At 27.9% G+C, this 288,358-nt stretch overlaps 5 protein-coding genes across 25 annotated transcripts; 3 read left to right on the top strand and 2 right to left on the bottom strand.

The window, feature by feature from the left end:
• Positions 1-36,394: 36,394 nt before the first annotated feature.
• Positions 36,395-90,635, bottom strand: lili (LMBR1-like protein lilipod). 10 transcript variants are annotated; one of them, XM_071187921.2, is made up of 16 exons: positions 90,474-90,635; positions 90,294-90,395; positions 84,346-84,433; positions 81,429-81,462; positions 79,857-79,996; positions 73,113-73,216; positions 68,202-68,328; positions 66,079-66,147; positions 62,484-62,548; positions 57,195-57,323; positions 53,291-53,360; positions 51,582-51,652; positions 48,029-48,106; positions 44,294-44,367; positions 37,814-37,971; positions 36,395-37,732 (listed from the first exon to the last, which is right to left on the bottom strand). In XM_071187921.2, exons 2-16 carry the CDS (start codon positions 90,351-90,353, stop codon positions 37,536-37,538), a joined length of 1,464 nt encoding a protein of 487 aa, XP_071044022.1. In that variant the 5' UTR covers positions 90,354-90,395; positions 90,474-90,635; the 3' UTR covers positions 36,395-37,535. The 10 variants fall into 10 exon arrangements, with proteins under 10 accessions (XP_071044022.1, XP_015913129.1, XP_071044023.1 ...); XM_016057643.4 differs by having other exon boundaries at positions 68,202-68,343; positions 90,498-90,622; XM_071187922.2 differs by having other exon boundaries at positions 90,498-90,622.
• An 8,646-nt stretch (positions 90,636-99,281) lies between these two features.
• LOC107443697 (long-chain-fatty-acid--CoA ligase 4) lies at positions 99,282-146,311 on the bottom strand. 2 transcript variants are annotated; one of them, XM_087155192.1, is made up of 17 exons: positions 145,974-146,311; positions 127,752-127,910; positions 125,944-126,147; positions 124,753-124,930; positions 121,805-121,911; positions 119,861-120,008; positions 118,471-118,548; positions 117,817-117,898; positions 115,627-115,685; positions 114,061-114,125; positions 113,898-113,969; positions 112,800-112,939; positions 110,302-110,474; positions 109,943-110,017; positions 106,954-107,142; positions 101,513-101,788; positions 99,282-100,037 (listed from the first exon to the last, which is right to left on the bottom strand). In XM_087155192.1, the coding sequence occupies exons 2-17, from the start codon at positions 127,890-127,892 to the stop codon at positions 99,856-99,858; spliced, it is 2,169 nt and encodes a 722-aa protein (XP_087011318.1). In that variant the 5' UTR covers positions 127,893-127,910; positions 145,974-146,311; the 3' UTR covers positions 99,282-99,855. The 2 variants fall into 2 exon arrangements, with proteins under 2 accessions (XP_087011318.1, XP_087011319.1); XM_087155193.1 differs by lacking the exon at positions 145,974-146,311 and adding an exon at positions 138,147-138,393.
• A 14,747-nt stretch (positions 146,312-161,058) lies between these two features.
• LOC107450094 (palmitoyltransferase ZDHHC2) lies at positions 161,059-238,234 on the top strand. Of its 7 annotated transcripts, XM_087154737.1 has the most exons (14): positions 161,077-161,334; positions 162,046-162,072; positions 170,100-170,194; positions 175,704-175,824; positions 176,710-176,779; positions 179,723-179,755; positions 179,842-179,962; positions 189,016-189,145; positions 189,710-189,836; positions 199,596-199,676; positions 220,910-221,040; positions 224,606-224,689; positions 234,032-234,070; positions 235,092-237,521. In XM_087154737.1, exons 1-12 carry the CDS (start codon positions 161,199-161,201, stop codon positions 224,650-224,652), a joined length of 1,119 nt encoding a protein of 372 aa, XP_087010863.1. In that variant the 5' UTR covers positions 161,077-161,198; the 3' UTR covers positions 224,653-224,689; positions 234,032-234,070; positions 235,092-237,521. The 7 variants fall into 7 exon arrangements, with proteins under 7 accessions (XP_087010867.1, XP_087010870.1, XP_087010863.1 ...); XM_087154740.1 differs by lacking the exon at positions 199,596-199,676 and having other exon boundaries at positions 235,092-238,234; XM_087154738.1 differs by lacking the exon at positions 224,606-224,689 and having other exon boundaries at positions 235,092-238,234.
• Positions 238,235-245,653: 7,419 nt separating this feature from the next.
• ZnT49B (solute carrier family 30 member 9) lies at positions 245,654-282,956 on the top strand. Of its 5 annotated transcripts, none has more exons than XM_016065837.5 (19): positions 245,685-245,788; positions 247,748-247,848; positions 249,399-249,562; positions 254,110-254,310; positions 254,388-254,493; positions 258,029-258,121; positions 258,254-258,336; positions 259,571-259,638; positions 260,446-260,501; positions 262,685-262,787; positions 262,856-262,911; positions 264,647-264,782; positions 265,004-265,043; positions 265,575-265,646; positions 271,107-271,317; positions 271,393-271,455; positions 273,888-274,017; positions 276,908-277,021; positions 282,204-282,956. In XM_016065837.5, exons 3-19 carry the CDS (start codon positions 249,424-249,426, stop codon positions 282,246-282,248), a joined length of 1,716 nt encoding a protein of 571 aa, XP_015921323.1. In that variant the 5' UTR covers positions 245,685-245,788; positions 247,748-247,848; positions 249,399-249,423; the 3' UTR covers positions 282,249-282,956. The 5 variants fall into 5 exon arrangements, with proteins under 5 accessions (XP_015921327.1, XP_015921326.1, XP_015921323.1 ...); XM_016065838.5 differs by having other exon boundaries at positions 245,694-245,794; XM_016065839.5 differs by lacking the exon at positions 245,685-245,788 and adding an exon at positions 245,865-245,888.
• LOC147801275 (uncharacterized) lies at positions 257,780-267,869 on the top strand. Its single transcript, XM_087154736.1, has 2 exons — positions 257,780-257,905; positions 265,831-267,869. Exon 2 carries the CDS (start codon positions 267,037-267,039, stop codon positions 267,760-267,762), a length of 726 nt encoding a protein of 241 aa, XP_087010862.1. The 5' UTR covers positions 257,780-257,905; positions 265,831-267,036; the 3' UTR covers positions 267,763-267,869.
• Positions 282,957-288,358: the final 5,402 nt, after the last annotated feature.

Here is a 288,358-nt window from a genome sequence, read left to right as displayed (position 1 = left end):
ACATCAACTTTTTTTTAATTTTAAAACTCTCTCTAAGCTATTATAATGACAAGATGTGTCAGAATGGCCGGCGAAAATTACTCCTGGCCAGTCTGTGGTCCTGAGTTCGATCTTTCTTTCAAACATTCTTGGCTGCTGCCAAGACTTCTAAAGCAAGTACAGTAAGCTTTAAAAAAATGAAAGACCCTGAATAATTTTCAATCTGGTGGACGGTTTTGACGGCTCAAAACGGTTCTTGAACGGTTCTGAATAAACATACCCTTTTTTCGAGGGAGATTTTTTTTGATTGTTCATTTCTTTACTCTCAAAATATGTGGGGTAGCCGCAATGTGAGAAATATGGTCCCTCGTCATGAGAGCGATTCTAAGTTTAAACACCTTAACCCCTTAACAGTGACATATATTTCAGAAAAATGGACCAAAAATGGTTTTGTGACTGCTTAATTTTGTTCTTTATATTATTATAAAAGTTAGATAATGGTTTCTTATTGCAAAAATGAAATTTTAAATGCAATAACTACTGTATTTATAATTTTTACATACACATAAAACAGTAATGGATTGCACACATCTCATTCAATTAGAGCAAATTTAAACAAAATTTGGAAGCTAAATATAAAATTACTAGTATAATGTAATATAAAAACACAACAATATGATTTTCAATACATAAATTTTACCAAGGGCGGCGCCAGTAGGGGTCAGGGGGGCGATCCCCTGTCAGGCATGGCCACCCCTCCCCCCATCGGGAAAAATAAATTCAGAGTCTCGTCGGGAAAATAATCTGGTCGCATTTTTTTCAAAATAATATAAAAAATTCCTTTACAAGTTACTTTTGTAGTTGATTTTTTATTTATTTATTTTTAAGAATTAGTAACAAAAATTAGTAAAATATATTGTAAATTCAATGTAATTGTAGTTTCACTGCACAACTTGTAACTTTGCCCATACATTGTTAAACTAGAGATCGGACGTGGTTGAAATTGACGACTTTTCGAAGTCGCATGGAAATCCTTTCCCACAGACACATCTTCATTTTCTTGGAAACTTATCTTCCATACTGCTATTCTTTCACCACACCTCTTCAACTGGGGAATATCTGACAAAAGCCTGAGGGACAGAAAGAGACGCAGCGCAGGTCCTCTTCTTTACACATTCTTATTTATATAATCTGTTTAACAATGGTTTATGGGATCACATAACTGCTTTTTGAAATTTTCAAGCAAAATGAAAGTAGAAGAATAAAAAAAAAAATTTTTTTGATTTTTTCATCTTTTTTTTTTTTTTTAATACTTTCAAATGGGAAAATCATTTACTTATCTTAAAATGTATATTAATCAACATAACAGATTCTCATTGTCTTATTTTATGTACAGTGTATGAAATGGAAAAAGGGAACACCTTGATTAACTTTTGATTTAATTATATTTTCACGTACCAAGAGTCAATTTTAAGTTACGAAAATGAACCATATTTTAAGTTACGAAAATGAACAAAAAAGCGCATTCTGTTCTGGATAAACATACAAGTTTGTCTATAGTTTTAGGTTTTTAATTTTCAAAATGCGGAAACAGCCGCAATCTGGCAAAGTTATGGCAAAGAGAGAGTTGGAAAGTTTGGATCCTTTAATTTTAACTTCACGATTATTGCCCATTATCTCGAGAACTTTTTGGGTGTAATGAAAAATGTTTGCATAAAATTACAAAAAAAATTTTATTAATTTTTAAGCAAAAATAATTTTAAATAATTATTTGTTATTTTTTATTAGTTTATTAAATAATAGTAAAATATATTGAATTATATATTCTACATATTTTTACGTCCTTTTATTTTCAAAACACAAACTTTCAGAGCAATCGTTTAATTAGTTTCTGAGTTATCAAATTTTAAAAAAGCCAGTTTGCTTAAAATTTTATTTATCTCGAATTATTCAACCGATTTCATTCGAATTTTGTATTTTGCAATTTAAAATTATCCTCCATGAAATTATATAAAAATTTGTATATCTTGCTATTTTATTTTGTTTTATCCGTCGTTGAACAACCGACCCAATTTTCGGGTTTACGACTACTAATGTTCAACTCTGTAGCCATGTAATTTTTAACCAATTCAGAAGACAAGGAAACTCCTGGATAAGTACCCCCAGAGGTATTGATTTGTTATGGGAACATGGCGGACTTTGCGACTCGGCAGATTTAACGTGCATCAGTCGCCCTTTACTACACGGGGATTTCAAAAATCGGGATTCAGAATTTCTCCAACGCATATTATAAGTAAAAATATTAAAAATATTGAATATTTTATAACTATTTAAAACTGTAATTTTTGCATGGCATTACCTTTGAAAAAAATGATTTTTGCAATTGTATGAAAATTTTTTCGATTCAATCAAAACGCAAAACGTTCTTGAGATATGACGAGATTGAGATATTATCATCATTGTCATTGAGCTATTATTTCGAAGCTATTACTATGCAATTACTATGAAATTAACAAAAGAGGACAAAATGAAAGACGCTTTTATTTATTTATATCTGATATTAATATTGAAAGTGAACATCATTTCACCTTATTTTCCTCTTTCAATCATAATCCTTAAAATTATCAAAGCATATATACATGGATAACCACTAGCTAAATTACCTTTTTGTGTAAAAAGGAAAAAATATTTTGCTATTATCAGCAATACTGACATATACTTCAAATGAATGTACAGTCCGCGAAAAAAAAAAGATATCACCCTGAATAACTTTCGTTTTAATGATCCGATTTTCACGAACTAAGTGTCAATCTTAATGGTTCCTGGGGGTGACCTCAAATATGCTAATTAATTAGTGCTAACTATTAATTAAGTTACGAAATCAGACACAAAAACGTACTTTCTCTGAATAAACATATATTTTTTTTTTACATATTTGGAATCCAGACACTTGAATTAGGGGGGATAGACAAAATTTTAAAACAATTGGGTCGTAAATTGGGTTGCAATAAAGGTTTATATATTTGGCGATAGTCCAGAAAACCGCCAAAAAAAGTCGCCTGCGCAAATAAATATTTTAAGATAACCCATTGACTGATTCAAAAGAGAAACGCTTAATTTTACTAGGTAGCTAGGCAACCAATTTCTGAATGTAAAAAAATTGAAATAATGTTTTGTGATTGCTCTGAGAGGTTTAATTAATAGTTAATAGAAAACATCTCAAAGTTTCTAGGCAATAGACAATTTTTAAGTTTATTTATGTCCAAAAAGCAAAAAAAAAAAAAAAAAAAAAAAAAAAAAAAAAAAAAAAATTATTTTAATCTCCTTTGAAAAGAAAATTTGAATCGATTTATAAGTTTTTAGAATTTAAATACATGAACTTTTTATCTGATATTATTTAGATTATGCTATTTTTGCTATGTTTATTCGAGGATTTCATACTAAAATCAAATTAACGTAACTTTTAAGAGCTATATACAAAATTTTAGGGATAGAGATTTTTACAGCTTTAATCGAGTCTTCTAGGCATGAAAGTTTGAAGAAAAAAAAAGTGCTTGAAAAATAAAATGCAGATTGTATAGTAATTCTAATGCACATTCACAAGGTTTTCTATAATTTACGATATTTCTTTTTTCTATAACTCAATGAATTGCTGAATGTTTAGTGGCATTTTAAAAACATTGAAATATGTTATGTTTAAGAATAAGATATTGAAATAATATGTTGCATATTGTATGATTCATTGTTTAAAAAATTGCTTCATTTTGCTGGATATTTACGTTACATGGTTTTCTTTGGATAAAGATGATTAGCAAATAGCATCCACATGTTTCGATACATTCTGAAACTTACGTTCGCAAATTCACCATAAAATGTCGCACAGCATATTCTTCAATTACGATAAGCTACATTTACCACCAAATACTGCTACTATGATTATTTTTGTTTTCTTATATATATATATATCTGATATGATACTCTATTTTTAAACAGAGCTCGTAAGGCCCTTAAGATACTGAAATGGGGGCACGAAAACTTAAAAGATTTTTTTTCCTAATGCCCGCCTGTGTTAACAGCCGTCAATTCAGGCATCTACAGGGCGAGAGATATCTGTGTGGCCTAAGGATTCCTAACGAGCATCAAACATTCTCAAAATTAAGTGTTCATTCACTGGAAAATTTAGTGTTTATTCAATTTAAGAACTGTTCCTTCACTTGGTTATCTTAGTACTTATTATTTAAACCACCAAAAGCTTAAAACAATATTATGTAAGTTATCAAAATTTTTTTTACATAATTTGCATTTAATAACAAATATGTCGACATGCATTTAATAACAAATACGTCATTCAGCTAAAATTACAAATTGTGAAATTTTTATGATTTTTTTTTAAAGACAAGCTAAGCTTAAGTATTCCTTCACTGGTTAGTTTACCCTACAAGATTTTGAGAAATTTGCGATGTTGTGAGAGATGCTTAAAAATGTTGACTACGTATATTTTTAATATTCATAAAATATATATTCAAGAAATTGATGAATATTTTATTCCAAATTTATTCATTCGTATGTATATCATTGAAATTTTATCAGTTATTGAGAAAAAAAAACTAAAAAATAAAAAATAATCACATTAAAGAAGCACAATCTGTTGTATAATCATATTCTATCAGAAGCATGCTTTTATAAAACTCCACATTCTCTGAATAAAATGTATTTTATTCAATAAAATGTTTTATTCAAATTTCTTTACTAAATTGCAAATAGAATTTTAGACGACTAAAAAAGAAACATCGTATTTTATAGCTTAAAAAAATAAAAATGAAAAGATAAGCAAACGATTATTAGCGAAAAAAATATGAATGAAATTTTATGCTAAGCGCGCGAAGTCAAGTTCCTCGCAAGTTTATCACATTTTAATATTAATCGCCCCATTTAATCATTTCTTCATTGTCGCCAAATTATTTTTTTAAAAATAATTAATTTTAATTTTTCTCAGCTTCTAATAAATAAAAAAAGTTGAAACTTTAGATTTTTCAATTGAAAAATATGTAGATTAATATGGTATAAAAAAATTCATAAATTGTAATTCAAAAATTTTTCATCCTTAATTTAATTAAAAAATAAAAAATAATTAACAATTATTAAAAATTATTTTTTTCATGAAATTATCTTTGGGTAAATGAGTTTTATGACTGGGTGAAATTTTCTTCGAATTGCTTTATTAGTTTTTAAAATATGACTAAAAACGTAAAAAGTGAAATTAACATTAAGGGGTACGAACATTGGATCACTCTCCTGACCAAACTATGGGGACCATATTTCCCAGATTGCGGCTACCCCCTATATTTTGAAGTTTAAAAATCCAAATATGTAAGAAAAAATATATGTTTATTCAGAGAAAGTACGTTTTTGTGTCTGATTTCGTAATTTAATTAATAGTTAGCACTAATTAATTAGCATATTTGAGGTCACCCCCAAGAACCATTAAGATTAACACTTAGTTCGTGAAAATCCGATCATTAGAACGAAAGTTATTCAGGGTGATATCTTTTTTTTTTTTTTTTGCGGACTGTACAGTGCGCAAAAAAATAAATGGATCCACCAGAATAAATTTTGATTTAAAGTTCGGATCTTCATGTTCTAGGACTCATTCTTAATGGTTTGAGAGGGTGACATCAAATATACTAATTAATTAGTCCAAACGATATTAGTTAAGTTAGGAAATTAGACATAAAAACGTACTCCGATTAAACATACCTTTTTTCGACGGAATCGGATTTCTGCCCCCTTAAATATAGTAGTTTCCATCCAGAAATATTGTTTTAATAGTTTTTTCAGGAGCGCGCTTTAAAGTTAGGACCTTTTAATGTTAACTTTAGTTTTTGCGTATTTCACCATATCCCAATTTTTTTTAAGCGAGTTGAAAAAGTTTTGCATACAATTCCAATCAGATCAATCAATTCCTATTCATTTTTCTAAAGATAATTTCATGCAAAATAAAACTTTTAGTAAACATTTATTATTACTTTATTTAAGGCAAGCAAAATCGGTCAAATAAGTCCTGAGAAATAAAAAAAAAACTCTTATTTTTCGAAATTTAGTCTCCTAGCTTCTTAATTTTCAGTGTCCATTTTTTGTGACTTAAAATTCGTAAATATGAAAGCAAAAGCAAATTTAAATCGTAAAGGAAAGAATGTTTCGCGTTGATATGTGGTAAAGATTAATTAAATAACTTTGTGAAAGATTATTCGTTGCAGGCGTATGTCAATATGTAAGAAGCTTCTACAGGGCGAAGCAGAAATCTTGGTAGAAAGTGTGCCTTCAGCTTTGCAGAGAAACGAAAACATAGGCAGACAAGCAGCAGCCATGTGTGGCAATTTTTTTTAAAAATGTTAGTTAGTTAATATTCGTTTTTCGGACGCAAATTTAAAATTTGTAAATTGAAAAATAATTACAAATTTAAGCTATATTGTTTGAATCTTATATTTTAAGCCGATGGATTTACTCTTTTTCTCAAATGGAGAAATTAACATTTTGACGGACATAGATGTTCGCTTTAAAAGAATCTTTGAAAAGAAAAGGGAATCGCAAGAAGAAATTTTAAAAGTCTCTTTGTATTTATTTACAATATATATTAACATCGAGTACCCTGATTAAAATAGTCCTTTTTTATCCGTAAAATTATACCACGTAACAATTAAAAAAAATTCGAATTTTACAATTTTATGAGCATAACTATTTCGAAGTTCGTTCAAAACGGGGCATGATATCTTTAGATAGAATACGTGGATGCAAAAAAGGTACTTAAAACTTTATTTTCAAAACATTTAAATGATTCAAAAGCCAATTGATGCATATAAAAATAACATTTCATATCAAAATGTTCCTTAAATGTTTTGTTAATTGTGCATGAAATTTTAAATTTTTATTGACGAATAATTTTTGCGTTATGTTAGTAAGAAGCGTAGACATTTTTTGAAACAGCAGTTACTGCTACAACTATTTTTCTTTATTACAGAAGTAATTTTTACGCTTACAATGTGTGGTAAGTTGCACCATATAGTACAAAATACATCGATAACAGAAAAAAAATTAGATTTAAATTTACATTAAAAGGAATCTGCACATTATGGTATCAATATTAGTGATTTCAGATTCTTAGAAACACACTTGAAAAAAATGATGTGAGAAAAAAAATTTATAAAATAGTATAAAAAAAATTATAAAATTCGTTTTAATTTAAATATTTTGAATTAATTTGTTTGAGCCCCCCTGTCGGGGGAGACTTGACCCCTTGTCGGGCAGAGCCTGGCGCCACCCTTGAATTTTACAAACCTCTTACTGTATGGTATATCCCAAATACCTCACCCTCATTTTCTCTCCTCGATTGAAGTCGTAATCGGTGAAAAACTAGGACCACTAATGCCATCTATCAGGAAAATAATGAGTTAAGTATCCCAAAGTAGAAACAAACACAACTCGGGCTTCGCAAAATAGAAACGTTAATTTTTCTCCTGTCCGAAGTCAGTTCAACATTTGTTTTATATGGATCAGTATGAGAAAGATCATAGAAATTTTATGTTTAAATCTGTTTGGCATAAAAAAGACTAAAACCTTATATTAAAAATGTTTTAAAAGGTATGCATGAATTTGTGTCTGGTTAGAAACTGTTTTAGTATTAAAATTATTTTAATGTTTTAAGAAAATTACCAGCTTACTTTTTTTTTCGTCCATTACGAGCAATTTTTTTCAAAAATGTAATTACAACTATTATAATTGCAACATATTGTAATTACAACAACATAATGCATAAACAACTACGCAATTTAATGCCCCTCATCAACAAGAAATAAACCAGAACCAGAAAAATTAACATTCATACCTGACAAAAAGTAAAATACACTTTTGCAAAATTTTAAAAGTATAATATTATTCCTAACACAATTACTAACAGCTCTTTCTTTTTCTATGTAGGCAAGATAATGAAACTAGTAACAGATACATTACAGAAATAGGTAAAGATCCTTTATATTTTCACTGTTATTAACTATTCGTTAAAAGATAGATTACCACAACTTAGTTTTTCTCACTACTAAAAACAATTTCGTTATAAGTTAAAGCATTTTTAAGGTTCAAAATGAGATATTTTTTAAAAATATTTTTCACGGGTCTCAAATCTCACCCGCTAATGTTTTTTCTTAAATAAATTTTCAGTTTTAAAGATTAAGCATTTAGAATAATTATATAACTAATTAATTAAAAAAACACTCCCAAATGAAAAAGCACTAAAAACAATTAATGAATTCGTAAACTTTTCTTGATGAACTAAAGAGAATATTTGAGTTTAAACCATTAAAAATATTTTAAAATATACTTACAAAAATATAATGAATTGGAGACAAATAATTATTTTCTTTCCCCCTTTATTTAGTATTTTGAAGCAAATAGGAGTTATTCAACTATAAAAAAATACCAAAAAATAAAAAAAACTAATTATTTGCACAGTGAAAAAGTTTTTTTGTTAGAATTTTCCAAATTCGCAAGCTCGTTAGAATAACTGACGATTTTCTTTTAGTGAATTAATAAAAGAATTTTATTCCACATTTTACAATAAATTTTAAAATATATTTTCAAGGACGACGATCAAGTTATTTCGAAATAAAATCATTATCAATAAAAGTAGCAGTCATTTAAGTTCCGACTACATTATTTGAACTAATTATATACAAAATTAATTAATACATGTTTACATTTAAAGGTACAAACTGAAAGTAACATTAAATATTTTTACATTAAATTTAATATAACTAATCAAATAATTAATATAACTAATCTTCATCTTTTATTAGAATGTAGCCTACTTAAACAAACGTAAAAATTACATTCATTATAGAAAGATAGAAATGATAAATAAGTAAAATAAATTATGCTTCAACGTTTCAATCGTTTTTTATAAATTTCAGGAAGAGACAATGAAAGATATCAAGAAGAAGATCAACTAAGTAGACCATTTAAAAAGCTCCGATTCAGTGGTTTGTAATATTTTGTCTAAATCACATTTCTAACAAATTTAAGTATGAACTAGGTACAGAGTTTTAAGAAATTTAACATTTCTATGTTACATGTTAAATTTTATAATTTAATTAAGAAAGTTTAAATGAGCATTTAATTAAATAAATCTACTGTTGAATAAATTAAATTATTTAATTGGCATCAGCTCTTTTCCAAAACTTATAATTTTCTAAGATTCACAAAATTAAGCATGTTCTTTACTTCCAAATTATAAAAAAATTAAGTCTTTATTTTAATCTATCCTGTAGATTGTAAAACTATGTATACAAGCTTTGTGATAAAAGGCTATGTAAGCATTACGTACTCTTAAATTCACTTAGGCGCTGCCCATAAATTATGTCATACTTTTTTTCACTAATTAACTTTAACCAATGCACATGCAAGTACATATCAGTAAACATTGCATTGTTGAATAATAAAACAATTATAAAACGCCCTTCTTTATTTCTTTTTCTTTATTTTTTTCTTTATTTATTTTTCTTTGTTAGTTCTCCCTACACAAAAAATATTGCTAATATCAATAAGTAATTGATACAACTTTCCGATGGGAAAAAATAACTTAAAGCAGTGTTTTCACTACAGCGCGAGAACGCGAAAATATCGCATATTTTTTTCTTTTCTCGCATTAAAAAATGATTACTGCGAGCAGAGGCGTATCTAGAGAAAATGGCGCCTATGGCAATCCTCCCTATCGGCGCCCCTTCTTAAAAAATTATATATATATATATATATATATATATATATATATATATATATATATATATATATATATATATATATATATATATATATATATATATATATATATATATATATATATATATATATATATATATATATATATATATATATATATATATATATATATATATATATATAAGCGCGTTTGATTTGTAAGTTACCAAGGATTGGCTCGAAAATGGATGTGCGCGAGTTGATATTATTCTGGATAAGTTAATAATTAATAGGTTGTCATTTAATTATACAATTTTATTGATTTTAGAAAAATAACATTTATTTAAGAAGAAAAGAAGAGAGAAAGAAGCATGAATTGCCGTTTGGCACATATTTTTAGCCACGGATTTGCTCGAAATAGATTTGCACGTGGTAAAAATTATATAAATTAACCAAGAAGTTTTTAATTAACTTATTTATAATAACATACAATTAACTCAATGATTTCACATATAATTTTATCAATTTAGTTGGGTATCAATTGTTTTTTTCCTTCAAGTTTTTGTCTATTTTTTTGGGAGAAAAAAGCATTACTTTATGTTTTTTTAATTCTATTCATTTGATTAAACATGGTATTTAAATAGATATTTTAGAAACATTAAAATTCTAAGTAATTAGTTTATTTACATTAAAATCATTTCTTTTATCGTTTAAATCATCAAAGCAGATATTTTCTTCTTTTATAATACCCAAATCTAAAAAAATTCAATTAATGTTATCATCATGATTACAAAGCAAGATTAATTCTTTGAGGTAAATATTATTTAATAAAATTGTATAAAATTAAAGATATTAATTGTATTGAAAACTAAAGATAATTGAATCACCAATAAATCTAAAAACATATTTAATAAGTGCATGATTTTCTTCTTCATAATAGTGCAAAAATAAATTAGCTAAGAGAGATGAAAGATTAGATAATTGGGGTATTCCATCAATTTGAAAAAATATTATTTTCCATTGCTAAGGTAGTTATTAAAAATACAATGAAAATCACAATTAAGGATATTTTTAAAATCATAATAATTTAAAAAGATATCTTTTAGTTTAAAAAGGGGAATGCTATTGAAAAGATCCTGGAAATCAAAAGTCGCAATCGAGTTAATTTTATTATCTTTAATATATTCTAAACTCGAGTGATTATTAGTGATAATTCAAGAAAAATCTTCTTTAATGATATTGTTAATAATTAATGTCAAAGTAGGTTGAGAAAATGGAAACTATTATGAACATATTTTTGCGGCATCGTGGTTGAAATTTTTAAAAAGAAAATAAAGGCAATTAAAGTATAGACATTTTTGTTTCGTTTCGAATTTTTCTTCTTTTTAGGATTATAAAACTTTTTTTTAAAATAGTATTGTAGACTTGGAACTATTCAAAAGATTTAAATATTTAATTAAAAGTTTGTATATTTAAATTAAAAATTCTTATCTTTAATTCTTGTTTGTTCATTTTATACACATAAGTCCGAAGGTGGTTGGAACCCATGAAGTAAATTAGAAAAAGAATTACCTTTGATAATCCTAATTATTAGTATCAGATAATCATGTATTATTACAATTTTAATGGTTCGATAGGGAAACGTTAAATCTTTTATTTTAAAATAAATATTACGATAAAATTGTAAGTTACTCTATTTTTCTTTAAATCCATAGAAATTAGTGCATACAATAACTTGAGCAATAAAATCAAATGTAAAAACGTACTTCCCCTTAATGAAAACATTTTTCATCGAATTTAGGTTCTTGATCTTCGTACTCCCCAGAACCTTAGACTACAAAACAGGTCCTCCCCCTAATATATTTCCTTTAAATTTGAGTAAAGTAATTTATGTAAAGAAACAGAAAAGTAACAAAAGTACAATATAATAACTGAAAACACATTTAGAAAATCTGCACTAATATTAAAATGTTAAAAGCACACATTGATTTCTTTTGTTCATATTTGAATTTGTCACACAATTTTCGCATATTTCACAAAATAAATAAATAAATAAAACGGAGGATAAAAGCTTTATTTCTAAGAAGAAATATTCTGAATTTATGCAATAAATTAAAACTGTTTTACAATAATCATATTTTTCCAAATATGGCCATGGCTACCAAGGGTATTGTTAAAAAATCCATAAAAGATATGATAAAAAAATTGCTAAATGAATTAGTTTAAAAAAAATATTATTTTGAGCGGGCATAAAATTCTTTTTAAAGGAAGGTAATGTAATATTATTATTAAATATTTTAAATAGTTCCGAAAATTTTCTATAGTTACGGTTTATTGAAACCAAAGTAGGCTGTTATATGACCAAATTACTACGTTAAACCTTAGTTAATAAAAATGTCGTTTCTTAAAATTTGCACTCAAGAAGGTAGAGACGAAATGCACGTTTACAGAAAAAATGATTTAAAGTTCATATGATCAAATTTAATCTTAACTCATAGGTCGACAAATACATAATTATTAATAAAGTAAATTTTTGCCTTAGCGGTTATTCGTTTAAACATTTAATGATGCACAGACATTTTTTTTAAATTTAAATATTGTCTGGGGTAATAAGTAAGTTTAAAATTTTAAGCTGTTAAAAATTTACCCAATCCAGAACCTTTACATTAAAATGCAACTTCAGTTTACAAGCAACAAATAATTAATTCATCTATAAAATAAAGGCTTTAACAATCGATATTTTTTTGACAAAGCCATTATCCGAATAAATCTTTCCAAAATTAATCGAATTTAATTAGGTTTAAAATGCTCTTTTTAAAAAAAGAAGATATAAATCTTTTGAATATTTTGAGGAGAGAGGGTTTTTTGAATTTTTCTAAAAATGCATATGTTTCATAAATAAACAAGCTCGAATTTTTCTATAAGATGTTTATCATTATTTTTTTCTTATTTTCTTAAAATAAGGGGATAATGAAAAAAGAATTATTGTTGTTATTGTGCTGCTTTAATAGATAGTTATAAAATACATATTATAGCCTCAATGATATTTTTTTCCATTTTATTTAAATTATAATGGACAAATAAGATGCTTTGAAATTAAAAAAAAATACTAAGTAAGGTCTTGATAAATTTCACAACTCTTTTTTTTCTCAATTTGTAAACAAAAGAATTATTTAAACTTGAGCTTAAGTTATTAATTTAAAATTAAAATTGTGTGTGAATAATATTTCTGTGACTTAAGAGCAAAAAAAAAAAAAAAAGAAAGAAAAAAAAAAGATCAGTTTGAACAATTAACGATACGTTCCTTAATCTATTCATTCAATAAATAAATTAATCAATTAAAAATAAAACTTTTATGAGTGTTTAAACCTAAAATCTATCTTTTAATGAATGAAAAGAAATCTATTTCTCCATAGTTGGTACGCTTAACTGAGCCAATGCTACGTAATTTCCACAAAAATATTTACTTATTGTAATAATTTTTCAGGAAACTTGAGAAATTATGTTTCCAACATTTCAAATTTTAACATTCGTTTTTTCTTACCATTAAGACATTGTTTTTAATAATAATACAATAACGAGCATTTAATTACACGAAGTTCACTTTTTATTACCAAAATATCATTGTGCATATTAAATTACTTTGTTTTATAAAAATAATTCTATACAAAAACAAAATATTCTAATGTAGTAAACGCCCCTCTCAATTTTCAGAGATGCAAACTTTCTCTGCTCCATACAGAAAAATATTTTTTACTGAGTGCAAAAGTTACATTTATTGTATGATTCTTTGTTTATTTAATGTAAAACCATTTTTCCTTTCTACATATAAATAATAAATAATTGAAAAAAATCATGTGAAACATAATTTTGTTCCAGGTGAGAATTATAAATTTTACCAGAATTATCTTAAATTCTGCATGGTTTCGTTTTTAACTACCACTGAATAAAATATTTTAAAGAAAGTGGAGCAGTTGGCATTGCTAGAAAGTATATCGATCGCTACAAAATATAACGTGAAATAATAAAGTGAGCATGATTTCAATAAATAAGAAATGATTACTTACAATTTAATCCTTGATTTTAAGAAAATCCTAATACTTCGTTTAAATTACACTTATGGCTGTCTTTTTTTCTTCATAAAAAATGAATAGATGGGGTTTATTCATTGTTGAGTATTACCATTGGTTTAAGCAAGGCAGAGGCACCTCCTGTTTTTAGTATTTAAATGTTTTGTGACAGTGATTCCCACCATGTGTGTCAAAAACTCCCTTTTTGAAAGGATTTACGTTAATTTACAGCAAGGGTTCTATTTGTATATTCCACAAATTCGAGAAAGCCGCTTTTCAAAGTGATTTCCCCCCCTGATAAAATTTAAGATCTACAAGCATTTTAGGGTATGATAATTGGGCTGAACTGGACAGGGACACCCCATGGTTTTCACATCTCTTTGCCCTCTGTCACCACCAAAGGGCTATTCTCTATGCCTGCAGGTGTTCTATTCACCCCCAGATAATTGGCCTTTTACATCCTGGTAATGTGATATGAAGAGATGTTTATCTTGTCTTTTTGCTTGTGGTACTGGAAAAAGAAAGATTTATCTGAGGATCCGATCATTGGAAGTTTTTATTCTGCTTTCTGGAGAGTTTTCTAAATGATTCTTTTCAATGTTTTATTTATTTTTTTGAAATTTGTATTATTGTTTTTAAAATTTGTATTAGTATACGAGTTAAATTAATTTTTTTAAAACAAGCAAAATATCAAAATATTTTGAAAAATTGAAAAAACGAAAGAAACGTTGGTGTTGGTTGATTTTGCGCCTTTTTCAAATAATGCGCCCATGGCTCTCGCCATACCTGCCATACCCTAGATACGCCACTGACTGCGAGAAATTCGCGCATTCTATAAATCAATTTCGAAATTCGCGAATTTCTCGCATTTTGGAAGAAGCTTCGAATTACGCTATTTAGAATAAAATCCGTTTCACTTTTCTTCCTGGATCTTTCATTATTTTCAACATTTGCTCCGTTATCTAGCTTCCCTATTTACCAGTATTGTTCAGAACCTTTTCGAACAACAGAACACAACCGAACCACCGAACCCCTTTCAGAACACATTTCTCTGCAACCACGTGTTTACCGCAGGTAAGGTTTTTTCATGTAAGACGTTCAAATTTTTTATGCTCTTATGTAAAATGGACAAATACCTAGTAAAGGCAAAATCTTCTATGATGATGCAGCAAGAATATTCAATGCTTTAAGAAATAGAAGACGTTAAAAATGTATTACAATAAAAGAAATGATTTTTTTTTTCCAAGTCTATTCGTGTTTTTTTAGTTTTTACAAATCTCACTTAACTTTCTGAAATCTCACCCTGTTTTTGAGAAAGGGTGAGAAATTCTTACCCATTTTTTTTCTATGATGAAAACACTGTAAATGCAAGAAATAACTTTTCATTTCGAGAATGCTCTCAAATTCTTAATGTATATATTTACGTGTGCAACTTATTATCTTAACATAGATGTTTTCACAATTTCAGATGATGTCATTGACAACGAACAAAAAGATTCAAAATTATATCGAGCTAGACACGAGAGCAGGGGCAACTGTTTCTCACGAATTTGTAGCTGCACAATTCTTTCTCTTCTTTTTATAGCCTGGAATTACATTTCAAACCTTTTTTAAAGTGAAAAAAAGTTTATTGTGTGAAAATTTAAACCGTGAACCAAAAAATGTTTTGCAACCTTAATTGGCGTACCTTATCCAATAATTGTAATTAAAAATGCAAATATTTAAAATAATTAAATAAGAAACATGAGATCGAAGTGCATGAATTTTAAGATGTTTTCAGCATATATTTTAATAACTACTTTTATTTTTAAAAAAACATTAAATACTGTATGTAAAGTAAAATTAGCAGTGATTTTTTGACTATCAATTGAAGTTTTCATTTACCGTAACTGACCAAGACTAATGAGTCCGTGGTAAAGAAGTAATAAATTCAGAGGCAAATTAATAATATAATTGTTGGCAAAAATTTAACTCCTATATGATATTTATGATATAAGGTCAGTGTGCCTAAATGAGACAGGATTTCATATAAGTTTGGTGCATTTAGGTCAAACTTGACCTTTTATTCGATTTTTATCACCGAAAATGAGTATTACGACATCAGTTCTTAACAAATATTTCTTGCTGAAATTGATTAATTATCTGCGACTTATGCAAAGGTATTTCACTGTCCCATTTAGGGCATTTTTGTCTCCTTTAAGGTAGTTAGCCCTTAAATGCGACACTTAGGGTACCTAAATGGGACAGTGCATTTTCACATTTTTATCGTTTTTATTCACTGAAACAATTAAATCTTCAATACTCTCCGAAAATTTCAAATATTCTCCGAAAAGCTCGAATGCTTCATGTCCGAAGAAAATAAAAGAACTCTATGATGGATAACATTACAAGCTACAATCATTTTCAAATCGTTATAAAATAGAATTTATCGTCATTTTAACAAAATATTGCGTTTATCAATAATCCAAATTCCGAACATTTTAAGTCTAGTTTAAGTACTTAAAATACAACTGCAAAAGCTTTGCTCTGGAAGATTATATAAGTTCCCATCATTTTTTGAATACTATACACAGAATGTATCACGTCATTCACGAATGTATCATCGATAGCAATTTAGCATCAAACTAAGACTATGACCACTTTAAAATTAACTAGAACTCTACAATTTCAGTCGAAACTCTATGCTGAATGATATTACAAGTTTCAATTGTTTTCTTATAGCTAAAAAACAGAATTTATCGTCATATTCTTGCACATTAAAATTTATCGGCATTTAAAATTCCAACCATTTTTTATCTGTCTAATTTATAACTGAAACCTGAAATAAAATTGTAACTGTACCATTCTGCTTGACAAAAATGTAAGTTTCAACTATTTCTTAACAGTAACAAGCAGGATTTATCGTCACCATATAGAAAATAATATCCATAGAAATTTCGACTATTTGGAATTATAAAATTTTAACTGGAGTTCTATGCCCGTTAACAACAGAAATTTCAATGGTTTCCTAATCGCTGTAAAAAGAATTTATCGCTAAATGAAATTTATCGTCAATCACAATTCCGACAGCTTTCTGACTAGTGTGCTCAATTTTTAATTGTTGCTACGTGCAGAGTGACAGTACAAATTACAATTGCTTCTGACCGCTACGAGAAAAGTTTACCTATTCAAAGTTTTGACAACTTTCCGACTAGCTACTTTGCCTAAATTGTAACTAGATTTCTGGGTCTGAAACCAATACAAGTTTCAGTTTTATCCCAACTAGTTTATACGTAGATACATAAATTGTATGTTCATGCATATACTTTAAGTACATACCTTCATACATTGATTGGAAATACAGTGTACCTGCATGTACGATGAACGTACATAACTACATTTTATGTACCAGTATACATGAATATTTTATGTACATACAATATATAAGTACTCATGTAGATGCAATGCACGTAGATACGTACACATATGTGTGCATATTGTACATACAATGCGTGAAGTACGACAAGAGACCAGTACAATAGACCATTGTATGTATGAACGCACGCACATGCAATTTCTGTACATGCCTACATAAGAGTGTTAAAAATGTGCATACATACGATGTATGTGCGCATGTATGAATATACAATGCATATACATACTATTATATATTAATAAATTGCATTTACTTAGATAAATTTTATGTAAATACGTATATACACACATACAAAAATTAAAAGTACATATGTACATAAATACCTATATTTTATGTACATAGTAAATCCGAACTCTGCAACAGACATAAATTTTATGTACTTACATAAACATTTTGTTACAAATATTTATATACATATATTGCATGCAAGCAAACTTAACATGTACATACATTATATGTACTGTGTACCTCAATATATTGTATGTCCTATAGTACTAGCATTCATACTGTAATCCCATATAATATTATTTGTAATTTTTAGTTTATAACAGCTAATGGTAATCATTTTTATCATATATTTTGATAGCTTGCAGTCATAACTACATATATTTACAATAGCATGCAATCATGATTATTTGTTGGCAAATCTTTTCATTAATTAAAATCATGATAAGATGTAATCTCATATTTTGATCACATATAACCATGAAAACCTGCAGCAGTTTCTTGTTTTTACTACATTTAATGATCCCTACATATAATCAGATATCATGGTTAATTGTAATCGCAATTACTTGAAATTGCAATTTTAAGTAATTGATTACATAATAGTAACTATATGGAAAAAAATAGAAATGCTATCGATTGCTGCAATCGACACCTAACTCTGGAAAGACTGCAGAAAACAACATCGCTTAAGAACTTCAAACTGTCACTCGAGGAATCAGGCTCTAAACGCGACAGTTATTTTACAACTCCTCTAAATCAAATGAAAGTGATCTTATTTCCCGTTTTTTTGCTAGTGGTAGATTAAATAGATGGTCAAGGCAGTGTTGTGGACGAGGTCATATCACCTGCGAACCCCTGTTCGGGAATGATCTCCATTTCAGGGCAAAACGTCGCATTTAGGACATGTTGGAGGAGCATCAAAATAAGTGATGAAATTGCAACGCGAAATTGATCATTAGAAAAGGTTTTAAATATATGAAAATGAATGGAGATGTGTGCTCCAGAAATATAAATTTTCAGTCGATCGCATTTACGGATGACTCTTGAATTAACGTAACTAAGCATTGTCGCATTTAGGGAACGTCACATTTAGGCACACTGACCTTATATGTTAACTAAAAAGAAATGGTATCAGATGTAACATTAAAATTCTGATAACAGACAAGACATTTTTAGAGTGCAAAGCCCTTAATTTCAAATGCAGTGTTCCTTCTCTCGAGGATGGAACCAATCAGTGCTGAGCAAAAATTTCATTTTAGACAGTTTTCCGCCTTATGCACCCGCATATTTTTTACAAAATATAAAATTTAAAAGTTTCATCACATCACATTGAACTAATTAAATAATTTTAACTGGAAAAAAACACTAAGGAATCAGATTTTTTTTTATTACTTAATCAAATGTTTAATTACAATTTATATAATATGATATACATTTCCTTGTAGCATTTCATCCATTAGTTTGCATTGAATAATATTTTCAATAGATAAGTTCTTAATCGATATTTACTTTCGTTTACTATTTGCACCTAATTTTTCTCTTGCAAGTCCATTATAGCATAAAATACTTTGCCTCCTGTTGAAATAAAAAACTTTAAAAAAAAAAAAAAGACTGGAAAAAAACATCTTGGTAATTTTTATCCCACCATCATTGTCATTCTCTTCTATACATGTCTATAATATTGTTATAAGTGTCCATTTCTTTGTGATATTCATATTGTTGATATGAAGAAAGCACTAAAACATTTAATGGAACAGCACAAATTTCTTCATAAACGTTCGAAATAAGTAAATAAACATTCGTGTTATAAATAAATGAATGAATAAAGGATCAGGGAAATATTTTTCACATCTTTTATTCTCTTGCCTAACATTCATTTTCCACGATCGACTAATTCCGACTTATGCAAATTAAATTATAGTTATTTACTATAGGGTTTGCAAGGAATTTCTAAGTTTTCCGTTTTAGACAGAACTCCGCTTTACTTCACAGTCATAGAGTATAATGTATATTATTTATCCCCTACTCACTACTATGATTCTCCAAAATTACCCCCCCCCCCTCTCAAAAAAAATCAGTTATTCTGTATTGAAATAGAAATGCAGTGCAGCAAGAGTGAAATCCCAAAGGTGCAGAGGAAAAGTGCGTTGTTTCATTTTCTAAGTTTTTAGCTAATTTCATTTTTTTACCCAATATTAAACTTTAATCTTATCAATTAGCTTCGATTAATCGACCAATTTTCGGTCATATAAAATCCCGATTTCGTTTATCACGTCTTTACAGTACGTTGAACAGCATATTGAAACAAATTTTCCATGACCAGGTCTCTAATTTTTATAAGAACGACGGCTTTGAAATGATAAATTAAATAATAAATTGGGAATTTTGCACTGCAAGAAAAAATAAAATGCAATGATATATTTAAGAAGACTCATTTAGACTTCAGAATTTTCACTTTTTCTAAACCCCCCTTTTTTTTTCGGAAAGGGGGCAATTAGGAAATGCATAATCGTACTGATTTTAAATGTCTTTCATTATCACAAAAACTTATTTTATACCTAATTTTTACGTTATACAAAGTATATATATATATTTCAATGTTTGTAATATTTCAATGTTTGTAATATTATACTGTAATTTGTATCTTTGTGATAGTTAAATTTTTTAGTCTTTGAAAGACATATTTATTATATCAATGTTTGTAATTCTGTATTGAAATAGAAATGCAGTGCAGCAAGAGTGGAATCCCAAAGGTGCAGAGGAAAAGTGCGTTACTTCTGCATCTGATGACACTGGTTCAAAACCCACATTTATTTTTGTTTTCATTTTCGAAGTTTTTAGCTAATTTCATTTTTTTTTCAATATTAAACTTTAATGATATCAATTAGCTTCGATTAAATGACCAATTTTCGGTTATATAAAATCCCGATTTCGTTCATCACGTCTTTACAGTACGTTGAACAGCGTATTGAAACAAATTTTCCATGACCAAGTCTCTAAATATTTATAAAGAGCGAAGGCTTTGAAATGATAAATTAAATAATAAATTGGTAATTTTGCACTGTAAGAAAAAGTAAAATGCAATGCAATATTAAAGAAGACTCATTTTGACTTCAGAATTTGCACTTTTTCTAAACCCTTCATGTTTGTTTGTTTGTTTTTTTTTTTTGGAAAGGGAGGGATTAGGAAATGCATAATTGTACTGATTCTAAATGTCTTTAATTACCACAAAAATTTATTTTATACCTCATTTTTACGTTATACAAAGTATATATATATATATTTCAATGTTTGTAATAATTATACTGTAATTTGTATCTTTGTGATATTTAAATTTTTTTAGTCTTTGAAAGACATTATTTATTATATCAATGTTTGTAATATCATAAAAATTTATATTGTTGTCAGCGAGTGAAAAATGTACTTATTTTAACGCTATTTCATGATAACATAACTTAATCTTATCATTCGATAAATGAATGCTTTATTCCATTAGCACTCTGTAAATTTTTGGAATTCTTAACTTCTGTTTCTTAAATGAATACATGTTTCCAAATATCGCTAAAAATCTGATTTTTTTTTCTCTCCATCTGAACTGACACAATTTATACATTTGAAAAATGCACTCAAATTTCATATTTGTATTAAATTGTAAACATATTACGATAACATACTACTTTTGTCTTTAAAATTGAAATATAATTAATAAACATCTCATTTGAAAATAAAAAGATATCTCCCCCTCAGCAAAACGACATAAAGTAAATAATGCATTAAGTGCATATTTTATTACGCTATAAATCACGAGGAAAAAAAATTTTTTTAATAACATTTTATAAAGAAAATCGTTTTATTACTGAAATAATTAGTTAGATTAATCCAGCATGTTGAATTAATTGTTATAATTGAAATATATTTAAATCGAACTTATTTTTAAATACTTATTTTAAAAAAATATTTAGCAGAGCGGAACTAATTTTATCTGAGGTTATCACTTTTTTAGATTGTTTTTTTCTTACATAAATAACTGTTCAAATAATGGTTTAATTTATTTTCGTTTCGGAAATATGCATTCAGATATTTAATTCTAAGAACTAACGCAGAGCATTTTAATATTATCATAACATGTCTTTTTCCTAATGTGTGTCTGAAAAAAATTATGAATTAAACATATTCTGATGTTCAGTAATTAGCACGTCCCATACAAAAGAAAATTAAAAAAATATAAGAATTTAATATTTTTCACATACAACTTTAATGTTTACGCAAAAATACAGAGAGACTCGTAATTATTTTTGCCAATTTCGATCGACATGCACTATTTTACAATTCTTTTATGGGAAAGTTAAGAATTTTTAAAATTAAGCATCAAGATAGCATTTTCTTTAATAGAAATTGCTTATCTAATATTTTTGATTCATTCCCGATCAAGATAAAAAAAATATTATGTTAATACTAAAAACAAGATGAATTTTTGAAGTCACTAATTATGGCTCTGAGTAGAGAATTCGATTAACAGATTCAATACAGCTGACAGCAAGCAATATTGTAGCAAAAAATACTTTGATTATAAGTATTTGACGAAGCTTGCTTTGACAATGACGTTTATTTTGAAATGACAAGCGATATGTGAGCAAAAGATTCGGTAAATTATAATTAAAAATTATCAAACTAACACCCAAATGGTTATCTTTCAGTTGACATTTTAATCACTCACGAGAGGTCATAGTTACTTTAGTTATTAAATTTTTTGCGCGAACCACCATTTTGGATCATAGTTGGTGTCACAGACAGTAATTATACAAAATAACAGTATTTCCTTAAAAATTATAGTAACTGCTAAAAATGGTTTTAAATACTTAAAGCTAATTGTAAAAACCAATTTTAACAAAATATCTTTGTTAATATAATTTTATGACAATCATCAAATGGAGCTTTGATCTCAATGCAAAGCGTTTCATACCAAGTAAATTGTGAAAAATGTATTCACTGTTTTTATCATATTAAAGGATATAGTCTCCATAGGGAAACAGTAATAATATTTTTGATAGAATATGTTAAAATTAATATTCACAAGCAATTTGCAATCTACTACGGCTAACTGCAGTAAAATAACTTGATATGTCTTGCTTCAAAAATAACAATCCTATAAGGCAGATTTTTGGAATCATTTTCTTATCTTCAATTTTAAAATTTTGTTTTTTGAACGAAAAAAAAAGTATTATATATTTTCAACGACAAAAATATCGTACAAAAAATTTAAATATAGAAGGCATTAACATATTTATATTTAAAACATGAGGGCAGAATTTTAGCGTTATTTACGAGATAATAAGCCAGTAAAAATGATAAGCTTTTTTTTCTTCTTTTCTTCAGTTTCCACAGACTAGTTAGAGAATCGATTCCCTTGACTGGGACTGGATTAACTTTCTTCTACTATTTTATCCTTTTGAATTATAAGCACTCAAATACGTAATTTCATGTATGTTCTCAACATGAAGAAGAAATATCTGATTTTTATGTAGAATTAGACATCCGTTATACTTATTTAAAAGTAATTTTTGAAATGTAATTATGATCTACCTTAAATAAATGGAATAAAAAAATAATTTAACTAAGTTATTTACTACAAATAATAAAGCATAAAAACGCACAAAAGAAAATCTCATTAAAATATATTAGCAATCCATATTGAATAATGCTCTTTTAATATTAATAAACACATAATAAATAAAATAATTTCAAAAGAAAGTACTATAACATAAGATTTGTTTCAAATTATAGTCCTTTTTGTATTGTAAAATGAAGCAGTGTCACTAATTCTAGTTCAAAAACTGACACCAGACAATTTCGTCAATGAAACTTTATGAAACCCTTAAAAGAATTTAGTTTTAAGAGCAATATAATATAATTTCCCTTGTATTCCCTGTGCAAAAAAACAAGTGTACTATTACTAGGCATTTCTAACAACAAAAAAGAAGGAACGATTATATAGAATACTAAAAATTGAAAACAAAATGTTCCTCACTGCAGACCAAGTACAAAAATATAATGGTTTGAGATAACAACTGTTTGGGGAAAGAAAAAAACCTTCCTCAAAAACAAAAATGAATACATTAATATTTAGATCTTGTAAATCTCAAGGGATTAAAAATTAGAAGAAGCAACTTATTTTAAGCTATTCAAAACATAAAACCTTTTTACAAAAGCATCATTCTCAGCATGTTAAACATTCAACTAAAGGGGGTTTTTTGGGGGGGGGGGTCCCATCTTTTAAACATACAGAGGATAATGACAACTACTAAGAGACATGCAAATAAAATAAAAAAATTTGTTGCAAATTCAACAAAATTAGAAGTATGAAAAAAATAATAAAGACCAAAAACCGCTTGCAAATAATAGGAAAATTTATAATAAACGTAATAACAATGAATAATGAAAGTAAATTAAAAGCAGAAAACTAATTAAAAGAAAAAAATAACGAAATAACGAGAGAAAAACTAGAAAAAATAAATGACTAATCTCGAATTTTTTAAAAAAAATAAATACTTTAATGTTCTTATATGAGTCATCTTCATTATCAATGGCATTTGATGTCCATTTGAAAAAAAAAAGTTTTTTTTTTGAAGGTACAAACGTAGCATAATTTTTCTATAATATGAGCATCGGGAGACACTTTCAAGTAGAAAAAATATAAAACATGACTTAAGAAAAAATAGTATTTTAAAGAATTTAGTAGAAAGGGCTGTGAAAATATAGCTGTTAAAAACATAAAACCTAAAATGATTTTTCTCTGAATAACTTTCCAGAAACTAAAAATTCGACTGTCATATTTTATAATTATGTTAAGTACTCTAAATTACATTCTAAAAGAGTTATAAAAAACAATTCATAAAAAGACAACTTTCCGCATAACTAAATACTCTGCAAATACAAAATTGGAATTTATGTACGGCAAAACTATAGTAGAAAAGAAATATTGACAGCTTTGGTGAATGATTCATGTTTGGTTGATGAATCAGAAGACTTTTTAGAGGTAAGTACTTTTCAATGTCATGCCTGTTACCGTAATTAGTTATAAATAAAATATTTATTTATATAACAGGACAATTTAGTTTAGTAGATTGCCGACCAGGTGGCCGAGTGGTTAGCGTGCCTGACTGCGAAGCCGATGGTTGCGGGTTCGAATCCCGCTCAGGGCATGGATGTCCTTTCTCCTTTGTGTGAATGTGACCCGCCCTATAAACGGTTTTGTGGTTGTGTGACGTGGGCGACGCTGCTCCACCGCCGTGGCATCGCCACAGGTGCCCACTGGGTAACGAGAAGAGGGTAGCAGTTCTGGCACTCCTGGCCAATGGGACAAGTGCCCGCCATTAAAAAAAAATAATAATAATAAACTTTATTAGATTTGTAGCAAAAAAAATTTAAATTTCTTAATTCTTCCTTAATGCCATATCTGTTTCCCTACCTGGTAACAGATCTGAAAAACTTGATAACAAACATAGCAATATAACAAAGTTTTCTTGTAAATATTTTCTTACTCCTAATAATTATAAAAATTACATAGTATCTTTGTCTATAGTATGAAAAAATACTAGAGATTGTGGTAATAGACATCAAAATTTGTATCGAATCCAGAAAAAAAAATGTATCAACAAAAAATGTTTGTTTTTTTATTTAAAAAAAAGAGAGATAGAAAGAGAACTGTATGAAAAACATTTAAATAATAGTATGAAAAAGGTATATGAGTTAAATTATTTTAAAAAATTACGTATTCTCATACAAAAAAATTTTTTTTTCAAATTGCAATTTTTTTTTTCTTCAGATTTTAAGATATTGTGCTATACATTAAGGTGATATTTTATGAAAATCTAACTTCAAAAAGCATTCATAAAACGACTTTTATATTAGCTACTCATTTTTACTACTCATAAACCAAAACCATCTGACATAATTTGAAGAGCATGAGCTCTTGACTAATGTTTTTTTAATCAAACATAATCAAATTAATTTAGCATTAAATGCAGTATACTCTCGATACGTATTGATCTCGTATCTGAAAGTTGAAAAGACGGTAAAAAATTTTGAGATAAGAGTTTTCAAGATAACAAGTTCAGATCTAAATATGCTCTAAAAAGTAGAAAAATATATTCTAAAATATTACTTTAAAAAGTACAGTCATGAAACATAAGAATAACTACTATTAAATATATATGTAATGATAGTTGACTGAAAGTCTGAATACAACAATGATAATTTTATTTTTAAAAGTAAGACAAAAATAATTATGCATTAAATAGAAAAGAATTGGTTTACAATAAACTTACATCGTGATTTTTCTGAAAAGACTCAATTCCTATTTCGAAAAAAAATTGGCATAACAAAGTTATGAGAAGAAACTCTTCGACATAGGAATTCAAATTAACATTAGGTGGATATATAATGTCAAAAGGAAAAAAAAAATTTTTTGACATAACAAGGTTTGAGATATTGAGAGTATACTGCACCCACATAATGGAACTATCTCTTTTTGCAGTTAACTTTAATTTGTTTCATGACTGTTTGCTAAGGTTCTATTTCAATTAAATGTATAACAAAAAAAACATATCTATTAAAAGTTAGTTTTCCTTTTAATTGTACTTATATTAAATCATACATATTAAACATCATATAACAAACAAAAATTACTTTAATTTTTTAAAAAAATTAAACAAAAATTTTTTTTTAGATAAAAGTGCTTGTGCATTTTTAAAATATCAAACAGGATAATTCTTTCCCACATTCACAAAAAAATATTTCTCTGAGAATTAAAACTGAAAAGAATTTTTTTAATAGTACCAAAAGAATATTTCACTTTTGCCTACATTAAATGCAAACCATGTTTTCCATGTTAAGTGTACAGTTGCTCTTATATCCAACTTCAATCTGTCATAAATAGCAAAAAAAATGTGAATTAGTCAACAACTTTCCTATATTCCCTTCCCTATAGAACTCCCTCGAGGCAGTGACATAGCTCGTCACTCCCGAATCAGTCACTTCAATCGCTCCCTCTTCTAATTTTTTTTTTTAAAAAAAGTGTAAAATGTTGTTTTATTGCAATTGAGGTTTTGAAACCTAAGCAGTCAAAAATCATTAAAAAACATAAAATGACGATATAAAAAAACTATGCAAAGCCTTTTCCAAGAGCTCTTTTACCATTTATCAGCATCAAATAAAATTCAAAGTAGTTTTAATTAAGAATAAAATCTTATTAAAGAATGAATCCCTTCATTTTGTACTACTTGACCTGAATAATGTAGCATATTCAGTCATTCCCAATATTTATGTCGACTATACTTAGCATTTGATATTATAAACTGTTTGAAAATAAAAAGAATAAGCAATTTATTTAACGATTTATTAACTTACAACCTTGAATTCAGTTCGAAGTTCAACCAAGTTTTTTTCCAACACAGAAAATTAATTTTCTCTCACATATTTAGCAGAAAAGAAAAGTCTAAATTTCTTTACAAAAGTGTCCAAATATGAGAGTTAAGGGGATAGATAACATTTTTAAAATAATAACATGCAACATATTTGCAATAATTTTAAAAAACATTTTAAATAAAAGACAATGCCTTACTTTAAATTTTTATTTTAAAGCTTGTAGGATAGTTATAGCATGTCATAACATTAAGAATTACATCAAAAAATGTTAAAATATATTTAATTATATGGAATAATTAAAATTTTGTTTATAGTTTATGACATATAACATACTACAACAAAAGAAAAATATGTAATTATGAATAAATAAAAGAGTTGTGCATAACAAAATACATAATCCATATCAAAATAATGTGTAAAACTAAAAACAAGTTTTTTTCACATTGAAAGACACAAATGCATATTTGGATGTAGTAGGAACAAATGTAACATTATGGATCAGTGGAAAATAATGCCTTTTTTGGAATAAATTCATTTAAAAGTAACAGTATTAAAGAAAAAATTAATTAAAATATTTACAATGTAAAAACAGCAACATATAAACTAAATTCTATGAAAGAAATTAATGACAAAATTATAATTTTCCTTGAATTTAAGTATTACGCCTAGAGATAGGGAATATAATTATAAGTTTATATAAGATATCAATGAGATTTTATTCTATAGCAACAAAACTCAATTAAAACAAAAATACTATTTTATATTTTTATTATATTTCTTATATGTATTAAATATATTAAATGAAAGTACAAATGTATGTATAATTTTCCAATTAACAAGAAGTTGAATTTAGAAATGTTTTAAAAGCTTTAATAGCAATTATCTTTTATTTGCCTTACATAGCAAAATATATCAGTTAAGTTTTCATATTGCGAGGATAAATATTACTAACATGGAAAAAGGGTAAACTGGATAAAAGCATAAAGTAATATAAGCCTAATGACCATGGCATTTTTATTTAATATGTTGAAATTGTTTAGGATTTTTTAAATGTTCACCAACTTCATTATCCTAATGTGTATAGAAAAATAAATCCTATCACAATTTTAATGGGTTTACATTTTAGAATAAAAAATTTTAGAAATCTTCTTTAAGAGCTTTTCAATGAACAAACCATAAAGTAGAGAGGAGTAGACATAATGTTTGGAAGGTGAAGCCATAACCTCATAGAGACCACTATAATGTGTGGTCCAAGACCAGAGTCAAACACTTTCCTTCTATCGTATTTGAAAGAGTTATTTTAAATCATAATTATACAAAATTGAAGTTTTCAGCATTATGAAAAACTGTGCTCAAAAAATCCTTTTTCTTCTTTATTGCAACATCAGTTTGATAATAATCCATTTGATTACCATTTTCAATATTTAATCAGAATGATCAGTCAAATTTATATGAAATATGGACTAAATTATTATTGCAAAAATTTCGCTACTGAACAATGAGTTTGAAAATTTTTAACTAAAACAATTCATTTTAAAAGACAATAAATTCACATTTTAATATTATTTTATTTTGATTAACCCCTTCTCTGTCGGCATCACATCTCATACATTCGGCGTTTCGTGCCCATATGGTAGGCAAAAACTGCGTCATTGGAATTGAATTAGTCGCTACTTACACGCTTTTGTAAATCCCACGATTATTTATGTATTTCAGAATATTGCTAAGAAATAGTGCTACCAGTCCCATTTTCTTCACAATTTTGGCAGTGAGATTTCCCGCCTTGAATTGAAGTCACAATCATTTTGTATTTTCTGAAATTTCGGCTTCATTAGTGTTACCATTGCATTTCAAAATAGTTTAATAGTTTTGTGATAAATATGATTTTCATGCTCTGATGTCCAAGACTGATTGTAAAGCTGTTTTAAAGGTTATATTGGAAAATTATTTTCTAAAACATTTTTTACCTAATTTTTATAATCGTTGTATGCAGATATTTATCTTAAACACCTCAAAGCAATAGAGTTAATGAATATGTTATCACATAATATTTTTTAAGTTATAACTTAGGTGCATTGCAGTGAAAACTAGAGATCAGTGGACAGGACATCACATATTTAACCACCAATAGGTCAAGCAAAAAACTGCTTGCTGTCAAAAATATTTCGCATTTTTAAATTTAGGATAGAACATATATTAGTTATCAGCAATTAAAAAATGCTTTTCCTGAGTAGGAAATACAAAAAAAAAAAATAATAAAAATACATATATATATATATATATATACAACAGAGAAGGGTAAAAGCAATATTATGCCTTTTTAACAACAGTTACATATTAATTCAAAGGCTCTTTCATATTTGTGTTTTTCTTTTTTCAAACCAAGACTCCCAATCTTACGACTTTAACAAAAATAATAAATTAATTTAAATGTATTTTTTTCATAAAACTTTGATATCAACTTTATTTTGCACAATTATAAGTGAAATCTAAAAAAAAATTAAATAAACTCCCAAGTATCAACAATTATTTTTAAAAAAATGCTAGATGAAAGATATATAGCTTATTTTATGAATTTTAAATTTTATTAAAAACATTTTATGTGATATTGAAATCGTTCTGACAGCTCCTATCCAAAATGCTCATTAAATGATACTCTCACATTTTGATAGTTGTGTTAATAATAAACTTAAAAGTTTAAATAAAAATATACATAAATGAAATTCTTAATCACCTCAATAACATATTAATGCTAACGAAGTTAAAAAAAAAGATTCTCAAGTGGCTATCTACAGTAATTAACAGGTTTAAGCAAATTTAGAAACATTGCACATTTGATATTTAGTTTCATTATATAATTATTGAGTTTCGATAATACATTTTATTGCATCTCCTCCTACTCAAATCAATAAATAAATGCTTTTCCACCTAGCATTTTGATGGATTCAATGCCATCCACTCACTTAAGATGTTACGTTGACTCTTTACAATAAGACAAACTTATATTCTAAAATATAACAAAACTTAAAAATAATACTACATTACAAGTTGAAAGTAAAAACCATACATTCATATTTTAATTTTATTTTTAAAAAAAGAATTAACAGGAACACTGTTAAAAAGAAAACAATTATATAGCAGCAAAATTATAGCAAAAGTGCTCAACAAAATTTGTAAAAAAAACAATTAATAAAAATTTCACACTTTTTTGTTCACAATTTCTTATTTAGTTCGACATGGATAAAATTGAGCTCATTTTGTAATAAGTACACAGATTGCTATGGGTATATAATTTTAGTCACACACTAAATTAGTTTGAAGATCATATATTTATAAAACCAATCATTCAAGAAATGTTTAATAATAATACAGAACTATTTTCAAAACATTTTAGAATAGAAGTTTGGTTTGCTAGAAACTGAAAATGCTTATATTCCTAAATCAAGCGGAAAGTTGCCACTAATCCCTGTGGCAAAATCACTGTGACATTGTTACAAAACTTTACAGAGTTCTTTCAGAAAGATTTTTCTTTTGGGAGGACAAAATTTTTGATTTGCTTTCATGCAGAAATTTACACGTAAAACTTTAATTGTAAATATAAATAATCACTTTTTGAAGCGCTCAATTTATGTCGATATCGTAAATCCATTTTGATTGTATTTTCAGCAGTTATTAACATTTATTTTAATGTGACTTTCAGATATCCCAATATATTTCAGACGATATTTGAAATTCGAATAGCGCATTTTATCCTTTACTTCTTAAGGCAATGATTCTATCGATTTTCTTAGCAGTTATTGCTTTTGATTTCCACATAGTTTTTAAAACCCGATATTTTTTATACATTATTTATTACAACAATCAAACCTTGAAATGAAACATGCCTTTGAGTAACCCCTTTCTGAAGATTCCGATTCGCCTAATTTCGTTGTCAATCTATTTTTCGGTAATTACTGTTACAGATTTCATAATATTTAATTATTATTGTAATTTAATGATGATTTGCAAAATGCAATAAAGGAAATAATTAGTGCACTCCCCCCTTACAAAATGCAAGAATATCGCCCATAATACTAGAATTAAAAAAATATTACCTATTCAATAAAAAAATACTTTTTTTTTGTTCTTGTAAACACAGCGTTTTTGTAACCTTAAATTAGTAACATACATTTTTGTTATTGTTGAAAGTACTTGCAGAAAGATATTAGTGCTAGAGAGTTTTGTCTCAGAAATTCCGAAAAAATTCTGCCACAGGGCCACTAATAAGAAATGCAAGCAGAAAAATATATCAAATATATATAAGTAAAAACATACTTGATTTAATAAGTATTATAATTAAAAACTTGAAAAAGATAAAAATTTTCGATTTTGGAAAATTTTTAAAAAAATTTAAAAAAAAAAAACATTGAAAACCAAGTTAATAGAATTAACGCTAAAAAGAGAAAAGTTTCATTTTAAGAACAAATTAAAAACATCTTGAAGAAAAAACCGCTTTCCCAACCTAGAAACATTCAACCAAATATAACAGAAGAAACAACCAGTTAATATATATCTATATATCTATATAATAAAACAATGCTCAAAAAAATAATGATGATGACATTTAAAAAAGGAAAATGAAGACAGCGAAAACATTATTGGCTTTATAGATCAGTTTAGAAAACCAGGGTTGTCGTGATTTAAAACATGATGAAAATCACGGTGATTTAAATTGTTTCATTTTTTTTTTAAATGACTGAACTTATTTTTTTTAAAAATCCTTGCTTTAATATTATTGATATTTTTAAAATAAATGGTTAAATTTAAAATATTTTTATACAATATTGCTCATAAATATGTTCTTTAAGTTTTGATATTTTTTAAGTCCGATTTCATTGATAATGTTTCTATTCAAAGAAATAATGAAACGGAATTATATTTCATAATAGAGTAATAAATAAAAGAGACCAAAAGTGGAAAAGAGTGATGCGAAACTTTCACATTATACTTTTCCATTAGCTGTATATAAAATAATTTATTGGTAATATACATATTTTAACTATACCAATTTAGTTTTATGCTTATTAAAATACAAGTGCTTTTACAACTAATTAAATATTTAGTTAAAATAAATCAATAATGAAGGAAGATCATAGAAACTTTTAATAAATTTTTTCATTAATGTCTTCTGATCTAAACTAATTTAGTTTACTCTTAATTGGATATAAAACTGACTGACTCCTTAGCTTTAAAATTTCAAGACGTTAGCTTGAAAAAAAAAACAAAGATTGTTTTATTCAATAATAAATTTCTTATATGAAAATAATAATTTTAGTTAGAAATATTTAATTATTTTAGCTATATTATTAGTATATTTTATGCTGCTTAATGTTAAAAAAAGCAAATAAATAAAATCACATTTAAATTTTTAAAAAATCCAATCTTAATAAAGCAAATCTAATTTTTTTATTCATTTAAAAAAAAAATTATGATTTTTGCCAGCCCTCAAAAAACTATGATAACAATATTTGCCTTATCTTGCTCCTGTTAATAAAATTTTAATAAAAATAAACCTTTTCAACCAGCATTCATCTGGATTAAAATAATTTGAAATCCAGTAAAAAATGTCTGGAACATTTTGCAAAAAATTTTCAATTTGAAATTTTTTAGAAAAATTTTAACATTTCAATTCTCCTACTTTCCGAATTGGTCTGAATATAAGAAACAATTAGCACTGTTTTAAAAGATGAGTAATCTAAATGAAAGAAAAAAAAATTTATCTTCCTCTCGAAATTTGTAAATTAACACATAAATAAAATTAGCATTTGACCTTTATCTTTTTCACAATTTAATTTCCTTTTCCTATGTAACAAAGTAATTTTTGACAACATTATTTGCTAGAAAAATGATGCATAGAGTTATAAAAAAAAACTCACCTGTGTACATTACTAATGCAAAAGAAGCTTAAAAGTTATAAAGTTCTGAAAAATACTTGAAAAAAAAAACAAGGCATGCAAAATCTTTCATTTATATAATTAAAATGAATAATAATTTTAAAAAATATATAAATAATGTAATAAAAACTCAAGAAAATTTCAAAAGCAATCTAGAAGGTGACACCTCTATAATAATGTGCCATTCTTAGCAAAAATGATAAAGTATTAACTCACATTTAGTTTGAATAGATCAAAATTGTTGTTTTTCAGATCAAATCGAAATATACTAGATTAAAAAATTGTTCAAATCTCGTTTTTCTATCACACAAAAGTGAAATACTAAAAGCCACATTAGTAGTTAATTCCAACATACTCAACCTTATAAAAGTTACAAATCCTCACAACTTGATATATTTTAAATAAAAAAGCAGAATATATTAAGTTGAATAAATTTGAACTCTCAATTTAATAAAAAGAAAAGGGAAAAAACAAGTTGCTTAAACATTTCTAACATAATAAATTATAAATGCCAATCTTGTTCAATAAAAATAACAAAACAGTGAATGCATTACAAAATCCTTTATCACATCAAACTAACAGAACAAAAAAATACACTAGGAGATCTTATAAATTATGAAAACAAATACAAAATAGAAAAAAATAACATTTTACACATTAAAATATATTTTACACAGGAATAATAGAAGATAATATTTAATTGCAAAAATTATTAATTCATCAAATGAATAAATAAATGGAAATAAATAATACTGACTTTTTTAAATCAGTATAAGTGACTTTGGATATGAATCACATGACTAACTGTATTAATGCAAATGATTTGCAACACGAGTATATACATAGTGAATAACGAATGTCTTTTTTTTACAGTGAGATTGATATGTGTAAACTGTGACTATATAACACATATCAAAACAATCACAGCTTTGAAAGACCTGAAATTGTACTTTGACACATAGAAAGCTCGTTTTATTACCCCTTATTACCAAGTCCTTTGAGCAATAGCAGAATAAGGAATGTAGACATTAATATAGATATAGAGAGTAAATATTTTGAAACTATACTAAAAAAATTTAACACATAACTGAAAAACACATTTTACGACAATAAATAAAGCATATTACTTAAATATATACTAGTTTACATATTTGGAACATAATCATATAGTTGCTACTCTGCAAATTCTTTATTAAACTATTTTTTATTTACTTAGTCTTTTTTTATGCTAAAATAAAATAAAAATATATTACATTTATAAAAATCAGAATAATTTTTTTCTTATAACTATTTTTAGCAAAAAAAGTAGAATGCCTTAAACCGATAAGTTTGTTTTCAGAACTTATTCTTGTATAACTCTGCTCATGATAAATTCTGATTTACACATACAAAATAAATTTCCCTAAAGTAGTCGTGAAGTAAAATTAGGAACAAAGTTATAGTAAGAGCAAATACTTATTTAAATGGTTAAAAAATAATTTACATTAAAACCATACTTAATAAAGTGAAAAGTTGAAATTTAAAAAATAATTACTAATTTTTGTATCAGTATGACAACCAAATAACCATTGAACAAAGTGTAAATTCATTTATTATACAGAATAAATAGAAAATAATATTTATTTTCATGTATAAAAAGTATATGTTGAGGGATGTATTTATAATCATAATGTCAAGTGAAATATAGTTCTGATGTTATAATAAAAGTAATTTCATATTTCAATAGCTAAAATATAATTTACACTAAAATTATATTTAGTTTAGAGAAAAACTGGAATTTTTAAAAATTCTACAAATTTTGTCAAACATATTCAATATGATCATCAGATGATCATTGAATTAAATGTAATTCATTTAGTTTAGTTTATTTAGTTATATTACAAAATGAATAGGAGTAAACATCAATATTTATGTATAAAAGTTGTATGTAAAAGGTATAAGTTCATAATGTATAAGAGAAAATAGATATATTTACATGTAAAGATTATGTTTGTAAAAAATCACAAGTTTAAAACTTTTAAAAAATATTTACTGATTTTTTTTCAAACAAAGTCAGCATAACAATTTAGTGTTTAATGTGTTATCACTTAAAAATGTAATTTAGCATGTAATAATCAACAAAATAAATTCTATCTTAACATTGGACTAAAATTATATTTAATAAAGTAAGGGAGCTAAAACTTGGGAAATATGTATAATATTTGTTAAATATAATCAGTATGGCAATGATATTAAAACTAAAAAGAATGAGATACTAAAATTATTTCAAAAAATATTTAACAGAAAAAGTTGTAACTACTTGATACATATGTAACGTAACTACTAACAAGTAAAAAATTTATATAAAATTGTAAAACTACTTTAATTATTACGCTTAGGTTTCATTCAAAAAATTATATCTTTATTAATAAACTACACCAATAATTGTTTATTTGTGAGAAATGTTCAGGTAATACAATACAGAACCATTTATCCGGTATTCAGAAAACTGGGAAAAAATTTGTTTGGTTTTCCCGCCATTTTGAATTAGAATGAATGAGTAAAAAAGCAGAAATTTGACTCATCCTTGAAGTCGAGTAGAGAAAACTGCGTGCAGGGGGTGCATTTCTCCCCGTTTGTCAAGATAAAACTTCAGTATTTTTTTCATGACCATGAAGATCGTTAGGGCGAGAGGGGGCGGGGAAGGGACAAATGTTTTATTCCATGTTTGAAGGAATTGTTTTTCTGATAAATTACCGTCAATCAAACATAAAGGATTGGCATGCTGATTTTGTTTTCTCTTTAATTTACGAGGAGGAGGAAATGCATTACACGTGCATATCACTGAACAGAGGACGAAAGAAAAATAATCCCTATAGTTTATTAAGAAAAAGTAAAAAAATTGGAATGCAAAATATTAATTTGAATACGAAAACGATTTAAATATGGCTATTTTTTATTTAATAATAAAGTACGAATATTGTTAAGCTGAATTTAATCATTTAAAAAATAATCAGAAGAATTTAGTAAATTGTAAGTCAGAGCATAATTGGCTGTGCTAGTGGGGGGGGGGGGAAATACAAAAAATATCAAGTTTTTAACGGACTGCTACTAAAATTCATAATTCATTGAAATAAACTGAAAAATTTTTCAATATTGGTACAAATTAAATGAATCCAAATTTAAGTAGGTAGTTAGTTCTTTTAACGCATTATTTAAAAAAGTGGATTCAATAAGAAAAAAAATTTATAGCATTTAGTTAAAAATGAGACAAAGTTTTGCCACTCTTCATAAGAACATGATGCTTTAAAAATAAAAACGAAATAAAAGAAAAAAAAAGTATGAATCCTTTTTGAAACTCGGATCCCGTTAAATTAAGAATCTGGAATGAAAATTCAGAAATTAAACAACAATATTGTTGGAAAGTAAAATGATGGATTCATAAGCCTCGGTTACTTTTAGGAAAAGCGAGATTTGGTGACTTTATTCTCCTCAAAAAATAAATATGTGAATTTCGTGTTTTTTTAAACTTGTTTTTCTTGTCTAAACTTGTAAATGCCTTTATTCCTTTAAATGTTATTTTTCAAACATTTTGTTTTAAAAATAAGAGAGCTTCATTTCTTTTCTTTTCCTATTTTAAATGTGTAACTTTTTATCATTGTAAGTTGGGTTTGATAAAACATTGATTAACGACACTTTTGGCTGATCCAGAAAACCAGGACCTCCGAGACAGCGATGGTTCCAAGCATCCCGGATAGTTGGTTCTTTACTGTAGTAGATATAAATATTTTCTCTTTTTTGGTAAGAGAAATACTTCATTAATCTAAAATTTAGAGTTACCACTATGAAATTAATCTTAGACACAATTATAAATCCCCCCATAAAGAAACTACTTCTTAGTCAAAGATAATTTATAATCATGAGCAGGATTAATGCTTAAATTTTATCTTTTCGAAAAACAATTAAAAGAACAAGGTTTTTGTTTATATTAAAACACTATAAAAATAACTTAATTAACTGCAACTATACATTTAACATAATAATGAATATAAACAAAGTAAACATTACATATCAATTTTTTTATCACAGCACTATAGGAGATAGATGGTTAAAGAGACTAAAAAAATTAATAACAAAATAGTGTGTCTGTTAATCAGGTTACCAGCAGGTTTTAAGCTAATTATGATACTAAAAACGAGATAAAATAAAGCAAAATTAAGGCTTCATAATATTGTGTAAATATTATTTAAATAATGTAACAATCAATCAGGAATAAATAATAAAAATATAATGGACATTTTCCTTGGACTAGAAAGTTTCGCGATGACATGGTTGAATAAAGTCTCAATACGAAATCAAAATAGTTTTTTCAGAAATACTGCAGAGTTAGCCAAAATAAACTTAAGCAATTTGAAGGAAAAAAAGCTATAACATGAAAAAATAACCACTATAGTCATTTAGTAAAAAACTTTGTACTTTAAAACATAAAATGTCTGTAGGTTTTTTTTCTCAAATTCTACTGTAATTGAACAACAACAAGAATAAACAAGTAAATATTATTTTAGCTCTATCATTTTTAGTCAAAAAGATATAGAATTATTTAGCCAAAAGAAATTTAATTTCTATTATCATTAACTGTTATATTCATAAAAAAAAGAATTTTTCCTTATAAATCTGTAATTGAGACGTTTTATAATAATTATAACTTAATGCAACACACTTATAATAGCAGGTAACCTGATTCAAATTACAGCATCATTATGGACAAGGACTCATCATGGGGCATATTTTGCGCACTCTATTATAAAGTTCTGCACGAACAGCAGCAGTTATCTGTGTTCCCAAACACAAAATAGCTGTTACAGAGAAAACAACATTATGAAACAGCACGATATAGAAGTTTCCCAACCAATTAATTCGTCCAAAATCACCCATAAGATCAAAATCTGTAAGACCTATTAAAAATAAAAATGAGTTCAGAATTTGAGCAAATAATGAATAATATTTATGTACATCAATTTAAATCTATTTCATACCTATACTTCGAGCCAATACTGGTAAAGCTGAACTTAATACCAACAATAAAGCACAGTTTCCCATGATCTGAGTCATAGATGTATTATAAATTTGTGGCCTCAAATAATGAAACAGTGGTAAAGAATATAAGCCAACAATAGATGCAGACCAAAGATATCTAATAATTAAGAAATCAAGAAAAATAGGACGCACTCATGAATAACAAAAAATCATTTGAATTATTGTTAATAAATAAAAATAAAATCCAAATACATTTTTAAACCTTTTTTTTAAATAATGTTACATCTAAAACTTAGATGCTATAATCAAAATTATTATGATTTGATTATACATCACAAACAAAAATTATTGTTTATTGTAGTTGGAACTATTATTTTCATAAAACATAGAAACATTATATTTGTCTGTGAGCGAGTGTGAAGGTTAAGTAAAACCTACCGAACAAAACATAAAACTCAAAAATTCTGAACAAGGTGCCAAATTTCATTTTTGAATAATTCAATTCCTGTTATGACAACTTAAACTTTCTATCAATAATGAATTTGTTGGTAACTAGATGACTTTACACTCGATTGCCAATACACATGCAGTTAAAAAATTTCGTTTTGACATGCAAAAAAAAGGGATCCCTTCTCATCAAATTAAGGGGATAGCCATGATCTGGAAGATATGGTCCAAAAAGTTTTCTCAGGAGAGGGGTCCAAAACTTAAACCCCTTAATGTTAATTTGATTTTTTGTGTATTTCTTCTTTGTGAACTTTTTAAACAAATAGAAAAAATTTTGCACACAGTTATGAAGTGTGTTTGTCCAAAATAAATTTCATGTAAAAATTATATTTTTGTAAATATTTATTATTTTCTATTACAGGGGAAAGTCGCATTTCCGGAATCGGCGGGACTTCCCGAAGTCCGTATATTTGATTTTTCCGTATAATTGACCTCCAAGGTAAACAAAGCTTAAAATGATCTGAATCTAAGAAGAAGAAAATAAATAAACATTATTTTTCGGGCAATAATGATTTTGTATTAGAATATCTAATCAATCATAAACAAAATATTAGAAAAAAATAATTATTGCTATTTTAAATATAAATATAGAAAACAAAAAAAATTCAGTTATGAAAATATTAATTGCTCTCTCCGCCATTTTGAACTAGAACGAATCAAGCAAGAAGGGGAAATTTCCGTCATTCATTAAGGTGGGTATGTGTAGAAGAAAAATTCAATTCCTCCTTACTTGTTATTCAAGTTGAGGGCGGGGTAGTGACAAATTCTTATTTTCTCTCCCATCATTGGCTATCAAGAAAGCATAAAGGCGTGGCATGCTGATTGGGTTCTCTTTATTTTTTCTTGTGTTACTAAAGGGGATTCCCCCTCCACTTTAACATTTGCTGTGTTTACCCTTTTTCACAGTATTTCTTCTTCCCCTGACACTCAAATAAAAAGGTTCCAGGAAATGCCTATTTTACTAGCCAGCTGCATAGGAAAAAAGGGGGAGGGAGGGGACTCAGTTGTGCTCTTTTGAAAACAAATCTCCCCCTCCCCCCTTTTCTGCATTCCAGAGGAGGAGCGTCATGGTCATAGTAGATCTGCTGTTCTCTTTTCTGTTGATTTATGGGTTCAATGCATAGATCTCTAGAAGCTGAAAAGGGGAAAAACCTGTCAAGACTTCGTTTTTTTTCTTTTTTTTTAAAGGAGAGGGGAAGATAAAGAAATGTTTGTTTATTTTGATTGTTAAGAAGTGTCCGGGAAATCGACCCTTCCGGAAAAGGGACGTCCGGATATGGGACGTTACACTGTATTTTATTTAGTAATATTAGAAAAATTTTGAAATGTAAGGTATAAAATTTTTGCATCATTTTAAAGTACGTAATTTTAAATGGCAAAATATAAAATTTGACTAAAATCAGTTGAATAGTTCCTGAGAAATCGAATTTTAAATAACCAACTCTTTTAAAATTCAATTTCTCAGGAACCATTCAATCGATTTTGCTCAATTTTCGTATTTTGCCATACAAAATTACAAGCTTGCATACCTTACAACACTTAACCTTTAATACCTTACAATTATTATTATTTTACAAAAATACTACCCTTAATACCTTTTATACCTTACAATTCATTTTTTTAATTATTATTAAATAAAAAATATCATAAATATTCACAAAAATTTGTTTTTTGATTGGAATTATGTTTTGACAAACATATTTTATAATTGTGTGCAAAAAAACTTTAAATTTGCTTAACCCACTGGCGGTTAAGGAAATGGGCAAAATTGGGAGAATGTTTCTCCCCTACACACTGTTCCCCTATCAGTTATTATGGGAAAACCGGTTTTGCTATGCAGAGAAGACTGCAGGTTAAAATGCGACTTTTTACGTGCAGAACCGTCAGTGGGTTAAAAAGTTTTCAAGATATAGCGAAATACACAAAAAGTTAAATTAACATTAAGGGGTCCTGACTTTGGACCCCTTTCCTGACTAAACCAGGGTTGCCACTCAAATCTGGAATAAAAATTTCCTGTGTTTTCCCTGTAGATATTATGTGCAATATATTGTGGTGGTTGGTTGTGTCCAGGAGATGAATAGATTGAGTTTACAATTTAATTAGTATTTATTTAACATTTTAAGTATTAAGTATAAGAAGAGAAAATATGAAACACCATGCGCGTCATTCTACAATGGCAGTTAGGATTCTTCTGGTGAATGACAGAGACAGTTACTGATCGTAACTGTCGCGGTTACGATTAAGTTAAGTTCAGTCGCCGCAATGTTAAGCGGAAACAACAATTACTGTGCTCTTGTGTGATCCATATTGGGCTAACTATATTTATTAGTTTTAATTGCTGGAAAAAAGCACGACATACTTAAATAATGCTGTAGTAAATGAAATAGTAAGTATAGCTGAAATATCTTCCTTAAATATCCCATATATTACGCTTTGAGTGGCCTCCATTTCTTAAAAATCAAAAATAACAAAAAAAATTCCCTGTATTTTCCCAGTTTGTGAAGAAAAAATCAAAATTCCCTGCATTTTCCCTGTTATTTTTGGTAATTTTTAAATTCCCTGTATTTTCCAGGCTTTCCCTGTTCTCCCTGTGGAGTGGCAACCCTGTAAACTATTTGGTCCATTATTTCCCAGATTGTGGCTAACCCCTATATTTTGGAGGTCAGAATTCCAAATCCGTCCAAACAAAAAAGGTATGTTTAGAGAAAGTACATTTTTGTATCTGATTTAGTAACTTAAGATATCATCTGCACTAATCAGGGTTGGCAGGTTTTTGACATGTGACAGTTTTTGACAGTTTAAACCATGGTTTAAACCGTCACGTCAAAAACCTCACTGTCAAAAATGTCGAAAATGTCAAAAACCTATATTCATATGTGAAATTTAATTAATACATAAAATTTATGTATTTCTTAAAGGATAGTGTTTCTAAATATGTTCTAGAAAAAATAAATTTAAAATTTTGAAGAAACACTTATATTTTGAATAGTAACCAAAATCTTGTACTTATGAAAACTCACATCTTTTGTAATATTATGTATTCATTTTCATGTGTTATTGAAAATCTGCAGTGATATTATTAAGAAATTTATTTATAACCAAATTTAGTGTATAGTATAGATTATACTAAAAATTAGACATTTTTAAAGATAAACATTAGCAGTTTTGTACATTAGACATCTTCTTTTAAAGAAAAATCTTTTTAATATTCTTTTAAATCTTCTTAATAATCTTTTTAACATAAGACAATACAAATTTAAGTGCTTTCTGTTAAATACACAGAGTAGTTAGTGTCGATTTACAGTATATTCAGCCTATTCATTTACTATGCTGAAAATTTAGTTTATCCAAATACTTGTGAATTTCATTTTGCTGAATATGATATAGTTTTGTTGAATATCTAAATATTCAGCTGTTGAATAATTACTTCTTGCTTTCAAGATATGCATTATTTGTATTCTTAATACAAGTGGAGAAAAAAAAATTAAGAGATAAAAATTGTTTTAAAATGATAAGTGTAATAATTATAAATAAATATAATAAACAATATGAATTATATTTATCATTATTCATAAATATAACTACTTTTAAATTCAAATTAACATACTGGATAATAAAGATATTCGGTAAAACATTAAAAAAAAAATTTTTATACACTTGTATTTTATATCAAGTTTTTATTTATACAACATAACTTGTAAGTTCCTTATAAATATTAGTTATAAGTTCCTTATATGTCAAAAATGCATAGTAATAAACTTTTAATTTTCTTAAGTATCAAAAAGAAAAAAAAAATTTTTTTAAATATAAATATTTAAACAATTTTTGTGCAAAATTTTTCTGCACATGCATTTGAATATAAATTTCTGAGATTTTAAATCTGTTATTTTACCTTAATTTTAATTAAAAAATATTTTAAAACCTGCTGATTACCTATAGTATAATTAAATTTCAATATAATGCATGGCAACTGTTGGTAGTTTTGAAGTTTATATATTTTCTTGGCAAACTTCAGTTTTTGACATTTTTGACGGGTTTTTGACGGTTTAAACCAGTATTATACCCTTGTCATGTCAAAAACCACTTTTTGACGTCAAAAACCCAACCCTGGCACTAATTAATTAGCGTATTTGAGATCACCCCCTTGAGCCATTGAGATAGAGTCCTAGAATGTGAAGATCCCATCATTAGATCAAAAATAGATTAGGACGGTGGTTCTTTTTTTTCAGTACTGTGCATGCATTTTTAATGGTAGGTAATTTAAATCTGCCGATTATATAATGCAGACTCATGAATTAATATAAAATCTTATTAGAGATTGGTAATTTGGCTCGATTTTAAGAAAGGATACAATACAGTAGAAGGTCGCGTATCCGGAATCGGTGGGACGTCAGAAAGACCGGATATTAGATTTTTCCTTATAATAGACCCCCAAGGTAAACAAAGTTTAAAACGATCTGAATCTAAGAATCAAAAAATAAATAAACATTTTTCGGGCAATAATGTTTCAGTATTAGAATATCTAATCAATCAAAAACAAAATATTAGAAAAAATAATAATTACTGCTATTAAAAAAATAAATATTGAAAACGAAAAAAAAATTGACAGTTATAAAAATATTAATTGCTCTCTCCACCATTTTGAACTAGAACGATTCAAGCAAGAAGGGGAAATTCCCATCATTCATTAAGGTGGGTAGGTGGAGAAAAAAAATTCATTTCCTCCTTATTTGTCATTCAAGATGAGGACGGGGAAGTGACAAATTCTTATTTTCTCTCTGATCATTGGTTATCAATCAAGCATAAAGGCGCGGCATGTTGATTGGGTTCTCTTTATTTTTTCCCGTGTGACTGAAAGTGACTCCCCCTCCACGTTAACATTTGCTGCGTTTACTCTTTTTCACAGTATTTCTTCTTTCCCTAACACTCTAATAAAAAGATTCCAGGAAATTCCTCTTTTACTAGCCAGCTGCATAGGAGAGAAGGGGGGAGGGAACTCAGTTGTGCTCTTTTGAAAACAAATCTCCCCCCTTTCCTGCATTCTAGAGGAGGAGCATCACTAAGGGCAAGGTCTTGGTAGATCTTCTGTTCCCCTTTCTGTTGATTTATGGGTTCAATGCATAAATCACTAGAAGCTAGGCAAGGATGAAACGTGTCAAAAGACCCCCCTTTTTTTTTAGAGGGGAAAACAAAGAAATGTTTATTTTGATTGTTAAAATGTGTGCAGGAAATCGACCCTTTCGGAAAAGGGACGTCCGGATATGGGATGCTACACTTACTAATTAACATTAGGATACATATTCAAAAATTACTTAAAAAATCATAATGCTAATGTTTTTAGATCTGAAAATCAAACCAGTATTTTAATATTGATAAATTGTCTAAGTAAATTTTAAACTTTATATTAATTCTTAATATGAATTATTTCTACATAACACTTGGATAATGATAACATTCAACAACAGTAACTTTAACTCCGGTTCATCTCATTGAAAGGCGAACGCTCTATCCCCTGAGCCATCGCGGCTCAATACTCAAAGTTTCCTAATTTCAGTCAATTTCACGAAACTAAATAGAGCTGCTAGAAATACTATTGTTTTGTGCCTGCAATATAATTTGCCTTTGTTAGCCACTTTTAAGAACTAAAGGTGCTTCAAACACAATATTTTTACAGGCTTCTGAAAGAATAGAATTTGCACTGCCATCTGTTTCCTAGGACAGTGCTAAATATGTGATCTGAAATTAACTAAACTCACCATGACATTAGAGCCAAGAACACTTATAAATTTAACGAATAATTTAATAAAATAAATGCAACTTCACATTAATTCAACTAATTTAATAAAAATAATTTCAAAATTCATTTCATTTCTTGACAATTTCTTAATAAGTTCCAAAACATAAATGTAAATTAAAATTAAAGAATTACTTCGTTTTTCTTTAAACATTCAATAAAATTTTTCAAAGGATACAATATTAGTATGACTTCTACAAGAGCTCCGAAAGGACCAAATGTTGATAATGAAGTAGCACCCAAAGTTATATTCTGAAAGAATAAAGTAACACTAAAAAAATTATTTTGCATTAATCTCAATTTTAATTCTCTAAGGATTGTGTTGGATTAATATCCTGCTATGTCAACTATTCGGATTAACTTTTGTGATATAACATATATTTTCTCTACATATCATATTACCATTTCGTTATTCATTTCTACATTCAGCTTTACATTTGCTAAACCTTTTACATTCGTTAAACATTCAGTTTTACCTATAACAAAACCTATAGCATAAAAAATATAAATATCAAGATAATCAACGTACAACATTTTTAAGTCTACGTATGCATATATAGACTGTAGACATGTACATGGTGTAAAAAAAAAAAGAAAAAAATATCCACCTGAATAAAACTTATGCATTAAAGAATTAATGACACCAAATATGCTTTTTTTTTTCTTTTACAGATTTGGATTCCTAACCCTTGAGAAATAGGGGATAAACAAAAGTCACAAAAAATTTAGGTCATAATTAGAGTACAAGAAAGATATATATTTATGACAATATTCTGAAGAAAAAAAAATAAACAAAATAATTCACCACAAACAAGAGTAATTTACGATAACCATAACATGAATGATTGACAAATGTTCTCTGTTGCTTAGCAGCCAAGAGGTTAACCAAAAAATTATGTAAAAATAGAAGCTTTTGTTGGTTTAAATTTTTATGTTTAATGGGAATGGCTTATTAATAGTTGATGGAAAATATATTGCCCATTGTCTCGACATTTCTAAACAGCAGATATTTTTTAGGGTAATTTTCTGCCAAAAGGAGGCTCTTTTTAATGTCCTTTGAAAATAAAATTTTAATTAATTAAAAAATTATGATTTCCCACAAGTTCAGAATTTGAACATATAAAATTTTTATATCATTATTTGTGCTTTTTCAAAAGTAACATAGGGACAAAATATATTTCAGTGAAGATTATGGAGGGCCTGGGAGGGATGATTATAACTATAAACTATTATCTATTTTGAATTTTTTAACAGCTTATTTTGAGTCATTTTGCTGATAGCTTACTTTGAATCATTTTATAAAAGTTTTTTTTTTAATTTATAATCCTATTAAAATATCTATATTTATTTCTTATTTAAATCAGCATTACTTCATTCTATCCTTCAACCCACAGAGATAAAAGAGTCATTTAAAAAGAAGAAATATTTTAATTTATTAATTTTAAAAGCCATCTTGAATTCAGGAATCCCTTTTATGACACTAGTATATCTAATAGCCTAGCTACTACAACAATAGTGTCAGTACTGGAAGGCCATATTGGCCTTGTTTTAAATTATATCTTGCATGCAACAATAAATCAATTTTCTTTTTTTTAATACAACATAGCTTTTATTTATTTACTTTTTTAATTATGATTTAGATATAACCTTATGTGGGGATTTATTTAGCATACAGGAAAGATTCTAAGAAAACTTGTTATTTATACAATTCATTTTATTAAAATATTGATTAATTTAAAATAAAGTTCACACAAAATAAGGGGAATGGCTCTTAGATTGAAAATTAATAATTTTTATTTTGTCGTCAGTCACGTGATTGACAACTAGTAATTCGTTTTCGCAACTCATTACCTCCCCTCAACATCATCTTCATCAATTTTAAATATGCCCTTTTTTGCGTAATCGATAGGTTCATTTATTTCAAGTTTTAAATTTTGAACTTTTGAAAATTTAATGCCATCAAAATCGTTTTCGTTTTCACTTTTGCTTTCAAAGTAGAAAAAAGAACCAGTTTTCTTTCTTCATAGGGGGGGGGGGAAAGAAGGTGATAGAAGAATTCCTTCTCCTGCACGCCTTATCTATACAGCACTGATAAGAATGGCTGGAATTTCCTTATCAGCTATGTGCTTCGATTTACTCCCCACCCCCACCTCTTCATCCACTGCTTTGTTGTTTGACAAGAGTTGAGGTTTTGCGCTTTTACATTTAAGTTTTAATTTTAAGCATTTTTTTTTATTGATTTGGAACATTTTTCCGATGAACTGGAAGTACAAATCCAGATTTTAGAAGTCCAGATTTTCGAGGTCGTACTGTGTATATATATGCATACTAATATCGGCAAATTAATTGCACTATTTTATAAAAAATATATATAACTTAATTTAGTATAAAAAATTTATGGTTCATACTTTGATTTTTTTTGCTCAATATTAAATTAAATAATAAAACATAATAATTAACTACTAAACATTATATTATGCAATTATCTTTGGAAAAACAAGTTTCATGAGTTGGTACAAAATTTGGTACAATGAGTTGCGCAATAACCTTTAAAAATATGATCAGAAACACAAAAAACGCTCCTTGCTCCTGTAAAAATGATCAAGGTGAGAGGGTAAATTTGATGGGACCCGTCAAATTCACCCTCTATTTTTTCATGGCAGTGATATTTCCGGGCTGGAATGTTCAAAATTAATGCATCAAAAAAATTTCTTATGCTTGAAATCATGCTTATTTCTTAATCTACAACAGATGGCAATACCAAACTGTTCGTTCAGAGATAGTTTATTTTAAAATAGACATCAGCACTTATATGACATGTATATTTGTGATTAACCAAAGATTAAAAATTAATATGTATTCGTTTGTACAGATGCTTCATTTGTACTTCATATTATGCAATCATTTAGTTTTATAGAATTTTCTTGAATAAAAAAAATAAGCACTTTTATGATCATTTTTGTAAAATTATATGACTGTTAATGAGTTAAGGAATCTAAACTTTCACACACTTTCCTGACTAATCTATTAGGGCCATAACTTTCAAATTGTAGATATTCCTCATATTTTGGGGGAAGAAAAAATTCAAATCCAGGGTAAAAAAAATCTATGCTTATTCCAAGAAAGTACATTTTTGTGTTTTATTTTTCAACTTAATTATTAATTAGAACCTATTAATTAGCATATCATCACTCACTGAACCCATCAAGATTGACATTTACTACAGGAAAATCTGATCATTGGAATAAAACTTATTCTGGGGAATATTGCTTTTTTTAGCGCACTGTAGATATCACATAACAAAAAATTAAGAAATCACTAACGGCCAATTTTCAATGCTGATATTTTTATATGAAACTATATTAATTTCATATTACACAAAAAATAATCTTAAAAATTTCCTTGGACTTTTCCAGTCAACTCTTAAATTTAAATAATTCTTAATCTACTTCAAATTAATTAGATTTACATAAGCATATTCTATTGATATGACATACTTAGTACAGTAGGGAACCGATTATCCGGAATGATCGGGACCATCGCTATTCCGGATAACTGATTTTTCCAGTTTTCTGAATCGCTACAGAAAGCCGTTTTTTTATTGCCAAACTCAACTAAAACAAAAAATTTTTTGGAAATAATCTGAAAAAGAAGAAAAAACAATGAAGTAATACACTAATGATTATTTTCAAAATGATGGTAAGGTAAACATCTTTCAAAAAAGAAAGAAACATCCTGAAATCTTATGAGGGAAAAAAAAAACTTTTTTTAAATGGCGGGAAAATCTATCGAATTTCGTTCTGGGTTTTTGGTTTTCCGGTTTTCTGATTTCCGAATAACGGGCTCTGTACTGTACTAGTAGAAGCAACAATAATAGTTTATAAAGCATATCTTAAAAAATAAGTCTAATTACCTTAGGGGACGTAGGTAGAGATTTTATTCCAAAGCACAATTCCAGTATATTTTGAAAAACAATCAATACAGATAATGCCTAAAAAAAGATTTTTTTAGAAACTTATATAAATTTCTTGAATTTTATGAATCATTTCAGAAACAAACACCTATACATTTTGTAACAAATAAAGAGTGGCCATAATAAAAGAAGTGTTTAAAGGCTGATAACAAGAAAACTGCTGAATCAAACGTACAAATGAGGTTATTTGAAGTTCATCCTACATTACGGAAAAAACTTATTGCTTACAAGTGAATAGCATACAAGCACTTGATTTAAGAAGAAGGAACTACAAATAACTTTGTTTCTCTATAAAATATCTGCTTATACTTCTGCTAAAGGGAAACATGAATGTTATAGTGTTTTATGCAATTTAAGTGTATAATATAAGTGTGACGCCAATTTAAAAATGCATGTAAAATGTTAGTGTTCTGCATTTGTTATTAATGTCTATTTTGTCTGCATTTGTCTAATGTCTCCCAACTCCAGTTGGTGAAAAATGGATATGTCTAACTGTTGCAAATTTAGTCAAGTTTAGTCCAATATTTTTCTTTTTTTTGTCATTGAACTTTAAAAACATCTACTTTAATTTTAGCCACACTCTATAAATAAACATAAATCACTATGTTTAAATGTGGTTCACAAACTTGTACTTATAAAATATTTATAATTCTAGCTTTAAAAGCCATGAAATAATTAAGAAAAAAAAAAGGAGTTAAAATTATAAAATAATTCACTGTCAGTCTATAACAATGATTTCTCACAATCGTAGAGCTATTTTTCCATAGTTTTCCAGAATAATAACAATAATTTTTTACATATAATTAGTTCAATAATAGTACTTAAATGCAAAATGAAACATTTAATATTTTCCACAATTTACATTTTTCCAAACAATAAAACTTGATTTATTTAGTTGTACATTAGAGTTTTCCAGATAGATATGTTTAAATTTAACTACTGAGCAAATAAATCAACTCATTCTTATGCAAAAATAAATAAATAAAAATATAAATTAAAACAAAGAATTGTTAGAAAACCATTGAAATAAATAATAATTTACAAATTAATTAAAAAATATAAGTCATTAAAAAATTTATTGTTTAATAACATTTAAAAGTTTTCCATAAAGCAATAACTGGAATAACAACATCATTTTAATAACAAAATGATAATGTACTAATATTAGCACAAACATGAAAAAAAATTTAAATACTATATTTTAAAGAGAAAACCCAAGCTGAATCTTAATCTTACTACAGTGTAACGTCCCATATCCGGACGTCCCTTTTCTCGAAGGGTCGATTTCCCAGACACTTTTTAACAATTAAAATAAACAAACATCTCTTCATCTTCCCCTCTCTTTTAAAAAAAGAGGTCTTTTAACACGTTTTACTTTTCTAGCTTCTAGTGATTTATGTATTGAACCCATAAATCCCCAAAAAGAGGAAGAGAAGATCTACCAAGACCGTTGAGCGACCGTTAGTGACACTCCTCCTCTGGAATGCAGGAAAGGAGGGAGATTTGTTTTCAAAAGAGCACAATTGAATCTCCTCCCCCCCCCCTTCTTTCTTATGCAGCTGGCTAGTAAAAGAGGAATTTCCTAGAACCTTTTTATTAGAGTGTTAGGGAAAAAAGAAATACTGCGAAAAAGGTAAACGCCAGCAAAGGTTAACGTGGCGGGGGCGTCATTTTCAATCAACAAGAAAAAGTAAAGAGAACCCAATTAGCATGCCATGCCTTTATGCTTGATTGATAGCCAATGATCAGAGAGAAAATAAGAATTTGTCACTTCCCCGCCCTCAACTTGAATGACAAATAAGGAGGAAATGAATTTTTCTCCTCCACCTACCCACTTTAATGAATGACGGTAATTTCCCCTTCTTCCTTGAATCGTTCTAGTTCAAAATGGCGGAGAGAGCAATTGATATTTACATAACTGACAAATTTTCTTCGTTTTCTATATTTTAACCATTCATTATTTTTTTCTAACATTTTGTTTTTGACTAGATATAATTCTAATACGTACTAAAACATTATTGTCCGAAAAATAATGCTTATTTATTAGATTCAGATCGTTTAAAACTTTATTTACCTTAGGGGGTCTATTACACGGATAAATCTAACATCCGGACTTCCAGAAGTCCCACTGATTCCGGATACGTGACTTTCCACTGTATTTCGCCAAAATTCATAACTATCATGCATGTTGCCTTAAATAACTATTAGGTCTTGTGAATAAATGTGTGATACAGTTAAGAAATGAAACTATTTAGCGAAAATTAATTTCAATTTATGTTGCATAAATAACATTTATGTTGTACAAAGAACATAAAAAGTAAAGAGCATGGCACATGCCTCTTACAACTGCATCAAACCTAAACTGAATGGTTTGCAAAGCTGCATTTGGAGGGAGTCTAAAAAATAGCTTAAAATGCATAACCTCTATGAATGAAAACTCATTTCCCTTAAGAATTATTATTGACAAACATGCTGTTATTGGCATAACTCTAGTGGATCTGGAGATTGGGCGGTCAATTCATCTGACTTTTCAGTTGGCACATAAACTTCACACATTTGACCTGGAATAGCTGTGGACTATAATGTTTCAAAATCTTAAACATGATCACTGATTTGATCATTAGTCACATAGAAACAGTACCTCATTAAGACTTTGAGTCTTATTGTACACAGGTTCAGGCAAACCGATAATCTTGACAAAAGTTCAAGTAGTACCAGTTTACATCAAGAGAAACAAGTTCTGTAATAGACTATTTATAAAAATGCATAGTTCAATAAAATACTTCAACAAAAATCTATGCTTGGGAGAGTTAATTAGATCATTTGAATAATATCAATAAAGAACAATTCATGGTAGTATTACACATTTCTCAGAACCTAAAAAGTCCTTCAAAGAATATCACTCTTCTACAAACTCCAAGAGCACCAGCATTATTCTAGATATTTTTTTATTAAATCTCAACATTCCTCACAGAATGTTTTTAATAAAAGTAGTGGTCCCAAAAAAAAATCTAGATATTGTTATCCAGAAATAAAATTATATGAAATTCGAGCTTAAAATTAGGATTTACTTATCTGCATAGTTAACACAATTCTTTTAGTATAAATATCTGTTATTTGTAAGTAAAACTGGCACATTGAGAGAAAGACACAATACTGTGTACTTTGAACACACATATCTATAACGCTCTCATATATTAAAAAATAGTGCTAAGAGTTTTCTTTGTGGCAATATTCAATTCCTCATATTAAGATCATTACACTATAACTTGATTATACCACAATAAATTATAAAAAAGTATTAAATCTTTTTTTTTTTAATCATTTGCATGGAAAAAAATTATTTTGAATGTAAGATTTACAGTTCCAATTTTAAAACTAAAAAAAAAAAAAAAAAAAAACTATATTAAATAGAAACAATTTCGTTACTTCTTTTAGATTAATGATAATTATTTTAGTTCTTGATAAACATTTGTAAAAATTGGAAACTTACTGTTAAAGAAACCAGAATCAACATCACAATAGGATAAATAAAACTTTTCTTCATAGTCCAATTTAGACTTTCTAAAATCAAATAAGAATTTAATTAGTAAAAGCCCAATAGGTTTGAATATTAAGCTTATCTTAATGTTAAACTTTAAACTTTGTATTTTACTTAACGCAATACTTATGTTAAGTAAAATACCAAATTGCCTAAACTGTCTAAAAATCTCATATATGGATGCTTTACAATTATTTTAAAGAACTAAATACAGTTTGAGTAAAAAAAAGAAATACACAATTTTTCTAACTCTTGATAGAAAATAAAAAATTTTTTCATTTGATTTAAAATATTCCTATGTACGAAATACTTTAAATTGCAATTTTTTAAAAAAATGAAAGAACCATAGTTCTCTGGCACAACATTCCCTTTCTAACTTGTACAGAGATAAATCAGCTTGACCTAAAGTAGGAGTGCACAACCTTTTTGAGTGAAGGGCTATTATTTGTCAGTCAATCATACTAAACTATTAAATAAAATGTTACAATTTGCACATAGAAAATTTCTAAAAGAAAATATTAGTTACTACTACAATATTTTTTACAATTTTTAATCTTTTTCAGAAATAGCTATTAATAAATATTTAATTTGTGAGCTTTTTATTTCAGACATAATGCAAAACGTATGTTCAAGAAAATGGGCATAGTTGAAAATATTTTTTCAAGAACATTGACATAGCTGAAAATGTGTATTTAAAGAAATAGACACAACACAAAATGAGCCTTTTTAATTTTAAAGAATGAACAAAATATTTTTAAGCCAAACTAAAACAATTTGAAATTTTGCTTACTTTATTAAACACTTAACATAATCATTACTAAGCAAAATTTTGGACTTAGGGATCAGAGTGGCTAGGTATATTACAAATGCAACTATTCAGACTATCTCTTTGAGTAACAAAATGTGAACAAATCAGTGTCAGTTAGTTTTAAAATCTTTATTACCTCAAAATTTTTCTGAAGCTTGAAAAATCAAAACCAAAAAATTTAATTCTCTTAAGGATCCGAAAAAAGTCTTACCTACATAGTGACAGGGAATGAGAAATGTTGAATGAAATTTGAAAAATTCGCTTAGAGAAAAAATCTAAAAAGGATAATTCCCATGGGTCTTACAAATTTTAAAAAGTAGTGACAAAAATAAAACAAACATAAATGCTTTAATATTTTTGATGAATACCACAGATTATGTTTGAAAGGAATATATGTGTATAAGAATTCTTTGTTTTCATAGATCGAGATGTTAAAATTGTATTTAAAAAATTAATGTCAGACCCTTAAAAATAATTTTTAAGAAATGTGGGACCCTAGTAAAAGGAACTGTAGTCATTTAAATTCAGTTGGGAAAAAAACTTACATTAAAACATGTACATAGTGATCTATACATAACAAGTTTATTTGGATTCATAAGTTAATTATTATAAAAACAATGCTTATAAAAGTAGTTTAAAAATAGAATCAAATGCTCATAGAATCAATATTCATTTCCTTAAATATGTATATTAAGCTTTGTCCATTTTTCTTAAATTTGGATCTTTAAGAATTCTTAAATATGTAGTCTGACCTAGATCCAATTTATAAAGCAATTTTAATTATGTACAAAATAAAAAGCTCACTAATGACTTTCAATTTAAATAAATGAATTTAATAGAACTCAAAACGTACCAGAACCATGAAGGAATTTTAACAGATTTTTGGTTTCTTCTCTAGACACATCTATCCCATTATCCTCATTCTTAAAAAGAAAAACTTAATTAACATTTATATGAAATTGGAAGTATCATACAAAATTGAATCATTGAACACATGAAATTGAAAATACCTTCATAACAGAATCACATTATAGAAGTAAATTCAATATTTTACATTCAACAACAATGTGGATACTATTTTTAAAGAATATATTTTTTTAAATCAACCACTAAAGCGAAATGCAAAACTACACATAAAAACGATGTTTACTTATTTTTTACATAAATAAATAATAACATTATCACTAAGTAAGCAATAATTGTGTTTACTTCTTGTTATAATATTTATTAGGTCAAAAGTTTTGCAATATATTTTTTTAATACTATACTTATCCTTCCTGTCATTTTAAATGCAAATGGCAATGCATTTTTAGCAAAATACTGAAGAATCTTATGCTAAGTAACAAATTTTCAACTCGGGCTCTAATCACTATGAAAAAAAACCAACCACTTTAAAGTACCTTTTTTATTTAAAGTAAATTAAATTTTAACAACTTAGAATACAAAATAAACTATATACAGACACCCAATTAAACAATTATAGTAGAATATATAAATAAAATAAAAATATATGAATGTAAGACCCATCAGAGAATGCTTTGGTTTTAAGTATCTTTCTTTAACTTGGAGCTTTGAAAATACTCTCCAGAGTTATGAAATATATTAGAGAAAAAGATATTTACCACATTTGCATAAGCAGATACAAAACCTGTAAACTGCATTTGGAAAAATGTAACAACTCTATTATACAGAGTAGTAAATAGGATTTTCCTAAAAAAAATTAAAACATCAAATGACTTTCTATATTGATGCCAAAAATAATTATGATATTTTTTTCCCAAAAATGCAGTTACGATTACTACTGATTACTACAAATAGTTACGATTACTACTGAAATCAGTTTGAAATTTCTTGGCTGAAACAACTGTTTAAAAATATTTAAAATGTCTGGGGTACATAACTGTTTAGAAAATTATTATAGAAAAAAGCAGATATAAATTTCAAAACTTGATTTTACAATTTTTGAAAAAGTTTAAAAACACATTACAATGAACTACTTTTAATTGAACAAGAGTGATTTAATAAGGCATACTTAAAGTAGCATTTATTCCTCTAGAATTTTCTGACTGCAATGTTAAAATTTTATATTCTGTTCTAAGTTTTTCTATTTTTTTGGTTTCTTCAAATTTTGCAAACGAGTTTGAAACGGAAAATGTTTTAAATGACATATATTTAAAAAAAATTAGGCAAGTTTTAAAAAAAAAAGATAAAAACAATTGTGGATGTAGCTAACGAATCTAGGAAGTATTCCCTCAATAGTGATGAATATCTAAAGCATTTCGGAATTAACTGTATGGGCAACTTATTAAGTTTCCTTCAAGATGTATCATTAGTGAGTCGGTTGAATGGAGTTACAATTCTTGTTTTAACACACATGTTTTTATAGATCAATTGGCCTAATAACTAAACACTGAATTACCAATTACTACAAGCACAGAAGTCAAAAGATTGAGCTTTTATTTTATACAATTCATGCTGTCAAAATAAATTAAAGAAAAAACTCTCAATTGAAAAATTAGAATACTTTCAAATTACATCAAAAGCAAAAAGTTAATTCAAAACACATAAAAATGAAACATAGTTTTTTAACATTAAATACAATTAAATGCAAGTTCATATAAGACAAAGTTTTCTTACTCATTAAATAAAAATATCTTACTTCAGTTTGACTTCCACGTTTTTTTTTTTTTTTTTAAATTGAAATTTAAATAATTGGGAGATTCTTCCAGTCCTCTAAAGTTTTAATTATAAAGAGTCACAGCTGTTAACTAAATCTAAAGCAAAAAGAAAAAGTAAACATCACTGGTCTGGACACGTGATTAATGATTACCAAATAAAGGCAAAGTAGTTTCTCTTATCTCTTTTTTTAGTTCAATTGAGTCGATCTCAGAACTTTGATATCTGAGGCAGTAACAATCTTACTAGTTTCTTGCATTATTTGGTTGAGGTTTCGTGTTATATTCAAGTGACTCGTCTCACATTTTTTAGTTCCTTCTGCGTTATCATACATAAATGTAAATTTTTTTATTTTTATATGAACTGATAAAATGATATGTTATTTCTTTCATTCAAACGTCAATCAGAATTTCACGTTTATAAAAAGTACATATTATATCTGATATAATTTTGATTAATTAAGTATATTCGCTTCATTATAAAGCTATTCCTATTATTATAAAATTATTCCAATTCAAAACATGTTATAAACATTAAAAAAATGTTTTTAACAAATAGTATGTTATAAAAGCTATTAAATTTAAATAATTAATAAACATGATTTACTATATAATGATTGTGTTTATTTATAACAACTATAAATACATAAAAGCAGCTAACTGATTTCATTTCCAAATTTCTCTCTATATATTCCAGATATAAAGATATTTTTTTAGCGCCTGATGAATAATAACTTATTACTTAATTTGCATAATATACTTCAGCTATGGACGAGGTTTTGACACTGAAACCACATGGCTCTTGGTGTGCCAGTGGTCCTATGACTAAAATTTTAATATAGATACAATGTATGTGGATTTATAATTAAATTTAATATAAACATAAAAACAAATTGAAAGATAAGACTTCCTCTAATTCTTTTATAAATCTATCAATTCTTATCTCTTTGCGTGTTGACCCTACAGGCAGTCTGGTCACCGTTCGAGCCAACTTCTTGTAGCATCCACTTTGTAGCTTGAGCAAAACAGATTTATTGTTACAAAATTTAACTATTCACAGCCTAATTGATGTGGAGGAAAAATTTGGTTGTCCCTGGTTGTGTACAGCCAAATATTATTAAAAAAAGGAACTGGAAAGATTTTTCACTGAAAAGCATTTAGTTCAGATGAAAATATAGCAGTTACAAATTATGATTATATTAGCTATTTTTTCTTTCTTATTTTTGTTTTCATTTATTTATTTTTGCATATGATACCTAAAATAAATTATAATTTAAGTATTTATGATTTTGTAAAATGTATTATTGATAGTTCATGAACAATGAAATTTAAAGACCTTACTTTAACAAAGTCAAATATCTCAGGTGATGTAGAAAATATTAACTGATTTGCTTTTGTCTTATTTTATTTATACAACTTCATTTTCAAAGTATTCTTTAAGAAAGGATTTATATTTTGCATTAACTCATAATTTTCTTTCTTTCTTTCTTTGTTTATTATGTGCCATGTTTTCTAATTAAGTGCATACATAAAAATAAAACTTTATTAATAAGAAACATAGAGTAATTATATACTATAATGGATAACTTTCAACTTGCTCAAACGTATTGCTCAAAAGAACACAAAAAGAAGATATTATTTTGGAATTTTAGTTGACAAGCATTTGATACAAAAAGTAATGAATTTATGTAATTGATAATTCATTGTATCAGTATCAATTTGTAACTGATACTGAAAAAGTTGGTACTTACAAGCATGCAGACCAGCAATAATTTAATTCAATAAATAAAATTATTGACGCTGTATTATACGGAACACTGTCAGCTGAAACTGTCAGTAGTTGAATGACAATGTTGAGAAACCTTCCTTTCTGCTTAATTCATGGCAACAATCAACATTACAAAGAAAAAACTTTTTTTTGATAAGAGAAAATTCAGCACTTTTTACAAACACCCAATGAAGAATAAGCACCTTTAAAGGCTTTTAAAAAACAAAAACTAAAAATAAGCATCTTTCAGTACCTTTTAAAAAAGATACACACCATATAGTATAAAACACAAAAAAAAATTGAAAAATACTGACCCTAGATAAATTTGAACGCTTATAAACTTGATTTAGTTGAAAAACAGAATTTCTTACAGCTTCATCATTTGCCATAAAAAGAACTTGAGGCTTCACAAAACTTTTGAGATAGCGACTTACGGGAGTAAGCTACAAAATAATTCCATGATTATAAGAATAAAACTAATAAGAAAAATAATCAATAAAATAATTAAAAAGAAAAGACAGTAAAAGTCGGTCATAATGACAATTCAAACATTATAGTAGATGAAACTGTCATTATCGAGTGCTTATTGGCAGAAGCAAACACATTTAATGTTAAAATAAAAATATTGAAAATGCAATAGACATATTGCATTTTCCAAAAGACATATCATTTTTTTCATAACAGCTATTTTTAATTAAAATATGCAGAGTAGGTTACTTTTGTCTACAGATCGTAAACTGAATTACATAGCTTTGTACTTTATTAAAGGCAAAAATGCTTACAACAGAAATGCTTAAATAAGAAGTTTCTGCAAGGAGAAAATGAAATGAAGTGCTTCAATGACAACAGAGAATATGGATTTAAATAGTCAAAAAGGGATATATAATAATAAAAATATGGTCAACAAAAGGATTTCTAATAAATGAAGAAACCCTTTTTTGTTAGAAAGAAGATAACTTAGCAGGTGGTCAACCTTGTATTGCATTTTAAAATAAGGTTTATAATGGCAAAAAGTACACAAGTCGTTTTTCACTTTTTTGCATTGGTACTAGAAATCAAAAAAATTTTCCATTGAATTCTTTTTCAATATTGCTCACTTAAACAGCAGAAAAATGTATTTTCCTCAATAAAATTTTGACATAATAGCGGTAGGCTAGCCATTTTTAACTTATTATGAACATACAATTTTATACCATTAATATTAGCTTTTTAATATTTGTCATAATAGCAAACTTCCAGCAATATACTGTTTTCCTTCTATCAAACTTTTCACTGTATTTAAAACCAAATATTTTATTAAATTTACTGTATTTAAACCAAATATTAATTCACCAAAAAACATAGGAGAAAAGTATATTAATTGTATTAAGTGTTTTCAAAAATTTCAATAAAATTTTTTACTTTTTATCAGATTTGAACAAATAATGCAGTGTGAAAAGAAAATAATGAAAAAGTCACATTTTGAAGTTGCTGTTAAAGCATTATGTGACATTTTTCAAAGTTGTCCAACTACCTGTATATTTCTTTAACTTTATGGGATTGACCTCAGTTCTGGATAATTATCACTCAACTGTTCATGTTATCATTTTAAAAATGGACATGCGTAAAAATTATCCATATTACAAAAACAAAAGTTCGACAATGTAGATTTACAAAATTAATTTCTAAAATGCCCATTATATCATAACAATTTTAGTCACTTTTTGACCAAAACAAAAATTTACTTTCCACATCATTTCAAGGAATATATATTTAGAAGAATAAGTCCAAGACTATAAACTACTTATCACATAGTATAAATACACGTGTTAAAGTTTCCAAAGAAGAACTTATAAATTTCATTTGTTACATAACTTGCCAATTTGAAAAATAATTTTTTAAGTCCACTTTGTATCATTAAGATTTAGTTTATTTTTTTACTTAATTAAAACAATTTTACAAAAAAAATTTGAATTTTAGTAAAATGTGTGGTGCTGTTTTAAAGGGCAAGAGGAGTAGAAACTATTTAACTCATAAAAAAATACAAAGAATATTTTTGAAAAAAGTTTTTCTTTTTTAATTTTCTCTTGCATCATTACAATTTAGTTTGGCAAAATTTTTCAAAATTTATTAATATTTATAAATTTTTAACGGGTTTAAAAGTTCTGGTTAATTCAGATAATTACTCATCTGGCTTGGAAAATAAATAAATATGATTATTTAAAAAAAATTTCACCATTGGATGAATATAATTTTTTATTGATCAGCCTCTTCAATAACAAATAGCAAAATTTACCCACAAAAGATAATTAATGGTTAGTTGATTACTAATTGGTCATAATTAATTTCCATATTCTTGTCTTATTTACTTATTCACAAATTAAGAATTATGATATTTTTTTAAAATAATAAAATTTTAATAAACCAATTTTAATTTTTTTATAATAAATAATACTTTTTTTAATAATATTTTTCATATCCATAATGGCATAGACTCCCTTAATGATACACATGAGATTCTCTGCATCCCTATTTTTAATCTACTGAATTGTACTCTCAAGTATGACTTTTTAAATATACAGTAGAGAACCATTTATCCGGTATCCAGATAACCGGGAAACCAGAAAACCAGGAAACCAGAAAACCAGGAAAAAATTTTATTGGTTTTCCCGCCATTTTAAACTAGAACAATTATGAAAAAAAGCAGAAATTGTACTCATCCTTGAAGTTGAGTAGAGGAAAATGTAAGGAAGGGGAGAATTTTTTCCCCGTTTACCCAGAGAAACGTCATTTCCTCCGTGACCTTGAAGGCAGGGAAGGGAGGAATGTTTTGCTCAAGGGTGTGGCATGCTGATTTCGTTTTCTGTTTGATTTACGAGGCGGGTGGGGAAAATGCATTGCATGCATATCAGTGAACAGAAGATGAAAGAGAAAAATATATTTATCTATTTGACATCGATTAATAAAAATAAAACCTTTTTCTTCTGAATAAATTCTCCTTCTTTGGAAGTGCGGTATCATTTGCAATTTTTTATTGATGTAGAATCACATCTGCTGTAATTAAATTTCGTGCTTTTATCAACAAAAAAAATAAATAAAAGGAGATTTGTTTATTAATTTAAACATAGGATTATTTTATGAAGCAGATTGAAGTTTTGTTTTTCTGATTCCACTAGGTTTGATATTTTTTTCTTTTCACGATAAATTTCGCACTCAATAAATTAATTCTTTTTATTCATAAATTTTATCATTAGGTTTTTATTTTTTAAATTCCATTGATCTTGCCTTGTTCTGGGTTTTAATATTTATGCTAGTGCCTTTTTTAACTATCGTTTGGGCTCGATAATTTTCAAGTGTTTTTATTTAGATTAATAAGTTTTCCTTTTATTTTATCGTTTCCCTCGTATAATTAGGTATGAAATATATTGCGTTATTTAACCATTGGTTTTGTTTATATTAGTTAATTTAGGAATTGTAATTATTTTTAAAAAATAAATATGGGAATTTTGTATTTTTTAAACTTGTTTTTCTTGTCTAAACTTGCAAATTTTTTTATTCTTTTAAATGTTATTTTTCTACCATTTCTTTTTTCTTTTTAAAGTTAGGAGTACCTTTCTTTTTTCTTTTACTTTATGCATTACACTTCTTCCTTGTAATTTGGGTTCGATAAAACATCGATTAACGATACTTTTTGGTGGATCCAGAAAACCGGGAAATTCAGACATCCGGGATAGCGATGGTCCCGAGCATCCCGGATAATTGGTTCTCTATTGTATAAAAAATTTTATTAGGGTTAACAAATTACAGAATCACAGAAAAATTTTTTACTGATGCTCGAAGCTCAAACTCCCAACTAAACAGCAGGCTTGGCTGACATATTGATGCATCGGAAAATGTCAATGTTATACAATCCTCGCCAATCCGAGGTTTGGATTGACATTTTTTTCGAAGTATAAACAATTATGATTTATCTGCATTAATGTACATTTCCCAATGCATCATAGGCATTGATGTTGACATGTGGGATAAAGAGCATTATTCCTCATAGCACATTAATGATTTCAAGCGCACTTGAAGAGCAATTATCCCGATCAGACATGGATGATCATAATCTGCCAAAAAGAGCATTCTCCCCTGATCATAAGTGAACATTGATTATTGAGTAGATTATCATTATTTTCTTAGTGTTTTTTCCATCATGACTCATCAAGTAGAGATATACATTTTGCTAACATGCTGACTCCTCATGTGACTTGAATAACTGAGAATTGAAGAGTTGTTGAATCTCTGTTATTGAAACAAGCTTTTTTTAACTGTTTAAATCTTCCGGTGTTGATTTGTTTATAATCAATTTATCAATTAATCGTTTTTTAGCCGGTATTTCGCTAAAAAATTCAAGTTTTTAAATATTGTGAAATAATCATTATTGTGAAAAAACATAAAAAATTCAATATTTATTTTAAAAAATGGATCTTACTACATGCAAATTTTCACTATTTTTGCTTTATTCAGTGATTCCTTTTAGTTTTCAATGCATTGCATTTTTTTTTCAAAAAAAAAAAGTTTTGATAGTAATATACTGAATTTACGATGGATGAGGATAACTTGGAATTTGCACATGGCTTTTGACATCAGCTGTTCTTAAGTTTTCAATCTTTCCAGGGGTCTGTCCAGACCGAATTTACTACCGTTTAGCGGTACCTTCACAAATTCAACTTTAGGAAAAACGGTAGTTTCACAAATTTAATTTCAGGAAAAACGGTAGTTTCACAAAATACTTTTTCTTAAAATGTTATTTTTGTATTCCTTAAGAAATGATAAATCCATATTCTTGCCATATTTTTGCATTGGATTTTTTAAATATAATTTTTAATTTTTCACAAATTATGTCTAAATTTTCACAAAATAGGTACCTCTCAGAAAAACCTAGACAGACCCCTGCTTTCTCAATTCATCAGAAGAGTTTTTTAATTTTTTTGTTTATAAAGATTTTTTTATAAATATTGACTCAATGTGCGTTTTAATCTTGATGTTACATTCATAATTGCCATGCACAGACTGTTCTGCCTTATTTTTTAAATTTTTTCAATGTGTTGTCATGTTACTGATGTATGATGCTACTAATGTTTTATTGTTTGTTTTTTTTTCAAAAATCCAAGAATTGTTAATAACTACACAAATTTATAATATTTTAAATACTTTACTTGTTAGATAACTGAGGATTGAGTAATTACAAAAATAAGATTTCACGCCTTAAGAAATCAATTATATGCTCAAAAACTGGAAAAAAAATTTAAATCATGCAATACGAAATGCAAAACACTAATGAAGCGAAACATTGCGATGTCAGAGTGACGATACTTTAAGATGCCAAAAGCATAACATTGCCCAGTTCTACTAAATAGTGACATGTGTTGCTTAATATATAAATGCAACATATCTATTTTATGATAAGTAAGGTGCAAAATTTTTTTAAAAAAATACATTTAATTAAGGAATTAAATTTTTCTTTACTATATGGATACAATATACAATGTAATAATATATAATAATCATATACAATACAATGAAATAATATACAATAATCATATACAATGTAATGTCTTTAAAGAAAACAATTTTACCTTTGGCTGAACAATAACATCTGACATAACAGTAAACAATCGAGCAAATCCAACTGGTGTGCATACTAAAAATTAAAAATAAAAACAAATATTAATACAATATAGGATTACAACTGTCATTTTTAAGCAAAATAAAAAATTCTGTATAACTGATTTTTGTGCAACTTACTTCTTAAGACATTACAAGCAGTGGGAATGTATTAAATTGTTTTTGGAAACTTAAGAATGAGAAAAATACCAATAAAAGATAATACTAAATATTATACAAATACAATAATATTTGAGTATAGGTCTTTATTGACATTTTTGTATCAATTTCATAAAATAGTATTGGCAGACACAACTTATAATCCCAAGAATAAAATTATATTGTGTTGCAATTATTTCTATTTTTAAAAAGGCATTTATCAAGGGATCCAATAAAATTAACAATTTGAGATTTTTTGACAATGTCATTTTTGTATATGTACACATGTAATTTTTGTCATTATTTTAGGTTGTTTAAAAAATTGGAAGCATAAAATTAGATTTGCCAAATATTTTTCAAAACATAACATTAAAGCCAGAAACTTATTTTATTAAGCAAAATTTTGCGTGGATTTGCATAAATTTTAATTTACATAAACAGGAAATGAAAATTAAAAATATTCAACTAGTATAAAACATTTTATCCAGGGCATACAGGAATTGAACCTTAGATAAAGAGATCAAGAGCACTGAATATTCAAAAACTCCATTAAAAAACATAGGGGAAGGTGGGGTAATGGCGTATAATTATGATTCAAAGACCTGTTGGAGATAAACTGTTCAAACTAGAAACTGTCTGATTTATGAGTACGAAAAGTTCAAGATGAACTATTTCTTATATAAATGATTTTTTTCTAGAAAAATCGAACAACTGGGTTTTACCCCACTAGTAGGATAAAACCAAGTTCACATGTTAAAACTATAGGAAATTTTGAAATACTAGAATTTCAGTGCAAAAGTTATAGACATTTCTATTTTATATGACAATTTAAGAAAATTATGTATGTAATTAACATGTGATGTACTCAAAGGGGAAAGAGAAGGACAATTGTCTAATTTGTCCTGGGGCCCATAAAGTCTTCGTTCACCTTTGGATTTGTAGTGTTGCTACAACTCTCTTTCCTTTTTATGAGTATCAGTCATCCTATTTCTGCCCAAACTGTCTGACTGTTTGAGATAGCCTCTCTGTTAATAAAATAAGCAGTTTTGGTCTGCCAATTTTTGGGTAAGGAGAGGAAACCTGAGAACAGGGGCAGGACAGAGGTGAGGAAGAGAGGGCTAAGACCTGGAGAGAGCTGAGTGGGATCTGATAAAAAAAAAAAGGTGTTGTGATACAAATTCTGAAGCAAGATATACAGCAACCCTGAAACTATTGCTGCAACAATTGATATATAGATCCAGATAATAACTACCTGATACCTACAAATGGTTTCTCAGTTCTTTAAGGTTTCAAGCCAAGTCAAGTACATGTGCAAGATAAGTGACTTTAAATTCAATTGACTATAGCAGTGCAATTCCTTTTCTTTAAGTGTTCAATCCAAATCTGTTTGTCACATGTTGATTTAGTTTTGTGTAATTTGTAATTACCTTATTTTATTATGCCACATGGTCTGATTTATTTTAATGAGTAAATCTTGATAATTAAGTTAATCATTATTAAAATTGCTTTAGTAAATGTTCTCCCTTGTGATCATTATTTCTAGACATATATTTTTATCTTACTTTATTTGTATGTGTTGGTGATGATTTGGGATAGGCCATAGTTGATAAATGCATTAGTACTAAATTTGTCAATTATCCCACTATACTTTACCCAAATTGTCACCACAGATGTAGTTATTTTTTTCCTCCAATGAACTACAGCTTCTTGCGCCTAGCATAGATGCACATCAAAAGAATAGATGATAATAAAAGAATAGATGCTAAACTGCATTGTACAAGATTTCGTCCTGCCTGCAGAGATTATTGAGACAAAAATTATTGAGACAGTGCTAATTATTGGGCTAAAGCCTTATTATTTTTTAGGGTATGAATCATTAGTAAATGCATAATAAGCTGAACTAAGAATAATTCTTATGACTGTAATGATCAATCTTGTCTTGTTTTTAAGGATAATCTAATCTTGCTTTTAAGTATAGCTTAAAAACAAGAGAATATCAATGAGTTGACGTAGTAAAACAAACCAGAAGTGATTGTGACACAAAGTGATAAACCTTGAGTTTTATGTGCAAATAATCTGTATCAATTTATCTTTAACATAATCAATAGAATTAACATTTATAAACATTAATTTGAAATAACATTTATTAAATTACCTACTAATGAAGAATATCACACCTTTAGAGAACCAATTCAAGAAAAACTTACTTCTTATAAGAATCCAGTTATTGGATTTAAAAATCGCATTAATATAAATCGCAATATTGGATTTTAAACTCACATGAATACAGATAGCGATGTTTGGTTTTAAAAACACATAAATACAAATCACGATATTGAATTTTTAATTACGTGAATAGAAATTGCTATGTACAATTTTTAAATGGTGTTAATACAAAGCCAACTTAAATCAGGTAAATACGAAAATCAATGTTTCTTATTAAAATTGGGATATTAGCAGATTCCAATGCAGTTCCAAATATTCAAATTGGCGAAAATGAGCCAAACCAAAAGAATCAAATAGGTGGAAGAATCACGTAAGATGCAATTCTTCACATAATTGGCGCAAGAATGTATGCAAACGTCTTGTCAACGACAAAAGCTTCAAAATTTCATCAAATTTTAAGTCTCTGAACCAATGGTTCTGAGATAAGCAGAATTCTGCAATATTTGCACAAAAATCACATGCCCAGCTTCAATTTTTAGACCTGAATGAATAATACGAAAAACCTGGAATTCCAGGGAATCTCTGCAATTCAATCACCTCTGACAAACTTATCAACACAAATGCAGTAAATTAATCAACCTCTGCTTTATCTTTTCCCTTTTTTTTGCAATGAACTTTTTGCTTTAAAAAATGTCTATTAGGAGTTTCATGTCAAAAATTTTTAAGAATCAAGATTTTTCTGATTTTTCTTCAACCTTTTTCCTTCATTTCAAATTATTTAGGCCTGTAGGTATGTTTTATTTTATTTTAATATATATATTTTTTTCTTTTTATCTAAATAAACATATTTCCTTAATGCTTGTTATTTTAAAATGTGATGCTATTCATTGTTGAATTTGAGGCACAATTTTATTTTGATTTATCAGAAATAGAAAAAGTCAATTATCTAGAAAGGTGATGGTCTTGAACATTTCAGATAATTAGTTTCTAATTATATATTTATTTCAGGAAAATAGCATTATAAGATAGCATATTACTTTATGACATATCAATCAAATATCATATTACTTTATGACATATAAATTAATATCATATCACTTTTGATAAGTCAATTAAATAAGTTCGTGTAATTTATTTCATTAACGAACATTTTTCAGAACGATATACTTATACACTAATCAGCATAAAAAAATTTAACTGAGAAAATAAAAGAAAAACAATTAACTTTTTAATCACACTCACTTAATAACATAAGAACTCCAAGGAATGAAACACATGAATACAGAAAAGGCAAATAGTATGTTGAGAAGTCTATAAAAAGAAATAACATAACTGTTAATATTTACAGAATTGTATTAAGTAAACATTAATAAAAGAATAAGAAAGCATCCAAATTTGGCATTAATTAAGACAAATTAACCTTTAAAAATTATTAAAAATTTGGGATTGATATTTTTGTCTAATGATTTCTCAAAAAATTTCTCTTCGTGCATCTTTAAGAAAATGCACAATTTATTGTTTTTATTTCATTTTATTCACTTATTTGTATCAATTTAATTGTGTTTAGCTAAATGTTTTGCAAATTTTACAAGTATTTAAAAATTTGAAAGATGAGCAATGAATTTTGCTTTTGCGTATTTCGCTATATCTCAAGAAATTTTAAACGAATTAAAAAAATTTTACACACAAATATAAAATTTGTTTATCTAAAGGTTGTTTATTTAATAAAGGTTGGAAAAATTTCGAATTGTAAGGTACATACATTTTTGCATTATTTTAAAGAACATAATTTTACATTGCAAACTACAGAATTTGAGCAAAATTGGCTGAATAGTTCCTGAGAAATTAAATTTTAAATATCTGAATTTTTTGAAATTTAATTTCTCAGGAACTACTCAACCGATTTTGCTCAAATTTTGTATTTTATCATGTGAAATTACATTCTTTTAAATTATGAAAAAATTTGTATACTTAACGATTCAAAAAAATTTCGACTTCTTTTAAGTAAAATAATAAAAAATAAGAAAAATTTACGGAAAGTTATTTTTGGTTTGAAATTGTCTTTGGATAAACAAATTTTATAATTATAAGCAAAATGCTTTCAATCTGCTTATTTTTTGAAATATAGCGAAATACACAAAAAGTAAAATTAACATTAAGGGGTCCAAACTTTGAAGCACTCTCTGGACCCACTTATTGAAGCCAAATTTCGCAGATTGCCCCTATATTCTGGGAGTCAGAAATCCGAATCTGTCGAAAAAAGGTATGCTTATTCAGAGAAAATAAGTTTTTGCATCATTTTGTAACTTAAAATATCTATAATTAATTATTATCTATAATTATATATAATTATTAACTAATATATTTGAGGTCACCATTTCAAACCATTAAGATTGAGTCTTAGAACGTGAAGATCGGATCATTAGATCAAAAGTTATTCAGGGTAGTTCATTTATTTTTTTGCGCACTGTGCACTACATGAAAGAGATAAATCAATAATTGCGAAAATACAAAACTACACAAGCATATAATCAGTAAACAGTTCCTAAATCGAAACTATTGAAATTTGTAATTTCTACTAGCATTGTTAATTAATATAAAGATATTGGATCAAAAATTCAAATCTTTCGATTCTTCAAATCTATTTTTTAAACTATTGATTAGGCATTTAGAAAATGGTATTTTCTGAACACACACAAGAATTAGGACTATCAGGACAAAAAGTTAAAAATAAGGACAAATATTGAATAAAGAAAAAAAATCTAATTTTTTTTTTTTTACCAACCAATCAAAACTTAGAAAAATGTATTATTAGTAATGTTTAATATTATTAAAAAACAATATTATAAATAAAACTACTAAAATTTCTAACAAAAATGGTTAAAAATATTTTGTAAATATTTATTGCAAACAAATCATTATGCATTATTAATTTGTAGTAAAGCATATGTACAATTTGATTGTGATATTTTTAAAGTTCTATATAAAACTTCTCATTTTTAAATTCTACTGTAATCCTTTATGTAAAACATTGAAAGAAACTATGGTTGTTTTAATTCATTTAAACTTACTTTTCTTTCCAATTTTTGCATTGTATTTTCACTAATCTAAAAATGATTAACTAAATGGCTTGGAAATTAATACTAATATTTGAACTACAATGCTATTATAAAATTAAAAAACTTTATTAAGTATTTGATAATTCATTTTTAAAAAGAGTTTCTTACATTTCTTCTACTTGGGCTGGAAGAAACTTAGTTCTTTCACGGTGGTTTTTCCAAAATTTTTCAACTATAGGAGAAACTTACTATACCTGAATACAAGCTATTTTAAATAATTTAATCAATGAAAAAATTTTTACTAACTGAAAATTGATGCAATACTGTACTGGCCATCACTAAGAATTGCAGACATTATGTATGTAAAGCCCATTACAAGCAAGCCCATTAAGCCAAGAACAAGAAGAACTTCATTAACTCTTGACATAATACCCTGAAATGTGGAACACTGAATAATAAAATAATACAATCAGAAAAATCATACTAATACATATGTAATACAGACATGAAAAAAATTTTAGATATAAAAAAAAATACCTTTACTTTGTGCAGGGGTAGAAGTGACCAATTCAAAAAATATAGGGTTTTCAGGAAAATATCTAAGAACTTTTAGGGGGGAAATGTAGGACAAAAAATTTTATTTAAATAAAAATACAGATTGCATGTTAAGTAACCATTTGCAATTGTAATGACTTATAGATGATTCTTAGCTGAATTGTTTATCTATGGCAACTAAAATCAGTGGCGCAACAGCCCATAGAGGGTCAAGGCCTACTGTGCCCATCTCAGTTACCTTGACCTTGGACTCTGGAGTGCTGGAGCAAATGCTTCGGTCAGGTGGTCAGCCGAACGCAGATCCCCCAGTGTTTAGTTCCCAAGCATGCTTGGTACTCACAGGGTAGCCACAGCAAAAATTGAACAAAAATAGTTGCTTTTAGTAGCTTCAAGCAATAAACTAGTTGCCTAAAACTACGAAAGTAGTTGCCTGAACAGGGACAAAAATTTATCAAAAATAGTAACCAAATAACTAAAATTACAGCTTAATTGTCATATACTATGATTAGGACTGGGTGATGTCAGAAATTTAAAATCGTGATACATCGTGCGCTAGACATCACGATATAGCGATGTATCGCGATTTAGCATATGTTCAAAAATTATCTATGGCAAATCTTTACATCAATCAAAAATAAATAAAAAAGAATAAACCTATTACAAAAGAAAATATTAATTCTAAACATATTCCACTATGACATCAATATCATTGCTTTTTTCAATTAAAATAATAAAGAAGTCAAAGTAAAAGCAAACCCAAGCTTTATTTCATTTTTCTTAAATTAAAAATGATTTAAGATTTATTGGTTTAAAAATAATAATACTGTAACAAAATATTTTACATACATGCATTAAAAACTAAAAGAAAAAAAAGCAAAAGTAGAAAACAAACCAAAGAAATGTTCACTTTAGAAAAAAAAATATTTTTTTTAATTATTTGTTAAAAAAAAAATATGCTTTTGAGACATCATTACACCCTTTTTTAGTTAATTATTTAAAAAAATAAAAAGTAGTATTAACTAATGGTCAAATTCTGTACTTAATAAATGCAAAAATATTTTTACTTTATTATTATTTTCTTTTTTGAAAATAAAATCGACTAAAGATTTATTTGTTTAAAAATGACACTAACTATCTAACAAATTATAAAACAAACAAGTATTGAAAGAATTTTAATAAAAATTTTAAAAAAATACTTTAAGTACTAATGTTAAATAATAAAAAAGCATCAACACATTACTAAACTCTTTATTTAATTTTTTTTTTTAAATTTGCTTTAACTAATAGCCAATTTTTTTTAAATCTTTGTTTTCAGTTTCTCAAAAGTAAAAGCACATTAAATAAAGGTAAGCTTTGTTTTAATTTTTTTTATAATTAAAAACGACTGAACATTTATTGGTTTAAAAATAATCGAATTATTATACTTATCTACATTAAAGAAATTTTAAAAAACTAACTTTTTAAAACAAAGTTAAATACAAAATACCCCTATTAAATTGTATCGCTTAAAATGAAAAACAATAATTGAAAAAAATCAATGAAGAAACTTTTCTTTATTTATATTTTCTTTTCATTGATCAATTGAGTTCAGAACAAAAATTTAAGATAACCGCGAATGCTTAGCAATCGCAAAGTAACAGTAGGTCTACTAAAAATAATTGACAAGAATCGTTAAATCCAGATAGAAAAAAAAATGGTATGAAATAATGCAGAGCGAAACGATCGCTAAGTAGCAAATGTCTCACTGAAAATAATTTACAAGAAACCCTACAATTATTCCCGACGAAATAAAATGCACAATGATCGCAAAATGACTTAAGTCCCATTGAAAATAATCTTCAAAAAACGCAAAATCCCAAAGAAAAAAATTAACATAAAGAAACTATGCATTGCATTCTATATTACAACACTGATCCAGGCATGAAACCTGGAGTTCTGATTCAATTCGCTCTTTGTCATTCAACACCACAAAACTAACATCGTCCTTACAGCTAGCTAAACGCTATCTACATCTCTGCAGCCAGACAAAATCAAAATTGTCTTCGCCAGTGCGGGAACAGCATTAGGGTAGTCAAGGATCCTTGCATATTAAATCGTTAAACTGCGATTGTAGTCTTATACCGGCGGCTTAAATCAGATTTCTGCTGCATCGCCTAAAACGAAAGTCACTATACCGGCCTACCAATATATCTGTTAAATTGATATTTTGCGATACATCGATTTATCGCCTAGTCCTAACTATGCTCCAATTAAAAAAAAGTTTGTACAAATATAAAAGGTATACATATTAGAAAATAGGTACCTAAATAAAAGTCTAATTACAATAAAATATTAAGGTTAATAGAAGAAAAAACAATTAAAAAGAACAAAACTGCCCCTCAGAGAGAAAAAATAACAAGTGCTTTATTAAATCTAATGAAAATTTAAATTTTTAGGCTTTTTGGACATAAATGATTGTATAAGAGTTTGCTTTCTTTTATTAACAATTTAGTTTATTTTTTGTTCATTTGTTCCATGCTCTTTTTCTTTTTGTCGTAATTGCAGACTACCTTCAATCATGCCTTGAGCAAGTCTAATTCCTTGCATACTGTTAGCCTAAGGGCTTCTTTAAGTCTTTCATTCGCTTCTTCTGTAAACTTGTCAGCTGTTTCTTTCAATGGGATGAAATAACAATGGAGGGGTTAGCATGATGACGTCACTGAGCACTACACACATGGTAGGTGGCACTACGCATGTGTTAACGAGGGGACTGAAAAGTAATGTTCATTTTCAAGTCAACCTTGCCCGGCCCAAGGATCGAACCTAGGACCTGTGGCACGGGAGTGCGAAGCGCTACCACTCAGCCACCGGGCGTCTATCTATGGCAACTACTAGCATGCTTTCAGCATAAGAATGTGGATAAGTATAAATGTAGGACATAAGCTACTTTTCATCTTGATTTTGAAACTGAATAAAATATTTCACATCTGAATACTACTTGGAACTCCAAACTGCATTAAACATGGTTGATGCTTAGAGTGAGCATAGTGAAATTTTAAAATATATTTTAAACAAGCAAAACGTTTGGTGGTAAAGTAATTAAGTACAGGAAGGAAAAGGAGAAACTCTCAGTGTTCTACCTAAATGTCATATTTGAGCTTTGCTATCAGGAATATAATGCATCAACATAATAAAAACATTAAAAAATGATAAATATACTTTTCTATTGCTAAATGGTGACCATTTATATTACAATTCATAATGTTGCTTCACTATTTAGTAATCAAAATAAAAGTAAAGGATTTCAATTTATATCATATTATTGAAATTTACATTTTGTTTCAAAAAAATTATGCAGCACTGTTTTTAGATTCCTTTTGTAAAGCTTCTAATTTTTTAATTGACAGCATCAATAAGTCCTTGATGGGATATCATTGTTTTAATCTCAGGTTTCATTCTTTAATAATAGCCTGAGCTGAAGAAAAGCCTTAAAAAATTTTAATATATTTCGCTAGTTAGGAAGTTATGTTCGCTGACTTTGCTTAGACTCTTAATTTTTCTCCTTGTTTTTTTTTTATTGTATCTCTTCCTCTTCTGCTTTATATTGCTGTAGGTTTCTTTATGGTCTTATTTATAACTTTCACACTGACTGTTTTTTTTTAAAACCAAACATTGACTAATTCTTAGATATACTACTCAGCTTTAACTCCTTTTTAACCTTTCATTAGTAATAATTTGTTCGTTTACAGAAAATTCGCGCTTTAAAGAAACTTGATTGTGTTAATAAAAATGCCGTAACAAGTTTAGATAAAAAAAAATAGCATACCTCACACATCTTTTAAGACAAAAAACATATATGCACATCATCCTTCAGTTTATCAACAAAATTTTCAGATATGATCTTTTTTACCTTGTCATAAAAATATAGGTTTCACAAAAATATATGATTTATATACTGTCACTTATTTCTACAATGAAAAAGAAATTTTGGAACTACACTTGATGGTTTTAGAACTTTTTGCCTTTATTATGAAAAATAAAAAGAATTTAGGTAAATTAGTTTTAGTTTGTACATTCTTTATTGATATTTAAATTTCAAAAAGTATTACTTAACATGGGCCATTTATAACATATCTAGAGCTTCAGCGTAACAATGCTACTTATAAAGTAAACAACTTCAGCATACCAAACTTAAAACAAACTTTTGCTATTTTATTTTTATTTTTCATAAAAGCTTTTTAATTGGTTTCACTACATTTGGATTTTTGATAATTCATACTTTTTCCTTTCTTATTTCAAGTTTAAGACATTGAAATTTGACGGTAAATAACAGTTTTCAAATGTGATTTTGAAATGATAAATTATAAGCTAAAAAGATATTGGGTGGCATCTTATTCAAAGAATTAGAAAAAATCTTAATTTTAAGCAAAATATGCTTTAAAAATATATCAACCAAAAGATAATGATTAAAAAAATGACAAAAAGGATAAGAAATCAATTTATCATGATTTTTTTAATGTTTATAATACTTGTAAAAACCTCAACTTTCAAAAGTTTGATGCTAAAAAGCTTTCAATCAAATAAATGCAATAAAAAGAACTTTAAACCTGGTAATAAAAACTGTCATCAAGTACATATTTTTATTTTATTTAGCGATACATGTATAATAATTTAACAACTTACTCGAGAAGATCCAGGAAGCCCTTCGGATTCAACAAACAAATGTGCAAATGGTAAAAGTAAAAACAAGGCGACATTAGAAAAAAGAAATACAAGACTCCATAAACCTGTAAGCAGAAATAAATTTTAAAATGCTTAGAAAAAATGCCACTTTCATATTTTTTAAATACGAGGTACATCCACAAAGTAAGTTCCGTTTCTACTTCTATCCGCAGCATCGCTGCGATTGCAGTTCCTAGCATGCGCGCCAGTTACTCTGACTCAAGCAGAAGAAATGTACGCCATTTTCAGATCGCTGCTGCCGATGCGTTCTTTAAAGTACTTCCTTATGATGTCAGCCTAAATTTAAAATGCCGCCGCTTGTGAAATCAGATCTGTCATTCGTTTTCTAAAAGCAAAGAAAGTTAAACCATGCGAAATTAATCGGCAAATCTGCGAGGTTTACGGACAAACTGCTATGAGTGATTTAATGGTTAGAAGATGGGTCAGACAGTTCAATGAAGGACGTGATCAAGTCCACGATGAAGAACAATGTGGACGCCCGTCTTTAGTTACTCATGAACTGGTTCACACAGTTGAAGAGAAGCTTAAGCAAAACCGTAAGTTTACAATTAGTGTTCTCGTTACGGAATTTCCGCAAATCTCACGATCACTAATTCATGAAATTATTACTGAAAACTGAAATTTCGAAAACTTTGCTCACATTGGGTACCCAAAATTCTTATTGAACAACACAAAAAAACAACGGATGGGCAGTGCACTTCAGTATTTGACACGCTACAATGAAGACGGTGATGATTTTCTTTCTCGGATAGTCACTGGGGACGAAACTTGGGTATCTTACGACACCCCAGAAACTAAGCGACAATCAATGGAATGGAGGCACACTTCGTCCCTAACGAAAGTTAAGCCTAGGCAAATCTTGACACCTCGAAAACTCATGTGCACCGTTTTTTGGGACAGAAAAGACATTTTGCTGATTAATTTCTTACCACGAGGCCAAACAATCAATGCACATGTTTACTGCTACTATTAAGACTATTAAGAAATTGTGCCGCTCAATACAGAACAAGGGCCGAGGATTACTGTCAAAAGGTGTTGCTTTTTTACACGATAATGTCCGACCTCACACTGCGAACGTGACAAAAGAACTCCTACGGGAATTTGACTGGGACGTGTTTGATCGTCCTCCGTACAGCCCTGACCTCGCTCCTAGTGACTTTCATTTCTTCTTACACCTAAAATCTTTCCTTGGTGGTCAACACTTCAACGATGATGACAAGCTGAAAGAACATGTTACCACATGGTTGAAAACACAGGCGGCAACCTTCTATGAAGAAGGCATACAAAAACTTGTGCCACGCTATGACAAGTGCCTACAAAATTTCGGAAGCTATGAAGAAAATTAGTTTCACAGTTGTAGATTTTTGTACAATAAATATTTTTTTCTGTATCTGTACACGTTTTTTTATATAACCAAACGGAACTTACTTTGTGGATATACCTCGTATAAAGTTTTCGATGAAAGTAATTAACAGTACTGATATAACCTCAGTCATTAAAATTAGAAACAATATGAGTAGAGTATAATATTTTACAAGTTAAACAATTTTTACTAAAACAATATGTATTCAATAAAACTCAAAAATCACATTTAAATTTTACTAGTATTAACAGGTTTTAATAAAATAAAAAATTCCCTTATATATTTTTCTGAATCTTAATAGTAAAGTAAAAGAAATGTCAATGAATCATTCTAGGTAACCATTTGAGGCGATTTGGTTGTAGGCTTTAAACATTCAACATATTTAGCACATTATTTGTAACTTTCAAAAAAGGAAAAATTGAACAATGCATGTGAGTAACTGATGTGGATAATGCACCAAAATTCAAACAGTCTTCCGTTGATGAAAACTGCTTTATTGTACCAAACTTTATTATAAAGTTGTAATAAGAAAATAAATATTAATGTTAGAGCAAGAAATTTTCAATTGTTTTCTATATCAATTTTAAACTTTTCCTTTGAAATGGAATATGATAATCAATAGCATCTAGAACATACAAATTTTATTAAATATTAAAATGTTATGGTCAGAATTTCTGTGCTTCTTTTTCATCATTATTTACCCTTCTTCATATATTCCTTTTTTCTCTTTCTTTATTCTTTTTTTGTATTTTATCTGCCACTTATCATTTTGTCACTATTGTTATTCCATCTTTCTTAGGGACTGATTTACAATTTTTGTAGCTATCATACTACACTCTCCCAGTAACTATCATACTACTACACTCTGCTTTTCATTTTAAAAAATGCAAAAAATATATGCACTCAATAGAATTGAACTAAAAAGATATAAAGCTAAAAATCCTGATGATCAAAGACAAAACTTCCTGAAGAGGAAGGTAAAAATTCACATAGATAAATGACAAGCAAGATTATGTGTTTAACAATTGAATCAAAAAGTTTTCTGTTAATAATTCAGCTTGAAGATAGTAAGAAAATATATGATAACTTTATCATGAGCCCAAAAAATTATTCCTAAATTAAGGAGCAGCTGTTCACTTTGGCTTTCTGCCAGGTTGAACAGCTGCTGATGTCAATCCTAATAGTAAGTGAAAAGCCTGAAGGATGAAAGGGCAAAACAAAACAGGATGGACCGATAATATGACGCTAATCCGAGTAGCTCATCTGAATTGGTTGCCAAATAGAGAGTGGGTACATTTTCATTTCCAAGCATGTATATTTTTTACATCAGCTTACATAGGAGTTTTTAATTTTGAATGAATTTCCAAATAACAAGCATACATTGGGCTGATATTTAGAAATATACAGTATTCTTTGTAGTAAATGAGGATTTTACCCTTCTTTGACAAAATTCACTCACACACCATTTAGAATCAGGAAATGTACAAAGTGACTTGTTTCGTGGTCAAGACATGCGGTGACCCTCCTAATTCGCATAACTAATTGCTCTGATAAGAAAAAATTTTAAAACCTATTTATACACTGTGTGCATAAATAGTTGTGCACAATCTGTCTTTCTCTATGCTCTTATTTACAAAGACATTTTATACTTAAACAAATGTATTATACTTAATCTGATTAATCTAGTTTAGTACTGATATATCTTGAAAAGTGATTTTTTTCCAGTGCTCTTTTTTTACGGAGCTCTTTTTCTGTGTGCTTTTTTCCAGTGCTCTCTTTTCCATGTACCTCAAAGGCAAGATTCTGAATCAATTTTTGAAGATCTAATGTAATAGCTCTAAACAGTGTAGGATTTAAAAACAATTATTCAAAATAAAATCTAATTGCATTTCGTTCTGATGAAGTATTTTGTTTTGTTCTGGTGTGCTCAAATTTTCCGGACATTAAAGTCTGGTATTGTTTAAATCATGACATTCAGCGTGTTTTAGATAATTCACTCAAAGAAATTAATAATTTTTTATTTAAAAAATTTACACAATTTTTCATCAATCAAACAAAATTCAGATTGAACTTACAAAAGCTGAGAGCAGTTTGGAAATGAAATCATTAAAATTGGCTACAATTAGCAGCATGCAGTTTAAAGTCAACAACTGCAGTTTGGTGCTCATATGCATTTCGGTATTTGTTCTTCAAATTAAATAAAAAATTCTTAGACATGCAAAAATGTCTAGAAAACAAAAACTTCATAAAAAATCTGGCCCTCATGATGGATATTTTGACGGAAATCTCTGTGTTGTTAAAAGCCTTTCAAGAAGGAAATTTAGATTTAATTAAAGCACAAAATTTGACTCGACTTGATTTTGAAATTTGATTTGATTAGCCAGACAAAGAGAAAAAGTCCAGGGCTATAAAAAAAAAATGAAGTGAGAGATACTTTAATTATTTTTTGTAAATAAAGTAGGGACAGATAAATTCAAGATTGAACTTAATGATTGAAAAGAGCAAAAAGCTGAGGTATTTAAAAGACATAAAAAAATTTCTGATTCAGATTTCCTTCAAAATTCATGAATCATGTGAAACTTTTTTTTGTTAATTGTTAGAAAATTAAGATATAGATTTGAATCAGCGGAATAAAAAAATAGTTTTATTTCCAGACAATGTTTCAAGCCATAAAATTGGTGACTTTATTGCTTTAACCGAAAGTAATCTACAATGTTTCAAGCCATAAAATTGGTGACTTTATTGCTTTAACAGAAAGTAATCTACAATGTTTCAAGCCATAAAATTGGTGACTTTATTGCTTTAACCAAAAGTAATCTACGATTTTTTCCCATGAACACAACTTTCAAAATTCAACCTCTCACTCAAGGAATCTTCTACTCTTTTAAAGCCTGTTATAGGTAGCAAGTGATTCAAGAAGTCTCATATCTTCTGAAAGAAGCTTCACCAGAAGAATTACTACTGTTGGTTTGTGAAAAATAACCCTCTTGACAGCAATGCACTTTTCAAAATGAGCATGGGATAGCGTTTCAATAGTGACCACCACCAAATGCTTAAAAAAATAAAAACATAGTTTTACACATTGTAAGAAATCTGAAGTGATGGAACAGTAATGTACGACTTAGAAGATATTTTGAATCCCGATTTTGAAAATTTGAATACAACAGAAAATGATAGGAAATAATTCATAAAATTGGATGAAAAAGAATCAAAAGAAATTATTATCTTGACAAGTTCCAAAGAAGATGAACAAGCAGAAAATGAGAAAAAGGACTAAGATGATCCTCCCCAATCAGCCAAAATTAATGAGATGTACAGTGCACAAAATGAAAAACAGACTACCCTGTAATTTTTGATCTAATGACCGTATCTTCACGTTCTAGGACTTATTCTTAATGATTCGAAGGGATAATTTCAAATATTCTAAAAAATTATTGCAGACGATATTTTAACTTACGAAATCAGACATATAAACGTACTTTCTTTGAAAAAAAAATGCCCTTTTTTCAAAAATTTGTGTTTCTGGTCCTTAAAATACAGCCGCAATCTGGGAAATATGGTCAAGAGATCGATCCTAAGTTGGAACTCCTTAATGTTAATTTTATTTTTTGTATATTTTACCATATCTTGAAAACTTTTCAGGCCAATTGAAACATTTTTGCACACAGTTATAGAATTCGTTTATCCAAAGATAATTCAATGCAAAAAATAAATTTTACTAAATATTTATCATTTTTATTATTTTATTAATTAATAATCGAAAAATATTTGAATTGTGAAATATACAATTTCTTACATCATTTTAAAGTGCAATTTTATACGGTAAAATGCAAAATTTTAGCAAAATCAAACGAATAGTTCCTGCGAAATCAAATTTTAAAGAAGTCGCATCTTCAAAATTAGATATCTCAGGAAGTATTCAACCGATTTCGTTCAAATTTTGCATTTTGTCATGTAAAATTACATACTTAAAAATTGTGCAAAAAATTTCAAAATTTACAATTCAAAATTTTCTCAACTATTATTTACTAATATAATAAAAAATAATAAATATTTACTAAAATTAATTTTTTACATGGAATTATCATTGGATAAATTAATTATATAATTATGTGCAAAAAATTTTCTATTCGTTTACGCAAATAAGCAAAGAGTAGAATTAACATTAAGGGGTTCAACTTTTGGATCCCTCTCCTGACCAAACTATGGGTACTATATTTCATATTATACATACTCCTTAGATTTTGAGGGTCAAAAATCCGAATCTGTTTTTTAAAAAAAAGTATGTTTATTCAGAGAAAGTATGTTTTTGTGCCTGATTAAGTAACTTAAAATATTGCCTGTATTAATCAATTAGCATATTTGAGGTCACTTCCTCAAACCATTCAGATTGAGTCCTTGAACGTGAAGATCCAATCATTAGATCAAAAAATATTCAGGGTGGTTCATTCTTTCTTTTTTTTTGGCCCACTGTACAATTTGATAGTTAATATAAGTAATTTTGAAATCAGCGGAGGAGTCTATAATGTACTATATTACTTGAAAAAAAGGTAAAAAACTTTTGGTTAAATATGTGCTAAAACAGTCTTCAATCAAAAATATCTTCCAAAGGAAATGAAATTGTATCATAATGAGCAGATTATACTTTTGCTTAGCATTGATTCATTTTTATATCAATTTAAATCTTTTTATATTTAATGACATTAACACTAACAGCTCTAACTATAAATGTTTATTGATCATTAAAATGAGTTTATTTCCTTAAAACATACTATGTATTAACATAGTGAAATTTCGTAAATTAAGAGCATTTAAGATTGATTAATGCATTCCCCTTATAATCAAATAATTTACTTATTTAAATATAATTGGCTGGAACAAATAGTGTTCCTTTAAACAGTGCTGCCTGTCTTAAAAGAAATAAAAATAATTAGTATTTTCTAGAATTTATTGAAATTTAAAGGGTAAGAATTCACCTGATGTGTTGACTACTTCTATGGGTACCAATAAATATTAATCTTTTCTGAAGACTGCATATGAACAAAGTAACAATAAAAGTATGATTGTTCATTGTTATTTTATTAATAATGCTGATCAAATATATGTGCACATTGCATGTGGTTTTGTTATTTTACAATGAACTTCCTTATACAAAGCATTTTTAGAAACATAAGACTTTTTCCAGTCCTAAAACAAGGTGATACAATAAGAGACTACTGTAAAATAGGACAGAAATTTAAAAAAAAAATAAGTAAAATCAGTTAAATAAACAAATATTCTGAAGCAATAATGTTTTTAGAGAACTGAAAAAAGTGACCAACCCTGAATTAATGAGCTGTTTAACCATTGCACATAGTAACTGTTAGGATATCGCAGAAGAATTTCATTAGTTACAATTGAAATAGGATGAAGTAAGGCAGCACCAATTGATATGGTAAATGAAAATGTAGAAATCCACAATCTAAAAAATCAATATTTTAGAAATTAAATGGAAAATAGTACAGCAAAAAAAACATCAACACATTTTATGACCATCCATAAATATGTCAAAAGTACAGTACACTACCTCAGTTTACAATTTTTCAAATGAATTCTTCTAATGAATATATTTTACAGAGCATAAGATATTAAAATTTTAATTAAGAAATTAAATAAAAAATTTATCCAATTGTACTTAAAATTTCAATCAATTTACTTTTCACATTTTTCAACATATACAAACTACTAAAACTATGCTAAAAGAACGTAGGGTTATACAACAGCAATTTCCATCCTTAATTTAGGCATGAAAAAATTTACTTATATTATTTTAAACTTCCCAAGCCAAAGCACATCTCAATTTTTTTTGTATATATTTGTTTCAATTGTGCTATAGCAAAAATAGCAACTAATGCTTTATTACAGCTTTTTATTAGAATAGAAAACAATACAATTTCAAAACAGTCCCTTTGGAAAGATTGATGTTTCTCTTTATAAAATAAAGCCAAAACATAATTAGTGAAAAATATTATTTTATTCACTATTAATATAAATTTCAGGTTTTTTAAATCCTATGAATAAGATCAGAGTAATTTAATCTAATTTATGAATTAACATAGATTACAAGTTAATTGACAGATTTGAGGCAATATAGTCAAATTTTTTACCTCCTTATCCTAGTGCTGTGATTTATGTGTGTTATCAATCTTGAGAGCTTACTATTTATATTATGCTATTTTAAAGTAATGATAATTATAAATTAATGTGTTATTATAATTGTGTTACTATAATTTTAAAAATAATGTATAGAATTTATTTTAAGAAAAGTATGCATATGTTAATCTACAGAATTAGTATGAAGTATATAATTAGTATGTGAAGAATTTATTTTTTTTTAAAAAAAAACAGTAACCCCATAGAATCCTTAAGTTTCAAAAATCATCAACTCTAAATCTAAATACCTACACTAACCTGAACTACAAAACTAACTTATTCTCCACACTAAGTCATCTACTTTAGTTTCTATATTTAATTTATTTCAATAATTATCAGTAACTATGTTTTGAATTTCTTTCCTTTAGATGGGTAATATACTTTAATAACTCTTAGCATCTCTTTTGTTTTCTGTTGGTTTTTACTATTTCTTTCTTCCATTTCTTTAGATTTTATCCAAACCCCGTTTTAAACAAGTTAAAATATTAATTCAAAATTTGGATAAAATTGATGCAAAAGAATGTATATCTTACAATGAAAAGCATTAATTTATTTTAACTTATTACTTCACATGCATATTCAAATATAAACAATACTAATTTTAATATTATACAATTTTAATATTAAAAGCAATAAAAAATTCAACAAGCATTATTTTAATTTCAATCTGTCAAAAATACAGTTAAATCAAGAATACTCACGATATTCTATATGCAATAGCATCTTCATAAGTACCTGTATAATAAGCAAAAGCCAAATATTAGTGTAAATTATTCAAATTAAACAATCCAACATCCAAATAAACTTCTAAACTATTAAAAACTACACACATTGACCAATGAATTAGAAATATTTGGTTACTATTTTATTGCACCTCCTTTTGCACAAATGATAGCCTGTATTTGTGTGAACAAGTCTACAAGTTTCAAGACTGCATTTATGCCCAGAGAATACCATGCATTGGTTACGCTGACTTAAGATCTTGTAAATTAGATGAAAGAAGAAATTGCAGTCAGATATCCACCATATCCCAAATATTTCCTATTGAGTGGTCAGGGAAGGTGTTGGAACTCAGACTGAAGTTCATTGAACCAATTTTACACTTTTGGTATAATGTATAGTTCCATTACTATCCATCACTTTCAGAGTAAAAAATTAACATTGTAGAATGCATTTGATAATTCAACATATTCAGGTATTGTATAATTTTTTGGTGAACCTCAAGAGACGCAAGGACACCACACCCATGCTAAGAATTACCCACATCGTGATACTATCACCAGACCCTTGTACAGTACACACAAGGCAAGATTGGTTCATATCTTTGTGGGGTTCATATCCCAATTCAACCTTTCCCATGAGTGTAAAACAAGGAGTAGCATGTTTCATCTGTCCACAGCCCTTAGATATCCAGTGACATCTTTCTCAACAGCATTGCAACTGAATTCTGGTATTTCAGACAGGAATGAGTGGTTTTCTCTCAGGCATCCAACTACACTTTCCCATTCTCTGAAATTTTTCTTACCAGGTTTATGCTAAAATCAGTTAAGAACCTTTGCTGAAGGTTTTTATAAACTGAAGTACAGTAAAATCCCATTCCTGCCGTTCTGCCGCACTAGTCGTCAATTAGAATTACAATTTGTCAGAAATGTCGCCGATCACGACCTCTATAACAACTATGGTTTCTATTTCAAACTAATTAAAACCTTTGATATGACTGTTTTTGAAAAACCACTGAGTTCTGCTATCATCACAACTATGGCTCCTGCTAAACAGGCACCAACAATAAGCATTCTTTTAAATTATGAAAGATTTTATGCTTTTTCGAATTTACTACATTTATCTTAAAATGACCTTCTGAAATTACTCAGATTAGCATTCTGATGAGGTTTCATAAGCACCATAAATAAATTTTGCATACTTCACCTTTAGTGATCATTTAATACAAAATCTCGTTAAGTTGTGTGTGTAATAACGATTAACATAAACAGAACCTGCCTCCTATTATAGTCACATTCGATATTAGGCTAACCATTAGAAAATTTTTCCTAGAAAAATTTATGGGAGTTTTCAATTTTTGTACATTTGTTTTTCAGGGTGTTGAACATGAATTTGCATTTTACGACCAAAATTTTTCATAAATATCACACAAAATCTAGTTTCCTGAATAGAACTTACGCTTGATTTAAAATAGAAAATTTTAGATGGCATATTTAAAAACAAGCGAAATTAGGTGCTAGGGCACGACTGGATGATGTGTATACCTTTGTACATTGGTGGCAGAAAGAGGACATTTTTATCTCAAAGCTTCCATTCTTTCAAAACTTGAAAAGAAAATTCTATTCACTCAAACAGGAAAATGAATGATTTTTATTTATTTTTAAAACATATGCTTGACCAAAGCTTGATTTTATAAACAGTGTTATTGATCTCATATAGTTGATTTCAACATATTTTAATATTAAAATTAATCTACTCTCTCAAATTTCATTTTTAAATACAGCGTATTTCAAAATCCTACTTAACATTTAAATCTTTTAAACATAATCTAATATTCTTATAAATATAATATTGCTATATATAATGAAATTGCTATAAAGAGATTGGTGTTGTAACAAACTATGCACATCAGCTCACAACCTTTATCTATTGCCTAGAGTTGTCCATTTAGACAACAAAAAAACAAAAAAATTCATTTATAGAAATTTTATTTCCTGGTTAAAAAAATGTCCTTTTATTGATTTATTTATTTTAACTATTCACGAACGCAACACTCGAATACTCCATCTGGAGAGAAGACTGGTTTCATGTCTAAAGCCCCCTTTCTTCTCTCTCCTCCTCTACTCAGATATATGGGAATGTACTAGAATATTTCCTTTTTCCATAACATTTTTTATGCTTAGATTATCAAGAATATATTTTAAAATTTCCACAATGCTCAAATTAAGCACTATATTTAATGCAGTTTTGAGATCCATATAATTTCTAAGCTTAAAAATTTTCACTTAGTTTGAAAATCATGATAGAAACTTCCTACTCCTATGATTATCCACACACTAATGGTGAAAGCATATCGAGTGTTGCCATAGATAAAGAGTTCTGCTAAGCGCCATCTGTAGCCCATTTTGATCGCCGATGGTCTATCCTTGTATGCAGAAGCATTGGTCCTCGTTAAACTGTTCTACCGTAAAGTGCTCAACTTCGCGTTCAGGTCGTTGGGCTACCGAAGCAAGGGTGCCATCCCCTCTGCAGAGGATCAAAATTGTGATGGCATGTCTTCGGATCATCCTCGGGGATGCTTCCCAGACCGTCGCCAATAGCCCATTGTGCAGCTCTAGTGTGACGAGGAACAACCACAACTGCATGCAGAAAATCATATTCCCCACAGAGAAAACATTTTTGATCATGCTTTTACATGCAGACTGAACTTTTTCGCAAATGTGTATATATTATTAATAATCAATATTAATAATCAATTCAATATTGCAGTAGCTAACATATACTTATAATTTGAACTGAACGATTAAAGCTGCACGAGCTTTCAGAAGAATGATTTAAAAGAATAAGAAAGCATTTAATGCAACAACAACAAAATTCTATTTAAAAATTTTAACATACCTGAAAACAAGTCATTCTTTCTCTTTCTAAACAACAATATAAAACAATAGGAAGCAAAATATAAGCTGAGGAACAAAAGAAGAAACACCTATAATTTAAGAGAAAAACAATAAAAATGGTAAATACAAAATGTTTCATTATGGGTACAAAATATTACCTTCAAAAATGATTAATTTATGAGTATTCAAAGATAGCACAAAATTATGCAGTACTATACAGTAAATAAAGCCAGAATGTTTAAAAATACCACTCTTAATCTCAAGCACAGTTCTCAAAAATGAAAATGATAAGGGACACATTGTCCAAAATTAGAGACATATTCCTTGACAGCAACATGTAAATTAGCATATTGTCAATTACGCTGAGTCAATTTTTACTTTTTTCAGGGATGAGAGTAGTCAGAAAATAAAAAAGAGGAAATCCAAGAAGAAGAAAAAAAAATAAATATATATATATATATATATAAATATACAGTAGAGTCCCGATAATCCGAGTTTCCGCTTTAACCGAGCTATCAAATATTTTAAGGATTTTTTTGTTCTAGTTTATTTTTTATTTTCAAAAATACCACCGAAAAATAAATCTGAATTTTATTTTCCAAACACTCAAGAAAACAAAATCTAACAACTTGATCCCATGAAATGATCGTTAATATCGTCAATAATGAAAATGAACCTAGCGAAGATGATGAACACAGTGACGATGAAAATCAACATATAAAAATCTCTCACACAGATGAACTTTAAGCTGTCGAAAATGCTACTGAATACATAGAACAACAAAAAGAGGCGACACCTGCCTTCCTGTTATCCCTAAAAAATGGCAAAACATTGCTGCAGAAAAGCACCAAAGTTATATAAAACAAAAAACGATTAAGGACTTTTTTTAAGTAAAAACTCTTTAATTCTCGCTAAGTAGGTTTTAAGTTTTTTCAAGTAAGCTTTTTAATAATAATAGGAATTATATGCGGTATACTCGTATAAATTTTATATTTCTTAAATATATTACATTTATACCAGCTCTTTTTCTTTCTTTTTTTATACTCTTCGTTTTAACCGAGTTTTTCAGTTATCCGAGTTAGTTGTGGTCCACATTAACTCGGATAATCGGGACTCTACTGTATATATATATATATATATATAAACAAAAATTTGACAAAAAAAGTGCGATTTTTAAACTTGTAAACCATGTGATTATAAATCCCGATATGAGGCTTCTAAATCACGTAAATTGAAGCTCTACATCGAATTTAAAAAATGCGAAAATACAAATCATTATTTTTAAATTTTTATATCACGATGCATAATTTTTAAATCGTGCGATATTACAACCGCAAAAACGAATCACGACATTGGATTTTAAGCTCGCGTGAATATGAATTACTACATAGGGTTTTAAAAGCTCGTAAATACAAATTACGATATTGGTTTTTTAAATCTCGTAAGTAAGAATCGCAATGTACAATATTTAAATCGCCTGAATAAGAATCGCAACGTTCAACTTTCAAATCAGGTAAATACGAAAATCGAGGTTTGATAATGAAATCGCGATTTTGAAAATGCATAAATACAAAATACGATATTGGAATTTTAAATCTCGTAAATAAGAATCGCGATGCGCAACTTTTAAATCAGGTAAATACGAAAATCGATGATTGATATTAAAATCGCGTGAATAAAAATCAAGATATTTGCAGAGTCTGAACTAGGGATTTCTAAAAGGCTTGTTTGTATTGTTTTTGTTTAGACATAATAAATAAAAATTTACAAGATTAATTGAATGAGTAAATAAATATTTTCACCTCAATTTTTGTTCTCTTTTTTTTTTTCACGCCAGAATACCAGAAGCAGCGACGTCTGAATTACGACAATACGAGCTATCCAGCCGACGGATAAAAAATACGAAAAATCTTATTTTCTGTGCGTGAAATCGGAGAAAATAGCTAATATAAGTAAAAATGCGGAAGGGTTAGCAGCTAGGGCGTAGATTGAATTTTCTGTTTATCTTTGAAAATCGTAAATAAATATAATTATGTTACTTCAACGACAGAATTTTAAAAAAAAAAAAAAAAAAAAGCGGGATATTTATAAAAAAAAACTAAACTCTTAGAGAATCGGAGTTTTTGATTGAAAAGCTGAAATTCTCATCACTGTATAAAGGTCAACCAGTTTTATCCCAAGGAAATGATTTTTAGAAAAACTTCAGAGGGAGGAATAAGGACTTCAATAATTTCGCTTGGCCGAAAATTAAATTCCTCATAAAAAATTTTAACTTGTGCAAAAAACAATTTCAGCAGAAATTAGCGGGGAAAATGGAAAAATCTGAAAAAAAAAGCGGAAATCCGCGAATTTGAGGAAGAATCTCATCCCTGTTTTTTAAAAAATCAAAATTTCTTTAATTTTATAAAATACATAGCTTTTATTTATTTTTCAAGCATTTTATGACCAAAAATTTTTTAACAGCTGGCAGTTAAAATAATAAACAAGTTAAAAAATGAATAACAATTGCATACTAAAACACTTTGTTTGAGAAGAAAAATACAATTATAATATATTATATACACTTCCCTCACTTCAGAAACTAAAATAACAGCTATAGTTCAATAATTTAGGCAAATAAGTGTAGTGAAACCCAAGTTTATAATTACAGTGTTCTCCCAAAGCATTTTTAGAAGGGCGGCCCGACTTGTCTGCCCTTTGATCTCTACAAATACACCTTTTTTTGTAAAAATAAGCTGCCATCCTTAAAAAATACTACCTTTTTATTCATATTCTATTTTGAAGAAAAATTTACTAACTGTTAAAATAATAATTACACACAAAAATTATCTGTGTTTATAGGCAGGGGTGACTGCGAGCCCAACTGAAAAATCCTGAAAATTTCTTGAGTAAAATGACTCATTTAAAAAAATTTATGTCTTTATAAATTTAAATGCAGCATAATTTAAATGAATAATTATGTATAAGTTTACTTTTATCTCTAATCACATTTTTGATTCTACCAAAAAATATTTACCAATGAAAAAGATGCCAAGTATAAAATCTAGTTCAAACATTTCAAATAAAATATGCAAGAATTTTTATACATAAATGTGATCGATGATTTCTAGAAACTTCTGCACCTTGGATTTCAGGATACTTCCGGATAGTGGTTAGCGAAAAATCCAAATTTTTTCCAAAGCACAATTATTTCTGTATAGGTTAATTCTGATTAATTCCATAGGTTTAATTCCAAAATTTGTATTGGTCTCCTAACCAAACTATTGGGACCATATTTCCCAGATTGCAGCTACTCTCTACATTTCGGGAGTCAGAAATCCGAATCCGTCGAAAAAAATGGCATGTTCATTCAGAGAAAGCGAGTTTTTTGTTTGATTTTGTAACTTAAAATATCATCGGCACTTATTAATTAGCATATTTGAGGTCACACCCTGGTGCCGTTAAGATGGAGTCCTAGAATGTGAAGATCTGATCATTAGATCAGAAGTTATTCGGGGTGGTCCCTTTCATTTTAGCACTGTATATATAACAAGGAATGCAGAAAATTTTAAGCACCTAATAATCCCTATGAACAAAGTTTCTTTTTAGATCAAAATTATCCCAAAAATTGTAGCTTTTTAATAGTACAATAACTTTTACAAAATATTTTTGGAAGATAAAGTTTACATATAAAAAAAAATGCCTTTGATTTTACAAAATTCTTTAATAAACGAGCATATAGGTTATAAAATATTAGAAATCAAAATATATTGAAATAGTAATAATTCATCGAATTAAATTTAATACTAATACCATACCACTTATAAACTAAAGGATTTCAAACTATAACTACACAAATAGACATATGTTTTTACACCAGAAATTTTGTAGGAATTTTTTAGACCAAAAATTTCCCCATGGCTGCGTGAATTTTCTTTAAATTAAAGCCTCGTTTGCCAGTCAGACATATTCTGCTCCCCTGAATATAATTTGTGATAACAAATATTGAGAATCAATAAAAAAAAAATTATAAGTCGGGATCAGACAATTATTGGTGAGCACTTTAATGGTTATGGATTTTTATTGTTGCAATTTGTCAAAAAAAAAAAAAATTTCTGCTATCAGTTTTTTCTTTATTTTTGCAGCTCATTATCCATTCAACTTCAAAAAGCACACTAAAAGATGTGTTGAAAAGAAGAGAGCAATTAAAAAGAAACAAACTTGGGTGAGAAGAGTAAATTATGAATATTAATGAAGCTGAAAATTAATAGTGGTTGAAAAGAATACCAGAAGACATGTTTTGTTTCCCTTTACTTTAAATTAAAAATGTTCCTATTAACAAAATCTACTGAATTCTGTTCCTTGTTTTATATTATTTTTTTTAATAAATTGGATTAATTTACTTTTGGATAATGAAGCTTTTTATAATGTTATTTTTATCTGATTATCTGCTCAGCTAATTCTTTGCATCAAATGAAAAAATCAATAAATAAACATGTCCTTATTCAAGAAAGAGAAAATTCAAATTATTCACTACTCACCTTTATTCATTTTTTTTTTTTAACATATATAAGTTACACATGTTATGATGTTTGCTACCTGAAAGACTTATTATCCAAAAAAATCACTTTTTATGACTTGTTGAAGTCTTGCCGATTAAGGATAGGTACAAGACTATATTTTAGAAATGTTATTGGAAATTTTTTTTCTACATTAAAAACAAAAAAATTTTATAAACATATATATTAAACAAGAATATTTAAAAGATATTATTGATCTTACCAAATTGACAAAGATATGTAAGGAATTGAGAAAACTTTAATGAATTCATATTACAGATGTAAATTAGAGAACAGCATTGAATTTCACTTGGTGGAAGGACCCTGAGGCAAACACTTCCATGATTAAAAAATCTCAATTAATTCTCTTATTTTTATCAAATCAAATAAATGAAAGAAAGACGATAATTTTGAGGTGATGAAGCTATGGGATAGTTGACTGCTCGGGATTCACATGAAAGTACATAATTGGTGAATGATCCCCCAGTCAAGTACAAGGATTGTGATACTGATCCATAAATAGAACAATGCATGGACATTATTAGCTTAACAGTGACAAAGAGGTGATGATGCTTTAAAAGAGAAGAAAATAACAGGAGAAATAAAATTTCCTTTTGCTATTGAGAAAAAATTTTGGCAATGTTTAATAAGGAAAAAAATCAGGAAAATTCAAGAGATTTTTGGTTCAATTTCCAAGAACAAGGGATGAAGCCTGAAATCAGAAATCTCTCATAAAATACCACACATTAGCCCGTGTGAGTGCAAGAATTCTTTCTCTCAAAACCAGATTAGTGGATTTGCAAGAAATTAATCTAATATGCAAAATAAATAGTGCTTTTGAAAGTTACAGACTGACAAAACAGTACCCTGCTAGCATTGGGGTTCAATCAGTTTGGAAAAGAAAAAAAATCTCATTTTTAAAAGAGAAAATTATGCACTTTTAAAAAACACCTAATGAAAAAAGCACCTTTAAGGGATTTAAAAAAAAATAAGAAGAACTTTTTAAAAACACTACACACCTTGATCCAGCTGAAATTCCAACCTTGTTATACAGATCTACATAATTTCTAAAGTATTAATCTATCTAATTGGGATCGGTTTTATCCGAACTATCATAAACAAATACATTAAAAAGCAATACCACATTTGTCTAAATTTCCCCAATACCTTTAGAAATGCTAGACATTTGAAATTAGATTAAAGCAACATCTAAATTCATAAAAGTTTTCTTAAAACACAAAACAAAATATTTACAATTTAATACACTCATAATGATTCAAAACAAAATCAGTAGATAGAGCAAATAATTCCCATTTGACAAATTTAGTGTATAGCATTCTAATTGCAAAAATACTTAAACTCAAAAACGCTTAGGAATGAAACAAACCCCGTGAAATAATCAATTTCTTACAATTATTTCTCTAGTTTTCTCATGGAAGGCTTTCCATTCTTCATGATCTTGATCTTCCATTTCAAATTAACTTCTCAACGGTAACATGCAAAATCTGTCATTCTAAACGAATTAAAAATTTTAAATCAATGTCATTTAACAATCAATAATTAATTATAGAATATATTATACTTAGCATGCCTACGATTTTGTCTTATTTTTTACATTTTGCTGTGCCCTGTCAGCGATATTACACTTTCAAAATTAAAAGTTCAGGATTTCCAAACTTTCAAACATTATTGTTTACCTTCACACCGGACTTGCGCAAAACGCACAATGTGTCATCATATTAAACGAGCGCTCGTGTAGTATTAAGGGGTGGAGCTTAAGATCAAAAAAAAAGGGGGGGAACATTAAGGAGGGACATGGATGATTGAAAACCTAGGTTATACAGGCCATAGGTCAGACTCGTGGTCTGGAGGAACTAAGAACCGGCTTTACACAGCATTCTCAGAAGTGTTTTCATTAAGGAACCGTTTTCGCTGCACTCAATTCACGCTTCTCTGATCACCATCTAGAAAAAAGGAGAACCTGCTGGTGGGTGAGTATTTCGCCGGAGAATATATTTCGCCAGGTTCTCATTCTTCCTCGGCTGTAGTGTAAAGAGATAATCTCAAATATGCTAATTAATTAGTGATGATAATATTTAAAGTTACGAAATCAAACAAAAAACCAACTTTCTCTGAATACCCTTACAGAAAAATTGAGGTATTTTTAAAAAGTATAAATGTGGTTGTTATTTAAATACGTCACTAGGTTGAAAAGGGTGCAAATGAATACCTCAAATATACCTTAAATATACCTCCAAAGGTATATATGTATCGACCTGATGTGTTTCATCTTACATCTGTGGAGAGGTAGATATTTACTTCTTTAAGGTGCTTTCTTTACAACCTTAGGTTATTAGCTATCAACCTGAAATATACTTTTTTACACATGTAAAGCAATTACAAAAGCAACCTAAAATGTTTATTTTAACACTTCAGGTTATTCTGGATCTACCTCAAGTTCAAGTGTACTTTTTGTCAGTTGTAAAGGTAATTTTTTGCAAATGTGAGGTGTTTTATGTTCTACCTCCGGTTATTATATCTCAACCTCAAGTATATATTTTTATGTTTGTAGAGGTATTTTTTTTATCTACTGAAGTAACGTCATTTTACACATCAAGTTATTATAGATCAACCTCAAGTGTATATTTCGACCATTAAAGAGTTTTTTTTTTTTTTTTTTCTATAAACGTGATTTGATCGATGTTCTACTTTACGTTATTATTTTTCAACCTCAAGTGCAGATTTATATGGATGTTGAGGTATTTATTTATTCTTCTAAGGTGTGCTATTTGACACTTCCGGTTATTATAAATCAACCTCACGTGTTAAACTTGGAAATATGGGGATCTAAAAGTTAAAAAAAGGAATTGGTAAGAAAATCATATTTACAGTAACATAGAGGCAGGTTTTAAAATATTAGAATCATATGATCTTCAATAGAATTAATTAAACAGAATAAATTTTTGTTTTATTTTTCAAAAATTAAATTAACTAGATGAGATTTAATTTTCTTTTTCAGATAAATGGCATTCCACTTTTGTCATTTCTATTCAATCCTCGTAACTAAAACCATTTAAAGGTTTGACAGGTACCACAGTCACAAAATAAAATACACTGAGGAAAGTACTACCATTAACAACCTTTATAGAAATTCAAATATATAATTCTAATCTTATTAGGAAATTTTAACACTTTTCATTTTCCTATAATTGAACCTACATCTTTCATTATGGTACTTATAAGTTTGATTATTAGATTTTCTTGCTTTTTTCTTACAAATCTTTACATAAACTCAATTGGCGATTGAAATCGGCTGCAGCAGGTGGCGTAGAGCAGAACTATCTACCTATGGCAGCACTTCGCATGCTTTCTCCAGTAGCGTGTGGAGAGTCATAGAGGAAGAAAGTACATTAGTTTCTCCCTTGATTTTCATGTAGATTAAGATCTTTTAAGTTGGAAAACTATCTGGAACTGAAAACTACATTAAACATAGTTCTAAAGAAAAGCATCACGGAAATTTTAAGAAATATTTTTATTAAATAAAAAGGAAAAATATTAAGAAAAGGGAAAACATTCCGTTTTTTCTCTCTTATTGCTAAACCTACAACAATAGACTCTAAAAATATCCTCCGACTTTAATTATTTAAGATCAGGATGCGTCCTTAAAACAAAAATAATAAAATTTGAAATTGAAGCATATTTGATTTGATTTTACATTTCATAACGGTCGTTGAACAGCCGACCCAATTTTTCGGTTTTACGACTACTTATGTTCAACTCCGAAGCCAAAAGCCAATCCAGAAGACAAGGGAACTCCAGGATCAAGTATTGGGAGAAATTTGCCTTCGTGGAGGACTTTTTGATAGAATTAACCCACATTTGCGAGACATGGAGAGAAAAACCAGGAATACCTCCCATGGTTAGCCAAACGGCTAGGGGATCTAACCCATAATCCGTCAACCACTGAGGATATTTTACGTCAGCATTGTGGTTGGTGCAAGCTTGATGCGGAATTCGCATCAACCAATCATCGTTGGGATTCGAACTCGGTGTACCTCACTGGAAGGTGAACGCTCTATCCCCAGAGCCATCACTGCTCAAGCATATATTTTTTTTTATTACCGTCGTTGAGCAGCCGACCCAATTTTTGGGTTTACGACTACTAATGTTCAACTTCGTGGCCTTGTAATTTTGAACCCAATCCTGAAGACAAGGGAACTCCTGGATCGAGTATTGGGAGAAATTTGCCTTCGTGGAGGACTTTTTGATGGAGCTAACCCGCATTTGCGTTACATGGAGAAGAAGATCGCGAGAAACTCCCACGGTTAGTCTGACGGCAAGGGGACTCTAACCCATGATCCGTCTACCACTGAGGATATTTCACGTCAGCACTGTGGTCGGTGCAAGCCGGATGCGGAATTCGTATCGACTGGGATTCGAACCCGGTTCGCCTCATTGGAATGCAAACGCTCTATCACCTGAGCCATAGCGACTCAATTAAAAGTGATATTTGATTAAAAGTGATAAAACTAAATAAATAAATGTCAAACACACTTACTGACTTTATAGACACTTATAGACTTTCGATTGTCAATACACACGCCATTCGCCGGCTCGCGCGGAAGTGAGCTAATTATAATGAAGTGTACATTAAACAACCTCAAAATAAGCTAAGGTAAAAATAAACTTATATCATGCACCTCAATAAATACCTAACTCTCTAGTTGAAATAAGATAGATTTTTTATACCTCATAAATACCTTTTTTGTTATAAGTGTCAGAAAAACAACCTGTATACCTTGAAAATCAAAGCAGCTCTTCAGCCAGGTTGATTTGAAGTGAAATTTAAACAACCTCGAGTTTAAGTGAATTATTTTTCGAAAAATTATTCGCAAAAGAAATCGGCTACAGGTGGAGTAGATCTAAACTCTCTACCTATGGCAACAATTCTATGTCTTCTCCATTAGCTTGTGGAGAGTCATAAGAGAGGAAAGTACGTTGATTTTCAAATAGAGATTAAAAAGTTTAAAGTTAGAAAAATATATGGAAATGAAGACTACATTGAAGATAGTTCTAAAAGAAAGTGCAGTGGAAGTTTTAAAAATGCTTTTGACAATTAAATAAGAAAAATATTAAGAAAGGTAAAATGTTGTAGTGCATTCTCATGCAATCAAGATGAGGAGGAGAGGAAAGGGGGGTCAAGACACGAGGGCGTAATCGAGAGTTACGATCGCGAATTAAAATTGATTCCCAGAATGTGAAGATCCGATCATTCAATCAAAAGTAATTCTGGGTGGTCAGTTTTTTTATCGGCACTGCGCGTGAACCAGTTTGTATATGCAAGTGTATACACCAAAGAGTCATTACATTATGACCACCATGCTAATAACATGTAGGACCACCTTTAGCCCTCAAAACTGCTAGCATCCGCCGTGGCATTGATTCCACAAGGTGCTGATAGGTAGTCCGAGGTATCTGGTACCAAGCGCTCACCAACTGGTCCTGCAATTCCCTCACATTGCGAGGGGGTAGCGTGGCAGCACGAATTTGGTTTTCCAAGTAGGACCACAAATGCTCTATTGGATTAAGGTCAGGTGAATTTGGGGGCCAAGACATGACTTGAAAGTCACTGGAATGTTCCTCGACGATTCGACCCTTATGACATGGGGCATTATCCTGTTAGTAAACACCATATCCAGTAGAAAAAACTGTTGCCATGAATAGGTGAACCTTGTCTGCAACTATGTTCAAGTAACTTACAGATGTCAGGGATTCTTCTATGAGGATTATGGGTCCTAATGTGCCCCATGAAAACATTGTTCCTGGGCGAGAAACCATGAAAACCAGGGTGAACCCATTGGTATAGATGGAGGGTGGTCATAATGTAATGGCTCTTCGGTGTATATTTGCAGTATATTTGTGATCGTCTTCTCTAGTGCAATCTTTTTCCTTCATATTTCTTTACATCGAGTTATTTATTTGAAACATTTTTCTCAATTTTTAAATGAGTAGAAGTACTTTATTTATGTCACACAAGAGCTGCACATTATTTGACTTAAATGCACAAAATATGCACTTTAATTTAAAAAAGTAAATTTTAAAAAATATATATATATTATGCAGATTTGAAACCTACAATATATTCATTCTCTTTGAAATTTTCATAAGACTTTCATACTAACTATATTTAAAAAAAATATGATTTGCTTAACTGTACAAAGTATCACAAGAGATGAAAGCGCCAATATTGCTCCAAATGCAAATGTTATGACATACTCAATGAAAAGCAATTAAATGGAGTTAAAAAACTAAATCTGGTGTTAAAAAAATGGAAAAATTAATCAAAATAAAGGAAAAAACAGCTAATGTTACTTGGGGGTGGGCTTGCATTTATCTGAAAAAGGTAAACCCTACGGTCAACGAAAATAATTAAGTAACAAAAGTTTTTAATTTAATATTTATTATTTTCCTTATAGAATAATTTAGCTCCCGATATTTGTTTTTACATTTCACACACCTAAAATTTAGTAATTATAACTATCAAGAAAATTAAAAAGCATTTTTTATGCAAATTTTCATTTAAAGTGTTATCAGCTATTAGACAAGTATTTCATTCACGCTCATACTTATTTTAAAAGTTACTCATTTTTTATTATCATCAATTTTTAAAATAAATATGTCTTACCTTATTGTTACACCTTACTTTATTGTAAATCAGTCGAATGAGTTAAGGAAATGGGAGATAAATAAAATGGAACAATCGTTTTTATCTCAAATTCTATTCCCTACTTTAGTTTCCTTGCACATAAGTAGCAATATTAATCACATTCTACTTTCCTTTTAAAATGTCCATAAGTCATCTCGTCTGGAATTTTGTTTGAATTTTTTTATTAAAATATTCATAAAAATCAAAGAAATTGTAAGTAGCTCAATAACTCAGGATCTGAACTTTTCCATGATTTTTTTTTAAAAAATGTTCAGTGAATTTTCTATGGTTAGAAATGGATTGGTTCCAATAATATCCTCGGGGAGGGAGCAAATTTATTGTTAAAAAACTTGTTAAATTGGGGCAAAATAATCATAAATTCGATTTTTAGGGGAAAGGGGGGAGGTTTGAAGTATAAAGTAAAGCTTATCCTAATTTTATGTCAAAAAATATACAAAGGAAACATTTTTGGTGATGAAAAGTTCTGAAGAAGGCATCTGAGGGATGATGGCTTCCATTTTCTGTTTTGCACATAATAACATGAATTGCCTGTTTTGCACATAATTTTAGCCACGGATTTGCCCGAAATGGATTTGCACATGGTAAAAATTATATAAATTAACAAAAAAGTTTTTTAGTAAATTTATTTACAATAATATACAATTAACTCAATGATTTTATAGAGAATTTAATTAGTTTAGTTGGGTATCTATTGTTTTTCGTATCAAATTTTGGAAAGAGTTTGTCTATTTGTTTTTTGGATTAATAAACATTACTACATATTATTTTAATTCTATTCATTTGATTAAAAATGGTATCTTAATAGATGTTCTTAGAAGCATTGCAATTTCAAGTAATTAGCTTATTTATATTAAAATCATCTCTTTTATTGCATAAATGAACAAAGCAGATATTTTCTTTTTTTATCATACCCAAATGCAAAAAATTTAAATTAATATTATCATCATGATTACGAAGCAAAATTGATTCCTTGGGGTAAATATTATTTAATAAAATAGTACAATCTTGAAAATTAAAGATAATTAAATCGTCAATAAATCTAAAAACAAATTTAATATTCAGAGTATAATTTTTTTCATAATAATGCACAGTGGGCCAGAAGACCATGATCTTTGGCCAAAAGTCAAAATTAAATTTTCACCTAAAATATGTGTAGGCAATTTTAATATCGCCCAAATTAAGTATTCATAATCATTCCAAACATTATAATTTTCTTTTTGGACCGACGAGAGTACAATGTAGTGAAAAATATGTTTTAAAAAAAATTTTTTTTAATGCAACTTTTAAATTTATATTTCAGAAATATATTTCATGAAATGAATTTCACCTTACTGTTGCATTTTTATCAGAGTAATTAGTCTGAAATTATAGTACAATTTTTCAATTTGTTGGATTAGTTAATACTCTTGACAAACTTATAGTTTATATCTTATCATTTGACATTTTACAATGTTTGAATCCCTTTCGAAACTTATCTCCAAAAAGTTCCTCGAGGTAATAAGCTAAACATTTATTTGTTGTCATCTTTGATGTTTCTTCTCTCGAAAAAACCTGCCCCATTTTGCCCATATTGCAAAGGTGGACTAAATATACCGAAAAACAAAAATTATGTTTTTTTTTCATGTTTTCGCGTTATTTTGTAATTAATTTGAGTTTTTTTGTAATATTATTTCGGAAATATAATTTGCTTTTCATTTTTAATATAAAATTACGAAAATTATTATATTTTCATTGCTATATTTAATTATTTAAACGTACTATATTATTTTATTATTTTTTTTTTTTGCTCTCCATATTTCAGTCGCCATTTTGTTTTTGTTTTTGTTTTGGTATTTTTAGTGTATTTCAAAATTTCAACTATGAATTCAATTTACCTGCACATAGAAACCCCCAAATTTTGAAACAAATTTTATCGAAATACTAATTTTGGCCACGAAAACTTGGATGCTGGCCCACTGTGTAATGCAAAAATAAGTTAGCTAAGAGAGATGAAAAATTAGGTCATTGTGTTATTCCATCAATTTGAAGAAAAATATTTTTTCCATTGTAAAGATAATTTTTAAAATGACAAAAATTAATTAGAATTTCCCAACATTCAAAATCTCACTTAAGGATATTTTTAAAATCATAGTAATAATTCAAAAAGACATCTTTTAGTTTAGAAAGGGGAATGCTATTGAAAAGATCCTGAAAATCAAAAGTCGCAGTATATTTATTTTAAAAATTGAAACGTGTATAGAATCGAATGATTCTATACACGAGTCAATATAACGAATAGTTTAAAAGTTTCAAGTGGTTTCATACATAAATTGCTTTCTTTTTTTTCCCTTTTTTTTATATTTTTTACTTTGCTATCTATGAGCTATCTGAACATATGAGGTAAATTTTTCAATGAAATTTTTATGTATGGAATTGAATGCGATAAAATTCGAGTTGATTGAATAAATAGTTTTAATGTGACAAGGGTTTTCTTAAAAATAAATGAAAAACAAAAATAGTACATTTTATATTAAAAAAAATATTTTCAACTTTTGAAATATTAGTCCTTTTGATTCATGCTTGGTCTCATTCGATTAAACGAGAAAAATACATAGGAAATAATACCTCACTTCTCTGTGTAGCAATGTAAAATGTGTAAATAAGTGCAAGTACAATAGTGTAATTTTTGTACATAAAACGCTTATAACTTCTAAACTCTTTGTCCGATCGTATCGGTATTCATCTCATACAATTCATAGTGCAAAATTACATCGAAACATTTACATAACATTTTCAGGTAAATCCTAGATAGCAATGTAAAGTGTATACATAAATATGTATAAAAAAATAGCCTCGTGGCAAAAGTTGGTAAACGCACTTGAATAATTTTATCACTTGTCCCGTGGCCTAAATCATACTATAGAAAATTATAAAGCGAAAAAGCAATATTAATGGAGAAATGTTACCAATTCATTTAGAAAAAAAAGTAAATATTCGACATATTATTATTGATACTATAGATTCATACTATACATGGGAGGCTAAGATAAAGTAAAAACGCCCATGAAACCTGGTGAAGCAATATTAAAGAAGGCTTTTTTTAAAAACACCAAAAATTTTTTGTTTACAGGAAAATACACAGCTGAGTTGAAAATCGCTTATTAAAAACATTTTGATTGTATTTATAGCACCTCTTTCAAAAGTGATTCATCAGATTTCGACATTTTTTTTCTCTTCTTCGCTTAAATATTAATTCGCAATATCTAATAGTAAGTCTGCCTATTGAACTTCTTGTCTGATAAAGGATTCCAAAAATATATATTCAATGTTGGTTATTCCGAAACACCCTGTACATTAAGAGTAGTCATTAAGAAACACATTACTTATTATTTGAGCAGAGTTCATCTGTTTATAATACGTCTTGTACGTTAGAAAGAATTAAAACATAGTTTTTACCTTTAAAAGTTCCCATGAAGTTATACTATAGTCTGGACCTTGGCAAACAAAGAGCCATCAGGTATCCTTTGGCCAAGGTCTGGACAATGGGATAATAATAATTTCGCTTTAATGGGGGGCCGTACAAAAGAATTTAGTATTGAGCTATAGTTGTTCTTTCACGTGAATAGTGAGCATAAAAGTGGTGGTAGTTTATAGAAGAACGAAGTAATTCATAAAAAAAATCACACACAAATATTGAAACTACATGAATATAAAAATTTATTGCAATAAAATATAAATCAAGAATTTAAAAAGATTGCTTTTATGTCTTTAAAGGCTTATTAAAAAACACATTTTTCCAACTTTTGTCATAGTAAAAAAAAAAAAAAAAATACTTTAGGCAGAGTATTTTCAAAACACGATCCTTAATGCTGTCTCCTGGAAATAAATATAGAAGTCGTGCCATCTTGTTAATACTTACCTTTTAGGATTATAACATAAATATTTAAGAATGAATATTAAAATTTAGTGCAGAGCGAAAAACTAAGAAACTTTTATTTTAACTCTTAAAACTGATAGAAAAATCCATGGCAATATTTTTTGTTTTTAACATGTAGTTCTACATAACTGAGACGTACGAATAATGTAAAATGATATTAAAAATTTAAAGGCAATGTTTATAGTCAGTCTGTTTAAAAACTTTTCGTGAAAAATAAGCAAATTTAACTTGTAAATGCTCTTGAAAAATATTGATGTGTTTCCATTGAGTTTGATCATAATGAAGCAATAGATGGCGTCAAAATTCTGCAATCTTACAAGTTGACGTAGATCATGTTGAGCTAGTTCCTTTGTCATTGCTCTTTGAGTACATACTATCTATCACCGATTTATAATGGTTTTCTATATCTTTTCTTCGTAGCTTAAAAGCAGCTGTGACTAGGCCAGACTCAGGGCTCCATTCTTCGTGGCAAAGTCTTATTTTATTTGGTAATTCAGATCCAAACAAGCGACCTATTAAATATAAGCTTTATAATTATTTCGAAAATAATTTTCATACTTAAATTTTATTTTAGAATTTAAAAGTATCTTACAATTTTAAGTTACAGCTTTATCTTAAATAAATAATTCCGAGAAACTAAAACGGTAGGATATTACCGGATTCATTCGCTTCAAATATATGTCAATAGAAAAAATAATCGTAATCGCATCACTTATATAATCGTTAGGGCATTTATCACATTCCTAGGGGTGCATTCACTATTAGGGTGTTTCGATTGTCAGCGAGACCTTAGCTACATCAGACAAACTAGACGCGTTTTTAAAATTTAGACTTAAGGAACATAATAGATGTATCCGTTAGCCAAAATTATTTTCACCCCAGTTACATCAGCTCATCCTGATGCCCTGAAATCTTGGTTTATTCATATGAATGCTGAATCTGTTGTTAACGACATTAATTCTTCACCACATCCCATTGGCGCGTGGAAATGCATTTTACCCTGATTTGCTCTCTCGGCCACAGTGGTTTTTCTTGTTCTGTTTTTCATCTTTTTTTAATTCTCTTAACTACTGTGGTTTTTTAGTTTTGTTTCTCACCTTTATTTTTCCATTTTTTTGTTGGGAACTTAACTTTTCATATTTCAAACCACTTTCCTGTCTTATCATCCACGTCTGGCAAGTCTTAAATGAGCTCCTATTTTTCAGCGCTTGAAACAAGTCGACTGTTAATTTTTTTCTTTTCTATTTATATATTTCTTGAAGCGGATGAAGGGAACTTAAACAATAGACTATACGTTAGATATAATATTAATTTTTAAATAATTTACAGCTAATATTGTAACGCATTTGACAAAAATGTAAAAAATACAATTTTTCTTTTTACTTTTACTGAAAAATAAAAATTTATAGTTTGATCTGTTAGTGCGTAGTCTTCTCCCTAGACAAATATGTAGATAGCATTAAGGAAAAAATACTATTAAATCGAACTTCAAAATGTTAAGATATTAAATTTAAAAATTGTGGAAATAAAGAGAAAACACTTTAAAATAACTTTCAAACACTCTTTTTAAGACATAGGGCTAAATAGGCGATCAATTTTATGTCAGCCTAATAAGGGAAAATGGTTTTTTAATTTTTTTAGCTTCTGTTTTAATTAAAATAAAAAACAAATTCCAATGGTTTTCGAGTGAGAAAAATTCTTTTATTTTATGAAAAAAATATTTAAGTTTCTTGATTTAGTCATAATTAGCCTATAAGGGAAATTAAAGTAGAAACATATAACACATAACATTTAAAATAATAATAATAATTTTTAGTTTTTTTTTTTTCAATTTTTGACAGTACATTTTTTAGTGTTAGGGAAAAGTTTTCTGCTGATAAGTCTATTTTGGTTACTAAACACCTTAAAGGGTATTTTTGTAAATGAGTTCAAATTGCTTTGAAGATCTTTAAATTTCTATCTGCAACAAGGATTTTTTGATACTTACATTGCTTGCCGTATTCTCGGATTCTTTCAGATGCTAAATTTGTAATCTCTTCGTCCGCGCACATCTCCTTAAAAGTTAAATCCTCTTTTCCTAGCTCTTGTGCTAAGCGTTTTAACTCGAGTTGAGAAGGAATAACAAGAGCAATAATGTATGTATGAAAGCTATTTCCATATACACAAATATTTTCAATTAGTGGACAAGTTTTGAGCTCGGCCTCTATCTTCCCCAAAGCTACATACTCGCCGAATTGCAACTTTACTAGATCTTTCTTTCTATCTGCAAAGCAATAAAAATAAATTTGAAAAAAGAAAAACATTAAGAAGACGCAGCAAATAAACTGCACTATAATAAAAGCAAATTGTAACAAATAAATAAATAATAATTAACTATAGTCAACCAAAAATTTAGAACGAATAATTACGAGCAAAATCAAAAACAGAAATGTAGGAAGCTTTGATGTAGAATTTTCATTAAACATAATATTTACACTTTTTCATTACTTCAATTAATTTAGATCAAAATAAATGAAAAATATAATATTTAGCATTTTAATAATTTATGGTTATGAAACACAGCATAGAACAACTGTTTCCTTTTCTGTGTTGAAAGTAAAATCTTCCCAACACGGCTCACTTCCGAACAAAAATTTTTCAAATTATTTGCATTTATTTAAATCTAAGAGAAACTAATTCATTATTGAAATTTCCTTAATTTACAATATTTATTGTTAAATTTTTGAATATGAACAAAGAAAAAATTTCGAACTACTTTTTTTAGATTTTATATTGCAGTAAAAATATAATTCCGATAACCTAACAGATTTTTTATTATAGAACTATTAGACTGTTTTTTATAATTAAAAAATATTTAAATATATTTTTACTCGTAATTAGAGCGTTTGAAAAAAATATATAAAAAAGACACTTGTATCCCATCTGCGCCAAAGGGTTAAGAAAAATTATTAATAAAAACCTTCAATGAATGAGTTCTTTCATTTGAATGTGGGCCTAGAAAATAGTGATATCTCAGTCAAGTTAGTTTCTTAAAAATAAAATAATGATAACAAATTGGTCAATTGTATAGTAGGCTAAGAACAATTAAAATGAAACAATGAAAGCCCTCTACATGTTAAATTACGATGTACTGCTATTTGAAGACAAAAAATAAGTAGGAATCTTACATTTTTTTCTCAATTAGAATAGACAAAGTGAGTGAAATACAACAACTAAAGGCGTAGTTTTATTACAAATATTTTACGAAATGGTATTATTTAGTCTTTTAGATCACTAGCTCTTCCATTCGTTGTGCGATTTCTATAAATCTCATTATAAAAAATAAATAAATAAAATAATAAGTATTATTTTACTATTTGTAAATTCAAAACTGTATGGGTTGTTGAGCAAATAATTATTAAATTATTATTCTCAAAAATTATTCAGAGCATTTTCTTAAATTTATTGTTTTTAATCTCATACAACTATAAAAAAAAATTGAAATGATCCTCATGCATATATTTCCGTACAAATCTTTGTAATTAAATACTTCTCGAGGCAAAAATGATATTTTAAACTTCTTTATTTGAAAGATTTCTAGATGCTGTTGAGGAAAAAATTTAAAAACTGTTCTTTAAGGAAACAACATTCGATATTTTTCTTAAGAAAATTATTTTTAAATGAAGAAAACTCCATTTTTAAGCTTTACAATTTTTTTGCGACAATTTCCATAGTTTCCTCGTTTGGACTAGCAAAGAATATTACTAATGAATAACAAGTTTCATTATTTATTTATTTTTAAAGTTTCCTTTCCCGCTTCTAAATAAATAATAAGTAAACCAAAATTTCTAACTTAGCAAACGCGTTTTAGTCGGACGAAAATAATTATAAATTGAACTTGGCAAAGGACAACTTTCCTCAACATTTCATTGTCTTCTTAGAACCTGTTATTTAAGTTGAAAGCAAATTACAATTTTAACATTGGAAAGATTATTATAAATAATTGTTCATTACTTTATTACTAATCATCTTTACATTGTTAAGAGCAAGTTTTTTTTTTAAGAGTCAAACAGGTTGGATACTTGACATTTGATTTTGTTGAAATTTTCAGGATATGATTTTTATGCAAAACTATTAGATGCGTGTTTTTTTCTCGAAGTTTTGGGTAATCAAAACTGATGATCCTCAAGAAGAAAACACATTTATTTGCATGCGGCAATACTTTTTTCTGAAATGATTGAACGAACAACGACTGTGACCATTATTTTGTGCTCTACTACTTTCACACTGACTATTAAGACATAAATACTTTCAGTGAACCTTTGCATTTAAGGTCAAATGTCATTAAAAAAAATTGAAATAAGGCTATTTTCTTTAACTTTGACTGTCAAAACTTACTTGTGCCATCAAGGATTATACCAAAAAGGTATATATTTCTAGGAATACAAGCTAATGATTAGTACATTAAAAGTCGACATATGTATGGTGTGCAGTGAGCAAAATAAAAAATAAAAAACGAACACCCTGAATAAGTTTTGACCTAATGATCGGATTTTTTGACCTAATGATTGACCTAAGGACTCAAACTTAATGGTTCACGGGAGGACCTCATTTATGTTAATTAATTAGTTCGAATGATATTTCAAGATACGAAATCCGACACAAAAACATATATTCCTTGAAAAAAAATTCTTTTTCGATGGATTTGGATTCTTTACTTTCAAAATATGGAGAGTTGTAGCAATCAAGGTAGAAGTAGAGTTCCTAATTTGGGTATATTCGGAAATAGGATATAATATCATAGTTTGGTCAGGAAAGGGGTCGAAAGTCTGAACACCTAAATGTTAATTTTTCTTATTGCATATTTCGCTTTATCTCGGAAACTTCTAGAAAAAAATTGAAAAAAGTTTGTGCACAATTATAAAATTCATTTATCCAATGATAATTCCATACAAGAAATAATTTTTAATAGTCATTTATGACTTTCTATTTTTTTACTTAATAATAGTCGAAAAAATTTTGAATTTTCTTCTTATGGAATTCGTTCTCAGTCGTCAGTTTAAATTGTCTTAAAAAAGTCGTATATTTAAAATTCGATATTTCAGGAACTATTCGATCAATATTGTTCAACTTTTATAGTTTGCCTTTTTAAATTAAATTCTTTAAAATGATGTAAAAATTTGTATACCTTACAATTCAAAATTTTTCCAACTATTATTAAGTAAATTGATAAAAAAATTATAAATAATTATAAAAAATTATTTTTTGCCTGAAATTATCTTTGGATAATTGAATTTTGCAATTGTGAGCAAAAAATTTTCAATTCGCTACAAATTTTTCCAAGATATGGTGAAATACACAAAAAGTAAAATTAATACTAAGGGATCTAAACTGTGGACCGCTTTTTTTACTTAACTACCTGGACCATATTTCCCAGATTAATGCTACCTCCCATATTTTGAGGCTAACTAATCTAAATCCGTTGAAAAAAAGGTATGTTTATTCAGAGAAAGTACGTTTCTGTGTCTATTTTCGTAACTTAAAATAACGTTTGCACTGATTACTTAAAATGTATGTTACTTATATGTTACTTATATGTGAGCATATTTCCTCCCTTGAACCATTAAGATTGTGAAGATCCGATCGACTACGTGAAGATCCAATCATTAAATCTAAATTTATTCAGGTTTAATGATCGTTTAGTTTCATGATAGATAGTTTAATTATTACCTGGAAGTAACAAAAAGCTGTAATTTTGACAATTTCAAACTGATTAACTGCCTTTACTAAAATTAGACAAGAAATTTGTTGGAAAAGGAGCTTTCAGTGTAGCAGAAACAAAATAAATTCATCGATCAATGGTAACTGATTCAACTTTTATAAAATGTGGTCCTAAACTTTGAGGCCCATACCTAATCAATTGAATACGGAAATAGTTTTTTGAAAGCTCTAGGTTGTTTTAAAAGATGTGATTTAGGCTCAATATTAATATCTGAAGTTAACCCTCCCTCGAGGTGAACTCTAGTTTCTATTTAGAATTTACGAAGAAGGAGGAGATAAAGGCTAGCAAAACTTACTGCTTGCTATCTAAGAAAATGATATAATGTTCCCAATGTAATGAAACCACACTTAAAACGATTTGTCCAATTTTTAAATATTTATTTAAGTTTCAAAAGGAAAGATAGTAAATTCTGACTCTTTGTATCTGACTTTACTCCCTAAGCAAGTGGGGCATTTATCCCAATGTATTTTTAAGCAATTGAAAGCATCATTTCAGTTTACTAGTAGTTTAAAAGTTATAAATCTTTTGTGTAATTTTTTTTCAATTACCTACTTAAAACTTTTATAACTTTTCTATTGTCAGTGAACTGAAATGTTCCTATCAATTCTTTAAAATATACATTCGAATCAATACCTCAGTTACCAGGATAACAATATTAGATGCATGTATCAATCAGAATTTGCTCACATTCCATTTAAAACTTACACAACTTCTTAAATATTAGATATATCGTTTTAAATAAGATATCATTCAATTCAACGTAAAAAATTAATTAGGAATATTTTAACACATGCCTGATGGATAGAAACGAGTCGGGGCACGAGGGGTCACCTCACTCTCATCAAACTTTAGATAGAGACTAAAGCTCACCTCGAGAGAAGGTGTTGACCTTAGATATTTATACTGTGCCTAAAACATATTTTTAAAACATTTCACACCATAGATCCATATTAACCATATAATCATATAGATTATATCATATAACTATAGATCTGTGATTTGATTTTGTTTTTATTTGACTTAAGACTTCTTTTCGTTTTAAATTTCCTAGTTGTATAGTTTTGGGGAAAGCAACTAATGAACTTGAAATTGTGCAAAATTTTAGTTTCTTGCTACTTTCAGAATAATTTTCAGGTCGCATCAAATGTATACCAGACATATATTTTTAGGTACTACTCATTAGTTAATATCAAGATATTTACTCAAAAATATATATTCACTGAAATATATATCTTTGTCTTTCACTATTTTGTCACAAGTAGATCTTGACGGTCAAAGTCTAAGTTTTACCTCATAATCGAAGATCTTTAAATGACCTTCGACCTTTGATGTAAAGCTCCACTGAAAGAATTTATATCTTAATATTTAGTGTGAGAGTAGTGGAACACAAAAAAGGATCAGTGCCGTGGTTTCTTCACTTCACAAAAAGTATGACCGCACGTAAATAGATATTTTTTTCTTTTTTGAAAATGCTCGAATATCTTCAGTTTTGACCCTCTCCCAAAAATAAAAAAACTAATGTCTAATAGTTTTACATAAAGAACATAACCTGAAAATTTCAAAATCAAAAATGTCAGTTATCCAACCTGTCTGATTCTTAAAAATCAATATAATTCTTAATCAAACATATACGTATATAAATATATATATTATTGTGTATAACATACCAATAATTTTTAGTGTTCCATCAGGAAAAACTTCACCAATATCCCCAGTGTAGAACCAGCGTTCACCTCCTTCAATTTTATAGGAATCCATTGTTTGTTTAGAATTTTTAAAGTAACCTAAAGTCAATGCATCCCCTCCTATTATGACCTCACCTCGTGGATTAGGTTTATCCAGAACGTGATAGTTTCCTGAAAAACACCGAAAAGTTCTGATAAATTTAAAATATTTCCAAATTTTAAGTGTTTAGATTGAAATTTCTACTCACAAATATATTAAACTATAATAAATTAGATAGTAATTTATTATGATGAATAAATTAACCACAACTACAACTTTCTTATGGTTTCGCTTTTTCAGGTACTGATTTACGGAAGGGGACTCGGGACACAAGCCCTGGATCCTAAACTTCCCTGGGGCCCCACCATAAATTACCTATTAAGGAAAAATTATTTTAATTTTTCTACCTAGTTCGACCTTTAACTTGTTAGTGCTTTGTACTTGCTTTTTGAAGAGATAATAGATCTTACAAATAATTTTTTTAAAATGCTTTAGATGCTTTGCTAGATATTTAGCATAAATATCTTGTTTCCTATATGATTTTTATCATTCTTACTAATAACTCTTACGCTATCAATTAAATATTAGTATTTTTCCTAAATTAGCTAAATAAAGCTTTGAATTTTTATATATCTTTTGATATTGTGATTAAGAACCATGCATGTTAACTGATACTTGTCAACTCTTTTAGAGGATCCCCAAGTGACTGTGAGCCTAAAGCCCCGAGATCTGTAAATTGGGCTTAGCTTTTTTTCATAAATAAATTTCATTTAAATCGGCAGCAAAGAACCTTAAAATTTTTATTTTTTTATCTATACTTAAACAGTTTTATTAGGCTTATACTTTTCAAAAAATGAAAATTAAAGGTTTGTTCGAAACTGTGTCCTATATTAATAGAGCTAAATCTTGATTTAATACAAATTTAAAGAACCTTTTCCAATCATTTAGGTTATTAAAAATCATATTAAGACAGTATTACTTAGAAAAAGTTATCACGAAAAATAGTTTTACTCTAGAAATTTAGTACATTTACAGTAAAATAAATTTTCGTGAAGTAGCATGAAAGGATTTTTTGGGGTAGGGCTGATGAATTTATAAGTTGATTCCTGTTAGATATTACACTAAGAAAAATTCCTAAGTATCCGTTGCCAATTAAATTGCATTTTTTGATGGAACTTGAGAAAAAAATATTTTGCTATTCATCTCTGGTTATGAAAAAATAAATTTTCAAATGCAAAGTTTTGGCGAAAAAAAGAAAGTTTAAAAAATAATTACAGGGAGTTCCTCAAACAAGCACTAAATATACATTTGACAGACTGATTTTCGAGTCATTTTCAATCCAAAAATATATTTTATTTCAACGAAGTAATTGAATTCTTAATTTTCTATAAATAAAAATATTAATTTGTAAAGTAATTAACACATTGAGCATGCATTGATTACTATTTGGAACTCTGTGTATACGTTTTAGTTCGATTAGCGAGGAAAACTTGGAGTACCTTCTCGTCTCTAAACCTAAATTTTTATTTTCAAACATATCACTGCACGCACAATTGAGTAGCCCAGGAGTAAAATCTGCTGTCTGTTGTTAGATGAAACTTGTAAAATGGGGAGGGAAACTGAAATATTGTGGAGGAGAGTGGGAGAGAGATGTTTGTTGTCTGCCGGCAGGATTCGAACCAAGGATGTTTGAGAACATCTTTGAAAAGAATGTACAATGAGGTTCAATTCTGAATTAAGAAGCTTTATATGTGTAGTGGATGCCGCACACTCCTCCTGCACTGAACGAGAAGTTTGACTCACTATCAGTCGTGAACTCGTGAACGTTTCACGAGATTGAGAGGCCGCCTGGTTTTTAGTGAAGTCACCATTCCAGTGCTGTTCGTGCCTTGACAATGTAGACCCAGATGATTTATTTGTCCAATCAAGGCAAGCCGAGGAACAAAGCTATGTAGAGTAGTGCTGATATCTATCGAGCTGATATCTACCGAGAATTTGAGTGTCTGTAGTCACCAATGTGGAGTGAGAGTGTTGTTGGCTGCCGGCAGGATTCAAACCAAAGACCTTTGGGATCGTAGTCAGATGCTCTAACCACTAACCACCATAGAAATGGGTCTACACCTCAATCCAGGGTGAGTTAGAAATATATATATATATATATATATATATATATATATATATATATATATATATATATATATATATATATATATATATATATATATATATATATATATATATATATATATATATATATATATATATATATATAGTTCCATTTTTTATTGAAGTATTCTTATTGAAGTCCATATTGAAGCTGATCCTAAACGACATAAGATGCTGTATTTAACACATTTAATTTTTTGTTTCAGAAAGTACAATTAACTAGTTTCGTAACTGGGCGGAGTCCCGCAGTGGACTGATCGTTAAGACACGGTTACCAGCAGATCACCGAAGTCAAGCATCACTGACTGCGGGCAGTGTGCGGGTGGTTGACCACTTGCATCTGTCTGCATAGGGACCGAGGGAGTGGGGTATTGGTCCTCGTTAAACTGTTCTACCGTAAAGTACTCGACTTCGCGTGCTGGTCGTCGGGCTACCGAAACGGGGGTGCCATCCCCTCTTCAGAGGATCAAAATTGTGATGGCATGTCTTCGGATCATCCCCAGGGATGTTTCCCAGACCGTCGCCAGTAGCCCATTGCACAGCTCTAGTGCGACGTAAATGAACTACAATTACAACAACAACAACTGAACGACTCAATTAATGACAAAAAAGTAGATCAAATACAAATGTATAAAATTAATCTCTGTCCCTGATTTAATGCTATTTCTTTATGTATTTTATTTTAAATTTCTAAAATGTTTTCCCCTTATTACTTTCTCTCTCATTCACATTTTTTATGCCGAAAATAACAAAATTGTTATGCACCTTCTTTCCAATCCACAAGACGTAATCTACAAGTCGATAAAGGTGCACCAACTCTTCCAACACTATAATCCTCACCTAAAAAATAAATATTACTTATTTTAATATAAATTCATAAAATACAATATGTAGTCAAAAGTAAATTTGGTGCTTAAAGTTCAGCGATCATACCAAAATGGAAATCGCTTTATTTAAGCCTACAGAATACACAAATAAAAGTTATTAAATGTAGGCTTTTATGTGACCGTAAACTGTCATACTATATTGCTAATTATTAAATATCTATGAAACGTGAATTTCGCTATGAAAAAAATGAAGACATAATTTCGCAAATAATATGACAATATATATTAGGAACTTACAGTCCATTCCAGTAGCAGATGCTACTGATTCTGTCAATCCATACCCTTGAATGACATTAACATTCAAAACAGATCGAATAAATCTTTGAGTATCAGGTGAAAGAGGTGCACTGCCGCAACACATTATTCGTAGGTTTCCGCCCATGAAGTCTTTATAAGTCTGTAGCAAATTTCTAAGGATAAAAGAAAAAGAATTATTTCAGATTGCTAGAGCAATGTTCGAAGAAATATAATACGCATTTTATAAGCAAGTGCTGATATTTTTATTTGTAGAAAGGTTTTAAAGAATAAAATTCGACATAGAAGCATTTTTAAGGTCTAAAAAGAGATCATGAAATAAATAAATAAAGATTTTGTCAATCTTACATGCGATTGCAAAATGTGTGGAGATAATTTGCATAAGATATGTCGAATTTAAATTTAGTCTTAAGGTCTGCCTGCCTTAAAATGACCGATTTCATCAAATAATTCGAATTTCTGTTTTTTGCATTTTTGAAAAGAATGAACTCTTAGGATTCTAAAAATGTTTTGTTTTTAAAATTTCGATAATTAGAAGCAAAGTTATAGCTGATTTTGAAACCGGAAGTGAGATTCCGAAACACCGGAAGTGCACTGAAAACGTCAAAACTAAATGTAAACAATGTAGTTTTGAGCTAATAAGAATTTTTTTTTTTTGCTTGTAATGCTATTAAAAATATTAATATTTGTTAATTTCTTTATATACTATTAATTAAACGCATCTGGCAACAAATTATGTATAAACTTTTTAAAGGAAGTGAAATTGAATGGCATTAATTTTGAGGGGCCTCCCTGGCCAAGCGGTATCGCCGGTCCAAACGCTCTGTTAAGCGTGGAGGTAGCGGGATCGAATCCCGCCGTAACCCTGGATGTATTCTTTGTGATGTCTTTCTCTGAATTGTTCTATCTGTATTTTCTACTTGACAATGACTTATAAGCCTATATATTGAGCACACAAGTCAGCAAATGTATGTAATTTCAATAAATCATTAATTTTGATATTTATATTTTCCGTTTGCTATGCTTTATTCAGCATCTTTAATATTAAATTGACGGTAGTTTCAGTTGTTATTTAAGTACTTTTTATTGTTATTTAAGTACTTTTATTTCATTGTTTAGTTATAGTAAAGAAATATGCTAACATACTAAATCTTTTTACAAAATTATGTACTGTAAAATTTTTTGTTTTCATAAGAAAGGCATATCTTATAATGTTTATTTTAAAATAATGCAGTTTTTGTTTGAAATGAAGTTGAAAATAATAATAGTGTGTAGTATGAAGTTAATATTTTTGATCATGTAGTTGTGTATACAAAATACAGCGAAAATTAACGCGTCATTTTTGCCTGTTTTATGAAAAAATATAAAAATTTAACTATACTACATTCTAAAATGACTTAGGTATTGTTTGGCAATTGATTCTAACAACCTGAAACTGTTTTAAAGAACAAGAATTGTGTTTCACGAAACGTAAATTTAGTTAAGTTCTGCTTAAATTTTAAAATTATAATGTATGATTTTTGCTATCTTTTCATTACAAGGTGTTCCGTAGAAACTATTATGAAAATATTTTTATAGTCTTTATGAAAAATGAAGTTAAAAAGTATGCACATTTGGGATTTAAAAGAAATATTACAGTGAGAGAGAAATAAAACTATATCGAAATCTTTCTTTCGGATGACAAAATGACAAGTGAGGAAGGTGAGATGAAAAATATTAAAACTACATTGGTTATCCTAAAGACAAATGACATTAAAGGCATTAATTACCTGATGAAACTTTAAGGTGTTTATACTAACCAATTGTTAACTTCTCTCTGTTTCCTCCGGCAATAAAACGGGTTATGATGTTTTCAGTGTCACTTTCCCGAACATTGATTCGTAAGATTAAATATTAATTAACGACCACCAATATGCATACTTTTTAAAAGGATTTTAATCATTTGTATTAAGGGTGGTAATTACGAAAAATCTTGTATATAAGAATGATCTCTCCAAATTTAAACCCTTAATGGTCCGGAAGAAGCCTACTTCTCACCAGATATAATTATAACAATTGATTGCAATAACTAATTACAATGATTGCAATTAAATTAACTGTTAATATGGCAACAGTAAGAATGATAGAAATTATAAAATGATTTTAACTATTATATCTACGGTACTGCACCGAATAACTGAAAGGGCCATGCCACTTATATGGTTGCAACCATCCGTTTAAGGGTTAAATTGAGGGGGGGAGCACGAATATCATCATACGCTCTAAAAGATGATAAGTATAAATGATGCATTTTACTTCTCGATCTGGAGACATCAAAGTGCTTTGTTTCGAAGGTTGTCGATAATACCAAGTGCAACGGTAACTAACAAGTTTGTATTTATTAATATAAAAATAAATTATTTTGAATGAATTTCATAATTTAATAGGAAATAAGAAGCTGAGTATGAGAACAGTATAATATTGTATTAAAAAATATTTACCTATTTAATCGAGGGGTTTGAAACCCCTTAGCATCCCAAAAATTTTTATATTCAACGGCGAAGTCAAACATCAGTCTCTTAAAGGTATCATCTTTGCCTGCTAGTTGAATAATGCTTTTTCGAATACGATCTAGAATTAGCTGTAATAAAAAATTATTTTAAAATTAATATGATTTGTAATATAATACTATAACATATTATACAAATATTTATTTAAAAAATACGATGAAAAGTCTTGAATTTTTTTATGTATTTGCTGTTTAATAAGAGTCTCATAAGAGCCGACCTGGTTAGCGTGCCTGACTGCGGAGCTGCTGGTTGCGGGTTCGAATCCTGGTCAGGGCATGGATGTTTCTTTCTCTCTGTGTTCTATGTCCTTTCTCCTTTGTGTGTGATTGTGTGAATGTGATCCGCCCTATAAACGGGTTTGTGGTTGTGTGACGTGATCGACGCTGCTTCACCGCCTGTGGCTTCGCCACAGGTGCCCACTGGGTAACGAGAAGAGAGTAGCAGTTCTGGCATTTTTGTGGCCAATGGGACAACCCCCAAGTGCCCGCCATTAAAAATAGAAGAGAATAAAAAAATTCTCTTAAGAGTTTAATAAGACCTGAGGCCCCACACCTGAATTGACGAAATGTCATCCCAGGTGGGCATTGAAAAAAAATTAAGAGTCAAATCTTTACTTTGACCGGGAAGATTGTGCTTTGGAACACTTTCCACAACTTGGTAACACTTTTCCCTTTATAACTTCTATAATTATAGTCAGATTCACAATCTAAAGACAACACTGCGCTATCGTTACTCTACAAGTTCAATGCACAAACTACTTCCTCTGTTATATATGCTTTTCTAACACACAGAACATACCTGCAGTATATTTTCTAAAGTATTTTACAGGCTGCAACAGTCACTGACATCTAAAATGCTGATATCTTAGATCAGACTAGACCTACTTTGTTATCTAACTACTAATTTAGTTTTTTTTTTTTTTTTTTAACAAAAATCAAAATTTGAAAGGGACGAAAAAATCTGTACCGGAACTAAATTTTTACAAACAAATAAATAAATGTGGCAAAAAATTAAATCATCAAAACTTACTGGCACAGTAAGAAACAAAGTTGGCTTAAGTATTGAAATATCTCCTTTTTGTCCCTTTTTTACAGCAGTGCTCTGAAATTTTATTGACATATTTTAGTCAAAAATGTACAGCCGAGAAAATGGAATAAATTAAAGTTATTAAGAAAAGGTGACATTTACTTACAAAATCTGTTAAAGTCTGAGCTGATGAAAATCCAATCGCCACTCCTAATGTACTCAAATAGCATTCTATACAAAATAAATAAAGAAACATAAGTAAAATGCAATTAACATTATGAATAGAGTAATTTATTAAAAATGCTGTTTAAACTTTTTCAAACCCCTTCTTTTAATCTAGGCAGATTTATGGACAGATTCGTCCATTAGTCCATTCGCTTTACTCATTAATGAAACAGGACATTCATGAAGTCTTAGAGTATGAAAGAGCGCGAAAGCTTCCCTGGAAATCACAAACTGGCAACATTTTTTTTTTTTGGACGAGCAAGTAACTATTAAACATGAATCGTTTATATTCAACTACTTGCACAGGATACTGATACTGAAATAACTCCAATATTTATATATATATATATATATATATATATATATATATATATATATATATATATATATATATATATATTCAAAATGAAGAATAAAACAAAGAAAAATGAAAGACATATGAAAAAAGGGGGAAATAATAAGTAAAAAAATAACAAACAACAGTTCAAAAAAGAAAAAAAAAGGATGAAATTTTATTTAAAAAACCGGAAAAACGGGAAAAAAAGGAAAGATATAATGCTTAACGGATATAATCGTGTGGGCTGATGAAGGGATTATATCTTTCTTTTTTTTCCCGTTTTTTTTCCGTTTTTTTAAATAAAATTTCATCCTTTTTTTTTTTAAACTGTTGTTTGTTATTTTTTTACTTATTATTTCCCCCTTTTTTCATATGTCTTTAACTTTTCTTTGTTTTATTCTTCATTTTGAACTTATCTAATGGGTTCTGTTTACTTGCAGCTTAAGCGCAATAAATGAAACTTATTGTTTTTCTTAACTTTCTTCGTGTTTTCTTGTATCTATTTATTTATTTTATATATATATATATATATATATATATATATATATATATATATATATATATATATATATATATATATATATATATATATATATATATCTGATTAGTAAGGATTTTCTACTTGAGGCATAATTATGCCAAACTATATGATTGAAAATATTAAAAGGACGGAATTATACCAGCAGAGTGAAAACTAGTTGTGTTGTTGCTTTGATATCAACTTTATGATTAAATAAAAATGTTATTATAAAATAAAGAAATCTGTATTTTATTTCAAACTACCGTTTAGATTTTTTTATTACAAATAGTATAATATTAAATATTTCAAATAATAATATAATATTAATTATATTAAAAATACTTATTTATTACAAATGCCCAAAAGATAGGCTTCGATGCCATCTCCTAAAGAAAATATAATTTTGCGACGAAATACTTAAGCAAATTAATAAAGTAACACCCAGCACCATAGAATCGAGGAACTATGTATTTGATAGGTTCTTTGACTCAAAAAGAATTAAACTTATTCAATTGAAATCCAACTATAAGGTCAAAAATTATCCAAATTACTTCATTTTTTATACCACTTTTCTCTTTTTTAAATGGTTTCAACATTTCGAAAAAAGTCTAAAGAATAACAGTAAATAATCCCTTATTTTTATTTCTTACCTGCTGCAAGCTCTAGGACATGTGCGACAGGTAAATAAGCAATATATGTATCACTGGGTCTAAAAAATTAAAAATATATAATAAATAATTAAACGAAACAGCTCATGAAATGTAGTAAAACTATGCAATGAATGCGATTTTATAAAATAAGATTCTTTAAGAAAAAATAAGAATAGAAAGGAGTAAGAATAGGCATTGAGAAAAATATATATTTTTAGAAGTCAAATTTTATTCATTAGAAATGGCCAATAAATATTTTAGCGAGGAAAAAACAAAAAAATTTATCAAATCCTGGGAAATCACTATTGTGAAAAGCGAATATAAAAGGTAGAAACCAATTTGATTGCCATGGGAAATTTAAACGGGTTTTTTTTATATAATCCATTGAACTCCTCTCAATTTCTTCCATCAATCATACTGGTTTCTATTTTATTTTAACTTATGTATTTATTTATTTGTCATTCCCATTTTTCTCAAAAGTTATTCATCAAATTTTGAAATTTTATTTTTATTTTTTCCTGCTTAAATATTATTTTGTGATCCCTAATGATAATGTAATTCTGACTTTTCCAAAAAAAAAGAATTCTAAGAATAAGTATAAGGGTAGTTATAAAGTAACTTCTATGTTAAACAGGTAAGCATTCAAAAATTTATAAATTTTAAACTTAACAAATAAAGCACATTTTCATACAATTTCAACACTTTCAAACACTTTCGCATTCAACAAAAATTATTGAAGGGCTAAAACGTTTTGTCCTGAACTTCACTTGAATTCAATTTCTTCTCTTTTTGATAATTCTGCTTCAATTAGACTTTTAAACTATAGTCTTCAAGGAAAATATCGATTGTAGTTTGCAACAGATGATATTCTCATTGTGAATGCGCAACAATGCATTTTTCATCGGTGCGTTTAAAATAATCAAAGAGCTATGTTTTCTTAGAAAAAGTAGTTACTAGATTTGTAAAAGTAGTTAATCGATTTTTTTAGAAGTAGTTAATAGATTTTTAGAAGTAATCAAGGAATCATACTGAAATTCAAGTGTCGCTTGGGATATATTTTATAATGGGCAGTTCTCAAAAGTTGGGAGTATTACACAGATTTTAGTTATTTAGGTAGTTTCCAGTTGTTTCAACATGAATCAGTCAAATAGCTTGATCTATCAATGAAATTACTGTTTAATACTTTTAAATATTTTCTTCTGATTTTATGAAATAATTTTGCAATCAAATGCCCTATTTCTCCTAGAAATTTTTCTTGGACGTGAAATAGAATATTGTCCAAACCGTAATGATCGTAACGCTAATCACACTAAAGGGCAAATTTTTTTGCTGCATTTATGCAAATATTTGATTTTATCTAATTCGGGTGTGAGGAAATTTATTTTACTCCTACAGCTACAGATTTTTTTAAACTGAAATTTTTAATTAATTTTTTTTTTGTCGAAGTGTGCAAATCAAGGAAATTGCATCGGAAACCTTGGCCTTAAATGTCCTTTTTTGGGGCTACGAACTCTTCCCTATTATGACCTGTTCAGAAGTAAGCGAAGAAACAGCTCATGATAGGAGAGGCACCCCTAGCGGCGTATGATGACATTTTTAGACAAGGGTTCCTATGCAGTTTTAATCCTGATGATGTGCCTTTTTTCTTCTAGAAATTTTTTGCGAAACTTACGTGACATCCTGTTATACATAACGTTTTCAAATTTCTACATTTCGGCAAAAAGGTTATTTAAAAAATAAGAGCAGCTTGGAGAGAGAAACGGATTGCAGACTTGAAAGTTAGCTATGCGAAAATATACAAGATCCGTTAAAACATCTCATGTAACATAAAGCAAAAAAAAATGTTTCCCAGTGTAATTTTCCCCAAAAGTTTAACCCTTAAAGTAATCTGATGCCCTAAAATTTAATGAAAAATTTACTGTGTTAAATTTTGACCTTTTATTGCTTTACTGTTTTAACAACTTACATGAGCTGACGGGACCTTCCGTGAAAGAAATTTCTATGAAAATTTTTAAGCCTGTTACTTCAAAATTTAAATTAATGCCTTAAACTTATGGCTTACAAAAAAATAAATTTACACTCCTAATTAAATTAAATAAAAGACCTAATTTTAATTAAATAAAAGACATTATTGACTATTTTTTCAAGACTTGAAATAACGCTTTATTAAATCTATAACTTATTACTTACTTCAGTTGCAAAGATGGACTATTCATGAGTTCAGCAAATCCTTTTACAGTTGTTAAAATATTCTTATGAGTAATCATTACACCTAAGGAAAACTATCCATCAGTATAATGTTTAATACTAGAAGTTAAATATCGGAACATTTATTAATCCTGTCGTGATGGCGCATCAAATTACTTATAATTTTTAAAACTTCTTAAAACCATGTCTAATAAAACCATGTCCATGTTAAGAAATACTTTAGCATTGAAATTTCGAATGATAAAGTTGGTTTGTTTTACAAGCATAGTTTGAATGCCTTTTTCAAATAATTTCTATTTTAGAAACATAAATAATAAATATAATTTATGATTTTAAAAATTAATACCATGTTATTTTAAATAATTTATTGCTCTATGATATTACTAATGTATCTAATTATTTTCATATTTTTCAGATAATTATCATATTTGTAATTTTAGCACCAGTCTGCATACTATTTTATAATAAAAAATGCATGTTACACGAGTTCATAATTTACCTTAATTCTTTTAGCTCGTTGAAGTGTAAAAACTTGTGTCTATTTTTATTTTAGAATTAATTTTAATAATTTATAATAATTCGATCAACCAATTCAATAAATACAGCTTTCAAATATAAAAATCTATTCAATCCAACCTTTTGGAATACCAGTTGATCCACTTGTGTACATAAGAATCGCCATATCCTCAGATTTAGGTGGAGAAAAACTTGCTTCTAAAACAAAGAATAAAGTAATAAAATAAGTTTTAAGTAATTAATTCATTATATTTTTAAATCAAAATGACAGAAGTGTCATTTACTTTAAGAAAACTAGCAGCATAGTTTTCAACCAATTTCCATAATTTTTTTTATTTCAATTTTTAGCAATAACAATATTTTCTGATTAAAAATGTGTCAATCTTCATTTCTCAATTGACATTAAGTTGCTTGACTGATTTATATTAATTTTATCTAAGCATTAATCTTATCTAAGCATAAATTTTGTAATGCATAAATTTCATTAAAATTGTTGATCATTGAACATTTAGTTTGAAAAACAGCTTAGTCCTTATTCAGATATTTTAACGGAAAGAAAAAGAAAACAAAACATTTCTCAAACTGGAACTCAAAAATTTCCCTCTACCTTTTATTCAAAAAGAAAAGAGCTGTTTTTGATTAAAAAAGCTGTTTTTGATTTAATATAATAAATAAATAAATTGAGACAATTAGATAAAAATTTATTTTTAAAAAAATTAAGTATCTTAATTATTTCACATCATTACGAATATTAACTGTTCTTTTTTTTTTGTTCTATACCATTGTTACAGATAAAATAGCAAGTTATAAACTATGACTCGCGTAATAAACGATTTTAAAAATGAGACTCATAAATGGAAAAGATTAGCCCTTAATCAATTCACGGAGAAAAAAATTCTGCTGAAATTACCGCACTGCATGGTAATGACATTTCGGGTAAAGAGAAAAAATTAAAAAAAAACATAATTCTGGTTAATAAAAACGAAATATGGGGTATTTAAACCATGTATTTTGGAATTTTTCTGTTTATAAAGTCACGGTTAACTGTAAATTTTATTCAAAATTATAGTTCTTATTACTACACATTTATTAAAAAATACAAAACTAAAAAGTAAATGTTACCGAATGAATGGTTTTTATGTCGTGCTCTAAGGTATCATGATGAAATTATCATATTTTACCACATTTACCAAATTTTATCACATATTACAAAACTATGTTTCTATGTTTATTTAACATACACATCGGTAACATGCACATCGGTAAAAATTACAGAGCTTTTCAATGCTCCCATAGGACCAAAAGCACGTTAAATGTTACCATATTCCGATTGTTTTAATCACTTTTTCTCTCTGTGTATAATTCATTGTTTATAGCAATACATTTAACTCTTCAGCGTACATATCAGAAACTAATACAGCTTAAAATATAATTCATTCATTTCTTTTGCTTTTATTATGTATACATATTGCAAATTTAAGCAAAACAAACGAAAAAAGACCACGTTTACCAGAAGAGTCTTTAGATTCTTTCCCTTTACTTTCAAGCTGTGAAAACGGCAGTGAATTTACATGTTTTGGTATACCTTCAGTAGACTTTTTTGTCGAACTTTCCATATAAACTAAATGAGTAACATTTGGAACTCGAGGTAGAACATTCTAAAATAAAATGTAGCATATCAATTTTACTTAAACTAATCACCAATTTATGAAATAATTTTGTTTCATTGCAATACATATTTAAGTTTATCTGGGAGACTCTAATACTTGTAAATTTTCTTGTTATTGTGAAAGGAAAACTGTGAGTGGTTTTATCAGTTTGAACCTAACGTTTCTAGGTTTTCTTTAATTATTTTAGGAGCCCTGATAATAAGAATAAATCGTAAATTGTTGTTAGAGTCGGCAAAATGAAAAACGAATCAACTTGAATAGCTTTATATCTAATGATCAGATTTTCACGTACTGTACTACAATCCTAATGGTTCGTATGCTAATGCTAATTCCTGCTAATCCAATGCTATAATGCTAATGCTATGCTTATCTAATGCTAATTTTACGCTTTACACTGCGTTTTAAACCAGTGCTAATATTCTATTTTTAAGTGCTTAAAGTGATTCGTTAACATTGCAAAAAAAATGCCTTTTTGGGTGATACAATTTTTTTTAAAAATGTATTTCAAAAGTTAATCGATCACAAAATTTTTTCCTCTTTAATAATTAAAGGTAGAATCCTTTTGCTTCCATTTTGTGTCATTTTAGAGCAATGGCTTATATTCGTTGGATTTGTGTACCGTCATTTTCGAAAAAAAAGATGTAGAAAAATTGAGGACTAATAACAGAACATCCGTTTTAATTTACCAAGAAAGGATATAGAGCTTGTTACTGAGATGTATGAAACTATGTTCGATTTACTGAAAACGCGGGTAATGTTCCTGGCCGGCAACGACCATTGGATACGCAAACTATCCACATTTCTGGACGGTTCGCGAGCTATTCCCTTGCTAGCCATTGTGCTAACTGTAGTAACTTAAGTGGTTTTGCCTTAACTCGCTAAGTTAATTCTGGTTGGTTATTGTGTGGCTCTGAGGAGAATTCATCTGGACTAAAAGCCTGGTGCTGTCTGATGTTATAGTAACATGTAAGAGCACATTTCTAATGGGGGTGCGATGAAGGAATGAAAGTGTCGATTGGTTTACTCACGCTGGTCTATGCCAAGATCAAGACAAAGTTATTCACCCTATACCTCTTTTTGAAGTAACTTTTCCTCATAACCGTGGTATCCCACACGACGTGCGACTGGTGTCTGGAGGAGTTCTCCCGATAGCCGCACTATACACTGAAAATTTTTTCACGAAAACAAGTGTGTCCACTGGATTCAGCTAAAAATTATAGGGGTATGAAGTGGAACATTAACAGGCACGCGTACGCTAAATGGATCGGCTGATCAACGCCTGTTATAAAATAATAGAAAAAATATCGGTGAAAAAAATTTCGAGTGACTTTTACTCTGTATTTATATATAAGTCAAATATGCAAAACGATTAAATAGGGGAAAAAAATTTCTAGTCTTCTTTGTATTTACTTTTTTTTTTTGCATTGCTTAACTAACTAACCAACAAAGTCACTGATTTAAGAAATACATATATTAATTTACTTTCTCATTATCCAATAAGAATTTTAGGTAACATTCATTTATTTTCCATTCCAATCAGCGTTTCATTCACAAAGAATGAGAGTTACTTTATTTCTTGCATTATAAATTTCCCGATTCATAAATATCGTTATACGAATCACAAAATGAAGTTGGAAATGATTTGTAATTAAGAGGATTACTTTGAAAGTATTTCCCAACTCTTCTTAAGAAAAATTAGAAGAAAAAAAACTTGCTCGAAGCCATTGTTTCTTCCTAAATTATATTTTTAAAGATTATTAATGCAAGAAAAATAGTGTTCATACTTTTAATTTTGGCAACAAATCTGATGAAGTAATGATATGAGAGACTTCAGTTTCTCGCATGCCATGAACAATACCTTCTTCTCCTAAAGTTGCATATAACGTCACAACTGAAATACACAGAAGTTAAAATATTAACGCCAGCAATTTATAAAAATTTAATAATCCTTTACATGCATAACTTAATACACTGAAAAATCATGCTTATAGGATCCGGTAAATCAGTATCATATACAACACATATATTAGTCTGATTTCAACCTTACATGCATTAATTTATGTTTGCATTAATTCTTAATAAACATTAATTCGTGTATAATAATATTATATATGCTGCAACAGGAATACTTAAATCACATACCAAACATTAATTAAACAGATTTCAATTACATATACATTAATTTATGTATGCATTTCTCCTTCATATGTATCAATTTATATACAGTTCGACATAAAAGTAAACACACTGAAAATAAAAATTAAGCACACTTACTTTTTACACCTACTTACAACACATAAATTAGACTAATTTCTACCTCACATGCATTAATTTATGTTTGCATTAATTCTAAATAAACATTAATTCATATATAATAAAATTATATATGCTGCATCAGGAATACCTAATTCACACACCAAACGTAAATTAAACAGATTTCAAGCACATATACATTAATTTATGTATGCATTTCTTCTTCATATCTATCAATTTATGTACAGTTCGACACAAAAGTAAACACACTGAAAATAAAAATTAAACACACTTTTTACACCTACTCACAACACATAAATTAGTCTAATTTCTACCTCACATGCATTAATTTATGTTTGGATTAATTCTTAATAAGCATTAATTCATACACAATTAAATAATGTATGCTGCATCAGGAATATCTAAATCACATACCAAACGTAACTTAAACAGATTTCAAACGCATACACATTAATTTATGTATGCATTTCTCCTTCATATCTATCAATTTATGTACAGCTCGGCATAAAAATAAAAACACTGAAAATAAAAATTAAACACACTTACTTTTGATCTATTGATCGGATTTTCATGTACCAGAATTCAATCTCAACATGACACTTTACCGAGGGAAAAACTCTTCAGAGCAAATTCTATTTCACTCACAATCGTAATTTAAAATTTAAAGTATAGAAAAATGGGATTTCATTTAAACCTAGGGTAAACTATGAAGTTTAAATGGTAAAAAAAGATTTCAAAGTACCCAAAATATATGTCTGCGGGATTAATTATATGCTAGTGGGGAAGCAATTCTGCCATAATTTATTTTCATTTTGATACTTTGAAACTTCTTTTCATCATTTTGATACTTTGAAGCTTCTTTTCATCATTTTGATACTTTGAAACTTCTTTTCATCATTTTAAATTTCACAGTTATCTTTTTATTTATCTGAACTCACTTTTTCCATTATTTAAATTTTAAAATACCAATGGAGTTAAAACAGAACTTGCCATGAAAAATTTCCTATAGTGTCCTCTTAATGGCTTAAGAACAAAACCTTAAATATGCTAATTAATTAGTGCAGACGATATTTTGAAATACGAAATGAAACACAAAAGCATGCTATCTCTAAAAAAATATACCTTTTTTTCAACGGATTAAGATTCTTGACCCTCAAAAAATGGGGTGAAGCCGTAATGTTTGAAAATATGATCTCAATAATTTAAACAGAAGAGCAGTTTAAAACTTGGACCCTTTAATGTTAATTTCATTTTTCGCGCATTTCATGCAACTGTTTAAGCGAATCGAAAACTTTTTGCGCAAAATTATAATATTCGTTTATCCAAAGATAATTCCATGTCCAAAATGGTTTCTAATAGTTATTAATTATTTTTTATTACCTTATTTACTAATAATAGAAAAATTTTGAAATGCAAGGTATACAAATTTGTACATCATTTTAAAATACATAATTTTAAATTAGGAAAGACAAAATTTGAGCGCAATCGGTCGAATAATTCCTGAGTAATTAAATTTAAAATATACTACCTCTTAAAATGATATTTCTCTTAAACTATTCAACCAATTTTGTTAAAATTTTGCATTTTGTCATGTAAAATTACTAAGTTTAAAGTAGAGTAAAAATTTGTACACCTTAAAATTCAAAATTTATTCGAATATTATTAAATAAAATAGCAATAATAATTAAATAATTATTAAAAATTATTTTTGAATTAAATTATCACTGAATAAACTATAATCATAATTGTATGCAAAAGAAATTTATCGATTCGTTTAAAAAAATTCCAAGATGTGGTGAAATAATACGTAGAAAATTTTCATCTTAACTTTCCACAGCTCTACTGACTAAACTATTGGGACCATATTTGCCAAATTATAGCTATCAGTCATACTTTGAGAGTTAATAAACTAAAAAGATTGAAAAAAAGGTATGTTTATTCTGAAAAAATACGTTTTTGTTACATATTTAAGATCAGGTTCTCAAATTGTTAAGATTGAATCTTAGTCCGTGAAAATCCGCACATAAGGGATCATTCAAGGTGTTCACCTTTTTTTGGCACACTGTACTGTAAGATACATATGATCTGTAGAATTTAGAATGTATAGACTGCATACTACACGTAAATTAAATAAATTTCAACTCTTGTTTTCATCTTTATCCTTGTGTGTCTTAGTAAATGAGATTTTTGTGTGCTATATTGTTAGAATTTGTTTTGCAAGTAGTACTACAGGTTTAGAAACGCGTTAAATGATGACTATCACAATATGAAAAATCACTTAAAGCAACATCTATCTTAAAAAAATTAGAAAAAAATACGCTTTTGAGGGAAACGCATTTTAAATTAAAATGCTTTTAACACCACTTTTATTTTTATTTTTTTGTATCACCGTCTAGATTAACGAATATTTGTTGAAATATTAAAAAAATAATGAAAATAAATATAATATTTCTTTTACCTGGAACATTAATTCGGAAACAAGCTTGTGCGGTTAAAAGCCATTCCAGTCTCGTTTCAGCTAGAATAACAATGGGTTTTTTTGATGTTACACCAATTGAGAGCAATCCTTTGGCAACATGCTCAACTCTTTCATTTACTTCTTTAAAAGAAAGCCACTTATATTCTCCGAGATTTAGCTGAAAAATAATTACTATTTACGCTTTATTTTTAATTATTTAATATCTTAATTAATAAGCTAAACTAAATAAATATGGTTTTGACAAACTTCAGTTATTTAACAAAACACCCGGATTGTAAAAACAAGAATCTTGTTTCTAACTATATATTTTTTTTAAATTAATTGTGTATATATGTTTTTAATTTTGTAAATTGTAATAATAAATGAATTTAAAAAATAATAATAAAAATAACTTATAATTTTGTAAATTGCATAATTAATTGTATAATGCTTGTAATTTTATAATTCATTTGTAATTCGTTTAACAAGGTCGTAAGTTTTAGAACATTAGAAAATGTACTTTTTTTAAAACTTTCCCTGCCTTTTTCTTTACTTCTTCTCCTAAAACCCCTCGTTTTCCATAACAATTTCTAGCCCCGTATTTCAAAACAGCGCATTTAAACAATTCCTCTATTGCTTCAGCCTCAATATTTGTCAGCATTGCATGCTTCACTTGACGAAAATAACATAACAACCGTATAATCTCTTTCATTTTAAAGTTTGGTCTATAAAAAAGTAAAATTTAAAACTTTGTTTCCAACTGTATTTGTTTTTTAAATTTACATTGTACTTGATTTATAATTTCTTTAACATAGTCGTAAATTTTAGAACATTAGAGAATTTACTTTTTCTAAAAATTTTACTAACTTTATCTCTATTTCTTCTTCTTCTAAAACTCCTCCGTTTTCCATTTTTTTACAACAATTCAACAATTTTTATCCCCATATTTAAAACAGCATATTTAAACAATCTCCCCTTAGTTTACGCATCAATATTTGTTGACATTGCATGCTTCATTTCACGAACATAACATAACAACCTTGGAGATATTTTTCATTTTAAAGTTTGGCCTATAAAAATGTAATTATAAGCTAAACTTTGTTTCTAACTGTATTTTTTTTAATTTAACACTGTACCTGATTTATAATTTCTCTAAAATACTCGTAAATTTTAGACCATTAGAGAATTTACTTTTTTTAAAAATTTTCCTGGCTTTATTTCTACTTCTTCTTCTCCTAAAACCTCTCGTATTCCATAACAGTTTTTATCCCCATATTTTAAAACAGCATATTTAAACAATTCTTCCATAGTTTCCGCATCAATATTTGTTGGCATTGCATGTTTCACTTGACGAACATAACAACCGTATGGATCTCTTTCATCTTCAAGTTTTGCCTATACGAAAAAAAAAAATAATAACTTGAAGCATTGAACATCTTAGTAAAAAAATGTTAAGTAAAATACATAACTGAAGAAAAAAAATACTCATGACACAAAAACATTTTTAATTAGATTCGATCAACAAAATAGTTGAAACAAAAGGCGTTAATAATCATTAAAAAATCGAGAAAAGGAGTTATTATGCTCCTGTTTAAACGTAACCAAGTAGTTAATATCATAACCATCATGGCTTCTGATATAAAAATGTAAAATTTTATCATTACCTTCCATCATTTAATTTTAATTTTTTTTTTTTTTTTTTTTTTTTTTTTTGTAAATCATTTCATTGAACCTCACATGTTCTGAATAACTTCCGCATTGTATTCCGCTTCTTATAAAAATGAATAAAAATTAAGTTTGAATGCTCAAATACCAGTTTTGGAACATCCTGTATTATTGAGGAAGTTTAATCAAGAAAAACATTTACTGTTTTTCCTATTTTTACTCTCGAAAATATACAAAAATTACATTTTTTAGAAACTTCTTGCTCTTTTCTTTTCTTCTGCTCATTTCATAATTTATTTATTCATTTTTTTACGTATTTCTGCTTTTATAAAACAAACAGATGAATTCCAAAAAAGAAAAATTCTTTATAGATTATATGATAAACCCTACGTATTTAGTCAATTTTAGCAAATTACAAACGGGTGAACAGAAAGGAAAATTATTTTTTTTATGCTTAAAACTTTTTTATAAAACCATTATTATTTTTAAAAAATAATTTATATTAATAAAATATCTACATAAATACATTTAATGAAAATATAAAATATATATTTTAAAAATGAAGTGTAATATTTAAGAAGTTATTACGAATAACAAAATTAATATTCCTTGTTAAATAATATCTTTATCTCTTTATCACCTAAATCAGTGGTGTCCAACTGATGATCCGTAAGTCAAATCCTTGTCAAATCCACGGGAGAAAAAACGTGACGTATTATTAAGCATTTATTTAAAAACAAATTCCGGCATTTAGTCGAAAGGGAAAAATGGGAATATATAGGTATGAACTATTTTTGCTACATAATTATAGCAAAAAAGGCGTATATTAAATTTTACAATCCAAAAACATACCTTGTGATAAATAATTTTTTTTTAAAGAAAAAGAATAAAAATTGCAGTTTCTTCTGAAACAATCAATTCTGGGAAAGTACATCTTTCCACCTTTTTATTTATTCTAAAAGTTTCGTCATTCTGATAAAATGTTACACTCTGAAGTGCTTCAATGAATGAATTTCTCAACATTCAAAGAGCTTTTATAACTATTTATAGAAAACACAACCAACGATACATTTAGAAAATAAGTTGAAATGATAAATCAATTTCGATAACCCTATATTTTAATAATCACTCGTTATAAATATATATATATATATACATATATATATATATATACATATATATATATATATATATATATATATATATATATATATATATATATATATATATATATATATATATATATATATATATATATATATATATATATATATATATATATATATATATATATATATAATGTATTTGAAGGATTAAACAATACCGTCACTCACCCACACTGTTTTGTCAAGCTTCCATCTTTTCCAAGGTTTGTCAATGATGAAATAATATGGCAGAGTTATTATATCATGTAATAAAACAAGAACTTTAATACAGGCTACAGTCAATTTTGCTTGCCAGCCATCAAGAGTCATTTTTTCTGCTTTTAAAATCTGCATACGAGTAAATGACATACAATTATAATATTTATATGATATTTTATTTTCAAAAGTCAAAAGTAACTATTGTTTTTTATATCAAAAATTTTTAAGCACAAAGGAAAACTTTCATCTACAAAATCTCTTAAAAAAAGAAGAAGAAAAACTTTATTTTAGGCGAAATGCCACAATGCATTATTGAATTTTGGAAAAAAGAATGAGAGTAGGGGAGCGTCGGGTACCATCGCCCACTGTCAATTTCATGTGTATAGAATATTTTTTCAAGTCAACGGGCCATCGGACATTAATTGTTATACTAAAAAAAGATTATTTTCCAAGTTTCAAGCATTTATGCAGCTGGTAACATGGTAAAAAATAGTTTTGAAAATATGTTGAATACAGTAGTCATGAAATTAAGAAAAATTGGTTGAAAGTTTCGATTAAACTTCATTTTAATACTAAAAAAATAATTTTCTCTATACATACAGCATTAAAGTATGTAGTCTTAAGTTTAATTTGCACAAAGAAAGGAGTTTATATGTGAAAAATTGTTCGAGTAATTACAAATTTACAAAAAAAATTGGATTTCGGGTAGTCCTGCTCACATGAATGTCGGGTATCACCGCCCAATTTTATTTCGTCAATAAATGTACGGTTGCAAAGATTGTTATTTTATTGCTTTAAATTTGAATGTTATATGCATTTTTAACAATAAATATTGTTGTTATTAAATGATATATTACATGATAGAATTCACTAAAAGTATATAAATATGTAATAAATAAAATAATTTTGTGATAAAAATGATAAATGAGGTTCATCTATTGTCAATACATTGGTCATTTTCATTGACACCAGGAAAAATAGTCAAAAAACATAATTTTTGTAACTGGGTGGGGCTACCCGACACATTTTGAAAAGAGCTGAAAAACATGTTTCTTTGAATTTCCATTTTTTTAAGTTAAACTTTTTTTTTTTGGTTTATTCTTTTTGCATTATTTAACTAGATGATAAAACAATAGAAACATACAAAAATATTAATAATTACTCAATATTATACAGAAATATATGCAATACTCCTTAAGTGGGCGGGGCTACCCGACTCTCCCCTACATTAATTTTATACTTAACATCAATGTAAAAAATTATTAAATTGTTTAATATAAATCTAGAAACATAGATTTCTAAAAAAATATAAGTCTAGATTTCTAAAAAAAAAAACAAACAAGAGTTCTGTTATTAATGCACACAAGTTTAAGAATCATAATAACTCAGAATTATAATAATGTAAAAAATTCAAACAAATAAAAAACCATTTTTTCTATATATAAGAGGATGACGGGAGTCGGGATAGCTTGTTTGGAACGGAGCTGGATTCATGTTCGTGAGAACGGGTGTTTGAATTCAGTCTACCGAAGACTCCCCATGTAGTAAATGGTGACGGGTGAACGTTAAATCTGTTGGGTCACAAATCCACCATGTTCCCATAGCAAATTATACCTCTGGGAGTACTGAATTGGAAATTGATCGCTCTCTGATTCAGGTCAAAATTACAATCTGTGGATGAATGAATGGGTACGTACTATAAACTGGTGTGACGTATGGGTGTGGCAGAACTTGAATTTTTGACCATAGAGGACGCCACTAGAACACAAGATCAATTGCAATCCTTGTCTTAATGGCCTATGACAGCAACAACAAACGAGGAGGACAATATTTTTGAGTCATTTAATTTCAAATTTCCAAAAAAACAACTATTTGCTAAACATGATAATTTGTAATTCATAGATATTCGTTTCCGCATTTGAAAAATAATTTGATTTTAGTTTCAGCTCGATAAGTGGTTGAACGTTCTTTCACCTTTTCTCGAAGAGACTTTTGCATGCCTGTTTCTCCTCCAGTTTTAAGATAATAACGTTTTATAACTTCCAAATCGTATGTAACCAACAAATATAAAATACTTTCATGCTGCATTTCTATAAAGAAATGCCAAAAATTAACTATTGTATCATATTCAGGGGTCATTTCACCTTAATCAACAAATATACGCAATAGTTCCCCCTCTCTTATTTTAATTTATATTACTTATAACATCAACTGCTTAAAAGTTTTGTTACATTATTATCATATTTCTTTTATATGTTATTAGCGCACTCTTTTCGTAATGAAAGCTTTTTAATCTTTCTTTATTACTTTTTCATCGACATAAGGCTATCGCTCAATTTCAGAGTTTCTATCAATTGTGAACATTCTAGAATCAGAAATACAGTACAAATATTTTTGTGAAACTTGTAGTAAAATCGGAAGTACACTAGAAATATTTTTGTGAAACTATTATAGTATATCTGTAAAGTATATCCGAAATTTATGTCGTATATCTGTATATCTGAAATTTAACTTTCATTTCACTCTCAAGGATAACTACACCTTATTCATCTATATATATATATATATTATTGTTCAACCTAAACAGGATTTCTTGTCCTAATTTATATTACCTGAGGCATCAACTGCCTAAAAGTTTTATTACATTATTATCATATTAATTTCAGTTATTATTTGCACACTTTTTATAAAGAAAGCTTTACTTTTAATGAGATTTTCACAAACATAATGATTTTTTATCATGGGTGGGATCGATAAATGTTTTAACGATATTATTTAACTTTAATTGTGAATAGCAAAGCGAATTTTCCATCCTTTCTCTCTTTGATATTGAGGCGGTTGAGCCTAGTTCGCATCCTACGAAATGAACTTTCACTTGCAGTGACGTGAAAGCCATAAATATTCTCTCTCAGCAGCTTACCGCAGATGTACTAGTGGTAAACTACTGAGACTACAGATAATTAACTAAATATAATTTCATTATTCGTTTGTTACATAAATATTAAAAGATTTTTTTAATGTTAATTAGTATTAATTGTTCACTTTTATTATTTATTAAAATTGTAATTAATGCTAAAATATTTTGTTAACACATTCTTCAAACTTGGTGGTTTTTCTGATTAATTTTTAAATAATTTCAAACACTATTTTTTTTTTTTGCAACTATTTCGGTTAATAAGCATTCTATCTTTTACATCAATGCCGTTTTATTTTCAAGTATTGTTCTATATTTATTTTCATTATTTCATAATTGGCGATTGAAATGGGCTGCAGGTGGCGCAGAGCAGAACTCTCTATCTTTGACAATACTTTACAGGCTTTTAACCATTAGCGTGGGAATAGTCAAAGGAGAAAGAACTACATTAGATTCTGTCTTGATTTTCAAATAGATTAAAAACTTTTAAGTTAGGAAAATGAATAAAACTCTAAACTGCATTTAACATAGCTTTTAAAGAAAGAGGTGCGGAAATTTTACAAAATATTTTTGATAATTAAATAAAAATAAAAACAAATGTTATGTAAGAGAAAAATCTAGCGGTACATTCGCATACAACTCAGAAGAGGAGGAGAGGGAAAAGGGAAGGTCAAGACACTGAACCCGTCTTCTCCCCAGATGGCGTTACAATCGCGAATATATACTTGCCGTCTTTGGTGACCAACTAGGATAGTCTTGTTGTACCTACCACTAAGAGAGCTGAGGGGATAGAACCTGCTGCGTTGTCTTGATCAGTTACCATTCCTAAGTTAAACGTCTGCATAGTAATTAATAAAGCATAGTTCAGAATGAATAAGAATATTATGTTGCATCATGTAAGAACTATAGGAACCTTAAACCCCTTAACCATGATAAGTAGATTCGTTTCAAAACATCTCCATTCATCCAGAAGGTAACTTTGTCTGTATACAGCATAAAATGTCCCCACTATGCTAATGATTTAATGACCAATGATTTTTGACCAACAATCAAGAACCCTGCTCTATCTTTTCTTCAAAATCGCATATTAATAGTTATGTAAAACAGCAGTCTCTCTTCATTTGATACGAAACAGTTTGCAGCGATTCTATGTTGTAATTTTCACAATGTATGCTCCTAACCGTTCATTGCTCTAAAACGACGCGTCACTGAGTGTTTTATTTATTTCCATGTCTTTATTTACTATAGAAAAATAGGTTTATGTTATTGAAACGCTCCTTTGTATTTACATAATAAAATTCAAGAGAATAATAAAATAAAGGCATAAAGATAAATATTTATTAAGTATGCACAATAAATTCTCAAAGTATTTTTTATTTTTTTTATTACGGCTCTGCTATAATGGAAGCAAAATTATTAAAATTGTGGAACTTACTCCTGGTATAATTATTTTTTTAACATTTAAAAACAAAATCCTCTGCATTTTAAACTCCAACAACCGTCTGAATATCAACCCTATGGAAATGTGAAAATCAAAGAATAGTCATAAAACTCTAATTAAAAATTGAAGATCATCAAGATGCATAAACTAGGCTCAATTTGTTTTCTTTAATTCAAAGCTGTGCTTCTTTCTTTTACCCAGAAAACAAAGCAAAAACAGGCGTACAGATTATTTCATTTTTATAAGAAATTGAGATTTCCTTTAAGGAATGAACTAAAAATTAATCAAAGAGGCTTAAGTGTTCTAAACAAGGCATGGCAAACAAATCTTAATGTGCAAAATATGAAATGAAACAACCTAGTAACGTTTAATGTAATGTTCGAATTTTCACTACTTTCGCATAAAATACAATTTTAATGGTTCGAGCGATTGACCTGAAATATTCTAATTAATTTGTTCAGACGAAGATATTTTAAGTTACAAAAAAAGCCACAAAAACGTAGGGGAAAGTGGGGTGAAACTGGAAAACTATGATATTATAAGGTATGTTGGAGCTAAACAGTTTGGCCCAAAAATTGCCAAATCTGATTCAGATATTCATTACTTAGTTGCGTACAATGCATAATTTTTGAAATTTATTCATGCTTGAAATACTTCTTTTCATCAATGATTGCTTTTCTAGCAAAAGTAAAATCACCCGATCTTATCTCACAAGCCGGGTAAGACCGGGTTTTTATTCTGATCAATAATCAAGGAGAATATTGTATTAAGAACTTTTAAATCAAATTTTGGATCAAGCGTTATTTGAGATGTTTACATTTTTTTTCTTTTTATGAACTGTACAAACGACTTCGCTTGATACCAAAAAATTCATGATATTAAAGTTTGACTTAACGTTGATCGGACTATATAATAGGTTAAAAATATAAATTATATTGTTCAGACAATACATTGTTTCGACCAAAAAAAATGGAATTCTCACGCTTGCTCAAACAGCGAAATATTACATACATAATTTGCGCTCTCATACACTGGTAGACAGATTGCTAAAGATAAAACACATTTCTGATGGTAACTCGCGAAATAATGTACCAAATCAAGTGGAATTTTATATAAAAAGTTAATGGCAAAAAATCAATATCAAGATTTTATGGGTATCACGACAAAATAGTCTAAAAATGATGTGACAGAATGGCACTTGAAGAATGATTAGTATGGGATATGACCACCGTTGACAATAAATCAGGTCTCTTTCTTATAATAAGTAAATATGAATTATAATTTCTTTTAATAGTGAAAATATTCGAAAATTTAATTAAAAGAATTACAGTAGTGGAAAAATGAGCTCAAAACCTCACTATTAGGGTTGATGACCTCTCTGACTGTAGTGCTATGGAATGAGCGCTTCACCCAACTTCGGATCGATGGCCTCTCGTCTATAGGATGAGCGCTACACCCCACTTCCTCGGTATGGATGATAGTTCAACCCCACTGATAAGCTCTTAGTAGGGATGACGTAGCATGACTCTTTACGTAGAATGGTTTGGACTAAACAAATGCTTCTTAAAAATTTTGGGTATTTATTTCTTCAAAACTATGGGTATATTTGAAAAATATGACGCTATTTTATCAGATGTTGTTGTTGTTGTCGTGTCTATGCTAGTGCAAAGATTAAAGTCCTCCAAAAGTCTTGATAACAAGGTTAGCAAGTTCTGGATCCCGATGGCCATGAAGAATTTCGATGGGAGGTGCTCCAAGTTGAAAGAGGGAGCCGATAATGGCCTGGCAGTCAAAAACATGGTCTGGAGTTAGTTACAGATGAGGACAGTACTTGCAGATTTTATCTGATGCTAGTTAAATTGGCCAAGTGTCCTCCAATACGTTAATCATATATATGCTCTTAACGTCAGATGGTTTAGACTAAAAAAATGCTACTTAAAACAATTTTAGTATTTATTTCTTCACATTTATGGGTATTTTTGAAACATTTGACGCTTACTTTGTAATCTGAAAATGAATTTCTCGTAGGAAAAGGTTAAAAAAATTCGCAATGTGTCATCCTTTATTTTTATATGTATGTTCTTAAAGCAGCATTGTTTGGACTAAAATTGCTTCTTAAAAATTTTGAGTGCTTATTTCTTGAAACATATTGGTATTTTGGAAAAATGTCGATTACTTCGTAATTAGAAAAAGTTTCAAATGAATTCCTCATTTAAATAATTTCTCGCACCATGAACTCCAATATGTTAACGATATATATATGCTTTTTACATGAATAGCATGGTTTGGGCAAAACAAATTCTTCTTAAAAATTTTGAGTATTTATTTCTTCACAACTATGGGTATTTTTGAAAAAATTGACACTTTTTATCTCAAGCGAGTTTCAAATGAATTTCTAATTGAAAAAAATTATGAACAATTCGCAGTGTCCACCCACATCGATAAATATGCTTCTACCGTGAGTCAACAAATTCTTCTTAAAAATTTTGAGTACTTATTTCTTGAAACATATTGGTATTTTTGAAAAAAATCTGACTCTCACTTTGAAATCTTAAATGGAGTTTCAAATCAACTCCTCATTGCAAAAAACTATAAGAAGTTCAGAAATTGTGTTCCATTATGTTAACCATATATAGAGCATATATATGCTCTTAACATGGCATGGTGACAATGTCAAGCAAGCGTCTAATGTTTAAAAAATACCAATAGATGTAAAGAAATAAATACCCAAAATTTTTAAGAAGCATTTGTTTAATCCAAACCATACTATCTAAAGTGTATATATATAGTTAAAAAAATGGAGGACATTTTGCGAATTTCTTTTAATTTTTTCCGATGAGGAATTCCTTAAAAAAATTTCGGATTAATAAGTGAGGGTCAACTTTTTCAAAAATATCCAGTGATGTAAAAAATTTATACCCAAAATTTTTGAGGAGCAATTTTCAGTTCAAACAAAGCTACGTTAAGAATATGTATATATTTAATTAGCATAATGGAGGACATTTTGCAAATTTTTTGTAACTTTTTGCAATGAGAAATTCATTTGAAATTTGCTTCAGATTACAAAGTAAGCATCAAATTTTTCAAAAATACTCATATATGTGTATTTTTGAAAATAAATACTATAATATAATTTTTTTTAAATAAATACTAAAAATATTTCACGTAGCATTTGTTTCGCCTAAGCCATGCCACATAGAAAGCATTTATCTTATATATGGCTAACATAATGGGGGAACCTTGGTGATTTTTTTTTAAATAATTTTTTTGCAATGAGTAATTCATTTGAAACTTGTTTCAGGTTTCAAAGTGAGTGTCACTTTCTTCAGAAATATCAATATGTTTCAAGAAATATACTTGTACGTTCAAGACGTTCGCCCACTGGCCACAGTCTGTTACCTCCTCGGCTTATGCATTCTAGGTCCAATCTTATTTCTATTTGCTTCCAATAGTTTCCAATAGTTCCAATATGTTTCTAAGTGATGTTATCCAATTAAATTAGTGACCTAATCGTTAATTCTTAATTTCATTTTCAGAATGCTAATCCAAGTGATGCTAATTTTGATTGCAATTTAATTCTATTTTATTGATTCAATTTTTATTTTTAATGTTATTGTTTTCCATGTACTAACTTTTCCTTTCCAGCAAGCTTACACATGCGATCTTTAGTGAGTCTGTAGGGTTGTAGGACTGCACTAAGTGCGCGGGACCGCGCACGCGTCTTCTGGGTGACGGCTGTGTGGTTTCCTTGTCCGAGGTAGAAGAATAGGCCAAGTGAAAAAAACATGTTATGGTCAGCTGTATGTATGGAACATTAATTTTTTCTTTCAAGTTTTGAATGAGGAAGTTTTTATTGAAAAAATATGTTTTGTAAAGATCTACTTGCTGTTGTCATATTTTCCAAAGCTGATGTTCTTAAATTCACTAGCACTTAATGCCATCTTAAACAAACCTCTTTAAATATGAGATAATTAGTTAATGCAAGACTTTCATTTTCTCATAAAAGTTTATGCCTGGTATTTGCAGCTGTTAATTTTTGCACACTTTGTTTTTTGATTTTATGAGGGATTTAATTTTAATATATGTGTACCGGGTGTTCCATTATGAGTGCTCTTAATATACATTGTGTTTTAATACCAAGGGGATAAGTTTTACGAAACGAAAAGAAACTTTTTTTTCAAAAAACATGAAATTCTTAAATTGCTACAAAAAAGTAAATCAAATAAAAGAAAATGATGAAAAAATAAAGCGCATAAAACAATAGAATTTTTTTATACATATATGTAGATCAACGTAATTTTTCATGCTAAAATGTAAACTTTAAGGAAAATTCATTTAGAAGTTTCTAAGTTGTAAGAATTTAAAATTATAGTGTTTTATTATAATCACAAAGATTTTTAATTTATTTTTTTTAAAAAAAAAGTGTTATATCTCTAGAATTGTTCAGTCGATTAACTTTTTGCACAGAAGTTTATATTGATACAAATTTCGTTGTTACACATTTCCTTACTGTACACTTTAGTTTTTAACGTTCTCCTCTATTTGATGAATTTACAAAGGATTCTTAGCAGCAGTTGCCCATTACATTTGCGAAACTCATGCTCCGTGTATTACAAAAGGTGTTTGATTCCTGATCTTCTATATCCCTTTTAAGTTTGTCATGCTTGTATTCAAACTTCGTATATATTTTTAGATTCTTTTCAAAAATAAAGTCAAAAAATTATACACATAAGTCGTCGCAAAGCAATTTTCGATTTAGAAAGAATCAAAATCAAGTTAAAATCTGGCTAATAACTACTGAAATCAACAAAAGCAAAGGAGGAATTAAAATCAGCTAACACCAGTTTATTTAAAGCTTAAGCTGAAATTGGTTGCTGAAATTGGTTACTTAAGAATGCATTACGTAATTAGGAAAGGCGAATGCATTACCGTTAAAAGAACAAACTGTTTTGATTGATTTTAACTCCTCCTTTGTTTCTCCAAACTTCTATAATAATTTGTAAAATGCTAGAAATGTTATGATTTTCTCCTCATTTAAATATTAATTTACGACCCTTAATATTCATAATTTTCTTATTTCATTTTTCAAGGATTCTAATTATAAAGCATATTTTTTAAAGGTGGCCATTATAAAACCTCTTGTCCTACGTTCCAGGCCAATGTTACAATTTTTGTATTTTTATTTTTATAAAAATATCTATCGGTGTATAATTTTATAAAAATATCTATCGGTGTATAAAATATATATCTAATGTGTTCCCAGATTTCTGCATGAAAATTGGTTTCGAACTGCAGATTTAATTTCACAAGTAGCCAATGTAACATTACACTACACTATATTATTTGTAATATTTACGAAAAAATAAATTGATGTTAAAAAATAACTTGTTTTATCATATATTGGTCTATTACAGGTAAGAATTCCCTTTTCTATTATTTGAACTGAGGAAGAAGTTAAATTTTCATATTCAATTTCGACAAAATCAAAACTATTTCCACCCCAGTCACATAATGCTCATCATGATATCCTGAAATCTTGTATTATATATATATATATATATATATATATATATATATATATATATATATATATATATATATATATATATATATATATATATATATATATATATGTATATTAAATACTTTTTAGCATATCTAACAGCTGAAAATCAAAAACATCATTACATAACATCTTATATATACAAGTCGTATTTTTATTCTATTAAATGTTTGAATTGTGTTTTGAAAGAAACTGCTATACTTATGCATATTTTGCCATATATCTGAAACAATTTCAAGGATGGGGAAAAAAAATTCTTTTTAACTATAAAACTTGTTTTTCCAAGGAAAATTCCAAACAAAAAAAATTTATAACATCAATATAACATAGATAACATAACATAACATATATAACATCAATTTGTTTCAAGAGCTTCAATTATAATTTCTCTTCTGTTAAAATCAGAGAATTTTTTTAAAAAATTAAAGTTTCCTTATGAATACTTACCAAGCTATTTCGACACGTGTTCACAAACCGTCAAACAAAAAATACAAATATTCTATATCAACAATGTTTCTTATTTTTAGTCGTCATAATTTTAAAGAAGTGATTATAATCATTACGAAGATAAGATAACCCTTAAAAATTGAAATCTCATACGTAAAAGATACTGCTGAGTAGGGGGGGAATGAATCCATGTTTCGAGCGCATTGCGTACAAGACATAACTATTTAATAAACATCAATTTGCTTTCTAATTCAGAACGCAATAATGTGTTTTGAAAGCAATAGTAAAACGCATAAAAAGATTAAAAAAATTTAAGATAACTTGAGATAGTTTCAGCTATTATCTTTATTTAAAAAAAAGTCATTGAAAAATAAGCAATGAATTTTAACAAAGGCTTAAATCTCTTTCTACCTGAATGAAACCTTTAAACATTATCATATGTTTTTCAGTTGCGAAACGATGAACTAAATAGTAACTGCCAATATTCCATGAAATATTTTACATTACACACTGAAGCCTTGGAAACTGTAGTAGCACTCGACAAAATATTTTCAACCATTTTTTTCCCTTCCATTTTTGACTCTATTACCTTTTGCTGTTTAAAGCTTCATTTTTCGTTCGTAAACAAAAATGTGCCTTGTATTTACTGACAAAATTTAACCCCTTTTTTATCCGACAAATGAATAAAGATATTTTTAAAATTTTATTTCTTTTAACTAATTACTATTAGGAGCATTTTAAGTGGCAAGCATGTTTTGATGTTTGTTAGGTCTTGAAATCCTCTGAACATTAAACCAGCCCTAAACAAATCGTAATTCCTCTATTCTTACTTAAAATGTTTAAAGGGTAATTTTCATTCCAACTGCACTTTACACGAAATTTTTTCTCAATAATTAACTCACGTATATGTATGTCCCCTTCTCCATCCTGAGTAAAAAGAAGCCAATGGACATGAGTGACAAGGTTAAAGATGGGCAAACTCTTTTAAATTAAATTTTGTTGCCTTTGAATAAATGATAACAATAAAAATAAATATTTTTCAGTAATTAAAAAGCTTTTTGAAAGGTTACTGTTAAAGTAAATGGTGAAATAATATATATCTAAAAACAATAACAATTTTAAAAAAAAATAGGAAATGTTAAATGTTGATATAAATAGTATTCTCGGTGTTCCCCTGTCACCATCAATATTAATACATTTTTAGATTGTCATAAATGAAGTAAAAAGTAGTTCATTTACGTCGCACTAGAGCTGCACAATGGGCTATTGGCGACGGTCTGGGAAACATCCCTGAAGATGATCCGAAGACATGCCATCACAATTTTGAACCTCTGCAGAGGGGATGACACCCCCGCTTCGGTAGCCCGACGACCTGCACGCGAAGTCGAGCAATTTACGGTAGAACAGTTTAACGAGGACCAATACCGCACACCCTCGGTCCCTAGGCAGACTAATCCAAGTGGTCACCCACCCGCACACTGACCGCAGTCAGTGATGCTTGACTTCGGTGATCTGCTGGGAACCGTGTCTTAACGATCAGTCCACTGCGGGACAGTAAAAAGTATACACAACGCAAATTGAAGTTAAAGCAAGTAAAAAAGAAACTTGTACTCAAAGAATCAGATGAATCATTCATGAAAATAAAAACATGCAGGCCTGTTTGATTGTCTGAGGAACTGAGAAAACCAAAAAAGCTACTATTAGAAATCATCCACGTTTCATTAGGTAATTAACCTGGTCTTGATTTTTCAATCCTGCCTTCCTCAATAGTTATTCATAAGATTATGGTTACAACTTTGTCTTTTCTGTTTCCTAAATATTAATTTGTAAATTTTACCTGAGTTTACGATTATTAATGTTCCTCTCCGTAGCTTTGTAATTTTATAGTCGATCCAGAAGACAAGGAAACCCCTGGGTCAAATATTCAGAGAAATTTGTCTTCTTGGAGGACTTTTTTATGGAACTAACCCGCATTTGCGTTACATGAATAGGAAAACGATAAAAATCTCCCACAGTTAACCTGACGGCAAGGGGATTTTAACCCATAATCCATCTACCACTGAGGATATTTTACATTAGCAGTCTGGTCGGTACAAGCCGGGTGCAGAATTCATATCGACCAGCCATCACTGTGATTCGATCCCGGGTCACCTCATTGAAGGCGAGCGTTGTATTGCCTGAGTCACCTTTATACGTACTTAATAGTCTATATTTGTTTTAAATAATGGAATTAGTTAAAATTAATATTAGCAAAATATTAATTCCATATTAAAAGTAAATATTTTTTCTACTAAATCGTATTCTACATAACTAAATGACAGAAGAGTAGTAACTTAATGACAGAAGAAAGAATTTTTTTACACGTTTAAGTACCTGCTGAAAAGCAATATGCTTTTCAAGGCATCCACAAATGTTTGTGATCCAATTCTGCATTTATTTTTAAAATGCATATTATAAATAAAATACTGCCAGTAGAAACATACTTATTTTATATTCTATCTTTACTTTGTTTAATTTCATCGATGAAGTACCTGTAGTCATGTATAACACTTGTAATTCCTATATAACATTTTCCAGAAAAAATATTTTTTTGGAACATTTTTTGTTTGGTTTAAGCACAATTTTTAGGTTAAAATATTTAGGTTGAATGTCTGATTTTTTAAAATTCGATTTCTCAGGAGCAGTTCGACCAATTTTGTTCGAACTTTCTATTTTGCCATATTAGATTACATTCATCAAAATTATTTAAAAATTTGTATACCTTACAATTTAAAATTTCTTCGACTATTACTAAACAAAAATAACTTTTAAAAATTATTTTTTGCATGGAATTATCTTTGAATAAGCAAATTTTACAATAGTGTGTAAAAATTTTTCAATTCACTCAAAAAGTTCTCGAGAAATGGTGAAATATGCAAAAAATAAAATAAACATTAGGTCCGAACTTTGAACCACTCTCCTGACCAAACTATTAGGTCTAGATTGCGGCTACCCCTTATTATAATCTTGGAGTCAAAATTCCAGATCCGTCATAATAAAAAAAATTTAAAAAAAGTTGGATTTGTTCAGAGAAAATAAGTTTTGGTGTCTGATTTGGTAACTTAAAACATCGTCTGACCTAATAAGTTAGCATATTTGAGGTCACTCTCTCATACCATTACAATTGAGTCCTAGTGAGTGAAAATCCGATCATTAAATTAAAAGTTATTCAGAGTAGTTTGTTTTACTTTTCTAACTTTTGTTTTTTGCATTTTCAACTATGAGTTATTCTTATTTTCATTTTTCATTACAAATATTATTATTCATTACAAAATATTGTAGATACTGATATCGCTTTTTCAAAATAACAAAAACTGTTTGGTCATTCAAATATGTGCACTTAATTTTAGTATCCAGAAGAAAAAAAATGCTTGTAATTTCCCCAAGCTAATATTATCACAAAGTATTGTTTGCTGAAAATGCCAATAATGTTGGATTCGCTATAAATATATTATACTATCTTCGAAATCAGTGAAATGTTTCAAGAACAATGTCAATTTTCTAGTACTTTGATAATCGATTCGTGTGGCATTACACTTCTTTATCTTATCTTTCTGACTTATTTCCCCACGGTCATTACCAATTTTACGTTCCCATTAAAAACATTTTTTTTTAAAATTCTTATGCGTAGGATCGTGTTATTATTATCCAGTCAAAGTTATACAAAAATCTTATAATTTGTGTTAAACATTCTTTTTTTTATAATTCTTAAGATGATTGTATTTTATTCTATTTTCAAACGTGTTGAATAGTCTAGGGTTCGATCTATTTGCTGAGACGAAAAATATTAAGTATACAGTTCAGTCAAAAACTCACAGGGCAAAGTCTAGCGTGAATCAAGTGACACGCGTGTGAACTCTAAAGAATACAAAATCCCATGAAAAAGAATCACGACTAGACAAACCATATTTTTGTACAAATTAATGTTTCGTAAATTTGATAACATGCTACTAAATACAATGATTCAACTTGATGCAAACATGATTTAATTTAATATGTTATTATGGTTGCAAAAAATTCACAAACCATATTTTCGTACAAATTATTCCTTCGTAAACTGGATTACCTGATACTATGAAAAACGGTCGAAAACTAAAGAATATCAGAAATTTAGACCCATTAATGTTAATTTTTCTAGTTGAGTATTCCCCTTATATCTGGAATTATTTAAGCAAATCAAAAACTTTTTGTACGGTATCATAAAACTCGTACATTTAAAGATAAGTCCATGCAGAAAATATTTTTTTTTATAATTATATATTATTTTTTATTATTTATTTTATTAATAATTAAAAAACGTTTGAATTGTGAGGTATAAAAGTTTTTTTTAATTATTTTAAACTATTTAATTTTAAATGACAAAATATGAAATTTCTATGAAATCAATCGAATAGTTCTTAAGAAACAAAAATACGATTTTCTCTAATTTTATTATCAAAAACTATTAAACCGATTTCGTTCGAATGGTACAGTCGTTGTTCTTTTAAAATTACATAGTTTAAATTCATTTAAAAATTTGTATATCTTACACATCAAAAGTGTTTTTGAATAATATTAAATATTTTTTTTTAATGGAGGCACTGAACATTATTCTTCGCCTTAGAAGATGCCGGAATTGTTACTCATTTCACGTTACCCAGTGGGCACCTGTGAACCAAAGTCACGGAGGCGAGCAACATTACCCACACCACACTGCCACAACCCGTTTATAGGGTGGGCCACATTCAAACATCACACACAACAGAGGACAGCACATAGAGAGAGAAACATCCATGCCCAGAGCAGGATTCGAACCCGCAGCCATTGGCTTCGCAGTCAGGCGCGCTATCCGCTCGCCCACCTGGCCGGCTAATATTAAATATAAAAATTATTTTTTTGCTTGCAGTTATCTTGTAATTTTTTTGTGTTTAGAATTTTCCTTGGAAAAACAAGTTTTATAGTAGAAAAGAAGGAGAAAAAAAATTTTTTTTTATTCCTTGAAATTGCTTCAGATATATGGCAAAATATGCATAAGCATAGCAGTTTCATTCAAAACACAACTCAAACATTTAATAGAATAAAAATACTATTTGTATTTGAAATATTATATTGAAGTTTTTTCTATTATTCAATCGTTATGAATTCTGCACGAAAATTGCGAGGCTCCAGACTCGTGCATCCATCTTGTCGGGTCCCGGAGCCCAAATCCCTGTGAGTTGGTCTCCTTTGCCCTGTGACATTGCTGTGTTGTCATTTTTTAGTCACCAAACCATCCTTCCCTTATGTCGTTGTTGTAGTTTCAGTTCATTTGCGTCGTACTAGAGCTGCACAATGGGCTATTGGCGACCGTCTGGGAACCATCACTGAGGATGATCCGAAGACATGCCATCACAATTTAGATCCTCTGAAGAGAGGATAGCACCTCCGCTTCGGTAGTCCGACGACCTGCAAGAGGAGTCGTGCACTTTACGGTAGAACAATTTAACGAGGACCAATACCGCATACCCTTGGTCCCTACGCAGACTGATCCAAATGGTCACAATGACCGCAGGGCTTGATTTGCTGGGAACTGCGTCTTAACGATCCACTGCGGGACCCTTCCCTTGTGTCAATTTCTTTGCTGAGTAAGTACGAGGTCGCACTTCAAGTTATCGGTATGTCCCCGGATGCCCCTCTGCGGGACGGGTCGTGGTTATAAGCTAGTTATTCTGCAAGAAAATTGCTTCCTTCAAGGAAGATGTTACAGTTACCATTATATTTGTTTTCGAGTTTATGAACGCTATATGTGATTTTAGAACTTGTGCCATTAAACTCTAATTCAACTAATCTCAATTCTAACTTAATGAAATTAACCAGCTTACTATTGACAACAGAATGACTCCTGAAATAAAAAACCGATTCTATCTGGCAAATAGCTGTCTATGGGCTGAGAAGATTTTTCAAATCTAGGTTTCCTTCAAGAAAAACAAAATTCTTAATCTACAAAACTCTTGTCAGGGCAGTTTTGACTTGCGCTTCTGAAGCTTGGACAATGACAAAACTGGAGGAAAATTGTATCACAATATTTGAGAGAAAGATTTCGCGTGGTGTAAATGAAAACAATTACTGGAGAAGGAGATTTAACTTTGAACTGTACAAAATTTGTAAACACATCCCGACATTTTTAAATACATAAAAATAAATAGAATGAATTGGATGGCCCACGTGATTCGAATGAGTTGTGACAATACAATAAAAAAGATGCTGCTTTTTAAACTCAGTGGAACAAGAAAGCGGGGAAGACCGCGGTTGAGATGGGCTGACTCGTTGGAGTCTGATTTTCTTGCAATTAATGAAAAGAATTGGAGATCAAAGAAAAATCGGAAGTCATTATGAAGAAATCTTCAGAGGAAGACATTGGCCCACATTGGGCCGTCTGCCCAACTCTGATGATGATGAAATTAACCTGCTCATATTTATTACGTAATAACATTTAATTTTGGAGCACTGTATCCAATACTGGAAGTTGTGCCATTAAACACGATTTTCCTTTCAACTCAAATCCAGCTTCTTAGGAATATTCCTAATGAACTAAATTTTAAATGCAACAATATTTCTATATTAAGTATTAAATATTTGCTAGCTTTAAAAATTAACGTTTTCCTCTGATTACCTTTAACTTAGTGTTTTATACCCTATATTTATTAATTATCTAATGGAAATTTACTGGCAAAAAATTAGTTTTACTTATATTGCTTTCAATTTTGAGAACATCAACTACTTAGCATATTATATTTACAATGCATTCATGCAATAATATATAATTTACGAAATTAAAGTGATAAAATAGCTCGCTAAAAGATTGTCTTTCAGCATGTTTGCAACATTGTACCAATAAAATCATTCTATTTTGCTCGTTAAATCCTGAATCTCATTAAATGTGCGCTCTTTATAAGTTATTCTACTGTATATCAACATATTTTGTGCAATTTGTTCTATCATAAACTTTTCAACTATCTTTTGATTATTAAATTTACTTTACTCCAACTAATCATTGATTTCTTTAGTAAGCTTCAACATTCATACAAATCAAAATATTCGCGGGGAAATTTAGAGAATTTTTATTTAAAAAAAGTGTCTATAATTGGGTATTAAATAATTCAATTGTTTAAATTATTAAACGTATGTTAATAAATATTTCTCCAATTGCAAATTTAACTTTTATCGAAAATTATTGTCTTTTACATGGGTAATATTTTTTTTGCGCAGTTTATTAAATAATTTTCGCTGAGTTTGTTCCGACGGTTGTTTTTACAGAGAGAAATGTAAAATGTAATAGAAAGAAATGTACTATGCATATGTTTCTTACTAACCGCATGTAAAGTACAAGAATCCAACTTCGTCACTATACACTGCAAAAATTCCGGATCAAAATACGGTAAAAAGTACTGGCACTCTGAATGCAGCATTCGTAAAATCCATTTTATCATAAAATTCATTTTACCATAAAATTCATTTTTACCGTAATTTTTACAGTAATATTTGCTAAATTAGAGTCATTTCCAGTAAATGTTACAGAAAAAGTAATGGTAAATCAGATTTTTTGTTCCATAAGATTTTGTGGTATAAGGTACTGGAACCACCCTGGGTGCCGGTACTTTTTGCCGTAATTTGATTCGGAATTTTTAACGGTGTTAAAGCACAGCATACTCTAAATTAAATGTTACAAAATTCGTCTTTATACTCTCTTTACCGCCATATAAATTTATTATCAGTAATGAAAATGAATTGACAGCTGAAGATATAAAAAATATTTTAAAAAAAACTTACTAGATGTTTTCTTAACTCAAGCTCCTTTCAAGTGATTGTAACCTAAACCAAATATGACATATATCACAAATCTTATTCAGCAATAATTGAACAAAAGAATGATATGCTGAATAATGTAGCTTGGGGCCTCAACAGATCCAAAGTTCGTTAATAGAGTTTGAATTCCGATAATCGAATGAAATGCAGAAGAGCAATTTTCTTCCATTTGGATTGTGACTGTAGATAAGATTTTACCGTAATCAATGTGTAAGAAGAATACAAGTCAATAAATGGTTAGTAATCAAGTCGCCTGTGAATAAACGAGTTGTAATCGCTGATAAAATTCGATATTTTAGTCTGCATCTTCAAGATAATGAGGAGTTCTCTTGTATTTTACAAGCATTCAAGCCTTAGTCATAATAAATAATTAACTAATAAAATTTATCAGTAAGAGCCAATAATAGAATATTCAATAAATCGGTTATTCACATTCAATCTATCAGAGAAATACTTTTATCTAGGAGTGAGGAAGAACATTTCTTTTTCAACATATAAATGTGAAAGAGTTGAAACAAGAACTGATAAATCTGATATTGAATTTATCAGTCTTTGCTATGATCAATAGTATCAAATGGTGAGAATTTTGCCAAATATCAGTTAAAAGACAAATAAAAATTATAAATTTGTTTATGAAGTATTAAATAAAAAAGTTTTTGATTGCTTTTTAATTTCATGTCAATACATTGTTATGGAAATAGTTAATTTAATACTTAGAATTTCGAAACCAAAACTAGAACTGATTTAATTTCATTCATAAAATACCTTATCTGTAGTTCACTGTTGATAACAGTATCAGCTGTTATAAATCAACTGTTTCATTTTCACAAAATTTTTCAGGGAGTATTATTGCTTTATAACACCGCAATTACAAAGAAATGTGTAATAGTAGTCTCTTATTCTTAAGATTTTACTTACTTCAGATTAATTTTCTTTTATTCATGGTGATACATGGAAAATTTCTAGTTTGTACTTTCTATAGTTTCAATTTTTTTTCATTATTGTTTCTTTTTCCACTTCATAATTATTATTTGAACTTTATCGACTTAAAATGTAAAATTCGTTTTCACTATATGGTTGTACCTTGAGACTTTGATAATTTTTAAAAGCCTAATGGACACAAAATCATAATTTTTATTTCCAATTATAATCTTTACCAACAGACGACATCATAGCAATAGCTAACATTGGAAAGTTTGGCGTTGAATTAATGTCTTAAAGGCAGATAAAAAAATTTACCACTTAAAATTTTCTTTTCATATTATTTTTTTCTGAACACGAATTCATAAAACTACTAAACTGAAGAGGATATCTTTAAATGTTTCAGTTATAAGAAAAAAATTATAGTGCATTTAGATTAATCACAATTTTGATTATATTTTAAACATTTGATGGATGTACCTTAGGACAGTAAAGTATGTTGTATAGATCTCAAAATAAAAATCGATAATTACTTAGTGCAGATGATATTTTAAGCTACAAAATCAGACATAAAAACGTACTTTCTCTGAATAAACATGCCTTTTCTTGACAGATTTGGATTTCTGACCCCCAAAATATGGGGCATAACCGCAATCTAGGAAATATGGTCCCAATAGTTTGGTCAAAAGAGTGATCCAATGTTTGGATCCCTTAATGTTAATTTTACCTTTTATGCATTTCCCCACATCTTGAGGATTATGAAAGCGAATTGAAAAATTTTTGAGCACAATTATAAAATTCGTTTATCCAAATATCCCTGCAAAAAATAACTTTTAGTAAACATTTATTATTTTTTATTATTTTATTTAATAACAATCGAAAAAATTTTAAACAGTAAGGTACACAGTTTTGTACAACATTTTATAGAATGTTATTTTACACAGCAAAATACCAAATCTGAGCGAAATCGGCCGAACAGTTCCTGAGAAATCAAATTTTAAAAAAGTCGTATTTTTAAAATTCGATTTTTATTAATTCGCTTCGAAAGTTCTCGAGATACGGCGAAATACACAGAAAGTAAAATAAACATTAAGGGGTCCAAACTTTAGGCAGCTCTCCTGACAAAACTATTGGGACCATATTCCCCAGATTGCGGCTACCCCCTATTTTGGGTGTCAAAAGTCCAAATTCGCCGAAAAAACGGTATGATTATTCAGAGGAAGTACGTTTTTGCGTCTGATTTCGTAACCTAAAATATCGTCTACACTGATTAATTTGTATATTTGAGATCACCCCTTCAAACTAATGAGCCCGAGTAACGTGAAGATCCGGTCATTAGATCGAAAGTTATTCAGGCTAGTACATTTATTCGCTTTTTTTTTTTTTTTTTTTTTTTTTTTTTTGCGCACTGTACATTGGAACTTGTTACAAGATACAATTGGAACCTTTTACTAAAGATAATTTTTAACAACTTCGCTATATTTTGCTACAAAAAGGTGTGTTCAAATCTGCTGCACCCAATTTATATGCAAAAAAATTTATATTCTGAAAAAATATTTTAGTTTATATCATTAGAATAGTTTTATTATTATTTTTAGTATTTATTTTTATTATTTATTTTTATTGTTTATTTTTATTATTTATTTTTATTTCTTATTTTTATTATTTATTTTAGTTTTACGTATCATGAATTTGGAAACATGACACGCTTTATGACATGCTTGTACTTGATTGGATTATTATCTACTCTTCTTTCAACACCGAAACTTCTTAATTGAAGAATTTGTCATTATAAGTACTAATTACTGGGTTGAAAAAAATTTAAAAAATGATACTTTATTTGAGTTGGAGGCTTAGTTATTACTATAATCTCCTTTTCTACATTTTTAAATACATTAAAACAAAAAAAATTAGCTATCCATTGTTAATAAAAGTCCTCTTAACTACTGTTTGTAATAAATATTTATTTGCTTTTGACGATTTCAATACTAGCAACAAGAAAAGAATTCACTATCAATTTCCATACACAAAGAGAAAAAAATAATGGGAATTTCTTAAAAAGAATAATCTTTAAGTTAAAATTATAGATTTTCTTCGTAGAGGAAAAAATTCAAAGTCACTTTTTTACTTTCAAATACCGTTCACTAAGTATATTAATTGTATTATTTTACCAAATGTGCTATAATTCTGCGTTCAGAGTGAAAAACAGTTCTAGAAAAAAATCGATAAGATTCATTTAAAAATGCATTAAAATGAAAAACATTCAAGACTGGAAATAGTTAAAAGTATATGCTTTGTCTCACAAATTTTATTATTAATTGAAAGTTTTGTTTATTTCTGCATTTGTAATCGATTAATTTTATTGATGTGTTACCAGCGTATTACTTAAAAATGTAAGTTAAACACATTACACAGAATAATATTTTTCATCAGTTGTCAAAACATATAGCCTAAGATATTTTCGCAACCAGTGTGATTTGGAGATAGAAGATTAGGATAACATCCTGAACCTATTATCTTGTTTAAAGTTTATTACAGGTTAGCGATCATTTTAAAATCCCTTTTTTCGGCCGGGAAATTTTTAAGCAAATAGGGTGGGATTTCAAGGGAGGCAAGGTTTGAGGGGGAGAAAAGTAGATTATTTGAGTAACGGACCATCGTCCAGCAAGTCCTATGTGATATGTAAAACATAGAAGGATTACCTTTTTCTATTACATTCAGAAAACCTTTTTAGGAAACAACGTATCCATTTTTTTTCTTCGTTCAAACATTAAATTAGACTAAATTTATCTGTAAATAGAAATTATAGAAAATGTCAATTATAACTATCAAATTTTATGCTTATTCTTTCAAAATTTTTAACTATTTTTTTTCTTCTTTTCAATGGGTATTAATTTTTTACCAAATTATTCAACTAGAATAACACTTGTCTTTATATAGAAAATTTCATTTTAAGTTTATGTTAATGCCTTATGGCAGGGGGAATGTTTTGTCCACCCATACTATCATTTCTGTTTTACATATGCAATATTGATTTAACATTCTGATCGTGTGAGTCGTAGTTTTTTAAAAAAACTATATCCATTATTGCAATTTTTCCTCATATGTTATCACATTAAGTTTATTATGATTTAATTAATTGTTTCTATTTATTTTAACAACTGAATTTAAATACTTCTGACTATAACAAAGGAGGGGTTTTTTTTTTTTTTTGCTTTTTCTAAAAAATATATATTCTTGTGCTATCTCTAGATCAAACATAACAAAATGTCTTCTATGATATTTGAATGCTATGATATTAGTTATGATAAGAACGATTCAACGTATATTCTTAATGCACAACTGACTGAGATCAACCCATGGGTCTGTACAGGATTTTTGCACTGGGAGTGGGATATTATACTATTTTTTACTAACTAAATGCACTAAGTTCAAAAATTGAACACATGTGTGCATAAATGTAATAATTATTCGCAAATATAGTTCTTTCGTCGCTTGAGTTAAAATTTATTTCTATTTTTTTTTAAAGTTACTGATGACATATAACTACTAAATAATATTTTTTGGTTCATAATTTACCATTCCTTTCAATTTCACTTATCTTAGTTGAATAATTATTAATAATCTCTGAAACTAATCTGCTAATATAAACTAAATAGTAATTAAATAATAATAAACTCAGAAAAGGACAATTAATAACATTCTAACTAGATATAGTGTATGTAAAAATTGATGAAAAAGAAGATGTAAAGGCTAAAATATACCAAATGTATTAAAGTTTATCAACTTTATTTGCACCTTAACGTATAGTTTATTTACACCTTATATTGACATGCGGTAAATAATAAATTTTTCCTGAGTTCGATTTATAACTTAGCAAAATTTTTAACTTTATGATAGTGGTGTACGCAGATATGTTTTAATTATTATCATTTCGGGCAAAATTTGCTTAATATATTTTATGTGTCATATTTTGAACTATTTAATTGAACCAGTGTCCGTGCATTAGATAAGAAAGAATTATATCAAGCAATAATGCTCGCAAAAGATAAGTCTTCTTGATAGGAAAATAAAGCAACATAACGAATAAAAAGAAGAAACTGAGAGCTACAAATATAAAAAATAACAAAAATTGCGTTTTCTGTATCTCTCCTGTTTATTGCAGAAATAAGTTGTAGCAATCTTATAAAAATATGAGTAATATTTTTTTCTGTTAATAATTCTTTTTCCGATTGTAAAAAACACTGTCCAACACTGTAAAAAATTTTGGCCTGTAGTTATCACCATTTTTGGTGTTGTGTTAAACTAAACTTTTTCAGATACATGCTGTCACATTTTTTATTTACTTTTCACTGTTACTGTTTTATTTATTTATTTATTCATTTTTTGTCTCCTATTTTTAAGCGCATTAGAATCAATTTAATGATTTCATTGCAAAAATATTTCGCTTCAAAGGCATAGACATTTGCGCATTTTTAATAATATATTCGCACCAATTCTTTCAAACAATTGTGATTTTGTCAATTTTATATAATATTTTGCTCGATAACTACAATTCTCTCTCATTAAAAATGCATTTAGTTTACCTCAACATCAAAAATATTGGTAATTATGCACCAATTTTTTTTTTAAAGTGAACACCAAAATTGCTTAAGCTCATAGACTTTTGTATTTAAATTATTTTATCATTATTTTTACTTTACTTTAATTGTTTTAAATATAAGGTTAAAATATTCATGTTAAATTATTATTAATAATTATCATTTATGTTAAATTATTATTATAATGAAATAAAATTAAAATTTTTAAAACTATGCTTTTCAAATAGACTTAAAAGGAGAAAATTATTTTATTTTCGTTAAACATTAAATAAAAGTCCGCAAGGCGGATCACTTTCAAGAGTTGTGATGGGATGCTTGGCGGTGATCGAAGTTTATTATGAAAATGATGTACCTTACTTTTTCTGTTTTAGATCTGACAAAAAAAAAAGAAATAATTTTCTATTTTTAAATCTACACTCTATAACAAAAAAATCGACGCACCAAGAACGCACTAAGATGCGCAAAATCGACGCTCGATCAGGCTGGAATGATGCCGACTGGGGACGTATCCCGCTCTTTAGCGACGAATCCCGCTTCCAACTGTGTCCTGACGATCATCGATGACGTGTTTGGAGACGCACAGGGCAGAAGGGGGATCCTGCCTTCACTATTGCACGCCACACCGGCCCTCAACAAGGCATTATGGTCTGGGGTGCCATTTCCTTCGACAGCCGGACCCCTTTGGTCGTCATTAGAGGTACACTTACTGCACACCGGTACGTCGACGACATCCTAAGACCTATTTTGCTACCGTTCCTTTTGCAGCACCCTGGGCTGGTTTTTCAGCAGGACAATGCCAGACCACATACGGCACGTGTTGCTATGAACTGTCTGCAAGCTTGTCAAACTCTTACTTGGCCTGCCAGATCACCAGATCTCTCTCCCATCGAGCATGTCTGGGATATGATGGGAAGGCGATTGCATCTGGCACGGAATTTTGATGACCTCGTTCGACAATTGGATCGAATTTGGCAGGAAATACCGCAAGAGACCATCCGGGAGCTTTATCGGTCTATGCCACGCCGTGTGGCAGCTTGTATCCAGGCTAGAGGCTGGTCAACAACTTATTGAACTTGTTACTGTAACTTTGCAATAAATTATTTAATTGGTCTGAAATTTTAATCATTTACTATTCTGTACATTGTCTTCCTATCCACCAATTTTCGTTTCAATCGGACAACTCCTTCTTTATGCGTCGATATTTTTGTTATAGAGTGTATTTGAAAAGCGTAATTTTTGAAATTTCGATACTTTATTCCGTTTAGTTTTGAATCTGTTAGCTTGTTTATGTCGGACACAGTTGGAAATTTTGATAGGTGATTAACATTACTTACACCATTTAGGAAACAATTATAAACTGTATTTGTTTTAGGCACGGAGATCTAGTTAAAATTTTAGTACTCCAGCTAGTCGTAAAATAGTCACGAAATTTCGATTGACGCAGTATGATAAATGTTAACTTTAGTTATAAAATTTTGATATAAATTAGACAAATGAGTGATATCAAGAAATTATTGAAACTTGTTTTGGCATTCAGCACAAACCTTCAATTCCATTTTCAACACTAGCTAGTAAAGTAGTGATCGAAAATTTGACTGCGAAAATTCAACAAACGATTGATCCTTGTATTGTCAACCAGTACTGAATTCCAGATGAAATTCAGTCTATTAGTGATTCAAATTATATTTAATGATAAAATATTGAGATAAATGAGACAAATGTGTGATATTAAGAAATTTTTATAGCTTTTTTATCATTCAACACAAAACTCCAGTTCCATTTTGAACACTTTCTAGTTAGGCAGGGGTTGAAAATTTGATTATGAAAATTCAGAAAACGATAGAAAAATGTATTGTCATCCAATACTGAAACTCCAGCTTAAATTCGAGCACATTAGCTCTCTGGAAAGTGGTTTGGATTTTGAATTACAATAAATTTTATTAGTAGCGATCAGCAAAACATATATGGTCATCAAATACAGTGCCCCAGATGAGAAATGAGATGTGATCACTCTAGTTAATAGGAAATTAGTTGTTCAAGTGACGATATTTGGCGCTGAAATAACAATAAGAAGTAGTAGTAGTGGTCAGGAAACTATAGAAACTTGTATTATCATCAAACACTGAAGACAAGATTCGAGTGATCTAACTATTAGGAAGGAAAGAAAGGGGAGCAAAAGGGAGGCAAAAACTTGGTTTAAATCCGGGAGAAAACCGGGTTTTTTGGAGATGAAATTTCTAAAAATACGGAAATTTTTCAGACTTATAAAAAATGAGTTTTTTTTCATATTTGTTTCAAAATGTTCTTCCACTATTAGTTTTTCTTTATTAACTACGAGAGTAGTGTATAGATGGTGTTAATTTCGATCGTTGCAATATCTAATATGAACCAAAATATGTATAATTAAAACACAATTAAGGATATAAATATGTTTTTATTATATTTTGCTATATATGCGATAACACATTAGAATAAAATGTAAGAATTTTATGAATGTATGTCTTTTTATAACAACGATTGTTTTTAGGTTGATTACTGTTTTAAAAATGGTTAGACTTGCATGTCTAATGTAGAATCACTTCATTAAAGATTTATTTTATTTCTAAGTAAAATTTAAACAGTAAACTTTTTCATGTTTCTCAGTGATGCATTGAAATGAATGAGGAAATTAAACTAATCTTAGTTTCATTATGTATTTTAATTAAAATAACGTGTTAAATATCTCTATATTAAAAAATCGCAAGGGCCACTGCCACTGTTTTAGGTATGCAGCATTAGGTATGCTAAGGATTATTAATTTTATTATTATTATTATTTTTATTTTTATTTATTTATTTATTTTCACGTTATACATTTTGTTTTGCTGTGCAAAAAGTATAAGACTGAGGAGCATGAAATTACGAGAAAAATGTACAGTGGGAATAAAAAAAATTAATATTTGATAACTAATTTGAAAGTTATTAACTACTAAATTGTAGGGAAAAATGCCTTTTTCTACAATTTAATTGTTAATTGAAAATTTCCTTACGTTATTTATATTTTTAGTACAGTTGATTACTTTTCAAATCCGTGTAATCATTAATTTCTTAGGATTAACATATTAACAAAATGTTTTTGCATAAATTCGACTATGTTTGTTACGGAGCTATTTTGACACGCTTTTTCTCAATCTTGAAACAGTGAGTGATAAGAGAAGAAATAAAAATTTCTTTCAAAAATTCCCGTAGGTAGTTTTAAAAGTAGGTTTGTTTTAACGTGCCAAATCTTATTATTGTACGATTTTCCTGTAAGCAAAAAGAGAAAAATTGTCTGGAAATTTGTTATAATAACTTTACTTCTTTATTTTCTTTCTTTTTTATTTATTTATTTATTTTTGCGTTATACATTTTGTTTTGCTGTGCAAAAGTAAAAGACTAAGGAGCATGGTATTACGAAGGTAAGTAGAAAAATGAACAGGGAGTGCGAGAGAATAAAAAAAAATTAATATTGGATAACTAGTTTGAGAATTATTAATAATTAAATTGCAGTGAAAAATGCCTTTCACTACAATTTAATTGTTAATTGAAAATTTCCCTCGGTTATTTATATTTTTTTTTCAAGTATAATTATTTACTTCTCAAATCCGTGTAATCATTAATTTTTAGGATAAACCATAAACATACTAACGAAATGTTCTTGCATAAAATTACAATAATTCATATTTTATAAACAAAATGTTCTATGTTTTTGTGGAAAAACATCGATGATGATTGAGAAACTGATGAATGATAATGGTGAATATGAAACAATCACGATTCGATTAGAGTTAATAGGAGACAGCGCCTTCATGTGGTTAAAAATTATGTTCATTAGATGCAGTTTCTTCAAGGTTGATCTTTGTTTAGAAATACTGTTCAATTTAAAAAAAAAAAAAAAAAAAAAACATTCCGAAATTTCATACTTTTTGTATTGATGTACTTCTTAAGGGTCATTCTCACTGAAAAGGTATAAATAGACTAAAAAATTTTCTTAAATTAAAGTAATTAAAAAAGTGATAAAAATTACATTTTTATTTTTGTTATATGTCCTTATAATAATGGTCAAGTTTTCTATTTTATTTTTTACAAGATTTAAAATATTTTAAATTCTGCCTTGTCCACGGAGGAGATGTAATAGTCAACGGAGGAGACATTTTATGTTATAAAATATAAAATGTCAATGAAGACTATTTCATTAATTATTAAGTACAACTGATATGAGTTTAACATTAATAAGTAAATAATAAAATATTTCATTATTAGAGATAGAGCTACTTCATATTAATCATGCTGCTATGAAAGGAAACATCCATTTTTAATCTAAGTGTACAATTTTTTAAGTAACTCTTACTGAATATTAATAAATTAAAATGTAAAGACTATTTAAATGAAATTTCAAACTCCACATGAAAGTTAAGTGTTGAGGGTACTCTTTTATGAACATTTTATGCAAGTTAAACATATTGTCATCCAAATAACGCTTTTGTTTTTTCTCTGTTCTTATTATTATTGTTTCTTTTTTCCCTGGGCACAAACGGCTTGCTCTATCAATTTCTAGAAATTTAGGTACATTTAATCACGATTTTTCGGTTAAATCTTTTTCTGAAACAGATTTTGAAGTTTCTTGTTCCTTTTTTTTTTTTTTTTTTTTTACTTTCTTCAAACAATATAGGGTTTTCTTTTAATTTCTGTCTAGCTTGTCTTATACTAAGTTTTTTCTGTTCCCTTCTCTTTCGCATTTGAACATTTGATAGCTTTCTTTTTTTGCATTTTGGTTTTACCATTTTTTTCCTAAAATTTGAAGAGAAAAAAAATGTTAAACATCACAGAAATTATTTAGAAAAATTGCCAATATTTACTTCTCATATAAGAAAAAGTTAAACTTAATTGTTTTTAAAATACAAACAAATTAACATATTTGTTCCATTTTAAAAATATCAATTAAGAGAAAATAGTTTTTTAATTATTAAAATTGTATTATGGTTATCTAACACATTGTCTCTTCCATTGACTGCGTCTTCTCAGGGCTAAAGAGAATAGAAGGGCTGGTTCACTCCTTTGAAGTATTTCTCGCCGCGCCGATCCTCCGACGTCACTCTAGTGACGTCACTTTGGCGCAAAGCTCGCACTTTTACTTCAAAAACGGAGCGTTCGGCCTTACTAGCTCTAACTAATATTGGATCATTTCTTTTTGCGAGATATTCTAAGACATTTGTTATTTTCTATAATGACTTTTCTCAGTTTTTGCAGTGAATTTACAAGAATATAAAACTATTATCGAAATGCCAGTTTGCGCGATTGCAACTTGCAAAAATTCTGATATAAAAACAAAAGGAAAAAGTATAATTTTTCACGTGTTCCCTAAAGTAAATGAACAACTATGTAAAGAATGGATTCAGAAATGACACAATTAATATAAAACAGCAATACGTTTATTCTGTCGTAAAGAACTTTTATAAAAATTCATTATCTAAATAGAAACCGCCTCGTTACTTCATAAAGAAAGGCAGGTGAAAAGAATTAAAAAATAGATAAAGTCAAAGAAAATTAAAATGTAAGTAAAAAGTATAAATAAAATATATAGTATATAGTTGAAATTCTCCTAATTTCATAACATATTTTTTAATGTAGTTATTCTAAATATTTATGATTTTTTTAAAAAACTATATTCTCTTCAATTTAAATATCTATAAATTATATCATCGTAAATTTAAATGTCTATAAACAATTGTAAAATTTCTAATGTTATTATGAACCTAAATTATTATTTTGTTTCAGTAATTAGCGTTAAAGGTTAATGTTTCCTAATGATTAAGTATGAACAAATTGCTATTAACGACATATTTTAAAATCAGGGATTTTAAATTTAACTTAACTTATCTTTATAAAAGAATATGTAGATAAAAAAGTGTCTTAATAGTGTCATTTTTCTTAATAGTTAAAGTTAAAACTGAACTTTTTAAAATAAAGTATTCATCGTGTCATTTTCACCAACTAGCAAAACATTTTTATAAGTTTAAAATGGTATTTTTTTAATATAATAACCAAGAACGTTTTTTTTTTTGAACTATGTTTATGAACGGAAATAATGTGTTAATTACGTAAAGTTTGAAGGCTAATAACCAGAAAAAATCTAACTTATTTTTACAAAGAGAAAGATGCAAAGTTATTATATCTTTGCTTGCGATCTCCGAGATCTGTGGACACAGTGACGTCATGAGGAGGGAAATCGTAGCTTCACCTCTAAGAGCGGAGTGAACTAGCCCTTGTATTCTCTTTAGCCCTGGCGTCTTCTCCTCCGTGGACTTGTTATGCCCACGGAGGAGACAAAAACTAGTTCTTGAATTTTACTGATTTTTAATTTTAAAGTTACAAAAATGGGGCAGCTCTTTTTATTAAATATACTATTTTTGCAATCTAAAATTCATCTATCAAAAATAAAATAATTTTCTCTTACCTTCTTTATGATATCCACTGAGTATACGGTGAGAACTTTGCCAAACCCCAGTTGAACACAACAATCCAAAACTGACACCAAAGAGAACAAAAAAAAAACTGATAGTTAACATTAGAAAATGGAATGGTTACCTTTCCCAGCAGCTGTCTTACAGGGATTTCGCATATGCTGCCCTTTATGGCATATTTACCAACTATATTAATTGTCCACGGAGGGAGATTTCATTTTTGATGGACAAAGTTTACTAGTTATTTATTTCACTAAAAAAAATTTTTTTTTAATATTAAATAAAAAGTTACTATAAGCATTTAACTAGGTAAAACTACATAATCATTAAAGTAACATTTAAATTATTTAACAGCCATTAAAAATTATTTTGTGTCACAGACGTAGGGACGTCCACGGAGGGGATTTTGAAGTTATGTTTATTAAAAAATAGGAATGAAATATTAAATACATTTAGCAGAAATGCATATGATTTGTTAGTTAGAACTTTACGAAAAATGATGAAGAAAAATATTTAGAAATCTGCTGTATTCCCTAATATTTATTACTAAGGGACTTGAAAAATCACCTTTTTGTGAGAATGACCCTTAACTATTTTTTAATTAAATTAAAAAAATGCTAGTTCATGAAATTAAATTAATTGTTTTAAAATTTATCAATTTAAGAATGCAATAAATGATGTTAAAGAAAATGAAATAGAAAAGTAATAAGTGATAATTATAAATCAAAATGGAATTTGAAAAATAGATTTAGAAATGAAAAAAATCATAATACAGTTTCAATTAAATAAGAAAACATTTGTTTAAATAAGATTTTTTAAAATAAAAAAAAATAAAAAAACTAGAGTACATTTAAGAAAATAAACTCTAAACGTTGAGAGTATATATTATAAGATACTTTTTTTTTCAAAAAAAGAAAATAACAAAAGTAAAATTATTTTTTCCAAAAAATTGCAGCACGTTGATGAAGGCCATGCTTCATTGTAATTTGAGCATTCTGTAACAACCAAGAAATTTCGATTTAATTAAATAATCTTATACGATCCTAATTTTATTTCTTCAATGAAATTAAATCTTTTCATGCTCAAATATGAGTATATACTGTTTCAAATTTAAATACATAGGGTTTTCAAATTCGACTATGTTTGTTACGGAGCTATTTTAACGCGTTTTTGCTCAATTCCGAAACCATGTGTGATGAAAAAGTTAACGATTTTTTCTTTTTAAATTCCCGTATGTAGTTTTTAAAGTAGGTATGTTTTAACGTGACAAATCTGATTATTGTATCACTTTCCTATAAGCAAAAAGAGAAAAATTGTCTGGAAATTTGTTTCACTTACTTTATCTCTTTATTTTCTTTCTCTTTAATTTTTTTATTATATTTTTTAATTCAAAAACATTGTTGTTATATATATACACTACTGGACATTAAAATTGCTACACCAGGAAGGCGACACGCCACGAACGTGAGATTTTCAGGACGGATAAAGCAAGTTGTGATATGCAAATGATTAGCTTATCAGCGCATTCATGCAAAGCAGGTGGCTGTAGCGACAATTACGATGCCTATAAATGAAGAGATTGGGCAGTAAGTTTCTCATACAGAAATTGAATTCGAGCCTTGTGCTTGGGTAAAAAAATTTTTGTTATGCCTCGTGTAAGAAGGAGAAATGCCTACCCACACGTTTTTGAGTTTGATCGAGATCGAATTGTGGCCTACCGGGATTGACTATAGGCATTCCTCTCTATTGCTTTCTATTTATTATTAATAGCTGGTTTTGAATTGATCATTTGGTGGACACTAATAACTTGTTATAATTTTTTGAATCAAATGACAACTTTGATACTAATACCAAATTAAAGGATGGGTATCAAAATTTCAAAAAGCATATAATTATGCTAAGAAATATGTATGAAATATTTTTCGTCCTTGTTACTCTATATATAACTGTTATATAGTACTGGTATCGCTAAAATCCATCATGTTGAAAAATACGATGCAGGTTAAAAAATTATGGATAGCCTGCATTTAATGTATTTTATTGTCTACTTGGACTAAAGGCATTCCTCGTCATTGCTTTCTAATTATTATTAATAGCTGGTTTTGAGGGAATCATTTGGTAGACACTTATTTTTATTAATAATATATAATTTTTTATAATTTTTTGGTTCAAATGACAATTTTGATACTAATACCAAGTCAAAGGATAGGTATCGAAATTTTTAAAAACATATATTTATGCTAAGAAATATATAAAAAATATTTTTATGAAGTTTTTTATTTTTTCTTTGTCCCTCTATATATATAATAGTCAGAACAGCTGTCGCAAAAATCGATGATGTTTCAAAATACGATATGAGGCAGGTTATAAAATTATGAAAAGCTTGCATTCAATGTTTACTATTGGCTACTTGGACTCTAGGAATTTCTCTCTGATGCTTTCTAGTTATTATTAATTGTTTGGTTTTGAACTGATCATTAGGTGGACACTTTAATGATTTTTTATAACTTTTTGGTTCAAATGACAACTTTGATACTAATACCAAATCAAAGGATGGGTGTCAAAATTTCGAAAAACATACTATTATGCTAAAAAAAATGTGTAATTTTCTTGGTGAGGAAATGCCACTTGTGTTGGTGTCATTAAAACCAGATTTTTGAGCAAAATTTAGCGTCATTCAAAGTGACCCCTACTGATATAATTACGTGTAAAAACAAATTTGTCAAATAATTATGTTTTTTATCTAAGTTTGTATTTAATTTTATATCATAAAAATCAGTTTACTTTAATAAAAAATGAGAAGAAGTTTGTTTGTTTGAGATGCGAACTTTTTCCTACAATGACTCCCCCCTAATTAAACTTTGAACTCTAAAAATAAATCATTGAATGTGCAAATCGCATTTACATGCAATCTCATATGCGAATCCATTGCAGTGAAAAAATTTCCAAAACGGTCCTTCTTACTGCATGCGTTTCATGCATGAACGCAAACCAGTTGCAATCTGCTGTGGCAGTTAACAAAGTTCTGCATTTTACATCTGGCAACACTACTCCTTTTCGTATTGGTTTTTATTTGTTCTATTCTATCGGTATGTCGGTCTTCTGCTTGTCAAACATTTGAAAAATGTAATATTCAGACTGATAATTAGTTCCTATGTACTTGAATTATGTTTTATTTAATTTAAAATGCCTCCCTCTTTTTATAAAAGTATGGGATCAAAGTGTTCCCTTTGTTTTCGTTTATTTAAATGGTTTCCAGTTTTGTTTATCTGCACAATAGTTGCATGGTCTTACTACGCTTACGTAGTTCAATTATGTTTTTGTAAGTATAAACTTTCTCTTAATTACTTAATTTTATTTAGATCATTCTAACAATATACTCAATATGATTCTTAACCAAAAGAAAGATTTCTTGCTAGAAGTGTCAGTAATCTTTATTATCGAACGTTTTTTTTTTATGACAGATTATTAATACATAAGAAGATATCCGTAAAAAAAAATTTTTTATTCGCTATATTTTTGTTACTTTTATTTAAAAATTATGGTATTACATATTTCCGATCCTTTCGAATTTTATCCATCCTATTAATATGATAATTTGATCAGATGTGTTGATTATTAGAAAATATTTTTTGGAAGCTTAATAAATTTTCATTCTGTTGTAGTTTTTATGTTTAGTTTAATAAGCTTAAAGAAAACATAAAAAATAAATTTTTTATTTGAAAAATCATGACATTGGTAACAGAATAACAATTCAAACTTTTTTTTGAACTGAAAGAAGTCTATAAAAAGGGGCTAATACCGGAAAAGAATCTATCAAATTCGTGATTTAAGTTCCTTTTATATTTTTAATTTCTTTTTTCAGCCTTCTCTATTTTATTTCTAGTAGTTATTTAAGCCCATTATGTTAATCAAGTAGAAATTGTTTATTATTAATTCTGTAGTCTGTCTGTTTACTGTGTTTTAAATATTTCCTAAAGAATTTAAAATGTTCAAAATTTGACGTAACTCTGTTGTATAATTTTATTTTCAGTTGCCGTTGAAAGTGTGATAGAAAGAAGTAAGTGTTTTTATTTTCTACCTTTAGAGTCTGATAGCTTTTTTTTTTCCTTTTTAAAATGAAAGAGTTATGTAAACAGGGTTAGTCTGAACAAGATGGTAAAACTTTACTGGGTGGTAAGATGCTTAACATAGGAATGTAAGGAAAGCTTTAGAGAGCTTTTTATTCTGAATAATCTGATTGATGTACCAAGAAATTGCTAAAAGGAAAAAGATTTAATGAAATACAGTGCACAAAAAAGGACCACCATGAACTTTTGTTCTTATGACTCATGGGAGTGATCTCAATATGCTAACTAATAAGTGCAAACGATAATTTAAGTTACAAAATCAAACACAAAAATGTGCTTTCTCTGAATAAACATATCTTTTTTTCAACAAATTAGGATATCTCCCCCCCCCCCCTAAATATAGGGGTAGTTACAATAGTTTGGTCTGGAAAGCATTCCAAAATTTTTTTTCACTTTTTGCTTATTTCGCTATATCTCGAGAACTTTAGTAGCAAATTAAAAAAAAATTTTACACACCATTATAAAATTCATTTGTCCAAACATGCGTAAAATAACTATCAGTAAATATTTATTATTTTATTTAAGAATGGTCAAAAATATTTGAATTTTAAAACATACAATGTTTTGCATCCTCAGGGGTCTGTCCAGGCCAAATTAACTACCGTTTAGCGGTACCTTCACAAATTCAACTTAAGGAAAAATTATATTTTCACAAAATACTTTTTCTTAAAATTTAATTTTTTTATCCCGTAAAAAACCATAAATCCATATTATTACCGCATTTTGGTGTTGATTTTTTAATACAATTTTTCATTTTCACAAATTATGTCTACATTTTCACAAGATAAGTACCTCTGAGAAAAACCTAGACAGACCCCTGATTCTTTTATAGAATGTAATTTTATATGGCAAAATAGAAAATGTGAGCCTAATCATTCGAAGAGTTCCTGAGAAATCTAATTTGAAATATCTGACGTTTTTGAAATTCAATTTCTCTGGAACTATTCCACCGATTTCACTCGAATTTTGTGTTTTGAAATATAAAATGAAATGATGCAAAAAATTTTGTACCTTACAATTCAAATTTTTTTTTCACTATTCTTAAGTAAAATAATAAACCTTTACTAAAGTTATTTTTTGCTTTGGACAGGGTTTGAAAAAAACCGGGTATTTAAGAAAAAACCCAACCCGCCTGGGTTTAATTGAAAAAACCGAGGGAAAATTGGGTTTTATTTGAAAAAACCTGAGGGAAATTGGGTTTTTTCATTTAGTGCTCACAAACTTTTAAGTTTTACTGTGTAACTATTTTTATTTATTAAAAAGTGTTGTATAAGCTTAAAAATAGAAATAAATCTAAAAAGTTATTTTAAATTTGTTATATGTATTTTATATTAAGTTTAAATAATGCATTATCACTAATATATATTTGAATCTTCTTTATTGTTAAGTATATAAAGTTTCGCAATTTTTTACTCAAGCATTATAAAATATAAATGCAGTAATATGAAAGGAACAAGTTTATTAATCTTTTTGTTTTAATGCACATTTATTTACAGTGTTTTCACTACAGCGCGAGAATCTCGCATATTTTTTTCCTTTCTCGCATTAAAAAATGATTACCGCGAGAAATTCGAGCATTATATAAATCAATTTCAAAATTCGCGAATTTCTCGCATTTTGGAAAAAGTTTCGAGTTACGCTATTTAGAATAAAATCCATTTCACTTTTCTTACTGGATCTTTCATTATTTTCAACATTTGCCCTGTTATCTAGCTTTCCTATTTACCAGTATTTTTCAGAACCTTTTCGAACAACAGAACACAACCCCTTCGAACCACGGAACCCCTTTCAGAACACATTTCTCTGAAACCACGTGTTTAACGTAGGTAAGGTTTTTTCATGTAAGAGGTTCAAATTTTTTATGCACTAATGTAAGATGGACAAATACGTAGTAACGGCAAAATCTTCTATGATGATGCAGCAAAAATATTCAATGCATTCAAAAATAGACGTTAAAAATGTATTATAATAAAAGAAATTTTTTCTTTCAAGTCTATTTGTATTTTTTCAGTTTTTAGAAATCTCACTTAACTTTCTGAAATATCACCCTGTTTTTGAGAAAGGGTGAGAAATTCTCACCCATTTTTTTTCTATGATGAAAACACTGATTTACCATATTTATTAAACATATATATATATATGTATTACCTATTATAAAATTAGAATCTGTAAATATTTATAATCAGTAAAAACAAAAATTTCATCTGGCTTTTGACTTTAATAAAAAACTGAAATAGATATTTAGTGATCTTCCATGTTTTTATAATAAGATTATTAGAAGGCGAAATTAAATAACGTATTAATTCACGATCAAAAAAATTTTTTTTTTTAATTTGAGACATGGACAAGAATGCTTGTACACTTTTCTAAAGTATAACCACATTTACTTAATAATAGCTTTTTGTTTTATCTAACAAAATAAGTATCTTTTAAACTGCTTTCTGTATTTTCAATTTCAAAGATCGGTTTCAAAATGTGCACGTTTCAGCAAAGATCCCCCTCCTTCTCTTAATAATAAATATTTTGAGTTACTTTTTATTTCTTTGATATAAAAATAGTGTAAGCTTTTGTTTAATTGTTTCACATCTACTGTAAACATTATACTTGATTATAGAAAACTATATCAAATGTTGCCCCCCATGGGGTAATTATTGATCACTGGGGTAATTCCTGATCACCGTCATTTCTTCTTATAAATAGTATATAAAATAGCTAATAAATAGCTAATTGTCTTTTCTTAAATAACAGTTCATATTTTTTAAGTGGAACAACTATAAAATATATTTTAACTGTCATCACAAAATTTGTTTTTAACGGTATACAAGACTGTATTCTGATTTGCACCATTTCTGGTTTGTCATACCTTGCTTCTATCTTAATTTTATGTGTGTACATTGTTAGAATAATTTTTAAGTTTATAAATTAGCTTAGTATAAATATGGTGAGAAATTATTTGCCTAAAAAGGATACTAAGCTTCTAGACAGCAAAATTAGTGAATTTCTTTTAATGATTGAAAATGAAAATTTCAATGTGAGAGCTGCTGCCAGAGCTGTTGAGTTGACATACCTTACCTTACTTTACTTTACACTTTCACTTAATGAAGTTAAAAAATCCAGCAAAAGTAACCCATGTGGGAACTCTCTTATATTTCAGCAGAACATGAGAATGAGTTGGCTGATTGCCTAAAATGTATGGCATGATGCAAAGATTTTTGGAAAATTTAAAGTGTTAATCTTTCTTCTTGCTTTTAAATAAATAGTTTTATTAGCTGCTTAATCATATTTTTTTGATTTATTTGTTTGATCTTGATGTCTTATTTGTTAATTACCATTATATAATTATTTTTAAACAGCCCCTTTACAATAAAAACTGGTGATCAATAATTACCCCAGAAGTGATCAGGAATTACCCCAGAAATGATCAAGACCAGGGGTAATTCCTGATCACTAAAAATTTAAAATCTTTTAAATTCTAATTAGATTTTCAAATAAAAGGAGGCATAGGACTCATCTCATATAGCCTCAAACTTCCAGTAAATATTAAAATTCTATCTTGAATAGTTTTTTCACAAAATAGATGTTTGAATTTTTTGATCAGGAATTACCCCAGGTCACCCTAATTATAAAGAGTATCAGTTACTTGTCCCATTTTTTTCAAATAATTAACCCTTGAAAAATTATTTCATTTTTAGATAAATAATTTTAAAAAGTTCTCTTATAAAAAGTTTTACTTTATTTTTTTAAGGCCAGAAATTAAAACTGTTTAAATCTGTTATTGTATCACTTAGTAAAAAAAATTGTTTCTTTTCAATTTTTTTAAACATATGAATTAATAATAATAACCTGTTTATTAATATATAAAGCATGCAACTATATTTGAAAAATTGATCTTTTCGGACTATATTATTTGAATTTCTAATTGATTTAATATCATTAAAATATTACTTTTGAAAACACCCACTTAAAGTTTTGAATAGTACTATAAAATTATAAGATTCGAGTTTCTTTTACTTTACAAATATTAAAAACTTAATTATATAAATCATGTAACTCTATTTGAGAAATTTATGCTGCACAATAAATTATATAAAAGTAAATGTGCATCGCTAAGTTTTAATTAAATGTTTATTTATTTTATTTTTTTAAAAAACCCATTTATCATTCCAAGTGGGTTTTTTCATGGTGGGCCTACCCAATAAAACCCGGGCGGTTTTTTTTCAAAGTGGGCTCACTTGGCGAACCCTCTCTTTGGATAAACAAATTTTATAACAGTGTACAAAATTTTTTCAATTCGCTTAAAAAGTTCTCGAGATATAGCTATAAATACACAAAAAGTAAAATTAGCATTAAGGGGTCCAAACTTTGAAGCGCTCTCCTGACCAAATTATTGTTACCATATTTCCCAGATTGTGGCTACCCTTTAAATTTTGGGGGTGAGAAATCCAAATCTGTCAAGAAAAAAAAATGCTTATTCAGAGAAAATATGATTTTGTGTCTGATTTCATAACTTCAAATATCACCTGCACTTATTAATTAGCATATTTAAGGCCAATCCCATCGAGCCACGGAAATTGAGTCCTGAACAGGAAAATCCAATCATTAGATTAAAAGTTGGTGGTCTTATTTTTGGCGCACTGTACAAAAATTTGTTCTAAGATATGCTTAGAGAAATTGCTTGCTGTTTTCACAAATGTATGTCATTCTCGCTGGTGTGAAGCCTGCTTTGCTCGCAGGAGATTTATTTAGTAATTTCTTGAAGCATCATTTCTAGCAATTCCTTATTCTTAGTTACATCTTTTTAGGAGCAATTTCAATGTACATCAATCATATTCCAGTGAAGAGTTTTTTAAGCATCTTTCCTCTTTGATCGTTAAGATGCTCTCTATCATCCAGTAAAGTTTCGCCACCTTGTTCAGGCTCAAACTATAACAACCTCCTGAAACATTGCAACACTTGTTGCTGTCTTGTATTTTTTATACAGTTTTATAAAAATATAGCAATATAAAAAAATTTAAAAAAAACTATTTTTTAACGACCCTAAACAGACATTAAGAAAAAAGATACAGTAATAAACAGATTGAAGTTATTTACTTATAAAGCATGTATCCTATTTCTTTTATTCAAAATACCTGGAAAAGTCAGACAGAATTTTTTTTTTTTTTTTTTTAAATGAATAACAATTTTTTGTTAACAAATGTGAGACTTTGCAAAGCTTTTTCTTGTTAAAAAACCATAAGTCAATTTGTGTATTTCAGTGTTCTCCCTAAGCATTTTCGGAAGGCCGGTTAACCTTGTTTGTCTTTTGATTCCTATAAATGGGCCTTCTATGCCCTTTTTGTAAAAGTAAGCCGCAATACCTTAAAAACACTGCCTTTTTTTATTTTTTCAAGAAAAGGTGGTTTTCTTAACCATTTGTTTTAATGAAAGATCCACTTCTGATTTATTTAGTTACTTATAATTATTTTAATTTGATTACTTCATTTTAGTAAGATTTTTCTGATGTTGTCTAGTTATATGTATAGTTAAAATTCGTGTGATGCACAGCCCCAGAAATATTAATATTTTTATCGGGGGTATTAATTAGGGATGTAACGAATATTCGGCCACTATTTGGTAATCGGCCCTTTTGCCGAATATTCGGCCTAGCCGAATACTGAAGTTATTCGGCTGAATATGAATATTATTAGATATTTGGCTGAATAAATTCATAATAATAAAGAAAAATATTTTTTTAAATGTGCTTTTAAATATATTTAATCATGAATATTGCAGAGTTACATTTCACTGCATTAATTATTAGAAAATCTAACATTTACTCAATTTAAGTTGTATTATACAAAAGTGTGTTTAATAATGTTACATAAATAAAAACGTTTTCTTGTTGCAAATTTATCATCATATGTATTTAAACAAGCATTGGAATCTTTTACATTAAAATACAAATATATATATAGTTTGTTAAATAGAAGTGTGAATACTATCTGAATCGGCAATTAAAATTTATTTGTGATTCCCTTAATAATATCTATTTATCAATAATATGCACTAGAAATATATGATTATATACTTATTTATTATAAATGTAAAACATTAATTATCCATTTAATGGATGTCTTGATACTTAGAGAAACAAGCTACATGAGATATATGGTTTACAGGTGTAAAAAAATCCTTTATCATTGTAAAGTCTGAAATTATGATGCAAGAACAATATTTTTTCAGCATTTATAGGAAGAAGTCTGTTTCGTTTGGTTTCGTATATATTACCAGCTTCAGAAAATAAATGCTCACTGTATACTGTACTTGCAGGAGCTGAAAGATATTTTCTTGCTAAATTTGCAAGTCTTGGAAAGTTTTCTGCATTTGCTTTCCACCAATTAAGTGGACACTCCCTCCTACCTATTAGAGGTTTATCAAAATAGGAATTTACCTCTAATAATTTATATAAATTACAAATTACAAGCATATAAATTACAAGTATAACTATAACTAAAATATGCTGTTATTAATTATTTAGATTTATAAAAGCCATATTGCCTTGTTATTGGTGTCAAGATATTTAAATTATTACAAAAAAAAATCAAGTTGTTAAAATTTTTTTAAATATACAAAGATTAAAAAAGCAATTTTGTTAATATTTATTTCATTTTTAATTTAAAATTTGAAAATTACTTTAATTACAAAATTACAATCAAAAGAGAAATTTTTAAAAAGTAAGTATTCGGCTATTCGGGCCCATCACTATTCAATACATCACTAGTATTAATGAACTCTTAAGTTATTTTAAATTTTACTATTATTCTAAAATGCTTAATTTTTATTCTATAATTTGTATTCTAATAAATAATATTGCAATGAAAAGTGATAGTATACATACATATTTTGCCATTGTTTTGCTTAATTAAGGTGTTAACTATATTAAGGTGATTTTGCTTAAGTGGGCTCATTATAATGAGGGTTTGTTGATTTAAATCAGCTTCATTTAAATCCTGATTTAAATCAAATTTTTTTTTTTTTAAAAATCATTGATTTAAATCAACTGATTTTTTTTAATATATATATTTATTTAAAAAGTTAAAAAACAGTGTTTTAATTTATTGATACTTTTATTATTTATTTTCTTAGCTTTAAAATTTATTTTAAATAATTGCTGCATTAATTAATTTTAGCTAACGAAATTATTTTCTTGGTATGTGTTAAATCCCAACACATTTGAAATTACATTTTTAAAAATCTTTTGATTCTTGAGATTGAAAGTACAGATTAAAGCAAACATTTAAGTATTTTTTTCTCATAATATGTTTATAGTATCTTAGACATTATCAGATTTTCTATAAAGAAATTTTAAGAAAAAAAATTCTCAATGAGTACATAGATTTTTTTAAATTTATTTTTAGCTCAACTTATCTATTTTGATGTAGGATTTAAATATTTATTTATTTTTTGATGAATGACTACATTTATAAACACAATCTGTTACATTTATTTTGTCATTTTAAAAATCAAGAGAAAAAAAAAAGAAATCACAATTTAAAAAAATTATGGTTTGGTAATTGAAACTTTGTTTCAATAGTTTAAGTATTCTTTAAATTCTCTATTTCATCTTGTATTTAAATTTCAATCATGCATTTGTTTCAAAATGGTTACTATGCATTCAAAGCTGTGTATTGTAATGAAAAATTGTTTTAGGTAGTTAGAGCTTCTAAAATATTCTTATAATATAGTTTTAATATTAATTTAATTTTGATTAAACATTCATAAAGTTTTTTTAGTCATAAATTAAGGTTCTTACAGTGTATTTGAGTAAAAATAAAAAAAATCTGATTTGAATCAAAAAAATCTGATTTAAATAAAAAAAATCTGATTTTTTAAAATTTTTTTTTAAATCAAAAAAACACAAACCCTGATTATAATTAAATTATACATGTTACAGAAAAAAATTTCCCTTTTCTTTCAGTTTTCTACTTAATTGTTTACCATGCAGTTTTTGCTATGTTTATTTGGGCATACTGGCAGACTATATTTACAGATATAGGTCTTGTGCCAAGACAGGTAAGTTTCTTAATTTTTTTTTAATAATGAATATTTATTAACTAATTTATTCTACACAAAGCATTTTTTGCTCAATTTTTATGGTTACAGTGTTAAAAGAGCATAAAAGAAAGTTATGTTTTTTATTAAAGAAACCTTGTGATTTCGCTATGTGTGTTCGAAATTTATTTTAAAAACTTAAATATTATTTTAGTTTTACAGAGCTACACTGCCCACAAATATTTACCATACATTAAAAATTTGACTAAAACGAAAAATATTTCTTCGAAAAGACTGCACCATCAGAATGCTGCTCAAAATTTTACTTAACGAATGCTCACAGACTTAACACATCTGTTACAGATAACTAATTATACATAAAATAACCAACTATACATGAAATAACTTATATTACTAATAACTATTATAAATAAAAGGTCATTAAAATAATTATTCAATATTTTTTTTAATGCTATTTCTGTGCAAAGGCCATATCTGTCATTAGCCCTCTGACTGCCCCAAAAAAATAAACCTTGTTTTGAAAGTTACCAGGAGAAGAGTTAAAGAAAAAAGTTCAAGGCAGCTTGTCAAAGGGAATTATTTTTTTTAAATAAATTGTTTGTCAAATGGAATTTATTGTAATTGTACTATAAATTGTAAAAGCATTACAACTTACTTATTGGTGATATCCCAATTTTAAATCGATCAAGTTATTAGACAGCTAAATGTTATAAAAAATAAACTTTAAGTATTAAAAGAATCTTTAAATTAGCAACCAAAGAAAATTTTTTAAAAAAAAGCTGACTTAGAAAAGCGTACAACCAGTTCACGCATTCTACAAATTTATTCTTATTGAAATCATATTGCATCATTACTCGGACATTTTTAAATCCCATGATTGTTCGTTTCTGAGAGTAAAGATTTTAAGGTTTACTTTCAGCTGAAAAGAATAGAAAAATAAAGTTTTGAAAAAGAAGAAGAAAAAAATTTTTACCTATTTAATTCTGCTTTAAAAAATTCATATTTTAATTTCTAAATCAAAACTATCTTTGATACATAATTCAAAACATATTCATAACTATCTATGCACTTTTAAGTAGATTATTTGAATTTTTGGCATGATTTCAGTCATCCAGGTCATGATTTCAGTTTTCAAAATCTGTAGCAAAGTTTTTTAGTCCCAAAAAATACTTCTAGCAAAATCAGAGTTCATACAATCATTTTTTAAAGCGATATTGCAATACATTATGTGATGCAGAGAATTTAACATAATTATTGCTGTGTGACTTTTTGCCGTAAAACTATCACTGAACTGTAAATATTAAATATTTATACTCGTATACAAGTTTAAGTGCTCATGTGTGACTCTGCATGCACCAGTAGTAATAATATTGAATTTTATATAAGGTATTTAAAATAAAGAGATTTTGAAATCTAGAGATTTTAAATGTGAAAACTGCTGAGCTGGAAATAAGACAACTGTCGAGAAAATGATTTTGATTTACTGCATAGTCATGTAATGAGCCTGTCAAAATGTGATTTATCAAATTTGAAATTCATTTGTCATAGTAACATATTAAAAATATCGTTTCTTAAAAAACTATGTAAAATAGAAGATCAAAACTTAGGTGTCAAAATGAGATTGTATTAAAATATCAGAATTTAAATGAACCTTTGAGAATGCCCTAAAAATAACTGCCAAAGAAGCAATAAAACATTTTGTGGATTAACGATTCAATAGACGTGAATCATGCATGTCATAAAGGGATTGCTCAAATTCGAATTTTGGGTGTCGCAATATCATTGTGTTAAAAATACCAAAGTTTTAAAAATTACGTGGAGATGGCCGAAAAAGACTTAATAAATGTCAAAAAATTATCGTAAAACAATGATGATTTACAATTGAATCGTCATTAATTGAGAACATCAAGAAGTTATAATTTGGATTTGAAATTAGTGTGTTGTGAAAACATAGTACTAAAAATATCGAAATTTGATAAATCTTTCATAGGTAATAACTCTCCTCTTTAGATTAATTTTAGATAGGGACAGTAATTACAAAACTATAGGTTTCACTTAATAGAGGACAATTTTATTAAAGTCAGTTGTTACAGTTTGTACAAACCAAAAAATTTTCACTTACTTTCAATTTCTTTGAAGATGGATGGACAGTAATTAAACTCAATAAAGTTATACACTGATTTTTACAATGAAATAAAGCTTAGAGACCCTAAAAGCAATGGTTATTGCATTTAAACCATACTATTCTACTGAGAGGAATCTTTTTTGTAATCTGTTGGTTATATTTTACTTAACTAGGATCATATATCTATATTTTCATTGGTATGTTTTGTACTTGGAACAGCGATTGTTCAAAAGTTGAGGACGCATGCAAAATTTCATGTCGAACTAAACATACAAATTTATCTAGGAATATTGATTATGTACATTAAAGTACTATTCAAACATACTATTTCAAAATGTAAACTCATTTATATCTAACGCTTTTATAACATAGTAAATGAATTAAAAAGTTCAGAAATGTGTATTGGATATATGGGACATTAAGGACATTTCATCTTTATTTTATTTTTGAAAAGTGTAATTTAAATACAAAATGTTTTTTACTCCCTATTTTAGTCCCTTTTTTCAGCAAATCATTAAATAATGAAAATAAATATTTTCTTTTAGGAAGCAAAAGTTAACTCATTGAAAATATAACCCTAATGTCTTTTTTCCCCCTTGAAGGTACAGCATTGCTAAATGATCCTACTGTATCATCAAAAAGCTTTTTAAGAGCAAAAAAATAAAAATAAATTATTTTGAAAAAAATGGGGGGGGGGGATTTTTCACCCTTTTCCAAGAGCAGAGTGAGGTTTCTAGAAAATATAAGAGAACATGAATAGGCTTTGACACTAAACATACCATAATCTGTCAAAAAGCTGGTAATTGTGCATTGTATTGTATTGTAAAGTGTTGGTATGTTTAGTTTTAAAAAGATTTATTTCTTTAATTATTATAAAATTGCAAAAATTTTTGCCTCATCTCAAGAGAATATTCTATGTCTACTTTTTCATCGGGTTGTTGCTACTTATTTTATTTATTTAATTTAAAATAAAAATTATTTAAGCATTCTCCAAACTAATAAATATTAGCTACATTTAAATAAAATGAAAGCATGCCATATTAATTGCACCTATATTTACCCACTCTGCTCTTCAAATTATTCCTTTTTGGAAATGTGTAATCAGTACATATTTTTTTTATTACTATTCTTGTTTCTGAATTGTAATTTTCACTTATTCTATTAAACCTTATTATATTCAGATCTTTAGTTTGAAAATATATCTAGTTTACTGTAATATATAAACGAAAGTGGGGGGAAAGAACTAGTTCTAAACTAATAATCCAGTTAACATGCAAAATATCTCCAAATTGCTGAACTACAAAATCGGAACAAGAAAAGAAAAAAGGCAGGTCTTCACTAGTAATTTAGTTAATAGGCAAAATACATTAAAATTACTGGTATAAGAAAAGTAGCTCTAAATGATTAAATAATTTAGTTAATATTTAATATTAAAGTGCAAAATGTATCCAAGTCACAAAAATGAGATAAATAAGAAAACCTAATTGTAATGTAATAATTCAGTTAAAATGCAAAATACATCCTCATTGCTAAAAAAAAAAAAAGAAGGGGGAAGGGAAAAAAAGTATTTCTAAATAATTAATTCAGTTAAATTTGAAAACATATCCTAATCACAGAAATTTGAGGATGGGTGAAAAAAGTGCATTTCTATTATAATAAATTTAATTGAAATACAAAATTTATCCAAATCACACAAAAATAAATAAACAAAGGAAACAGTTTTTAAACTATTACTTCAGTTGAAATGCAAAATACATCCCAATGGCAAAAGTAAAAATTTTTTAAACAAAATTTAAACAATTCAGTTAAAATGGAACACTTTTCTTTATCAAATCACTGAAGTACAAGTAAAAGGGGGGGAAAAAATTATTATCTTTAAATAATTCAGTGCATAATTCATCCAAATCACTGAAATAAAGTTCTTTACTATTCACAGTTCTTAACTATTGATTCAGTTTAAAAGCAAAAGGCATAAAGATAGATGAAGTACAAAAATAAAATAAAAGGGAGGGGGGAACAAGTTTTGAAATTAATTAATAAATCGGATAAAATCTAATATATATATATATATATATTAAAAGTGAAATAAAAACACAGTGACAAACTAAGGGACAATCATTTGACCCTAAACTGCATTTAATAAAGTATCAACTGATATGACTGACAATAACCAAACCCTTCTTTGCCTCAACCATTTGTAAACTCAGCGAACGAAAGTTGGAAATAATTCCAGGCTATTTTATGGATTTCATTATTATTTATTTTTCATTTTCTTGATAGAGCTGGGTATTCTTTCTCATAAATAAATAGTTTTTCCGAAATGCAGTTTTAATAATGATCCTTTTAGACAAGTTTTTATCTCAGTTCATTTAATACGTAGAATAAAATTACATGAGAGAAAGAAATTAATAAATTTGAGTTATGAAATTTTAATAAATTGTAAATTTAGCTTATTAAATAGAAATTGTAAAAATATTCTAAAAATGCTACATATATTTGCATTTTTTATTTTAAATGCATAATTTATGTGCAATTTAATTTCAAAACTTTTATTTTTAAAATGTAACAAATTTAATTGTTAGGGTCAGTTCCACCTACACCAATCAGGCTTGCTTACTGCTAAAAGGTTTAATACTTAACTGTCTTTTTTTTTTTTTCATTTATCTGAATTATATCTATTTGTTTTATTTTGTATCTTCTCTATCCGCATTTGTTTCATTTTTATTTATTCATATTTCATTTCTAAGTGGAAGATGTTTTCTTAGGTATTTCTCTATCTTACATTAATGCAGAAAATAATAAGCTTAAATGTATGAGGATCTTGATCCCTGTTTTAGGGGGCTGTTCAGTTCAGGACAAGACTGGTGATGAGGGAAAGAAAATAAGAGGAATAAAAGTTGAAAAAGAATGAAAAAAATTCCGAAAATATGGAATGTTTGCGCATTTTGAAATTGGTTTTTAAGAGTGTGTAAATTTCTCGTGCTAACAATTTTCAAATGCGAGAAAAGAAAAAAAATACGAGAGTTTCTCACTTTCTCGCACTGTAGTGAAAACACTATATATATTCCATACCCACTCTTTTGAAAATATTTGTGTATACCTTTGATTAGTTATCATTCCATTTTATTACAGTTCAATAATAAAACCTAATCCTTTTAAGTTTGCATCATTCTTTTTTATTTTAATGAAGTAGACAATATTTTTTTAAAGTGCAAACATTTGTAAACTCAGAAACAATTGTATTATCATTTGACATTCAAATAAAAAGTTTAATTTACAAATTATCTGTTTTAAATATCCAATTTAAATATCCAATCTTAACTGTGACTCCTTAGTAGATTTTAGGATGCTGTCTTGCTAACATTTTACTTATTTTATTTCAAGTTTAAGTTATCACCTGCGGACGCTGAACAATTAGAAAGGGACCAAAGTGAAGATAATCAGCGTAGACTGTTAGAAAGTTTTGCAAGAGATCTACCTGTTGCTTGTCGTACTATGAATGGATGTGAGTTACCTATTCAAATATTTTATGTTGGTTACGAAATAAGTTATTGAAACTGTGAAATGAGATATCTTCTGGTTGACATAAAAAAGATCATATTTTTTTTATCATTCTAGTCAATTTCTTTTAATCGAAACTAAATTTCTTTCAATTAGATTTTTGGAATGTATATATAAATTTTTTAAAACATTTTTGCATATTTCAGTTCAAATCCATAAAAATTAGTGCAAGTCTGCCAAAGTTAGCATAAGAAAAATCAAATCCCGCAAAGCATCCAGTAAATTTTTGTTCAAGGAATTTGAATCTACATTTATAAAGCCTAGTATCCTCCGATTTTGAAGGATTTTGTCTAAAACCTGCTAAAATAATCTTTTTTTTTTGAAAATTTTAATGTGTGTTCATGAAATAAAAAGCGTGCATAAGTTTGTGCATGAAATTAACTTCCTTTTTTTTAATCTTTAATGACTTGATCTACTATATTTTAAAGTCATGCATGCTCCCTCTTTTAGAAACAAGGCTATAAGAAGAAAAAGATATGTTTATTTAATTGCTAGTAATATAAAGAAAATGTTTCTTTTTTATTAATATACTTGTAAAAAAAATTTTAGAAGCACAAGTTTGTTAAACAATATTTTAATTTTAAGTGGAAGATAATTATGTAAAAGAAAACTTGTATTAAGACTTCGTAAAAGATATTGCTCCAATATTACAAAATATTGTTTTTTACTTTAAGGAAATTTGCTCATAAAACTGGTTATTTATAATTTTTTTTTATTATAATAATTATTTATTTTTAGTATATCATTAATACTGATACTTTTGAACAGTGTTTCAAAATTTAAAAAAATGACATCATCCAGTTAGGTAATAGTGTTTTTTATGTTTTAGCTATCAGATATTGTGAAAAGTGTCATAATATAAAACCTGATCGTGCTCATCATTGTTCAGTTTGTGGAGTGTAAGTTACTTTTTCTTACTATTTTAAAACAATATGTAATTTTAAAATGTGCTCATGATTATGTATTTTAGAGCTTTAGAAACAAAAAGATTTTGTTTCTGTTCATTAAGATGCTGTTCTTGGTGGGAATAATAGCAATGAATATAATTATTGTGTTGGAATGTTTTCCATGGCTCGTGTCGATTTTTAGGACTCTGACTTACCAAAAACACCTATTTGATATTAACCACCTTATGAAGTATGAACTAGAACAAGGGGTCTACCGGTCATGAAAAAGTCACAAATTTGAAAAAGGGTCATGAAAGTCTCAATTTTTTAAACTAAGTCACAAAATTTTTTCTTCGTAAGCGTGTCATGGTGACATCACATTAATAATATTTATGTTTGAAAATTTACACAGACTGCCGAAAAACAATAAATAAGCTATCAAAAGACATGATCGCAAAACGCTGTAGATTTATGATGAAATCCACATCAAACTGAGTGATTAATACCTCGTATTGAAAATTCATGTGTCATAATAACATTGTATTAAAAGCATTAACATTTGAAAACCTGTGTAGAAATGAGTGAAAAATCGATAACTACTGAAAATAGCAGGAATGTACTATAGAATTGTTGTGAACCGAGCTCATCAGAAAGTCTTTGAAATTTTCTCAATCACTCAAATTTGAAATTTTCTTATCAAATTAAAATGCCGGATTTTGTTTAATTTTTTTAAAAAAGAAAAAACTTGGAAATGGCTTTAAAAAACTAATATAACCAGCAAACTACATACATTTGGGATGGAGTAGTCCAATCCTGTCAAAAAAGATAACTTAAATGCAAAATTTTCATATTGTAATACTGTCAAAATTTAATAAACCATGTGGAAATGGCCTATGATGTGTGGGGAACATATTGCATCGAAAAGTTTTAAATCAAATTCAAAATTCGTGTCTCATAATAACATCAGAATAAGAAAGCTCTCAGAAAATTATTAGAAGTAATTATCAAAATTGTAGAAAGCTTGGAGAAACTGATTGATAGTAGTAAAAAAAAAAGACGAATTTGCAATAGAATCTCCACAAATCACGTGAATTCAAAATTCGTGTGCCATAATAACACCTTATTAAAAATATCCATATTTGACTAACTACATAAAAATATTTGAAGAACAATCTAAAAATCATGTAGATTTCCGAGGAAACTGGCGAAATAGACCTTTTTAATTAATTTTTTTACTATATCGGGCACATAATCGCAATCCAAGAGCTAATAGGTGGTGTTTTCTGCAGAACTTCCTCAAACATTTTGAAGAAGCAGAAAGTGCTTAATGAGCAGACTATTTTGAAAAACAATAACAGTGTAAATACTAAATTGAATGAAACTTAATGTTCTGTGTGTGTTTTTGCAGACCCTAAGTAAATATGATAAAACCGTAAGTGACAAACAGTAGGAAAATTAGAAACTGTTTTGAGGTCAAGGATTTATTTATATTTTCTGGGACCTGGTAAGCACCTTGTTGAATGTACACAGCTCCTTCAGAAGAAAACAATCATTATGGTTTAAAATAAATTTTATGTTTGAAATCCATTACTGAAGAGTTAAGGGTGCTCTGATTGCGCAGTCAGTTTAAGTGTCACTCTTACTGCTAGGGCTTGTGAGTGCAATCCTGGCAGCCGACGAAACAAGTTTGATGTGTATATACATATCAAGGTGCAAGTTAAACTTCCTGTGGCTGATTTCCTCAAATCCCTTGAAGTCCTCTAGTTGGTTGTGGATGTTAGGAGAGAGCGATACCAGCTCAGGTACTGCCCTGATTGCCTGACCAGGGTCAAACCAGGTTTTTATCATACCCATTAAAAGATTAAACCTTGAAAAAAAGGACTTGGTGCTTATCCAGGTTTGGGTGCAAGGAAATTTTTTGTCAGTTAATTCAAAATATGAATGTTTAATGAAAGAATCGTCCTACTATTAAGTTAGTCATCACGCATAATCCATCCAATTTATTTTTCATGCAAATTAAAAAAATTGAGGTTTACCACTGAGTAAATATTATAGATTTTTTCTTCTTTTCGTCAAGATATCAATTTCAAAAATATATTACCACTGAAGCATATAGACAAAAGAGAAGGATACTATTTACATTCTCAAACCAGAATTATGGAGAGAATGTGTTAATTCTTGGCTTCTTGGTAATGCCACATCTGTCAATAATGATTATCAATAATTATAGGTGTGAACCAATTAAATTGGTTGCACCATAAAGAGCGATAGATAAAAGAATTATATCTCCCATATATTTTGTGGTGGCAAAATCACCCAGTCACTTTATGTAGTTATAAAAAAAAATTAAAGGCATTAAGTATTCAACATTTTTCTCCTAAGCCATTTTATCAAGTGTTGCAGAGAATATCTATCTTTCATTTCCTTTTTCTCTTTATAAATTAATGTAAAAAACATATTGCTTCTGAAAAATATGTAAATTATTTTAATAACTTGCATATTTTCAAAAGAGCACTAACAGAACATTATGGTGGAACCTTTATTACTATTAAGGTCAAATACATATTAATTCCAACTTTTAATTAGCATGTGTGATTAGATAAACTATTTAAAGATAGTTTCAACTTATGAAAATATTAGGTTATGGTTTTTTAGTACTTTGTATAAATAAGCCTAAAGTGCTTGAAAAGTTTATCTAAAACTTTAAAAAAAAATTATAAATTTTTAAAATTACAATTTGAAAGCTTGCTTATTATATGCATGTATTATATAAATTTGTTTTAATCGAAAACTATTATAGCATGTATTTACCGCATCTTTAAAATACCCTGTACTTTCTAGATTTTATAAGTTTTTAAAAATTATTCTCATTTTCTTTATAAAGTCATCTTTTTTGTGTCTTTTTTTCTTTGATGTAAACTCAGTTTGATAAACATTTCCCTTTAATTCTTAAAGGTGTGTCTTAAAGATGGATCATCATTGCCCTTGGTAAAATACGAATTTCTTTTAATTTTCAAACATTAATTTTAAACAATGCAATAACATTATTTATCATATTTTATTTTATTTTTTAGGGTTAATAACTGTGTTTCATTTACAAATTACAAATTTTTTATTTTGTTCCTGGGATATGCGTTGCTGTATTGTCTATTTATTGCTGCTTCTTCTTTGCAATACTTCATTCAATTTTGGACTGTAAGTTTTGATTTTATAATAACTATCTTTCTTTATTATTGTGTATACTTTATATTTGCCTGTGGGTGGTTGTGGGTAAAAATATAGAAATTTTGTGTTTGACTTGACTGTTGATTCAAGTCATAAGTAGAGTTTGTTTCAATTTTTAATTACTTTTTTAATAGCAAACTATGTCTTCAACTAATTTGGATGTGCCATTTATGAACAATTCTGTCAATAATAGTGACATATGGAGAATTAGAAACAATTTTGTAAAAGTATAAAGACGCTGATATAGTTACTGACATAAAGATAAGGAAACTGAAGTAGTTGCATCACATTCAACAAATGAACACTAACAGAGTCAAAACGTGGCATTCAATCGCCTTGCTCCTTAGTGGCAGACCGTCCGTTCACCTAAACTAGTGTAATTAAAAGCCTCAAATGTGTACCCACAGAATGTTACAAACTCTGCCTGCTTCAGACGTGCCAACTCTCCCGCATTTTGCGGGAGTCTCCCGAATTTTGAGTTATTCTCCCGCCCTCCGGAATTGATTAAAAAAACTCCCGAATTTTACTGCAATCGACGTCCAAACTCAAAATTACCTAATTTTTCCGCGATTGCGGAAGTTTTGTTTTTCTTTCAGGGTGAATTCTATCCCCTCTTTTCGAACTACCACTGCCTGAGGCGTAGCTGCAAGTGCTTTATTTTTCCCTCCTCTTCAACGTTACCCCTCTTTAACACTCCTACTTCACCCGCCCCCTTACACTGGGATTCGTAGGAATCTTCGTGTGGAGTTGAATGCGATGACGTCACATGACAATATCGAGTGACGTCCGTACAGGAGTGGGGAAACTCGTACTCTCGATTGTTATAATTGATATTGTATCTTTCTGTTTTTATAGTTTTTAATTCGTTTTTTACCACGGTTGGCAACAAACTTGTAAACTAGCAACGTGATATCCATTATTCGCTTAGTCTTCGCATATTAAAATTTTTTTTTTCAAGGATGTCTAAGTAGAAACGGAAGTATGCAACCAATTTCAAAAAATCATGTGCCAATGACTTTAGCAAGACTTAATTGCGAAGAGCTAAATCTGCAACTCTTTTTTTATGCATACAGTAGAGAACCATTTATGCGGTATCCAGATAATCCGGGAAAAAGTTTCGCTCGTTTCTCCCGCCATTTTGAACTAAAACGATATGGAAAAAAAAGTGGAAATTGGATTCATCCTTGAAGGTGAGTAGAGGAAAATGTGACAAAGGGGAGAATTTTTTTCCCCGTTTACCCAGAGAAACGTCATTTCTTCCGCGACCTTGAAAATTTTAGATCTTTATTTTCTCCTTTAGGCCGTCAATCGAACTCAGAGGAGTGGCATGCTGATTTCGTGTTCTGTTTGATTTACGAGGGGGTGGGGAAAATGCATTGCACATGCATATCAGTAAACAGAAGATGAAAGAGAAAAATATATTTATCTATTTGACATTGATTTTGAATAAATTCTGATTCTTTGGAAGTGCGGTACCATTCGCAAGTTTTTCTTGATGTGGAATCGCACCTGCTCTAATTAAAAGTAGTGTTTTTATAAAAAAAAAAAATAAAAGGAAAATTATTTATTAATTTAAACATACAATTAATTTATGAAGTAGATTGCAGTTTTGTTTTTCTGATTCCACTACGTTTGATTTTTTTTCTTCCTTTTCCTGATAAATTTCGCACTCAATAAATTATTTTTATTCCTAAATTTTATCATTAGGTTTTTTTTTTTTTTTTTTTATAAATTCCATTGATCTTGCCTTGTTCCAGGTTTTAATATTCATGCTAGTGCCGTTTTTTAACTATCGTTTCGGTTCGATAATTTTCAAGTGTTGTTTTTATTTAGATTAATGTTTTCCTTTTAAGCTTGTTTTTCTTGTCTAAACTTGCGAATTTTTTTATTCTTTTAAATGTTATTTTTCTACAATTTTTTTCCTTTTTCGATTTAGGAGTGCTCTTCTTTTTTCTCTAACTTTAAAATGTGTTTACACTTTTTCCTTGTAATTTGGGCTTGATAAAACATCGATTAACGACACTTTTTGGTCGATCCAGAAAACCGGGAAATTAAGACATCCGGGATGGCGATGCTCCCGAGCATCCCGGATAATTGATTCTCTATTGTACAGACATTAGTATTATTATACATTAGTATTGAATTGGTTTTTTAAAATAAAATAGTTCTTCAATTTGTTTATTTTTTAAAAGTTTTTGTTCATTTTTATTACAGTGTTAAGGGTTTTTGAATAATGTTTTATTAAGGAAATGGTATTTATTTTTTAAATAAAGAGTATCTACCTAATATAAATTTGTTTGTAAATCTGTGTTTAATTATTTAATTTCTATTTAATATTTTTCCACAATTTGTGCTCTATTAGTGTGTAAAATTCCTTGCATTCTTATATTTAATAAATTTTTTACTTAAAATTCCTTAGAAGTGTCAAATATTGCATACCGTGCGCCTTTTTTTTATCCCTCCTGAAATCTCCTGAATTCTTGTTAAGGAAACTCCTGAATGTTAATTTTGCTAGGTTGGCACGTCTGCTGCTTAAACTAAAATTTTAAACCCTCGCCCCTGGAATAAGAAATTATCTGACCACACTCTCCTCTTATTCCCTGAAAATGCAAACATACATACACAAAATTGAAAATCCCTTGCATAAACCTTACCAAAAGACTAGAGTAAAGCAAGTAGATCAACTTAGTACAGAGAGCTAACAATTCATGAGAAAGTTAAAAGTCGTAAAAATCATTTGAGTTCATGACCTCCAATGTAAACAATAAAACCCTTGAAAATTTCTATCCTAACTCAAACAAGGATATAGGTTAACCTCAAAAACCCAAAATTTAGACCCATTAAGATAGGGGTGTACAACCTTTTAGAATAAAGGGCCACTTGCACAGCAGGTTGACTAACGAAGGGCCACACATGTATTTGGATATGTTAACAGCAAATGTAGTAATATTTATTTAAACACTAGTGTTCTATTTTTTTATCAATAAACTTAGTAATATATTTGTAGAAAATTAAAGGTGTTCAATTATTAAAATTCATTAAAAGATAAAAAAACTAATAATTTAAGGCAAAAAAAAATTGCCATTTTTATCATATCAAAAATAGATTCATCAAAATAAATAAATAAACAGTGGAGAAAAGAAGTGCTTTTTTTTTATCAATTTTGCAATACAGAAATTCATTTTAAAAATAAATTCTAATTAAAAAACTGCAATGTTCATAGAATGAAAGTAGGAAAAAGTTTGGTGCATAATTAAGTAATATAAATGTTAAATTCCAAACGTAACAGAGGGGAAATCACACAAATATTTTATTCTAAAAAATATATTAAATATTTTTGAAAACAAAAATTCTACTAGAATATGATACTTTAGGGTTTAATGTTTAATTAATTGGCATAAAATAATAAAAGAGCCTCATAGTTAAATTGCAAGTTAATTAAAAGTACTTGTAACAGAGGAAACAAATGAAATCCCCTATTTTTGACATGCAGTGTTATTTATGCTAAATTCTGTGATTTAGACCATCCTAAATTTAGACCCTGTAACTTTTTTTAAAATTATCACATTTCAAGGTAAAATAAATTATTATAAGATTTTTAAAATTGCAAACACATTTTTTTAAGTCAAAATAATGCATTATAACAGAGAGTACATGGAATGTAACAGAGGGGAGGTCTTACAAATTTGACAAAAAGTTAAAATGAAATATCACTATTATAAGTTACTCTTCGGTTATTTAAAGTTGGAGTTGGCAGCACTGCTATGATTGAAAACCGTGCTACATCTTTGTAGTTATATTTGAAAGATTTTATTTTACCAGACCGTGTTTAAAAAAAGCTGGTGTATTGTTTGTTTCTTTCCCAATTTCGGTTATTTCGGCAACAAAATTAGCGACTAAATTTTTTCCTTGAGCTTTTTACAGTTACAAAACTATCTATTACACGGCATTTATGAAATAAAAAGTCAATTGAACCATTGTCGCAAGTCGCTATATTTAGTAATTCTATGTAGTTATTAGGCTAACAAGTATGATTTTAATAGTAAATTCACATTTTCGTGAATAGCACATACACATTTTATATGATGTTTTATCTACACATAAAATATGGATGGGTCATAGTGCAGCAAACTTAGATTTGCCAATTTTTATGTTTGGATGCATCTGCTTTGTTACTTGATTAAATTCCATCAAGATGCACATTTGGCTTCGTGGACTTTCTATCCATTTTCTTTGACAATCATACACTCAGCTCTACCAGAAGTCTGGTAAGAAAGTTTATTAGATGAGTAGAAATTTATTACAAGCCTTTTTTGTTTCATCAGAAACTGAATTACTAAGCTATTTCTTTTGTTTTGGTAGTAAGGTTACAGAGTATGCGGAGAACAGCATAATGTTTTCTTAGAGATACATATAATGCATGGTTCAGGCATGAAAGTTTTCAGCTTTTACTCTGAATTCAACTTTTTCAAAGCTTTTTAAGCTCCATACATTTATTAATTTCATAATGTTTGATTGCGTTTATGTAGAATTCAGCTTTTTTTGCTAACTGGTATTTTCATCTCTGATGGTTGGCTTTTTTAGTACATTTCCCCAATGCCTAAAGAATACTATAAAGAAAATATTCTACCTCAATTTCTACTGCTTGTATCAGTGCATTTTTATTTTTCCTATATCTTAATTTTTTTTTTTCAATTTATCTATTTTTCTGTTAAGTTTTTTTTTCTTTCAAAATACTTCTGTTATCATAAATTTTTGTTTCATATTCTTTATCTTTCTTCTCACAAATATCTTTAATTATCTGAGAGGATATAGAACATTCTAGTTCTATATTCTCTCATTCTTTCAGCTGCTGTTTTCCCCATACTGATTACTCACTTAAAAAACTTTTAACTATAAACTAAGCAAATGTCAAATAAAAATTGCACAGCTTTATATAAAAAGTGTGCTCTAATAGTGGAGGAACTAATTGAAACTTATTGAATCAGGATGACAGTTCCTTAATGGTCAACTTATCAATTTTGCGTAACTGAGGGGAGATTTAGTTTTGACCTCTCTATTATAGGAGAAACGTTAAAATTTTTAATTTTTTTTTCTCTAAAAATATAACATAACATGATTGTACTAATGGACTTCATTGTAAAAACCAAATATTAAGTAAAAAGGTTTTTTGTGTAATGATAAAATAAACTTCGGAGAATAATTGTAACAGAGGGGACAAACATATATTTGAGATAATTTTTGACTTAAACAATAAGAAAAAAAAAATTTTTTTTAACGGTAATCACTGCATAATTAGACTCAGGAACAATTTATTTTAAAATATAAATCAAACTATATGTAAAATCGTAATATTTTTATTAACCTATTCTTCTTTAAAAGAGACAGTTTTTTTGGTAAAATAAGTCAAAATCATAAAGCCTTACTATTCATGATAAATTTTACTATACTAATGCATAACTCTAAAGAATAACATTTAAATTTATAAATTACAACGAATGTCCTTCAAAATGATACCAAATACAAGGATATTGCTCAAACTTTAAAAATTCACTACAGTTGGCATGGAATTCACCAAATTCAAATTAAATACTTTAATTGAACAAAATTCATAAGTTTTGAACAAAAGCCTAAAATAAAAGCAAAACTGTTATTGTTCAAAATAAAATCCAATTCTTATTTGGTAATGTACTTTATTATTTATTTTTATTGATTATTCGATTTTTTTTATATAGTAAACGTTTTCTTTTTTTAATTAAGAAAGATCACTTGATTAACAAAAAATTGAAATCAAAACTACAAACAGTGAGCAGTTTAAAAATTCATGTTTTTCGCCTCTTTATGAATTTATCAGGTTCCAAAAACATTGCATTTATATTAGGGATGTAACGAGTATTTGGCCCTTTCGTCAAAAATTCAGTTGGTCGAAGGATCAGCCAAATATTTAGCAGAATATTTTTTAGAAAAGTATTTTTTTTTTTTTTTGAATTTGTATAGATATGATAAGGAGTAATATAAAATCGTATTTTTAACTATATAGTATTATTTATTATGAGATATAGTTTTTACACAAATTTCTTAAATTTTAAAATCCATGTTTCTGCACATAGCTAGCAAATTTATCATATAGAAGGCAAATGGAAAAACTAAATTTGAAGAATTGAAATTAGATTAGTTTACATTGAACCACAAGTTTTGGCTTTTTGTTAAAATGTATATATATGTATTCAGATAAGTAAATTTCGTCATTTTTTCGATTCTTTTAATTCTAAGAATTTAGACGGATTTTTTTTTTTTTTTTTTTCATTTTTGCTGGTTTCATTATAACACAACCTTTTTAACAGAATGTCTCATACTATTAATTTATTATCACTTTTTCCCTGTACTAAAATATGAATAACCAGTAACATAGAACTGTGATTTTCAGTATTAAAAGTTTTGTTTTAGGAAGTAAGAAAAATATTTTTTTTTCTGTTTTTCTTTTTAATTAACTTTTCCTTTTACAAGCACTTTTTTAATGAACATTACTAATTAACTATTTTATAGCGATTTTTTTCTTCAAAAAATATGGCAATATGAAACATTTAAACTGAGATTTTCAGCATAAAATTTTCATTAAAAGAAATTAAGAACGTTTTTTGTTTTCATTTCTATCTCTCTTTCTTTTTTTCTTTTTAAGAAAAATTCTTTTGTATAGTCGTTTTTATTATAACGCGGCAATTTTCAAGAGCATTTCTGTTACACTTAATTCTTTTTTCTTTACTCTTTCTGGTAATTTTGAGGCTTTAGGAAAGTTAAAAAATCCGTTAAATAAGAATAATAAATTAAAAAATGAAAACAAAAATTCTAATTTAAAGCAATTTCTTAAAAATCAAAACATATTGAGAAATTTGCGGAAAAAAAGAGGACAAATTCGCCCCAATTTGCGCCGCAACAGACCTGCAGCCCTAATCATGAGAGAAAATGAGAAATGTTATCTTCGTTAAATCGGATGACCAATTTTGTAATATCGGTATTTTTAATTCATTGTTTCTATATAGATTCATTTAGTGATTCTTAAAATATTCGTTGCATTGAAATTATTGCTATTTTGGAATTTAACTGTATATTTTCTTTGATCTAAATAATGTCTGGTGAGCTAAGCGTTATACTTATCTGAATTTAAATTTATTCTCCATTTTTTTTTTTAATTGAATATATTCTTCAATCATTAACAAAATAACTAATGAAGAGTTGAATATAATTAGTTACTATTTAAATAAAAATTAGTGTGAAAAATTGATTGTGTCAAAACGTGATGACTTAAAAGTGCGATTAAAAATTGCCATTTTTTAAAATTTTTTTATTGTGTTTAGAAGCTCTCGCGGGCCGCACTTCAGTAGTCGAAGGGCCGCATTTGGCACGCGGGCCGCAGGTTGTGCACCCCTACATTAAGAAAATGAAATAGCAAAACCCAAAACAATGTCTACAAATCAAAAGAAAATCATGAAAAACCTGAGTTTGGAAAATTTATCTATCAACTCGAGCTTACCCAGTATAGCTTAAACCTTTAAATCTCCGAAATCACCAAAAGCAAGTCTATGCAACCACTACTCACGGACTTAAAAAAAATGTAAGTTAACCTACCTGGCTCACTAGGTTTATAGTGTTTGATGTACCACACTTACAATTAAAACAGGAGTTTGCCAAAAATATGATTTTATTGCCTGTTTTTATCTAAAAGTGATAAAAGAACAAGGAACCAATACTTAACACAAATATAGGTGAGTGTTACCATAATACTTCAGTGACACTGAGAGCTCATTTGCACAGCTATACTACATCTCTAGTAAGTTCAAAAGCCCTAATAGTTCTTTTACGCTACTTGACTGTACATCACTCTCGTGGCACATTCACTATCCATGATGTAGTCACAATAACCACTATTTGAGCAGACATGGCATTCTCAAAACAGTGCAGCAGTCAACGGCAGAGAGTTCGGCAAGGCTGTCAGATTTTAACCAAGCTCCTGTATATATAATTCAGCACAATTCAAGTTGTCTTTCAGCCTTCACCTGTGCAAATTAAGCTCTTAACAAACCAAGCAGGAATAAGTAGTGAGATGGCTCTTCCTTTCTCATACATGGAGGACATTGACAGAAGGGGCAGTAGGTACAAGTCCCCCTCAATAATTGAACATTAATCTTCCTATGGGTATTTAATATATTTAAGAATATAAATTTGGGCCCCTGCACTGAGGGGACTCATCAACCAACAAATCCTGTCTATATCTTGCTGCTAACATATGACGCAGCATTCGATCACGATACATTCATACATTGATATCATGAATTAATTTTCTTACTTTTTAAGAAAATGAATGTATAATAATTTTCAAACTTGTATTAGAATTTTACAAATTTACCTTGTAGCTTTTATCAGTTTTTATAAGTACTGGATTAACAATATTTCTTTGTTAAAAAATATGTTCAGTATATATGTTTGGTATTGTTAAAGATATTATCGGTAAATTTTATGTCATAAGTCTGAGCCATCACTGCTCCTTATAAGTTGATTTTTTTATGTATATCCGGCGTTGAACAGCAAACCCAATTTTGGGTTTACAACTACTAATGTTCAACTCCGTAGCCTTGTAAATTTGAACCAATCCAGAAGACAAGAAAACTTCTGGATCAGTACCCCCAGAGGTATTGATTTGTTATGGGAATATGGAGGAATTTGCAACTCAACAGATTTGACGTGCATCAGTCACCATTTACTGCACGGGCAGTCTTTGGTCGGCTGGGATCGAACTCTTGGACATGTGCCCTACCAGCCAGGCTATCCCAACCCCTTATAAGTTGATTAGTGTCATTATGATGGTATGATTCTCATTACAATGCTAATGTAGATGGAAAACCGAATTTTTTCACTTAACTGTTCTTAATTTTCGCATATCTAAAAAATGCTGAATCCTCTTTATTCTAGATGGTTCACCTTTATTATTTATGCATTCAAAATATTTATTTTTCTTTTTTTTCTAGAACAACCTTGAAGGTCCTGGAAGATTTCATATATTGTTCATCTTTTTTGTATCAGTGATGTTTGCTGTTAGTTTAATATCTCTGTTTTGTTATCATTGCTATCTTGTATCAGTGAACAGATCCACGTTAGGTGAGTTTAAATTTTATCAATTGAAAGTTTATCTCTGTGGGTACTCACTGTTAAACTTTTGTTCTAAGCTTAAAAGCAGCTTAAATTAAATTTGTTGTAAAATTGAAGTTATTAATGTGAACCGATATTTGCTAAGCCTAGTTTTTGTTACTTTATTTAAACACAGTTAGGAATGAATAAAGAAGCAAATTCATTTTAAAATGAAAATATATTTAAAGCATTTTCTCTGAAAGGGAAGGATATTTTATTTAAAAATAAAATGTTAGACTTCAAAATCACGCAAATTTTCTCCTATATATATGTATATATATATAGAGAGAGAGAGAACTATGGCTGTCTTGAACTGTCAATAAAAGTGTTTTTAACAACAACAAAAAACTCATTATCTATGATTTTCTTTACACTAATTTAGATAATTCCTAACGAATTTGGAATAAAAATGAATTTTTTTTTTCAAGGTCTGATCTGATGTTTCGTACTTCTGATAAAACTTCTGTTTTTTTTTTTTTTTTTTTTTTTTTTTTCAAATAAGACTTATGTTATTTAATATTTTTTTTCTCTTAGAGTCATTTCGGCATCCAATTTTTAGAACTGGCCCTGAAAAAGATGGTTTTAGTTTGGGAAGACGTGCCAACTTTACTGAAATATTTGGTGAAGAAAAATCAAAATGGTTTCTACCTGTGCATTCCAGGTATGCTTTATATATTAAAATATTATAATTAGGTGGGTAATAAAATTTCAGTCATTGATAAAAGCCTATTTGTTATGATTGGTTTAAACATTAATTTAAAAATGAAATGTAATCAGACCTAATAATTACATTTCATTTAATTTTGTTCATGTCCTTAGAGTAGTATAGTGCTCATTGCAGAAAATATTACACTAATGTAGTCAGAAAACTGGGGGTTTTCCTCTTAACGATCCGTAATTTTTGATATGAAATAAATTTATGATAGAAAACGGTTTGAAATATTTTGAGAAGGTCATTGGTGTGATATTGATGGACTTGCAGAAATATTTTAGCTTTCCAAGCTGTACACCTTGTTTTTCTTATCATCCATTGTGTTCTATTAGAAATACATAACATAATTAAAATTAAAAGTTCCATGAATGCTGAGTTTTCCCCATTAACTTAAATGTATATTTTTGTGTGTCACTGTCAACTTTTTTTTACTGATCACTTGGCATATGATGGTGGTCAAAATAATGTTATTTTTGATTTAAAGAAAACGTCAATTTCTTGCAGAAGTATGTTAAGCTAAACATTTTATTATTATTTGGTTTAGTTTACTATAATCTTGTGATATGTTTTAACATTTTCGACAGTATGACTTGAATGATATTGATCATTAAATTTGGCTAACTAAGTGGATGGAGATTCTAAATTTAAGTGAAAAAATTATTTTTAAAGCTTTTCGGTTGGCAATGATTATTTCTTGTTGACTAGCTTCCAATTGGCAAAATTTATATATTTCTAACGTTTTAAATATGCTGGTGAAAGCAAAGTTTTCAGAGAGTACTCATTGGTTCTTTTATGCCAGATGCATTTTTAACTTTCTATCTTTCCAAAAGAAAAACTGAAAGGTTATCACAAAGTACCTTCATCCTCTGAAATTTAAAATACTTGGCTAAAAAATTAAAGTTATGTAGTTAAAAAAGATTGAAAAAGGTTTTTTTTCCTGAAAAATCTCAATTTTTTTTTTCAATAATGTTTTGTTAATACATATTTAGAAATTTAAATTGAAATTACTAGATTTTGGTTGGCTATGTTAATTCTAAAATAAAAGGAATGTCCAAAATTTCTGACGTATTTGCACCAAAATTTAGTATTGCTTTGCTGTTATATTGGGACAAAACATATGCTATTATTTTATTCATAAATCAAGAAGCCTATGGTGATTATTGCTACTGAATTCTAGAAAAGAAATTCAGAAATGATGACAAGGGGTTGAAATTGCAAATTTTTAAACTTTGTAGTCAGTAAAAAGGTACTTATATCAATGGAAGGCAAATAATTTTCACTAAAGAATGGTACATTCATTAGTGTGGAAAAGTAAATATAATAGAAGTGATATAATAGTAAATTAAATATATATTACATAGAGAGAGAAAGGTAGAAATTCAATCTTGTATTTTAGTATTAATACTTCAAGTTTGAAAATATAAGGAGTGAATTTTTTTCTTTTCTTTTTATTGTAATTCAACATTAGAGAATGATGTGTACTATTCATCGCATTTTTTGACCCACTAATAGGGAAAATTTATATTCTAATGCTGTTTAATTTCTTTATCAGAGTTTGTTTATTGTTATTATCATTCATTATGAAATTGAGAGGATCATTACAAACTAATGACTATCTCCAGTGATTAAATATGCTTACTTATTCCAAGACCTCATTACGGCTGATGGTGCCTTTTCCTAGTGTCAATACAACTTGTTTCTTGCTGTGTTTAAATAGCTGATGGTTTATTTGTATCACCTACAGTTACTTTAATAGATTTCATAAAGTTTCTATTGGGTTATTAATTAAGTGTTCACATTTCTATTATATTTGTTTCATTGTTACTTGTGTTACTCTATTAAGTACATACTTTTGTGATGCAGATGAAATATTTGAGTTATATATATATATATATATATATAATATATATATATATATATATATATATATATATATATATATATACAGTGGAAAGTCGCGTATCCGGAATCGGCGGGACTTTCCGACGTCCGGATAATCGATTTTTCCGTATAATAGACCCCCAAGGTAAACAGAGATTAAAATGATCTGAATCTAAGAAGCAGAAATTAAATAACATTATTTTTCGGGCAATAATGTTTTAGTATTAGAATGATATCTAATCAATCATAAACAAAATATTTAAAAAATAATAATTATTGCTATTATAAAAATAAATATAGGAAACTAAAAAAATTTACAGTTATGAAAATATTAATTGCTCTCTCCGCCATTTTGAACTGGAACGTTTCAAGCAAGAAGGGGAAATTCCCGTCATTCATTCATTAAGGTGGGTAGGTGAAGAAGCAAAATTCATTTCCTTCTTACTTGTCATTCAAGTTGAAGGGAGGGAAGTGACAAGTTCTTATTTTCTCTCCTGTCATTGGCTATCAATCAAGCATAAAGGCGTGGCATGCTGATTAGGTTCTCTTTATTTTTTCTTGTGTGACTAAAGGGGATTCCCCCTCCACTTTAACGTTTGCTGTGTTTACCCTTTTTCACAGTACTTCTTTCCCTAACACTTTGTCAAAAAGGTTCCAGGAAATGCCTCTTTTACTAGCCAGCTGCACAGGAAAGAAGGGGGGAGGGGACTCAATTGTGCTCTTTTGAAAACAAATCTCCCCCCCCCCTTTCCTGCATTCCAGAGGAGGAGCGTTACTAACGGTACGGTCTTGGTAGATCTTCTGTTCTCTTTTCTGTTGAATTATGGGTTTAATGCATAGATCACTAGAAGCTAAGAAAGGAAAAAACCTGTCAAAATAATTTTTTTTTTTTTTTAAGAGAGTGGGGAAGATGAAGAAATGTTTGTTTATTTTGATTGTTAAAAAGTGTCCGGGAAATTGACCCTTCCGGAAAAGGGACGTCCGGATATGGGACGTTACACTGTATATATATATATATATATAATTATTTTTCTTTGTAATATTTGTGAAAAAGTCATGTTTTAGAACCTAAAGTTATTAATCTAATGAGTCTGGTAAAGTATGTTGATCTAATGTTAATAGTGGATATCTTACAACTCTTTGAGAAAAATAAAATATTTGCTGAATTGGTATAGAAAGGGCTTAAAACAATAATTCAAATTTGCTCTTGCTACAAGTAAGTTACTTACTTATTTTGTTATTATAGATAGTGTTGATTTAAACTTAAATATTTATCTATTGTATTAATAAATATTTTATAACTTTTAAAATATTCAATACTTAGCATCCATTCAATAATTAAATTTTAAAAATACTTTAATAAAAAGTCCATTTTTGTTGTACTATGGTCGTTACTTTTTTTTTATAAATTGTGTTTATCTATAATTAATTTTAGATGTAAAAACCATATGGGTGGATTTTAATGCATGGATTGAATGTTGGATTTTAACACAGACAACCTTACATGGAATATCTCTAAATATTTGATCCATTACTCTCTGTTAAATTGCTGGTGCAGATTTTATTCCAAAGTATAATCTATTAATAATAAAGTTTCAGATATATTCTAGTTTAATATGTTGTCATTTAGTTCCATACGTAAATATACTTATAAAAAGTCAATTTTAGAAAATGCATTATACAATCTGCAATTATTTTAAAAATATCCTCAACACCTAGTTGAAGATAACATTTACCAATAGATTGACAGTTATTACAAAATCTCCACAATTTTTTTTTCTAAATCAATAGGTTTAAGAACTGGTACTATTGTGGTAGCACACTGACTATTCATTTTACATGAGACTAATGTGCATGAAACAAGTCTAGATTTCTTTAATTTAGGTTTAATGTTTTCTTTTAATATAACCTTAGTTTTAAAAATTTTAACTATTTTTTTCAATTTCATCAGCATATTCAGTTAATATAGGTAATGTTCAATAGAAGTTTTATAATTTTAACTCTCTTTCACAATTTAAAATTTTTTTTATGACAATTTAGTTTAAAATCTTTTAACCAGTCTAAACTAAATGATAAATCACACAAATAAAGACTCTTATCACACAAATATAGACCTTTATAATTAATTATACTTTTGATTTTATACTGAGACTTTTTTTTCCAGAGTTTAACTGGTCAAAATCAATAACAAATCGCATCTTTAATTTCATTTCTCGAGTTAATTTTCTTAGGTAAGCTTTGTAACACAGTTGATATAGAAGCTTCATTAGCTAATTGCATTTTAACCATTTTACTGTCTATTTTTACATTCAACATATTTAATCTGTGGTAATTTAAAAATTTATTTTAGTCTCATCCTCAACATGCAAAAATATTTTTAAAATCACTTTTAAGTTTAGTTCTACAATCATTTTTCATCTGATTTCAAATGACATTTTTCATTTCATTTCAAATAACCCTTTCAGTATGTTTTATATTTATTGGGACATTTATTCATATCAAATCATTTATTTGCTAGATAAGAAACCCTATAACATTAATAATTTCTTCAAGGTTTAGGGAAGAAGCATGTTGCATATCTGAATTTTTCTTAATTTTGTTTTCATATTAAGATGATTTTCTTATTGTTAAATTTATGTAATTATTTTCTATATATCATTAAAAGCTATCTCCATGGCTTGAGTTATCTTAATTGCAATTTCACACAAAATTTTTTGGACAATAGTCCAAAAAATGTTCTGTGAGATTGCTCTTTTAATTACACCATAACATAATCCTTTAAAGAGCCAATAGTTTTGACAGTAGTAAAACTTACACTTTACCATAAAAGTTAGGCACTTTCTTTCCTTCTGGCATATCCATAGCTTTCAGATTCATTCCCTATCTATCCACATTCCAATGTTACTATTTTACCCTGTAACTGACCTAAAAGTTATCATAACTTGGTATGGTAACTGTCACAAGCTTTTCAAACTGAAATTTATTGATCATTTTCCCTTATTAATGAAATTTTCTTAATTTGTAAACTTGATTACTTTTTATTTGATATCCATCCTGTCTTACTGCCATTGTGTAGTGTCGTCTAGTGTTAGAAATAAATGCACTCAAGCAGCCAGTTTTCTGGACTGTTCTCAGTACACAAGCAACCAGAATCCTGTTACTCTGCTTTAATTAGAGTATTATTTGTGTTTATTTAATTTAAGTCTACATATTTTAAATTGAGATTTTTTAAAAAAATTAAAGAAACAAATTATCTTATAAAAATATATTCTGTAAAGTATTTCCATCATATAAATTACACTGTTGGTTGAAATTGCTTATGATTGGGAAAACTTAAAAAGCTTCAAAATTCAATGATTAGGTGAAACACCTAAAAGTATTTCTTGCAATTGAAGCTGTCAGAGATAAAGAAAGCAATAACAAAAGTGACGAGGGGCAACAACAAAACAATAATTACTTAAAGCTGGTGTAAGTAATTTTTTCTTTCTTTTAGTCTTTTATGGCAAAAATTTAAAGTTCCTTTGTTAGGAAAACGAGAGAAGCTCTGTGAAAAATGTGCAAAAAACTTCGTCTTTACTTTTCCACAAAAAAATAAGACATATCAGCAACTTACCAAGTTACCCTGAATTATTCAAATTTAATCTTATATATCTTTGGGTAACTAAATTATCCTGCAGAATTCCTTAACCATACTTTCATATATTTACTAATTCTATGTAAGTCACTCAAATTTCTTGTGATAAGTTAATATTTTGCATTTGTGTACTAAAAGTAAAATAGTTGCAAAATTTGTTTGTTAAAAGTGATGATTTTTAAATATTTTCATTACCAAAAACGGAACGCAGAAATTGATAGAATAGTTGTAAAGTTTTGCTCAATTCTATAACTATTGTGTCACATAACGCATAAATATAATTAAGAATTAAATATGATATTTTTTATTAATAATTAATAGTTTTTTGATAATTTTTTTTTTTTGGTTTTCATTTCTGTTAACTTAAATTTAGCTCAAAATTATTAACTTCTATTAATACTTTCTAAGAGCAATTCATGTTATTTTTGAGTAAAGAGCCACCAAATATTTCAGCAGATCAAAGTTGGAGCTTTTTACACGAAAATTCGATTACTATAGGTATTGTTAAATTATATTACAGGGATATTTTTGCCACTAATTTTTTTTTTTCATTGCTGTTTGAAAAAAAAATTAATGAATTGAATAATTAATTTTTATTTACTATTCAACAACTTGGGAAGTGTTATGTTATCTGGTCCTCTAGTTCTCCAGATATAATATTGATCAATTTAGAAAATATCATTTCACATTTTAGCATGTAAAATTCAATTTTTGTTTTTAAATTATTACATTAAAGTGCCCTTAAAATAAAATTTTTAAGATTAACTATCTAAGAATTTCTTTCAAAGAAGTAATGGGTTGGATAATAATTTTTAAGACCTAGTGAATAAATGCTAACCGTAACATGTTACTTTTAATATAAATATACTTGAAGTATTTTTTTAATAAAACTATTGAAATTTCCATTGAGGTAAATCCTTTTTCAGAAATTATTCTGATTCTCTTTAAAAATTTTAATAGCTGCAATGCTCATATTACATTTTATTTTTAGTAACTTGCAAATATCACATAGTTTTTAATGGTTTTATCTTCTGTGTAATGGGAATGTGTAGACTAAAAAAGATGAAATCTAGATATACATATAAGTACGTAAATATTTAAAAACTTTTATTTATTAAGGTAAGAATATTAAACTATGTATTTAAACAGGTTATTTCTTAACTGCTATCATTAGAATAAATTTTAATATCCTTGTCAAAAATTAAATAAAAAAAGCAGAGCTCAAAAAACCGCCCGTCCTCGGCAGTCAAAAATTCCTCGCGGACAACAAATTTCTCGAATCCAACATCGGCGCGGACGGCCATTTTCCCGTTAATGTTCGTGATACATTTTCAATTTTTGTTATCTTACAAGAGTTTAGCGCCTCACTTCACCCTCTGATCTAGAAATACAGCAACATACTGATCATGGTGGAATTGATGTTTTATCAGTCTGGGAGTATTGCAGCTGTTGAAAAAGGTTTTTCAGCAATGAACTTACAAAAAAAACACATTACGTACTGGTCTTAAGCAAGAAGCGTTAAATGCAATTATGAACATCTACCTAAATGGAAAACCCCTTTCAGATTTCTCTGCAGAAACCTCTGTTAATCATTAGCTTGATTTTGGAACTGGCAAACGTCATATTTGATTCATTAAGAAAGCGCAGTACCCTTGGATAAATTGACATTCCAGATAACTTGACCTTCGTCATTTAAATTATTTCATAAAAGAAATACTAGGTTTTACTATTAGTAACCTAGTATTTCTTTTACTTTATAATGTAATCCTAGTAACTACTAATTCATTGAGCAATTTATATAAATGTTAGTAATAAATAAGAAAAAATTATATTTTTATTTATTTAGAAGCTACGGGTTAGTTTCAAAGGAGGACGGGTACATTGTTGGACAAGCCGTCCTCGGCGACGGGTAAAATTTCTGAGTTTTTTCGAGCCCTGCAAATAAGCATTAGCATTGAAGCTTGCAAATTAACATTTAAGCCAGGAAAAGATACAAATGCTATTGAATCTCACCAATTGCTTCTTAGAGAGTTGAAACTGAAAGCCTCAAAATTAATTTGAATTCATGATGAAAAGATGTTTTTAATGCCTTAATTCAACTGATCACTTTTACCTCTGATAGTCAAACTGTTTTGATGTTTGCTTAAAATCCCTCATTTATTAGACATGTTTTATATGATGTCCACCATTGTCTGCTTTTATCTTGAAGCAGAAAATTGTGTGTTCAATCATTGAAAGTAGTGTACTGGAAAGAATTATATGCTCGTGGTGTGCCATCTTTAAGTTCAAAAATAGACATGTTTTGATCATATTTGACCAAGTTTTTGAAGTATCATCGCAGGCAAAAGTCTCAAGAATTCCTGTCTTAGGGATCTAAAAGGTTAAGTTGTTTAGAGAAGCACCATCTATTAGTCTTTTTTGTTACTAATTTTTTAACTAGAAAAATTTCCATTAATTATTTATGTCATTACTTATTTCTCATAAAATTCTGCATAGTGTTTGATTTTAACTGCTCACAAATCTGAACTTAAATTGTGGACACTCAGTATATATTAAGAATGGTCATTACTGATTTCTCTCTAATGTCTCATACTCATCTTACCCATCATATAGGCCTGTGTTTAAAAGGAATAATTCTAATACAGCAAGCAACTGATTATGTTCCTGCAGTAAGTCAGTAAAAAGTTGACTGGCCATTAGTCACTTGTTAGTTAGCAAAAAACATAAAATTTAAATTACAACATGTTCTGCAAAACAAATGTTTCTCTTTACCATGCTGTTTGTTGTAAGTCTGTCATGTGATATGTCCTCACTACCTTACATCTTGCAATCTAACTAATAATTATTATGAGCCAAAGTAGTATTATGAAGTTTTCTCAAATAATTGTTGACAAACTCTTTTTATTACGCTTTCTGAGTTTTGACATGTAACCCATTTTGTTCATGATAAGTTATTTGTCATTTTTTATGAAATCTAAATTCTGCTTATCTTTGTTTTCTTAAAGTGCATTAATTTTTTTCTATCAAGTGTCATTTCATTCAACTTTAATAATTAAGATTGAGATCAAAATTTCAATATGTAACAAAAATTTCATATATGAATGCTGCTTAAAGTTATTGACTTTAAATCCTTAGTTTCAAGCTTAGTATTACTCAATATCTATACTGTAATTTCATAATTCAGATTATACACGAAAAAATTCATACTTAAGTTTATATTTATAAACACAGTGATTTCTAGTATTTTGTATTTAATGAATTTATATACAGCCTATTTTTTTGGTGAAAAGTTAAGCCATTGTAAGTTTTATTTTATATCCCCCTCAGTTACAAGCTTGTAAAACCTTTTTGAAATTAAATAAAAATGGGGGCGAAGTGTTGGTTTATCTTGGTCTTTCGTGATTATTTCAAAACATTTGATGAATTTATGAAAAGCTGTATGACTTTTTTTTTCTTTGGTGGAATCGGGTATTCAAAAAACATTCCTGTTATTACTTTCACTTCTGATTTTACTTTATTTTACTTCTAAATCTTTTGCAATCACATTCTTCTTTATTCTAATCATTGGGGTTGGAACAGTGATTTGCCTTTTCAGCTGTCTATAACCACAGTTTTATCATTAATTGTTTTCTATAAGTTTCATTCTCAATGTAATAATTATACTCATAAACTAATATTTTTCCTTTCAACTAAATCTTATACTTCTCTGTTCTTTTGAAATTAGCATATTAAAATTCTTTCAGTGCTTAAAAAAAGTAATCTTAACTTTTTAACTAAGAACAATTAATGTTTTTCGTTACTAAAAATGCAAGATATGTTTTAATTGAATATCTATATATTAGTTTATGAAACATTCAGTAATAAAATAAATCAGTGTCTGAAAAAAAATTCCTGGGGTTGATACTAGTTTGATTTGCAAATACTTTATAGGGAAAGAGTAATATCAAATTATTTTCACAAATTTAAGTTGTAATTAAACCAATATAGTTATTTTTAGCATTATATCTTTTAATATTAACAGAATACTTCATGAAATATCATTATCTTGGTTTCTTTTCAAATTATTGTTTGAGGAGAAATTGAAAAGTTATGACTTTAAGTTTTTTCAGCTAATTCATTAGGCTAAGAAAAACTGTTAAATGTTAAGTTTTTAGTTCATAATAGCATTGTCAGTGATAACTTTTTTGCTACAGCTTGGGTAATGGTGTCAGCTTTCCCACTCGTGCGCAAGTCGGCAGCTCCTATAATTCCATGGGCAACACTAATCCAGCCAGGTTAGAGTTTCCATTTTTTTTACCTTCCCTTTCTAAATCTTTTTGTTCTTTATGACATGTAGGGCTAGCCTTAATGAAGCTTGTTGGCACATACCATTGATTCTTTTACTTATCCTTTTTTCATGTTTCCCTATTATAAGCACTTTAAAAATTGAGGTACATGCTTCAATCATATGTGTTAAATGTATATTTCTTAATTTCATTTTTTCTAGTTTTTACTATGTGCTAGTGTTTTATGTAAAAATATATATATTTTCTTCCCTTTAAAATTTGTATCTGATCTATGTAATTTGATTTTCTTTTGTGTCTTTAAGAAAGTGATGCATACTTAAACTTTAATTGCATTTTATTTCCTTTTGGTGCTTATATATTACTATCATAAAACTAATCTATTATATTCATTCTTTTTTATTGAAAGAACAGTCAATCTAGTTACTGATATTCTTCATGCTAAAGTAACATAAAATATAATGGATGTTAAATTTTGACATATGTCCCACAGTTTCAATTCTACACATGTTTGAAATTTGAATTCTATGCTCTTTTTCATTTGCAAGTAGGTTTCTCAGAACAAGTCAAGCTAAATATTTGTTTTTATGTAAATCGGTTTACTCATACATTATCTAAAATAATTTTTTTTTTCATAATTTAATTTTTTAAGTTTTATACTTAACTATCTTTAGAAAACAAATATTTTCAATTGTCTATAGTTATTCATGGAACACAATGTATTTCCTTCTTGTTATTGTTACTTTTTTCTGAAGTATTTATTTCTGTAGTATTTTTCTGAAGTCTGAACTAGGCAAATCATTTTTTAAAATAAAATTATAACTCGCACAGCATTTTATAGTATTTTCTTTGCATAAGTGACAGAGATTTCAATGTTTCCTAATATAAATTGAGGAATATATAATGTAAATAAGGCGTTAAAATGTTTTGTTGAGATTACCTTGTTCTGTACAGAAGACATAAGATATAGCATTCCTTTGCATACACTTTTTATCTTTAAAGAAGTACATCTACAGCACATTAAGGGAAGCAAACAGTTAGTTCATGAACTTCATTTCAGTATCTTAGTGTTATAACAAGCTCTGCTTCAAAAATAAGAAGATTCATATAGCTAATTATCACCTAGCCTGTCCAAACCATAACTTCTCCCAAAAAGAGTTTTAAACAGCATGTTTTTTTTTTAATTTTTTTTTTTATTCTGTGTAAAAACAAATTTTTGTAGGACTTTATAACTTTGAAAATCATCATTTTTGTCAAGTGCCTTAATTTTAGTCAATTCTGAACTGAGCATTGTGTTAGCATCTTCACTTGGTTTAAATTCTTGCCACAGATTAAACACATAGTTTGAGCAGGCTCTAACTATTTTTCCCTTTGTTAATGTGACCAGTCTTTGTCATAATTTTCACCCACATTAATTATGATAAAGCATTTTCAGCAATTTGAAAGTTTAGACTGAACAGGCTCATGCCACTCTGCACTTTAAATTTTTAGACACAAGTGTTTTTGAAAGATATTTAGACAAAATCAATGACAAGAATATATATATATAAATCTATATATATATATATATATATATATATATATATATATATATATATATATATATATATATATATATATATATATATATATATATATATATATATATACATATTGCATAATATAAAAACTTGTCTGAGATTTTTATTATAATTTTGACTTAAAGTGTTTTCCATAACTATAACAATTTTGAGGGAAACTTTATCACTCTTATATGCATTATGCGAGATCTGTGATATAAGTTTTTACATGCAGTCTAAAATATTTATAATACTTTTTATTACTGATATCAACAACGCCCTATTGCATTTGAAGTTGCCACTGTTTTTTAATCTATTATTATCCTATATTTCCTTCTTCAAGGAATCACAGATCCTGCAGTCTTAAAGAGTTCTAAGAATGTTTCTTTTTATCATTTTTGTATGTCAGATTTAGTTTATAGCTCCATTTATCAGTTTCTCTTGAGTATATGTTGCTGTTTAACTTGGCATGCTGGCTCTTGTACCATTATATTTCTCAGCCTATTCTATCAACCCATGACCTTGAGGGACCCCTGTGAGCTTTCTGCTGTTTGTTTTTTTCTTTTGTCAGGCTTTTAACTCCATTTCATCACTGTTTTTCCAATTCATAATGTTATAAAAGTTATCTCAATACTGCCAGTTCCTACTCTTTCTTGTGCCATTATACCCAACAATTATCTCTACTTCTTTGTTAAACATTTTTTTTAAAATTAGTTTGCTTGTATTTTTGGGTCTTTCAATTCATAATCGACATATAACAACAACAGTTGAATACACCAGAAAATAGTGAAAGATTAAAAATTCTTTACTTTACTTTTTATGTTTTCCATATTTATTTTTGGTTGAAAATCAACATCTTAATACGAATAATCCTCAATTAGAAGCTGAACTTTTATTGACAAAGATAATAACAACCCTCTTAAACCTTCTTCTATATTTTTATGTGGCCTAAAGTTATAATGAAATAAAGAATTTATGAGATTTACAGGAACTAAATATTTTGTTTTAAATGTTCAAAGTATACTTTTATAAATTTGTTAGTAAAAACTAAAGTGCAATGTCTTTACTGTAAAAGTGATATACACCTTTAGAAACCTGGCAAATTTGCTGCACATTATTTATTGGAGAACACTCACATTGAAAAAAATAGGATTTTAAATGAATAATATTTTCGGCTGTGTTATAAAACCAAAAATCGCAACATTGAAAATGTATGGAACTTTTTGTAATGCTGTACACTAGGGGTGCACAATCTGCAGCCCACCAACTCTCGATGTGCGGCCCGCAGCAGCAACCTGAACAAAATGGGGGTTTTTTTTATTTTAAGTAAGCAAAATTTGAAATTGCACATTTAAGTTTTTGGATGTACCCAATCTCAATCAATGCAGTTTTTTGATGGTTACATGCATTGTATGGGTAGACGCTATGGATTTATGCATAGTTTCGAAAATTCGGATAATTTTAAACAGCATTATTATGATACACTATATCACATTTAACGTTCTTCGGGTGTGCCGATTTTGTCGTAAATCCAATAACTTTTCAATAGTTATTGCTACCCATTTTCACGTAGTTTCTGAAAGCTCGATTTTTTAACTATATTTTATCGTCTTAAAAGTTATAATACGCTTTATTTGGGTAAACTTCATCACAAATCTAAATGATTTTTCATCGTTTTTTAGGCAGTTATTGCTATGCATTTCCGCGTGGTTTTTAAAATCGCGAGTAACGAATCACTCGTTTAGATAGCTATTTTCTAACATGGTTTATTTGTGCCGATATTATGCCAAATCAAATTATTTATCAATCGTTATTTTGGAAATTATTGCTGTGTCTTTCTACAAGGTTTTTGAAGTCCCGATATTTTTTTATACGCTATTACAACACTTTAATTTTGAATCCCGCTTTTAAATACATCACTTTTAATGCACCTTATTTATGCCGATTTCATTGTAAATATAAAAGAATTTAAATATTTTTCAGGTAGTTAGTACTGCGATTTTCCCTGTGATTTAAAAAATTCTGCTATTTTAAATACTTTAATTTCACGTCACGCGAGTTTTGAATAGCGCTTTAAAATAATCACATTTTATGTGTTCTATTTGTGCCAATTTTAACATAAATATAAGAGTTTTTAGGAAAATTTTCTTTTTTGACTGTTATTGCAGCATTTTTACTTGTGATTTTCAATATCCTGATATTTTAATACAATATATTACACAACTCGTGAAATTTAAATCTGTTTTAAATTATTTTGTAACTTAAAAAGTGATTACATGTCTTAGCAAAATCGGCACCTTCCCAGAGAGAATCAAAAACAAATGATGTGTAAAATTTATATGAAGCGTGGTCCCTTTTGCAGTAAAATAATTCAATACACATGAATAATTCTTTAGTCCCATGAACACGAGCAAGTTTAACAACATATTCCCAACCTATTCTTATTCAAATTTAACATGTTTTAAAAGTCATAAGTTTTAATTCTTCTCACAATTTAGAAGTTACACATCATAATTCATATTCACCCAATCTAAAAATCGCACATGGCATGTTAACAGGATTTTAAAAAAACATTCGTCGCGATTCGTATTAACGAGGTTAATCGAGTTTCATATTTCGGCGTTTAAAAAATCATACATTGTTACTCTTCTCGCAATTTTAAAAATCATACACTACGATTCATATTCACATGACTTAAAAACCACACATAAAGATTCATATTCATGCATTTTAAAATCATATGTTGTGAGTCTTCTCTCAATTTAAAAAGTCACCCATCTATATTCGTATTCACGTGATTTAAAAACCACACATCGCATTTTTTTATTCACGCAATTTAAAAATTAAACCTAGCAATTTTTATTCACGCAATTTAAAAATCAGGAAAGGAAGAGCACCATCTGAGGCAAATTCCCAAACTGATTAAGTTATTTGCCCTAAGTGTTATGCTAGCCACAACAACAGCTTCTATCGGAAGACTGTTTTGCAAAATGAATTTTTCGTGTTCAAAATTAAGGAGCAGTCTTTAAGCTGAAAGGGTTTTGTTTTAATTTTAATCACTTTTAACCCTATAAACTTTCATTAAATCAAAGTATTTAACTTCCATTTATTTTAATAACTAGAATATTTCTTTTTTTATAAATTTAGTTCTGTGAACAAATTTTTTAATGTTAAAATTTTTGTTTAAATAGACTTTTGTATTATGTAATGTGATAAAAAAGAACATGAATTTTCTCGTAATTTTTAATCATTTCAATTTATCTGAATTTATTTTCTAAATAATCAGTTTTGCAGTTTCTAATTTTAAACATTTGAAAGTACTTAATTTTATGCAAACATATTACAAGGTTAACTGATAAAAAGAATTAATTGCCTAGAACAATGATGTTGCGGTCCTTCATTGGTCAATCAGCTGTGCTTGTGACCCTTCGCTCAAAATGGTTGTGCACCCCTATTATACACAAAAATATATGGTTTGCTACTTTTTTATTTAGAAGCCTTAGCAACAGGGTTTTAATAATCGTATAATGTAGAGTAATAAAAGTATTTGTCTTTATAATGCATATTTTATCAGCTTTAAATATAAAACTGTCCTTAACCCACTCGCTTGATCTACTTTACATTTGAGTTTAAGGTACCTAAAATCATCATATAAGTATACAGTTTTTGTTTTTTATAAATTTTAAGAAAATCCTTCCTGTTTTTATGACAGTTATATTTTTTTTATCGATAAAAATTTTATTTTTAAAAAAAATTATGAAATGTGTATCAATACTCTCAGTTCTTATATAATAAATCTTTAAAAGCATTTTTTTAATTTTTCCTTTCTGTGTTTAATTTTCTAAAAATTCTAAAATCAAAGTCATTATAGTTTTTTCACTGATGTACTTAGAACTACAAAAATGCATTATTTAATCATTTTTAAGATGGAGAATCCGTGTCTGAATTAATAATTTAAAATAAATTATTTAGCATTTTTTTAGGGGTTTTCTTAATTTTAGAAAAATCTTTATTAATTTATTATTTTCCCATGCATGATGCTTCTTTTAGCTGTTTTTCTTATCTCTTGCTTACCTCTTTGGGTTTATTGTTTTAAAACAAAGAAATATATCTATATTGTAAAATTTTCTGCCACAATTTGCTTACATTTTTGGCTGGCCCTTATTTAAATTTTTTCAATCTCCTATTTTAAATTTTGCTTCTTAACAATTTTAGTTCTTTATAAAATATATAATTTTTCTCTATAAAAACAATCTATTTTAAAATTATTCTTACAATCTTGGTTCAGGTCAGAAATCGAAGCAATGTCAAGTCCATCAGTTGTGTGAAAATTCATCTAAAGGATACGTGCTGTTTTCTTAAAGAGTATTAATATTTCATCAGTTATTTAACAAAACTTCTATCATCCTTAGTTTTATTTCTTATAAATACAAATTTTAATACTACATTTTAAGTGTTGAATAATTTATTGTGTTCTTGTAAAATTCGATTTATAAAACAAAATAAAAGAATTTGTCAAAAGATTTTCTGTTTTATTCAGTTTTTTGCTTATAAAATTTTATATTACATAATGTATTCTTAAATATTCTTATTGACTTGAAATAATAATTATAAAAATAAAATTAAATGTAATTTTTTCCCCAGAAAATATTGTTAACACTTTAAGCTACTAAGCTTAAAAACCAATAGATTATGTTGTATACAACATAGATTGGCTTTTAAGTATTTAGTCAATCAGTATCATTACAAAATATTGTTTTAACTGATTTATATAAAATATTTTAACTAATAATTGTTAAGAATGTGGCCTGTCTGAAGAAATATCTTTGCGCCCCTTCTGTAATCAGAGCTAAACAACTCTCATAAAAATAGCTTTATTGTCTAGATGATAACAGAAAAATAAAAAAAATCATTTTGAAATTTGGCAGAGTTGTTGAGTGGGTCTTAGATTACCTACCACTGAAGTATTAGAAGTATGATGACCCAACTGATGTTTCTAGAGAGTGTATTTAAAGGTTCCTTTTAAGTTTATAACAATTACTACTACAACTGTTAGTTTTAAGAAGTTTAGTGTAAAGAATAATCTGCAGAAAACTTAACTGACATTTTTCAGAAGATTCATAGTTAAAAAAATAAGCCATGAAAAAAATAAGTAGCATTAATATATTTTTTTATAATTATATTGAAAGTTTAGATTTTAACAAAAAATTTGTAATACAGAAAATAAAATACAATTTTATTTACTACTTAAAGCATTTTTCTATTACAAATTTTTTTTCTAGGATTAAAGAATTTTCTTCTACCACACTACAAACACAAAATGCATTATATAAAATTTGTTCCAAAAGAAACTCTCATTATTAATACAGTAGGGAACCGATTATCTGGAACTATCGGGACCATCGCTATTCCGGATAACTGATTTTTCCGGTTTTCTGAATCGCTACAAAAAGCCGTTTTTTTTTTTTTTTACTGTTAAACCCAACTGAAAAAAAAATATTTGGTAATAATCTTAAAAAGAAGAAAAAACGATGAAGTAATACACTAGTGATTATTTCCAAAATAATTGTAAGGTAAACATCTTTCAAAAAAGAAAGAAAAAACCTAAAATTTTATGAGGAAAAAAAAAAATTTTAAAATGGCGGGAAAATTTATCGAATTTCATTCCGGTTTTTTGGTTTTCCGGTTTTCTGAATTCCGGATAACGGGTTCTGTACTGTATTTTAATGACTAGCAATAAATAAAAAATATTTAAGGGAGCAGTAAAGCATTTTTTTTCATAGTATGCTTTATGAATTAGCAAAGAAAACTAATTAGTCATAGCAAAAAGTTTAATGTTGAAAATGAACTGCAATCAATTTTTGATTAAATTACTTGAATCATTTTTCTATTAAAATCAAAATTTATGGAGGAATGCTATGTAAATAGAGTTGGGAGAACATTAAATTATCTTTTTCAAAATTTTTCCCTCAATATCTCAAAACCTATAAGCTCTGGAAAAATATATTAAAAGTAAGAAGTATACGATATGAATTTTCTAACCAAGTTACAGTTTGTCTTTTTAAGTCTGATTAATTTACTTTATGATTAAGAAATGAAAATTACGAAAAAAGAGGTGAAATAGTTGAAAAATATTTTGCAGCACTCTTTAAATATCTAAAAACTTGAGTGTTACAATAGAAGTTTATGCTCACAAAACTATTCATTTCAACTATTAAAAAAAATTATCTGTAAAAACCAATAGTTTAGGATCCTCAATAACAGTTTGAAGCCCACCCAGCTTCAGATTGGTGAGTTGCTGCTTGTCTGTAGAGTAAAGGCAGTTTGCACAAAGCTGACCACATTGCCATAATCACACTGTTGGTCACCTAAGTAGCCTCCATAAACTACCTGGCCCCCAATGAGCTGTTGTGGAAATGTTTTACTTAAATAGTTTATGAAAGTAAAGGTTGAAAGAGCTTCTCTTAAAAAATGCTTCATATAATTTTTGACTAAAAATTGTATGTTTGAAGTTTATTTGAATGAAAAATATTTTTTGTTTGTATCTGTATTTTTTTAGATGTATCAGGAAAACTTAGGAAAGATAGGATTCTTTCTTTTACCTTCTTTGCATCGTTTATTATTTCCTTAACTGTCAATCCTACACAAAAATTATGTTTTTTGCAAGAAATTTTATGAGATTATTTTGTACGTTTAATATTTTTGCTAGAGCCTATATATTTGTAGTATTTGTAAAAAAGAAAATAATAACTAGGTACCTCAATAAGTATGAAATAATTTTAAGCAGTCAAATGAAATATTAATAAGAGTTTTACTATCGTAATGATGAAAGAAGTTAGATTACATTTCATCAACTAATGAGTATTATTTTTAAAAGGGATGTAACAAATATTCGACCACTATTCCATATTGGACCCTTTGCCGAATATTTTGCTGGCTGAATGTTTAGCCAGATTTTTGATTAAGTATATTCTAGAAAAATATCTTTCAGCATTTTTTTTAAAGTTTAAATATTGTTTTGTAATAAAGTATTATAATAAAGAGTAACCTACAGTGATGAGAGTAGTCAGAAAGTAAAAAAGGGGAAATCCAAGAATGAATATCTATATATATATACTTATATACAAAAAAAGTGTGATTTTTAAACTTGTAAGCCATATGATTATAAATCCCGATGATTAATTTTAAAATTGTATGAATATGAATCACATGCATGATTTTAAATGGAGAGATTATGAATCCCGATATGACGCTTTTAAATCACATGAATATGAAACTCTATATCAAATTTTAAAAAATGCGAAAATACAAATCATGCATAATTTTTAGATCACGTAAATACAAATCACGATACATACTTTTTAAATCGCTATATTGAATTTTTAAATCTCGTAAATAAGAATAGCGGTGTACGATATTTTAAATCGTCTGAATAAGAATCGCATCGTTTAACTTTTAAATCGGGTACATACGAAAATCGATGTTTAATAATAAAATTGCGATTTTAAAAATGCTTAAATACAAAACGCTATATTGGATTTTTAAATCTCGTAAATAAGAATCATAATGTACGATGTTTAAATAGCGTAAATAAGAATTGCAAAGCGCATATTTTAAATCAGGTAATTACGAAAATCGATGCTTATTCGCGTGAATAAGAATCGAGATATTTGCAGCGTCTGGACTTGGGATTTCTAAAAGGCTTGTTTGTATTGTTTTTGTTTAGACATAATAAATAAAAATTTACAAGATTAATTGAATGGGCAAATAAATATTTTCACTTCAAATCCACCTCTATTTTTTTTCTTTCTTTTTTTTTTTCGTTTGCTTTTACGCCAGACAACAGGTTCACAATGTCTGAATTGTGAAAGTACGAGCTATCCGGCGGACAAATAAAAATAAGAAAAATCTTATTTTCTGTGCGTAAAAGCGGAGAAAATAGCTAAAATAAGTAAAAATACAGAAGGGTTAGCAGCTGGGACATAATTTAAATTTTCTGTTTATCTTTGAAAATCGTAAATAAACATAATTATATTATTTCAACGACTGAATTTTCAAAAAAAAAAAAGAAAAAAGCTGGATATTTATTTTAAAAAAATCGAAACTTTTAGAGAATCAGAGTTTTTGATAAAAAGGCTGAAATTCGAGAGGAAAAAGTGGAGAAATCTCATCCCCGTATGAAGGTCAACCAGTTTTATCCCAAGGAAATGATTTTTAGAGAAACATCAGAGGGAGGAATGAGGACTTCAATACTTTCGCTCTGCGGAAAATTAAATTCCTCATAAAATATTTTAACTTGTTCAAAAAAAATTTTCCTCAGAAATTAGCTGGAAAAATCTGGAGGAAAAAAAAAAGCGGAAATCTGCGAATCCGCGGAAGAATCACATCCCTGGATCTAAAAGCATATTTACAAGTTCTAAAACTTGTAAATTTATGTTCTGAAACACTAATGGAAAAGCGAAATTTGAAGAATTGAAACTAGATTTCTATGTACTGAACCACGAGTTTTATAATGCTGATTTTTTTTAATTATATTCAGGTTTTTTTTCTAACACTTTTTGTTTTAAGAATTAAGAGTGTTTTTTTTTTGCTTGCTTACTATTTTCTATTAGACTTACTTTATTCTTAACTGAGATATTCAACTTTAAAATTTTCTTTAAAAAATTAGATAGATTTTTATTTTTCTGTTTCGCTTTTGTATATCTTTTTTATTTTACTTATCTTTAATAATTCGAATGAATAATGATTTTAGTTTGTTTGTTTTTTTCCTTTACCCCATACCAAAACTATAGCTAAATTTTTATTTTTTTCTATATTGACTAGACTTATTTATAAATAATAAAGAATATTTATTAATGCTTTTCTTTAAAAAAAATTTCTGCTTGTTTCAGCCAAATATTCTGTATTAGGCTATTAGTCCAAATCACATTGTTACATCCCTAATTTTTATCATAAAAATATACAAATTTTCAAAAATAAGAAGGAAATCCAATAATGTATGATTTGTCTTTTTTTCCATTAATGAGTTATTTAAAAATGTTAGTTCGATTTAGTCAAATATTATTTTTGCAGAAAAAAACTGATACAAAATATATTTATGAGAGAATAAAACATAATAAAATGTATTGAACAACAAAAGAAATAATACTTATTGATTAATAATAATACATCCAACTCTCCAGTTGACTATTTTTTATCAAATTTTGTAAGGACAAATTTTACTTAATTATGATAATATTGTTTCCAAGAATAAAATAAAAGAACTGAAAATCAGAAAAATTACTAACCCACTTGATATTATGAAGTAATTAATAAAAAGTTATAAAACCAGTTCTTTAACTATATTAATTGATATCTATAAAAATCTAATAACAAATAAATATAAAAATTTGGAAATTAAAAGAGCACCTGCTGATGCACTTCACTTTAAGTCAAATGTTTATTTACAATGTCCACCTTGTCCCTCCTATGATATTTATCAACATGTTTATTTCCAGCTGCTATTCTTGTTTCAATGTTAGTAAAGAATTTTTGTTTGGTGAGATTTTAATAGTTTCTGCTTAGCTTTCCTTAATTATTTAGATATAATAAAAATGTGCAGCATCTGCCATTTATCTTAAGATTTTTTTTTCTTTTTGTAAAAAGGGAAAAAATACTTAATTATAGTTGTGAAAGAAGTCTCCAAAAACACATTTTGACTTAGAGACTATGGTCAGTAATGATTTGAATAAATGAATACTGAAACGCAAAAAAAAAATTATGTAATTTCTATGTAAAGGGAAGTATGTTTTCGAACTTAATCTCTTGGATTAAAGTAGCAGGAAGATGATGCATCTAAGTAAAATGCCAAGTAAATGCTATGTCCATTTTCAAAAAATATATTGGCATAGAAAAGAGAAAGGTTCTCATTTTAGAACTTGGGTTAAAGTTTATGAAAGTAAAAAGTTTATTTTATTTGTTTTAAAAGTTCAGTGTGCAAAATAAAAACAGAATACATCAATGACTTTAGATCAAACTAGGTATCAAATTTTCATTTACTAAGTGCGATGTTAGTTTTACAAAGAGTTTACCTCTTATATGCTAATTAATTTTAACAGGCATTATTTTAAGTTAAAAATCAGACCCAAATATGCTTTCTCTAATTAAACATCTATTTTTTGACAGATTTGTATTCTTTAACCTCAAAATATGGTCACAGTAATAAAGTAAGAGGTCTGAAGTTTTGGCCCTTTAAAGTAAAATCAACTTTTTACTTATTTCATTATATTCATTGAACTGTTGGAATGGGCTAAAATATTTTTGCCAACTATTAGGAATCTCATTTATTCATAGATAATTTCATACGAAATATACATTTTTAATTGTTCATCAATTTATTATTTTAATAATGAATTAAAAAAATTGAATTTTAAGATATTCAAATTTTTAAATAATTTTATACTAAAATTGGTATAATTGATCTGAAGGAATGTGTGAAAGTTTGACTATATGACTTTTTTGAAATCATTTTACACATACTGTATTTTTCAGATTTTGCTTAATAAATTATGTAAAAAATTTGTATATCTTACAGTTCAAATTTTTTTTACTCATTAGTTATAGAAATAATTTGAAATTATATTTTGTAGGAAATTATCTTTGGATAATTAGTTTCGTAATTGTTTGCAAAGAATTTTTAAGCAATTTAATAGCTCTATTTTAATAAAATATGCAAAAAATTGAATTTAAATTAAGAGGTTGAAGCTTTTGGCCATTTTTCTAACTAAAACTATTGTAACCATATTAACCTTAGATCCTTAAACTTAGTGTAACCATAAGTTTAAGAATGTAACATAGAATTACAAAAGATGCTGCTCACATCAATAAAGACATGTTAGTTAAAGCATGGGATGGAATAGCCTACAAGTTTACATCTGTGTTACATGATATTTGGAGATTAAATAGCACATTTATAAGTTAAACTAAAAGTTTTGTACTTTTTACTCTGTATCTTTTTATTGTTATGTACAGTTCATGTGCAATAAACACATTTTGAACTGCTATATTTTATGTTCACTCTGAAATTTTATTTTTAAAAAAATTCTTATGTAAATTAAAAAGTACTATGTATTGAGAGAGGTTTGATGCCAATTAAGCTACATTAATTGGTTATTTATTTCAATGAAGCAAATTATAATGCTGCCTTCTTTAATTTCCTTATTTCATGTTATTACTATATTTCTCTTAACTTATTTCTTTGATAAAAGAGATTTTGCTGTTAAACTATATTTCTTTATAAACTATTCAATATTTTTGATAAATTTTTCTTTAAAAAAAATTCAATTTTTCTTTAAAATATATCTATTTGCTTCAGTTTTAAATGCTTATAAGAAAGGGAAGACACTAAATTAAGTAAACCATTAAAAAAAAATCAAAACTCAAATATGCTATAAAATTGCTTGTTTAGAATGGATCAGGATGGATAAAAAGAAATAGTAGTTTAGTAGATACAATGAAATGTTCATTAAAAAATAAATAAAGTGTTTCCGAATTGTTGCAAAAAATCGTGTTATAACAAACGTTAACTTTAATTATAAGTTCACTCGCATATAAAAGTTTTCTGCAAAAGTTTGAGTTCACTCACGCTTAAAGTTTGTTGCATTTTCTCATTATTTCAATATGTATGATTAGTTAATTACAAATAAAAACAGCATATTAATGAGTCATGTGTCTTATCATATCACTCTGAGCAAAACCTAAAACAGGAGCACTAACACTACAGTCTGTCTTAAACACTCATTTTCACAACTTGATGAGCAAAATAAATACTAAAAAGATTATCTGTTTATCAACTAAAATACATTATTTGTTGTTTTCTAAATTATTGTTATACTTTATTTAACATAAGTAACAAGAAAAGAAAAGTTAACATTTTACTTTCTTACTTCATCATGTTGTACTATCATACCACAGCACAAAGATTACCCTATTTTTTCCTTTAGAACAATATTTGTGTTTTTAATTTTATACCACAGAGAGATGAGCGACTTTTTAAACTACTGAACTTAATCATTTTAAAGTATTAGTCAAGTCTAATTGACTGATAATATTGTTCCACAAATTTTAATTTCTATTTAAATAACTAATAATATAGTCAGCTTCTGCTGTGAAAGTAACTTGTACGTAAATAGCTGTCAATATAGCCATTCAAAAAATATAGTAAATGCATTGGTGGAGTAAATTATTTTAATTAGGTATACATTATGCCACAGAATATCTCCATACTGAGACACACGTGTAAGATATTTTGGGGTAATTTTCATGATGCAGTCACAAATCTGTATCTGAAAATCTGTAATAGAAATGCCTAAGGGTCAAAAAAAATTATGTTTCATCATCAATGCATTAAAAAATACATTGTGAAATGCACACACATTTGATAAAAAGTCAACCCTTCAGTTCAAAATTTGAACAAAACTCTCATTTTCTCTGAGCACCAGGAAATTTTTTATTTAACATATAGGAATCCTTAAAATTACTATAATGCAATAAAGTTAATACCTTTAAGTATCAACTGGACGTTTTAGAAAATATTCCCTTGCAAATATAACTCAAGAGATTCGCTATGATTAAGAGTTGTTTTAAAAGAAACTATTTACTGAGACAGATTCTGAGAGCAAAGTCCTCTACTAATATACAGCGTAAAAGACTATTTCAGGGAATAATGAGTGTGACATAATTCCTTACGATAATACTCTCTAAAAATAAAAATAATTATGACTTTAAATCATCTATTAGTATTTCTCAATCTAATCTTCTCAATGGACAAATTAAATATTTCCATGTTTTATTGCAAACTGGCAAAATTAGTAATTTGATTTATTGGCAAAACTGTGGCACTTAAACTATTTTTATTCAGTTTGCTTATGATCTACCACATACTCTCTACAATGAAAAGTAGTTTGAGACTAAATATATAACTAAATTTTTATTAATACTATTATAAATATTAATTTTGCTATTGATTAACTGCGTTAACTTGGAACTCGAAGGCCTTTTGCAGAGACCTAATGTATGTTTTGAAAGTATTTAAAGTGAATGAACTCATGAATGTGATCTGATTTAGATCAGAGAGATGAGTAACATCATCAAATTTTCTATTTAAATGACAAAATAATGGAATCAAATTATGTAACCATGTATAAGTAGTAAAAAAAACAAGTAAAAAAGAAATAAATATAAAGGGAATTGTTCTGCTAATAAGTAAGGGAAAAGATCGATATTGTATTCAATATTGAATAAATAACAAATTTATGATAATAGTAATTGAGGACCGGCACTGGTCCACAGACGAGCTGTTGGGAAACAGTAATACAAATACAGAATGATTATTAGGTTAAAATTAAACTCAATTACTATTAAGAAGAATTTTTCTGGGCAAATTCGCCCAGAATACGCCATTTTTGACTATTTATTGCAATTATTTGATAATTTTACATTTTGTGTAAGAATCCTTAGTGCAGATAGGAATTTTTTGTTGGAAAGACTGGTTTTCAGGTTCTAAGCAACAATATTAATGACTAAATTCTTTTAAATAATATGTAAAATTGTCCTGAGCCATGTTAATGACTATATCTCTTATGCAGATATGTATATATACATAGCTGCCAACTTTTTCTCTTTTGGCAAAATATTTTTCCTTTGATATTATTGATAATTATGAGAAGAAATTTTTCAGATTTCATCAACTCCTACCAAATGATTACCAGACCCCTAAGATGTACATTTTAATTATCAAAATCATTTTACATCAAGAATAAAATATCAAAGCATAAATTTACTACAATTTTATAATAAGAAAATCCTCTCAGAAATCAGCGGAGAGTTGGAAGCTATGTGAACTGCATACATTTATAAAGTCTTAAAAAAGTTTGAAGAAGATCATTGAGCAGTGGATTGATAATGGTTGGAAATGCTGATAAATATATACAGTTGTCTCTGCCTAATGTAATTATATTGGGACACAATGAATTTGGCAACATTAACGGATTAGGCGATTCAAGAAATTAGGTGCATTTACTTATTTAAGTCGCACATTGAAAGTTTGAAAACATGAAATGCTACAGCATTGTGTTGACTCCTTTTTGATATGCTATGCACCTGTTGTTGAGAGATCATTTAGGTTAAACAAGGGAGAACTCTCAGAAGGATAGAAAAGATCAGGTTCCTTCTGAAAGTATAGAGAATAAATATTTCTTTGGCAGTTAAATTGATTTTTTAAAAAATAGATAAAAACACTGATAAAACTAAAAGGTGTAGTGATCACAGAAAGTAGTAATTTTTACATACAAATGAATAGATAAAATCTGGGCTGATTGATTTTGATAACAAGACTTTATTAACTTTAGCCACCATCACATTAAGTGAAGACTACTGTGTGTGCATATATATATATATATATGTAGTGATTTATGGAGCAAGGGCAGTATAAAGACAATAATTAATATAACAATTAAACTTAACAAATTTAAAAAAGAAGGAAAATAAGTATAACAGCTACATCATGAGTTGCGAGCTGCCTACATGTAGTGTTAAGACTGACGTCTAAAATTAAATAGTTCTAAAAAAAGAATAAGTAAACTAAATATTCCGGAATTTTTCCCATTCAGAGAGTCTGGCACCGTTCAACAGGGAGGTAGATGGTTTTAAGAATGATGGATGATGGTCAATAGCAACTTTTACTACATATATAATAAAATATTCTTTTTATAGAATTTCTAGCAAGAACTAGGAGGGCCAAAATTACCCTGGCTTTTATGTAGTTACACGTAGGTCAGGAATATAAAAAATTTTGTAAAAAGAATCAATGCAAGTCAAAAAATTTCCCTAAAATCGTAACTGGTCTAAAACTTGAAACCAAAAGAGTTTGTTTTTTTCTCTCTCAATTTATATATTTTCTACAGGCAACCATTTAAGAATAAAAGATATGGTTCATATTAATATCAAATATTAGTTGATAATTAAAAAATTAAGCCTCTTTTAATTTATCCAAATTTTTTAAAATTATAAGTAGATCATAGATTGAGTTCTACACCCCACTTGATACATTTATTAGATATTTATACTGTGGGCAAGAGAGGATACCTGTCCTCTGGAACAGCCTTGGAAAGTTACCAGATTCATGTTTCCTAATTACAAAAGGCATTTCTTTCTTTTTGGAAAGAGTTTGATTAAGAAATTTTGCTTTCTTAATTCTCTCAGGATTACTATTTAAAATTTTGATCAATTTCATTGAAAAATATTCTTTTAAAAAAGCTATTAATCGAGCATAGTTCACACAAAAAGGGCATTTAAATCAGCCTGAAGAAAATTCCTCTAATGTGTCCACTAGTTTGCTAGATGTGGGACATTTTTTTAATTGCTTGAAATATATATAGTTTACAACAGAAATCCTTATATATATAGGAAGTGCATTTTTAATTTTCATAGTATGATTTTTGTTAAGTGTTATATTTCACTGTAAAATAATTTTGAAACATTTTTCTATGCATTCTAATTTCTTGCTTGGGTATATTTTTGTTATTTAAACATATATTCTAAGTATTGTTTTTTAGTTATTTTACTTGCATTAACAGCTTTTAACATCAAGACCATACCCAATAATTCACTTTTATCTTACTTAGAATCTCAAATTAAAAATTATCTAGAAAATTACAACCCTTTAAATCTGACAAATTATGAGGTGGTGCAAAAAAAAATGAATGAAAAATGAGAAGGGCGCTGTTAACTCTAGCTTCACCCATGCTTTTGCAATCAACAATTTTGACATATCTACTTTGAACTGTTTGAACAAGAAATTCAAGTGGATATTGTATTTTAATTTATTGCATATTTCATTTTAAGTAAATGAAATATGCAGTAAATTAAACTGGGCAGCACAAAAACGGACCTCTAAATATGCATAGATTGTTTGTCTTGGTATGTATCTTATTTTAGTGTTTGTATTAGCTGTGATCACTTGTCAGAAAAATACTTTTTTAAAGGAAGAATTCGTCTAAATCATTCAAACTTTTAATAAACTTTAGATATTTTTGTGGTTGTATGAAAAGTGTGTAAACAAATGAGTTTCAAAATTACTTTTATTAAGCTCTCGCTAAAATAAAGTTAATATTATAATGTGAAGTATTATTCACAAAGAATATTAGAATATTAAAATTTGTAGTTTTAGTAAAAATCCAAAAACAAATTAGCTTATGATATGTATGACTGAGCTTCATGTTGCTTGCTAAAAACTGTTTGCCAGAATAATTCTGTGAAGCAAAGGAAGAAAAATTGCATCAAAACTTTAAATAGTTGATCTAAAACAAATGAAAGTATTCTATGCTGTGTACTTAGGATAAACTTAAATTTTTATGCCTCTTTCTGACAATTTTTCAATTTGTACTCTTGCTGTAAAATAATGTAATTTTTTAGGATATTTGGGAATTTTTTGTTGGATAAAGAAGTTATGAAAGTTTTTATTTTTAGAAAAAATGATGTTCCTAAATAATGCCTCAGTAATAAAATATGCAATATTACGCAATACATTTTAGTAACTATTTAATTAAATAGTTATTAAACGTATTATTCCGTAATTGTATAGTATTGCATTAATATGAAATTTGATTATTCTCTACTTTAATATTTAAAACTATCATGAATTTATTTTAAAATAATTTCACTATTTCTCTAATCATTAAAAGAAACTCTTGTGAGTCTTCTTAAAATATTTTGATATCATTCTTTCCAGTTACAACCAAATTAGGAAATCGTAGAGAAAATATTCTTACTGGCTCAACTACTTTTAAAAAAAATTTAATGTTGTGTCAGACTTTTAGGATTATTTTAGTTTAAGGGTATAAGGCTCAATTTTGCTAACTTTTATTCAAAATACGACCAATTCATTCATGGGCATAGATTCATTTTTGATATACAGTTAAAAAAATTTAGAAAAAAAGTTTTATTGAGAGAAGTTGATATTAAAGATTTTCAATATTGTAATACTTAAGTGAACTGTTCAATATATATTTATACAATTGTAAGAAATAAAGGAAATGCAAGTAGAGTGGAGCATCGTTTATACGACGCCGAAGGGACCACCGAAAAACGTCGTATAAGCGATAACGTCGTATAATCGATTTTTACTTCTAAAACTGAAACTAACTCTGTTTTCTGTTAATTTTAATGTTTAGCGTGTTGATTTGCATAAATTTCTAAATTAGACAAAGCAAAACAAACAAATAACCAAAGAAGAAAAATTGCAGTGAGCAATTTGAATGTATGTTACTTTTAATTATATTTTCTTGCTATTAGTCTCTACAATGCAATGCTTTGAATAGCGAGTTGAACTTACTGCTTTCTATGATGAAATTTTAGATTCTAATCACGGCCAAATCTAATGGCTGAAGCGCACTTGTGCAATTTGCAGGAAAAAAGAGAGCTTTTACATTTTCCAAAATAATTAGTATCGATGGGTGCGCTGGTCATTGGTCGATGAATAGCAAAATTTTTATTTTTCCCCTCTTCATAACATTGTCTAGTTTTTTCAGTCATCTAGCAAAAATTACGGTCGTCATCCAAGCATTCTTGTTGGCACCCTTTTCTGTATCACTCATGTTGGCAAATTCTGCCCTTTTTTAAAATACACAAGAAAAAATAAAAAATTAAGTAAACGTGAACAAAATCTAAAAACCGACGTATAACCGATTCTGTGCGTCGTATAAACGATATATTTTTACATTAAAATGAATAGGAATGATTTGGGACCACACTAAAACGTCGTATAAATGTAAACGTCGTATAAGTGATCGTCGTATAAACGATGCTCCACTGTATATAAAAAAATATATCTGTACATTTTAAAAACTTCAAATTTTTAATGACATATCTCTCTGATCTACATCAAGGCATTCTCATGTTGGTTTGGTAATATATAATATTATCACTAGAGCATGAGTAATTTACATGCATATTATGTAAACATGTATAAAATAATAGATAAAAATTTACCATTTTAACGGAAAAATAAATTTACCATTTTAACGGAGTAACGGCAAATGAGAATCTCTAATTGGCTGACTTACTGACTAAGAACCTAGATCTCTAATCAACTTCTCCACAGAAAGGATAAATAATGAAAAAGGTTATGCGTAGAAGAAACTCTCGCTCAAAGTTAAGTTTAAAATCTTATTGTCCTAGATCTGCTGGTTTGGTTTAAATGCCCATAAAGCAAAATTAAGTATGGAAAATGTGGCACCTAATATTTTCAAGGCTAAAGATTTGCCCAATTAGATTTGATCTTAATGCATGTGTTTGAACCAAATTTAAGACAAAATAAAAAGGAAAATTAGAAATATTTTAAGTACCATGTTTAGGTATTACTTTATATTTTGAAAGTCAAAAGGGTCATATCCATTGAAAAAAATATATGTTCATACAGAAAAAGTTAGGGTTTTGTATTTGAATTTGTTAATTAATAATTTCAAATAAATTCAATTACATCAATTAAATAACGTGTTTAAGGTCTGCGCTTTAAATAAATAAGATTATTTTTAGTGTGGGAAGATCTTATTGTTAGGGCAAAACTTATTATTAGCATTTTCCTCTGACTGAATACTTAATTTAACATCTTAATCAGATTAATTTCCATTTTGAAAACATTCTCGCTTAAGAGAATATCTTAGTTCATTCCATAATATTTCAAGAAGTTCTTGAAATAGTCTGTTTCCACTGGCATCTTATTTTAGCCATCCAGTTTGCACAGCTTAATTGTACTCAATTTGTATCAGATATGCATGAAAGTTTGCTTAGTTCTTCCAAAATATTTTTATTCAGTAATTCCTGTAATAAAAGTACCATCTCTTTAAATTATAGAAATTGAAAGAAAAGATGCAGATCAAAATAATAACTTTTATTGATCAATTTTGTTTTAAAGCTCATCTTTAATTTCCTTGTCTTTTTAAAAAGACATTTTTTGTGATATCTCAATTCAATATAGATATTTAATGCATAATTTTGTTACATACAGAACAATTATTCTGTTTAAATTTTTAAGTTACACTGTGGTAAAAAGTTATGGTATTTATCATTAATTAATTACTTCTTTCACATTAGACAGATAAATTTTGTGCATAGCACTCTTCTATTTTAAAATATTGTTCATTGGAAAGTCCCGCATCTAGAATCCTAAAGATTTCAGAAAGTCTGGAAAGTAGGTTTTTCAAGACAACAGGTTTTTACTTTAAAGATATTTTATCCACAAAGATCTATTTCTTATTCGAAATTTTCTTATGCATAAGATAAAATTTTTAACAAATTGCAAATGTTTTAAGAAAAATTGAAATTTTTTCACATTAAAAGTTACTTTTTTATATTTTGAAAGAAAAACTTTATTTTGATTCTAGAAGTGTCCAGAATTTTGACATTTTCGTAGAACAGATGTCTATAGATTTAGACTAGATACTGTATATCCTCTGTTAGAGTTCTTTCACCTAACTTTATGGCTTGAAAAAAAAATTATTTCCATGTGACCTTTCTCTAATTTCATGACTTTTTGATGAATGGTACATACAGCAGCACTTATAGACATTTATTATTAAATTAAGTATAATCTTGTTTAGATTGAAACTTGTCTTCCTCTTTTTATAGTCAAGGTGATGGGGTTAGTTTTCCTCAGAAAACTGTCGATGAAGTATCCAGTAGTCTATTGGATAATAGAACTTATATTGAAGATGAAAGTGAACTGTCACAAGTTGTCTCTGGAAAATTATATGAATCTGGTAAGTTAATATAAATTTTTAAAATTAACTCCTAAATAATAAAATACCTTTAATTTTTATTATATCAATAGTAAACCTATTTTATCTACTTAAATGTTTGTATTCCTGGGTTTGATTTTGGAGTTAAAGTTATGATCTGTCATATATACACAGCAGGATGCACATTAAATATGTTCTGGCTAAAAATATTTTTGCTGGTTGGAAAGTTTTGGAAGGGAATGTCACCTTTGATGCTTACAATGTAACCATGATCAAAATTATGAGGTTGGATTTATTTGATCAGATATTATTTTATAGATTCAATGCTAAATCATATACTTGGAAGGTATTTCATACAAGCTACGATCTGCGATTGGAGGAGAAGGAAATTTGTTGTGAGAAGCAATTCATCTAAAATTCCTCTAACAGGCTAATTCAGATAAACTTTTTCATTTATTCAGTTAAATTTTAGAGTTATGGGATTGAATTCAGTTTTATTTCTTTTAAAATGAATCCTTACTGTGCACAGCATTAATTGCATGCAAAAGTTTTCATCAAATATTTATTTTATTTGTTCAACATTTGACCTTACAAAATCAGAATATCTATTTTTGGATCTTTATTTTCTTTCTAGTTTTTATGTGCAAAACTAACTTATTTTTATTATTAAGTATTAGTTTTTGCTCTACGAGTTTATTTTGCTAACGTGAATCTTTTTTTTTTCTAAAGGTATTTGTTACTGTTAAAGGACATGTTTCACTAAAACTCCTAGCAAATATGTAGACTAATTCTCCTAGTATACTCCTCAAGATGTATAGTCAAACAATTTCAAAGCCCATTTTCATAATCTCATACATATTGTGTGTTATAGAAATTTCAAGTAAAGTAGCAGTAAGGATTTTAATTCCTTATTTATTTACAATAAGACCTTTAGACTACTGTGTCAAAAGGATTTTAGAATTTTATATAAGCTATTGCAAACTTGTTATTAAATGTTTCCTTTGGACAGAGAAAGAATTTTACTTACTCCATGTTTATCTACTGTGAATTATATTCCAGAATTTCCATATCTGTTCAGTTGCCAGTTAATATTTTGGTACAAGCTTTGTTTCATTTTATTCGTTGAAATATATTCTATTGAACTTTTAACCATTAGACACAGGAGTAATTGTTTGATATATAACATTTTGATGCATTAACTTTTTAATTTAAGTTAAACAAGATATGAAAATATACCAAACAAAATGTAGGTGAAATCTTGAAAGTGAAGTATTCAAATTTTACTTCATAAGTATAATGGAACACATTTCAATGAATAAAATGAAACAAAATCGGCAAATCAGTAATTTATAGTCCGACAAAATTTTCTCAAAGTTCTGCTAATCTAAAATTAACATTTCATTACTTACTCGAACTCTTATTAATAGGACATTTATATGTTAACAAGACTGCTCTAATCAGCGCTATTTTTTTCTTCCTAAGTACACACACGATAACTTTTTTTAAGCAATTTGTTTGAGAAAAATGTAACTTCAAAGAAACGAGACTGAAAAAATTCCATGATAACTTCGGCTAGAAATAATGAACTATTGAGACAAACACAAAAGTATAAAATTCTACATTTTGAAAGTAATCCCAAAGTGGCAAATACTTAAATAATTGTTCGCTAGAAAAAAAAAAATTTTTTTTCATTTTTTTAAACTTTAATTTCAATAGCGAATTTCCAATTTGTAACAAAAGAATTATTTAATCAGTATTATGCATTGCCCCCTGTTTTTATTTGGCTACAATTAGATAGAATTTTAATATGATATTAAGATATGTGGAAATCACCTTGTTTGATACCATCGTAAATCCATATTTCAATCTTTTTTTTCTTTTCTTTTGTGGTTCATGCAGTTGATTTGCTCGTTATTTTTAAAATTCCAATATTATAACTCTCAAAATTCAAGTCCTATACTTAATTTTGATGCGACAACACTGTTTTTACAATTGACTTTTTCACAGTTATTACTACATTTATACGCATGGCTTTTTAAATCCTGATATTTTTATGCGATATTATTAAGAAACGAGAAATTCTAATTGCATATTTATTTGTGTAATTACTTTTTGACTCGGTTGATTTGCACTACATCCATGCAGTGTTTTGATTGTTTTTTTATTTTTTTTTTATTTTGGCAGTTATTGCTGTTGATTTTCACAGGATTTTTTAAAATCCTGATATTACAATGATACAGGAAATTCAAATACTGGAATATATGATGTGTGCACTTTAATATTCACTATTTGATGTAATAATTCTAACATTTTTTTCTATCAATTTTTTTACAGTTATTAACTGTGTAATTTCTTTTTGACATGGTCGATTTGTGCTAAATCCAGGCAGTGTTTCGATTTTTTTTTCGGTAGTTATTGCTGTTCATTTTCATAGGATTTTTTAAAATCCTGATATTAATTACAATGATACAGGAAATGCAAATCCTACATTTTAATATTTTGTTATTTGACATGATAATTCTATCGTTTTTTTTATTCAATTTTTTACAGTTATCACTATAGCTTTTTGCATATTTTTTTTAAGTCTCAATATTTTTAATATTATATTAATTACAACACTTGAATCTTGAAACGTTAATTTAATTAACCTTTTTTTTTACGCATGCAATTTGTGTGATTTGATTTTGTCCTGACCTTTTGTTCACATGGTTTTATCATTAATCTATTTTCAGTTATTGCGATAGATTTCATGAATTTAAAAATCTTTAAAATTCTTTTTTGTGCAATGCAAAGTGTGAAAAAGAAGGCATATGTATTTTTTAAATAATGTTATTTTTTTACAAAAAAATGAGTTTTAATTATTAATATCATATTAAATTATATTAAACTTTAAAATGTCGAAATTTTTAATACGCTATTAATTACAGCACGGGAATCTCAAAAGATTAATTCAATTAACATCTTTTTGAAGCGTCCAATTTGTATGATTTAGACGTAAATTCTCATGGTTTTATCATCAAACAATTTTCAGTTATTGCCATAAATTTCACAAATTTTGAAATCTTTTTTTTTATGTGTTCCACTGTGCGAAAAATAAGAAATGTTCCTCTTTTTTTAATAGTGTTACTTTTGTCCATAAAAATTAGTTTTTTTATTTATCTTCTATGTACAAAAAGAAAGAAAAATTAAGTGTTAAAACATACTACAAATCGAGAAAAAAAAATTCCTCTTAATTTCCTCTTACAGCAATCTGTATAATGAAATATGTATGCAATCCGTATAAAGCAATATGTCTGTATAATTCTCCGTAGGTTAACATGGAGAAAGTAAAATAATTTTTCTGTCTGAAGGGAACCCTTAAATTTCAGCTTTTGAATCTTAACAAATATCGAAACTAACTTCACTAATGTTTAGGAATCCAATTCCAAAATAAATGTTCTCTTTCCTATTCCTGAAAATTTTCTAATGGTGATCATACATTCAGTTAGCTATGTATGCAATTTAGGTTTACCATAAGTTTTTTTTTTTTACCTAAAATAGTTGAAATTTTTTTTTTTCAACAAAACTAATAAAACATTTTTTTCAGCATCAAGATCCAGTATTGCATCTGACATAAAACTTCTTGCTCAGTAGCTCTCAAAATATGTTTCTTTTGCTTCTACCTGACTATGCAAGTTTCTTTGTGTGCCTTTTGTGTTACTTCTTTTTCATTAACTTTTTTATGTGTAACTGTTTATATACATTTTCAAAACAAATTATTGTGATCTTGAAACTGAGATTCATATGGATTTTTTCTAGAAAAGATTACATCACACAAACAATGCAAGAAAAAATTTTACTTTTGGTTGCATTTAATAATTAAGAATTGTATTATTTTTTTAAAGCATTTAAAAGGAATAAGCTCTCTTTATCTTTTTTTCGTGTGTGCTCCATTAAGTTACAGAAAAAATACAAATTTTTTATGCTTGTGTTCTAAAAAGCTTTTAATAAGTTTCTTTTCCTATTCAAGAGAACATATTAATAAATTGATGAATACTTTTGAACTAATTAATTACTTGTTGAATACTTTTGAACTAATTAATTACTTGTTGAATACTTTTGAACTCATTAATAACAAAATTGAAAGTTTCCAATTGTCTTTAAAAGCTTAGTTTTGCAGTTATATTCTTCAAAAAATATTTAAAAAAAGGATTCATCAAAATATTTTAAAAGTGCATTATAATATAAAGGTACTTGTATGTAAACCATAAAAATTTAAAAACATGGGAATGAATATTTATTTATAATTTTTAGGTATACCCAATCATTCAATGTTCCTTCTCCCTATAAACTAGATTTTAAAAAAATATGTGAAAATAAGAGTATGTGTTCCATAGGTAATATTTAATTTACACTATAGTCTGACAAAAAAAACTTAACTGGCACTGACACTTATACACCATTTGCAATGACTTGTTGATTTAACTGAAATAAGACATCACGCGAAAGTCTACTGCATTAGTGTAATAAGGTAGATGTTACAATGGACTTAATTACTGTTTTTTTTTCTCCAAAGAAAAATACTAAAATGTAATGTATAAATATAGATTATAAAACTCAAAAATTTATGTTTTCTGTTGTAATTTAGAAATGAATCTATCCTATTTATGTATTTTTTTAGCTACAATAATACAATATGAAGTCCTCTATTCATACATTGGTTTCCTTAAAGAGACAATAATTAAATTTTAAAGAAAAAAAAACTGAATTATTAAGGAGTGGAGCAAATTCTAATTTAGCAAATGCAGTGAAAAGTCTGTTTTTATAAATACTACTTTAATATCTGACAGTGGCAATAAAAAGCTGTTAAGCAAACATGAGCATGTAAGGAAGAAGAAAGCAAACTTTGGAGAGCAACAAACTATAAATATTTACACAGTCAAATGTTGCTAACATGCCTGTTTTCTGCAATTCCTCAGAATTCAGCCTTTTTCCCTTGATTTCTATCATAAGACTCAATTAATAATTCTAAATTTGCAATAATTTGATATGCTGAACTTGGAGCAATTTGAATTTCAGAATATTAATTAAACTTTCTTGTATATAAATTTATAAGAGGGAGTTGAGGATCTTATTAGTAACAGTAGGGTCTCATTAATATTTTTAGATGATGAAATCAAATCTTGTATAAATGAGATTAGTTTCAAAAACTTGAATTGATCTCTTTGTACAATTTATTTAAAATGATTTTAATCTAATTAACAGTTCAATTTAGGCAAAGTTTTTCAAATGGTGAACTTATAGGCCATTCACTAGTGATTTTAAAAAAAGTTAATTGCATTCAAAATTATTGAAATACTTTTAACTAAAACTATTATGTTCTGATCTAAATGTATTAAATCAGATTACAATTGCAAACAGAATATTAAACCTTCAGATTATTCTTAGTAACAAATAATATCTATTGAGAATTCAAGAAATTGCCAATAATGTTTAAAAAATATTTTTTTAGAAATTTATATTTTACTTAAAATAATGATTCTTTTAAAATGTAATTGTTATTGTAGTTTCATTGATAATTTTTGGAAAATATGGTCTGATGTTTGATGTTGTTGTACTAAGTTCAGTCCTGATCTTGCATCTGTGTCAGTCGTATTATTTTGAAATCAATGATTGCTTCAAAAATTAAACAAGTCACAACCGAAAAAATGACTTCAAAAAAACTTTTTCTAGAAAGTAATTGTTACGTTTCAGAAAAGATCGATTTTGAACTAAAGAGTAGCGGTTCAAAGCACTTTTTTTTTATTAGATTTGTTATGTAAACGAAGCCATGATTCATGATACTAGCTGAACTTAATTAGTTTATGTACCAAACTTTATGAATATCTAATATAAATATTGCTAACCAAATTAAATTAAGTAAATTCAAGGGTCCAATTGAAGAATTTTTTGAAAACAATTTCTTATAGACATTTAATTAAAGCAATTAACTTTTATTTCAAAATAATCTGAAGCTAAATATCTTATTTTTAAAATTTAAATGTCATCAAAGTGCCTGTGTTGGTTAAGTTATTGTTAGATCAGTGTTTCAAATCTAAAATAATAACTCTTTAAACATTATTAATTTCACTAAGATTCTTTTAAGTAAAAAGAACTTTTGAAAAAATTGAAGCTACTTATTTATGCTTCTGCTACTAAAGCCAAATAACTTTTAACTCATTTGTTTTTAATAAATTAAGTTTGTTTTTTCTAAATTTTTTTTTTAAAATTACAAATATAAAAGAGTTTACTAACTCTTATTTTGTTGTTGTAAAGTTCTACTTTCTTTATTTTTCTTAGATTCTGCAATATGACTTATTTCATTTTTGGAATGTTTGATGCTGTTGTACTAAGTTCACTCCTGATCTTAGTACAACAGCAAAAAAAAATCCTGATTGCAAAAAAAAAAAATTAATGCATTCTAAATTAATAAAAGCGGTACACATTGCTTCTTATGCATATTATGACCTAAATTTTCTATGTCATATTTAATATCTTAATTGAAGAAATATATAGTTAGCAGACTAATTCATAATTAATGAAAAACGTATCTATAATTATTATTATTATTTTGGTGAGAAAGTTATGAATTTTAAAAATTGTAAGTCAATTATACTGATTTCCTATCTTTATATTTTTGTTAAAGTTATTTATGTAATAGCATATTAGCTATTGAGTCATTATTTTTAACTAATAATAGCAATATTTTTAAAGAGTAGGCGAGCAACTCCTAGATATATGTGATCTGTGGTAAAACTTTGTATTATCTTTGATGGATGGTGTTTTCTAAAACAGAAGGTGTTAAATATTGTGTCACCATATTTGGCACTATACATTGATTGTTATGTGTACAATACTAGAGTTAATTTTACGAAATAATTAACAATGAATATTGAAACAGTTTTAAAAACAAGTTGCATGAGTAGAATATCAAATTTATCTACTAAATTTCAAAAATCCAACAATAAATTTAAATAAATATGTTAAAACAGAGATTTATTTCAAGATAAGGCAACCAACGTAATTTCCATTTCTTTTTTTTTAAAAATTTGTTATAGAAAAAAAGTATTTACTTGGAACTTATCAGAATTAAATAAATGAAAAAGTATGTTATTTTAAATCATACAAATTCTTAATTTGTATGTTGGTTTCCTTCTTTGTTTATAAAATAACAATATCGCCTACTGGAAAATATTGCCTTGCAGGATAAGCAACCTTTCTAACTGATAAAGGAGTATGTCTGGTTTTATCAGTTTATGTAATTAGTTTTACATTGAAAACACCATCCATAAGTTTTGATTTTATCTAATGTTTCTTTCAGTTATTTAAAGTAATCAATTGAACTTTTCTATTATTTACAATTATACTATAACTGAGTGATCAAAATTGTATATGAGATGAACTAAGAAACTTTTACAAAATCCTTGTTTATTAGTTTTTAAAGGCTTATGCGTGTTCTTGCGTATATATATGCATAAGATTTTGATACATAATAATATGTTGGTTTTATACCTATTAGTTCTAGCCTTTATATAAATCTTAGTGTATTAAGTTAGTTGATTATTTCATAAATTCTGAAACCAGGATAAACCAGGTACAGATCTGTAGGAGGGAGATCACCATTTTTAAACTCTTTGTTCATCTACTATTCTTCAAATTACTTTTAGATTACTAGTTTACTTTAATTGGTGTACAAAACTGGGTCATAGTGGATCAGAATTATTTTTGAGTACTTTTTTTAGCTTTGCTTTGAAAGTATTTTTTAGAGAAAAAAATAAGTTAAGACTCAAAATTTGTAAATTCTCACTTCGAACTAAGGAATAGAATGAAATTTATTTTTTCCTTAAAGTGGTGCGCATTAAGTGTTATTTAAAGTTTATTAGAATAGTTCATCTTATTACAAAAACTTTAAAAACAAATTCTTACAAGCAAAAGATATTGTCTCTTAAAAAGATCATCAAATGACCAAATGCCTAATTTAAAGCAGTTCAGTCTAAGTTTAGATATATTTTTCAAGTTATATTATAAATTTTGACATTATCTTTTAATTTCGTTTCACATTAAAATTAATGCTAACAATACTAGTGCAGTTATGTCTTGCATACTGCTTTACTTTGGAAATTACCAATTAATATTTAAATTGCATACATTACAGAACTATTTGTGCATTACCTCATTCACGCACAAAACTTTTTCATTACTTTATGCATTTGAGAAATAAAACATCCTAAGTGTCTAATAAATAGTCAGATAGTCAGTTTTTCTCAAAATTTATGAAATAAGAGGCAAATGTAATTAACCACTGTTTGTTACTTTAAAAAAAATTGCTCTTATGGGTTAAGATTTTTAGTTTGGTCCAATTTCTTCAGTTGCCAACAAAATACAATATTTTTTCCGAAATAATATGTTGTTATTAAAACATATTTTAATTATTTTTCAAATCAATTAGTAATATTTCTTTGTAAAAGTTGTGATTATAAATAGCATAAGAAAATCATTTATATATATATATATATTTAATATATATTAAACTTTCCTTCCTAAAATCAGTACCTGGATCTGCCTCTAAGATGATTTTATTAAATTTCATGTGTCAAGTAAAATCTGTGGAAATTTGAAAAGTTAATATATAAAAGCTTGTAGTATTGAGCCATTTGATGACTGCATAGTTGCTACACTTCCAAATATAATTACAATAATATGCTGTGATATCTTCACTTGCAATTGCCTTAGCATGTTTAGTCTCATCTAAAAAAGTATTTGAGAATTAATGCTCATATAAAGCTTGTTCTTTATTGTATACATAACTACACAAATAACTCTTTTATACATCAACATTTTTATATACTTTATTCTCATTTTATGTCTTTAATTTCTTAACTCTTACATCTTGAATGTTTAAAATAAATAGATGCAGGTCTAAAGTTAATATTCATTAATATCTAATTTTAAAAGCATTACACGTGATACTGAATTCTGATTTTTTTTTTTAATATTATAGTGTAATGAAATGCTTATTGTGTACAAATATACAAAATACATTAGAGCATATTTCAATATTTCTACTGTTATGCAAAAAATATCTGCAAGCTCTGTTGATTGCTGTTTCATAATTCCTAACTTTGAGGCTATATAATTTTTGTTTATTTAGCAAGTGAACTTGCTTAAAAATGCTACATTGTATATATAGTTTTGTGACATTGCTTATTAATCTGATTGCTGTTTTAAAATTTTAGAATAATATATATATATATATATATATATATATATATATATATATATATATATATATATATATATATATATATATATATATATACAGTGAATTCGCGATAACTCGAATCTGATAGGACTGACGAAAAACTTCGACATATTGGAAGTTCGACTTACCGTTAGTTTCGGTATTGGACTTTTAAAATATTGTCAGATTATTTAATTAATGCTTATTAATTACAAATCTTCTAAATGCTTACAATATTTAAGATCATTTTTCTGACAAGCCTTTTAGGATAAGACTGTTTGAAGCACTTTATGATACCCTGGTCCATCGGCTGCAGCTTTGCAGTTGTGTTTGGCGGGACAAGTTTACTGCTTACAAATTAGGTAGATAACTATGCGTTGTGCATTTATCCATAAAAAGTATCACTTTTCTTTTTTTAGCGAAGAATTTCCGATCCAATTTTCTTACATAGTCTTCAAATAAAACTGATGTCATCCAAGACTTTTTGTTAGACTTCTAATCCAAAGAATACGTTTTTACATTCTTGAAACATCGGGGATTTCGGTATTTTCCTCCAACTAGGACAGTCAAACGATCCTTGCTCATTTTACCCCCCGAGCAGTTTTCATCCTTAAACATAGTCTTATTTGGAAGAAATATAAACCATCAATATTGAAAACATCATTTTAACTGTATCCGTGAAGTAAATTTGGTAACGTTTCATTTAACCACTGTTCACATACTTCAAGAGGGACAGCTTTAGCTTCTCCATGAAGAGTGCGAAAGACATTGTGTGTGTTGCAAAGGAAGGGGCAAGATATCTGCTCCTAGGTTTTTCTTTTTGCTTTAAAAGATCCAAAAAAAATCGAGTTAAAGGGAGTAAAATTCGAGTAATCGAGAAGAATTAACATGAAATTGAAGATAAAAGGGTCGGGACTTCATTAAAAAATCGAGTTATAGTAATATTCGAGTTATCGTACTTCGAGTTATAGCGAATTGACTGTATATATTTTAATTTTATTAACTTTTCCAAATTACCCAATGATTTTAAAGAAATTTTATTTATTCTAAAATTAGTTGTTAGCAAAGCATTTTTAACTTTCAGATAGAAATTATTCATTTCTTTTGGTTACTATCAAACATTATTCAGTCATGATACTACCTTTTTTTTTCCTTTTCATAATAATTTTGAAAATTTTAAAAATTTTGAAATAATTTCATTTCTAACATTTAGATAGGTACAAAAAAGGCAAATAATTAAATATTTTTTAATATATATAATTTTTTTTTATATTAAGTTAAAATGTTGTTGATTAACAATAAATTTTATAAAAGTATTTAAGAGTAACATATCTATACATCTCAGGCTTACTCTGCAATTCTCCTGAATGTTTAGACCACATTTTGCCCTATTGAGCAGTATTTTTCAGTGAATATAAAATAAAATACATATTGTGTTTAAAATCTTGTTTAACATGCAGGGAGACTTTTATATGGTAACAAAATTTTGCTATAAAATTATTTTGAACATTAATACTCTTCCTTTGTACCTAAATGGTTGTCTGATTTGGTTTTTTTTATTTGCAATGATTGTCTGATTTATTTATGATTAATTATCAAACGCTAATATCAACAATGCCGAATAGTCTGTATTAATAATACATAGGAATAAGCAGGAGTGTAATTAATGCATTTCATAACTATTTATTAATATTATTCTTAAATATTAACTAATAAACAAAGAAAACAATTAATTAGAACTCTTTATTACACTTTCAAAACTGCATTTCTTACTTTCGCATTCAATTATTTAGATTTATCTAACCATACAAACAAAAAGCTTAGTTTTGATATGTTTAATAGTTTAACATGATAAGTTTGTCATGAATGAGAAAGTTTAATTATTAGTTAAATAAAATTATAATTTTAGAAATAATTAAAAGTTATCAAGCTATAAATAATTGATATTTCCCTGTGATCAGTGACTATAATTTTACTGACAGTCTCAGATTCAACTTTGGTCTGACAGTTCATATGGCTCTTACAACTTTCTTGTGGCCTGGCTGAGTTTTTTTTTTTTTTTTTTTAATATTTGCTATCCATCTTATTAAAATATCGATTGTTATCCCACTAATATGGAATATAACGAATTTATTATAATTACGGGACCCAGGTGAAATAACTTCACGCTGACCGACTTGTGTGTAACTACATTCTATGTTATAGTATTATAAAACTTGCAATTTCAATTAGGTATAAACTTCAGATTTTGTTTCTTCGAAAGTACAATTTGCCTTGCGACAACAAATGCCTGCCTCTCGGTTGGGTATTCTTCATAACCTATGAAAGAATGAACTCTCAACCTGTCTGTAATAATTAATTTCGTTCAGCAATAAACTTCATTTCATAATATATTTAGGAACTTCGCGAAAATAATTTAATCTGAATATGTTCTGGTAAAAACTTAATGCGAAAATCTTTAAAACAATTTTTTAAAGTAATTATTTCTCCCAACATTTTTGTTGCAAATACGTTAGCTTTTTCCTAAGAAAGCATCATAATTATAAGTAGAAGTACTACATTTCAAAAGCAACTAAAAAAAATTAGTTTTTTTTTATACTTTTGTTACAAAAGTATTGCCATATAGATTGCTTACTTGGTTGCAAAATGTGAAATATGTGTATTCAATTCTAATTTCTCTTTAAGATATGGACTTTTTTCATAGTCTAACAGTTTCAAATCAAACAATTGTTTAGATTCCAAGGTTTTATAAGTTTTAGCAAATCATTAATTAGTCTATCATTAATATACACACAGAAAAATACTGATTAACTATGGAATTGAGTGGATCAACAACCACAGTGAAATAAATTCTGTTGATAATTCACAAAATGTTAAAAAAATGTAACTTATATTTGTTTTATTAGTTTTTAAAAGTATAAGTATTAAGTATTTTTATAAGTATTTTTTAAGGATGTTTTGTTAATAGAAGAAAGGAATTTATCACCAAAAATATTAAGGAATAAACATTGGGTTATCCATCTAGGAACAGAATCCTACTCAGACAAGATATTATGGGACAGAAATTCATTCTGATCATGCTCAAATAAAATATCATGCAGAATCTTACCTGGACAAAATTGTAAAGGGTGGAATCACGCCTTCAAAAATTTGGAGCAAAATCTTACCTTTACAAAATTAAAGACAAAATCTCACTTGGACTGAATCTCTTTCTAACAAAATAATAGTTAGTTTTCAAAAATTGTATTTATTTTAGAATTTTGTACACACAAGTTTTTGTCAAAAAACCACATTACAGAAATACTGCAATGAAGATAATAGGAGATTTATTGTATATTACTTAAAAGAAACTTGAGATATTCATTTATTAATGCAAAATTGAGCCAAAACAGAGCATCAGCAAATCTTGCCATACTTAGCTTTGTGATTTTTTTACATGTTTTCTTCTTGGGGAACATTGCCAATTCTGCTTATTGCATATTGATGTATGTAACATCTTTATGTGTCAATCTTTTTTTACCGTAATTCCAATATCATATGACCTCACTTTTTGTTTAAACTCAAAAGAACTCATTGGGAAATTTAAACAAATCTAATTTAACATTTATTTGATGGGTTATTTTCATTCTCCTTTTTTTCATTCTATTACAATCTTATATTTACTCATTGCCTATGTCACATCAACTATTTTCTCTTAAACAGCAAATTATTCTTATTGCTTGTGAATACTAAAGCTATTTATTCCCGTTTTAGAACAATCTCTATGCTTGTAAGCCAAGACATCTGTTGAGGGTGTGTACTGTGTTTTGATTCAATTTGTATTTCCATTTCTTAGATATCTTTTTCCTACTATTAAATAATGCTTTATTTAAAGTTTATATATCTCTTGGTTATTTATTAGGATTGCTACATTATTTATTTTTTTAAAGATATGTGTCTCAACAAAGATTAAATTATAGCATAACTTGTAAACAATACTCAATATTATGTGAAAGTTAAAAATATTTTAATGTTCCAAATGTGTGAGAGAGATTTACCTAATTAGGACTTTGATATAAATTGAATCACTATAATTTCAATTTTCTTTAAATGTTTAAATTTTAAAGTTAGCTAATATAATTTCCCACATTGCAATGGCGTAAATGCGTGGAGCGTGAACTTTTTTTAAGATAAATCGCACCACACAATGCTTTAAAAATTTTGCTATTCAATTACAAAAACTAGTGATCTTATACAGGAAACTTGTTCAAATCAATGGCAGGCTAATATTAATTTTTAATATGCTATTTTTCTGGTTTCAAATTGTATTTTTGAAAGCTCATTTATATTTCAGAAATAAGTAAACTACAAATACATTCTGAAGTTATATCATTCATGATATTATTTCTCTAGCATTGTAACTGAAAAATCTGTTATTTATCCAAATAAGGCAATTCCTATGAAGTTCTGAACATCTTTTAGATTACAATTTTTCTTTTTAATGCTCAAATAAAGCAATATTTTATTACCTATTCTAACTCATATATACATAAATTTAGTTGTAATTAATGATCTTGTGCTTTTTCGGGCTGCTCATAAATTTCTTTTTTTTTACTTTAATATTTTATGATAACATTATTTCAAGAATTTTAAATTTTTACTCATATCAGAGATTTTAATAAAAGTTTATCTTACTTTTGATATTTTCAGTCTTTACTCCTATGTATTTTATCTCTAAAATATAGCTATGAGATATTTAAATAGATACTTATTTTTGACAGTTTAAATCACTATGCATAATATATTGAAAAATATAATTGTGTTCTTTAAATAGGAAGGAAAATTGTGTAAATGTATGATCAACTTCAATGTAGCAGTGGATAAACGAATTATTCTACTATTCAATGGTGATGATGTGATGAATTAGAAGGTCAAGGATTATGCATCTTGTCTGATTTTGTAAAGTTTGTTGTTTTTGGATGAATATAATTTATAAAAAAAGAATTGTTGACTAAGCAGAAATTTTATTTAGGACAACTGGAAGACAGTACAACTGGAAGTAAAAAACCTTACTCAATAACAGGAAAAAAATTAATACCGTATACAGTGCCCGCCGTTTATTAAAATCACTTTCGTTTTATGCTCTTTTGATTTTATTAAGTGGCTGATTTTATTAAGAGGCGATTCAACATTTGAAAAAAATAATAATAATTTTTACGATATATTCTAAATGCACACACTTTAAAAGCTGAAATAATGACAACATTAATGCTTTATTTTAACTAATTTAATTATTTTAATAAAGTAAAACCCTACATAAGATTAAATTTACAAAATTTTTTCAAAAAACCAATCAATGGTTGCTTGAGTTGCAGTATTTAAAATTAACTATTCAACGTCATTTGAGAGTTTATAGAAGTTTTTATAGTTTTCGATATTTCCTCCTCTTTGTTCTAAAGCTCGCCGCAATACATTAGGTGCTTTTTTGACTTCCAATGAAGATGGCACTGATGACTTTATTTCATCTTCTGAGTCTGATTCCTCCATTTCTTGATTGGAAATAACTTTGCAATTTTTGATGTCTGTAACAATATCAGAATCAGATTTTTCTCCTGATGTTTGCAGGTTATCGTCAATAGCTACGTAACATTCTTGTCCATTTCATTTTCTTCATTGCTGAGCATTTCTTTGAAACAGTTATCAGCTCCCTCGCCAGTGCTTAATCCACACTTTTTAAAGCAATTTTATATTTTTTGGGTTGAAACAATGTCCCATGAGTTACGAGTCAAATGCATTGATTCCAAAATAGTAAGGGATTTTGATAGTTTTTTTGCAGTTAAGAGTTCTAAAGAGCTGTCACAGTTTATGTCACAAATAATTTTTCGAACAACCATTTTTCTGTAATGAAACTTGAATGATCTTATGATTCCCTGATCAAGGGGTTGAATAATAGCTGTAGTGTTGGGTGGCAAAAACACTAATTTAATGTGTTTCAAACACAAGTCCTCATCAGCAGGGTGCGCAGAACAATTATCTAAAAGTAAGACGACCTTTTCATTTTTCAGCTCCTTGTCCCATTCAAGAAGAAGTTTTGTGAAGATGCTGGATGTCATCCATGCGTTATAGCTTATGGCATAACTGGTGGGCAGGTGTTTTACTTCTTTAAAACATCAAGGTTTTAGACTCTTTCCTATCACTAAAGGTTTGTTTTTTTTTGCAGTTCCTGTCATGTTGCATGTTAGCAACACGGTTAGTCTTTCCTTTATTTTTTTGCATCCACCAGTCAATTCATTATTAAACAGCAGTGTGTGTTCAGGAAGTGCTCGGAAAAATAATCCTGTTTCATCTGTGTTGAAAATTTGCTCTGGTTTATAGTCTTTGATGAGTGTTGGCCACACGTCGTTTACCCAATCGGCGGCAGAGCTAAAATCAGCATCTTGCTTTTCATACAATTTACGAAAGACAATGTTGTTGCGGTCTTTCCATGGGGTTAGCCACCCATCTGTAGCTTTAAAATCAGAATCACCAAATAAATTAGCAAAGTCCTGTGCTTTGTGAAATAAAATTCCACGTGGAATTGAAATTCTTCGTTCGCGTGCATTTTTGAACCATTCTAACAGAGCCATTTCAATTTCCTCCGATTTTCCTTCACACTTACTCTTTCTTGACAGATTTTCATTCTTTTTTTATTTCCAGGGAAATATTTATCCTTTGTTTCAGAATGTTGAAAGGAGCAGTTTGGGAAATACCTTATTTTAATTGAAGCTTCACGTTGACTACATTTAGGAAGCTTATCATAGTTTTGCAGCACTTCGAATTTATCTTTAAAACACAAATCCTTCCTTTTCGGCATGCTGATAAAATTTAACACCAAACGAACTTAAAAATGATATGTGCTTTAACTATAATTTACTCAAACAGCTTAAAATGGAACATGAGCACAGACAGTTTTTGGAAATCTATTCTTGTTCTCTGTTAAGATAGGTAACAAAAGAAACTTCTCTCCCTTCTATGGTTCATTCAATAAAAAGTAAGATAAGAATTCGACCCCCTGTTGGGTGAGATAGGTTTCTCCAAACTTCATTCAAGTCAAGGAATTGACATTGATAAATTGATTTCTATGAACTCCCTGCTTATCACCCACATTTTTCCTTTACTCTTACACTATGTACATCACAGGAAAGTGCTAAACTCACCTGTTTCATAGGTTTGTGAGTAACTGTTGCTTCTTCTAAAAAAATCTTTAAACTTCCAAAAAATAAAATTTTATAAATAAGAACAAAGAAAACCTGAAATATTGCACTTTTGATTTATTATGTAGTGAAAATTTTGATTTTAAAAAGCAGCGGTATTGTAACGATTCGGTTCTTGCCGATTTGATTTTATAAAGCAGCTGATTTCATTATCCGGTGATTTTATTAGCGGCGGGCACTGTATCTCAATTTAAAAAAACTAACTAATATTTTTAATTCTAACTATTTAAATTTTTCTAACTTGCTGAGTTGCACCGGTTGCTTATAATTAATAATATAAAAAGTATTAACACAAATTGTCACTGTGATTCGAAATATGACTTAAATGTATGAGTGTAACTGTAGAACATTTGTAAAAAAGCACGATGTAAATAATGCTAATATTTAAGACTTTCACTTATACATGAAATAAAGTATAAACATGATACTTACATATAGTTGATTTATAGGATAATTTTAAAATGAACATTTTTTAATATTGGATTTTGTATTTTTGGTTTGCTACTTTTTATATGTTTTTATAACTAGTTCATTTTTTAAAAATTTATTTAGGAACAAATTTATTTTTGTAACTTATTTACATCCTGTGTTCAGAATTTTTTGTTTGACATTAAATGATTTTTTTATTAAAGTATATCAAATAAAGGATTTTTTTTATTTGTATAATTCCCAAAAAATGTAAGAAAAGAAATAATAAAATATGTTTCAGTAATTAAATCTTCAATATTGGTATTGAACAATTTCAACTGATTTTTAATTCTTTTTTCATTATTTAAAATGTTACTTTAAGGTGAAAAAGAATAAAGAAATATCCATACCAAAGAACATGTATACACAAATGTGCATAGTCTACTTTTCCTGACACTACTTTTTAAAGCCATTGTTTGAATAACACATAAATTTTGATTTTGCTCAAACAAAATGTTGCCAGACATGTTTTAAGGCAAAGATGATACATGGTTATACTTGTACTTTGTTACTTTTGGATTTTAGTACTTTCTTTAATTCAATCAATGTAACAGATAGTGTATGCGTTCTTTTATATGTACAGTTCTTTATTTCTTTTCACCTTAAAGTTGCATTGACAGTTGGTATATAACATCTTCATTACCTTGGTCCACATATGTGGACCTTCATTTCTTAGCTTTCAGAAACAAGCTATAAGAAAATTTATAGTTTTACCCTCACTGAAACATTCTTGGACGTTTAAGCTTTCTGGAGATTCCTATCTATGCAAAAAATTTAAGTTATTTGGTAAGACCAGAGTCTCATAAACATAAGTGATTTTTGAAAAGTGACACTAAATCCATGTGATCGAAAACTTTAGCAAATTTAAATATTTTGTAATTTTATTATTCTGAAGAAACAATTTTCTCTCAACTTAGTAGTTTTTAATTTATTTTTACCTAATATTCAAAAATAATACAGTCAAGAACATGCAGGTTCATGCAAACTACTACGCTTTTTGCATAATATTTTTTACAGTGGTTATTGTGTTGCGTACGAACTTTTAAATCATTTATGTGTAGTGGTTTGGAAAATAAGCTTAAATGATTAAAAAGATAATACATTAAAACAAAAACTTAGCTACCACTAGAATAAATTTTTACAAAAACTGTAGAAAGTTGGCCGCCCTGCGTATTGCAAAATTTATGACAGTGTAATAGTCAAGTGAAATCTCCATAATATTATGAGTATTTAATTTTTTATTTAGTGATATTTTTATGTGTATTTTAATTGATTGTTTTATATTAAGGTACATTAAATAACTTTAAAATACATTTAAATAACTTTAACTTTTTGTATTTTTTCCGTAATTTTGAAATATTACCAACAAGAATTAAATATTTTTCATAATTAATGTTAGATTCTTTTTAATAATTATTTATTTATCATGGTTTGTATAATTAAGATGGCTTTGAAACTGAGATTTAATGCAGTACTGCAATGTACTTAGATAAAAATTCCTGTTTTTTTTTTTTTTTTTTTTTTTAATTTTTTAAATACTTATTTAATATATTCATCATTATATTTTAATAGACCATAACATAGCAACATGCATGTTTGTTCCTACTTTAAGAATAATTTAACTTTTGAAATATTTGTATTCTTTTACTTACCTAGTTAAAACCTGAGGTTCAAGTACGTCTACTAAAAATTATTTGCCCCCAGGCAGTATGATTCATATTTTGTTTATCTTAATATGACTTATGGCAGTAAAATAGAAATTCAAAATTGTAGAATATTTTTTTGCTATATTTCTTTATACCACAGTAGTGAGGAGGTTCAACTCAATTAGAGTCTTTTTTAGCATGATTAAATAGCATAGTTTTGTATATTTATTAAAAAAATAATTGTAAATAAAAAAACAGGGGCTAAAATGATCCTGGAGTATTATTTAGCATTAGACTTTTATGTATTGAACATTGCTTTTGCTACTTCAAAATTTTCTACAATTGAATTTTTTCCTTTTTACACAATCCCACATAGTGTATAGTGTGTTAACATAATTACATGACTTAACCTAATTACATAACTTAAAAGTATCATCTGCACTAATTAATTAGCATATTTGTGGTCATCCCTCAAACATTTAAGATTGAGGCCTAGAACATGAAGATCCTCATTAATTTAGAAGTTATTCATGGTGGTCTACTATTATTTATTTATTTTTGCTCACTCATTAATTCTATTTCAAGGAATGAAAATATATAAGTTCGCTTTTTCTCAGTTTCTAAATGCATTTTTAAAAAATCATTTATAAAAAAAAAATTTTTATTAATTTTTTTAACCTACCTATATTTTTCTAATATGTACTAATATTTACTTCTTTAAGTAAATGTTCGGAAATTGTTTTTATGGGAATTATGTTTCATTTTATGAAAAACAATACAAAATCTGATGCAATTATGGCAAAAATATTTTTTTAATAAATTAGTAGCATGAATAAAATTAGACTAGGCTTATAATTAGTGATATGATCGGTTTGCCCACAGTGCCCTAAATGTGAACTATTTTTTACAGATTTAATTCGTTTTTAACTATTACCCGGAAAATTATGCGAAAATCAGAGCCATCAAAATGTACTTTATTTATTATTTAGCAGTGTAATTCCTTGATAGGAAATTCCCTTAAAATCTAAAAGAATAATATTTTTACTAGGTGCATTAATGTGCAACTTTTTAATATATGTATGCATTTAGTGCAATCCGATATTTCAAGTTCGGTAGTAGGTTTTTGAAAGTTATGTGATAGTGAAATAAAAGGTTTTAGAACACATTCCATTGAAACATGGCGAAAATTGGTACATTGCATTTAAAATTAATCTATTATTCGTATGAAATGAATATGCACGGATGAAATGAATATTTCGTATGAAATGGAACTTATTGGTTAAAAATTATAAGAATAATAAAAATAAGTATTTTATCTCATTTTACCTAAAAGTTTACACTTGAAAAAATCGGAATGAAAACTTAAAGTTACAGAGAAGCTATAAACAAAAATAACTTCAAGCGATGCTAAAATCTTTCTTCGACAGTTACAAAAAATAAACAGGTCTTTAAAAATTATAACACAATGTTAATAGAAAGCAATTGTAATTTGAAAAAATTATATTTTGCGTAAATTATATTAATAGTTATCGATTTCAGCATCAAAATCGTTAAGTAATAATCGAAATAATTTTTAAAAATTCATCAAATAGTTTTTAAGGTACTACTTATGCTAAAAAGTGACAGATATAGAATTATTTCATTAAAATATTATTAAACTATCTAAAGTTATAAATTTTTATTTAATTTTAAATAGTTTTTTGGTGTTTTCTTTTAAAGTAATAATCTTTAAAAAAATCCTAAAATTTTGAAAAATTATTGAGGGGGCACATGTCTCTCCCCCCCCCCCGACGCTACGCCTATGTTTTTTGCCAAATTTTAGCAACAAAATAGTTTGTTCTGTTATGAATAGAAAATAATCAGTTTTGATGCAATAGCATCATTGATTTTTTAGTTTAAGGTTAATTAAATTCTTTAAAATGGGAGATTAGTTATGAATTTTGTTTCGAAATATGGTTACGATTTTTGTGGCATTTCCCATTAATCTATCGAAAAACTCTAATTAGATGTTGCCATTTAAATGTTGCTTTTCCTCAAATTTATTGCTTCCAAATTTCAAGAAAAAATTTCAAGTTATGTTACATCACTAAGTTTTTGGCTGATAAATCAAAATTAGTTGATCAAGGTTGAGAGGCTGTTAAAACTATTCACGTGGGTTTGTAGCATTAAGTTCATAAGAAAAATAATAACGTATAGCTTTCACTTTTTGAGTTTTTTTAAGCAAATTTAAAAACAAAACTCATAAAGTTAAACTGTGAGTTGCTGTTTTTTTTTTCTGGTTAAAGTTTGTTTACAAAATTTGTTACATACGTTTTTCAAACCTCCAAAAAAAAAGAAAAAAATTTAATGTTGAAAGTTAATGGAAATGTGAGAAAGATATCGAATTTTGATTACTCGTTAAAGAAAACACGCGTGATTTCCTAACCTAGTACTATAACATAAAATATTCAATGCAAAATTACACTGGGGAACAAATTTTTTGTTGCACTTATACAAATACTTAAACTTGCCTTATTCGGGTGTGAGAATATCAAATTTGAATAAATTTTGGTCCTAAAGCTACACTTTTTTTTAATAACATTTTTGGTCTATCTTTTTTGTCAAAATTTCAAGTTCAAAAACGTTATATTTATAAGGGGGTCGCGAAATGTTGTGGTAAATGTTACAAAAACCTTTTAGGGGAATTAGGGCTGATCATCAGGATTAGAATTGCTTAGAAATGTGGTCATACGCCGCTAGGAGCGTCTCCCTATTTTGAACTGTTTCTTCACGTGCTTCTGATCAAGTCATATTAGAGAAGCATCCCTAGCCGCTTATGACGACATTTCCGGGTATGTGTACTTATGCAATATTTATTATGATGTGCCCTAACTCCCCTGTGCCCTAACTCCCCCTTTTTCTTTATTTCATGATTCAATTTTTAATGGTATTCCTTTGACAAAAGAAATTCAAGTTCTACATTATTTTTAAAGTTAAAATATGCATCAAAATAATATTTTAAATGTAATTAAAGCTAGTTTAATATAAACTGTAGAAAGGTTGTTCAAAGTCAGCTATTTTAACAAGACAATAATTTATTCATATATTAATCACTTTAATTTAATAGCTTTTTAAATTACTTTAATAGTGGTTCTTTCTGAGTTCCTATGTTTTTCTTTAAATAAAAAGTTAATAAAAAACAGGTAAAACAAAATAAACTACCCTACAATAATGGAAAAAGCACTTCCCACGTCTAAATTCATGCTGGTACCAGCAACAAAAATATGCTAGTTTTTGCTATGTACTGCTAGGTCTGCTAGATTTTCATGCTAGTATATGCTTGCCAGCATCACATGCTAGATACCAAGCATACATCGTACTAACATGATAAGCTATGTACAAGCATCTCATGCTTATTAGCTGTTTAAGCTGGCTCCCTAGCATGGTAAGGTAGGTACCATAGCAAGCTATTATATGCTTTTTTATGCTTGCCAGCATCACATGCTAGATACCTAGCATACATCGTACTAGCATGATATGCTATGTACAAGCATGACATGCTTATAAGCTGTTTCAGCTGGCTCCCAAGCATGGAGAGGTAGGTACCTTAACAAGCTTATTATATGCTTTTTTTTGCTTGCCAGCATCACATGCTAGATACCTAGCATTCATCGTAATAGCATGATATGCTATGTGCAAGCATCTCATGCTTATTAGCTGTTTAAGCTGGCTCCCAAGCATGGAAAGCTAGATATACCTTAACAATCTATTACATGCTTTTTTATACTTGCCAGCTTAATGTGCTCCACAGACAGCTTAGGCGAAAACAGAATTTTTTATTTTTATCAAATCCTTAGACCTTGTTATATTTATTTAAAGTAGGTCCCTAGAACTTATTTAAATTTTATTATGAAGATTATGCTGGTATTTTAGCTGGTACATAGCATTATATGCTTGTCCAGCAAACAAATTCCAGCAAAAATTTTAACCTGGGTTGACTTTTTTTGAATTTCTCAAGAAATAGTTAGAGGACCATTTTATAAATTTTGAAGTATTTAGTTTATGAGATTTTCCATATTTCGCAATAAAGTTTAAAGATTTCAGAGGTTTGAGAGACTGACAATAAATTACGAAAGAAAACAAGTATTTTTGAGCACCCTATTCTAGAAAAATCAAGCATTAAGCGTGTAACTTGTATAAATTATTTTGGATGTTATTTGCAATGACGGAATAAAATTTCGTTAATCTAGCTTAAATGAACAATTTTATAAAAAAAAAAAAAAAAAAAAAAAAAACGAATTATTTTGTCTTTTTTTTTTTTTTTTTTTTTTTGCTATAACTTATTCAGTAAAATCATTCAGTATGACCTATTCAGTAAAATTAAAATTATTTTTGGAGCAATTTAAAATTAATCTCAAAATTATTGTTTTAAAGTTAGAAAATTTTGTTAAAAAATGCGCAAGATGTGATTATTTATAGTTCTGTACTGCGTATGCACGAAAAAATTTTTGAATTAGTTTTCCATAATTTTGTAGTGAATCGTATTTGGCAACTAAAGAAAAAAATCTGGTTTAAATGTCTTAAATATTCTAAAAGTTTCAAGCAATTTTCAAAGTTGTTTTTGGACTTTTTAAAAAGAAAAGTCCTAATAAACAGGTGTTTTTGCAAATTTTATTATGTAGTAATGCAGATTACACTACCCTACAATGGCTGAACAGCAAGAACAAAATTTAATATGGGGAAAACCCCTGTTTATTTGGAGCTTTCTTTTAAAAAGTAGCTGTTTTAACTACATGAGATTCGCGCACTTCAAATTGCCGTCGAGAAAAAAAATTACCGGATTGGTCAAATGTGTTCTGCTAAAAACTCACCAATCAGATTCTCATTTTCGTTGGAAGGCAATCGGAAGTGCGTGAATCGCATTCAGTAGGAAGAGTCCCTAAGATTATTTGTTATGGCATGCAGGAGCATTTAATCTCAGAGAACACTCCTGTTGCATGCGATCACACGTAATGTAATTTGCGCATGCATGGGCAGTTGGTCTTAAATAAACTTTCTAAACATTCGAACGCACGTAATGCAATCGGTTGCAATGGTGTTTTCAATAGAAATGTAAACAATCTCGAGCTCGGTACCTACTCTAGTTCCGGTTAAAAAGTTTGCAGCTGCTTATTACATGTTATTCTGATAGGTGATGTTTTCAAACGGATAATCTTGTTTTCAATAAAAGAAATAAATTAGATAATTTCTGAGCTCAAATCTGCCATATTTCATAAGATATTAATGTTAATATGTAATTCTGGTGAGTTTGAAGTGAAAATTTGCTTTAGTTTCTTAGAGATATATTGTTAAAAAAGGTGACATGGTTGCTAGATTTTGAATAACTCGCTTTTTTGGCAGTCTTGATATGGCCTCTTTCCATAAGTTTATTACTGTTTGTTCCTGTTGCAAGTTGTGCACCATCTTACGTTAGTGTTAACACTTTTAGCATTGTAAACACAAGTAATAAGTAATCAAATACATTGTTTGCAAGAATCTCAAAACACAATGATGCCAAATGGCTTTAAAATACAACGAAAACAGTAACCCGGAAATTTAGGCGGTACCGAGCTTGCAGCGTTCCCTAGTGTAGAAAACACCATCCATGGAGCATTCTAATCTCTCAATAGAGCATTCTATTGCCTTGCTCTTCAAATAAAAAAATTTTCTCGAACTTGTTTTTATTACTCTGCGTAGTAGCAGTGATGTAACATATCGTGCTAAATTTACTTTCCGTAAAAATCATTTTATGAATTGAAAAAAGGTCAACTGTAATGCTGTGGGGATCTAATTAATTTTTATGGGAATTATGTTTCATTTTATGAAAAACAATACAAAATCTGATGCAATTATGGCAAAAATATTTTTTTAATAAATTAGTAGCATGAATAAAATTAGACTAGGCTTATAATTTTAATTTTAATAATTTTTTAAATTATAACTTATTCTTTTAGATCTCAAATTGGAATTTTACTGCGAAAAAAAAAAATAACTCTTTCTCCACAGCATTTCGCAAATTTGTTATTTCCGGTGATAGTCTTCCTTTTGGCGCTTTATTCTTTCTGCCTCATCTCGTATCACCTGTTTTGGGTTCTGTTTTGTTTTGTAATGTTTACAATCTGAGAAATGTGTTAGTTTGATTTGACGTAAGTGTGAGTGATTTTATTTGTCGTAATGTCACTCTTTATCTTAAAGATTTAGATTTTTGATACAAATTATTTTAGTTTTTTCAAAAAAAAACTTAAAGTAATGCTAATTTGGCTCATAATTATTTTGTACAAATATGAAATGTTCAGATCGTCATGACAAAATGTTATGAATATTGTAAACCGAAATACTTTTTAATGCCTTTATTTTCAGATTCAATTTTTTTCTAATATAGATGTTTAGCATCAATGCTTCATTTATTTAGTTAAAGTAGATTTGTTGTCCCAAATTGTCTGTCTTTTGTTATTCATCGGCATAAACTTTGAAGAATATGCAGCAGCAGAGTTATTGCTACTACATATACTTTAGAGTAATAATGTACCTATTACATTGACTATTATATATTCAGGTTTCGAACTTAATAATTAAGTTATAAACCTGAAATGGCAGTTTATCCTGTAATTAGTTGTTATGTTAAGGCCGATTTGTTAGGACTGCTATTATCCAGACTTTTGGGTGATTGAAATGTATTGCTTAGTTTTTTTTAGTGCTAAGATAAATTTTCATTCCTTGAAAATTAGATTTTTATATCTGAATTATAAAGAAATTTGAAAATCTGAGTAAATTTTCTTGGTGTAATAAAGTATTTTAAAATGAGCTATTTTGTACCTACCACTTTCTTTCGCACATAAAAAAGATTATTTTTGGAATATGTGTCTGAACAGAAAATAAAATACAAAGCTGATTATGAATTAAGTAATATTGATAAAGTGTTCAAAATATGGATTATGAATACACTAGAAGTGAGAATAAGGGATCCATTCGAGGAGGATATTTATAAGAACTTTTTCACTTCAACTACCCTCTCCTAATAGTTTCTATACATGCAAAAATTAAATAAAAAAATATATGTAGTGTTATATCCGGGGTTGGTTACAAGCTATACTCTTCCAGTACCATGTCCTTTATGATTTTTTTTATTAGTTTTTCTCTTGCTACAGTTTAATTTACCCTTTAACTTAGTGATTTCTTTGGTTTTGGTACAAATAAAGAAATCTTCCTTGAATAAGAAAAAGTGTTATTTGAAAACGAAGCAAAATGCACCCCCACATGCAAAGTGTTTGATAGTGAATATGAGTATAATAAATATCAGGAGTCAAGAAATCTTAAAATTTTTAGATGGTTTGCCAGGTTTGTTGTTTGAATTAAACTTTTACATGAACAAACATCTTTTTTTAATGCATATGAATGATAACACATGTTTTCATCCATTAAGTACCTACTATTTATCTGTCTAAAAAATTATATTGTATTTAAATCATCACTTTCATTTTATGTATAATAGTCTGGAGTATTCAGTATTATCATCAGAGGAATATTGAGTATTTTAATTACGAAAGCATTGATGGAGTAAATGCAGAGCTTTGACTCAGTTTGATAGGAATTTTTTGCAAATTGTAAATTCTAATATAGGTTTACTCTGTAACAATAGGAATGTTTAGAGATTAAAAAAAATTTTAAAAGTTTTTCCTAAGTTTCTTTTACTATGTTTTTATTTCTATGTCCATGCTAAAGAGACAAATTTAAAAATTGATCCATTTAGAGTCAAATTTCAAAGTTTAATTCAATGAAATTAAATTTTGAGAGAAATTAAAATTTGCAAAAAACTTTTAATTATATAAGATATATAAAATTAACATTCTAAGGTAGTTTTTATGGAACATTCTGTATGTTTAGATATATTGTGGTTTTAAGAAAAGAAATTTTTTATTAGCTATAATTGGATTAGCCCTTTGATTTTGTAAGGAATAAGACAGTAAGCAATAAGCAAGTAATAATATATGCACTGCTTTTCATTCAGCTGTTTCTTTCTTAGTTTGTTTCTATTTTCTTAGTTTATATTTTTAAATAAAAGAATTTTATTTATTGTATTTTTATAATTGTTTTAAATGCTTCAGGCTCATTAAATTTTAAGTGTGGTTTATCAGTGTAACTGCATATAGTGCAAGCCATGTTCTGAGGGATAAGTTGTGGTCTATTTACTAGTTTAAACCCCTTGGTATGTACCAAAATTTATTTTTGTTTATTTCAGTTAAAAGTATTAGTTTAAAAATCTTTAATACTACAAAAGGCACAAGTATGTTATTTAATGTAACAAGTATGTTATGCAAGAGAAATAATAAGGGAGGGTTTATTGATAATGATATCTCTTAAAAGAATTCATAAAAACTATTTAAGTCATTCAAAAATGATACAATATTAAAACATTATCCATTGTAAACATTTGATAACCATTTCTGTCCCAAAATATTGTTCACTAATAAGTATTATTCAATGTGATTTTATCTTTTTCTTTATTTTCATGAAATTCAATATTATTTGAATATGATATATGATTGTTTGCTTGAATTAAAAAATAAGCTTTTTAATGACAAATGAAAGCATCAAACATGGTATCTGTTAAATAGTATTTCTTTTTCTGTTTTGTTGTACATTATTTAGTACTAAACCAGATTGGAGCTAAATTTTAAAAATAGTACATTATTATTATTATTATTTTGGTGGGAAAGGGGGAAGAATGTGGACTAAATATTAATTAAATATAAGTACAAAAAACAAGTACAATATTAGTTTAGGGATTCATTATGTTAGCAATTACCACCTTATAAACTAAAAGAGCAATGAACTATTTAACTTTATAAACTGTCTATTTTAATGTTAAAAATTTTACGACATATTCTTCTATAAAACTTGATGTTCTTCTACCATTTATGAAACATTTATTACTGAAATGTAAAATGTGTGATACTGTTTAAAAGATTGACAATCATTCTGTTAAAATTGTAGTCCATATTTCTCTTTAAAAATCTCCATTGTTAAAAATAAAAAATAAAATACAGCTGAAATGCAAAATGTATGACACTATTTTGAAGATTAACATTATTTGAGAATATTTTTCCAAATAAACATAGGTTTGTCATCACAAATTTTTGAAATTAATTTTGAATACTTTAATGGTAGCCTTTAAAAGTAAGGCTTATTTATGTACATAAACTATAACTATTGCAGTAGTAATTTGTAAAGTTTACTTTAACATTGTTCCTAAGTCCACAGCATTTAAAATTTAGCAGTGCTTTTGTCTTCATATGTAAAGTGTATCAGCACTTTTGAAAAACATTTTTGTCTTAAAAAGGTGGGTTTCTTGGGTCTAATTTGTGAATTTTTTTTACTGTGTCCAATGTATCGATGAAATTCAGGCACTTATTCCACTTGGTCATTTGTCATTCCACTTCTATTAATAAAAAAAGTTATAGCTCAAATGCAAAATTTATGGCATCTTATGAAATAAACAATTAAAATAATGTACCTGTAATTAGCTGCCCTAATTAGGTTTTACAAACTATTTTTTACACTTAAAATGATCTTAAAAATAGTATGAATTCTTATTATTAGTTAATTATTAGCAATTGCATTTAATTGTTGATTAGGTATTTTATTACAATATTTTGTTGTTGCTGTTTACAAATTAATTATTATATATTGATTTCATAAATTTTTAAGTTTTTCTTTTAATTTATAAAAAAATTAATTGATTTTTTTAAATTTTAGATTGCTGAGATCGTTGGGGAAAAATATGCTTAAAGTTGTGGTTTGTAAAAGAAGTATAAAGTTTTCACAGTTACGCTTATGTTTCAGTCGTATTCTTTCCTCTACTGTACCGATTAACAATCCTGCTGCCATTAAATTCTACTGGAAATTGGATGAAATTAAAGGTAAATAGTAAATATGCTGTTTTTCTTCTAATTTGATCCATTGAATATAATCACTGTTTCGATTAAATTTCATATTTTATGAGAATTTTAAAAACAATAATATTTATTTTTCTGTATTATTCTATTGAAAGCATCACTATAAATATAAATGTGAGAAACATAAAAAATCATGTAAGCTCTGTGGGATAAAACATATTTGCTTCTTTTGATTTTTCGTATCCTATCCACTCTCATTGGAAAACAAAGTTCGCCCTAGGAATAAAAAAGGACTGTGCGCTTTCTCTCTGAAAGGGGCACCATAAAAATTTATTAAAATGTGTAATATTATGTAGTAACTAAGTTTTTTCCTCTACAATTTTTAAATTACCCTCTTATATTATTTTATTTGTGTATTTTGAAAAGTAATTCTATCTCATAAAAATAAGAGGAAAATTTGTAGTTCATAAAAGTAATTAAACACATGCTAAAAGACATTCTCTCTGCATATTTTTTTTCTTAAAAAAGTAAACTAACAAATGATTAATTGAAAAATAACTTGAAAGCTTTTTTCTATAATTTAAACTGAAAATTATGAGAAAATGAAAATTTATAGGTGCAGTTTTTTTTTTATTGAAAAAAAAAAGGTATTTGTTTTAGAAATACTTTTAAATTTAAAATCACTAACATTTATTAATATCTTTCCGGAAAAAGAAACTCAAAAAAATTTAGCCCGTAGAGAATAATCTTAACAGAGTAAATATTTCTAATAGTAAATGGAATTAAACTTATAAACACAGATAATTTTACCAGAGTAATTATTACAGAAAATCAATGTCTTTTAAAATGGTATATGAATAAAAAAGAAGTGGTTTTCTGGGATGGCGGCTTATTTTTAAAAAAAGGGCTCATGTCTATGAAATTAAGGCAACAATATTTTGCCAAGAAAAAAAAGAAATATAATGATTTCTTTAAAAACAAAATTGCAACAAATAATCTTAGGTTATCTAAGAATCGTTTACATTTTTTATATACGATAACCAAAAGTAGCTTGCTCTATAATGTAAATAGGCAGCACTGAATGAATGAAAAATAACCTAATTTATTTGAGCTTTTTTCAGATTGACCGTATCATAAAAAGTATTACAATCATATAATAATTTCATAATAAAGATAAATCTGTTGCAATAACTTATGAAAAAGTGATCAACAAAACTGTGGAGATCTTATATGAAATTGTAGTTAAATGAGCTTATAAAAAGGTGATTACTCAGATGTGTAATTTGAAATTCATGCTTCATAGTACTTTTATTTTTATGCAAAAATAATTATGTATGTTATTATTATTATTTATTTTTTGTGGTTGATAAAATACATGACAATAAATGCTAAAGTAATGATCAACGAGACCATGTATCTTGTAGTCTGTAGCATGTAATATGTAGTGCAGTGTATATTGTAATATGCAATATTAACCATGCATTACTGCAATGATATAATATTGCCATGAATCGAGCAAATCAATAAAGGCTTTCTCAAATGAAGGGTTTAAATTTTGCTTGTCATAATATTTTTACAACAAAAATTAGGATATGAAAAACAATTATATTCTGTAGCAATAACAGTCAAAAAAGCGATGGAGTAAACTGTAAATTTTCAATGGGATCATCGTGTATAAACTGCCTTAGAAAATGTACACTCATGGACGGGATATGAAATTCACAAGCCATACACTAGCGTATTAAAAACGTCAGAATTGAAAAAAGAAATTCGTAGTTTTTCTCTTGATCTAAAGCAAATGTGGGTTAGTTCCATCAAAAAGTCCTCCACAAAAGCAAATTTCTCCCAATTCTTGATTCAGTACTTCACTTGTCTACTAAATTGGGTTCAAAATTGTTACGCTACGAAGTTGAACATTGATAGTCGTAAACTCAAAATTGAGTCGGCTGTTCAACAATGTTTATAAGATAAAATAAAATCAATGAATAAAAAAAAATCAATGAATGAAAAAAAATCAATGTATGAAATAAATAATCAGCCTAAAAATAATTTTGCTCTTTTGTCAAAACTTCATGATAAAAGTTAGTTTGGTATAAGTCTTAGACAGTAATTAGAATCCTTATATTATGAAATGTTAAAAATGAATTAACGAAAGAAATAATTTATAATTATTCTATGAAAGAAAAAAAAACCTAATAAGACATAATTTTTTAAAATATTCACATCTTCGGTACTATATTACAACATTTGAACATAGTATTTATGCATTATGTTGTTAAAATTAAAAATAATCTAAAAATTTTTTAATGTGCGTTGCCAAATTGTAGTTTATGAAAGTAGATAAAACTGTATGAGTCAAGTAGAATAGGCTTAAAAAACTTGAGCTGTACCTGAAATTTATTTGTGGTTGTTAAAAAAGGATCATTAAGGAAAATATTTGCAGTATTAATGCAATTTATTATTATTTATATAAAAATGTTGCAAAGTTGAGCATTGGTTTTAAAAATACGTATTTTACTAAAAAAATATATGTGTTTTAATAGTTTTGTATCTTCATTTCCTTCAGTATTTAAAACAATTAAAAATATGACTAATTGTGCATTTTGTTCAGAAAAAAAATTAAATATAACAGTATAACCAGTATATATATGACTTAAACTCATTTTTCATAGTTATTTATATATATATATATATATATATATATATATATATACACACACACACAGTGAAACCTGTTATGGACACTCCTGCAAAACGAGCCCCTTTAATTATGGTCATATTTTTAATTCCCTGAGAATCTTCGATGAATAATTCATTAAATACATTCTCCGCACAGCAGGCACTCGGGTAACCGGAGGCAGGCAGTCATTTTTGCCCTGAAACATTATTTTCTATCTCTTTAATCCAGACACTACTTTTTCTAAATTTTTTTAATACAAAATATTTATACTTTGAATTGCAAGAAAAAATTTCAACTTTTCACCATTTTTAAAGCATGTAAATTTGTTTCCTTATCCATAACTAAAAATATTGTTAAACTATTTCACTACTAAAGTATCAATCTTTCTTCTGTCATCTTGCCTTATTTTGCAAAGAAAGGAGAGAAAATGATACTGCTCTTGTGAAATAATTTGAACAGCGGCATTTTTTCATCTCGACCACATAGGTTATGAGACCCTCATGTTGAAATGAAGTCTTAAATATGCTCAATGCTTTTTCTCCACTGAAAATTTCTTTAATTTTCTTATAAAGAATAGGCTTATAGATAAGAAATTTTTTTAATTTTCTTATCAATTTGAAGACTGTATTTTACACAGCTGGGGTAAAAAAAGAGAACAGATGTATAATCTTTGAGTTGTTCATATACAATGAAACATTTATTCAGTCACTTGATAGGTGATCAATTGTGAATAATCAATTCCATAGGTCCTCATGCTTTACAGGTATGCATTGCTTTTTTTTCTTCTGTGAATCGAGGGAGGCTTACTTTCAAGGAGGTATTAACGACGTTTCCTATGAAGTGATAGGTAGGTGTTAGGGGGTGTAAACCTAATAACTGAAACCAACTGAGGACTAAAAGCTCCTATTCAGTATCATGTTACTAACTTGAATATCTGTGTTAATAGGAAAATTATTTTCATTTTTCTGTAGCTACATCTGGAATTATGTATTTGTATCAATTTCATATTCTTTTTGCATAGAATTTTTTTTTTTTGAAGTTTAAATAAATATCCTTGTAGATAGTTATTGTAGATTTTTTAATTATTTCTATATCTTAGAATATATTCTAAAAACAATTTACAGTGTTAAATTTCATTATCAAGGTACCTAACCCGTAAACAGACAACTCTCGTAAGCAGAAAAATTTTTCGGTCCCAAGAATGTCCGCTTAACTGGGGTTTCACTGTGTGTGTATATATGTATACATGTGTGTGTATATAATTCTAAGTCATTACAATAAATTTGTTTTTAATAATAAGATATGTTGTGAATGCATTTAGTTTATAATTAGTATTACTTTTTAATAGTTTATATAGATTCAATTTACAATATAACAGAGCAGGCTAAGTCATGGCAAGCAATTTTAGTACTCTTTCAACTATACCTAAAAAAAATTGTATAACTAGATCCATCTTATTAAATGTAATGATAATAATATTAAATAAATAGATGCCCAATTTTACTACTGGTGTACTCCCTTTTTTCATTCGAATTTAGGGATTGAAAATTTTTATTAATACACAAAACAATAGGTATAGTTATTTTCTTTTAAGTTGTAAAATGTTTTTTTTTATGTGCATATTTTATTTGCCTAAGAAATTTATAAGTATTCATTATATAATTTTGAATTTAAGATTTTAAAAAAAATGTCTAATCAAAGTTTATGAATGTAACCATTATTAATGATAGTTTTATTTTTAGGAAATAGTTTCCCTTTATTATAAAATTTAAATAAGTTTTTAAAAGGTCATGCTTTACATTACATAAACTTAGTTTTAATATTTTTAATTTCATGAATTTATCATGAAATTGGATGAAGAGAATTTAAACTCTCTATTACTATTTAATAGGTTCAGAGAGCTGCTTGTTTTATATATTTCCTAAAACATGCCAAACTAGTAATCTTTGGTTTTCAAGAATTCAGCAGAAACATCTATGTTTCACTAGAAATCTCCATTTGTCAAATGTTGTCAGTGAGGTAAAGAATGGCAAAGATAATTCTAAAATACCTAAAGCAAGTGCGAAAAATGAAGCTCAACAGGCATTATCCAGTAAGTTAGTGGCTATATTAGTGTCAAATATATATTAAATTATTACTTTATTTGATTTTGTTATGTATACTTTTTAGAGAAAAGAAAGGAAGAGAGAAAGAAGATGGATTTCTCAAAATCTTTCACAGAAAGAAATTTTATCACTCCGATCCGAGCTATGAATGAGTACCTGCTGAAACCAAGGTTATAAATGAAAAACTAAAAAAATTATGTTTAAATTTTAAAATTTTTTTATTTATTAAAAATTATAGTGTTAAATTTGTTTCTTTGGTATTTGCATTATGCTTAAGTTATTGCATTTGTTTGATCTAATGTCACAAATGATATTCTTATAATGTTAATAAAACCTGCTTAAATCGTTTTTTAAACTAGCTAATTCCTGCATCTATCAGTTAAAAATTCTGCCAACACTGATGTGCAAAGTGATATTAATGACCACAAAAGGGAATCACAACCAATTCTAACAACTGCCTAAGCCTTTGAAACAATGAGGATTTTTCTGTAATCACACGAATTTACCAAAAATGGACTTCAATCTATTACTAATTTCAAAAATCTATTGCTTGTGCTGAAAAGAAAAGTGTTCAAACCAAAATTTCTAATTATTTTTCCTAAATAATTCTAAATATTTTATATAAAGAAAGATAAAAAAAAAAATAAGTGATTATTCATATTCCTTTTGCGCATTTTTTAATTGAAATGTTTTTGTATTTATTGTAAATTCATGAATTTTAAAATCATTATTTGATATTTTGATAGCTTGCATTCTTCATTTTCTGACATTTATTGTTTCCAATTAATTGTCCCTATGAGGTGCTACTGTATAAAATATTTTGTTACTCTGCTTCTATATTCTGTGCTTTTTAAAATAATTAATAATAGAACATTTTTACCTACAGAAATCAAACCCTTTATTAGTGAGATTAGAAATCATTTGAATTAAGCAATATTATGCGTTAAAATGTTTCGTATTAGGAATTGTTGTTGAAGGTTCTCAATGCAATCAAAGTTGAAATTAATCTGATGTAAAAGAGTTTGAAAAATTTATAATCATTTTTAATTCAGAACAATATGTTTTTTTCTTTTTTAAATCTTTTTTCAATAATTAATTAACACTTGTTTATTTCCCTGGTGGGTTTTTTTCTAGTGTAACTTTTTGAATATAAATCTAAATTAAATGATATTAAAAATGATATAAATTATCAGGACTATTAAATATGGCTAAGAAAAAAAATGATCTGAACCAATTAGTTGAATTTGTTCAATCAATTCATTTAAATACTAAAGGGGATGCAAATTATTAATCAACCAATATAAATATATTTCAACAATTATAAGCAATTTATAAATGGCACAAACTTAAAAATAACTTATTTAAATTCAATTTTAAAAAATAAGGGAGATTTATTAAAGTGCCCTGAGAGATGATTTTAATCACTAACCTAGCAAATCCAAGTTTGTTACCTCTATCCATTGTGGAGTCAGTAATAAGAATTCCTTTAAAAAAATTTCTTTGATTGGAAAATTGTTAAAAATATATAAGAATTATTATTATTCATTACTATAAATTATTATTTATTATTAAATTAACTGGTTTTTCATTTAGATATAACTTTTATAAGTTAAATACAAGCAACACTTATGGCATACATAATCTTTAACCAAATTACTAGATGCGAAGAATTTATAAAATTAAATTTTGTCCTTACTATAAGAAGTCAATTAATAAAGATGTACAGTAGGGAACCGATTATCCGGAACGGTCGGGACCATCGCTATTCCGGATAAATGATTTTTCCGGTTTCCTGAATCGCTACAAAAAGCCGTTTTTTTATAGTTAAACCCAACTAAAAAAAAAAAATATTTGGAAATAATCTTAAAAATAAGAAAAAACGATGAAGTAATACACTAATGATTATTTCCAAAATGATGGTAAAGTAAACATCTTTAAAAAAAGAAAGAAAAATCGTAAAATCTTATAAGGAAATTTTTTTTTTTTTAAAAAATGGCGAGAAAATGTATTGAATTTCGTTCCGGTTTTTTGGTTTCCGGTTTTCTGATTTCCGGATAACGGGTTCTGTACTGTATTTGTATAAATATGCCCTGAAATATGTTTAAATCATGCATCCTAAAATCTATTTAAGGGTGTAAGTGTTTTAAAACCCTTTAATGCTTGATACCTATTCAGTGATTCCATTTAGAAAATGAAAAGGATTTGATAGATTTTTTTACACCCTACTTGCTTGTGCTTCAGTCCCAATTTCATCATTAAATGTAGGGAGTTAAGAGAGTCTTCTGTATTTTACTTTTAACTCTTTCTCTCTATATTTATATTTATAGTAATTTTTTTCTAAGGTTTTCTTTTATGGTATTTCTCCTGAGTTATAAAATAATATTTTGTTAATTTTATTCTGCTGCTTAATGTTTTTATACTCTCAAAATAAATGAGTGAACTCCTTGAATAACTTTTGATATAATGATTGGATTTTCATATATTAGCAAATGCGATGCTTTAAGTTATGAAGTCAGACAAAAAATCTCTGAAACATAATTTTTCTCAATGCATTCAGATTTTTGACTTTCAAAGTGTGGGGGGAGGTAGCTTCAATCTAAAAATTATGGTCCCAGTAGTCAACTGTGCAATAGAAAGATCATCCTACAGGACAAAAGAGTCAAAATTGAGATTTTTATATATTTGATAAGCTACATATTGCAAACAAATGTTTTTCAAAAATAATTTTATTTTATCAGTTTCCTGAAATTCTATTTTACTTTTTTTTATTTATAAGTTTTTCATTTGCACAGTAGTAGTGTGGTCAGGAGCACAGTCAAAAATTTGGACCCCTTTATATCTTAATTTTACTTTTGCATATTTAGCCATATCTTGAGAGCTTTTTAAGGGGATCGAAAAATTTTTACACTCAATCAGAACACGCATTTATCCAAAAAGAGTGCCATGCAAATAATAATAGCAACAGTTATTTATTATTTTATTCAATAATAATTAAAAAATTTGCATTGTAATGTGTACAAATTTTTACATCATTTTAAAGAATGTATTTTTAAATGGCAAAGTAAAATTTGAGTGCAGTTGGTCAAATAGTCTTTGAGTTATCAAATTTTCAAAATTTGTATACTTAAAATTTAATTTCTCAAGCACTGGACTGATTATGTTTAAATTATATATTTTTCAGTCTAAAATTACCTAATAAAAGAATTTATATACCTTACAATTCAAAAGTTTTTCTTCTATTATTAAATAATTATTAAAATTTATTTTTTGCATCGAATTATTTTTGGATAAATAATTGTGGGAAAATATTTTGAATTTATAATTTTGTGCAAAAATGTTTCAATTTGCTTAAAAAGTTTTCTAGTTATGGCAAAAAGTAAATTTAACATTAAGGGGTCTAATCTTTCGACCACATCTCGTGACCAAACTATTGGGACCATGTGTACCAGATTGCAGCTATTCCTATATTTTGAGGGTTGAGAATTCAAATCTGCCAAAGAAAAAAAAGGTATGTTTATTCAGAGAACTTTTATTTATTAAAATTATTTTTTTACTTAAAATATTGTCTGCACTAATTAGTTAGTATATAAGCTAGGCCCTTGAACCATGATCATTAGATCAAGTGTTATTTAGGATATTAAATTTTTTATTTTGTGGACTGTAAACTCAAGTATGACATCTTAAATATTTTATAAATTGTTTTAGCGACTTGGAATCATTGAGAACAATTACAAGACGTAGCCCATTTGAAGATAATCCTCCTATTACTGTTTATCTACGTGGAGATATTGAGCAAAAGTATGTAACCTAGAAACATTTCTTGTTCAAAATATGTTAAATTTGTAGTAAAATTAAAAAATAGCTGTTAATAAAATCTAGTTGGAATGAAAATTTATAAATTTTGAATTTATGAATGCATGTAATTTGTAGGTCAATGGAAGTCTGGGGAAGTCAAGAAGCTTTGCAACGTGAACTGAAAAAGCGTCAAGAAGAAGAAGAGCAATATAGAAATAGTACGTGTAGCATTGAAACAGTGTTAAATATTTATTGTGTAAAGATTAATATTGATTTCGTTTTTATAAGAATTTTTGAAACTTATTTTTTATGTCTCTTGTATTATGCTGTTCATATCTTTGGTTTTTCAAACCTTTTACCTTTATAATAATTTTCAAGATTCATGTTTCTTTTCTGGTTAAAATTAGTTCAGCATATAAGAATTATTAAAGTGTTAATACTAGCACTTAACTCTTTAATAATGCACTTTTTCTTATTATCCTTAGTAAATTTTCAGCTATTTTGTATGTAAGTAAAGTTTAGCTCAGCTCAGTTTCAAAAGATATAATTAAAGTTAAATATTTTATGCATAAATTCTTGATCTTGAATAACAAGCATTACATGCAAACAGGATTTATTTCTTAAAATTATTTAGAAAAAAAAATACAATTGCTGTTTAATGATTTGTTGATAGAAAATATCAGTAAAAATTTCATCTCTCTCTGGTATGTAACTGCCAGTGAGTGTGTCATGTTCTGTTGAAATTTTATATAACTGCTCAGAGAAAAATATCAAAGAACTTTTAAAAGTGGAATAACTGTAAAGAAAAGTGATCCATTTTCTTAATTAACTTGCACTTTAAAATTATTGATAAGAGACAAATGTTGACATAGGCATGTCATAGATTAAGATAGGTTCGTATTTTTGAATAATTAATATTTTTTGTTGAACAAGCAAGTCTGAAGATGTCCTTATTCATTGGGAAATTTCTTCAAAACTAACAATCAATCCTATTTTTTGTTCTTTGCTGCAAATATATGAAGAGTTTTTTTTAAAGCTTCGAAAAAGAGAAATTATAAAAATTAAAATGATGCTTGTGAACTTAAAATTAAATTAATATCATAAATTTTTATTTACCTTGTCAATGTGCAAAAATAACTTTTAATTTATACTTTGTTTCTCTTGTCTGTATATTTTTTTGTTTTGTATCTATTCTTGCTCAGCAAATGGGACAAAATGTTGCCACTAATTTACCTTTAAAGGAATAGAACACCATTGAAATAGATTCCTGTCATTATTTTATATTTTGCTAATTATTTGCATGTGTTGTAATAAGAACCTCTGGTTTATGAAAGTGATGAACATATGTGTAAGGAAATCTTAATTCTTAATATACTATGTTGAAATACATATTAAATACTTTTTTTACATGATAGTGAGTTTTGCTTTTCATTTTACTTTAAATTTCTTTAGATATTTTCCATGTGAAAAAGATTTTGAAAGAATATTCCCGTTCCACAATGCATGAAGAAGAACGTAAGGTATTGCAGATTTTGCTTTAATAGGATTCCTAACTAAGATGGATATTTTATTCAAATTTCAACTAATTTTAAATTGTGTTTAATGCTTTTTCATTTTTCAATATAAAAACTTTTTGACGTATCAATAATATTAACAATTAATTAATTTATTTAACATAATCCCTTACAATGAAGCATTTTTAGTCATTTTGACTTAGAGATATTTATTATTGATTTTGATATAATCTGCTGTATTCGGCAGGAAATTTTATTGCAATTATTACATATTTTAATACATTTGTTAAAATGTAATTATTTTAATGATAAAAGCAAAAAAAATATTCAGGGAGGGGGACTATTTTCATTTTGTTAGTAAATTAGTTGTTAGTATTTTCACTACAAGCAAAAATATTACTATTTTTTAAGCTTGTGGAGAAATTTTAATTTATTTATTATGTCATCACCATATTAAGGCAGTAGTATGTAAAGACTAGCTGTCCTATATTATTCAATAAAAAAATACATTTCATTGAAAATATGAAAAATCTTGATGAAAATTGCATACAATAAGTGTTAGTTTAAAAATAAATTTAATAAACTATGATTGGCTGAAAATTGTTTATTTTGTCTTTTTATTTCGTAAAGTAATTTTTCTGTACTGAAGTAAGTATTAAAGATGTATATAATAATTGGGGGCTATAAAGTTCTTCAAATATTGTTTGCAGAATACTCCTTAAATTAAAATAATATTTAAGGTTTATAAAATGTTTATAGTAATTCCTTTTGTATAATTCTATGATGTCATTTTATGATGCTATTGTTTCGTAGCGTCAAGAAATGATCTTGAGGACATCTGGTAGAGTTGTGATGACTGCTGTTATAATGTAAGTATATTATTTTTTTTAAGCAAATATTTTTTTTTAAAGCCAAAACATTTAAATGTAAGATAATTAAAAAAATTATGTGATTTAAAAATTAAAACTAAAGATATCTACTTATGAGTCTGTAAAAATAATTAAACCATAAAAACTGTTTGAAACTTTGAAAAATTTAAATTTAATCAGTCATTGATATGATATTTTGCATAATTGTAAATATTAATTTTCCCCTGAAAATTCTTACTATTCTCAAAATGTAACAAGTCAAAAAATTATCAATTTGGAGAAACACAAAAAAATATTAAAATTATATTATTTGTTTTTTTTAATAAAAATATAGACTATATGTATAATTATTAGTAAGCATTATACATATTATGTATCTTAAGAATTTTTTGATGTACAAAAGTAAAAATTATTTGCTATTTTATTAATTATTTTGAAATAATTGTTTAATAATTTTGAAATGCTTGTTTAATTTTTAAAAAAAAATAATATTTGCTTTATAATGGCCAAGTTCTTTTTCCTCACTCTGTTTTCCAAGTATCAGTACTTTTTCTCTGAACTGTTTATTCTGTACTTTTTTGTTCACCCCCCCCCCTTGAAAAAGTGCTATGATCATTGTTTGTTTCTGTATTATGTACTATAGTAAAAGTCTTTATGTAGATACTGGCTCAAGAAGATTCAGTGAAGTGATATTTACTAGAGTGCATATAGTGTTTATAAGTTAGCAACTGTGTGGACAACTATATTGCAAATATAGTTGTCTTGGTATTGAAGTCTTTCAGTTGCACTATTGACTATGTTTTCTAACAGTGATTTAATTTAAATAATTAAAATATGCTATTTTTATCATATACAATTTTAATCATATCATTTTTATGTTTTTAAATTATTTGAATTTTAAAGTTAAAAAAATAAGCATTGCTTGATAAATTATAGGTTAATTAGATTTTCCTTCAAATAATTATTTTTTTATTAAATATAATGCATTATAAATTTTTTAATATATAATACATTATATTTAACAATTACTTTAAATTATGACAACTACTGTGAAGTTTAAGTTCCATTTATGAATTAAATTGCAGAAAGTTTTTAAAACTGCTGTTATCCACTTTTATTCCCCCTTTTTTTTTTAAATGTCTCCATATCATTTCCTTCATTTTTTTTTTCAATTTGTGATTTACAGCTTTATTCTTAATGGAACTTTTGGAAAAAAGCTTTTTCTTTTTCATGTTAGGACTAATTTATTTAAATGTTTTGTAAGTTTAATTGGAAGCAAACCTTACAATACTTTCATAAATTTTGTTTATTAATTTTTTTTACTATTAAATGTATTGGAGCTTATTTTATCATTTTGAAAAGATATAAGTCATGGAATGCCTATTAAATGATAACGTAAAAACAATATGTATACAAGTAGTAAATTAAAATCAAGGAGCCTTTCAATGAACCAGTTTGACTTTTCAGTGACAGGATAAAATGGCATGAATGGTAAAATCAGATAATACAAACCAATATGTTATGCTAGCTATGATTGTTAATTTGTATCATTGCTGTCAATTGCATCTGTTGATTTGCTTTATCTCTGTTTTAACCATTTCTACCATTTTATTCTGCTGATGAAGTTGTTCCATTTTGCACCAAAAAGCATCCGAAATTTAATGAATATACTTTGGTTTCAACATAGTTTCCTCTTAATCAATATCATATCACAAAGGATTACTCCTGACATTTTCTGACCTATCAAATGTTTCATTTTTAAATTTGTATGAAAAATTATTCTACTTACTAAGGGAAACTTTATCCACAACTGTGTAAAAGCACTGTTAGAAGTTGGTATATAGATATAGGTATTGTATGTCATTTACATTTAAAATAACTCAAAATGTTTATTATTTTAAATCTTATAAAGTAGAAGTTTCTATTTCTGGTTCAATCTATTTCGTGCTTAAAAGTGTACACTCTGCAAGTGTAACGGGGAAAAAACAGAGTATTTTTCGTTTTAGAATGCAATTTTATGTTGTATACCTTAAATATAGTCACTAATTCTGATAATTGTTTTATAAATTATTCAAGGTTATTCATAAAGGTGTTTGTTTTTTGTAGACTATTCATTTACTCTTTTTATTTAATTGTTTATTTTTGAATTTTTCCTCATTATAATAGATATTTTTTCCCTTAAGAAATGCAACCAATTTCGTTCTGAAGCTTAGTGCCTGGCTCTTTACTGGCTCTCATAGTATGTTTGCTGAAGCTATACATTCATTAGCCGATACTGGTAACCAGGTATGATACATTTCTCATTTAATTTTTACTATGATTAAATATGTATACTCATTTATACTTTTTAATAGCTTCTCTTGACATATGGAATCAGAAAGTCTCTTCAAACTCCTACTCAGTATCATCCGTATGTATTAATTTATTATTTATTTCAGATAAAAGGTTTTGTTTTCAAATAAAATGACTAGTTTAATAAATATAAATAAAATGTGTATGAAATGCTAATTTATGATACGTTACTAATTAAAAGCATGTTAAAGTGTTTTTTTACTACTACTTTTCGATTCTAAATGCCTATTCAGTTTCATTACACTTATTATTTGTCACCTAAACTGCTATAAATAATTTCATACTACAAATTGAGAAATCAAGTTATCGTATTTATTTATTGCTATTACTTTATAGCTATTTTTTATTGCTAAAAAGTTTCAAATTGCATTTATTTAACCTATTGTGTGTTGCCATAAGCATTATCTATAACATATATATTTGCAAAAATTTTAAAAATAACAATGCAAAACATGGGATTTTCATTATAGTTCATTTTTATAAAGTGTTTTGTTTAATTTAAATGAATGATGAATTTGTAAACAAAATGATATTTTGGAAGTAGCGTATGGAAACTCCTAGTGCTGCTAAAATCTTGTAATTCATTAACTTTTTTTTATTTAATCATTTTTTTTTTTACTTCTGGAAGTAGAATATGGCTGATTTGTATTAATTAAAAAAATTTCTTTCAGCTGTAGCTTATAATTTATGCATTTTTATATTATTTTAAAATATAAATAGCAATTAAGTAGCCTAGATATTGAACTTGCTATCTATTGATTTGATGATACATGGGAAATGCAGTAAATGTGATTACAAACCATTTTAATGTTAACTATAACTTTTGTCCAAAAATTTAAATCTTAAGCTCATGTCAATATTAATAAATATATATTCATGTTCAAACTGAGACAAGTCTTGATACAATTATAGATTTAAGTTTTTTCAAAAGTATGCTTAGCATAATTTGGATCTGAATGACTCAATTGCTACTTTAAAATTACATGGTTTTTTCAAGTTGACCATTCAGCTTTATGTGGTGTTTAATGCTAAACTTCTAATGCTTCAGCTTTATGTGGTGTTCTAATGCATAACTAAACATATTTTTGTAATTGTCTAATTTATTTTGTGAGAGAAAAACATCATTTATAAAACTAGTAAAATTTTAAGTTGGGGATATCATTAAAATAACATCAATACCTAGGATTTTTGTTGATTATTTCTAAATAAGAAAGTATAATTTTAATGTTTATTTGTTAAAAATAATTTTAAAAGTAACATTTACAAATCTAAACTTACGGTCGTTGTTGGCCGCAAGGTAGGGAAGGTATAAACCTTAATGTTTCAAAAAAAAAAAAAAATCACAGCTAATTTTCAGATTTAATTTAGCGAATATAATCTAAAAGCAAACTACAAAAATGAAAAATTAATAATTTTGCTTATTTTCTGCAAATAGAAGAAATTATTTTTTAATTATTAGCCTAAGATTGTTTTTTTTTTATAACTTAAAATACACTTATTTTTATAATATTATTTATACACTTATTTTCTTCAATTATAATAATTCCTAGGACATTTAATTCATTTCTTTATTAATAATAAAAAGTATAGAAGTTCTACTAAAAATAATTTGTAAGATGTCTAGGTTACAAGTTCTTTTGAAAAATCATGGAAAGTACCAAGACTTTTTAGTACTTAGGGTCAGAACAGCAATACCAATGTCAAAACAATCATGTTTGAAAGTATTACAAAATAGCTATGTTAACAAAACAAACATAATATAACTTCTTAAAGATATGTCCGTAATTTTATAGGTATGGATATCACAATATGCGTTATGTTGCATCATTAGTTAGTGGAGTTGGAATTTTTTTCTTGGGTACTGGATTGTCAATTTATCATGGCATAGATGGAATAATACATCCGAACACAATGGAGTCCTTGTATTGGGTGAGGTGATTAAAATAATTTTATTTCACTTTAAATTTCTTAAATCAGTATCTTTTATCATTTTTGATTTTTTTTAGCATCTAAATATTCTTAAGAATTAGATTTTCTTAATGTCTTTTCTTAATATTTTGGCTTTTCTTAATTTTTTGTGTCTGGAAATTAACTTTGCTCCATGCATAGTGGAATGCTCTGTATAATATATGTATTTCATTTATTTTTAGGCATATATTGTTTTAGGAGGTTCTCTTATTTCTGAAGGAGGTAAAAATTACTATTTCATGCTTTATCGTTATTCATTAAATATAATTATTTGGTTTTAAAAAATTCTCTTAAAATTTGTCTCTATTTAATTATACTTAATAGCTTGTTTTAATTCAGTGTTTAATAACACTCTTATTCTGAGTAAGGATTTAGTTTGTTTCTATCCATTAAAGGCTATCACATAAAATGAAACCCAGCCCTCCTCCAAGTGTAACCAATTAACCAAATCCATTATTGGGTTGTGTTAACACTTAGTTTCATTGCAACCGTTCTTTGCATTCACTTTATTTTGTTAAAAGAAAGTTTGTTGTGATGCACTGAATAAATATGTATAATTGTTTTGTCATATTATTTTTTTTTTTAAATTAGTTTTACTTCTAAGTAATTGTATTCTAGATATAATTTTAAACTTCATTCACTATTATTCTGTCATGATGCATTTTATTACTCACATTTACTATTTATCATTGATTGGGAAATCAAAGAATTTTTTCTTGCAGATTCAAATTAAATATATCTTACTCTTATTAGGTACTCTTGCTGTTGCTGTAAGGGAAACATTAAGAGGAGCCAAAAGAGATGGAATGACTTTTGCTGAATATGGTATTATAAGATTCTGCATTATACTACAAAAAAACTAATGTATGAGCTCTGTATCTTAATTTGTGTTTTTAAACTGTTTTTTGTTGATAACTTTCTTGTTAAATCAAGTCTTTGAGCAAATATATTAATGTTTACACTAAAAAGTGTAAGTTGCACTTAAAGTGTGTGGAAATGATTGTAAAAGGGATAGTTCATACCTGCCAACCTTTCCGGATTTTCCGGAAGTTTTACGGATTTTCCTCCTTTTTTCCGTTTTTCCGGGTAAGAGCAAAATCTTCCGGATTTGTCCCGAGTTTTTGGAAAAATAATAAAATCTCGCCAAATTTAGCGCTTACGAGCCTTTTGCGGAGCAATGCTCTAAAATGTGCGCCGAAATTGCGTTGCGGGCTACCATAGTAAGGAGAAACAACCTGTTCTTCGAAGAATTCGCCAACTCCGCTGAGGGTGTTACTGTGACGTCAGTTTATGAAGAAGCGCGCGCCTACTCAGAGAAGTCCGTTGAATATAGGGGAGGGAAGGGGAAGAAAGACGGAGGGCTCTGCGCATTGGCGCCGGTTACGGGAACTTCAGAGGAGTCCGTTGAATATGGGGGGGAGGGGAAGGAAGATGGAGGGCTCTGCGCATTGGCGCCGGTTAGGGGAACCGTCAGTTGTGTCGCTGTTTACTTTCGTTAGTAGCACACGGTATTGTTAGGCTTGCCTAGTGTTTTCTTTTTTACGAAAATGAGCAAACGTTATCTACAATCATTTAAGGAATCGTACTGTAGTGATTTTCCTGGAATTTTGCGATCTCGAGATGGCGATAAATACGCATTTTGTAGCGTTTGCAGCTGCAACTTTATGATTTGTCATGGCGGAAAAAATGATATTAATGAGCACTTAAAATCCAAAAAGCATATTAAAAATGTTAAATGTGCACCTGGAAATTCCACAATAAGTAATTTTTTCGAAAAAACAAGTGCTGATGATGATGTAATTAGAGCGGAGTGTCTGTTCACCAGCTTTCTCATTGAGCATAATATACCACTGACAGCTGCCGATCATGCAGGAGCATTGTTTAAAAAAATGTTTCTGAAGTCAGAAATAGCAAAAAAATATTCATACGGGCGAACAAAAACTGCTGCTATTGTAAGTGAGCTGTCTAAAAGTTTCAAAGAAGAAGTTGTTTGCAGTCTTCAGAAGTCTGTCTTTTCTCTGGCAATAGATGGAAGCAATGACAATATGGATTCTAAGCTTTATCCCATTGTTGCGACTTACAACGTTGCTGAATCATCAACAATTCAATCCAGGATTTTGTCCTTAGTGGAACTAAGTCTTGATTCGACTGGGAGAAACATATCCAACCTTATTTTGGATGAACTGGAGCATTTGGGTCAGATAATGCTGCAGTAATGTTAGGAAAGAAGAATGGCGTGATTTCTTTTCTCAAAGAAAAGCACGAAAATTTAGTTATAATGGGATGTTTGTGCCATTTAGTGAATTTGGCTGCAGAAAAAGCAGCTGCAACATTGCCCATTGATGTTGATCAAACTTTAGTGGATATATATTACTATCTAGAAAAAAGTTGTAAGAGGAAGGAGAAATTGAAATTGTTTCAAAGTCTTCACAGTGAAGAAGTGAGGAAGATATTAAAGCACGTCTGCTCTCGATGGTTGTCCTTGGGGAGATCTCTGTCCAGAGTAATAGACCAATGGGATGCACTATTGGCATATTTTCACGATGAAGTGAAGTCAAAGACTTTAACATCTTCATCTTTGGCTTTGTTTAAAATCCCAAAAATGAGTGAAAAGATGCTAAAGATAGAAAGTCAAAAAAGGCATTCAGAAATAGAGGAAGGCACTTCTAATAAGAAGCTGAAAACAAATGAAGGAACCTCCAAAAATCTGAAAATGAATCAGTTTACTCCCAAAACTTCTGTCAGCAGAGAAGAAAACATTTTTCATTTTTTATCTTCAGATTTAAACAAAGCCTATTGCTTATTTTTATTGAGTGTTATTACAGATTTTGAAAAGCTCAATACGACATTACAGCTCAATACGATTCATATTTTAAACAATATGTTAACAGAGTTCTTAAGGAACTTAAAACTTCTGTTATTAAAGGGCAAGCCCTTTTAGAAATCCAATATCATATTGAAGCTAATCAATTGTTGGATTCAGAACTGTTTGTTGACTTCAAAACGGTAGAACTAGTTAAAAAGTTGAATGAAAAAGAAAAAAGAAAATTTTATTTGTCAATAAGGAATTATTATGCTACCTCGTGTGATTTTATCATCAAAAAATTTCCCATTAATAACGATATCTTGATCAATGCTCAAGTTACAGACTTAAAAAATATCGAAACCTCATCATTTGAAAGAGTAGCATATTTTGTTGAAAAGTTTCCTTGTCTTTTGATGATTAAAGAAGGAGAAACCAAAGAAGATGCATGGGACTGCCTCCAAAAACAGTTCACTGCATTACAGATTGAAGATTCTTCCAACTTTAAAGGCAGCACCATAGATATGCAATTAAATGACCTGAGTACCGTTACTGACTACAGCGGACAACTTAAATTTGACCGAATATCGAGAGTGTTGTTGGGAATCACTTGCATACCCCATAGCAATGCGGAGTGCGAAAGAATATTTAGTGTTGTGAAGAAAAATAAAACACAGTTTCGGTCATCTATGTCTACAAAAACTCTCGAAAATATTCTTACAATGAAGTGTCACAAACAAACAAATTGTTTTGATAATAAGTTTAGTGCTGATGTTTTGAAAAAGGCTAAACGTGCCACTTCATCCATAGTGAAAATTTAGATTAAAAAAAGAATATATATATATATTTTTTTTTTGAATAATCTTGCTTGAATGTCTTACATCTGTTTTTCATGCTTACCCTTTATTTTTAAAGCTTGATATTAATTTTTTTTTTAAATTTCATGCATTGTTACATAATTTTATTATAACACTTTTAACTTATTTAACCTTTTCTGAAATTATTAAATCAATTAGTTCTTTAATTTTAGTATAGTGTCCATGATATCAATATTATATATTAAAAAGTAAGTTTTAGTTAACTCCCTGATGGATGCAAATTATTTTAGTTATCCATGCTTACTTAAAATGTTTTGAAGCATTCTTGGAAGTGTGGATTTTTTCCTTAATTTTAAAAATATGGTTGGAGTGTGTTAACCTATTATTTATAAATCATTTTTCTTTTATGGATTACATATTTTTTCCATTATGGTAATTTCTGAAAATAACTATATTAACTTAATCATTTCTTTATAAACATATTCTATTTTATTGATTATTTTATTGTGTTCTCCATATGATATATGTATAACAAAATGAAAATTAATTATTGCACCAAGAAGTAGTTATTGGAAGTATGTATATATTGTGTGAAGCAGTTTTTAAGGATGTATAATAAATATAAATTCTTGCTAGCTCTATCATTCACTTCATAGATTAATATACACTTATGCCGTGGTACAATTCTTTATAATGTTTACAATACAAAACTGATTTTAGTATTGTAAATTAGATATTCTCACTCTCAGATTAAAAAAGGAGATTTTTGATTATCAATTCTCAAATTTTGCGTTCAAATTTATACTGTATAAAATCTTCTAGATTTTTAGAAAAATCTTCTGGATTTTTTTTCCTGGAGGTTGGCAGGTATGGATAGTTGTTGAAAACATTTATACCACTCTATTATAATTATTCGTAATTTACGCGGATTTTGTTATCACATTCAAAGATGATGTCACATAGTCCATCATCAATTGAAAACTTACCTCTCCACATTTTAATGAAAAAAATAATAGTTAAAAACAAAAAAAATATTATAATTTTTGGGGATAACATGGAGTAATTCGTAAGGTTTATGGGAAAAGGAAACTACCATATAGGTCACACCTCCATACACTGCATAACTTAATATTATTTATTTTAAATACAGATAGGCCAGCGCCTATCAACTGGAAATAACTATAATTATTATCGCTAAGATTTTTTTCATAAATATTCCTTATTCATAGGAATCAAGGGTCACTAAAAATTATATAAATATGTCTGCACTCTGCATAAGTTACTATATAATTAATAACTATCTAATATAATGTTGTTGTTGTTTCTAATCCCCAAGAGGTCCATCCTAATTAGACCAATTCCATAAGTCCAAAAATGTCCAGAAAGTCTAAAAACAGATGAGGTTTTGAAAAAACCTCGTTGATCTTAAAATCGATGCAGTTTGGAATATGCTCGGGCGAAGCCGGAGCAGTCTTACATTTAGTGCAAAGTCCAAAAGTCTTTTGCCCCTGAACATACGAGAGACACCTCAAGTGACCACTTGCAAAGCGAGATAAACAAGTCTGCTGGCTTCTAGGTCCCCCAAAAAGCAAGGCACTTCCAGGTCGTATTCTGAAATACCAATTATGAGGAGGAGGAACCCTCCAGAGGTCCATAAAAATTTTTTTGCACTCTGCAAAGACCTCATTGAAAGTGGAAGGTAAATCTGGCTGTAAAGGTTCTAAAGAAGCATCTTTAGCCAGTGAGTCCGCCATCTCGTTATCTTTGATTCCAACGTGTGATGGAATCCATTGTAAGTGTACCCCAAAGTCCGCTGAGAGCCTGAGGAGCATCCCCAAAATTGAAGCCGCAGCCCTGTCTCCAACATTCATCCAGTTGCTAAGGTGTTGGATTGAAGATTTGCTATCCGTCAGTATCCATATATGCTTAAAGTCAGGCTCAGCAATATTCTCAACATGTCTTAGGCCATTTTCAATCGCAATAAGCTCAGATCTGAAAACCGAGCAAAATTCAGAATTTCTAACTTTGAGACTCAATGTGTACATGGGTGTTTTAATAAAAACCCCACTACCTGAATGACCTTCTTCGCTCTTGCTGCCATCTGTGTATAGTTGTAAATCATCTGTTGGTATTTGGCTAATAGTTTCAAGAGCCATTTGTCTCATAAATTCTGGGTTGTCTTTACTTTTATGGGCCGGGTGCAACAGCTCTGTATGGAAATGGATACCAGAAAAATCAGTAACAGGGCTAAAACGATCTAATATAATAATAACTATATAATATTAACTACCAAGGAGTTTATTAAAAGTTTATAGATATTTTTTGCATTTATAGTATGAAGTATGCAGCTATATTATGAAAATTTCAAACACTTAGACATTGCTAGAATTTTCTTATTAATTATTAAATACTCAATAATTTTCATGTTATAATTGATAATACTATCAAGTTAGAATTAAAAACATACGGCAAAATCTAGACTTTTTTTTGGCATTTCTTTTTATATAATGTCTAAACTTTATGAAAATACATACTAGGTTTACAGATCCAAATGAAGAAGAATTGAAAAATTAAAAGAAATATTGATTTTAAAAATGATTTTTGTTTTGGAATTTCAACACAAAAAAATTTATATATGATATGTATACTTATCTGCTCTCATAGTTTTACGAGGACAGGATCCAAGTGTGAATGTGGTACTCTTGGAAGATATTGCTGCTGTTGCTGGAATATTCATAGCAGCTGGCTGTATGGGGTTGACATCTTACACTGGTTTACCTATATATGATGCAGTTGGTTCTTTGGCAGTTGGTGGTGTGCTAGGCCTTGTTGCTTCGTTCATTATCTATTCAAATACTGCTGCTTTGGTTGGAAGGTATTGTACATAACTAAATAAACATTTTTATTCTGTATCTTCTTTATGTGATTTTTTGGAACAAACTTTTTTTAGATCTATTCAAGCGGAGAGATTGCAAGAAATTAATAAAGAAATGGAAAATGATGTGATGATTAGGTATGCTATTTATTTCTTAAGATTATCCATTTACTATAATGTTAACACTTTTTGATAATTTTTGATTTCTTCCTTACAATATTTGGAAATGAATATTAAGATATCAAACAATATAGTTTAGAATGACTTAGAAATGTAATTTTACTTTGTATTAGTTTTATTTTTTATCAGTGTTCTTAATTTTGTTCAGATTTCAGTTAACTAAATGTGTATGTTTCATCCTCTCTGTTTATTATATTTAGTATGCTTACATCATAATTTATTTAATTCATTCCATTAGGAACTAATCCATTCTATTAAGAACATTTTTACGTTTGTATTTGAGTATATTGATGAAATTAATGGATTTAGATTGAGAAACACTTCTACTTTCATTGGGCATGAAACTTTAATAACCATAAATTGCTATCACTTAGTAGAGTTTTAAAATTATTAAACTTTTTTTAAATTAGTACTCATAATTAGTAACTAAGGCTGGGAATTAGATGACATTTATATATTTTTGTAATTTTTATTTTTTTGCTCTTTTAAAGAATTTTTTATTTTATTTTGTTGGATTTTTTTTTCATATTAGTACTTTTTTTAAAAATTTTAAAAGTCTTTCTCTTGTTTATTCTTTCGAGTCGCACACATTTTAATAGAGTCATACTATTTAATGATAAAAATAAAAGGTAAAATTGGGCAAAATAATGTCAGAAGTTAAGCAAGGTCTTGGAAAAAAACCTTGGCTTTTAGATGATAAGAAAGATATCTCTCATTTTTACAGGAGAGGCAACAACTTTTGATGTTAAAGAATTGTCTGTAAGAAAATAAATTTTCTTCAAATATACACGAATAAAATCTATAGATGTCTTAAACATCTTCAGGTTTAAAAATTTACACAAAAGCTCTTTTATATCTGAAAAGATCAAAAAGCATTTAACTCTTAACATTTTGGAAGTATGTCAAGTTTGCTTCCCACCAGGTATAATTATAATAATTAGTTTTACAAAACCATAATGATTAATTATAAATAAATTAATTGCAAGTATGACAGCAATAAAATGATTTTAGACATAATAAGCACAGTGAAAGTGCCATGTACATCAAAAAGTAAAAACCCCATGCTGAATAAGTATAACTGCCATGCTGAATAAGTAAAAGTTTCCATTCTACGAGTTCTACCATTCTACGAGTAATTTCACAAAATTGAAGTTTCGAATTATATTAATGCATACATGACTGTGTTCATGTATCATGCAGTTTTCTGTTTTCCTTTTTGCTACTTTTGAATTTAACATTAATTTCAAAATTGAATGAAAATAACATGCCAATTTGTTTTTACAATTAGATGTAATTTGACATTTTAGATAGAAATGACATTTCGATGAAATTCTTGTGTAATTAGAAGGGAATTTTTTTTAATCTATTTTATGGTCATTTTTTATGGTTTTAAGGGCATTTTTATGATCATTTTTTGGGATTATTTTTAGATCATTAAAATCTGGATTCCACTCGTTACATTCCAATGCAGTAATAAGGAATTGAATAGAAAATGGGCGATAACTCAAGTTATAGTATTTTCTGTGATTTTCATTTATTGATTATTAACACAAGTTTGTTAATTTTAACTGTTTGTAGAGCATTATATATATATATATATATATATATATATATATTTATAAAGTTAAACCCCCTGTTATGGATGCTCCTGCAAAACTGATGTCTCTCAATATGGACATATTTTTAATTGCCCGGGAATCTTCTATGAATAAGCCATTATGTACATTCTCCGTGAAGCGGATATTCCCATAACTGGACGTGGATAGTCATTTTTGCCCTGAAACTTTTTTTTATCTGTTCAAACCAGAACATACTTTTTCTAAATTTGAAAAAAAAATTACTATTTCTGCTTTAATTGCAAGAAAAAAAACTTTTAACTTTCTGGTACTATATTAAATTTACCTTGCTTAAATTTCAGCAATTATTCTTATATTTATTGCTGAACAACTGTAATAAGCATTTTTAGTTTGTTCCATTTTTTAGTGTCCTGTAAGAAACAGTTTTCTTCCAGGCAAAATGCCAACTCTGGAAACCTAATATTTATCCTTGACTTGTTACAGAAATGTTCACTATCTATGTAGTTTTATTAGTAATGAATGTATGATATGGTTATTTTACTAGTAATTTCTAATGAAGTGAAGGTTTCAATTTTGTATAAATTTGAGCATTCAAAATATATGTCATACTGTACATTATTCTCTGATTTTAATTTAACTCCTGAATAAGAAAAATATTATTTAACTGTCTTCATATCTACTTTTAGGACAAAAGAGTTGTCAAAATCATTACAGTTAACTTCAAAATTCTTATATCTTCGAAGAGTGCAGCTTTTATTTATGTATGTTAAGTTGCTTTTAAAATCATTTCTTAGTCTTAGCATATGTTTTCAGAGCCATTCATGATGTTAAGGCTACAGATATGGGTAATCATTTTGTCAGATATAAAGCTGAAGTTGATTTTGATGGTAGACAGCTGACACGTTCATATTTGGACTCTCAAGATTTGACTGCTTTGCTTGAGGTATCTTTATTTTATTCTAATTTATATTAAAGAAACTGTTATTAAAAAGAAAAATAATTTCAAAATATTTTATTAAATATGCAATACAGTGTTGTTTAATATATGTCAGTTTTTATTTGAGAAGCTGTGCAATAGGTAAAATAAAATTTTTTTTAACCTGAAAAACTTTGAACCTCATGATTGGATTTTTAATCATTAAGATGCAATTTTAATGATAAACCAGTAAGACAACCCAGTTTAGATATGATAATTTAGGTTATAAAGCTAAGATTACAACAAGAACAACAATATTAAGTAACAGATAAAATAACAGAAAGTGAAAACGACATAGAAAAACCTACCTATTGGTTGGTCTTTTTATTTATTTAATCGTACTATTGGGACACTGTCATGCCCTATATGAGCGTGCAAATTCTAAATGCTCAATTTGCATGAAGTTAGGGTGGCCTCTATGTGTTCTAGATAGCATCTTTGCCATCATCCTGTATATCAAAAAATGAATATGTTAATTTAGAAAAAACAAGGTTTTGTGTTTGATTTTGCAATTTAAGTTATAGTATGTGCTTATTAATTCTTGAGTAAACTTCTCAACTCATAAAGATTACTTCTTAGTTGGTAAAAAGCTTACTCACTAAACTTTTCATTCTGATTGAGTGAAGATTATTTTGTATGTTTAGAAAAAATTTTGAGTTGATAGTAATCATTAGCTTATTTGAAAAAATAAATAAATATGATTAAAAGAATAGTAAACCTCTCCCTTCTTCTGTCTTATTAAGTGCAAAAGTATAAGTTTTTAAGCATAATCAATTGTTTGTATTATTAGTAATGCTTAGTAATAGATATTTATAAGACGAAATGAAATTCTAAATATTTACTCATACAAAAAATGAGCACAGTCTTTAACATAATGAGCACAGGTTATTTTATTATTAAGGCTAGTGGAGATTTTTGTTTATTCCTTTATATTTTTGAAAAATATTTTTGCAAATTATTTAGTAATGTATGTAGTTAAATATGATTAAAAGCATATATTAAATACTTCCAATTAGGAAAAATGGTAAAAATATTATAAATACTTTCCAGGAATGTAAAAAATTGTTAAATTATTAAATCGATTCTGCTTGACTTTGGAAATTACCTAGTTACATGTCTATACAGATGGCTCCCTTTTTGGCTTTTTACTGAGCAATTGTAATCTTTTGTGAACAGTTTTGTTTTCATCTTCCGCTTGAAAATGTCACAACTCATTTTGATGGAGAGTTACAGTTAATTCCTATAACAATCAACAATTTTACCTTCGACCCCTCTTCTAAAAAGGCAGTTTTCTTTTCTGACTCTATTTCTGCAGTGCAAGCTCTTTCCTCAAATAAAGAGGCCAAGAATTTTGGTGTCCAGAAATGCAGTACTCTAATTTCCATAAAGTGTCTTTTCAATGGATTCCCTCTCACTGTTGGTTTGGGAGAAATGAGAAAGTTGACTACCTTGCGAAGAAGAAATCTTTGTTTCCCTTTTAAACCTACTGGGAACTTGGGATTCTGTTCAGCTAAATTGAAATTTGCTAGATATAGTTGATTGAAATTCTCAAATGGAAAGTGCTTTCTCCATGAAACAGCTTTGCATCTTTAGAGTGGTTAACCTTAGAATGTACTCTTTTCTAAACCATAGCTTATTCCTGACTCACCTTGTGCAGTTACAACTTTTAGACTCCTGACAGGGCATGATTGTCTTCATGCCCATCCTTTTTGTTTAAACTTTGTTGACCCTCCTTCATGTTGTCTTTGTATGACTGGCTAGAATATGACCAATTTCTTGACCTTTCTTGAATTTCAAAACCTTTAGAGCTTGTGGTCTAATAGCCTAGAACCAAATGACTGGCATTTGATGAATAAACAAACATTTTAAATTACAGGTCCTTAGGACACAGGATCTCCATATTTCTAGGTCCCTTTTAACCAAAAAGAAGGTTCCTATTATAAATATGATTTCTCAACCTCTTTTTCCTTCAATTGTTATTTACATTCATAATATTTTAACTATTAATGGAGAGAACAAACTGCTTTTAATTGGGACTAATCAAGCACCTGCATCAAAGAAAAGCAACTATGTAATCTGATATTCAAAATTATTCTAATATTCTCTTTCAGCTATTAACTACAAAAGGAGTGAATTAAAAAATTACATTGTGCATTGGAGAATTACACCTCCTCGGGAATCATAACTTTTTTTTGTGTCCCCTCTTTGACTTTTGGTGTATTTGAACTAATAACTGTGCATAAGTAGAATCCCTATCAAAGTAATTTTTTTTTATAATAACAAACTTAAATATATTTATTTATATATTTTTAAAACAGGTTTGCACACATATCAGTGATTCCACTATACATTGGAAACTACCGACTCTTAGGACACAGGACTTTCATCTTTCTGGGACCCTATTTAAAATATAAGTGTTCTACCTCGTTATTTATCTAGTATGATTTACATTTATAATTATTTTATCCATTGATTGGCAAAACAAAGAATTTTAAAACAGGAAACAGAATTTTAAAATTTATACAATTAAGGCTTTTATGTAGGACTACTGAAACACTTTCCTCAAGTAAAAGCAAAAATCCAATTAAGTGCTCAGCATTCTTGTTTTTTCCTTCAGCAATACATAATTTTTTTATATATATATTTAATGGCATACTGTTTTTCCCATGCTGTACCTATACTTTATAGTAATGTTTGCTCGTAAAAACAAATTTCTCTTTTCTTCATATCTAAATCAATAGACAAAGTTAAATGATCTTAAATTTGCGGAATTTATTGTGGTTTCAGAATTACATTATATTCCCTTATTTTAACTTCCATTATTTCTTAACTCTTACATATTTTTAAAATTTTTCAGGAAATGCAGAAATTGAAATCTATTGAAGAGGTCGAAGCGTTCATGCTTAAGCATGGTGAGAGTATTGTTGATACATTAGGAGGGCAAATTGATCGGATTGAAATGGCTCTAAAAGTAAGTGCATTCTGCTTATTTATATAAAGGTAGATTTCACATTTTACGAAATCAAGTTATAGTTATATGACCTTACAAATAGAATTTCAATTTTCTATTTGGTCTGTAAATTTACTCTCTGTTTAAGTAAAAAATGTCTAAAATATTATATCCATGAAAATCAAATGAAATTTTTATAACTTAGAAGTTCATATTGTTCATTTAAGCATTTCTAAAGCGCATGAACTTAATCAATCTCAGGGCATTAAAGCCAAGGCTTTGTTGGGTAAAAATATTTTGGTGTATTGTAAGAACAAGGCTAATTTACAACCAACGTAGTAGTAAAGGCAATACAAGGTAACTAATAAAATTTTAGCTGTTTTTAATGGCCAAAAAGAAACTTTCTTACAGAAAGTTTAACCTATCATTAATCCTCAAAGTAATCTCCATCAGCATTCATCACTTTCTGTCTCCAGCTGTGTAATTTCTTTTGCATTAAAAAACTTAAGTTTTGGATGCAAAGAAATCTGTGAGTGCTTGGCTCAAGTCTGTTTTATTGGTAAAGGAATTTCCATGAAGATGATTGTCGAGAGAGGGGCAGTAGTGGATATCTGGCAAGAGGTCGGGTGAGTTGGGAGGATGGCACAGTCTCCTAACCAAGTAGATGTATGATATCCATGACCACCCATGGGGCATGTGGCTCTTAAGACATTATTCTGCTAGAAAAGAATACCTTTGACATTCACCAGTGCTGTCTCTCTATTACAATGCTTGTTACATACGTTCCGGTAGTGACTTTTTAGCCTGCTGAAAAGCAGCTCATAACAACCACTTGATGACTAGACAACTAGACATATAAAGTATAATTTTGTCTAATTTTAGGTCAAAAATTTTTATATTTCGTTGTATTTTAGCACTTTTTTTACTTCTATTGGGGCAAACTACCCTGGTGGCAAGCAATGGAAAATTGAGAAAAGTCTAGGAAAAATTAGAAAAGCACATCGTCAGTTCTTTCTTTATTCCTACACTTCCCTTCCCACAGATTGTGAAACTGTTGTTTGTTGCACTCCACTGACCTTAATGCGGGAATAAAAAAAAAGCAGCTTTATCAATCATTTACTCGCATGGGCATTATTGTTTTCTTTTTAAATTCAGTAAATCCTTTAATTTCTGCACTAATGGTTTTTCTTTCATATTTATGATAAATTTAAAATTCACCTTTAAAGCCCATTTTTCTTATTTATTACGCATCCTATCTATGGATCGCCATTCAAGATCACTTGATTTAAAAACCAAACATCGTGATTCGAATGATTTAAATAAGTACATAGCAATTTAAAATCCAATACTGTGATTCATATTCACGTGATTTTTATTCAATATCGTTACTCTTATTCTCACTATTTTAAAATCAAACTTCACGATTCGTATTTTCACAATTTATGAGTTATGCATTGTGATTTGCACTTACGTGATTCAAAAATTATCCATCATGATTTATCTTAACACAATTTAAAAATTAAACATCTTAATTCGTATCAATAATTTAAAAGTTCGATCATAATTTAAAAATTTAACATAATGATTAATATATATATATGTGATTTAAAAATAAAACTGTGATTCGTTCCCACGATTTAAAATTGTTCATCACGATTTATATTTGCATGCTTTAAAAATTATTATCATGATTCATATTCATGTAATTTAAAAGACTGGAATTCTGATTCGCAATCACATTACACATTGGGATCCATATAAACATGATTCTAAAATCACGATTATATTTCTGTGATTTGAAAATTGCACATCGTGATATGCAATTTAAAATTATGCACCACCATTCAAGATCACTTAATTTAAAAGCCGAACATCGTGGTTCAAATAATTTAAAAATCCAATATTGCAATTGTTATTCTTGCTATTATAATATCAAACATTGTTATTCATAGTTCCGCAATTCAAAAATCTCACATTGCGATTCACATTTACGTGATTTAAAAAATACATATCACGATTAATATTCGTGAGATTTAAAAAAGAAACATCCCAATATGAATTTGCGTGATTTATATTGAAGAGTTTGCTATAGCTAATTTTATGGATAAACAGCAAAAAAAGGTTAGTTTTGTATCTAGCCTACTTATAAAAAGCAATGTTTACTAATTATAATTTTCTAAACTTGAAACTTGACCATAAAAATTGATATGTCTCGACCCTTAACATAAATTTTTTCTGCTAAAATTTTAGGTATTTTTTTTTGCAGCCACAATCACTCCTCTAATATTTAGTTCAAGGGTCATTGTAGCTTAATAAAATGTACTTGAAATTTTAGCAGGAAAAAAGTGTGTGTTTTAATAAAATTTCTTCTTCATTTGTAAAAGATTTCATCCACTAGATTATTGCCAATGCTTGAAAGAGTAATATTTACATAATATTTAATAAGCTCTGCTGTCTTAGTCAAAGAAAATTGATAAATTATTCGGGGAATTTTGAGATAGCGAATTACTATCCATCTTGCAACTGAGTTTCTTTCAACTTCTTTCTTGGTTTGGGAAAATTAAATATGAGAGGATTTCACTAATAAAGTTGGAGATCTTGTTATTTCCACACATTTTTAAAAAAAGGTTAAATCAGCTATATATAGTACAGTGTGTAAAAAATGAACGGAACACCCTGAATGATCCGATCTTCATGTTTTAGGACTCACGCTTAATGGTTAGAAAAAGATCACCTAATTGTGATAATTAATAAAGGAATCAGACATAAAAACAAACTTTCTCTCAATGGATTCGGATTTCTGACACCCAAAATATAGGGGGTAGGCGCAATCTGGGAACTATGGTCCCTATAGTTTGGTAAGGACAGTGGTTCAAAGTTTGTTCCCCTTAATGTTAAGTTTATTTTTTGTTTATTTTGCTCGGACACTTTTTAAACTAATTGAAAAAATTTTGCGCACAATTATATAATTTATTTATCTAAAGAATTCTATTCTATGCGAAAAAATAACTTTTAGTAAATTTTTATTATTTAATTTAATAATAGTCTAGTATTATTATAGTCTAGTATTATTATTTAATCGCTTTCATAATAGTTTAATTTAATAAAAAATTTTGAATTGTAAGGTATAAATTTTTAAAATTGTTTTAAGAAATATAGTTTTTTATGGCAAAATAAAAAATTTGTGCAAAATCAGTTAAATAGTTTGAGAAATCAAATTTCGAGAAAGTCTTCTTTAAAAAAAAACAAAATTTGTTTTCTCAGGAACTATTCAACCGATTTCGCTCAAATTTTGTATTTTGCCATGTAAAAATATATTCTTAAAAAATAATGTAAAAAATTGTATACCTTACAATTCAAAATGTTTTTGACAATTATGAAATAAATAATTGAAAAATTGTTATTTTTTATTATCTTAAAAAGTTTACAAGATATGGTGAAATGCACAAAAAATAAAATTAGCATTAAGGGCACTAAACTATGGGGAGCATATTTCCCAAATTGCAGATACTTCTTAAATTTTAGGATAAGATATCTGATTTTGTAACTTCAAACAATGCCTGCACTAATTAATTAGCGTATTTTACGTCACCCCTTCAAACCATTAAGATTGAGTCCGAGAAGATGAAAACCAGATTATTAGATCAAAAGTTATTCAGGGTGGTCCTTTATTTTGCGCTTGCGCTGTATTGTCCAAATTAACCTGAGTAATTAATACCTGAGTATTCATTATTGTTATTTACTATAGTTTTAATCAGCTGAGTAAAAGTAAGTATTACTCCTTTTTTATTGCATATCTGAAATTTTGAAAGGAATATATTAATTATTTGGCTATAGTTGAAAAAACGTTGTGATATATAATACATATAAATGTATTCATGCAATGTGTTGAATTTTCTTGTCAATGTGTAGTGTTGATTCAAAAAGCTTATCGTGCTTTGTGTTCCTACATTTGTTTTTTACAAGTTGACAACTTAGAACTTGATTTAATATAGTTACGGTATAGTGGCAATAAAATTGGTTGCATGCAGCTTGCCACTCATTATTTTTTGTAGACTTTCTAAAACCTGTGCAGAACCCACTTGCTAAGCCCGTATGTATTACCTAAGCTGTGTAGATTAATGTTTCTGATGAAACTGTTCAAACTGTCTTCAAACAGACTTCAAACTGTCTTGGAAGTTTACCACATGTTAGACTACTGTCCTTCTCAATCTGCCTACAGGGCTTCATTATTCAAGGCAAGGTTCGTCCCACAGAGACATCTCCCAACCTGGATTTTTGAAACTAATGCCTTACAGTTTGTTCACTATTCTAAAACACTTCACTTATTCGTTGCCCACTTTGAAATAAGTTAAGCAACACCGACCAAGCCTTTTGGACACTTCCATTTGTCTTCGCTACTGTATGAGTTTTGATTGATGAAAGTATGTGGCAGACCTGCTTTTGTAATGACTGATATTCCTTCACTAGACCAACAAGTTTTTAAACCATGCGATATACTTATTTGCAGATCTATACTCACTTCTTTCAATGGGAAAGCAAAAATGGCAAGAACTTAAATGGTTACCTTGTATTATGATAAAGTTTTGTAACCCACCTTTTAAGTTTTTAAAATGTTTGATATGATGCAATCCTCTAAAGATAGAGTTATATACATACACAAGATCAAAGTAAAAAAAACAGAAATGTGTGGAAAGCCTCATCCTTCAAAGGGCAAAGTAACATAAAGTATTGTAGATATACATGAAGTGAGAAATATTATAATTTTAATGACACAATTTCAAATCATATATCTTAAAAAAGTTTTACAATTCAAACTTTAAGAATTTCTTAAACTATTGAACCAGTGGATTACAAAACTTTCGCAATCATTTTAGAAAATAATATTTAGGTAATCTATACTTAAATAATGAAAGTATTTTTGTTATCAGATTTAAATGCTACTGGAAATAATACATGCTGTTCTTTTAAACTTCATAAGGTCATTGAAAGATTTTCCATGTTACTTCTAAAAAAAAAAAAAGACATTGAGCACCTTTTTAAGGGTTAAGAAAAAAAATTAAGCCTAGTATCAAAATTGTGGGACCATATTTATTTTTAGTTTATGAATTACTCAAAGTTAACGATACTTCTAGGATTACTACATCTGTATTTTTTCAAACTATCAGATGTTAAACAATTGAAATAATTTTGTATTTTGCAGAAAAAACACCCTGAAGTAAGACATGTTGATTTAGAAGTTTTATGAATTACTACTTAGAAGAAAAAAAGCTTGTAGAAATGTATATAATTTAAATATATTTATTATAAACCTGTACAGAAGTGACTGGGTGCTACTGCATTGTAAATAAAAAAAAAGTAATGCACAACACATCTTTGTTTAGTAACCTTTGTTTGTAATTTATAATTTCTATATTGTAAATTGTGTGTTATTTTAGTAATAAAATATTATATACAAAAAATTTCACAGAGGTCTTGATCTAAATGTATTTTCAAATGTCTTGTTTATCCTACAAAAATTTTATTAAAATATTTGTCGAGTAACTCTGACCTGTTTCAATTTCATAAAGTTATAAAATTTTTTGTTGGAAATTGTTCAAAATATTATTATTTTGCTGAAATAGCTAGAATCTCATTTATGCTCTATCGCAACCTTTCGTCCATTCCATTGCATTTACTGTATAATTTTTAAAAAAAATTTACCCTTTGTACTGAAAAATGTTTAGTCTGCCACTGAGGATTGAAAGTCAGTCCTTCTCAAATGGTAATCAGTTTTTTTTTATGTACTGTAATACTTCAAGAAGCTCCCTACAGTTAATTTTTATTACTTTCTTGTGTTCCCCTCACTCTTCTCAATGAACATATCTTCTGTATTATCTTTTAACATCAATGATATTATAGCGTTCATAATGAATTTCATATGAATAACATTTTTAATGTATAATAAATTACATAATTGAAAACAAGTTCATGACATTGTAATGTTTTTTAATATCGCTTTCATAAAAGTTTTTTAAAAAAACTGAACTTAGTAGAAATGTAATTAAAAAAGGTATTACAGGGTAACACATCAGCTCTTAGAATATGTCGAGATGTAGGTTTTAGCTTTAGAATAAATTTGTTATAGGTGCCAATTATTTATTTTATCTCATTTCATGCAAGATACTACTATGTTGGGTGGCCTGGCATTGTACACTTTTGGCAAATCAGTTACAATTCGTTTTATTATTATGATGATGTATTCTATGTACTAATTATTTTGAGTGTTTCTTCATAATTAAGACTTAAAAAAACATTTCAAAAGTAAAAAAAAAAAAAAAACATTTTTTTAATGAAAAAAGGATTTGAAAACTTGGTGATCAGTTAATATATATAAAATTTTATGTGACCTTTAATTATTAATTTTAAAAAAAATAAATCATATGAACTTCTACGATTGTTAAATTTTCAGAATTATAATAATTTAATATTTCACCTCTTTTTCAATCTTTTCTGGAATTAAGAAAAATGTATTTTGAACTTTTTGATTTGTATAATTTCCAGCGTAGAATAACTAATACATTCTGAATTCCATCTCCTAAGCATAGTGACCAAATTACATACTTTTTGTGTAAAGAATTTTCCTAGTATTAACAAAAATATTGGCTTTATTATGTTATTCTTGATTTAATAAATTTCATTTCAATTGATTTTGAATACCATGACTTATAAATATATCAAATATATTATAAAAAGCTTGTTTATGCAATAATTTTAAATTTGATCAAACCTTTTTTTAAAAAAATAGGCCTATTTTATTAGGCACAAATTACATTTGCCTAAAGACATAGGAAGATAAAGATTATTCAAACTAAATTCTATTAAGTTTATGATCTTTTCTCCAATCATATAGATTTCCTTTTTTTTTCAGGTAAAAAAAATTTTTTTCTTTTAACTTATTTCATAAAAAAAAATTTATGTTTAGTTGATGAAAATTTGTATTTGTTATAAAACTGAAAATAGCTCAATCATTTAGCAATATATTTTGAGTACACTAGAATGTAGCGTATGAATTTTTTATAAATCTTTTCTTGCATTGATTACAGGGTTAAAAATTTCATTTTTACGTTAAAATAAGAAAAATAAATTTTTGTAGTTAATCAAAAATTCAAGACTTGAAGTATTGAAAAAGTCCTGCATGCATATACTTACTGCATTGTAGAGAATTCGATTTTTTTTATAAATTCGTAAAAATAAAATGAAAATCAGATTGCCATATTAATCACCCCATTATTTCTTCATTATCGTCAAATTATTATTTTTTTTAAATAATTAATTATAGATTTTTTCGGTTTCTACTTAATAAAAACAGTTGAAACTTTAGATTTTTCGATAGGAAAATACGTAGATTAATATGGTATAAAAAATCTATACCTCATAATTCAAAATTTTTTCATTTACAATTAAATAAAATAATTAAAAATAATAATTTTTAAAAATAATATTTAATATTAAATTATCTTTGGGTAAATAGATTTTATGAGTGGGCCCAATATATATATATATTTTTTTAAGTGCTTAATTAGTTTTAAAAATATGACTAAAAACGCAAACTTTGGATCGCTCCCCTGGCCAAGCCATGGGAAGAATATTTCTCAGATTATGGCTACTCCTATATTTTGAAAGTTAAGAATCGAAATATGTAAGAAAAATATATAAGTTCATTCAGAGAAAGTATGTTTTTGTGTCTGATTTCGTAACTTAATTAATAGTTCGGCACTAAATAATTAGCAAATTTAAGGTCAATCAATCATTAGAATGAAAGTTATTCAAGGTGATATCTTATTTATTTTTTTGTACACTGTACCCTTTTTTAGTATGACAAGAACAGAAGCTATTTATCTCAAAAAGTTACAACTCCACAAAGCAATTATTTTTAATACAGTTTTTACTTGTCCATTGTATCACTTAACAAGTACACTTTTAACAAAAAAATGACTCAATTTTGTTTGTTACTCTCATAAACATTTGCATTTCAGATGCAAATTGTAAATGCTAACACAAATGGAAAGTATTTGTTTCAACTTTTCAACAAAGCATTAATTTTTTTCAGGCACTTTTTCACAAACAAACGGGCTTATATTTTACTGCTCTTTCATAAATATTTTAAAGTGTCTATTTTTTCTTCTTAAGTAAAAAGAATGTTCACGAAAACAAGCTTAATTTTGGTTGCTACTGTCAAAAAAATTGCTCTTTAGAATTACAGTTTCGTGTACCATTTTTAAGAATGATACAAAAAGTGATTATTTTCCTCAAAAAATTAAAAGGTCTGTGGTATAAATACTTTAATTCATTTTCTAATTATTGCATTATTATATAGTGGGAAAATTTTCAGAAAAACTGCTAATTTCAGGCTGCTAATTTTTACTCCTAGTTTCAGAAAAATTTACTTTTCAAAATCAAATTGTATAGTAATATAATTAAGAGTGACAAACTATTAACCTCAAAAAATTAAAAGCTCCGAGATGCAAGTATTTTTAATGAAATTTTTATGATGTTGAAAAAAGAAAGGCCTAGTTTTGTCTGCTACTGTCATAAAATTTTACACCTCAAACATAAAGTATACAGTGCCATGCTAAATAGTGACACAAATAGAAACTATTTATTTTAAACAACTACCTGATCTATAAAGCAAGTAATTTTAGTACATTTTTAAATGTCTAACATGCCAAAATGCATATTAGAACAATTTTTCACTAACAAACAGGCTTATAATATTTTATTTCTCTTTTAGAAAGATTTTACTTTTCGGAAGCTAAGTGCAACGTGCCTTTTTTAAAGAGTGACATGAATAAGGACTATTTATCTTAAATAACGAAACGTTCTGTGTTACTGATAATTTTAATAAATCTTTTAAGTATCCATTGTCTCTTCTTGTATAAGAATTTTTCACAAAAATAACCCTACTTTTGACTGCTAAAAATCGCATTTCAGAATCAGTCACTTGTTTCATTCTAAAGAGTGACATGAATGGAAACTATCTCAAAAAATTAAAAGTTTTGCAGTGTGGGTGCGCATGTATATGTGAAAAAATGCCTTAGGATATAGTAATTAAGCAGAACATTTGAAAATCAAAATACTTGCAGCGCAGAAATTTTTATTTATTGAGATAAACGTGAGAAAATAATTTTCGCGATAAATAATTTTTAGCTGCCACTTTTTAAAAAATGCGCGTGTGGTAATTATTAACAGTGACATAATTTTTTTTTCTTTCAAATAAATGTTCCTACTATTCAATTTTTTATATGTTTTTTGACACTACATATAGACATTTATTCACAATGAATAAATAAAATAAAAAATGCTGGTTTTTGTCTGCGTCTTTATTTTAGCTGTTACCAAAGTAGGAGTATTTTCGTCTATTTAATTATGTCGAAAAACGCAGTTTTATTATATATATATATATTTTACATTTTTATTTAATTTTTTGTTGTTGTGACTTTTTCAGATTATGTTGGAAAGCTCTCAAAATCTTGTATTGCTATCAGGCACAGATATGATCACTCTGAAGCCTGGCTAGTTGGAAAGTGATCAAATTTCGATTGACGATAAATTCTATTTGGCAATAAAATGACAATTGAATTTGCTAGCAGTTGTCAAAAAACGATTAAAAATTCGTATTTTTATTTCCCCCAGATGTCGTTAAGTTGTGAGTGATCTTAACTAGTCTGAAAACGAACACATTGCCACGTTTGCGGATTAGTCTACAGACTTTCACTATTTGAACAAAACAAAATGACGAAACCTTAATTATATACAATACACCGATATACTTAAGACTGTGTTCTAAATTTCGGTAAATAAGTTAATTCTTAATTTTATGGCTATATTCATTTATTTAGCAATTTCATTTAATAATATGATTTATATTAGCTTCATAGAATTAACGTTTTGCTATTTACACAAAACAAAACTGCCAAAAACTTAAAAGGACGCTATACAGTGGGAAAAACCATTTATTGTAAATTCTCTTTTAACTATATTTGTTATTTGAAATTTAATAATAGAAAAAAAAGAAGTTCAGATAAACTAAGAGTTAACTATGAAGTTTCATATGCTGAATTTTGATTTTAAAATATCAAATTGTGTGCCAACAAATTAAGATGCTATTGCTTTCTCTATTCATAACAACAACAAATTCTGTCATAATTAATTTGAACTCTATTTTTTTTTCTGCACTTAAAATTTTAAATTACTTATGAAGTAAATGCTTCCAAGAAGTTTTTTTTTTCTCCCGCGGTATGTATTCTCTAAAGTAAATATAGTAAGACAAAAGATAGTATAGCTCAAAATGCCTCTTTAAGAAAATGGACATGCTCAAAATGTGTATTTCAGAAAAAGATTTTATCCATTTAAGAAAATGTATTAGTGGATAATGTATACAATTTTAGATTTTTTAAAAACTACTTTATCATTTAGTGTTCTGAATACGAATAGATCGTCTAAAAAGTGACATTTGTAATATACCCATCCACCTGAACCCCGATGTTCAGGGATTAGTTTCGAAATGTTATGGTCAGTGTTTAAAAAAGTAAGGAATTCCTTGTTCAATTTGGGTTTATATTGAAAAGGCGCATTGTGTTCATTTTTCTAAATATGCATTTTGAGCTGTCCCGCAGTGGACTGATCTTTAAGACACGGTTCCCAGCAGATCATCGAAGTCAAGCATCACTAGCTACGGTCAGTGTGCGGGTGGGTGACCACTTGGATCAGTCTGCGTAGGGTCCGAGGGTGTGCGGTATTGGTCCTCGTTAAACTGTGCTACCGTAAAGTGCTTGACTTCGCGCGCAGGTCGTCGGGTGCCATCCCCTCCGCAGAGGATCAAAATTGTGATGGCATGTCTTCGGATAATCGTGCCTCCGGCACGTTCCCAGACCGTCGCCAATAGCCCATTGTGCAGCTCTAGTGCGACGTAAATTAACAACAACAGCATTTTGAGCAATTTCCATGTTTTTTAACGCGCTTTTTCAGCTGTCCGTTTTATTAAAAAAAATTTTGATCTGCGTTCAATTACTTAAAACACGTTTTTGGATATGTCATTTTCTTAAGGGGATCAGCTTTCTAACGATATATTGCTTTTGTTTGAAATCCGCGTAGAAGTGCACTTAAACTTAATGTAAAAAATGTAAGCAAACCGAAAACACCCATGCCACGCCCACTTTTGACAGACGATTTCGTAAACAATATAATGTCCATTATTTTTTGCATGTGCTATTAACAAGTCATTAAAAATTTTTTTATAATTTCACCTTTACAATATCTTTAGTTGATTGTAACTTTAACTGGATTATTTGTTTGTTCTTTATTTCCATGCGATTT

The sequence above is a fragment of the Parasteatoda tepidariorum genome, chromosome 11 (assembly GCF_982258835.1).
Source record: "Parasteatoda tepidariorum strain Cologne lab strain chromosome 11, Ptep-v5.0, whole genome shotgun sequence".
Lineage (NCBI taxonomy): Eukaryota > Metazoa > Arthropoda > Arachnida > Araneae > Theridiidae > Parasteatoda > Parasteatoda tepidariorum.
This window is presented reverse-complemented; position numbering and strand designations above follow the sequence as displayed.

Bases quoted from the DNA above. Each gene is read 5' to 3' on its own strand.
- lili (XM_016057643.4), bottom strand. From the start codon at position 90,353: ATGGAAGATCAAGATCATGAAGAATGGAAAGCCTTCCATGAGAAAACT. The intron at 81,463-84,345 runs GTATGTTAAAAT...CTTATTATACAG, and splicing joins AAAGAATGACTTGTTTTCAG to GTACTTATGAAGATGCTATT. The intron at 68,344-73,112 runs GTAAGTTGTTAA...TTTATTATTCAG, and splicing joins GGCTTCCTGGATCTTCTCGA to TGTTCCACATTTCAGGGTAT.
- LOC107443697 (XM_087155192.1), bottom strand. From the start codon at position 127,892: ATGACTCTTGATGGCTGGCAAGCAAAATTGACTGTAGCCTGTATTAAA. The intron at 110,475-112,799 runs GTAAATATTTTT...TTTTATCCTTAG, and splicing joins CAAACCCCTCGATTAAATAG to AAATTTGCTACAGACTTATA. The intron at 110,018-110,301 runs GTAAGTTCCTAA...TTTATTTTTTAG, and splicing joins ATCTGCTACTGGAATGGACT to GTGAGGATTATAGTGTTGGA.
- LOC107450094 (XM_087154737.1), top strand. From the start codon at position 161,199: ATGCCTCCCTCTTTTTATAAAAGTATGGGATCAAAGTGTTCCCTTTGT. The intron at 170,195-175,703 runs GTAAGTTTCTTA...TTTTATTTCAAG, and splicing joins TAGGTCTTGTGCCAAGACAG to TTTAAGTTATCACCTGCGGA. The intron at 179,963-189,015 runs GTAAGTTTTGAT...TTTTTTTTCTAG, and splicing joins ACTTCATTCAATTTTGGACT to AACAACCTTGAAGGTCCTGG.
- ZnT49B (XM_016065841.5), top strand. From the start codon at position 249,424: ATGCTTAAAGTTGTGGTTTGTAAAAGAAGTATAAAGTTTTCACAGTTA. The intron at 262,912-264,646 runs GTATGTATTAAT...GTAATTTTATAG, and splicing joins ACTCCTACTCAGTATCATCC to GTATGGATATCACAATATGC. The intron at 274,018-276,907 runs GTATCTTTATTT...AAAATTTTTCAG, and splicing joins ATTTGACTGCTTTGCTTGAG to GAAATGCAGAAATTGAAATC.
- LOC147801275 (XM_087154736.1), top strand. From the start codon at position 267,037: ATGTTAGGAAAGAAGAATGGCGTGATTTCTTTTCTCAAAGAAAAGCAC.